Source organism: Coregonus clupeaformis, chromosome 13, assembly GCF_020615455.1.
Source record: "Coregonus clupeaformis isolate EN_2021a chromosome 13, ASM2061545v1, whole genome shotgun sequence".
Taxonomy (NCBI): domain Eukaryota; kingdom Metazoa; phylum Chordata; class Actinopteri; order Salmoniformes; family Salmonidae; genus Coregonus; species Coregonus clupeaformis.
In genome coordinates, this window is record NC_059204.1 from 53,894,439 (window position 1) to 54,174,576 (window position 280,138).

General features: G+C 43.9%; 6 protein-coding genes, 1 long non-coding RNA gene and 1 pseudogene across 16 annotated transcripts; 3 read left to right on the forward strand and 5 right to left on the reverse strand.

Moving 5' to 3' along the window:
* Positions 1–20,489: 20,489 nt before the first annotated feature.
* Positions 20,490–48,915, forward strand: LOC121579744 (septin-4). Of its 3 annotated transcripts, XM_041894596.2 has the most exons (13): positions 20,490–20,595; positions 21,716–21,742; positions 26,987–26,994; positions 27,321–27,560; positions 28,123–28,219; positions 28,406–28,492; positions 28,706–28,829; positions 29,014–29,148; positions 29,239–29,356; positions 29,768–29,869; positions 48,238–48,334; positions 48,478–48,623; positions 48,807–48,915. In XM_041894596.2, exons 1-13 carry the CDS (start codon positions 20,577–20,579, stop codon positions 48,834–48,836), a joined length of 1,230 nt encoding a protein of 409 aa, XP_041750530.1. In that variant the 5' UTR covers positions 20,490–20,576; the 3' UTR covers positions 48,837–48,915. The 3 variants fall into 3 exon arrangements, with proteins under 3 accessions (XP_041750530.1, XP_041750531.1, XP_041750532.1); XM_041894597.2 differs by lacking the exon at positions 21,716–21,742; XM_041894598.2 differs by lacking the exons at positions 20,490–20,595; positions 21,716–21,742 and adding an exon at positions 22,048–22,199.
* Positions 48,916–54,784: 5,869 nt separating this feature from the next.
* LOC121579747 (septin-5-like) lies at positions 54,785–81,042 on the forward strand. Of its 3 annotated transcripts, XM_041894601.1 has the most exons (14): positions 54,785–55,110; positions 55,468–55,475; positions 68,294–68,457; positions 70,547–70,948; positions 74,317–74,413; positions 74,572–74,658; positions 74,801–74,924; positions 77,148–77,282; positions 77,434–77,551; positions 78,833–78,934; positions 79,049–79,145; positions 79,414–79,576; positions 79,777–79,888; positions 80,104–81,042. In XM_041894601.1, the coding sequence occupies exons 4-14, from the start codon at positions 70,598–70,600 to the stop codon at positions 80,173–80,175; spliced, it is 1,458 nt and encodes a 485-aa protein (XP_041750535.1). In that variant the 5' UTR covers positions 54,785–55,110; positions 55,468–55,475; positions 68,294–68,457; positions 70,547–70,597; the 3' UTR covers positions 80,176–81,042. The 3 variants fall into 3 exon arrangements, with proteins under 3 accessions (XP_041750535.1, XP_041750534.1, XP_041750537.1); XM_041894600.1 differs by lacking the exon at positions 68,294–68,457; XM_041894603.1 differs by lacking the exons at positions 55,468–55,475; positions 68,294–68,457.
* Positions 81,043–82,450: 1,408 nt separating this feature from the next.
* On the reverse strand, positions 82,451–97,929 carry mntb (MAX network transcriptional repressor b). The gene is made up of 5 exons (XM_041894599.2): positions 97,511–97,929; positions 91,494–92,085; positions 91,032–91,185; positions 85,668–85,860; positions 82,451–83,328 (listed from the first exon to the last, which is right to left on the reverse strand). The coding sequence occupies exons 1-5, from the start codon at positions 97,581–97,583 to the stop codon at positions 82,535–82,537; spliced, it is 1,806 nt and encodes a 601-aa protein (XP_041750533.1). The 5' UTR covers positions 97,584–97,929; the 3' UTR covers positions 82,451–82,534.
* Positions 97,930–98,424: 495 nt separating this feature from the next.
* Positions 98,425–99,272, reverse strand: LOC121578944 (annotated as a pseudogene).
* Positions 99,273–101,609: 2,337 nt separating this feature from the next.
* Positions 101,610–146,251, reverse strand: LOC121579748 (lissencephaly-1 homolog B). Of its 5 annotated transcripts, none has more exons than XM_041894606.2 (12): positions 146,093–146,251; positions 130,904–131,039; positions 124,653–124,802; positions 118,876–118,960; positions 118,657–118,731; positions 117,155–117,361; positions 109,498–109,666; positions 104,507–104,609; positions 104,128–104,356; positions 103,372–103,473; positions 102,890–103,046; positions 101,610–102,716 (listed from the first exon to the last, which is right to left on the reverse strand). In XM_041894606.2, the coding sequence occupies exons 3-12, from the start codon at positions 124,682–124,684 to the stop codon at positions 102,643–102,645; spliced, it is 1,233 nt and encodes a 410-aa protein (XP_041750540.1). In that variant the 5' UTR covers positions 124,685–124,802; positions 130,904–131,039; positions 146,093–146,251; the 3' UTR covers positions 101,610–102,642. The 5 variants fall into 5 exon arrangements, with proteins under 5 accessions (XP_041750540.1, XP_041750539.1, XP_041750538.1 ...); XM_041894605.2 differs by lacking the exon at positions 130,904–131,039 and adding an exon at positions 139,207–139,297; XM_041894604.2 differs by lacking the exon at positions 130,904–131,039.
* A 59,457-nt stretch (positions 146,252–205,708) lies between these two features.
* LOC121580282 (F-box only protein 40-like) lies at positions 205,709–213,121 on the forward strand. The gene is made up of 9 exons (XM_041895341.2): positions 205,709–205,776; positions 205,900–205,941; positions 206,306–206,957; positions 207,099–207,649; positions 209,191–209,373; positions 210,970–211,211; positions 211,389–211,520; positions 211,704–212,052; positions 212,226–213,121. Exons 2-9 carry the CDS (start codon positions 205,939–205,941, stop codon positions 212,445–212,447), a joined length of 2,334 nt encoding a protein of 777 aa, XP_041751275.1. The 5' UTR covers positions 205,709–205,776; positions 205,900–205,938; the 3' UTR covers positions 212,448–213,121.
* Positions 213,122–240,539: 27,418 nt separating this feature from the next.
* LOC123492227 lies at positions 240,540–242,141 on the reverse strand. The gene is made up of 3 exons (XR_006661698.1): positions 242,006–242,141; positions 241,008–241,807; positions 240,540–240,890 (listed from the first exon to the last, which is right to left on the reverse strand). It is a non-coding gene; the product is annotated as an uncharacterized LOC123492227 (long non-coding RNA).
* Positions 242,142–254,910: 12,769 nt separating this feature from the next.
* LOC121580283 (protein LIAT1-like) lies at positions 254,911–258,747 on the reverse strand. 2 transcript variants are annotated; one of them, XM_041895342.2, is made up of 3 exons: positions 258,506–258,747; positions 257,887–258,144; positions 254,911–255,493 (listed from the first exon to the last, which is right to left on the reverse strand). In XM_041895342.2, the coding sequence occupies exons 2-3, from the start codon at positions 258,104–258,106 to the stop codon at positions 255,093–255,095; spliced, it is 621 nt and encodes a 206-aa protein (XP_041751276.1). In that variant the 5' UTR covers positions 258,107–258,144; positions 258,506–258,747; the 3' UTR covers positions 254,911–255,092. The 2 variants fall into 2 exon arrangements, with proteins under 2 accessions (XP_041751276.1, XP_045080527.1); XM_045224592.1 differs by lacking the exon at positions 258,506–258,747 and having other exon boundaries at positions 257,887–258,181.
* Positions 258,748–280,138: the final 21,391 nt, after the last annotated feature.

Consider the following 280,138-nt stretch of genomic DNA (forward strand, 5'->3'; position numbering starts at 1 on the left):
TTCTGATGACAGTGATGGGAAAGAAATGGCGATCAACAGTGTTGTTGTCACGAAAGAAGTTGACCGAGTTTTGAAATCAGTGGAATGTCTGGTAGAAGCAGAGTATGATAAGGAGATGAATAGAATTCTGCCGTTTGATTACAAATGCAGAGGGAGTCGAAAAGAGAACACAGAATGCTGTTGTATAAAACACCTGTCTCCGGATTACATCTTCAAACTAAGAGAAACCATGGCATCCGTGACAGAGAGGGATGAAGATCTGATGATTCTTATGGCATTGCACATGGTCAGTGTGAACCAGAATGACTTGACACAACAGCCAAGCAAGCTGTACAAACAAAACGGAAACGACACAGGACGTCTTATTTAATGAAAGGAGTTGCAGTCTGCCATGAAACGTTCATCCATGTATACGGGTGAGAGTCTAGCTACATTTTCAGATATTATACGTTTCTAATTTTGTCAGAAAGTTGTTTTCATTGCAAGTTAAAGCGTACTGTTCGCTAGCTAGCTAACGTTAGCTGGCTGGCCCACTAGCTAACTTTACGCGTATGATCTGTGTAGCAATATTATCTCCAGAAAGCCATTTGCATTACCAGTTATAGCCTAATGTTAGCTAGCTAACTAACATTAAACCTAGTTGGTTAGTTTTAGCTAGCTATGACAATCGGTTTGTATTGCTAGTACTCTAAGGGTTGGTTGCTCCTGTAAGTCGCTCTGGATAAGAGCGTCTGCTAAATGACTAAAATGTAAATGTAAATGTTGGGATTATGGTTCATTGTTTAGCTAGCTAGCGAGCTTCATGTCTAAACAAAAGACTCGACTTTGCCAGATGATTATGACCCATCAAGTTAGCCAGGTGTGTCTGACGGTGATTACGGCTATCTATTATATAATCATGCTAAAATATTTGTGTCTGGAATTTGTCTTTCAGCATCAGTAGAACACGCCTGACCAGTAATACAAGGAGAATAGTCTAATGCCTCCCATCAAAAAGAGAGCCGGCCCAAGCAAGCACAGGTTACACCTGAAGTATGAGGACTTGCAGCAAGTTGTGAACTTCATCAACAACTATGCAGAGGATAATGCAATAGTATTACCAGGACGCCACCCAGGACACAAACACTTTGGTGGAAAGCTGCTGCCATCTCATGTGACAAAAGCAGTGGTGTGGCGTCACTACAAGGAATTGATGACAACACTTGGTATGTAAAGCATAAACAACACATCTTTTGATTATTTCATTTACCCCGAACATGATTGGAACTACTTTTATTGATCTCACATTATTTGTGTATTTTTCAGAGTTACATGTAGTCGGGCTGTCTTCCTTCAGGAATCTGTGGAGAAAATTGCTGCCCTACATCTCAAGCACTAAGCCCAGGACAGACCTGTGCTGGCAGTGCCAGAGGAACAACTATCAGGTCTTCACATATGCCAATCTGCTAGAAGTCGTTAAATCAGCCAAGCAGCTTTTCAGAAAGACCAGAGTGAACACTTTGTCAGAGATTGCTGGTGTGGTGATGGACAGCACTGTGACAGGGGTCAACATCCCACAGCTTGTTGGATTGGAGGATGGTACGGTGCTGGTGGAAAGCTATGGCTGGCAATAACACCTGACTCCGTACTTCAGGCCGCTGCCACAGATCAAGCAGTACCAGCACTTCAGGTGAATATAATTTTAATTGCATTGTATGAGGTTATTCTTATTATCTCAACCTGGGAGGTCAATTGATGTTATGGAAGGTTGTATTGTCTTCTCTAATTTTTGTCTATTTTCCTGTTTTACAGCTTCGATGCTCTGGAGTCTGGTGTTGTTGTTGCCAAGGAGTGTTCGGACTCAGTCGGGACAAGATTTCAGCTGCTGCGCAATGCTGACGTCCTTCCTCCTATAGATGGTCTGCCTGTACACCACCTAGACTGGACACAACTAGACAAACTTATATTTTTGAGAAGATCAGGGAGTTTTGCGACGAAGAGGGCATGGACATCACATGGCCTACACCAAAGTCAAGGGCAGGACAGAAACAGGCTCTCTGAATATAGATTCCCTTGTTCAAGCGTGGTGCGGACGGACCAGTTCATCACTGGGGGAGGGGGGGATTCTGAAGTGTCTCTATTTACATTCATATTACTCTCTCCTAACACACACAAGCCATACGTTGCTGCTACTATTTTTTTTTTTATCCTGCTGCTCAGCCACTTATTGTATATATATAACTACCTTGTCTATCACCAGTATCACTAATATCATTACTTATATTGTTCTTGTACATACTGTATATTATTTTGTTCTTTCTCTACTGGCATTGACACTTTTTTTTATTTTTATTTTATTTTTTTAAATATATTGACAATTTCTATTTTTGATATGGCTAGTATGCAAATATGCAAATAATCATTTTACTGTACCGTTTACACCTTCTGTATCCTGTGCATGTGACAAATACACTTTGATTTTATTTAATATAGTGTGGGTTTACCAGAGATGGTAATGTGAAGAACAACATGACCTGCACCAAAGTCAGATTAGGATATACAGTAGGCCAAGGACTAGATAAAGTGTATTTTTCATTATTGTAGGCTACTACTTTTACCACTTTATGTCTTGAAATCTTTGGTTGTTTACTACACTACTCACTCTGTTTAGCACGTGGCCTCACATGTGAATCCTTAAGGCTAAGGATTAAAAGAGTGTGAACAATGCTGAATGGGTGGACAAAGAAGAGCTCTCCAGTAGTGTACCAAAACATTCAAGTGCCATTTTCTTAAAAGTTGGGTTACAAGTTTATCAAATTTCAAAGCAGAATTACTTTCCCATTGTTCCTCAACTGCAGTTTATGATATACAATTTTCTAGCTCTGAGTCCTACTTTTATGTAAAAAACACAATTTCAAATGTTGCTACATAAGACCGAATCGAGGCGGTGAGTAACATACATACACTACCAGTCTAAAGTTTGGACACACCTACTCATTCAAGGGTTTTTCTTTATTTGTACTATTTTTACATTGTAGAATGATAGTGAAGACATCAAAAGTATGAAATAAAACATATGGAATCATTTAGTAAACACCCTTTGCCTTGATGACAGCTTTGCACACTCTTGGCATTCTCTCAACTAGCTTCACATGGAATGCTTTTCCAACAGTTTTGAAGGAGTTCCCATATATGCTGAGCACTTGTTGGCTGCTTTTCCTTCACTCTGCGGTCCGACTCATCCCAAACCATCTCAATTGGGTTGAGGTCGGGGGATTGTGGAGGCCAGGTCATCTGATGCAGCACTCCATCACTCTCCTTCTTGGTAAAATAGCCCTTACACAGCTTGGAGGTGTGTTGGGTCATTGTCCTGTTGAAAAACTAATGCTAGTCCCACTAAGCCCAAACCAGATGGGATGGCATATCGCTGTAGAATGCTGTGGTAGCCATGCTGGTTAAGTGTGCCTTGAATTCTAAATAAATCACAGACAATGTCACCAGCAAAGCACCCCCATACCATAACACCTCCTCATTTTACATTTTCACATTTGAGTAATTTAGCAGACGCTCTTATCCAGAGCGACTTACAGTTAGTGAGTGCATACATTTTCATACTGGCCCCCCGTGGGAATCGAACCCACAACCCTGACGTTGCAAACGCCACGCTCTACCAACTGAGCTACACGGACTTCTCCTCCATGCTTTACGGTGGGAAATACACATGCAGAGATCATCCGTTCACCCACACCGCGTCTCACAAAGACACAGCGGTTGGAACCAAACATCTCAAATGTGGACTCCAGACCAAAGGACACATTTCCACCGGTCTAATGTCCATTGCTCGTGTTTCTTGGCCCAAGCAGGTATCTTCTTCTTATTGGTGTCCTTTAGTAGTGGTTTCTTTGCAGCAATTTGACCATGAAGGCCTGATTCACACAGTCCCCTCTGAAAAGTTGATGTTGAGATGTGTCTGTTACTTGAACTCCGTGAAGCATTTATTTGGGCTGCAATTTCGGAGGCTGGTAACTCTAATGAACTTATCCTCTGTAGCAGAGGTAACTCTGGGTCTTCCATTCCTGTGGCGGTCCTCATGAGAGCCAGTTTCATCATAGCACTTGATGGTTTTTGCGACTGCACTTGAAGAAACTTTCAAAGTTCTTGAAATGTTCCGTATTGACTGCCCTTCATGTCTTCAAGTAATGATGGACTGTCGTTTCTCTTTGCTTATTTGAGCTGTTCTTGCCATAATATGGACTTGGTCTTATACCAAATAGGGCTATCTTCTGTATACCCCCCCTACCTTGTCACAACACTGATTGGCTCAAACGCATTAAGAAGGAAAGAAATTCCACAAATTAACTTTTAAGAAGGCACACCTGTTAATTGAAATGCATTCCAGATGACTACCTCATGAATCTGGTTGAGAGAATGCCAAGAGTGTGCAAAGCTGTCATCAAGGCAAAGGGTGGCTACTTTGAAAAATCTTTAACAGTTTTTTGGTTACTACATGATTCCATATGTGTTATTTCATAGTTTTGACATCTTCACTATTATTCTACAATATAGAAAATAGTAAATTTAAAGAAAAAGCCTTGAATGAGTAGGTGTTGCCAACCTTTTGACTGGTACTGTATATTTACCAAATTAATATATGGGGGATTGGAAATGATGCAGACAATTACATTGATAGAAGCCACAATCTATCTGCAATATTTAAGCTGATCTACCCCAAAGGCCATATCCCTTCCCCCCAAAAAACAAAAAGATAGCTAGCTAACAAACGATAGTTGATTGAAACAGTGTCCAACAACAGTCAAATGTCAGACTTAGCTAGCTAATGTTAACTAGATTTATACAGGCACAGACATAGCTAGCTAGCTAGCTAACATTAGCTAGCCAGATGTTGACAAAAAATATACATTTCTATATATTCCGTGACAACATGTAGCTAAAGCATCAATGTTAACGGTAAGCTCCAGTAAGCTAGCGAGGCTAAAGTTATCTAGCTAACTAGAAAGCTAATGTAGCTACCAGAACACAAGAAAATAGCTTGTTAGCTAACACTCGAGCTAGCAGGCAAGATGTTGATTTGAGGTAGCTAGCTAACTTAGCTAGCTAGCTAGTTAACATTAGCTAGCTACCTGAAAAAAAGTAATTGCCTGAGATAAAATGTATTTATGATAGGACATACCTATTTAACCTGAATGACCATCAAATAATTAGTACGCTACCGAAGTTTTATCAACACATTGATTGTAGTACTCGTTTAGGAAAAACATAGATCACTGCTACTTGCCTTTTCGAGATGCCTACAAGGACCTCCTCCGCCCTACCTTCGGCAAATCACGACTCCATTTTGCTCCTCCCTTCCTATAGGCATAAACCCAAACAGGAAGTACCCGTGGTAAGGATTGTTCAACGCTGGTCTCACCAATGGAAATCCATCCTTTAAGAATGTTTTGATCATGCGGAAAGGGATATGTACCGGGTAGCTTCTGAGAATAACATTGACAGTTACATGGACATGGTGACTGAGTTCATCAAGAAGAGTATAGGGGATGTTGTTCCCACGGTGACTATTAAATCCTACCCAAATCAGAAACCGTGGATAGATGGCAGCATTCACGCAAAACTGAAAGTGCGAACCACCGCATTTAACCATGGCAAGGTGACTAGCAATATGGTCGAATACAAACAGTGTAGTTATTTCCTCCGTAAGGCAATCAAACAGGCAAAACGTCAATAGAGACAAAGTGGAGTCGCAATTCAACGGCTCAGAGACGAGACGTATGTGGCAGGGTTTACAGACAATCACGGATTATAAAGGGAAAACCAGCCACGTCGCGGGCACCGACGTCTTGCTCCCAGACAAGCTAAACACCTTCGCCCGCTTTGAGGATAACACAGTGCCACCGACGCGGCCCGCTCCCAAGGACTGTGAGCTCTCATTCTCCGTGGCCGACGTGAGTAAGACATTTAAGCGTATTAACCCACGCAAGGCTGCCGGCCCAGACAGCATCCCTAGCCGCGTCCTCAGAGCATGCGCAGACCAGTTGGCTGGAGGGTTTACGGACATATTCAATCTCTCCCACCCAGTCTGCTGTCCCCACTTGCTTCAAGTTGTCCATCATTGTTCCTGTACCCAAGAAAGCAAAGGTAACTGAACTAAATGACTATCGCCCCGTAGCACTCACTTCGGTCATCATGAAGTGCTTTGAGAGGCTAGTTAAGGATCATATCACCTCTACCTTACCTGCCACCCTAGACCCACTTCAATTTGCATACCGCCCCAATAGATTCACAGACGATGCAATCGTCATCGCATTGCACACTGCCCTATCCCATCTGGACAAGAAGAATACCTACGTCAGAATGCTGTTCATTGACTATAGCTCAGCCTTCAACACCATAGTACCCTCCAAGCTCATCATTAAGCTCGGGGCCCTGGGTCTGAACCCCGCCCTGTGCAACTGGGTCCTGGACTTCCTGACGGGCCGCTCCCAGGTGGTGAAGGGAGTAAACAACACCTCCACTTCGCTGATCCTCAACACAGGGACCCCACAAGGGTGCGTGCTCAGCCCCCTCCTGTACTCCCTGTTCACCCATAACTGCGTGGCCACGCACGCCTCCAACTCAATCATCAAGTTTGCAGATGACACAACAGTAGTAGGCCTGATTACCAACAATGACGAGACAGCCTACAGGGATGAGGTGAGGGCCCTAGGAGTGTGGTGCCAGGAAAATAACCTCTCACCCAACGTCAACAAAACAAAGGAGCTGATTGTGGACTTCAGGAAACAGCAGAGGGAGCAAACCCCTATCCACATCGCCGGACCGCAGTGGAGAAGGTGGAAAGCTTCAAGTTCCTCGGCGTACACATCACTAACAATCTGAAATGGTCCACCCACACAGACAGTGTGGTGAAAAAGGCGCTCTTCAACCTCAGGAGGCTGAAGAAATTTGGCTTGGAACCAAAAACCCTCACAAACTTTTACAGATGCACAATTGAGAGCTTCCTGTCAGGCTGTATCACTGCCTGGTACAGGAACCGCACCGCCCGCAACCGCAGGGCTCTCCAGAGGGTGGTACAGTCTGCCCAACACATCACCGGGGGCACACTGCCTGCCCTCCAGGACACCTACAGCACCCGATGTCACAGGAAGGCCAAAAAGATCATCAACCACCTGAGCCACTGCCTGTTCACCCCGCTATCATCCAGAAGGCGAGGTCAGTACAGGTGCATCATAGCTGGGACCGAGAGACTGAAAAACAGCTTCTATCGCAAGGCCATCAGACTGTTAAATAGCCATCACTAGCCGGCTACCACCCTGATACTCAACCCTGCACCTTAGAGGCTGCTGCCCTATATACACTGCTCAAAAAAATAAAGGGAACACTTAAACATCACAATGTAACTCCAAGTCAATCACACTTCTGTGAAATCAAACTGTCCACTTAGGAAGCAACACTGATTGACAATACATTTCACATGCTGTTGTGCAAATGGAATAGAAAACAGGTGGAAATTATAGGCAATTAGCAAGACACCCCCAATAAAGGACTGGTTTTGCAGGTGGGGACCACAGACCACTTCTCAGTTCCTATGCTTCCTGGCTGATGTTTTGGTCACTTTTGAATGCTGGCGGTGCTTTCACTCTAGTGGTAGCATGAGACGGAGTCTACAACCCACACAAGTGGCTCAGGTAGTGCAGCTCATCCAGGATGGCACATCAATGCGAGCTGTGGCAAGAAGGTTTGCTGTGTCTGTCAGCGTAGTGTCCAGAGCATGGAGGCGCTACCAGGAGACAGGCCAGTACATCAGGAGACGTGGAGGAGGCTGTAGGAGGGCAACAACCCAGCAGCAGGACTGCTACCTCCGCCTTTGTGCAAGGAGGAGCAGGAGGAGCACTGCCAGAGCCCTGCAAAATGACCTCCAGCAGGCCACAAATGTGCATGTGTCTGCTCAAACGGTCAGAAACAGACTCCATGAGGGTGGTATGAGGGCCCGACGTCCACAGGTGGGGGTTGTGCTTACAGCCCAATGCTCCTAATGCAAGACAATGCTAGACCTCATGTGGCTGGAGTGTGTCAGCAGTTCCTGCAAGAGGAAGGCATTGATGCTATGGACCGCCCGTTCCCCAGACCTGAATCCAATTGAGCACATCTGGGACATCATGTCTCGCTCCATCCACCAACGCCACGTTGCACCACAGACTGTCCAGGAGTTGGCGGATGCTTTAGTCCAGGTCTGGGAGGAGATCCCTCAGGAGACCATCCGCCATCTCATCAGGAGCATGCCCAGGCGTTGTAGGGAGGTCATACAGGCACGTGGAGGCCACACACACTACTGAGCCTCATTTTGACTTGTTTTAAGGACATTACATCAAAGTTGGATCAGCCTGTAGTGTGGTTTTCCACTTTAATTTTGAGGGTGACTCCAAATCCAGACCTCCATGGGTTGATAAATTAGATTTTCATTGATCATTTTTGTGTGATTTTGTTGTCAGCACATTCAACTATGTAAAGACAACAGTATTTAATAAGATTATTTCATTCATTCAGATTTAGGATGTGTTATTTTAGTGTTCCCTTTATTTTTTTGAGCAGTGTACATAGACATAGAATCACTGGCCACTTTAATAATGGAACACTAGTCACTTTAATAATGTCACTTTAATAATGTTTACATACTGCTTTACTCATCTCATTTGCATATACTGTATTCTATTCTACTGTATTTTAGTCAATGCCACTCCGACATTGCTCGTCCTAATATTTATATATTTCTTAATTCCATTCTTTTACTTTTAGATTTGTGGATTGTTAGATACCACTGCACTGTTGGAGCTAGGAACACAAGTATTTCGCTACACCCGCAATAACATCTGCTAAATATGTGTATGTGACCAATAAAATTTGATTGGATTTGATTTAGTAACGTTTGTTACTTACGTTTTACAGTCAGCCAAAACACATTTTCCAAATTGTAAGTCGAAATGGCAGTTTGTTAACTTGCGTAACACAGCATTCACACACTGGTGAACTTCACTTCATGCGTTTCTTTTTTTTGTCATTTAGCATACGCTCTTATCCAGAGTGACTTAAAGGAGCAATTAGGGTTAAGTGCCTTGCTCAAGGGCACAGACAGATTTTTCACCTAGTCGGCTCAGGGATTAGAACCAGCAACCTTTCGGTTACTGGCACAACGCTCTTAACCACTAAGCTACCTGCCGCCCCATATATTTTGTTGTAAAACAGCTAAGTAAAACAATTGTGCATTTTGTGATAAAGGTACCATATATGGCACAGAGGTATATTTATGTAGCCTGAAAAGATTTAGGTACGGAGCCACCACATCTTTGAAAAAGGCCAGCAGCAGTACCATTATTTTACAATTCAGAAGGACTATTTTAAGACAAAGGCTCCAAATTCAGCACAGAACTAGATTTATGGACCCTGAAAATACTTAGATATGGAGCCACCACAGATTTGGCCCATGGCGGCCATGGCATCTTACACAATGGCCACTGTTAGTAATATAATGTTACAGTTCTGAAGGCCTTTTTTTAGATAAATGCACCAAATGTGGCACAGTGGTAGAGTTATGTACCCTGAAAATATTTAGATATGGAGGCGCCACATATTTGGCCCCTGGGGGCTGTGGCAGCTGTCTTACAAAATGCCTTTGACCTAGGGATGTTAACAGTTAACTGTTAACTGAAAAAATATATTTGACGGTCATGCTTATCAGTCTATAGGTTAATTTGCATAATTTATTGGAATTAAATTGGTGTCAGAATTTAACAAATCTCGTCAGTCATAAAACAGGAACAGTTTCTTGGTCGACTATAATTATTATTTTGCCGAAAATAGTAATGTACAGTGAGCTTATAGAGTTAGAAAGCAGCTTGGCCTTTAATTTGTTCCAATTGCGGAACATATTCAGCTGGAATTAGAAAAACAAGTGCGTCATACCTTTGTTCATGAAACAGGTTGAAAGTAAAAGATTGTGTGCCAGGCACAGTTCTGACTGAAACACAGCTTGAGAGAATTGTCCACAGCAATTGTGAACTATTTCAACCTAATGGCTGTGATATTTACCCGGTTACACTGTATTTAGTCTGAATTTGCTCCTGATAGCTTTAGTAGCCATTTGTTTACATTCTCATGTTACTGGTAGGATGTGAACCCCAGTCTCCCGCTCCAGAACCAAACGTCTTAACCAGAGGGACCAAACAAATATTCAGTCTTTGGCCATGGGTGGTTTTAAGTCGCAGGCAGGGCTACTTCATCACCAGAGCGTTTTAACTCACCTCTGCTACACTTATCCTAGAAATGTTTTTCAAAGATTTGGCCTACATGACTGCTTTGTTTCCCTCTGTACTCACTGTAAATAACTGTGTGTTACTGTCAAACCTTTCGGTTTTCAGGAGATTCAGGGCAAGTAGTATAGGCAAGAAATATATTACTTTTAAAAGGCAATTACTTTTTGTAGATTAATGGCTTGTAAAATAGTGGTACAGTCTGCAACCTTCTAGTAAAACGGCTGCCACGGCCCAAATCTGTGTGGGCTCCATATCTACAACTTCCAGGGTCCATAAACGTATCTCTGTTCCAAATTTGGTGCCTTTACCAAAAAAGTGCATTCTGCACTTATTAACAATAACCATCACAATTCCAGTCAAAATAGAAGACTGTAAGAGATACTGTAGCCTACCATTACTATATCCAACCCAACTCCAAATGTTGCCTGTCATTACAGCCATAAAACGCAAGACAGGCTACAGAACTAAACTGCGTTTTACACCTGCATTTGGAGCTGAAAGTCATTCATGTTAGTAGGGATATATCATGTCACATCTCTGGAGTCCAGAGAAAGCTAAATCATATGGCCTCCTTGTAGCAGAGGTTGCAGGATCGGATGGAAAGTGTGCCATCACTTTGGAGGGTAGCCTGCCTGCAGAGTTCTAGTTGCCAGCCTGGTAGCACTTATCTTCCTCACAAATATCATAATAAATTTGCCAGAATATGTTACATTTTCATCCCATAATATTGAAGGCAGTGCAATGTTGCAGCTGCTTATCTTTAGACATTTCGTATTTGTATTTATTATGGATCCCATAATTTTGCTGGACCCCAGGAAGAGTAAGACAGTTATACATTTTTTAAAACATTACAATATCTTCACAACAGATTTCACAACATATTAAGTGTATGCCCTCAGGCCCCTACTCTACTACCACATATCTACAACACAAAATCCATTTGTACGTGTGTGTGTGTGTGTATTGTACATATGTTATCGTGTGTTTGTATGCATGTGTCTGTGGCTTTCTTTGTGTTGCTTCACAGTCCCTGCTGTTCCATAAGGTATATTTTTATCAGTTTTTTAAATCTAATTTTACTGCTTGCATGAGTTACTTGATGTGGAATAGAGTTCCATGTAGTCATGGCTTTATGTAGTACTGTGCGTCTCCCATAGACTGTTCTGGACTTGTGGACTGTGAAGAGACCTCTGGTGGCATATCTTGTGGGGTATGGATGGGTGTCCGAGTTGTGTGCCAGTAGTTCAAACAGACAGCTTGGTGCATTCAACATGTCAATACCTCTCACAAATAAAAGTAGTAATGAAGTCAAGCTCTCCTCCACTTTCAGCCAGGAGAGATAGACATGCATATTATTAATGTTAGCTCTCTGTGTACATCCAAGGGTCAGCCATGCTGCCCTGTTCTGAGCCAATTACAATTTTCCTAAGTCCCTCTTTGTGGCATCTGACCACACGACTGAACAGTAGTCCAGGTGCGACAAAACTAGGGCCTGTAGGACCTGCCTTGTTGATAGTGCTGTTAAGAATGCAGAGCAACGCTTTATTATGGACAGACTTCTCCCCATCCTAGCTACTGTTGTATCAATATGTTTTGACCATGACAGTTTACAATCCAGGGTTACTCCAAGCAGTTTAGTCTCCTCAACTTGCATCTATAATAATAATGGCGCTGTTTGTAACTTATTATTTTACTTATTGTGTACATAATGTTGCTGCTACCGTCTCTTATGACCGAAAATAATTACTCACCTCGCACTGGACAAAGATTTTTTCTTTAACGAGTCCGACGCGAAGTATATAATGCTTTCTCGGAAACGGGCCCAAATCCCTGTCATTTGCGTGAAGAAAAGACGGAGGAAAAGGGGGCGGAAGTCGGGCTGCCTTCTGAGAATTTGTAGGCCTTCTACCATCCGTTCTATTGGCCAACGTGCAATCATTGGAAAACAAAATGGATGATCTAATATCAAGAATATCCTACCAACGGGACATTAAAAACTGTAATATCTTATGTTTCACTGAGTCAGATGACACGGATGCTACACTATAGGACTGTTTTGCTAGCACAGAATGGAATATGTTCTGGGATTCATCCAATGACATTGAGGAGTATACCACCTCAATCATCAGCTTCATCAATAAGTGCATCGATGTCGTCATCCCCACAGTGACCGTACGTACATATCCCAACCAGAAGCCATGGATTAAAGGCAACATCCGCATCGAGCTAAAGGCTAGTGCTGCTGCTTTCAAGGAGCGGCACACTAATCCGGATGCTTATAAGAAATCCCACTACGCCCTCAGACTAACCATCAAACAGGCAAAGCGTCAATACAAGATTAAGATTGAATCCTACTACACCGGCTCTGACGCTCGTCGGATGTGGCAGGGCTTGAAAACTATTACGGACTACAAAGGGAAACCCAGCCGCGAGCTGCCCAGTGACGCGAGCCTACCAGATGAGCTAAATGCCTTTTACGCTTGCTTCGAGCCAAGCAACACTGAAGCATGCATGAGAGCACCAGCTGTTCTGGACGCTCTCTGTAGACAACGTGTGCAAGACCTTTAAACAGGTCAACATTTACAAAGCTGCGGGGCGAGACGGATTACCAGGACGTGTACTCAAAGCATGCACGGGCCAACTGGCAAGTGTCTTCACTGACATTTTCAACCTCTCCCTGAACGAGTCTGTAATACCTACATGTTTCAAGCAGACCACCATAGTCCCTGTGCCCAAGGAAGCGAAGGTAACCTGCCTAAATGATTACCGCCCCGTAGCACTCACGTCGGTAGCCATGAAGTGCTTTGAAAGGCTGGTCATGGCTCACATCAACAGCATCATCCCGGATACCCTAGACCCACACCAATTCGCATATCGCCCCAAAAGATCCACAAATGACGCAATCTCAAATCGCACTCCACACTGCCCTTTCCCACCTGGACAAAAGGAACACCTATGTGAGGATGCTGTTCATTGACTACAGCTCAGTGTTCAACACCATAGTGCCCACAAAGCTCATCACTCAGCTAAGGACCCTGGGACTAAACACCTCCCTCTGCAACTGGATCCTGGACTTCCTGACGGGCCGCTCCAAGGTGGTAAGGGTAGACATCAACATATCTGCCACACTGATCCTCAACATTGGGGCCCCTCAGGGGTGCGTGCTTAGTCCCCTCCTGTACTCCCTGTTCACCCACGACTGCGTGGCCAAACACGACTACAACACTATCATTAAGTTTGCTGACGACACAACAGTGGTAGGCCTGATCACTGACAACGATTAGACAGCCTATAGGGAGGTCAGAGACCTGGCAGTGTGGTGCCAGGACAACAAGCTCTCCCTCAATGTGAGCAAGACAAAGGAGCTGATTATGGACTACAGGAAAAGGCAAGCCGAACAGGCCCCCATTAACATCGACGGGGCTGTAGTGGAGCGGGTCGAGAGTTTCAAGTTCCTTGGTGTCCACATCACCAACAAACTATCATGGTCCAAACACTGTCGTGAAGAGGGCACGACTACACCTTTCCCCCTCAGGAGACTGAAAAGATTTGGCATGGGTCCCCAGATCCTCAAAAAGTTATACAGCTGCACCATCGAGAGCATCCTGACCGGTTGCATCACCGTCTGGTATGGCAACTGCTCGGCATCTGACCATAAGGCGCTACAGAGGGTAGTGCGTACGGCCCAGTACATCACTGGGGCCAAGCTTCCTGCCATCCAGGACCTATATACTAGGCGGTGTCAGAGGAAAGGCCAAAAAATTGTCAAAGACTCCAGTCACCCAAGTCATAGACTGTTCTCTCTGCTACCGAACGGAAAGTGGTACCGGAGCGCCAAATCTAGGACCAAAAGGCTCCTTAACAGCTTCTACCCCCAAGCCAGAAGACTGCTGAACAATTAATCAAATGGCCACGCAGACTATTTACATTGACCTCCCCCACTCCATTTGTTTTTACACTGCTGCCACCCACTGTCTATTATCTATGTATAGTCACTTTACCCCTACCTACATGTACAAATTACCTCGACTAACCTGTACCCCCGCACATTGACTTGGTACCGGTACCCCCTGTATATAGCCTCGTTTTTGTTATTTTATTGTGTTACTTTTTTTAGTTTTTTTTTACTTTAGTTTATTTCGTAAATACTCTTTCTTGAACTGCATTGTTGGTTAAGGGCTTGTAAGTAAGCATTTCAAGGTAAGGTCTACACCTGTTGTATGTGACAAATAAAGTTTTATTTTATTTTATTTGAATTTCCACATTATTTATTACAAGATTTAGTTGAGGTTTAGGATTTAGCGAATGATTTGTCCCAGATACAATGCTTTTAGTTTTTGAAATATTTAGGAGTAACTTATTCCTTGCCACTCATTTTTTAAACTAACTGCAGCTCTTTGTTAAGTGTTGCAGTCATTTCAGTCACTGTGGTATCTGACGTGTATAGTGTTGAGTCATCCACCTACATAGACACACTGGCTTTACTCATTAGTAAAGATTGAAAAAAGTAAGGGGCCTAGACAGCTACCCTGGAGAACACAATTTTTTCCAAAAGTTTACTTAGGGTTGGTAACAGGCTGATATGTCGGCTATTTGAGCCAGTAAAGGGGGCTTTACTATTCTTAGGTAGGGAAATAACTTTTGCTTCCCTCCAGGCCTGAGGGCACACACTTTCTAGAAGGCTTAAATTGAAGATATGGCAAATAGGATTGGCAACATCGTTCGCTATTATCCTCAGTAATTTTCCATCCAGATTGTTAGACCCAGGTGGCTTACAATACTTTTTTCACCTGTTCCACACTTACTTTACTGAATTCAAAATTACAATGCTTGTCTTTATAATTTGGTCAGATAGACTTGGGTGTGTAGTGTCAGCTTTTGTTGCTGGCATGTCATGCCTAAGTTTGCTAATCTTGCCAATGAAAAAATTATTAAAGTAGTTGGCAATATCAGTGGGTTTTCTAATGAATGAGCCATCTGATTCAATAAATGGTGGAGCAGAGTTTGCCTTTTTGCCCAGAATTTCATTTAAGGTGCTCGAAAGCATTTTATTATCATTCTTTATGTCATTTATCTTTGTTTCATATTGTAGTCTTCATAGTGTAGCCTTCTTCTTTTTATTCAGTTTAGTCACATTATTTCCCAATTTGCAGTTCGTTTGCCAATCAGTTGTACAGCCAGACCTATTTGCCATTTATTTTGCCTCATCCCTCTCAACCATAAAATTGTTCAATTCCTCATCATCCACAGGGATTTAACAGTTTTTACAGTCATTTTCTTAATGGGTGCATGCTTATTAGTAACTGGGATAATTTCATAAATGTGTCAAGTGCAGCGTCTAGTTGCTCGTCATTACACACCACGGACCAACAAATATTCTTTACATCAACAACATAGGTATCACTACAAAACGTATTGTATGACCTCTTATACACAACATTAGGCCCAGCCTTTGGAACTTTGGTTTTCCTAGATATAGCTACTATATTGCGTTCACTACATCTGATTGATTTGGATACTGCTTTCAAACAAATTTCTGCAGCATTAGTAAAGATGTGATCAATACATGTTGATGATTTCATTCCTGTGCTGTTTGTAACTACCCTGGTAGGTTGATTGATAACCTGAACAAGGTTGCAGGCACTAGTTACAGTTTGAAGCTTTTTCTTGAGTGGGCAGCCTGATGAAGACCAGTCGATATTTAAATCACCCAGAAAATATACCTCTCTATTGATATCACATACATTATCAAGCATTTCACACATTATCCAGATACTGACTGTTAGCACTTGGTGGTCTATAGCAGCTTCCCAACAGAATGAGCATTAGGTGAGGCAGATAAACCTGTAGCCATATTACTTCAACAGCTTTACAGGAATGTGGTTCTGAGCATAAACAGCCACACCTCCACCTTTGGCATTTGTCTTTTCTGTAGATCTTATAACCATGTATTGCTACCACTGTATCATGAAAGGTATTATCTAGGTGAGTTTCAGAGATTGTCAGAATATGAATGGCATCTGTTACTAGAACATTTTTGATTTCTTAAGCTACACCCCTTTTTCTCCCCAATTTCGTGATATCCAATTGGTAGTTACGGTCTTGTCCCATCGCTGCAACTCCCCTACGGACTCGGGAGAGGCAAAGGTCGAGAGCCATGTGTTCTCCGAAACACAACCCTGCCAAGCTGCACTGCTTCTTGACACACTGCTCGCTTAACCCGGAAGCCAGCAGGACCAATGTGTTGCAGGAAACAACGTCCAGCTGGCGACCGAAGTCAGCTTGCAGGAGCCTGGCCCGCCACAAGGAGTCGCTAGAGCGCAATGGGACAAGGAAATCCGGGCCGGCCAAACCCTCCCCTAACCCGGACGCTGGGACAATTGTGCACTGCCTCATGGGTCTCCCAGTCACTGCCGGCTGTGACACAGCCCAGGGTCTCTAGTGACGCCTCAAACACTGCGATGCAGTGCCTTAGACCGCTGCGCCACTCGGGAGGGCGTAACGTGGGCTATCTTCAACACTTTTCTGGGATGCTTGATTGCTTTTCTTGCTTTACTGGGAAGCTTAGCAGAGGTAGACATGCTCGGTTTATGTATGTTAGTGCAGGCTGAGCTGCACACAGTGGACTTCCAGCTAGGGCACACCACCTCAGTGCTAAAAGTATCACTCTGGTTCATAGGCATATGATTACTGCATACAATATATGTAGGCTCAGCAGAGGCATTCAGGGCAGTAAGAGGGACATAAATTAGGTTACTTTCATTGTGTCTTCCAACGCCCCTGGGATAATGTACATTTGCTGAAGTATTATGACAACTCAGCGACACTATGGTAGGGATTAAATGAGCTGGACTTTGATAAGTCATTTTCTCAACGCAGCCTTATAACGCTGTGAAAGGATCCAGGAACCCAAATGATTTGGGTGGATCCATCCTCCTTAAAATATAGCCAGTAGCCACCCAAACTATGCCTATTTGAAATATGAAAATGATCATGAGTCAGTAGTAGATTGCTAAACTGTATTTGATATGGATGATAAACGTAGTCCTACTCAATTTTTGCTAGGCAAAACTGGAGGGAACTAAACAAGTTTTTTCTGTTCACTAATCTGGATATGCGCGCCAGCCTTTGCGCGCCAATGCTGATGACTGGACATTGACATTGATCAACAATCAAGACGAGTAGCGCAGCTTTTCAGTTCTGAAGCATAGATATGAATTTAATGACGTCCTGCGAGCAATGGGTTCAGAACAACAACAAAAAATGTATAGGGCAAATGGGCAAGTGCTCTGCACCTGTAGAGCCCTATCTGTGCATGTGCCTGAGAAGATTCAATATTTTAAGATTTGTTTTAATAAACGACCGCCATGAGACCTGAAACGACGTCTGGTTTGAGTCAGTTGGGAAGACGTTAGGTAAAATATATCTTAAGCTGGTCATATTTTGGTCATATGACGTCACGACCAGAATATACCCCTAATAAGACGTCAAAATGACGTTGTGTGCCTGTTGGGTTGTTGTCTATGATGTCGATCATGACGTCATTGACGTGACAGTGGACAATGACGTTAATGGGGTTGAACCAAATGAGGATGTGGCTGATGAAAGTCTAGTTATACTAGACCATAGTTACGCAGCTGCGCTTTCTAAAGGTTATGTTGAGACTGATCACTCCAACATTGTGGCACCGGATCACTCCTACAATGCGTCATCTTCAAGAACAATGAAGCGGAAAATGGAAGCATGCCGTACAAAGTTGAAAATGCAGTGGCAGGAGACCAGCCGATTGAAGAGAAATGTTTCTTCTTTGTCATGTCACATAGGAGCTCAAAGAGAAACTACCGATCTCAACAGACTGCGCAGAACTGATGAAGACCTGCAATGGCGTACCAAGGGAAGTCATGTCCAGGTTACAACAACAGGGTTTCAGGGTGGTAAATAGAAGTTGTTGTGGTGACTGTGGCTCCTCCCACCCCTCCCAAACTCTCTGCAAGCCCATCCATTGTCTGGTGCTACTCTGATGCTAATGTAAGATTGTGTGTCTTATTAAGTTATATTTTTCCCTGACACACACACTCTGTCTACATAGCCTGCAGCATTGGCAGAATGCATTGGCCGAGGAAGAAGCCCTGCAGAGGGAAGATTTTTTCCATACTTTCTTCTTCATTGGCTTGAGTGTGATTTACCGTTTGTGTTCACATGCTACTTACCTGAGATCCTCCTGTGTGTTCCAGTCTCCTGACGCCCGAAGCAACCCTGCTAATTTTCAAATTCCTTAATTAGCTTGAGTGTGAAAGCTGACGTTGTTAATCGCATGCCATTTATCCAATTTCACTTACAGTGGGGAGAACAAGTATTTGATACACTGCCGATTTTGCAGGTTTTCCTACTTACAAAGCATGTAGAGGTCTGTAATTTTTAAAGTACGATCTTCGTCCCCATGTGCAGCTGCAAACTGTAGTCTGTTTTTTTTATGGCGGTTTTGGAGCAGTAGCTTCTTCCTTGCTGAGCGGCCTTTCAGGTTATGTCGATATAGGACTCGTTTTACTGTGGATATAGATACTTTTGTACCTGTTTCCTCCAGCATCTTCACAATGTCCTTTGCTGTTGTTCTGGGATTGATTTGCACTTTTCGCACCAAAGCACGTTCATCTCTAGGAGACAGAACGCGTCTCCTTCCTGAGCGGTATGATGGCTGCGTGGTCCCATGGTGTTTATACTTGCGTAGTATTGTTTGTACAGATTAACGTGGTACCTTGAGGCGTTTGGAAATTGCTCCCAAGGATGAACCAGACTTGTGGAGGTCTACAATGTTTTTTCTGAGGTCTTGGCTGATTTCTTTTGATTTTCCCATGATGTCAAGCAAAGAGGCACTGAGTTTGAAGGTAGGCCTTGAAATACATCCACAGGTACACCTCCAATTGACTCAAATGATGTCAATTAGCCTATCAGAAGCTTCTTAAGCCATGACATCTTTTTCTGGAATTTTCCAAGCTGTTTAAAGGCACAGTCAACTTAGTGTATGTAAACTTATGACCCACCGGAATTGTGATACAGTGAATTATAAGTGAAATAATCTGTCTGTAAACAATTATTGGAAAAATTACTTGTGTCATGCACAAAGTACATGTCCTAACCGACTTGCCAAAACTATAGTTTGTTAACAAGAAATTTGTGGAGTGGTTGAAAAACAAGTTTTAATGACTCCAACCTAAGTGTATGTAAACTTCCGACTTCAACTTGATATACTAAGCGGTGTCAGAGGAAGGCCCACAAATTGTCAAAAGCTCCAGTCACCCAAGTCATAGACTGTTCTCTCTGCTACTGTATGGCAAGCGGTACCGGAGTGCCAAGTCTAGGTCCAAAAGGCTCCTTAACAGCTTTTAACCCCCAAGCAATAAGACTGCTGAACAATTAATCAAATGGCCACCCAGACTATTTGCATTGACCCACCCCCCCTCCCCTCCCCTCCCCTCCCCTATGTTTTTACACTGCTGCTACTCGCTGTTTATTATCTATGCATAGTCACTTTACCCCTACCTACATGTACAAATTACCTCCTGTACCCCTGCACATTGACTCGGTACAGGTACCCCCTGTATATAGCCTTTTATTGTTATTTTATTGTGTTACTTATTTTTTGTTTGAACAAAATTACTTCAGTTCATTTAGTAAATATTTTCTTAACTCTATTTTCTTAAAACTGCATTGTTGGTTAAGGGCTTGTAAAGTAAGCATTTTACGGTAAGGTCTACACCTGTTGTATTCAGTGCATGTGACAAATACAATTGGATTTGGTTTGATTCACTAAACTGTAAATTGCTTTGGATGAAAATGTCTGCCAAGTGACATTGAAATTGTTGTAAAACTATATTTTGTCAAATACTTTAATAAAGGGGTAATTGAGGAATACTTCTGCCTCCTGTTGGTCTGTGAGTTCTTATTTATTGATTGTAGTTGAAATTGAAAGACACATGTAAGCCTTTATCATTGCAATGCTTGTAAAATCCACCCCTTACACTAGAATAACTCATTATATGATATAATAAGAGTATTCTACCCTGTAATGTTATGGTTCGTTACAATATATGTATATATGTATCTTGGAGCCACTGACACGTCATCGAGAGCGCGGATTTTAGTAGTTGTCTGTTTATCTATCTATGTTGATGCCAGAACGCCTTGGGTACATAGCCAACTTTCAAATTTACCGATTCTAACCGTTGAGAACCTAGCTATCTAACGTAGCTAGCTAACGACAACAGAAATACAATGTACAACGATGAACAAGGTAAACACAAATTGTAGATAAAAAACGAGGCTATAATAAGCCAGCCACATCAATATCTACTAAGATACCGCCTTTATTTTCACAGTATACATAAAATAAGCTACTTACGGTCTCCAGCTAGGTTGCGTTGATGTGTTTTTTTTATAACGGGCTAAAAACAGCTTCGATTCAATGCTACAGTCAGAATATTACCTAGGCAGCCACCCTGGTCTCATATAGACTAGACGTAACATAGTAAAAGTAAATCCGGGATGGCAAATGAGGATGATTTGTTAGGTTTGATATGGTTAGCTACATAAAACAGACGCGAACGTCTAGCTACCCAAAGGTTGCGTGTTCGAATCTCATCACAGACAACTTTAGCATTTTAGCTAGCTAATTAGCAACTTTTCAACTACTTATTACATTTTTACTACTTTGCAACTACTTAAAATGTTAGCTAACCTTGACCCTTTTAGCAAACCCTTCCCCAAACCTTAATAACCATTTAACATAGCTCATAACTTAACCCTAACGTAGCCACCTAGCTGTTAGCCATAACAAATTAGAATTTGTAACATATCATACTTTTAGCAAATTCAAATAACATTTTATTGGTCACATACACATATTTTGCAGATGTTATTGCGGGTGTAGCGAAATGCTTGTGTTCCTAGCTCCAACAGTACAGTAGTGTCTAACAATTCACAACAATACACACAAATCTAAAAGTAAAAGAATGGAATTAAGAAATATATAAATATTAGGACGAGCAATGTCTGAGTGGCATTGACTAGAATTCATAACATATTGTACGTTTTTTCAAGTTCTTAAAAATTGTAATTTCTAACATATTATACTAAATGGGTGATGGACATCCACAAATGAATACATACCATACGAAACGTAACATATCATACTATGTTTGAGTTTCTTGGATTTACTTGAAGAATAATACGAAATGTTCTGAGACCAGGTTGAGGTAGCTAGCAACTAGCAAATAAATCATGGTGTGACTTTGATGTTGTTCAGAGATAAGTTGGACATGGGTTATTTATTCATGCCATGGCATTATGCCATCTGAGTTGGTTACAAAGCTAGCTTTTATTAGCTAAAACCCTTCAACATTTTTCCACTCCAGGCACACAGACAGAAGAAGGCCTTCCAGGTAGGCTAGTCTAAGAAGTCTTATATTTGCAGGTGTCCATGTCTGTGTACATAGCTACATGACGTTAGTTACAGCGTGGTGAGGGTGAATTAAATTCTTCAACATCTTGCTAGCTAGTTATCAAGCCCGTGATCATGACTCTCAGTTTCATTACATTACACATAAGAGTAATTGGATGAAGGCATCTTCTGTAAGGGGGAGTTTAATTAAGAGCCCCAATTCTAGGTCTGAACATTAATACGCATCGCTTGCGGTATGGTTTTGGAAGCATAAGGACCGTATCTTTCATATCCGCAATATCTCCATGTTACAGCGCGTGTTTACGGAAGACCTAGTGCTAATTAGCTATCTAGAATGCCCTGAACACCTGTGTAAGGGAAGAAGGCTACCAAAACGTGTTCTCATTGAAAAATACTTTCGGCTGCAACTGTGATAAAGCTGGTTAAAACACTGTACAGTAAGTGTATATTTTGCATTTGTGAAGTTATTTTGATGAGGTATTAAAGTAAAGGGCTTTATGTTTCTAGAACCCTATATCGCGATTGAGAATCGATTCACATTTAGATGGAGTTTTTGGCTGCCAGAGCCAGTCTACCTCGGTAAATAACATGTAAGGTCCTTGGACCTTATGGAGTAACGGTAGGCTCTTTAAGAGTACATCTTGGGCTAGCTAGTTGAAGCAAAAGTACTTTCTACAAATTCTAGCTAGCTAGCAACATTAGCAAAACTAGCTGCACAGGCACATTGGCTACCTAGCAACATGACATAATTTCTGGACATATAATTAGGAATTATAAACTGTATGACAAAACATTATATTTTTAATGCTCTAATTACGCTGGCAACCAGTTTATAAAAGCAATAAGGCACCTCAGGGGTTTGTGATATATGGCCAATATACCATGGCTAAGGGCTGTGCTCAGGCACTCCACGTTGCGAACAGCCCTTAGCCGTGGTATATTGGCCATATACCACACCTCCTCTGGCCTTATTGCTTAATTAGAATAATAGAATGGACATGAACCTTCTTATGATAGGATAAAGGTCAGCCATTTTGGTCAGGGAGTTGGTCAACCATGGTTTGCCAGTGCTGTGATAAGATATTTTGTAAAATAATGATTTAGAATAATTTATCTGCACTGTATGTTTGTTAGCTAGCTAGCCAGCCAGTTTTAGAGGAGTGATTATATTCATTTTTCAAATTAACTGCCAATATGCCAACATTCTATTCAAACAATGCAGTCAATCTACAGCCATAAACTGGCTGAAATCAGTTGAGGATAGGACGAAGACAAGTTGTAATTGCAACAAGTACTGACATTGTATCATATAATAGCACTCACAGCTTTCCAAGAAAACTCAAATTTAAATGTTTACATACACTACCAGTCAAAAGTTTGGACACACCTACTCATTCAAGGGTTTTTCTTTATTTTTACTATTTTTTACATTGTAGAATAATAGTGGAGACATCAAAACTATGAAATAACACATACGAAATCATGTAGTAAACCAAAAAGCGTTAAACAAATCAAAGTGTATTTTATATTTGAGAATCTTCAAATAGCTACCCTTTGCCTTGACGACAGCTTTGCACACTCTTGGCATTCTCTCAACCAGCTTCACCTGGAATGCTTTTCCAACAGTCTTGAAGGAGTTTCCACATATGCTGAGGACTTGTTGGCTGCGTTTCCTTCACTCTGCGGTCCGACTCATCCCAAACCATCTCAATTGGGTTGAGGTCGGGGGATTGTGGAGGCCAGGTCATCTGATGCAGCACTCCATCACTCTCCTTCTTGGTAAAATAGCCCTTACACAGCCTGGAGGTGTGTTGGATCATTGTCCTGTTGAAAAACAAATGATAGTCCCACTAAGCACATACCAGATGGGATGGCGTATCGCTGTAGAATGCTGTGGTACCCATGCTGGTTAAGTGTGCCTTGAATTCTAAATAAATCACAGAAAGTGTCACCAGCAAAGGACCCCCACACCATAACACCTCCTCCTCCATGCTTTACAGTGGGAAATACACATGTGGAGATCATCCGTTCACCCACACCGCGTCTCACAAAGACACGGCAGTTGGAACCAAAAATCTCAAATTTGGACTCCAGACCAAAGGACACATTTCCACCGGTCTAATGTCCATTGCTCGTGTTTCTTGGCCCAAGCAGGTCTCTTCTTCTTATTGGTGTCCTTTAGTAGTGGTTTCTTTGCAGCAATTTGACCATGAAGGACTGATTCACACAGTCCCCTCTGAACAGTTGATGTTGAGATGTGTCTGTTACTTGAACTCTGTGAAGCATTTATTTGGGCTGCAATTTCTGAGGCTGGTAACTCTAATGAACTTATCCTCTGCAGCAGAGTTAACTCTGGGTCTTCCGTTCCTGTCGCGGTCCTCATGAGAGCCAGTTTCATCATAGCGCTTGATGGTTTTTGCGACTGCAGTTGAAGAAACTTTCAAAGTTCTTGAAATGTTCTGTATTGACTGACCTTCATGTCTTAAAGTAATGATGGACTTATTTGAGCTGTTCTTGCCATAATATGGATTTGGTATTTTACCCCACCACCTTGTCACAACACAACTGATTGGCTCAAACGCATTAAGAAGGAAAGAAATTCCACAAATTAACTTTTTTGGTTACTACATGATTCCATATGTGTTATTTAATAGTTTTGATGTCTTCACTATTATTCTACAATGTAGAAAATAGTAAAAATAAAGAAAAACCCTGGAATGAGTAGGTGTGTCCAAACTTTTGACTGGTACTGTATATTTTAGAGGGTATTTATACAGAAAATTGGTATACAACATATTACATTATATTAGGTTGACAATAATTCTATTACAACATTTCTGATACACTATATGACCAAAGGTATGTGGACACTTGCTCCTCGAATGTCTCATTCCAAAATCATGGGCATTAATATGGAGTTGGTCCCCCCTTTGCTTCTATAACAGCCGCCACTCTTCTGGGAAGGCTTTCCACTAGATGTTGGAACATTGCTGCGGGTACTTGCTTCCATTCAGCCACAAGCATTAGTGAAGTCGGGCACTGATGTTGGGCGATTAGGCCTGGCTCGCAGTCGGTGTTCCAATTCATCCCAAAGATGTTTGACGGGGTTGAGGTCAGGGCTCTGGACCTTGCTTTGTGCGTGGGGGCATTGTCATGCTGAAACAGGAAAGGGCCTTCCCCAAACTGTTGCTACAAAGTTGGAAACAGAGAATCGTCTAGAATGTCATTGTATGCTGTAGCATTAAGATTTCGCTTCACTGGAACTAAGGGGCCTAGGCCTGAACCATAAAAAACAGCCCCAGACCATTATTCCTCCTCCACCAAACTTTACAGTTGGCACTATGCATTGGAGCAGGTAGTGTTCTCCTGGCATCTGCCAAACCCAGATTTGTCCGTCGGACTGCCAGATGGTGAAGCGTGATTCATCACTCCAGAGAATGCGTTTCCACTGCTGCAGAGTCCGATGGCAGTGAGCTTTACACCACTCCAGCCGACGCTTGGCATTGCGCCTGGTGATCTTAGGTTTGTGTACGGCTGCTCGGCCATGGAAACCCATTTCATGAAGCTCCCGATGAGTAGTTATTGTGCTGACGTTGCTTCCAGAGGCAGTTTGGAACTCGGTAGTGAGTGTTGCAACCGAGGACAGACTATTTTTACGCGCTTCAGCACTCGGCAGTCCCGTTCTGTGAGCTTGAGTGGCCTACCACTTTGCGGCTGAGCCGTTGATGCTCCTAGACGTTTCCACTTCACAGCACTTACAGTTGACCGGGGCAGCTCTAGCAGGGCAGAAATTTGACCAACTGACTTGTTGGAAAGGTGGTATCCTATGACAGTGCCACGCTGAAAGTCACTGAGCTCTTCAGTACGGGGCATTCTACTGCCAATGTTTGTCTATGGCGATTGCATGGCTGTGTGCGCGATTGTGTACACCTGTCAGCAACAGGTGTGGCTGAAATGGACGAATCCACTAATTTGAAGGAGTGTCCAACTACTTTTGTATATATAGTGTATATCACATGCCTTTTATTTTATTTTCCTGCGTAAGTAAAATCAGAATTATGACTAATATGTCTGCCATTTTCACCCCATTCTGGAACTTTGAGGGTTCATGGCATAGCTCCTCTAGCAATTTAATAGGATCTCTGTTTCTGGAGGCAGTGGAAACACAATTCGAGCTAGCCCACCAAGGCCAGCCCAACCTGGGTTGACTTCAAAGTGCCAATGTTTGTGCCAACTAAGTTAGACAAAAGTTTGTCTAACTTAGTTGCTAGTAGTTGTTAGCCGGTGGTATCAAGAGTGCAGTTTGAATGCACTGATTAATCATAACAAGGCTCTACAGTGCTACCATTTTGGGGGCATATGCTCCTAAATATTTTACTGTGCTACCTGGAATTTGTATTTGGTGCCCCTAGAAAAAAAATCACCCATGTAATAATTGTTGGAATGATTTCTTCACTGTCCCGCAGCCACAGTATTATGCAAATATGTGGTGTCACAGAAATAAAGGAAAAGGGAGTGCTTCAAAAGTAGTAGGATTCATAGGCCCAATCTCAATCTTAAAAATCTATTTTTTCTGGTCCTCCTAAACCCTGTAATTTGTAATTGCTGGCAATTCATATCATTAAAGGGACTAGCTGCAGTTACTACATCACTTTTTGGACTTCAAATGAATTATATAAACCCATTGATTATTGAAGAATATCACTTTTAAATGCCCCATGAGCTTAGTTTAACTGTCGTACCCCTTCAGAAGCCAAAATATCAGCTTGTTTTTCCAAGGTTTGTAAACAGACACTGTATAGCCTCAAAACATGGTTCAAACTATAATTTTGATATCATGGATGCATCCATCTGTCTATGAATTTGAGTGTGGTTACATTTCTCTAGCCGCATCCCTCAACCTTTTACAGAAACAGTGGCCCCGAGAATACTTTTATTGTTTCAACTGCGGATTGCCGCTTTAATACCTCAAATAGTTGTCACGTAGAGCCCTGCATAATCAAAAGAAATATAGCTTATTGCTGTCTGTCAGATACTCACACATTGCTTGGCTGCAATTTAGGCCTTTTGATGTTATGTTCAACAGGTATAGACTAGCCTATAATATAACAGGAAGATTCTGCCCTCTGGTGTTGAAATTGTACTGACACCATCCTGGTCCCCCCTCTCTTTGTGATCCTGAATGTCTCTCTCCCCTCTGCCACCATTCCTGCACTGCCTTCAGATGGAGAGGTATGTAGGATGCACAGAAAGCAGTTAAAACCGTATCGAAAAGATATGAAAAGTAATTGGTGCTATCACTATGCCATGCCCATGATGATGAAGTGTCATCAGATTTGTATTTTCTCCATATGTAAGCTATTGTAAACCCTACACTGAGACATACAGTAGCACAAACCACACCTTTTTTAATCAGGAATCTATCCCCCTCCTTCGCTCCTTCTCCTCCTCTCCCCCTCTCTACTTCTCCTCCTTCCTCTTCTCCCCTCCCTCTCCTCTCACTCTCGTCCTCCTCTCCCTCCTCCCCCTCTCTCCTCTCTGTCCTCTGTTCTGTCTAGTTCTCCAGCCTGACTATAGATGAAACAGGGAACTTGAGTCTGGAGAGTTTCCTCAGGGAGTTTCCCCAGGACAGTTACAGCTGTCCCTCCCACCAGAGCACAGGGTCGATGTCCAGAAACTTCTGTTACTCCTCCCCTCTCCCGGAACACCGCTACCTGGCCACACCCTCCAGCTGGACCTCTGACCGCCCCCCACGACCCAAGAGCCCCTGGGGCTGCCTAGACCCCTACACCACTGAGGTAATGTAGCTACGGCCTAAAGCCTAATTGATTCCTTGTGCAAGTACACACAAAGACCCAATTTGCTTCGCAAAATGGCAGCCCTGTGTAGTTGCGTCGAGCTACAAGTTGCGGGGCTGCACATATCTGCATATATTTGCTATGCAAGTACGCAGAACAGCCATTTTGTGTAGTTAATTGTGTTCTTGCGTTGCGTACTTGCGTAAGTTCACAATTAGGCTTTATGCACAGGGAGAGAGCCCTAGTATTAAGAGCCCACATTGGCTACTGTGCTGAGTTGTTGATGGAGTTAGATTTTGCAGGTGAAAATCCAAAAACCTAGAGCATGTCAGATTTCAAGAGTCAAAGGTGAAACGTGATATACAGTCTGTGAAAACAGGCAGCTTTCAGGGCTTTCTCATGATGTCATCATAACTATTTACAATGTCTCTGTTGATTGAGCTGCAGATATGATATTTTATGGATGCAGGGAGTACAGTATATTCTCTTTTATATGAGTAGTGAGTTACAGTATAATCTGTGTTTTGTCTTGGCTTTATTGGCATGTGGTTAACCCCTGCAGGACCAGGACAGGGAGTATGTGGGCTTTGCTACTCTACCCAACCAGGTACACAGGAAGTCAGTGAAGAAGGGATTTGAGTTCACTCTGATGGTGGTTGGTGAGGACAAGGGAAGGGCTGTCAGGGAGTCGTAGTTTATTCAATCATGACAATGTTTCCACTGCTAAGTTAGAAGTATTTAGCAAGGATATGATCAGGGTTTGAGGCTAAGCAGGGTCTCTCGCTCTCTCTCTACCGCCCTCATTCTCTTCATCATTCTCTCCCTCCCTCCCTCTGTTTCTCTAGGAGAGTCTGGTCTGGGTAAATCTACACTAGTCAACAGTCTGTTCCTCACAGACCTCTACAAGGACAGGAAGGTGCTGAATGCAGAGGGTGAGAGAGTGTGATTTCTCAATGGGTCCATTACTTATACTATTGTTCTTCTGTAACATCAAGTTGTATCCTGTGGAATGGTTTGTCTCTACTGTACCTACCCAACCCTGATCTACAAGATTGCTTTTATACAACCTCTGATCTTCTGTTTATGCATGCGTGCGTGTGTGTGTGTGTGTGTGTGTGTGCGCGCGCATCTTGTGTGTTGTCCAGAGAGACTGGCTCAGACTGTGGGCATCACTAAGAACACAGTGTGCATCGAAGAAAAGGGAGTGAAACTCAAACTCAACATAGTGGACACACAAGGCTATGGAGATACCATCAACAGTACAGACAGGTATATAGGTATTCACATGTACATGTAGAGTCATAAAGACGCTAAATAGTAATAAGCTTAGCCTAGTCTCAAAATGACGTGGTGTGCTCATGAAAAAGTCCTCCCCGGAGCCATTGTGTGTGTCAAGGGAGCTGTACTTACTCACACTTCTGTCCCGTCTGTTTGTGTGTGTGTCCTGCTGTAGCTATAAGTGTGTGTCAGACTACATTGACTGTCAGTTTGAGCAGTACCGCAGGGATGAAATCGGTCTGGACAGAAAGAACATCCAGGATAACAGAGTCCACTGCTGCCTCTACTTCATCTCTCCCTTCGGACACGGGTACCAGACTACATACACACGCACACACTCATACTACACACACTCAACCTATACAAACGTTACACACTGTGTGTCTGTGTGTGTCGTCAGTCTGCGGCCGTTGGATGTAGAGTGTATGAGGGCTCTGCAGGACAAGGTCAACATCATCCCTGTTGTGGCCAAATCTGATGGTCTCACTTATGATGAGGTCAAGAAGAAGAAGATCAGGGTGAATAAGAGAGAGTGACATGATGTCTCTCACGCTAACTAGGGTCTGGAAAACTATCACCTTTCCCACCAGTTGTCTATTTCACTGTGCAGATATTTTACCTTTTATTACAAATTTCCACACCAAAATAGAGGCCAGAGGTTTACGTGTGTGCAGCTTAACCCCCTCCCTCTTCCTATTCCCCTCTGTCTCCCCCCTCTCACCCTCGCCCCCCCTCTCCCCCTCTCTCTCGCTTCCACTCTCCCTCCCCCTTTCTTGCCTTCTATCTCCCCTCTCTCCCCACCCTCTCTCTCCCTCTATCTCTCCCCCCCCTTCCCCCTATCCCGCTCCCCTCTCCCTTGCATTCTCCCTCCCTTTTTGTCTCTCTACCTCACTCTCCCCCTCCCTCCCCCCTCTCCCTCCCCAATACAGATCCTAAGTGAGATAGATAAGTACAGGTTAAAAATCTACCAGTTCCCAGACTGTGACTCTGATGAGGATGAGGAGTTCAGGAGGCAGGACATGGAGCTCAAGGTGAAAACAGACAGACAGACGGATGATGATGATGACAATAATACGTTTGTATCTATGGATGACGGGGCTGTCAGTCAGTCAGCTCCTCTAGAGCTACAGCAGCTATGTCAGCAAAATTATGTTGGGTCCATTTGAATTCAATCACTTTTTGACAGCACCCCCTTTGATTTGAACAAAACCTTCCATACATATTTGCCCATTGTAAAAGTGCTCAGAAAGTGACTTTTTGGACCTGAATGCCAAAACATTCAAGAGATAAAGGTGCTCAAAGTTGGCCCATTTTGCGTCCCCCACCATACAATCCATGTCTTCATCATTGGAAAAGATAAATGGTTGAGATTGATATAATTGAAAAGCTTCCAAACAAGGTTGTAAAACTATTTTATAATTTCTTTAAAAAATATAGAGGAAAGTGGAAGGAGGAGAAAGTAAGGAAGTTGTCTGTTGGCCCTGCATTAAATACCATAATTGGTTCAAGAAAATTGTGATGAATAAAAAAGTATTCCAGTTTAATTTTAGGACCAAAAAATTGACAGCCGTGCCATATAGATTGCAAAATATAGATTTTTGACTTATCGATTCCATGGCACAGGGTTTATGAACTGATACGCAAAACGACGCCGGATTCAAAACGTAGAATTGTTCAATTTAAATTATTATACAAAATTCTTGCAACCAATAGAATGTTATTAATATGGGGGATAGAACCTTCCCAGCTGCGAAGAGACAGAATCATTAGATCATTTGTTTTGGTACTGTCCATAGGTAGCTTGTTTTTGGTCACAGGTCCAGGAATGGCTGAAGAATTGCAATATTTACCTGGAGCTAACCCTGCAGATACAGTGGGGAAATAAAGTATTTAGTCAGCCACCAATTGTGCAAGTTCTCCCACTTAAAAAGATGAGAGAGGCCTGTAATTTTCATCATAGGTACACGTCAACTATGACAGACAAATTGAGGAAAAAAAATCCAGAAAATCACATTGTAGGATTTTTTATGAATTTATTTGCAAATTATGGTGGAAAATAAGTATTTGGTCACCTACAAACAAGCAAGATTTCTGGTTCTCACAGACCTGTAACTTCTTCTTTAAGAGGCTCCTCTGTCCTCCACTCGTTACCTGTATTAATGGCACCTGTTTGAACTTGTTATCAGTATAAAAGACACCTGTCCACAACCTCAAACAGTCACACTCCAAACTCCACTATGGCCAAGACCAAAGAGCTGTCAAAGGACACCAGAAACAAAATTGTAGACCTGCACCAGGCTGGGAAGACTGAATCTGCAATAGGTAAGCAGCTTGGTTTGAAGAAATTAACTGTGGGAGCAATTATTAGGAAATGGAAGACATACAAGACCACTGATAATCTCCCTCGATCTGGGGCTCCACGCAAGATCTCACCCTGTGGGGTCAAAATGATCACAAGAACGGTGAGCAAAAATCCCAGAACCACACGGGGGGACCTAGTGAATGACCTGCAGAGAGCTGGGACCAAAGTAACAAAGCCTACCATCAGTAACACACTACGCCGCCAGGGACTCAAATCCTGCAGTGGCAGACGTGTCCCCCTGCTTAAGCCAGTACATGTCCAGGCCCGTCTGAAGTTTGCTAGAGTGCATTTGGATGATCAAGAAGATGATTGGGAGAATGTCATATGGTCAGATGAAACCAAAATAGAACTTTTTGGTAAAAACTCAACTCGTCGTGTTTGGAGGACAAAAAATGCTGAGTTGCATCCAAAGAACACCATACCTACTGTGAAGCATGGGGGTGGAAACATCATGCTTTGGGGCTGTTTTTCTGCAAAGGGACCAGGACGACTGATCCGTGTAAAGGAAAGAATGAATGGGGCCATGTATCGTGAGATTTTGAGTGAAAACCTCCTTCCATCAGCAAGGGCATTGAAGATGAAACGTGGCTGGGTCTTTCAGCATGACAATGATCCCAAACACACCGCCCGGGCAACGAAGGAGTGGCTTCGTAAGAAGCATTTCAAGGTCCTGGAGTGGCCTAGCCAGTCTCCAGATCTCAACCCCATAGAAAATCTTTGGAGGGAGTTGAAAGTCTGTGTTGCCCAGCGACAGCCCCAAAACATCACTGCTCTAGAGGAGATCTGCATGGAGGAATGGGCCAAAATACCAGCAACAGTGTGTGAAAACCTTGTGAAGACTTACAGAAAACGTTTGACCTGTGTCATTGCCAACAAAGGGTATGTAACAAAGTATTGAGAAACATTTGTTATTGACCAAATACTTATTTTCCACCATAATTTGCAAATAAATTCATAAGAAATCCTACAATGTGATTTTCTGGATTTTTTTTCTCATTTTGTCTGTCATAGTTGACGTGTACCTATGATGAAAATTACAGGCCTCTTTCATCTTTTTAAGTGGGAGAACTTGCACAATTGGTGGCTGACTAAAAACTTTTTTCCCCCACTGTAGCACTACTGGGTGATCTGAAAAGTCATAGTCAATCGACCAATAATATAATAATACTTTTAGCAAAAATGTTTATTTTCAATTTACAATCTGTAGAAACAATGAGAATAGAAAGGTTCAGAACTTTTGTGAAGCATCACAGCACAGTTGAAAAATATATGGCAAATAGAAATCCAATATGGATGGTGTTAAGAGATAAATGGGAGGGGTTGAATGGAGCTGAAGGTTGGGACTAATAACAACAAGATAACTAATGTAAAACATACTTCGAAACGTTTGACCCAAGTTAAACAATTTAAAGGCAATGTTACCAAATACTAATTGAGTGTATGTAAACTTCTGACCCACTGTGAATGTGATGAAAGAAATAAAAGCTGAAATAAATCATTCTCTCTACTATTATTCTGACATTTCACATTCTTAAAATAAAGTGGTGATCCTAACTGACCCAAGACAGGGAATTGTTACTAGGATTAAATGTCAGGAATTGTGAAAAACGGAGTTTAAATGTATTTGGCTAAGGTGTATGTAAACTTACGACTTCAACTCTACATACATACAGTACCAGTCAAAGTTTGGACACACCTACTCATTCCAGGGTTTTTCTTTATTTTTACTATTTTCTACATTGTAGAATAACAGTGAAGACATCAAAACTATGAAATATAACATATGGAATCATGTAGTAAACAAAAAAGTGTTAAACAAATCAAAATATTTTTTATATTTGAGATTCTTCAAAGTAGCCACCCTTTGCCTTGATGACAGCTTTGCACACTCTTGGCATTATCTCAACCAGCTTAATGAGGTAGTCACCTGGAATGCATTTCAATTAACAGGTGTGCCTTGTTAAAAGTTAATTTGTGGAATTTCTTTCCTTCTTAATGTGTTTGAGCCAATCAGTTGTGTTGTGACAAGGTAGTGGTGGTATACAGAAGATAGCCCTATTTGGTAAAAGACCAAGTCCATATTATGGCAAGAACACTCAAATAAGCAAAGAGAAATGACATTCCATCATTACTTTAAGACATGAAGGTCAGTCAAACTGGAAAATTTCAAGAACTTTTAAAGTTTCTTCAAGTGCAGTCGCAAAAACCATAAAGAGCTATGATAAAACTGGCTCTCATGAGGACCGCCACAGGAAAGGAAGACCCAGAGTTACCTCTGCTGCAGAGGATAAGTTCATTAGAGTTACCAGCCTCAGAAATTGCAGCCCAAATAAATGCTTCACAGAGTTCAAGTAACAGACACATCTCAACATCACCTATTCAGAGTAGACTGCGTGAATCAGGCCTCATGGTTGAAATGCTGCAATGAAACCACTACTAAAGGACACCAATAAGAAGAGGAGATTTGCTTGGGCCAAGAAACACGAGTAATGGACATTAGACCGGTGGAAATCTGTTCTTTGGTTTGATTTTTGGTTCCAACCGCTGCGTCTTTGTGAGATGCAGAGTAGGTGAACGGATGATCTTCGCATGTGTGGTTCCCACCGTGAAGCATGGAGGAGGAGTTATGATGTGTGGGGGTGCTTTGCTGGTGACATTGTCTGTGATTTATTTAGAATTCAAGGCATGGCTACCACAGCATTCTGCAGCGATACAGCATCCCATCTGGTTTGCGCTTAGTGGGACTATCATTTGTTTTTCAACAGGACAATGACCCAACACACCTCCAGGCTGTGTAATGGCTATTTGACTAAGAAGGAGAGTGAAGGAGTCCTGCATCAGATGACCTGGCCTCCACAATCATCCGACCTCAACCCAATTGAGATGGTTTGGGATGAGTTGGACCACAGAGTGAAGGAAAAGCAGCCAACAAGTGCTCAGCATATGTGGGAACTCCTTCAAGACTATTGGAAAAGCATTCACAGGTGAAGCTGGTTGAGAGAATGCCAAAAGTGTGCAAAGCTGTTATCAAGACAAAGGGTGGCTACTTTGAAGAATCTCAAATATATTTGGATTTGTTTAACACTTTTTTGTGTTATTTCATAGTTTTGATGTCTTTACTTTTATTCTACAATGTAGAAAATAGTAAAAATAAAGTAAAACCCTTGAATGAGTGTCCAACCTTTTGACTGGTACTGTGTGTGTGTGTATATATATATATATATATATATACAGTGGGGAGAACAAGTATTTGATACACTGCCGATTTAGCTGGTTTTCCTAATAACAAAGCATGTAGAGGTCTGTAATGTTTTTCATTGGTACACTTCAACTGTGAGAGACGGAATCTAAAACAAAAATCCAGAAAATCACATTGTATGATTTTTAAGTAATAATTTGCATTTTATTGCATGACATAAGTATTTGATACATCAGAAAAGCAGAACTTAATATTTGGTACAGAAACCATTGTTTGCAATTACAGAGATCATACGTTTCCTGTAGGTCTTGACCAGGTTTCCACACACTGCAGCAGGGATTTTGGCCCACTCCTCCATACAGACCTTCTCCAGATCCTTCAGGTTTCGGGGCTGTCGCTGGGCAATACGGACTTTCAGCTCCCTCCAAAGATTTTCTATTGGGTTCAGGTCTGGAGACTGACTAGGCCACTCCAGGACCTTGAGATGCTTCTTACGGAGCCACTCCTTAGTTGCACTGGCTGTGTGTTTCGGGTCGTTGTCATGCTGGAAGACCCAATCACGACCCATCTTCAATGCTCTTACTGAGGGAAGGAGGTTGTTGGCCAAGATCTCGTGATACATGGCCCCATCCATCCTCCCCTCAATACGGTGCAGTCGTCCTGTCCCCTTTGCAGAAAAGCATCCCCAAATAATGATGTTTCCACCTCCATGCTTCACGGTTGGGATGGTGTTCTTGGGGTTGTACTCATCATTCTTCTTCCTCCAAACACGGCGAGTGGAGTTTAACCAAAAAGCTCTATTTTTGTCTCATCAGACCACATGGTCCTCTCCCATTCCTCCTCTGGATCATCCAGATGGTCATTGGCAAACTTCAGACGGGCCTGGACATGTGCTGGCTTGAGCAGGGGGACCTTGCGTGCGCTGCAGGATTTTAATCCATGACGGCGTAGTGTGTTACTAATGGTTTTCTTTGAGACTGTGGTCCCAGCTCTCTTCAGGTCATTGACCAGGTCCTGCCGTGTAGTTCTGGGCTGATCCCTCACCTTCCTCATGATCATTGATGCCCCACGAGGTGAGATCTTGCATGGAGCCCCAGACCGAGGGTGATTGACCGTCATCTTGAACTTCTTCCATTTTCTAATAATTGCGCCAACAGTTGTTGCCTTCTCACCAAGCTGCTTGCCTATTGTCCTGTAGCCCATCCCAGCCTTGTGCAGGTCTACAATTTTATCCCTGATGTCCTTACACAGCTCTCTGGTCTTGGCCATTGTGGAGAGGTTGGCGTCTGTTTGATTGAGTGTGTGGACAGGTGTCTTTTATACAGGTAACGAGTTCAAACAGGTGCAGTTAATACAGGTAATGAGTGGAGAACAGGAGGGCTTCTTAAAGAAAAACTAACAGGTCTGTGAGAGCCGGAATTCTTACTGGTTGGTAGGTGATCAAATACTTATGTCATGCAATAAAATGCAAATTAATTATTTAAAAATCATACAATGTGATTTTCTGGATTTTTGTTTTAGATTCTGTCTCTCACAGTTGAAGTGTACCTATGATAAAAATTACAGACCTCTACATGCTTTGTAAGTAGGAAAACCTGCAAAATCGGCAGTGTATCAAATACTTGTTCTCCCCACTGTGTGTATATATATATATATATATGATGGAAGCTACAATATGTCTGCAATATTAAAGCTGATCTTCCCCCTAAAAAAATATATTATAATAATAAACCTTCCATACATATTTGCCCATTATAGAAGTGCTCAGAAAGTGACTTTTTGGACCTGAATGCCAGAACATTCAAGAGATAAAGATGCTCAAATTGACCCATTTTGCATCTCCTACTATACAATGAGACATCCATGTCTTCATCACTGGAAAAGATAAATGGTTGAGATTTAAATAATTTAAAAGTTCCAAACAGGGTTGTCAAACTCTTTTATAATTTCTTAAAAACATATATATGTTTTACCTTTAACGTCAATTATCTAAAAACTTGTAATCTCTGATTTCTTTCATATTCAAATATCAAATCAAATTTTATTGGTCGCATACACATATTTAGCAGATGTTATTGCGGGTGTAGCGAAATGCTTGTGTTCCTAGTTCCAACACTGCAGTAATATCTAACAATACACAACAATACACACATGTAAAAAGTAAAGTAATGTAATTAAGAAATATTAGGACGAGCAATGTCAGAGTCCAGAGTGTGTGTGCGTGTATATATTGTTAGATTCTGAACAAACAGAGTAAAAACTCAAACGGACGACTAGAAAAAGCTCAAACCAAGTTTATTCAACCCACAGGGTGCTTTAGCTGCAAACACAATATACAAGTCACAAAAGCACATACAGTGGGGAAAAAAAGTATTTAGTCAGCCACCAATTGTGCAAGTTCTCCCACTTAAAAAGATGAGAGAGGCCTGTAATTTTCATCATAGGTACACGTCAACTATGACAGACAAATTGAGATTTTTTTTCTCCAGAAAATCACATTGTAGGATTTTTAATGAATTTATTTGCAAATTATGGTGGAAAATAAGTATTTGGTCACCTACAAACAAGCAAGATTTCTGGCTCTCACAGACCTGTAACTTCTTCTTTAAGAGGCTCCTCTGTCCTCCACTCGTTACCTGTATTAATGGCACCTGTTTGAACTTGTTATCAGTATAAAAGACACCTGTCCACAACCTCAAACAGTCACACTCCAAACTCCACTATGGCCAAAACCAAAGAGCTGTCAAAGGACACCAGAAACAAAATTGTAGACCTGCACCAGGCTGGGAAGACTGAATCTGCAATAGGTAAGCAGCTTGGTTTGAAGAAATCAACTGTGGGAGCAATTATTAGGAAATGGAAGACATACAAGACCACTGATAATCTCCCTCGATCTGGGGCTCCACGCAAGATCTCACCCCGTGGGGTCAAAATGATCACAAGAACGGTGAGCAAAAATCCCAGAACCACACGGGGGGACCTAGAAAATGACCTGCAGAGAGCTGGGACCAAAGTAACAAAGCCTACCATCAGTAACACACTACGCCGCCAGGGACTCAAATCCTGCAGTGCCAGACATGACCCATGCTTAAGCCAGTACATGTCCAGGCCCGTCTGAAGTTTGCTAGAGTGCATTTGGATGATCCAGAAGAGGATTGGGAGAATGTCATATGGTCAGATGAAACCAAAATAGAACTTTTTGGTAAAAACTCAACTCGTCGTGTTTGGAGGACAAAGAATGCTGAGTTGCATCCAAAGAACACCATACCTACTGTGAAGCATGGGGGTGGAAACATCATGCTTTGGGGCTGTTTTTCTGCAAAGGGACCAGGACGACTGATCCGTGTAAAGGAAAGAATGAATGGGATCAAGTATCGTGAGATTTTGAGTGAAAACCTCCTTCCATCAGCAAGGGCATTGAAGATGAAACGTGGCTGGGTCTTTCAGCATGACAATGATCCCAAACACACCGCCAGTGCAACTAAGGAGTGGCTCCGTAAGAAGCATCTCAAGGTCCTGGAGTGGCCTAGTCAGTCTCCAGACCTGAACCCAATAGAAAATCTTTGGAGGGAGCTGAAAGTCCGTATTGCCCAGCGACAGCCCCGAAACCTGAAGGATCTGGAGAAGGTCTGTATGGAGGAGTGGGCCAAAATCCCTGCTGCAGTGTGTGGAAACCTGGTCAAGACCTATGATACCTATGATGAAAATTACAGGCCTCTCTCATCTTTTTAAGTGGGAGAACTTGCACAATTGGTGGCTGACTAAATACTTTTTTCCCCCACTGTATTTATACCGACTAGGCAGTCACCACCTTGTATGTGTAAGATAAACAATCCTTCTCTGTTGTTAGGCAGAAACTCAGTCTGTTCCTCTAACTGGTATTGTCATGGCCCTGCCGAAGTCTAGGACCCTCATCGGCGTGGAAGTGTGTGTATGGGATAGTACTGTAGCCAGATGGTCTTCGGGAAATATCTTCCTTAGAAATATTAATATTCAGCAATAACATGTTTGAACAGAATATGAACTTTCTGCACTTCCCCTTGTCTCACTCAGTAACTTTCCATACACCAAATTCCTATCCACCCTTCATTGACCCCCAACATATACATGTCTTATACATGTAAAGTAATCAATAACTTCTAGTATGGTAAAATAAATAAGTATATTTCAAGCCAGAATATATGTACAGTGAGGGAAAAAAGTATTTGATCCCCTGCTGATTTTGTATGTTTGCCCACTGACAAAGATCAGTCTATAATTTTATGTTATAAATAGATTTGCATTTTAATGAGGGAAATAAGTATTTGACCCCTCTGCAAAACATGACTTAGTATTTGGTGGCAAAACCCTTGTTGGCAATCACAGAGGTCAGACGTTTCTTGTAGTTGCACACATCTCAGGAGAGATTTTGTCCCACTCCTCTTTGCAGATCTTCTCCAAGTCATTAATGTTTCGAGGCTGACGTTTGGCTACTCGAATCTTCAGCTCCCTCCACAGATTTTCTATGGGATTAGGGTCTGGAGACTGGCTAGGCCACTCCAGGACCTTAATGTGCTTCTTCTTGAGCCACTCCTTTGTTGCCTTGGCCGTGTGTTTTGGGTCATTGTCATGCTGGAATACCCATCCACGACCCATTTTCAATGCCCTGGCTGAGGGAAGGAGGTTCTCACCCAAGATTTGATGGTACATGGCCCCGTCCATCGTCCCTTTGATGCGGTGAAGTTGTCCTGTCCCCTTAGCAGAAAAACATCCCCAAAGCATAATGTTTCCACCTACATGTTTGACGGTGGGGATGGTGTTCTTGGGGTCATAGGCAGCATTCCTCCTCCTCCAAACACAGCGAGTTGAGTTGATGCCAAAGAGCTCGATTTTGGTCTCACTTTCAACACTTTCACCCAGTTCTCCTCTGAATCATTCAGATGTTAATTGGCAAACTTCAGACAGGCCTGTATATGTGCTTTCTTGAGCAGGGGGACCTTGCGGGCGCTGCAGGATTTCAGTCCTTCACGGCATAGTGTGTTACCAATTGTTTTCTTGGTGACTATGGTCCCAGCTGCCTTGAGATCATTGACAAGATCCTCCCGTGTAGTTCTGGGCTGATTCCTAACCATTCTCATGATCATTGCAACTCCTTGAGGTGAGATCTTGCATGGAGCCCCAGGTCGAGGGAGATTGACAGTTCTTTTGTGTTTCTTCCATTTGCGAATAATGAGAGCTCTTTGGTCTTGGCCATGGTGGAGAGTTTGGAATCTGATTGATTGATTGCTTCTGTGGACAGGTGTCTTTTATACAGGTAACAAGCTGAGATTAGGAGCACTCCCTTTAAGAGTGTGCTCCTAATCTCAGCTCATTACCTGTATAAAAGACACCTGGGAGCCAGAAATCTTTCTGATTGAGAGGGGGTCAAATACTTATTTCCCTCATTAAAATGCAAATCAATTTATAACATTTTTGACATGCGTTTTTCTGGATTTTTTTGTGGTTATTCTGTCTCTCACTGTTCAAATAAACCTACCATTAAAATTATAGACTGATAATTTCTTTGTCAGTGGGCAAACGTACAAAATCAGCAGGGGATCAAATACTTGTTTCCCTCACTGTATGTATATATGTATGTGATGGGATGTATAGATAATATGAGAAAGTATATTGATAGAATATGTAGTAGTATACATGTATCTGAAGAATAGTATATGTACAGTGATAGTTAAAAAGGATAGGCCTTGACTAGAATAGAGTATACATATGAAGTGGGTAAAACATTTTGTAAACATTATTAAAGTGATCAGTGTTCCATGACTATGTACATAGAGCAGCAGCCTCTAAGGTGCATGGTAGAGTAACCGGGTGATAGCTGGCTAGTGACAGTGACTAAAGTTCAGGGCAGGGTACTGGGCAGAGGCCGGCTGGTGGTGACTATTTAAGAGTCTGATGGCCTTGAGATAGAAGCTGTTTTTCAGTCTCTAGGTCCCAGCTTTGCACCTGTACTGTCCTCGCCTTCTGGATGGTAGCGGGTGAACAGGCCGTGGCTCGGGTGGCTGAGGCCCTTGATGATCTTCTTGGCCTTCCTGTAGCCTTCCTGTGACACCGGGTGCTGTAGATGTCGTCCTGGAGGGCAGGCAGTGTGCCCCCAGTTATGCGTTGGGCAGACCGCACCACCCTGCGGTTGCGGACGGTGCAGTTGCCGTACCAAGCAGTGATTCAGCCTGACAGGATGCTCTCAATGGTGCATCTGTAAAAGTTTCTGTGGGTGGACCATTTCAGATTGTCAATGATGTGTACGTCGAGGATCTTGAAGCTTTTCACCTTCTCCACTGCAGCCCTGTGGATGGGGGCATGCTCCCTCTGCTGTCTCATGAAGTCCACGATCAGTTCCTTCGTTTTGTAGACGTTGAGGGAGAGGTTATTTTCCTGGCACCACTCCACCAGGCCCTCACCTCCTCCCTGTAGGCTGTCTCGTCGTTGTTGGTAATCAGGCCTACCACTGTTGTGTCGTCTGTAAACTTGATGATTTAGTTGGAGACGTACATGGCCACGCAGTCATGGGAGTACAGGAGGGGCCTGAGCAGGCACCCTTGTGGGGCCCCTGTGTTGAGGATCAGCGTAGTGTTGCCTACCTTCACCACCTCGGTGCGGCCCGTCAGGAAGTCCAGGACCCAGTTGCATAGGGCGAGGTCCAGACCCAGGGCCCCGAGCTTAATGATGAGCTTGGAGGGTACTATGGTGTTGAAGGCTGTTCTATAGTCTGAACTGAATTCTTACATAGGTATTCCTCTTGTCCAGATGGGATAGGGCAGTGCGATAGCCATTGCGTCATCTGTGGATCTATTGGGGCAGTATGCAAATTGCAGTGGGTCTAGTGTGTTGAGTAAGGTGGAGGTGATATGAATCTCTCAAAGCACTTCATGATGACAGAAGTGAGTACTAAGGGGCGATAGTCATTTAGTTCAGTTACGTTCGCTTTCTTGGGTGCAGGAACAATGGTGGACATCTTGAAGCAAATGGGGACAACAGACTGGGATAGGGAGAGATTAATACAGTATGTCCGTAAACACTCCAGCCAGCTGGTCTGCGCATGTTCTGAATAGGCTAGGGATGCTGTCTGTACCGGCAGCCTTGCAAGGGTTAACACGCTTAAATGTCTTACTCACGTCGGCCACGGAGAACGAGAACTCACAGTCCACGGGAGCGGTGGTGGCGGGGGAAAGCCTTGTATATGTGCGTTTTACATCTACCAAGGTTTTTGTTGTGTCCGGCATCGGTTGAGACAGAAAATGCTCTTGAATACAGGGTGGCTGTCATGTTTTGGCTGATAAATTTAAAATGTAAACGTTCAAGTGGTACCACAAAGATGGTTGGAAGTCCACACATCAGTGAACGTTGACTTGAATGGGAATGTCTGTTGTTTTAAACTAGACTGTCATTCCGCCATAGGAAAATGATTGAAATCATAGAAATGTAAGTAATATAATAGACCATTTAAGTTGACATTCGAGAGTGAGTGGATAAAAATGTCAATGGTGTACCAGCTGGTAATTAATAGGCAGAATCTACTGCACACCCAAAGCTGACTTGTGAAGGTGCTGAAGGCAAAACTGGAGAAACAGGAAAAAAAAGTCTCTGCACACTTCCAGTCAGATGCAAATGTATTTTCATTATATCTGAGCTTTCGGTCAATCGACCTTCATCAGAGCATATCTCCACAAACAATAGTGGGACAGATAAGGCCACACAGTGAGCCAGAGGTAATTGCGGACACCTGTAGTAATCTAAAGTACCCAAAAGTGCCACAAGGTGTCATAATATCAGATAGAAATACAGGATAGAACAGAACATTATATAGATTTATTTCTACTAGAACAAAAATACACGTACACAGGGAATGTGGTGTTAGTATAAGGAACCCATACTCTCAATAAAGCCGAAAAATGGCAAAAGAAAAGAAAGACAAGGAAAACATATACATACAGTACAGTGAGGGGAAAAAGTATTTGATCCCCTGCTGATTTTGTACGTTTGCCCACTGACAAAGACATGATCAGTCTATAATTTTAATGGTAGGATTATTTGAACAGTGAGAGACAGAATAACAACAAAAAAATCCAGAAAAACACGTTATAAATTGATTTGCATTTTAATATAATTAGTCATTTAGCAGACGCTCTTATCCAGAGCGACTTACAGGAGCAATTAGGGTTAAGTGCCTTGCTCAAGGGCACAGACAGATTTTTCACCTAATCGGCTCGGGGATTAGAACCAGCAACCTTTCGGTTACTGGCACAACGCTCTTACCCACTAAGCTACCTTCCCTTAATGAGGGAAATAAGTATTTGACCCCTCTGCAAAACATTACTTAGTACTTGGTGGCAAAACCCTTGTTGGCAATCACAGAGGTCAGACGTTTCTTGTAGTTGGCCACCAGGTTTGCACACATCTCAGGAGAGATTTTGTCCCACTCCTCTTTGTAGATCTTCTCTAAGTCATTAAGGTTTCGAGGCTGACGTTTGGCAACTCGAACCTTCAGCTCCCTCCACAGATTTTCTATGGGATTAAGGTCTGGAGACTGGCTAGGCCACTCCAGGACCTTAATGTGCTTCTTCTTGAGCCACTCCTTTGTTGCTTTGGCCGTGTGTTTTGGGTCATTGTCATGCTGGAATACCCATCCACGACCCATTTTCAATGCCCTGGCTGAGGGAAGGAGGTTCTCACCCAAGATTTGACGGTACATGGCCCCGTCCATCGTCCCTTTGATGCGGTGAAGTTGTCCTGTCCCCTTAGCAGAAAAACACCCCCAAAGCATAATGTTTCCACCTCCATGTTTGACGGTGTGGATGGTGTTCTTGGGGTCATAGGCAGCATTCCTCCTCCTCCAAACACGGCAAATTGAATTGATGCCAAAGAGCTCGATTTTGGTCTCATCTGACCACAACACTTTCACCCAGCTTCCTCTGAATCATTCAGATGTTCATTGGCAAACTTCAGACGGGCCTGTATATGTGCTTTCTTGAGCAGGGGGACCTGGCGGGCGCTGCAGGATTTCAGTCCTTCACGGCGTAGTGTGTTACCAATTGTTTTCTTGGTGACTATGGTCCCAGCTGCCTTGAGATCATTGACAAGATCCTCCCGTATAGTTCTTGGCTGATTCCTCACCGTTCTCATGATCATTGCAACTCCATGAGGTGAGATCTTGCATGGAGCCCCAGGCCGAGGGAGATTGACAGTTATTTTGTGTTTCTTCCATTTGCGAATAATCACACCAACTGTTGTCACCTTCTCACCAAGCTGCTTGGCGATGGTCTTGTAGCCCATTCCAACCTTGTGTAGGTCTACAATCTTGTTCCTGACATCCTTGGAGAGCTCTTTGGTCTTGGCCATGGTGGAGAGTTTGGAATCTGATTGATTGATTGCTTCTGTGGACAGGTGTCTTTTATACAGGTAACAAGCTGAGATTAGGAGCACTCCCTTTAAGAGTGTGGTCCTAATCTCAGCTCGTTACCTGTATAAAAGACACCTGGGAGCCAGAAATCTTTCTGATTGAGAGGGGGTCAAATACTTATTTCCCTAAAATGCAAATCAATTTATAACATTTTTGACATGCGTTTTTCAGGATTTTTTTGTTGTTATTCTGTCTCTCACTGTTCAAATAAACCTACCATTACAATTATAGACTGATAATTTCTTTGTCAGTGGGCAAACGTACAAAATCAGCAGGGGATCAAATACTTTTTTCCCTCACTGTATATATACATCAGTATGTGGACACTCCTTCAAATGAGTGGATTCTGCTATTTCAGCCACACCTGTTGCTGCTGACAGGTGTATAAAATCGAGCACACAACCATGCAATCTCTATAGACAAACATTGGCAGTAGAATGGATTTACTGAAGTGCTCAGTGACTTTCAACGTGGCACTGTCATTGGATGCCACCATTCCAACAAGTCAGTTGGTCAAATTTCTGCCCTGCTAGAGCTGCCCCGGTCAACTATAAGTGCTGTTATTGCGAAGTGGAAACGTCTAGGAGCAACAACGGCTCACCCGTGAAGTGGTAGGCCACACAAACTCACAGAACGGGACTGTCGAGTGCTGAAGCGCGTAGCGTGTAAAAATGGTCTGTCCTCGGTTGCCACACTCGATACCGAGTTCCAAACTGCCTCTGGAAGCAACGTCAGCAAAATAACTGTTAGTCGGGAGCTTCATGAAATGGGTTTCCATGGCCGAGCAGCCGCACACAAGCCTAAGATCACCATGCGCAATGCCAAGCATCAGCTGGAGTGGTGTAGCAGTGGAAACACGTTCTCTGGAGTGATTAATCACGCTTCACCATCTGGCAGTCCAACGGACAAATCTGGGTTTGGCGGATGCCAGGAGAACGCTACCTGCCCCAATGCATAGTGCCAACTGTAAAGTTTGGTGGAGGAGCAATAATGGTCTGGGGCTGTTTCTCATGGTTCAGGGTAGGCCCCTTAGTTCCAGTGAAGGGAAATCTTAACACTACAGCATACAATGACATTCTTGACAATTCTGTGCTGCCAACTTTGTGGCAACAGTTTGGGGAAGGCCCTTTCCTGTTTCAGCATGACAATGCCCCCGTGCACAAAGCGAGGTCCTTACAGAAATGGTTTGTCGAGATCGGTGTGGAAGAACTTGACCGGCCTGCACAGAGCCCTGACCTCAACCCCACCTTTGGGATGAATTGGAACGCCGACGGCGAGCCAGGCCTATTCGCCAAACATCAGTGCCCGACCTCACTAATGCTCTTGTGGCTGAATGGAAGCAAGTCCCCACAGCAATGTTCCAACATCTAGTGGAAAGCCTTCCCAGAAGAGTGGAGGCTGTTATAGCTGCAAAGGGGGGACCAACTCCATATTAATGCCCATGAATTTGGAATGAGATGCAGGTGTCCACATACTTTTGGTCATGTAGTGTATGTAGAACCTGGAGAAATCTAGAAAATAACTAGATAAAGGTTAAAATAACCTTTCGAAGAAGTATCGGGCCACTAGGGCCGTCATGAGTACAGGACATCCTAATACCAGGGAGGGTGAGGGTGTGTGTGTGTGTGTGTGTGTGTGTGTGTGAAGCTAAGATGTTTACAATAGGAATTAAAACATGACCCTCATATAAAAATCTTAATTAAGTCCTAATTTTTTTACATTACATTTTAGTGATTTAGCAGACACTCTTATCCAGAGCAACTTACAGTTAGTGAGTGCATACATTATTTTATTTTTAATACTGGCCACCCGTGGGAATTGAACCCACAACCCTGGCGTTGCAAACGCCATGCTCTACCAACTGAGCTACATCCCTGCATGCCATTCCCTCCCCTCCCCTCGACGACGCAGGGCCAATTATGCGCCGCCCCATGGGTCTCCCGGTCGCGGCCAGCTACGACAGAGCCTGGATTCGAACCAGGATCTCTAGTGGCACAGCTAGCACTGCGATGCAGTGCCTTAGACCACTGCGCCACTCGGGAGACAATGGCACAGTGGTCTCCCGAGTGGCTGTAGGGTGCCTAAAGTATGAATCCAGAAGAGTTCTCTCTGGCAGAGTTTACAGCCGTCTCCTCCTCTTGGTGACACTTCCACCTTCTCAATGCCCTGGAATTGTAGAGAAGACACTGTGTGAGAGCACTGGACAAAGTGACAAGCAACAGACACACTGAGAGAGCACTGGACAAAGTGACAAGCAACAGACACACTGAGAGAGCACTGGACAAAGTGACAAGCAACAGACGCACTGAGAGAGCACTGGACAAAGTGACAAGCAACAGACACACTGTGAGAGCACTGGACAAAGTGACAAGCAACAGACACACTGAGAGAGCACTGGACAAAGTGACAAGCAACAGACACACTGAGAGAGCACTGGACAAAGTGACAAGCAACAGACACACAGAGAGCACTGGACAAAGTGACAAGCAACAGACACTGTGAGAGCACTGGACAAAGTGACAAGCAACAGAGTAATTTTCATCCTGGTGTCTTATAGAACTCTTATGTTCACTTATTCTCTATTTCAAGCTTCTGGATGTCTTGCCCACGTACATGTTGTCACAAACACAGCGTAGGATGTAAATCACATGTTTTGTATTGAATGTGATCACGCCTTTAACACTATCTTTTTTCAGACCTAGTGTGTCGGAACTCAGAGTTTTTTTGTTGTGTTGCACTGAGCTCAATTGCCACAGGGGTAGTTTCCATCTCTCAGGGGAGTAAGGAGGGTTTGTTTAGATTTTTTTTTGTATCCTGGTGAGGTTTAGGGAGCGCAATTTGGTATGCCTCTTCCAAACACGGGGTGGAGTAACCCCTGTCCAGAAAACGTTGAATGACACACACGTCTGAGCCTATAGAATGGGCTCTTGGGCACTAGGTTGAGCGCTACTTGCAAGGAGAAAAGTGTTTCAGTCAGTCTCTTTCTGATATAGTGGTGATAAGTTCCCCATTAGAAATGGACCCACCTATGGTCATATTCAATAGAGAACTTATAATAATAATAATATGCCATTTAGCAGACGCTTTTATCCAAAGCGACTTACAGTCATGCGTGCATACATTTTTTTTGTGTATGGGTGATCCCGGGGATCGAACCCATTACCCTGGCGTTACAAGCGCCATGCTCTACCAATTGAGCTACAGAGGACCACAGGTCAGTCTTCATACTGTTAAAAAAAGGAAGTGAATTCATGGAGTTCTTGTTCAGTGCCAATCCACACACATAGAATATCAGCAATATACCTAAACCATTGGAGAGTCTTGGAGAAGTAAGGGTTCCTGGTCTCATCACAGATAAACTTTTGCTCAAAATAGCCCACATAAACATTAACATAATTAGGGGCAACGGTGGAGCCCATAGCAACTCCACTAACTTGAAGGAAAAAGTGTTTTTCAAAGGCAAAGTAGAAAAATGGTGACATTTCTCTGTCACGGTCCTGTAGGTAATATCCCAGTGCATCTAGGCCTTTTTCATAAGAGATATTCATGTAGAGGCTCTCTAGATCAACTGTAGCCAATATGTTGTCAGGGAGATTAGATAGTTCAGATGTGAAATAGGGTCTAAGCTACAACATATGCGAATGACAAAAATCTGAGTTTACAAATTTTTTGATAATTGACATTAAAGGTTTAACAATTTTTTATTTTTTATAAAGATATAATAAAATAGTTTGACAACACTGTTTATAAGCTTTTAAATTATATCAAACTCAACCGTTTATCTTTTCCAGTAATGAAGATGTAGTGTCGAGTCAATGTTGCTAATTATTGCTGTTAAACAAAGGAGTCCGCTTATACTGAACTTTGATCATACGTTTTATTCATATCACAAGATTTCAGCATAAGTTTACAGATGTCATGATCACCCGGAGAGCAGTGGTTCCAAAATTGCAATGTCTGCTCTGCTCTTCTTCATTTTTACTCAGTATATATAATCTTCCCAAGATATGGGTGGCTCCCTCTACTGTCCAATCCCCTGTCTACAACACACACTTCCTCTGTTCTATCTGGGGTGTCACACTAAAACAATTCCCTCTGACACTAAATAAACATCCTCTCAGGTTCCACTTAAAACCATTAACAAAGTCATAATCTTAATACACTACAAAGACATTAATGTCTCGTGGTGTGGTATGCAAAATGGGTCAACTTTGAGGACCTTTATCTCCTAAATGTTATGGCATTCAGGTCCAAAAAGTCCCTTTCTGACCACTTCTTCCATGTTTTATTTTTTTAATCAAAAGGGATGCTGTCAAAAAGAGACTGAATTCAAATGGATTTACCCTGTTGCTAAATGAGGATGTGTGTTCTAGAAGTTTCTGTCTCTCATTCTCTTTGTCAGAGGAGTGTTCCGTTTGCAGTGATCGGCAGTAACATGATGGTGGATGTTAATGGTCGGAGGATCCGCGCCCGTCTCTACCCCTGGGGCGTGGTGGAAGGTGCAGAACAAACACACACATACAGACACACACACACGAACATGCACAGACTCACACACCTTATAAGTGAACTTCAGATAAGTGTACTGTACACTCCATTTAAATGTATTGCAGTTCACTGTTGTGTCTTGTTGTGCTGTCAGTGGAGAACCCGTATCACAGTGACTTTGTCCACCTGAGGAACATGTTGGTGAGGACTCATATGCAGGACCTGAAGGACATGACCCATGACACACACTACGAGAGTTACAGAGCACAGTTGCTGTGCAAGAGCCAACACACTGACGTGGTAGGGACACACATACACGAAAGAGAGAATTGTCCTTGTGCGTATGATTTTGGTAAATGTTTTGTTGGTTGATGAAATAATATTCATCATATTAAATATGTGAATGTAAGTTATTCATTGAATATAATAATACTTTATTGCCAATGAATAAGTCAAATCTCCATTAACTTCATTCTCTTTTAGGATTATGACTTCTGCCACACCACAATCTAATCCAGGAGGCCTTTGGTGTAAAACAAAAGATGATACAGTGCTTTCACCACTACTGGAATAAAGTCACAAGCTAAATGTAGTATCTGTTTCCCTTTTTGATACTGTATGGACAGTATACTGTGTTAGTTTTCAGTCTTTCTCATTCTATTGTGATGACAAGACAAAATGCTTTACTTAAGAGAACAAGGAGCATTTCATACACACAGTGGGTGCTGACAAGTATTTTTCTCTGCTCATACATGAATAATAAAGGCCAGTTCACTATTTTTTTTACAAACATTATATATATATTATTTTGATTTATCAGGGGGTGCTCCAGCACCCTCGGCACCCCTACTTCCTGCGGCTATGCCTGAGAATGTGCTCACCTCCCAGCAAACTTTAGACCATGGGAGATTATTTTCCCTTTATTCAGATTACAACCTCACACTTTCAGTTATTTGAAAAGGAAATAATCTCCCAAATATCACTATTTGTAAAACAAGCCATAGAAAGTTGGTTGCAATTTAAATTTAATCCTCCAGAAATGACAGAACAAATAATGCAACAAATATTGTGGTTAAACTCAAATATACTAATTGATTTTTTTTTTTAACTTATTTTTTTTGACAAAATGTTTTAAAAAGGTATTATCTTCGTAAATGATATCATCGGTAGGACTGGTGGAGTTATGTCGCACATGCAGCTAACAAAAACATGGAAATGTCTGCTCTACCCAAAATTACAACCAAATAATTGCAGCATTACCGCAAAAATGGAAGAGGAAAGTGGAAGGGGGAAAATGTAAGGAACTTGTCTGTCGGCCTTGCATTAAAGAACATAATTGGTTAAAGAAAACTGTGATAAATAACAAAGTATACCAGTTTCATTTAAGGACCAAAGGATTGACAGCCGTCCCATATAGATTGCAAAATAGTTGGGAAGAGATTTTTGACGTACCGATCCCATGGCATAGTGTTTATGAACTGATACGCAAAACGACGCCGGATTCAAAACGTATTATTATTATATATATATATATATATATATATATATATATATATATATATATATATATATATATATATATATATATTATTATATAAAATTCTTGCTACCAATAGAATGTTATTTATATGGGGGATACAATCTTCCCAGCTCTGCAGATTTTGCTGCGAAGAGACAGAATCAATAGATCATTTGTTTTGGTACTGTCCATTTGTAGCTTGTTTTTGGACACAGGTCCAGGAATGGCTAAAGGATTGCAATATTTACGTGGAGCTAACCCTGCAGATAGCATTACTGGGTGATCTGAAAAGTCATAGTCAATCGATCAATAATATAATAATACTTTTAGCAAAAATGTTTATTTTCAATTTACAATCTGTAGAAACAATGAGAATAGAAAGGTTCAGAACTTTTGTAAAACATCACAGTACAGTTGAAAATATATGGCAAATAGAAATCCAATATGGATGGTGTTAAGAGATAGATGGGTGGTGTTGAATGGAGTTGAAGGATGAGACTAATAACAACAAGATAACAAATAATGTAAGCATACTGTGTCCATAAGTATATAGGTTATAGGTTGAGAGCTTTTGTGAAAGAGCACAGTTAGAAAGATATGGCATATAGAAGCAAACTGGATGGACATCATGAAAATGATCGAAGAGGTTGAGGGTAGAGGATGTTCAGGAGTAAAAACAAACAAAATATAATTATTGTAAAATTGACTGTGTCCATAAAATGTATATAGTATGTATAAGATGGAAGTAGAGGCCTAAGCATTGTTGTTCAGTAGTTTACTCCAATTAGGGAAGGGGTGGTGGGGTTGGAAAGTAATAAAGGGAAATATATTTTAAAAAATGAAATGTATGTGTATACAGTTGAAGTCGGATACACCTTAGCCAAATACATTTACACTCAGTTGTTCACAATTCCTGACATTTTAATCCTAGTAAAACTTCCCTGTCTTAGGTCAGTTAGGATCACCACTTTATTTTAAGAATGTGAAATGTCAGAATAATAGTAGAGAGAATGATATATTTCAGCTTTTATTTCTTTCATCACATTCCCAGTGGGTCAGAAGTTTACATACACTCGATTAGTATTTGGTAGTATTGCCTTTAAATTGTTTAACTTGGGTCAAACGTTTTGGGTAGCCTTCCACAAGCTTCCCACAATAAGTTGGGTGAATTTTGTCCCATTCCTCCTGACAGAGCTGGTGTAACTGAGTCAGGTTTGTAGGCCTCCTTGCTCACACACGCTTTTTCAGTTCTGCCCACAAATGTTCTATAGGATTGAGGTCAGGGCTTTGTGATGGCCACTCCAATACCTTGACATTTTGCCACAACTTTGGAAGTATGCTTGGGGTCATTGTCCATTCGGAAGACCCATTTGCGACCAAGCTTTAACTTCCTGACTGATGTCTTGAGATGTTACTTCAATATATCCACATAATTTTCCTTCCTCATGATGCCATCTATTTTGTGAAGTGCACCAGTCCCTCCTGCAGCAAAGCACCCCCACAGCATGATGCTGCCACCCCCGTGCTTCACGGCTGGGATGGTGTTCTTTGGCTTGCAAGCGTCCCCCTTTTTCCTCCAAACATAACGATGGTCATTATGGCCAAACAGTTCTATTTTTGTTTCATCAGACCAGCGGACATTTCTCAAAAAAGTACGATCTTTGTCCCCATGTGCAGTTGCAAACCGTAGTCTGTTTTTTTTATGGCGGTTTTGGAGCAGTGGCTTCTTCCTTGCTGAGCGGCCTTTCAGGTTATGTCGATATAGGACTCGTTTTACTGTGGATGTAGATAGTTTTGTACCCGTTTCCTCCATTCATCTTCACAAGGTCCTTTGCTGTTGTTCTGGGATTGATTTGCACTTTTCGCACCAAAGTACGTTCATCTCTAGGAGACAGAACGCGTCTCCTTCCTGAGCGGTATGACGGCTGCGTGGTCCCATGGTGTTTATACTTGCGTACTATTGTTTGTACAGATGAACGTGGTACCTTCAGGCGTTTGGAAATTGCTCCCAAGGATGAACCAGACTTGTGGAGGTCTACCATTTTTTTTCTGAGGTCTTGGCTGATTTCTTTTGATTTTCTCATAATGTCAAGCAAAGAGGCACTGAGTTTGAAGGTAGGCCTTGAAATACATCCACAGGTACACCTCCAATTGACTCAAATGATGTCAATTAGCCTATCAGAAGCTTCTAAAGCCATGACATCATTTTCTGGAATTTTCCAAGCTGTTTAAAGGCACAGTCAACTTAGTGTATGTAAACATCTGACCCACTGGAATTGTGATACAGTGAAATAATCAGTCTGTCAACAATTGTTGGAAAAATTACTTGTGTCATGCACAAAGTAGATGTCCTAACCGACTTGCCAAAACCTATAGTTTGTTAACAAGACATTTGTGGAGTTGTTGAAAAACTAGTTTTAATGACTCCAACCTAAGGGTATGTTAACTTCCTGACTTCAACTGTATACGTATGTGTGTGTGTGTGTGTGTGTGTATATATATATATATATATATATAATATGCGAGAGAAAAAAAACATATGGGGGATTGGAAGTGATGCATACAATTACATTGATGGAAGTTACAATCTATCTGCAATATTAAAGCTGATCTACCCCCTAAAAAAAAGAAGAACAACTTTAGAACATGTATATGCACATCTGTTAGTGGTTGAAATATTGTATTGCAAGCTGGCAAGTAAGTATTTGTGCAAATGGGTGATATGATGAAAAGCTTATTCATAAAAAACTAAAAACAGATTAACAAGAATGCAACCATTATTGTTTTAGATTTTATTTTGAGAATCTAAAATAATTAGACATAGGAATATTTTTCCAATAATTTTAATATTTTTCCTGCCTTTACAACTAAGAGGACACAGAGGAACAGTTTTGGTAAGTGTCCTTTTTGTCTTGTAATTTCACAGTTGGAAGCTGCGTTGAAACAATTAGCTAACATGATTATATATTTTCCAGCACAGCCAACTAGTTAGCTATATCAGAATGATGCACTGTAATTTGGTACTCTAGCGGGGAACACTATGGTAGCTAGCAATAGCTGTTCTCAAGAACAAGTAAACCCCTATCTGAGAAGCATGTCCGACTGACTGCTCGAGCATATTCGATGAGCGCTGATTTAATCAGAAGTGCATTACAGTGGCTTGGAAATACGACATTGCAAAAGGACTCAAATAATTAGTAGGGAAACCTTTAGTCATCATTTTGATGTCACCAGATTTACTTTAGATGCAGTATAATGTTAGCTCAGATTGGGGGGAGACCAACTCGGATTTTATCTAGCTACCGTTAGGATTGCTAGCTATTTTTGACGAACTTTTGTTAGCTAATGACAACATTGCCATCCTTTCGACATGATAATGATGGCAACGTTGTTTCCTACTAAACATCTGCCTACTTTAGCAATGTCACCATATTTCCAGACCATTTAACCGAAACAGTCGTTAGCCTCTATCTATCACGACATTCGGGTTTGAGAACGTTCATAACAATGGTGGAGTTCGTTTTGCATGGCCCGGCGCCCCGGGTGAGAAGAGTTTTATTTTTTTTTAACCATTCCATGAGTCCTGAAGTGAAATCTCCTCCTAACCGGGACACCGGTCCATGCAAAACGAACTCCACCAATGGAGTTGCCCAGCTCTCAGACTGTGTGTGTGTGTGTCTTTGCCTGTCTTACTGGCTGGAGGAGTGCTGGCCACTGGAGGGCAACTTTACTGGAGCACATTTAGCAGCTCATCATCATGAAGTTCATCTCAATAACAGCTGATACAAGTATCCTATATTAGGTTCTACTAATCATATTTCATTTAATGTACATGGTCCACTTTGACCAAAGAGAACAATCCAGACTAATAATTTGCTAAAGATAAGATCATAACGAATACGAGTATTATATGGCCAGAGTGGACCTGATCCTAGATCAGCACTCTTACTCTGATGGCGAATTCTGTCTCTCCCACAAATGCAATAAAGTTTTGTATTTTTTGTTAGATTACAAAACAATAACTTTTTCATAGCATATTTGTCACATTGGTCTTCACACTAACTTTTGTGGTAACTTAAACACAAAGACAACACTTGGAGCTTATGATTCAAAAGGTCTAAAGTAAATGCAAGTCTCATGTCCAGGGTGAATAAATGTTTATTCATGTATATCAGACATCACACAGGTGTGTCAACTAAAATATATATCCCAGACAAGATTGAAGAATGGGACAAGTAGACAAAGTGAATATAAGTCAGTGATTGCGTCTGTAGCAGTTTGTATGAATTTGAGTGGTTACATACAATACATGTTGACAGAATGGCTGCTAGACGGAGTGTTTTTGTACTCCCAGGTAAGGCACTTGCTTCCAGCACCACTGAAGGCCAGAGTCTTCAGTCAGGCAGCTTGAAGATGTCACCATCCAGGCTCATGTCACAGCATGCAGTGGCCTGATAGGGATATGACAATAAAAGCATTATGTACCTTTCATCACAAAAGCCATGTTAGTATTTACTGCACGTGTTGCTGAACAATTCAACCCTTTTGTTAGTGTCATATGGAAATTCACATACAATATTCAGTTCATAAGCATTGACTAATGGTGTTTAAGACAACTGGGAACTCGGAAAGAAACAAGATCAAATCATGACGTTAGGTCGGAAAGTCAGAGCTCTATAAAGATGGCTGAGTTTCCGACTTAGAATTCCGAGTTGGATGACGATTTTTTCCCCAGTCTGATCTCGTTTTTTTCCGAGTTGTTTTGAAACCACTGAAGTCAGAGATTTCCGAGGTCCTTAGGCAGGGGTAGGCAACCCTGGTCTTGGAGTGCCGCAGGCACTTCATATTTTGATTTAACCTACCAGGAAGACCAGGTGTGTTGAACTGAACTGATCAACCAGTACATACAAATTATATAGAACATTCAATTGAACAGGAGCGGTGCTGTACGACCAGTTGAAAAACGTGGTTATGGTTGGGTTGGGGTTCAAAATGCACCGCTTCCCTTTAAATACGTCACTCGTTGCTGCAAGCCACACCCCCGCATACGTACTGAACGGAGCAAACATATCTCAAAGTCTGTTCAAGAACGTTTTGGGAAAACGTGTCGTTCAGTACAAACCGTTCTACAACGTAGCAAACTGAACGCTCATTGACGGACCGGAGGGGATGGGATCCTAGTCGTCCGATGACCAGCTGACAGCGCACTGCACCGCAACATGGACCACATGTCATCGCCTGTCAGGTTCCGCAGCAGCTTCAAACCTGGTAAATTCGGGGGTGCAGTCATGGCATCTAGCCCTTTGAAATAGTAACTGCAATATTATTGAAAAAGATAGAACAGAGCGTATGATTAAAATGTTCTGTTTTTACTTGCAGTTATGGTGTAATGTTGGATAATGTTTTTTTTGTGCAATAGATGTTGCCTATAATTTAGTTTATTCTGCTATCATCTAACATACATATTTTCATTAATTGTTTTACTGATATCCGATTGGCCAGGTCAGACAGATCCATGTTTTAGATAGTTTCACATTGCTCAATTAATCTCTTTATTGATTTAACGGCATGCTATCTTCCCATAACTTATTGTGTCCTCTCTACCCTCTCCTCTGGCCTCTTCAGACAACCAGGTAGGACCTTTAGGACACCATTCATAGACTAACTACTTTAGCTCCTATTGACAATAGTATCTTTGTTAAGAGCCCCCAACACTTCCTCTAAACAGTAACTCGCATTGCTTGTGGTACTGTTTTGGAATGTATCTTTCATATCAGCAAGAAATAATTTTCAAAAAACAAAAGGTAAATTACTACACACCTTTTATAGGGTTAAGGTTAGTGTTCCCACACAACCAGATCTCCATGTTACAGTGCTTGTTTTCGGAAGACAGAGGGAAGACAGGCCCCCACCTATGCTAACTGCTTCGAACACCTGTGTGTGAGCTAACTGGGGAGGAATTGTAGTTTGTCAACTGGAGACACACACAGTGTATGGATCTTTGCAAAACTGCTACAGCAAGTGTATCTTTTTTAATTTTAAAGATTATTTCTTGCTTACATGAAAGAAAAGGGGCATATCAGTATATGATTAGAAAAACCTTATTGAAAGCGATTTTTGAAGTTTCTAAACGTTAAAACACAGTGTCGGAATTGTACTTTACACAGAGCCAAATGTGGGCAAATGTAATTGCTGAAAACACTACATACGGAGAAGAAGAGTTTTCGAGAGCTAGCCCTTTAGTTACACCTATATTTGTAGAATAGTCTGATTTGTATGTAGGTTACAATGTGTGTGTTTGTGCTAGACTAAGTCGCCAACCCCCCATCCTCTTACCGGAGATCAGCGTATTAGCGAGAGCCTAGCGTTAAGCTCGTTGTTGTGGGTAATAAGATGTGACGGGTAGGACGTTGGGCCCATATAATTAGAGTGAACAGTGGTCACCAACCAGTCACAATCGACTGGTCGATCTTCAAGGCATTCCTAGTCGATCGACAAAAATTTCTGTAAAAAACCCAACGAAAACCTTGCATTACTATTATTCTTTTTTTTTTTAAATTGCGCTGTTGGCGGTAGGTGCATTTTGATTTAGCAGCCCTAGCGCCGGGAAGACAGTGTTCCCATTTCATGTGTCTGAAGATGGGCCTAGAGAGCAAATCAAGTGCACATATAGGCCTATCACTGGCCAATCAGATAGCTCAGATCACTGTGTCTGTAGAGCAGAAATCAGAAATATATATATATATATATATATACACACTGCTCAAAAAAATAAAGGGAACACTTAAACAACACAATGTAACTCCAAGTCAATCACACTTCTGTGAAATCAAACTGTCCACTTAGGAAGCAACACTGATTGACAATAAATGTCACATGCTGTTGTGCAAATGGAATAGACAACAGGTGGAAATTATAGGCAATTAGCAAGACACCCCCAATAAAGGACTGGTTTTGCAGGTGGTGACCACAGACCACTTCTCAGTTCCTATGCTTCCTGGCTGATGTTTTGGTCACTTTTGAATGCTGGCGGTGCTTTCACTCTAGTGGTAGCATGAGACGGAGTCTACAACCCACACAAGTGGCTCAGGTAGTGCAGCTCATCCAGGATGGCACATCAATGCGAGCTGTGGCAAGAAGGTTTGCTGTGTCTGTGAGCGTAGTGTCCAGAGCATGGAGGCGCTACCAGGAGACAGGCCAGTACATCAGGAGACGTGGAGGAGGCCGTAGGAGGGCAACAACCCAGCAGCAGGACTGCTACCTCCGGCTTTGTGCAAGGAGGAGCAGGAGGAGCACTGCCAGAGCCCTGCAAAATGACCTCCAGCAGGCCACAAATGTGCATGTGTCTGCTCAAACGGTCAGAAACAGACTCCATGAGGGTGGTATGAGGGCCCGACGTCCACAGGTGGGGGTTGTGCTTACAGCCCAACACCGTGCAGGACGTTTGGCATTTGCCAGAGAACACCAAGATTGGCAAATTCGCCACTGGAGCCCTGTGCTCTTCACAGATGAAAGCAGGTTCACACTGAGCACATGTGACAGACGTGACAGAGTCTGGAGACGCCGTGGAGAACGTTCTGCTGTCTGCAACATCCTCCAGCATGACCGGTTTGGCGGTGGGTCAGTCATGGTGCGGGGTGGCATTTCTTTGGGGGGCCGCACAGCCCTCCATGTGCTCGCCAGAGGTAGCCTGACTGCCATTATGTGCCGAGATGAGATCCTCAGACCCCTTGTGAGACCATATGCTGGTGCGGTTGGCCCTGGGTTCCTCCTAATGCAAGACAATGCTAGACCTCATGTGGCTGGAGTGTGTCAGCAGTTCCTGCAAGAGGAAGGCATTGATGCTATGGACTGGCCCGCCCGTTCTCCAGACCTGAATCCAATTGAGCACATCTGGGACATCATGTCTTGCTCCATCCACCAACGCCACGTTGCACCACAGACTGTCCAGGAGTTGGCGGATGCTTTAGTCCAGGTCTGGGAGGAGATCCCTCAGGAGACCATCCGCCACCTCATCAGGAGCATGCCCAGGCGTTGTAGGGAGGTCATACAGGCACGTGGAGGCCACACACACTACTGAGCCTCATTTTGACTTGTTTTAAGGACATTACATCAAAGTTGGATCAGCCTGTAGTGTGGTTTTCCACTTTAATTTTGAGGGTGACTCCAAATCCAGACCTCCATGGGTTGATAAATTAGATTTCCATTGATAATTGTTGTGTGATTTTGTTGTCAGCACATTCAACTATGTAAAGAAAAAAGTATTTAATAAGATTATTTCATTCATTCAGATCTAGGATGTGTTATTTTTTGTGTTCCCTTTATTTTTTTGAGCAGTGTGTGTGTATATATATATATATTAGGGCTGTCAAAAATAGCGCGTTAACGACGTTAATTAGTTGTTTGCTGTTAATTACGTCAATTTTTTTAACGCATTTCACGCATGCGCAGTGTGACAAATTATTCAGGTCAGGAAAGTGGTTGGGAGCTAGAGGCGAGATGGAGCAAGGTGAGCAAAGTGGGCCTATTGACGGATTCAAATATAAAAAGAATGATGATGGTACAGTTAACAAGTACAAGGTTATTTGCAAGATTTGTAAGAAGGAGTTTCAATTTCACCGGAGCTGTTCAAGCTTGAAGTACCATGTCAACGCCAAACATGCGTTTGCTGGGCCGTCAGATTCAGCAAGTGGTTTGCGCCAGACCACGCTGAATGTTTGCAGGCAATTAACAAAATCAACCTCAGATAATTTGACCAACACAATAGCAAAATGGATTGCAAAGGATTGTAGACCCATTAGCATTGTAGAAGACTCAGGTTTCCTTGATGTTTTGCAAGTGGCGTCTCAAGACTCATTCTATAAGCCACCGTCAAGAGCCACAGTTATGAAGAAAATCCACGAGCTCTATGAAAACGAAAAAGAAAAAAGGAAAGAGGTCTTGGCTCAAGTAAATCATATCGCCCTGACAAATAGTGATTAATCATGATTAATCCACTGAAAATTCTGATTAATTTGATTAAAAATTTTAATCATTTGACAGCCCTAATATATATATATATATATATATATATATATATATATATATATATACACAGGACCAGTCAAAAGTTTGGACACACCTACTCATTCATGTTTTAGTGAAGACATCAAAACTATGAAATAACTGATATGGAATCATGTAGTAACCAATGAAGTGTTAAACAAAATATATTTTATATTTGAGATTCTTCAAATAGCCACCCTTTGCCTTCATGACAGCTTTGCACACTCTTGGCATTCTCTCAATCAGCTTCACCTGGAATGCTTTTCCAACAGTCTTGAAAGAGTTCCCACATATGCTGAGCACTTGTTTGCTGCTTTTCCTTCACTCTGTGGTCCGACTCATCCCAAACCATCTCAATTGGGTTGAGGTCGGGGGATTGTGGAGGCCAGGTCATCTGATGCAGCACTCCATCACTCTCCTTCTTGGTAAAATAGCCCTTACACAGCCTGGAGGTGTGTTGAGTCCCACTAAGCCCAAACCAGATGCTGTGGTAGCCATGCTAGTTAAGTGTGCCTTGAATTCTAAATAAATCACGACAGTGTCACCAGCAAAGCTCCTCCACAACATAACACCTCCTCCTCCATGCTTTACAGTGGGAACTACACATGTGGAGATCATCTGTTCACCCACACCGCGTCTCACAAAGACACAGCGGTTGGAACCAAAAATCTCAAATTTGGACTCCAGACCAAAGGACAAATTTCCACCGGTCTAATGTCCATTGCTCGTGTTTCTTGGCCCAAGCAGGTCTCTTCTTCTTATTGGTGTCCTTTAGTAGTGGTTTCTTTGCAGCAATTCGACAATGAAGGCCTGATTCACACAGTCTCCTCTGAATAGTTGATGTTGAGATGTCTGTGACTTGAACTCTGTGAAGCATTTATTTGGGCTGCAATTTCTGAGGCTGGTAACTCTAATGAACTTATCCTCTGCAGCAGAGGTTACTCTGGGTCTTCCATTCCTGTGGTGGTCCTCATGAGAGCCAATTTCATCATAGCGCTTGATGGTTTTTGCGACTGCACTTGAAGAAACTTTGAAAGCTCTTGAAATGTTCCGTATTGACTGACCTTCATGCCTTAAAGTAATGAGGGGCTGTTGTTTCTCTTTGCATATTTGAGCTGTTCTTTCCATAATATGGACTTGGTCTTTTACCAAATAGGGCTATCTTCTGTATACCCCCCCTACCTGTCACAACACAACTGATTGGCTCAAACCCATTAAGAAGGAAAGAAATTCCACAAATTAAGTTTTAAGAAGGCACACCTGTTAATTGAAATGCATTCCAGGTGACTACCTCATGAAGCTGGTTGAGAGAATGCCAAGAGTCTCAAATATAAAATATATTTTTATTTGTTTAACACTTTTTTGGTTACTACATGATTCCATATGTGTTATTTCATAGTTTTGATGTCTTCACTATTATTCTACAATGTAAAAATAAAGAAAAACCCTGGAATGAGTAAGTGTCCAAACTTTTGACTGATACTATATATAAACTCCCCTTTTCAGGACCCTGTCTTTCAAAGATAATTCGTAAAATTCAAAATAACTTCACAGATCTTCATTGTAAAGGGTTTAAACACTGTTACCATGCTTGTTCAATGAACCATAAGCAATTAATGAACATTCACCTGTGGAACAGTCGTTAAGACACTAACAGCTTACAGACGGTAGGCAATTAAGGTCACAGTTATGAAAACTTAGGACACTAAAGAGGCCTTTCTACTGACTGAAAAACACCAAAAGAAAGATGCCCAGGGTCCCTGCTCATCTGCGTGAATGTGCCTTAGGCATGCTGCAAGGAGGCATGAGGACTGCAGATGTGGCCAGGGCAATAAATTGCAATGTACGTACTGTAAGACACCTAAGAAAGCGCTACAGGGAGACAGGACGGACAGCTGATCGTCCTCGCAGTGGCAGACCACGTGTAACAACACCTGCACAGGATCGGTACATCCGAACATCACACCTGCGGGACAGGTACAGGATGGCAACAACAACTGCCCGAGTTACACCAGGAACACACAATCCCTCCATCAGTGCTCAGACTGTCCACAATAGGCTGAGAGAGGCTGGACTGAGGGCTTGTAGACCTGTTGTAAGGCAGGTCCTCACCAGACATCACCGGCAACAACGTCACCTATGGGCACAAACCCACCGGCGCTGGACCAGACAGGACTTGCAAAAAGTGCTCTTCACTGACGAGTCGCGGTTTTGTCTCACCAGGGGTGATGGTCGGATTCGCGTTTATCGTCGAAGGAATGAGCGTTACACCGAGGCCTGTACTCTGGAGTGGGATCAATTTGGAGGTGGAGGGTCCATCATGGTCTGGGGCGGTGTGTCACAGCATCATCACAACTCTTTTAAAACTGAGTTGAAATGTATTTGGCTAAGGTGTATGTAAACCTCCGACTTCAACTGTACATATGAGATGAGTAATGCAAGATATGTAAACATTATTGACTGACTAGTGTTCCATTTATTAAAGTGGCCAGTGATTTCTAATCTATGTATATAGGCAGCAGCCTCTAATGTGCTAGTGAAGGCTATTTAACAATCTGATGGCCTTGAGATAGAAACTGTTTTTCTGTCTCTTGGTCCCAGCTATGATGCACCTGTACTGACCTCGCCTTCTGGATGATAGCGGGGTGAACAGGCAGTGGCTCGGATGGTTGATGTCCTTGATGATCTTTTTGGCCTTCCTGTGACATCGGGTGCTGTAGGTGTCCTGGAGGGCTGGTAGTTTGCCCCCGGTGATGCGTTGGGCAGACCGCACCACCCTCTGGAGAGCCCTGCGGTTGCGGGAGGTGCACTTGCCGTACCAGGCGGTGATACAGTCCGACAGGATGTTTTCCAGAGGGTGCCAAGACACATTTCTTCAGCCTCCTGACGTTGAAGAGGCGCTGTTGCGCCGCCTTCACCACACTGTCAGTGTGGTGGACCATTTCAGTTTGTCAGTGATGTGTAGGCCGAGGAACTTGAAGTTTTCCACCTTCTCCACTGCGGTCCCATCGATGTGGATAGGGGGGTGCTCCCTTTGCTGTTTCCTGAAGTCCACGATCATCTCCTTTGTTTTGTTGACGTTGAGTGAGAGGTTATTTTCCTGGCACCACACTCCCAGAGCCCTCACCTCCTCCCTGTAGCCTGTCTCGTCATTGTTGGTAATCAAGCCTACTACTGTTGTGTCGTCTGCAAACTTGATGATTGAGTTGGAGGCGTGCTTGGCCACGCTGTCATGGGTGAACAGGGAGTACAGGAGGGGGCTGAGCGTGCACCCTTGTGGGGCCCCAGTGTTGAGGATCAGCCAAGTGGAGGTGTTGTTTCCTACCTTCACCACCCATCAGGAAGTCCATCAGGAAGTCCAGGACCCAGTTGCACAGGGTGGGGTTCAGACCCAGGGCCTCAAGCTTAATGATGAGCTTGGAGGTTACTATGGTGTTGAATGCTGAGCTATAGTCAATGAACAGCATTCTTACATAGGTATTCCTCTTGTCCAGATGGGATAGGGCAGTGTGATGGTGATTGCATCGTCTGTGGATCTATTGGGGCGGTAAGCAAATTGAAGTGGGTCTAGGATAGCAGGTAAGGTAGAGGTGATATGATCCTTGACTAGTCTCTCAAAGCACTTCATGATGACAGAATTGAGTGCTACGGGGCGATAGTCATTTAGTTCAGTTACCTTTGCTTTCTTGGGTACAGGGACAATGGTGGCCATCTTGAAGGATGTGGGGACAGCAGACTGGGATAGGGAGAGATTGAATATGTCCGTAAACACACCAGCCAGCTGGTCGGCGCATGCTCTGAGTACGCGGCTAGGTATGCCATCTGGGCCGGCAGCCTTACAAGGGTTAACACGCTTAAAATGTCTATTCACATCGGCCACGGAGAAGGAGAGCCCACAGTCCTTGTTAGCGATCCTGGTCGGTGGCTCTGTATTATCCTCAAAGCGGGCGAAGAAGGTGTTTAGCTTGTGCGGAAGCAAGATGTCGGTGTCCACGACGTGGCTGGTTTTCTTTTTGTAGTCCGTGATTGTCTGTAGACCCTGCCACATACATCTCATGTCTGAGCCGTTGAATTGCGACTCCACTTTGTCCCTATATTGACGTTTTTGCCTGTTTGATTACCTTGTGGAGGGAATAACAACACTGTTTGTATTCTACCATATTCCCAGTCACCTTGCCATAGTTCAATGCAGTGGTTCGCTCTTTCAGTTTTGCGCAAATGCTGCCATCTATCCACGGTTTCTTGTTAGGGTAAGTTTTAATATTCACAGTGGGTACAACATCTCCTATACTCTTCCTGATAAACTCAGTCACCGTATCAGTATATACATCGATATTATTCTCTGAAGCTACCCGGAACATATCCCAGTCCGCTTGATCAAAACAATCTTGAAGCGTGGATTCCAATTGGTCAGACCAGTGTTGACTAGTCCTTAGCACGGGTACTTCCTGTTTGAGTTTCTGCCTATAGGAAGGTAGGAGCAAAATGGATTCGTGGTCAGATTTGCCGAAAGCAATGCAGTCCTCTCTGTGGGAGCCGTTTTAAGCTAGGTTATCTAGTTGATTATACTGGTAGCCTAGCTAGCTAGTTAACGTTATCTAACTGATTTCATCGTTGCTAGCTTGCTAGCTATCTTTACCAATGAACGGTTGTCTTCTTACTCTACCTACAAGTTGTCCAACACAATTTTGCTAATTGAGCATTATGTAAATCTGTAATATGTTGAGCATCCCAGACAAATTCTCCTACAGCACAATAGTGGAGTTCCTCACAAAGAGAATGATAAAGAATCAAGGAGGAGGAAGTTCAGTCTGGGGAGGAAGGGGTACAATGTATTTACAGTGCATTCGGAAAGTATTCAGACCCATTGACTTTTTCCACATTTTGTTACATTACAGCCTTATTCTAAAATTGATTAAATTGTTTTTTTCCCTCATCAATCTACACACAATACCCCATAATAACAAAGCAAAAAACAGGTTTTTCAAAATGTTTGCAAAAAATAAATAAGAAAGATATGTAAATAAGAAGTATTCAGACGCTTTGCTATGAGACTCGAAATTGAGCTCAGGTGCATCCTGTTTCCATTGATCATCCTTGAGATGTTTCTACAACTTGATTGGAGTCCACCTGTGGTAAATTCAATTGATTGGACATGATTTGGAAAGGCACACACCTCTCTATATAAGGTCCCACAGTTGACAGTGCATGTCAGAGAAAAAAACGAGCCATAAGGTCGAGGAATTGTCCGTAGAGCTCTGAGATTGTGTCGTAGCACAGATCTGGGGAAAGGTACTAAAATATGTCTGCAGCATTGAAGGTCCCCAAGAACACAGTGGCCTCCATCATTTTTAAATGGAAGAAGTTTGGAACCAAGACTCTTCCTAAAGCTGGCCGCCCGGCCAAACTGAGCAATCGGGGGAGAAGGGCCTTGGTCAGGGAGGTTACCAAGAACCCGATGGTCACTCTGAAAGAGCTCCAGAGTACATCTGTGGAGGTGGGAGAACCTTCCAGAAGGACAACCATCTCATGACAGCCCGCTTGGAGTTTGTCAAAAGGCACCTAAAGACTCTCAAACCATGAGAAACAAGATTCTCTGGTCTGATGAAACCAAGATTGAACTCTTTGGCCTGAATGCCAAGTGTCACATCTGGAGGAAACATGGCACCATCCCTACGGTGAAGCATGGTGGTGGCAGCATCATGCTGTGGGGATGATTTTCAGCGGCAGGGACTGGGAGACTAGTCAGGATCGAGGGAAAGATGAACAGAACAAAGTACAGAGAGATCCTTGATGAAAACCTGCTCAGAGCGCTCAGGACTTCAGACTGGGGCGAAGGTTCACCTTCCAACAGGACAACAACCCTAAGCACACAGCCAAGACAACGCAGAAGTGGCTTCGGGACAAGTCTCTGAATGTCCTTGAGTGGCCCAGCCAGAGCCCGGACTTGAACCAGATCGAAAATCTCTGGAGAGACCTGAAAATAGCTGTGCAGCGACGCTCCCCATCCAACCTTACCGAGCTTGAGAGTATCTGCAGAGAAGAATGGGAGAAACTCCCCAAATACAGGTGCGCCAAGCTTGTAGCGTCATACCCAAGAAGACTCGAGGCTGTAATCGCTGCCAAAGGTGCTTCAACAAAGTACTGAGAAAAGGGTCTGAATACTTATGGAAATGTGATTTTAAAAAATTTAAGAATATTTGCTAACATTTCTAAAAACCTGTTTTTGCTTTGTCATTATGAGGTATTGTGAATAAGGCTGTAGCGTAACAAAATATGGAAAAAGTCAAAGGGTCTGAATACTTTTCAAATGCACTGTAGGTGTGAGCGAGGTGGAATTCAACAAGGTGCAGGATGCTACTAATGTCAGGGACCAAAGTCCTTGCCTCATTTAAAAATACAAATAAACGACCAAACTGGTCTGGTCCTCCATAACACAAGACCAGTGGCAAGTGCCCGCTGTACCTGTGTGGCTGGGACAGGTGAGAAGTGCAATCATATGGCTGGACTCCTGTTTGGCCTTTTTGGATACAATCAGCACCGGCATCAACACTGCACCCCCAAGCTGTACATTCCAGGAGCAGAGATGGCACCAGCCCTCCAGAAAGGCCAAGAAAAATACTAGACCAGTAAGAATAGGTAAATCTCCTGACCTGCGTCAATGATTTTCAGTTTTGTAATGTCATCTATACACTCGGTGGCTCCTCTCAAAAACAATAACACCATTTTTTCTCTCTCTCTCTCACATACACACGCCAGTTCTTTTTTTCTTTTTTTTTGACCTTTATTTAACCAGATAAGCCAGTTGAGAACAAGTTCTCATTTACAACTGCGACCTGGCCAAGATAAAGCAAAGCAGTGCGATAAAAAAACACAGAGTTACATATGGGGTGAACAAAACATAAAGTAAAAAATACAACAGAAAATATATATATACAGTGAGGGAAAAAAGTATTTGATCCCCTGCTGATTTTGTATGTTTGCCCACTGACAAAGAAATGATCAGTCTATAATTTTAATGGTAGGTTTATTTGAACAGTGAGAGACAGAATAACAACAAAAAAATCCAGAAAAACGCTTGTCAAAAATGTTATAAATTGATTTGCATTTTAATGAGGGAAATAAGTATTTGACCCCCTCTCAATCAGAAAGATTTCTGGCTCCCAGGTGTCTTTTATACAGGTAACGAGCTGAGATTAGGAGCACACTCTTAAAGGGAGTGCTCCTAATCTCAGTTTGTTACCTGTATAAAAGACACCTGTCCACAGAAGCAATCAATCAATCAGATTCCAAACTCTCCACCATGGCCTAGGCCAAAGAGCTCTCCAAGGATGTCAGGGACAAGATTGTAAACCTACACAAGGCTGGAATGGGCTACAAGACCATCGCCAAGCAGCTTGGTGAGAAGGTGACAACAGTTGGTGCGATTATTCGCAAATGGAAGAAACACAAAAGACCTGTCAATCTCCCTCGGCCTGGGGCTCCATGCAAGATCTCACCTCGTGGAGTTGCAATGATCATGAGAACGGTGAGGAATCAGCCCAGAACTACACGGGAGGATCTTGTCAATGATCTCAAGGCAGCTGGGACCATAGTCACCAAGAAAACAATTGGTAACACACTACGCCGTGAAGGACTGAAATCCTGCAGCGCCCGCAAGGTCCCCCTGCTCAAGAAAGCACATATACAGGGGCGTCTGAAGTTTGCCAATTAACATCTGAATGATTCAGAGGAGAACTGGGTGAAAGTGTTGTGGTCAGATGAGAACGAAATAGAGCTCTTTGGCATCAACTCAACTCGCCGTATTTGGAGGAAGAAGAATGCTGCCTATGACCCCAAGAACACCATCCCCACCGTCAAACATGGAGATGGAAACATTATGCTTTGGGGGTGTTTTTCTGCTAAGGGGACAGCACAACTTCACCGCATCAAAGGGACGATGGACGGGGCCATGTACCGTCAAATCTTGGGTGAGAACCTCCTTCCCTCAGCCAGGGCATTGAAAATGGGTCGTAGATGGGTATTCCAGCATGACAATGACCCAAAACACATGGCCAAGGCAACAAAGGAGTGGCTCAAGAAGAAGCACATTAAGGTCCTGGAGTGGCCTAGCCAGTCTCCAGACCTTAATCCCATAGAAAATCTGTGGAGGGAGCTGAAGGTTTGAGTTGCCAAACGTCAGCCTCGAAACCTTAATGACTTGGAGAAGATCTGCAAAGAGGAGTGGAACAAAATCCCTCTTGAGATGTGTGCAAACCTGGTGGCCAACTACAAGAAACGTCTGACCTCTGTGATTGCCAACAAGGGTTTTGCCACCAAGTAATAAGTCATGTTTTGCAGAGGGGTCAAATACTTATTTCCCTCATTTAAAATGCAAATCAATTTATAACATTTTTGACATGCGTTCTTCTGGATTTTTTTGTTGTTATTCTGTCTCTCACTGTTCAAATAAACCTACCATTAAAATTATAGACTGCTCATTTCTTTGTCAGTTGGCAAACGTACAAAATCAGCAGGGGATCAAATACTTTTTTCCCTCACTGTACAGTGTGTGCAAATGTAGCAAGTTATGGAGGTAAGGCAATAAATAGGCCATAGTGCAAAATAATTACAATTTAGCATTAAAACTGGAATGATAGATGTGCAAGAGATGATGTGCAAATAGAGATACTGGGGTGCAAATGAGCAAAATAAATAACAATATGGGGATCAGGTAGTTGGGTGGGCTAATTTCAGATGGGCTGTGTACAGGTGCAGTGATCGGTAAGGTGCTCTGACAACTGATGCTTAAAGTTAGTGAGGGAGATAAGAGTCTCCAGCTTCAGAGATTTTTGCAGTTCGTTCCAGTCATTGGCAGCAGAGAACTGGAAGGAATGGCGGCCAAAGGAGGTGTTGGCTTTGGGGATGACCAGTGAGATATACCTGCTGGAGCGCATACTACGTGTGGGTGTTGCTATGGTGACCAATGAGCTAAGATAAGGTGGGGATTTGCCTAGCAGTGATTTATAGATGACCTGGAGCCAGTGGGTTTGGCGACTAATATGTAGTGAGGACCAGCCAACAAGAGTGTACAGGTCACAGTGGTGGGTAGTATATGGGGCTTTGGTGACAAAACGGATGGCACTGTGATGGACTACATCCAATTTGCTGAGTAGAGTGTTGGAGGCTATTTTGTAAATGACATCGCCTAAGTCAAGGATCGGTAGGATAGTCAGTTTAACGAGGGCATGTTTGGCAGCATGAGTGACGGAGGCTTTGTTGCGAAATAGGAAGCCGATTCTTCTAGATTTTGAGTGAGAACAGAAGGTATTTCATTTACTTATAGAAAATACTTTACCGCAAATAGGAAAATACCACCTGCAACATGCAATAATGTTTAACTGATCATCATTCACTGTCTCCACAGCGCTTGAGGTGCCTTCTCCCACTGTGTGCACAGACCCAGGAGGAGCCTGAAAGGGGACAGAGGAGATATATTATTCTTGCCTCTCAGAATCAATAACACTAGTATAATATACACAGATACATGTACACACAAATGGCCTACACAGCAAGGTGTTTATTATAGAGGTAAGTTATTAGGCATATAGAGGCCTACGAGGCTTGGGCCTGTTCCTATTTCCCTTTTAACAACTGTAGTAAGAATGAATGCACGTGAAACAGACAAGGATCTCGTCCTTGCCCCAAACTGGGATCATGAAAGTCCATTATCCAGCATGCGTTTTGAGGTGCAATAGGTAGCATGACTTCATGAATGCGTAGCAAAACATTTTAGTGGCCGCCCTCTTGACAGCGGAGATACATTTCTTCAGTTTTAGAGTTAATTTAGTGCAATTCGACTTATTTTTCCTTGGGGTGGAGAAGAAAATTAGCTGTTTTACAACACATTTCCTGCAATTCTACACATTTGCAGTTTTTAATATGATATCTGAGTGAGACTGACCAACAAAGTCAATGGGGGCCCTCCGGCCGGTAATTTAACCATGATAACAAGTTTAGATAGCTGGCCGCTAAACTAACTTAGCAATCTAAAACAAATGATCTGACATGGGCTAATTGACTGACTATCAGTGACTGACATAACAAGAGAACAACTGCTAATGCACTATCCTAACTCGCAACAGTAAGTTGAGACCTAGACTGAGTTCCTAAAGAAATGGGGGGGGGATTGATCCGAGGGCCTTCAAAATGGGGGTTGCACATCCCTGCCCTAGACAGCCTCTCTTCGCTCACAAACTACTCTAAAGGTAAGTCACCATATTGGAACGTGTGGACTAGAATAGCCTAGTTATTTATAAGCCTGTTATTTTTGGAATACCTAGCTAGTTACATAATCATTCTCTTGCAGTTCTTGGTCATTACTCAACACTTGATAAAACAATAAAAAAAATGTGGTTTTGAACAGTGTCTCTACTCTTCATTTTTTTGGTTTGTAGGATAGCCCAATACCAGAATGTGGATTGGGCCTTTAGCTAGCTATGAAGCTGTGCGTTGTAAGACAGCTACATAGATAAGCCAGGCACAATCCACGTTCAGGGATGGGCTGAATAAAGCAGAAACACCCGCTTCATGATGCGTGTTTTAATAATATTATTGGCCGCCAAAGGAGCATCGTAAGCAACCTGGTTAGGTACAAAAGGTCTGTTAGTTAGCTAGCTCACAACAGCATGCATCAAGCTAACTTAGCTAGCAAGCAGTTAAACTACCTTAGATCGTCTTCTTCGTTTGGGTGCAGCTGGTTTCTTCCGTAGGCCTTTTACAGTCGATGGGGCAAGTTGGGGTTCAGTCAGGGTAATTTGTGCATTAGGGTAGGTCAGGTTGTGTGTTTTGATTATGTCAGGCCATTCTTTGGACCAGGGAAATATTGTTGACGTATTCTGGTCATATGTCCTGGCACCCCCTCAAAATGCAGGCTACATACAGATGTCCTGAGTGGCGCAGTGGTCTAAGGCACTGCATCGCAGTGCTAACTGTGTCACTAGAGATCCTGGTTCGAATCCAGGCTCTGTCGCAGCCGGCCGCGACCGGGAGACTCATGGGCGGCGCACAATTGGCCCAGCGTCGTCCAGGGTAGGGGAGGGAATGGCCGGCAGGGATGTAGCTCAGTTGATAGAGCATGGCGTTTGCAACGCCAGGGTTGTGGGTTTGATTCCCACGGGGGGCCAGTATAAAAAATTATATATATATGTATTCACTAACTGTAAGTCGCTCTGGATAAGAGCGTCTGCTAAATGACTAAAATGTAAATGTAATGTCCACTTACTACTTTTAAGTCTGTCGTTCCGAATTAAAGTGTTCCAAATTGCTTGTTGTTTTGGGTCAGTCGGTAGTCTGTGAAATGTAACATTGTGTCGTGTGGAGTCCGACCGGCAGTACTGTAAAGAGTACTAAAAGTACTAAAGAGGCTTCCTTTACTCATGTCCTTTTCATGACCTCTAACATGAAATAACGAGACAGATGTTAGTGATATGGCGCACACTCTGTTCTTCAGGTATATATCCTAGTTTCCCTCCTCCACTAAGCTTTTGCTTCTGCTTTGCTTGCTCTTCAGTGTCTAGGCCGGTATTTGTAAAGCACTTTCAGACAACAGCTGATGTAAAAAGGGCTTTATAATATAAATATGGTCTGGCTTTATAACCCCCTCCCCCTCCTCCCCCAGTTGTCCAGTCTGTCTATCGAGGAGCCAGAGGATGCAGAGCTGGCCTACACCATGAGAGACTTGCCCCCCGTCCCCCATCCCCGGGGTGCATCTGTGGACCAACACACAACCCCGGGACGCCACACACCTGTCATTGACCAAGAACCAGAGGGAACCGGGCCCGGGATGGGGCAACCCCCTCACACCCTGGGAGGGACACCCCTGCTTCCCCGGCCCTCCCCTGGTGGCCCCCCTCCCTTCGCTCCCCCCAGGCCCAGCCGTGCCCCCCAAGAGGGAGAGTTTGAGCCGCTGCAGCTGAGGAGGTACCAGCTGACCTCTATGGGGTCGCGGTCCATGGACTCCTCCCCTCAGTCCCGACCACGCAGCCCCTGGGGATGCTTCGACCCGTACGACTCTGCAGAGGTGGGTGAGGGTAGTGAGCGGTGGGTACGTGTGTGTGTTTGAGTGAGACCTATGTATGCACAGTTGTAGTGCTAGAATCATTATGAAAACTTCAGAAAGTGTGTGCAGAAGTCTGATAGTATTTGTATCTAATGATGTAGTGACCAATAAGCATCTTTTACAATGTACACAGTACAGTGAATTCGGAAAGTATTCAGACCCCTTGACTTTTTCCACATTTTGTTATGTTACAGCCTTATTCTAAATTGTTTTCCTCATCAATCTACACACAATACCCCATAATGACAAAGTGAAAACAGGTTTTTAGAAATGTTTGCAAATGTATTAAAAATAAAAAACAGATACCTTATTTACCTAAGTATTCAGAACCTTTGCTATGAGACTCGAAATTGAGCTCAGGTGCATCCTGTTTCCATTGATCATCCTTGATGTTTCTACAACTTGATTGGAGTCCACCTGCGGTAAATTCAATTGATTGGACATTTTACATTTTTTTGTCATTTAGCAGATGCTCTTACATGATTTGGAAAGGCACACACCTGTCTATATAAGGTCCCACAGTTGACAGTGCATGTCAGAGCAAAAACCAAGCCATGAGGTCGAAGGAATTGTCCGTAGAGCTCCGAGAAAGGATTGTGTCGAGGCACAGATCTGGGGAAGGGTACCAAAAAATGTCTGCAGCATTGAAGGTCCCCAAGAACACAGTGGCCACCATCATTCTTAAATGGAAGAAGTAAAAGGTACATGACAGCCCGCTTGGAGTTTGCCAAAAGACATCTAAAGGACTCTCAGACCATGAGAAACAAGAATCTCTGGTCTGATGAAACCAAGATTTAACTCTTTGGCCTGAATGCCAAGCGTCACGTCTGGAGGAAACCTGGCACCATCCCTACGGTGAAGCATGGTGGTGGCAGCATCATACTGTTGGGATGATTTTCAGCGGCAGGGACTGGGAGACTAGTCAGGATCGAGGGAAAGACTAACAGAGCAAAGCACACAGAGATCCTTGATGAAAACCTGCTCCTGAGCGCCCAGGACCTTAGACTGGGGCGAAGGTTCACCTTCCAACAGGACAACGACCCTAAGCACACAGCCAAGACAATGTAGAAGTGGCTTCAGGACAAGTCTCTGAATGTCCTTGAGTGGCCCAGCCACAGCCTGGACTTGAACCCGATCCGACATCTCTGGAGAGACGCTCCCCATCCAACCTGACAGAGCTTGAGAGGATCTGCAGAGAAGAATTGGAGAAACTCCCCAAAAATAGGTGTGCCAAGTGTGTAGCGTCATACCCAAGAATACTCGAGGCTGTAATCGCTGCCAAAGGTTCTTCAACAAAGTACTGAGTAAAAGGTCTGAATACTTATGTAAATGTTATATTTATGTTTATTTATTTATTATATATTAGCAAAAATGTCTAAAAACCTTATTTTGCTTTGTCATTATGGGGTATTGTGTGTAGATTGATGAGGGGAAAAAATATTTGTAATCCGTTTTAGAATAAGGCTGTAACGTAACAAAATGTGGAAAAAGGGTCTGAATACTTTCCGAAAGCACTGTAAATGGCCCAACATACAGTGCCTTCAGAAAGTATTCATACCCCTTGACTATCCCGAGGGTTATCCCGAGTGGCACAGTGGTCTAAGGCACTTAATCGCAGTGCTAGCTGTGCCACTAGAGATCCTGGTTTGAATCCAGGCTCTGTCATAGCCGGCCGCGACCTGGAGACCCATGGGGCGGCGCACAATTGGCCCAGCGTCGTCCAGGGTAGGGGAGGGAATGGCCGGCAGGGATGTAGATCAGTTGGTAGAGCATGGCGTTTGCAACGCCAGGGTTGTGGGTTCGATTCCCACGGGGGGCCAGTATGAAAAATAAAAATGTATGCATTCACTAACTGTAAGTCGCTCTGGATAAGAGCGTCTGCTAAATGACAAAAATGTAATGTAAAAATGTTAACCATTTTGTTGTTTTACAGCTTGAATTCAAAATTGATTACATTTATATTTTTGCACATTTGTTGAAAATGAATTACTGAAATATGAATTACTGAAATATTTAATTTACGTAAGAATTCACACCCCTGAGTCAATACTTTGTAGAAGGTCCTTTGGCGGTGATTACAGCTTTGAGTATGTCTTGGGTATGTCTGTACATTTGCACATCTGGATTTTGGGATTTTCTCCCATTCTTCCTTGCAGGTTTTCTCAAGCTCTGTTAAGTTAGGTGGGGAGCGGCAGTGAACAGATTTTCAATGGGATTCAAGTCTGGGCTTTGACTGGGCCACTCAAGGACTTACACATTCTTGTTCTGAAGCCATTCCAGCATTGCTTTGGCTGTATGCTTGAGGTCATTGTCCTGTTGGAATGTAAATATTCTGCCCAGTCTAAGGTAATTTGCACTCTGAAGCAGGTTCTCATCAAGGATTTGCCTTTATTTGGCTCCACTCATTGTTCCCTCTATCCTTACCAGTCTCAGTCCCTGCTGCTGAAAAGCATCCCCATAACATGATGCTGCCACCACGATGCTTCACGGTAGGGATGGTGTTAGACGGGTGATGAGCTGTATCTCGTTTTCTCCAGACGCTTTGCATTCAGGCCAAAGAGTTCAAATTTTGTCTCATCAGACCACAGAATCTTTTGTCTTATGCTCTGTCTTTAATGTGCATTTTTTGCACATTCCAGGCATGTCGTCATGTGCCTTTTTCTCAGGAGTGGCTTCCGTCTGGCCACTCTCCCATAAAGCCCAGATTGGTGAAGTGCTGCATAGATTGCTGTCCTTCTGGCAGGTTCTCCCATCTCAGCCAAGGAGCTCTGTAGCTCTGTAGGTCCTTCTCTAGGCAGAGTCTGGGTAGTTCCATATTTTATACCCTTCCCCAGATATATGCCTCATCACAATTCTATCTCGGAGATCTACGGAGAACAGTTCCTTGGACTTCATGGTATAGTCTCTGCTCTGACATGCACTGTCAACTGTGGGACCTTATATACACAGGTGTTTTTCTTTCTAAATCATGTCCAAACAATTGAATTGGCCACAGGTGGACTCCAATCAAGTTGTAGTGACATCACAAGGATGATCAAAGGAAATTGGATGCACCTGAGCTCAATTTTGTCATAGCAAAGGGGTGTGAGTACTTATTTCTGTATTTCATTTTCAATAAATGTGCAAACATTTCTAAAGCATGTTTTCACTTTGCCATTATGGGGTATTGTGTGTAGATGGGTGAAAAAATAAATAAATTTAATCCATTTTGAATTCAGGCTGTAACAACAAAATGTGGAATAAGTCAAGGGGTATGAATACTTTCTGAAGGCAGTGTATGTTGATTGATAGATGCTGTGTTTGTATCCTGTCTTCTGTCTTCCCTACAGGACATGAACAGGGAGTATGTGGGCTTTGCCACTCTGCCCAACCAGGTACACAGGAAGTCAGTCAAAAAGGGCTTTGCCTTCACCCTCATGGTAGCAGGTGAGACATCTAAATAACTCAGTTTACTACTGAAATGAATTAAATACAGAGAATAATCTATTCCAATGAACTTTGTTTTATTTAGATGAACATTTCCCAACGTATTTACGCAGAAAGAATGTGGATGATAGAGTGACTGACTTGCCTTCTTTCTCTAGGAGAGTCTGGTCTGGGTAAATCCACTCTGGTCAACAGTCTGTACCTTACAGACCTCTACAACGACAGGAAGGTGCTGAACGCAGAGGGTGAGACAGAAATATTGTCAGTAAAACTAATTTCTCAATGTGTCCATTACTATTAACTACTATTATTACTGAATTGCTATAACAGCAAATCATTCCATAGGATTCAACTTGTGTGTGTGTGTGTGTGTGTGTGTGTGTGTAGAGCGGATCACACAAACAGTGTACATCACCAAACACACCGTGGGTATCGAGGAGAAGGGGGTCAGACTCAGACTCTCCATCGTAGATACACCAGGGTTTGGTGACGCTGTCAACAACACGGAGAGGTACATGGGTTATATAGGCCGTAATCATGATGATCTCATGATGATTTGCTGCCATCATAGTCCCTCACGGAATGACGATTCAGTGGATGTAAAACAAATCCCTCAATCTGCCGTTGGCACCAAGTCAAATTAAACCCAAGGTTGCCTTGTTAAATCTTCTTCATACTCTTAAATTAAATACTCATTAGCTAGGAATGTTGTTTGAAATGTCTAAAACAACATACTTTGGTGATATTGTTATCAACCTGCTGCATACCCCTTAAACATATACATTTACGTGTGCAGGTTGTGCTAACATTCATTAAGACAGACTGGTAGAATAACTAGCATAGCTAGCCATCGCTAGCATTCACTGGTTGAAGTTGAAGTAACTTTGGAGTGTAATGGAGTTGACTGGTGACTATGACATGAATATACAGTACCAGTCAAAAGTTTGGACACACCTACTCATTTAATGGTTTTTATTTATTTGTTATATTTTCTACATTGTAGAATAATAGTGAAGACATCAAAACTATGAAATAACACATATGGAATTATGTAGTAACCAAAAAAGTGTTAAACAAATCAAAATATATTTAATATTTGAGAATCTTCAAAGTAGCCACCCTTTGCCTTGATGACAGCTTTGCACACTCTTGGCATTCTCTCAACCAGCTTAATTGAAATGCATTTCTTTTAACAGGTGTGCCTTGTTAAAAGTTAATTTGTGGAATTTCTTTCCTTCTTAATGTGTTTGAGCCAATCAGTTGTGTTGTGACAAGGTATGGGTGGTATACAGAAGATAGCCCTATTTGGTAAAAGACCAAGTCCATATTATGGCAAGAACAGCTCAAATAAGCACATGAAGGTCAGTCAATCCAGAAAATTTCACGAATTTTGAAAGTTTCTGTAAGTGCAGTCTCAAAAACCATCAAGCGCTATGATGAAACTGGCTCTCATGAGGACCGCCACAGGAATGGAAGACAGAGTTACATCTGCTGCAGAGGATAAGTTCATTAGAATAACTGCACCTCAGATTGCAGCCCAAATAAATGCTTCACAGAATTCAAGTAACAGACACATCTGTCTTCAACTGTTCAGAGGAGACTGTGTGAATCAGGCCGTCATGGTCGAATTGCTGCAAAGAAACCACTACTAAAGGACACCAATAATAAGAAGAGACTTGCTTGGGCCAAGAAACACGAGCAATGGACATTAGACCGGTGGAAATCTGTCCTTTGGTCTGATGAGTCCAAATTTAAGATTTTTGGTTCCAACCGCCGTGTCTTTGTGAAACACAGAGTAGGTGAACGGATGATCTCTGCATGTGTGGTCCCACCGTGAAGCATGGAGGAGGAGGTGTGATGGTGCTTTGCTGGTGACACTGTCTATGATTTATTTAGAATTCAAGGCACACTTAACCAGCATGGCTACCACAGCATTCTGCAGCGAAACGCCATCCCATCTGGTTTGCGATTAGTGGGACTATCATTTGTTTTTCAACAGGACAATGACCCAAAACACACCTCCAGGCTGCGTAAGGGCTATTTGACCAAGAAGGAGAGTGATGGAGTGCTGCATCAAATGACCTGGCCTCCACAATCACCCGACCTCAACCCAATTGAGATGGTTTGGGATGGGTTGGGCCGTAGAGTTAAGGAAAAGCAGCCAACAAGTGCTCAGCATATGTGGGAACTCCTTCAAGACTGTTGGAAAAGCATTCCAGGTGAAGCTGGTTGAGAGAATGCCAAGCGTGTGCAAAGCTGTCATCAAGGCAAAGGGTGGCTACTTTGAAGAATCTCAAATATAAAATATATTTTGATTTGTTTAAAACTTTTTTGGATACTACATGATTCCATATGTGTTATTTCATAGTTTTGATGTCTTCACTATTATTCTACAATGTAGAAAACAGTAAAAATATAGAAAAACCATTGAATGAGTAGGTGTGTCCAAACTTTTGACTGGTACTGTATACACACTGTATATCATTCACGACATTTGGACGGGAGCTTTAATTAAAAAAAAAAAATTAAACTATGCGTGTCGTTATTGCTTGAATTCGGGCTTGGCTTGACTACTTTCAATGGAGAAAGATTGTTTCTATACCCCACTTCCGTGATTTTTGTAGAAAACGTCACTTCGCCATGTGGAGCTATAGTGGAGAGTGTACATCTATCATCATGTTGATCCACCATGTTTGTAGTTACCTCTGAGTGGTGTTGTTTGTGCTCTTTATAGCTGGAAAGAGATAGAGGACTATATTGACCAGCAGTTTGAGCAGTACTTCAGAGACGAGAGCGGCTTAAACAGAAAGAACATCCAGGATAACAGAGTCCACTGCTGCCTCTACTTCATCTCTCCCTTCGGACACGGGTACCAGACTACACACACTCATACTACACACACAATACATCTCTCTCTCTCTCTCGACACGTGTACGAGGTAGATGCACACAGTTCTTTCACAGTAAACCTGCTTTTCCACGATTATTTTAATCATTTTGTCTGTGTGTGTGACTCTCCAGTCTGCGGCCGTTGGATGTGGATTGTATGAGGGCTCTGCATGAGAAGGTGAACATAGTCCCTGTTCTGGCCAAAGCTGACAGCCTCACACCCACTGAGGTCCGCAGAAAGAAAATGAAGGTAAGAGACTGTACCTGTGTTATGGTCATCTTTAATGATCTTGACCAGTGCTAATTTGACCTGTGGTGTTCCTATCTGTGCTACCGAATTTCCGTGCTATATGCAATGTAATGTTGTTTTATACCTGTGCTATATGCTCTAATGTTGGTGTATATACTTGACCTGTTCTATAATGTTGATGTACAGTACCTTCAGAAAGTATTCACACCCCTTGACTGTTTCCACATTCGTTGTGTTACAAAATGGGATTACAATTTGATTTGTGTTTTCCCCCCTCCCAATCTACACAAATTACACTGTCAAAGTGTAAGACATTTTTAAACATTTGTAAAAACAAAAAGAGAAGAAAAAGAAAACATTAATATATATTGATTACAGAAGTATTCAACCCCCTGAGTCAGTACATGTTAGAATCACCTTTGTCAGCGATTACAGCTGTGAGTCTTTCTGGGTAAGTCTCTTAAGAGCTTTCCACACCTGGATTGTGCAACATTTACCCATTTATTATATTCAAAATTCTTCAAGCTCTGTCAAATTGGTTGTATATCATTGCTAGACAACCATTTTCAGGTCTTGCCATAGATTTTCAAGCAGATTTACGTCAAAACTGTAACTCTGCCACTCAGGAACATTCACTGTCTTCTTGGTAAGCAACTCCAGTGTAGATTGGGCCTTGTGTTTTAGGTTATTGTCCTGCTGAAAGGAGAATTCATCTCCCAGAGTCTGGTGGAAAGCAGACTGAACCAGGTTTTTCTCTAGGATTTTGCCTGTGCTTAGCTCCATTCTGTTTCTTTTTTATCCTGAAAAACTACCCAGTCCTTAACGATTACAAGCATACCCATAACATGATGCAGCCACCACTATGCTTTAAAATATGGAGATTGATACCCGGTAATGTGTTGTATTGGATTTACCCTAAACATAACACTTCGTATTCAAGACAAAAAGTGAATTGCTTTCCCACATTTTTTGCAGTATTACTTTAGTGCCTTGTTGCAAACAGGATTAAATTATTATGTGACTTGCTAAGCACATTTTTACTCCTGAACTTATTTAGGCTTTCCTAACAAAGGGGTTGAATACTTATTGACTGAAAACATTTCAACTTTTCATTCTTTATTCATTTGTAAAAAAATTCACTTTGACATTATGGGGTATCGTGTGTAGGCCAGTAAAAAAACAACAACGCTATTTAATCAATTTTCAATTCAGGCTGTAACACAACAAAATGTGGAAAAGTCAAGGGGTGTGAATACCGTATGTATGTGTGTGCATGTGTAGATCCGAGAGGAGATCGAGAAGTTTGGTATCAACATCTACCAGTTCCCAGACTGTGATGGTGATGAAGATGAGGAGTTTAAGATGCAGGAGCAACTGCTCAAGGTGACTTCAGACCTGGGGAGGATAGAGGACTATTAGGGGATCTGTATGTTTTGTATATAGCATATAGCGCTGACCACATGGCTTAACCATGAGTCTCTGTCTCTCGCTCTCTAGGACAGTATTCCTTTTGCTGTAATTGGCAGTAACGTCCAGGTTGAGAGTAAAGGACGCAAGTTCAGGGGTCGGCTCTACCCCTGGGGTGTAGTGGAAGGTACGCTGCACACGCACACCTTCACATTTACACTACAGATCTCACACACACAACTGGACTTTGCACGGCGAACAGCAGAGTCGGGCCTCACTGAGCATGCCTGTAAAAAATACACTTGATTTATATTTGAGCCAGCATCCGCACCGTTTACCGTGAATGCAATCTCCGCGAACGTCAGGGAAATTACCTGTCGACAGTGTACCTTTGATTGAATCCTATGAATTCTATGAAAACAAACACAGACCTAATATCAGTGTTGTGTTGTCAGTGGAGGACCCGGCCCACAGTGATTTCCTGCTGCTGAGGAACATGTTGGTGAGGACTCACATGCAGGACCTGAAGGATGTCACCAGAGAGACACACTACGAGAACTACAGAGCACAGTGTATACAGAACATGACACGCATGGTGGTGCAGGAGAGGAAACGCAGGTTGGTTCTACACACACGCATGCACACAGAAACACACACACACAGAATAGACATACACAGAATTACCCCATACACACTAAAGTTGTACTGATGTACAACACATTTGCACAACGGTTGTGCTACGAATGAGTTTTTCTGCACAAAAATAATTACACGATTACACAATTGAATTTACCTTTGTGTTTTGTTCTGTGTGTTAGCCTGCATGATAAGATTCGGAGTGATAGCAGTGTTGACTTCCCCATGACCCCACTCCCACTGGCCCCTGTAGACAGTGAGACAGAGAGGCTCATCTGGCAGAAGGACGAGGAGGTAAGAACACACACGCGCACTCCTAGACCGACACCACACACACCCGTATGTATTGCACTGCACTGCGTTGAAGTTGGAGGTCTTCTTCCAGTCTACATTTGGAATGTTCTTCTTCAGCGTCTCAAAAACCTAGACCGACACGCGCACAAACAAATACCAACATAAACACACTCTCACTCTCCCTTTCCTCACCTCTCTCTCACCTTTGTGTCTAGTTGAGGAGGATGCAGGAGGTGTTGGAGAGGATCCAGGAGCAGATGCAACACAGACAGAAACCAGACTACTGATTTACCCACAATCCTCCTGGGCCTCTCTGAGGTCCATTCCAGAGACACCTGGAAAAGGGGAGGAGGAAGAAGGGAGGAGAAGAAAATGTGCATCAGAGGAAGAAATGTGACACCCTCAATCAAACCAGCACCATTCACCTCATTGGTGTATCAGCCTGCGGGGTCTCCATGGAGATGAGCTCGGACAGGAATCCTCTGCATCTGACTGTTCTGAACCCATGTCATTTTTGATCAACCAAGCTGTTTTATGAGAAATAAGGAGGTCCTGTAAACTTTGTTACTGATGCTGCTGCCTAGTCTTGATTCCCTACAGACCTGAGGTGTCAATTCAGGAAGTAAACTTAGACCATTGAAGTGTCAGAAAGAAAGAAGCAGCACCAACAGTGTAGTAAATGTAATATGATTTATTAAGAATCTTCATTATTATTTGTTTTCATTCATTTCATAATAATTTTCTCATAATTAATAGTTTGTAGTACTGTTATCTTAAACATAGTGGACCGTTAGATCTAAAAGGCAGCCCAAAATGTACAGGCGATATATAACTTAAACTTTCTCCATAGGGAAAACATCTGTGTTTTATATTTATATATAATAACATTGTAGCATGAGGTCCAAGATCCCGCCCACATCATACAATATTGTACATGGTCCCAGAAAGAAAGAAACATACAAAAAAACTACATTGGAACGGAACCTAAATCGCAATCTACATGCAAAACCAGGCAAGGATAAAAAAACATGCATACAAAAATACATCCATACGTACCTACACACACATTAGAAAAGTCAAACTGAACATCAGAGTGTTCTAAAGAGAAAATATTTAGTAACTTGTTCTCCCACGCCTCAGTCTCTCTACTACCACACACACACTTGAACACAAAAGGGACATCACACACACTGCTTTTCTGCTTGCTCTCAGATCATCTCCATGTGCATGTGTGTGTGTACATCAAGGTTGTCACAGTGCTATGGCTGAAAGTGAATGTTATGACTGATTACAGGAGCGCGCTGCATGCACACAAGCATAGGTCAAAATGCTACAACAAAAATAGAACCATGCACCAGGAACAGTATGTTTAACCACCATAGTGTAGAATAGAAAACATACTGAATATAGTCATACGCGCACACACACACACACACAAAACAACCAGTAGGACCATATGAGATTGCTTACATACATATCTGATGGTGACTCGAACATAGTCAGACATGCACTCTATTTCTCTTGCTCAAACACACACACAGCAGGTATGCTATGCGTCCAGCCCCCAGAGTTGATCTCTTGTTCTAACACCAGGATAAGGTTTTCAGTGGCTATGATGGGAGAGGGGCAGCAGGGGGGGCTATTGAGCAGGAGACCAGAGAACCCCTTTCCCTTTCTCTCTCTGTCCTTCTCCATGACTCTGCGATGTTGTGGTACTGTTTTATGAATGAATGAATGAGTAGGACCCCTGATGCCTGAGTTAATATTCATCTTATGTTAGTGCGTCTGAGGAGATGAGAAGAGAGAGGGAAAGAGAGAGACTGGCAGCGGGTAGGCTGAGCCTAGACCTGTGTCTACAGATATCTGCTACCCAGAGCAGGCTCTGGCTGTAGCAGGAGTCACTGTCCTCTAGAACAATTAATGTTTAAGTTCATCTGAGTCCAGAATGAGGAAGTCCATGGTTCCATCCCAAATGGCATCCTATTTAGTGCATAACTTTTCACCAGGGCCCATAGTAGTGCACTATATATGGAATAGGGTGCAATTTGGGTGCTACCCATAAGTCTGTGAGTTAATGTGTGGGAGGAATGTTCTAGGGAGGTCACAAATCCTGTAGAGTCAGAATCCACCTGGTGATGTAGTCCTTGACACCTGGGATCAATGCTCCAATGAGCACCAATGCTGGGCACCAATGCCTTAGCTCTCTCTTTCTGTCACTGCCCATGTCTCTGTCAGGTTGTGATTGAGTCCAGGGTTGCGTTCAGTACGACAGAACGGTGTGCAATGTTGAATTCAACTGAAACTGTACTGCACAACCAGTTGATAAACTTTGTTTACGATTACCATACGATTACCATATGGAGTGCTGCATGAGTTTTGCAATTTCAAATGGTCACACCCATATTGATCAGGCCACACTCACCAAACAGCAGCAGTGTGTTGCAGAACGGTACAAACCGTCACACTACGTAGCAAACGGTGAAGCGAACTGAACGCACCCCTGATGCTGTACTGACTCTCTCGCTCTTTCTCGCTACCTCACTCTCTCTCGCACCCTCCCTCTCTTGCACCGACTCGCTCTCTCGCACCGACTCGCTCTCTCGCACCCTCCCCACCCTGTTTCTTCCATCCCTCCCTCTCCCTCTCTCAGGCCAGTTTGAGTGTGCTAACAGGGAAGGGTGGTACGGTCACCATGGTGACTGGGTTGAGGACGGTGGTTTGTCCCACCAGCTGTGGGTGGTGGTGATGGTGGTGGGCCAGCATGGTTGTGGGCTTCCCCAGGGACGAGCCACCCTGGCCAGGCACTGCCGCCCCATTGACCTGGGGCACGTTAGCGGTAGCATGGCTAGCCTGGACGTGGTGGAGGTTGCCCTGGGAGTGGGGAAGGGTGTGGTGGGTGAAGGTGTGGGTGATGTGCCCCAACACTGTGGGCTGGGAGACTGTCAACCCCTGGGGGTACATGTGGGGGGGCAGGGGACCTCCCAGGTGGGCCACAGGGTGGACGGTGATGTGTCCAATGGGCTGGGCCGTGATTGTCTGGTGGGCAGCGGCGGCGGCTGCTGTGATTGGCTGCGGGATAGAGGAGACAGGACCGGGGGAGGGAGCGATGTGCGTGAGGTGTTTGTGATTGGCCGGGAGGATGTGATTGACAGCCTGGATGACGGAGGGGTGGGAGACGGCGGCGTGGGCGATGACTTTGGGGGAGACTTGGATGGTTGGATGGGGGTGAGGAGGGGGGGCAGGGGCGATGGCCTGGGGGGGAGGGGGGCCCGAGGGGCTGGTCAGAATCCCAGAGGACAGGGTCTTGTGTGTGATGGACAGGTGAGGAGTGAGGAGTGATTGGGCCTGTAGGATGGGGGGAGGGGGTTTGGGGAGGGAGAAGGGTGGAGGAGGAGGGGAGAGGTCTTCATCAATGTCCTGGTCAAAGTTGTCTTCCCCTTCTGAAAGAGAGAGAGAGAGGGAGAGCGATTACTCATACAGTACATGTCACTATAAGAACACATCACACATATTGACAGGTATGTATACGGCAGGGTTTCCGGCAGGAAAATTTGCCGCCGGACAACGTGACCGGGAAGATTTTAATTTACCGTCCATTTGAGGAATTTACCGGACCCATATGTATTGGGTGCATAACCCATTAGGGCATCCACCCACGGTGCTCAGAATGACAGAAATCACATTTAGATGATGGTCATTCATTTTAGAAGAACATGCAACTCCTGTAATGAAGCTGCCAATAAAACACAATTTTCAAACATTTGCCAAAATGCAATTTGCGGGAAAACTCCATTCTAAACAGCGCAACTGATAAGAGTGGTTCCATAAGTGACAGAGATGAAAATCTCCATTAGAAACTTAGATGGGTTGCTAATATGTCTAGGATAATGCCTTTGGCTTCTGGACAATGGAAGAAAGTTGATATGAAAACCAATAGAACAGGAGAGAAATGGCATATGAGGAGGTTTTTTTTATAGGCGGCGTGTCAAATAGGCTAAGGAAGTAGACAAAATGTAAAATACATTTGGCAAAATTATAGAATTACGCCTGTCTATACATAAATAAAATCATTCAAAATACTTCACCAGAAAGCATGACTTAGCCACAGAGGAATCGAGGATCATTAGCTTTTTATTTATTGATATAGAGCCGTGGATTGTTTCAAATCACAAGCTTGTAGACATATGCCTATTTAGGAAGCCCGTAATTTGGGCAGAGCGCGTGGCAGTAGGCCTGGCTGATTATTGAGTTGCGGCGGTCAGTGAAAAGCTTCTAAAATATGTATGAAGATAATGTGCCTTGAGTATAATTAAAAATGTTGAGACAAAAAGAAGGGGAGAGGTGTGGTGAAGACATAGGTGAGTCTTTCCAGAATGGCTCAGCTGTCTCCCGCCAATTCTTGCACATTCATTGTTTCATTGTATAAATCGTTTGCCCTTTGATTGTTTCTTTGTTTGATCAATTCCCCATTACATATGTCACCAGTAGTAAACATACGTAATGGGGAATTGATCAAAAAGAGAAGCTCTAGTCAAGACAGATAAAGGGAGGCAGACGGGCTGAGTAGAGAGATGAATGCAATTGAAAGAACCTGAATTTATCATATTTTTGTATTTTACTTAGTTGACAATGGAAGTTATAGGCCTACTGCTGCATTGGCCTATAGGCTATGAGTTCCACACGCTCATTTCTTTAACCACCAATGGATCACAGTGTATCAATATGTCCATTTGGCAGAGGCTGGTGCTCTCGCATTAGTTTAATTAGTACTTTTAGATTTTTATCATTTTAATTCCGATTTTTATGATTAACCAAGTGACAATGATTTTGAGTAACAAAAACATTATTATTAAAATGAAACTGTTCCACGAAAATGTGCATATGAAAATCATGACTGGCACACAGATCGGTAGGAATGGTAGGATAAATTGTAAGCTTCCCCAAACTTAGAACTCACGAAGTCTATAAAAGAACTGCCTCCACGTTTCCATGGTCAGATTTGCCTATAGGCTACTATGAAGCAAGGTAAGACATGCCTCATAATATGAAGTAAAACATTCAGGTTTCAAACAATTAAGTAGGCCTATGTTTTCAAAATGCATACTGCCTCCAGCTCACATTGTAAAGTGGAGGTGACGTGCTGATAGCCTGTTGCCTGAATGGAGAATGGGAGGCATTCTTCAATTAAACTACCAGTTGAGAAATAAAAATAGTAGGCCTAGCTCTTTTTAATCGTGCACCAAAACTTTTTAACACAAGATTGCATTTAGAATTGTTGCGCAATGAATGGGCTTCTAAAAGCACAAGTTTTACTTCAGCGTCAACCTGCTGAGGAGCTGCAGGAGAAACATCCCACAAATAGGCTCTGTATGCTGTGCACGTGACAGTTGTGTCGGATAAATAAGATGACGGCTACATGATGACTAATGAAAATACACACACAGCAATTTAATTCCACTATATTATGCTAATTAACCTATTGACCAGCGTTTCCCAAACTCGGTCCCGGGGACCCCAAGTAGTGCCCGTTTTTGGTTTTTGCCCTAGCACTACACAGCTGATTAAAAATAATCAAAACTTGTTGATTATTTGAATCAGCTGTGTAGTGCCAGGACACCCTTTGGGGTCCCCAGGACTAGGTTTGGGAAACGCTGCTATAGACCGATAAGCATGACGGCCAAATGTATTTCTAACAGAAACCCCGGTAAACACACAGCATGCGTTCTTCTGCAAATGTTTGTGTGCTCATCTGCCTGTAACTGTGTGTGTGTGTGTGTACCTGAGGCAGTAGAAGTCGAAGCCTGGTCGTCCTCTGGTTGTACAGTCTGTCTGAGGACCTTGTCAATCTCCATAACGTCCATACACTGACTCAGCTCGTTCTTCAGCTCAGCCAGTCTCTGCTGCGTGGAGATCTTCTCTCTCGCTAGACGCTCCATCTCGTGTTCGTACTCCTTCTCCTTACGCTTCAGAGTCTGGGAGACGACACACACACACCAGCAGATGTAGTACCAACACGCTAGTTACACATTAACATACATTCAACTCATTCGCAGTGTCTGAGAAAGGGACATGAACACACTCCTTGCTCATAACACACATATCACTTAAACCAATAACAGCTGCCCAAAACTGACCCAACCACGTGTAGGTGTACTCCAGACCACATGGAGAGTAGAAGAGTCAAACTCATGAGAGAGAGGGAGCGAGGGAAAGAAGTGATGGGAGGAAAAGAAAGCGAGGGAGAGAGCGGTGTGCAGTAGTCATGCGGACAAATGGTCCTCTGACCCAGTTACTGAGTGGTCTGGTCAGCTGACTGAGAGAGGGGCTCCTAAACACAGAGGCACACTAAAAACATTACAAGGGAGAAAGGGGGCGTGAGAGAGGGAGGGAGGGGGAGTGAGAGAGGGAGGGAGGGGGAGTGAGAGAGGGAGGGAGAGGAAGAGAGAGCACAGGGTGGAAAGAAAGAGTTAGAAAAGTTTAAAAAGAGAACAGAAGATCACAAGGCTGGTGGCGATAATAGAGATGGAATAGAGGTTAAGACAGAAGACAGAAAACAAAAGAAAAAGAGGGAGAAATGGAGAGAGCGAGAGGAGGGACATCACATGATCCTACTACAGGGCACTGAGTTCAGCGAGCAAAGCTGTTTACTCTCAGCAGGCACGTGATGCGAGGCCACAAGCGAGGCCAGTTTCTCTCCCCACCCCTCCAAACACACTACACTCACTGCTACTGCTAGCCAGGAACACTCCATTCCGGCTCAACACACAAAGGACTCCCATTCCACTCTGCAGAAGTGTTACTGGAGCTTTGTAAGAGAGATGTGTGTGTGTAGTCCAGTGATCAGGATTAGCCTATAAGTTTGTACCGTCTGTGTGAAGGTTTGTTGTAAACCCCTTAAACCCCCTTGTTGTAAACCCCTTACAGACCACTTACAAACACACACCTTCCTGATGATGACACATGGTGCAGGAGAGGAAAACGCAGGTTGGTGTGTGTGTGTTCATTAGGTCTCCTTGCATCTCTAACACCATTGCAACAGCTGCTACACATAGCCGTTTCCTTGGTAACAACATCCACAAGGGTTTCTGCGGTTGAGCAGGGGAGTGACAGTATATAAGGAGGGATCTAATTGGAAGATAAAGGTGTCATTTCATCTAAGGAGTCATGTAATTGGCTGTTTTCCAGCTTACTGCTCTAGCTGACATCTCCCCTCTCTTCATTCATCTCCCCTTCAATCCCCCTCTCCTTTCCTCCATCTCTCCTTCCATCCCCCACTTCCATATACACTATAAGGCCAAACGTATATGGACTGCTCGTCAAACATCTTATTCCAAAATCATGGGCATTAATATGGAGTTCAAATAAAATGTTATTTGTCACATGCGCAGGTGTAGACCTTACAGTGAAATGCGTACTTACAAGCCCTTAACCAACAATGCAGTTTTAAGAAAGAAAAAATATTAAAGAGCAGCAATAAAATAACAGTAGTGAGGCTATATACAGGGGGTACCGGTACAGAGTCAATTTGCGGGGGCACAGGTTAACTGAGGTACAGTGGGGAAAAAAAGTATTTAGTCAGCCACCAATTGTGCAAGTTCTCCCACTTAAAAAGATGAGAGAGGCCTGTAATTTTCATCATAGGTACACGTCAACTATGACAGACAAAATGAGGAGAAAAAAATCCAGAAAATCACATTGTAGGATTTTTAATGAATTTATTTGCAAATTATGGTGGAAAATAAGTATTTGGTCAATAACAAAAGTTTCTCAATACTTTGTTATATACCCTTTGTTGGCAATGACACAGGTCAAACGTTTTCTGTAAGTCTTCACAAGGTTTTCACACACTGTTGCTGGTATTTTGGCTCATTCCTCCATGCAGATCTCCCTCTAGAGCAGTGATGTTTTGGGGCTGTCGCTGGGCAACACGGACTTTCAACTCCCTCCAAAGATTTTCTATGGGGTTGAGATCTGGAGACTGGCTAGGCCACTCCAGGACCTTGAAATGCTTCTTACGAAGCCACTCCTTCGTTGCCCGGGCGGTGTGTTTGGGATCATTGTCATGCTGAAAGACCCAGCCACGTTTCATCTTCAATGCCCTTGCTGATGGAAGGAGGTTTTCACTCAAAATCTCACGATACATGGCCCCATTCATTCTTTCCTTTACACGGATCAGTCGTCCTGGTCCCTTTGCAGAAAAAACAGCCCCAAAGCATGATGTTTCCACCCCCATGCTTCACAGTAGGTATGGTGTTCTTTGGATGCAACTCAGCATTCTTTGTCCTCCAAACACGACAAGTTGAGTTTTTACCAAAAAGTTATATTTTGGTTTCATCTGACCATATGACATTCTCCCAATCCTCTTCTGGATCATCCAAATGCACTCTAGCAAACTTCAGATGGGCCTGGACATGTACTGGCTTAAGCAGGGGGACACGTCTGGCACTGCAGGATTTGAGTCCCTGGCGGCGTAGTGTGTTACTGATGGTAGGCTTTGTTACTTTGGTCCCAGCTCTCTGCAGGTCATTCACTAGGTCCCCCCGTGTGGTTCTGGGATTTTTGCTCACCGTTCTTGTGATCATTTTGACCCCACGGGGTGAGATCTTGCGTGGAGCCCCAGATCGATGGAGATTATCAGTGGTCTTGTATGTCTTCCATTTCCTAATAATTGCTCCCACAGTTGATTTCTTCAAACCAAGCTGCTTACCTATTGCAGATTCAGTCTTCCCAGCCTGGTGCAGGTCTACAATTTTGTTTCTGGTGTCCTTTGACAGCTCTTTGGTCTTGGCCATAGAGTGTGACTGTTTGAGGTTGTGGACAGGTGTCTTTTTATACTGATAACAAGTTCAAACAGGTGCCATTCATACAGGTAACGAGTGGAGGACAGAGGAGCCTCTTAAAGAAGAAGTTACAGGTCTGTGAGAGCCAGAAATCTTGCTTGTTTGTAGATGACCAAATACTTATTTTCCACCATAATTTGCAAATAAATTCATAAAAAAGATTTTTTTTATCAATTTGTCTGTCATAGTTGACGTGTACCTATGATGAAAATTACAGGCCTCTCTCATCTTTTTAAGTGGGAGAACTTGCACAATTGGTGGCTGACTAAATACTTTTTTTCCCCACTGTACATGTAGGTAGAGGTAAAGTGACTATGCATAGATAATAAACAGAGAGTAACAGCAGCGTAAAAGAGGTGGGGCAATGCAAATAGTCTGGGTAGCCATTTGATTAGATGTTCAGGAGTCTTATGGCTTGAGGTAGAAGCTGTTAAGAAGCCTCTTGGACCTAGACTTGGCGCTCCGGTACCGCTTGCCGTGTGGTAGCAGAGAGAACAGTCTATGACTAGGATGGCTGGAGTATTTGACAATTTTTAGGGCCTTCCTCTGACACTGCCTGGTAAAGAGGTCCTGGATGGCAGGAAGCTTGGCCCCAGTGATGTACTGGGCCATACGCACTACCCTCTGTAGTGCCTTGCGGTCGGAGGCCGAGCAGTTGCCATACCAGGAAGTGATGCAACCAGTCAGAATGTTCTCGATGGTGCAGCTGTAGAACATTTTGAGGATCTGAGGACCCATGCCAAATCTTTTCAGTCTCCTGAGGGGGAATAGATTTTGTCGTGCCCTCTTCACGACTGTCTTGGTGTGCTTGGACCATGATAGTTTGTTGGTGATGTTGACACCAAGGAACTTGAAGCTCTCAACCCGCTCCACTACAGCCCCGTCGATGAGAATGGGGGCGTGCTCGGTCCTCTTCTTTTTCCTGTAGTCCACAATCATCTCCTTTGCCTTGATCACGTTGAGGGAGAGGTTGTTGTCCTGGCACCACACTGCCAGATCTCTGACCTCCTCCCTATAGGCTGTCTCATCATTGTCTGTGATCAGGCCTACCACTGTTGTGTCATCAAACTTAATGATGGTGTTGGAGTCGTGCCTGACCATGAAGTCATGAGTGAATAGGGAGTACAGGAGGGGACTGGTGGGGGACCAACTCAATGGAGTTACGATTTTTATGCGCTACGCGCTTCAGCACTCGTCGGTTCTGTTCTGTGAGCTTGTTTGGCCTACCACTTTGCGGCTGAGCCGTTGTTGCTCCTAGACGTTTCCACATCACAATAACAACACTTACAGTTGACCGGGGCAGCTCTAGCAGGGCAGAAATTTGACGAACTGACTTGTTGAAAAGGTGGCATCATATCACGGTGCCACGTTGAAAGTCACAGCTCTTCAGCATGGCCATTCTACTGCCAATGTTTGTCTATGGAGATCGCATGGCCGTGTGCTCAATTTCAAATCCTGCAGACTTAACACACAATCCCCACAAACACATCCTTGAACAAACACACCCGTGAACACACACACACACAGACACACACAAACACACACACTGAGTAAAGAACAGGACCTCCCGCAGTGTTCTGACCACCTGCCGCCTGTCTCTATGGTTACCAAGTGTTCTAAAGGGCAGAAACCGAGAGGGGGGAGGAGAGAAAGAGAGGAAAAGGGGGAGAGAGAGAGAGGAATGTATAAAGGGAAAGATAGACGCAGAAAGAGAAAGCATGAGAGAAAGAAAGAGAGAGATGACAGTGAGAGAAAGAAAGAGAGAGATGACAGTGCGAGAAAGAACGAGAGAGATGTAGACAGAAAGAGAGAGCGGGAGGTGGTGACAGCGTCACTCCTCTGCATCCCCCCTTTCATCTCCGTGGAGACGGCGCTCCTCTCAGACAATCCACTGAGCATGTGCAAGAGCAGAGCAGCAGCAGAACAGAGCGTGCTCAGTGTGTCTCTCTCACTCTGCCGGGAGGGGGAGGGGAGGAAGGGTTGACGTCACTGAGCTCGCGTTAGCCATGTGCTCTCAACTCACGTGGCCAAGGATCCAGGGAGGGAGGGAATGAGAGAAAAAGGAAATGGTAGCGTAATTAGTGTACTACTCTGTCGCTATGTTCTCTGTGAATTTTGCCGGTTCCATTTTGGCAGCGTTTCATATTTTTCAGTCATACTAATAAAGAAAAAAACATTTATTTGAATTGGGAGCTAGAATGAGAACAAGCAAAGCAAGATAAAAGGCAGAGGGAAAGAGAAAAGGAGAATGCACCAACCTGACATCACACACACAAGCCATCACACACACCCGTGTAGCCTACCTGTATGTATCGCAGGGCGCTGCGTAGAACACTGAGGTTGGAGGTCTTCTTCTCATCTACGTTTGGAACGTTCTTCTTCAGCGTATCGAAACAATCCTTCAGGTGAGCTCTTCTGTTCTTCTCCAGTTTGTTGTGCACCTCTCTGGTTCCAGCTCTGCAAAACACAGATAACAACATCTGTATAAAAACGGACTTCCACACCAACTGTCTAGGAGTGCATTATGCGTTACACACACTGTGCGTGTTTGACTACATGTCCTCATGTTTGACTACCCTGTTTGTGTTCGACTACATGTCCTCATGTTTGACTACACTCTGCCCTGTTGACAGGCTGATCTACAAATCACCTTGCATCCTAAATAACTACTCATTATTACTTGTGGATCATTCAGTTTCCTTAGTCGGTGATCAGTGAAAATGTATGCAAAATGTATGACCTCAAAAACGAGGACTTTCTCTCACCCTCCAGGTCGTCTCTTCCCGTCCAACCCTCTCAGGTCGTCCATGATGGTTCCGTTTGGGCGTGGCTGCGTGGGCATGGCTTGCTGCGGAAGGAGTGCATGTTGGGAAGCGGCGGCGGTGGTGATGATGGAGGTCGGGTACGGAATCTGAATTGGAGGTTGGGATTGGCTAGGGCTTCCGCCCATCTGTGGCGTCATCAAGTTAGGCTCCGCCTTCACCTGGGCTGCCATCTGGTGCTGGATTGGCTGCTGCTGAGTAGGGGAGGAGCCTCCCTTCATCACCTGGGAGCCTCCGAGGTGGAGCGAGGTTGCCGCGGCAGTGATCGTCGTGATGACGGGAAGGGGCGGTACAGAGGGCGTAGCTGTGACAACGGGTACCATGGGGATGACAGCGATGGAGATGGGGGGAGGAGGGAGGGAGAGGGAAGGAGGGTGAGAGGAGGGAGAGAGGTGCTGGTGCTGACAATGCTGTGATGACTCAGGCCAATGCTGTGATGACCCCCAGGTGACATGGTTGAATCTGACTGGCTGGTCCGAACAGGTCACAACCTCTGCTCGTCTGGACTCCGCCTCCTCTCTGCGACGCTCCTCCTCTGTGGGAGAGGGGAGGAAGATAATGGGGATGATGTTTAGAAATGTAGGGACTTGAAGGCTTCATCTCGTATAGTAGTAGAATTCATGTTTCACAGACAGAACTGTCTTAGGTGAAGTGGTGAACACACACCCACTCCCCCCCTCCACACACACACACACACACAATGATGTCATCCTAGAGGCAGACAGACCGATGGGACGTGAGGACAGGGTCTGTCGCTGAAAGCCTGCATCTGCTCTCTGATGGGCTAGAGCGTGTGCGCTGTAATTGGACCGTTTGGTCGTCAAGGAGGGGCGGGAGTTCACAGCGATTGCCAATAGTGTCCAGAGAGCCCTTGGTCCAGGCCTGTGATAGGCTGGTGGGTGGAAGGGGGCGGGGCCTAGTCTACTCAGCTGGGTCTACTCAGCTGTGTCATTGGAGCCGGCAACATATGGCAATGCAGACCAAACTCTGTATAGCTGACACACATGCACGCGTACACACACAGGTCGACACATATGCACAAAAACAAACAAACACACACACACACACTAGACAAAAGGGGTTTGTCTCTAAATGAAACACCAGTTACCATAGATCCATAGCAACATTAGACGCACACAACACGAGGGATCCCACAGGCAAGAAGATGAACTAAAGTTGACACACGGAGTTCCCTCATGCTTAAATGTACTACATATCAAATATACACTGTGCACACAGTACACTCACATTACTAAACCAACATTTCTAGAAGTTTGACAGACACGCACACACATTGAAAAAAGGCGCAGGTTTAAGTTTGTTCCACCTGAGCGAGTCTGACCACAAGTCAGACACCACTATGATGACACACCAAATGTGTTTGATGAATCACACGGGAAAGGATCAGGAATAGGCTTTTGTAGGCTACAGTCCAAGTTATGTCTTCCAATGGTGCGACTGCTGCCGGCATCCAAAGATTATACAGCACATCCAATTTGAATATTAACTTGGAGGTAAGGACGACAGCAGGGGTGTGGCCTACGGGCGATACGGATATCACTTATTATTGATATATCTACATGGCGCAATGATGTGAATCACACTGCTGCTCTCTCATTTAGCTATTTGCGCCTTACGGATTGTAGTTGTTGTGGAAGGCTGTTCACAAATGTAGGCTTATATGTGTATTTTAACCAAATAATGGTTGAATTGAAGACGTTTAAGCTGCCTTTCAATCATTGTTTTTGCAACCAGTGGCCAGCCAGTGAAAAATTCGCTCTTGCAACAGCTGCATAGTGAGTATCCAGCATGTGGAATAAAAGTTTGAGGGTGTTCCTCCCTTCTAAACTCCTCTGTGGTATTGTGTTTTACATGCTGGCAAAAATGAGTTTATTTTAAGAAGACCATGAGTGGGGCTTTTATTGCTCGATCTAATTTGTGCTGAGAAATAAATTTTTTCATGGGCCTAACGGACACATGATCAAGATATCAAAGTGTCACCAACAAAAACCGTAAACAATAGGCCTATAGCAAATGCAGCATATGGCATTCATTTTCACATGCAAATAGCACTTTTCGTTAGTGAACAAAGCATGCTATTCCATGAGAGCAGCGTTTATCTTTCAACTCGAAGCAATGAGCCCAATCAGTTCTCCATGACAACAAAATCATAAACAACAGAGTAGGCTAATAAGTCCTTCGTTTTTGAGTTATGCTCAGGTAAAACAATTTGGCTAATCTATATTTCCAAGTCCTATTCTTGAAGATCAAGTGGTATAAAATTAATTGGAATGACTGGAAATCTGACAGACTTTGGTTTTTAATGTAAAATATAGCCTAATCAAATTATTAAGTAGGAAGCAATGGGTTAGAAGACGCCTACATAACCCATACATTTAAATGCAACATAAATGTATGGCCAGCTATGTAAACTCTAACATTGATTTATCCTAATATATATGTCGTTTTTATGGGGGATATATGGAAATTGTATGTCGTTCAATTGGTAATATTCATTTTGGTCTTCTTCTAATGGCCCTTAAGGGGAAAGTAATCTAAAAGTAACTGAAAGTAATTTGATTACGCTACTAAATTTGGGTAATCCAAAATTGTTACTCATTACAATTTTGAACAGGTAACAACTAGTAACTAACGGATTACATTTAGAAAGTAACGGATAACTAAACCAGAAAACAGGGAAGGAGGGAGAGAGAGGGACGGGGGCTACCACTGGATTGCAATGGGGGTAAGCACACTCTTCCGCTCTGAAAAGGTTCTCACACATACATACATTATATATACAAAAGTTTGTGGACACCTTTTCAGATTACTGGATTCGGCTATTTCAGCCACACCCGTTGCTGACAGGTGTATAAAATCGAGCACACCGCCATGCAATCTCCATAGACAAACATTGGGAGTAGAATGGCCTTACTGAAGAGCTCAGTGACTTTCAACGTGGCACCGTCACTACCGAGTTCCAAACTGCCTCTGGAAGCAACGTCAGCACAATAACTGTTTGTCGGGAGCTTCATGAAATGGGTTTCCATGGCCGAGCAGCTCCACATAAACCTAATATCACAATGCGCAATGTCAAATGTCGGCTAGAGTGGTGTAAAGCTCGCCGCCATTGGACTCTGGAGCAGTGGAAACACATTCTCTGGAGTGATGAATCACGCTTCACCATTGGTAGTTACGATCTTGTCTCATCGCTGCAATTCCCCAACGGGCTCGGAATAGGCGAAGGTCGAGTCATGCGTCCTCCGAAACATGATCCGCCAAGCCGCGCTGCTTCTTTAAACACTGCTCGGCTAACCCGGAAGCCAGCCGCACAAATGTATCGGAGGAAACACCGTTCAACTGATGACCGAAGTCAGCTTGCAGGCGCCCGGCCTGCCACATGAAGTTGCTAGAGCACGATGAGTCAAGGAGATCCCCCCCGGCCAAACCCTCCCCTAACCTGGATGACGCTGGGCCAATTGTGCGCCGCCCTTTGTTTTTCATGGTTCCGGCTAGGCCCCTTAATTCCAGTGAAGGGAAATCTTAACGCTACCGCATACAATGACATTCTAGACAATTCTGTGCTTCCAACTTTGTGGCAACAGTTTGGGGAAGGCCCTTTCCTGTTTCAGCATGACAATACCCCTGTGCACAAAACGAGGTCCATACAGATATTATTTGTGGAGATCGGTGTGGAAGAACTTGACTGGCCTGCACAGAGTCCTGACCTCAACCCCATCGAACACCTTTGGGATGAATTGGAACCCCGACTGCGAGCCAGGCTTAATCTGTAGCTCAGCTGGTAGAGCACGGCGCTTGTAACGCCAAGGTAGTGGGTTCGATCCCCGGGACCACCCATACACAAAAATGTATGCACGCATGACTGTAAGTCGCTTTGGATAAAAGCGTCTGCTAAATGGCATATTATTATTATTATTATTATTATTATATTAATCGGCCAACATCAGTGCCCGACCTCACTAATGCTCTTGTGGCTTAATGGAAGCAAGTCCCTGCAGCAATGTTCCAACATCTAGTGGAAAGCCTTCTCAGAAGAGTGGAGGCTGTTATAGCAGCAAAGGGGGACCAACTCCCATTAATGTCCATGATTTTGGAATGAGAAGTTGGATTGGCAGGTGTCCACATACTTTTGATCATGTTTCTGATCAGCCCTGCTCCAGATTTAAAAACATGCAAATTGAATTACATAACTCTTGCATTGTGAGGGGGAGAAAGGGAGGAGATAGAGGAGGAGGTGGGAGAAAATAGAGAAGGGGGGGTTGCCCTACTTTCCCCACACTGTGACCCGTGCACCAGTCATTCTGGCGTGCACGTGGTCGTCGGGGGCAGGTCCTCTTAGGCACACGGTATGTATGTGCCACTAGGGGGTGTGGATGAACTGACACGTCACCAGATGAGTGAAACAAAAAGCCCTCTTCCTAATATGTGGCGATAATCACCAACCGTCTATGAAATATCCTGTGAATAACTGTGATTCAGTTCACAACCCAGTCAAACGGACACCCATGCTGTGTTTAACGTTTCACACACGCAGCTCTGTCGTAGGGAGGGAGTTACTTTCGTGGACAGGCAGTAGGGTTGTGTGTGTGTCCCGCCCCGGAGTGTCATAAGATAGCGGAGCAATGTCAGAGCATTATGTAAAAGAGGGAGCCTGCCTGCAGGAGCCTCTCTGGTTGTTCTGCTGCCTGCCACCGCCCTATGCAACCTGGTATCAGATAATTTTGTATTATTCTGTACGTAAGTCCGAGACACTCCATTAAGTATGATGTGTTTTGTTTCGTATGGTATTAACTTGTGGATGTCCAGCACCCATTTCGTACGATATGTTACAAATTACAAATCGTATTATATGTTACGAATTTGAAAAACGTATGATATGTTACGATTTCTAGTTAGGTGGCTTGCTAACGTTAGCTAGGCAAGGGGTTAAGTTTATGAGTTAACTAACACGCTAAGTAGTTGCAAAGTAGCTAAAAAGTAGCAAGTAGTTGAAAGTTGCTAATTAGCTAAAATGATTAAGTTGTCCGTAATGAAATTTGAACTCGCAACTTTTGGGTTGCTAGACGTTAGCATTATACACCCAACCGTCCACCTCGACCAACCACCCTCCTTTCGTTTTTTGCCTTAAGTAACCATATGTCTTATGTAACCATACCAAATGTAACATATCATACTAAATAGAGTGTCTCGGATTTATATACAGATTAATACGAAATGCTCTGAGACCAGATTGCAACATCGACCAGCAGTAGCCTTGCCAAAATTCTGCAATCATTAGGCTACTACTGCAAAACAAGCTTAAAATACCTCACTACTAGGCCTATCTTTTACGCACAAAATATGTTTCTAATTTCAATGAGTGTGAAAGACTGAAGGCTGTACCGACGACATAGTACATGTAATGTATTGTTGTAACATAGTAACAAGCGTGTGTGTGATCCACAGTTGCAACATTGTAACAAGCGACGACACATACTTTGTAGCCAACCCGAAACAAATACAGAAGCGTTCTGGAGTGCAGAACGAGCGGCAATATGTCAGTAGATACGGTGTAACTAGCCACACACAGACAGAGCGCGCATAGTAGTAGCAGCAAGGCTATATATAGCAGGGATTTAACCCGGAAACCGAGGTAGAAAAATACCTCCTGCTCCCGTATTGATAAATGCAAATAAATGCATTAGTCAAACTGTAGAGGGTCGGCCAGGCTATGTTCATGAATCACCGGTAAAGGGACCATGAATAGGTTATTGAGTGAAAACGATGTTTCCCTGCAGGACCTAGGCTGATCGGTGGGAATGCATGACCGTTCGGGGTTTAAGTAGGTGTGGACCCCCCAATAAACCGACCAAGCCAAATCCTGCTATTCTAAAGGCTTCCCTAGACTGTGATCTCCCGCAAGCCCCCCGCCGGTTCCCACCTGAGTACCCCCGCCTTACCATGTGCGATCTGTTGTTGCTGGGCTTGCCATTCCAGATATCTGGCCGCTTCCAGAAGAGTATCGATGCTCATCGCGCGCCCCTCACCGTAGGCTACCCGATCGCCCCGGACAGAAGAAAAAAAGCGCAGCGGACAGAAGAAAAAAGCGCAGCCGAGGTCCCCCGGGGAGCACTGTCTGGAGCGCAGCTGACCCGAACGCGCACTTTGTTTTTTCCTCTCTTCCTCTCGTCGGAAAGAAAAATAGTAAAAATATATTCCTTGGATAAATGCTCTCTCACACGTAAAGGAGGGATTGCAACAAGATGGCGATGCGATCACGGGAATACATAACAAGGCGAATGCAGTCAGGGCCCGCCCTCCACGTTTCTACCCTTCTCTGTTACTACAGCCCGGGGTAAAGGACGGCAGAGTGAGCGCTACTGTGTGTAGAGGACATCAGACCCAAACAGAGGGGTTATTCCGCCTGTGGCCTGCACACACTACAGGCCAGACACCTTCGATACAAAAGTCCAAGGTTTATTGCGTCTATGAATATGAAAGCGTTTGGGTCGCTTTTTGATGTTAAACTGCGTGGCATCAACGCCTGGCGGCACTCTGAAGTCCCTGAGAGAGATCCCGTCCGTGTGATCCACTCGGATCCACACTCCAGGGTTTAGCCCCTCCCCTGGCCCGCAGCTCATTAAACATGTCGATGCGAATTGGCCAATGAGTGCACAGAACAACAAGGCATGGTGCCTGTCCACATGGGCACCCGCTCCGCCCGAGCGCGGCTCATTTACATGTGCTCTCTCGGGACCAGACCTGTCAGTCACACATAGAAGGGGGCGGGGCATCCACTCGACAACATATGTTTTTTTTAAAGATGTCATGTTATATTTATAAGAGTGCTAATCTGTTTTTAATGTCTATGGTGCTAATATGGGATAGGCAAAGATAGACGTGTTTTTGTTCGGGAACAAAACATTTCATGTGACAATGTCCCAAAGTGTAATTTGTTTTTCTCATCTTTTGTGTTCCCTTTCTGTGTTCGTTTCTTTTCGTTGTCCTTCGTGTCCTGCTTGGCTAGTTTATCCTTTTCATGCTGCATCTTTTCTGTTTCTTACTTCATATGGGAGTCTTAGCCTGATCCCTTTGCTGCTTCTTCCTGTTCAGAACCTCCTCCACGTTGGAGTTCTTAAACAGGGATTTATCACCACTGGGCTCCTGCATGCTCCTCCTCATCATCTGTGATATTGGCATATTGAGCCAGAACTGCTTCTTTCCTCTTCCTGGACTCCTCAGATACTGCCTTCTGGTTCACCACAATCTGCGCCTGCTTCTCTATCAGACTGGCAATGGCCAGTACCTCAACATACTCCTTGTCCTTGGTTGCAGACCGAGCACAGCTCTCTACCCACTGCCTGATGATCTCTTTGCAGACTTCAAGTTTCTCATCCTCCAAAAACGCAGATAGTATTCCAAGCAGTGCGTCGTCCTTCTCTCCGTCACTCTCCTCCTACCCTAACATAGCAGGCGTAAAAGAAAACGCCTGAGTGGAGTTCCCACATCCGGTTTCAGCAGAAAAGGAAGCTAGGTTGAATTAGCTATATCCCTGAAAACCAGATACATCCGGTTGTTGGCAACTCCGCTAAGACCACTCTCCTCCTCTTGAAGTACTCCTAAAATATAAGCTCCATACACCTCCTGGTCCACTTCTAAGGAGTCTAGCCATTCATTCAGCCACATCTCAAACTCCCCGGCATCTGCTCTAGACGCCACCATCTTGGCCGTTCCACATCCACACCCTACCCGACCACTATAACCAACAGCGCTAATGGATCTCTCTCCCCGTTCATTGACTTTGTAAAAAATCAGATGGTCGTTATCTTGGTGTTAAGGCATTTTTGTAGTTGTTGTCACTTGCAATACTACCTCAATGGCCAGCCATTATCTCTCTCTCTACCATTTACTTTCTATTTCTCTCTCTTTTACTTTGTCACTCCCAGCTACTCCTTCTCTCACCTCGCACACGCTCACCCCTCATGTTGTCATTTTTGAGACTCAGGGGATGGCTCAGAGATTGAACACAAGCGAGAGAACCCGTGTGTGTATTGCTGGACACGCATTTGCGTGTCATTATGAGTGGACGACTCTGCATGTACAGCGTGTGTGTGTGTGGATGTGCGTGTACAGTGTGTGTGCCTGCATGGTAACAGTCTGTGATTGGACAGAGCCCAGTGGAATACCCTCTGCTCTCATCACAGAGTCTGACTGTCTCGACCAATCATAACAGCTGCTCAGAAGTGTGGAAGGGCTGCTCCCACTACACTGCACGCTCGTTCTCTCTCTCACACGAATGGATAAGCCATTTACCCTCCTCATTAACACTGAACACCGACACTACTAGAGGGAGGGAAGAGAGCAATAGAGATGAGCAAGAAAGAGAATATAAAGAGAGAGGGAAAGAGCAACAGATTCATGAAAGAGAGAGGGGAAGAGCACAAGCGATTGAAGAGAAGGAGAGAAACAGAGATTGGATATCAGACACCTGTCTTTCTAGGCACATTTCAAGACCACCTGTGGATAGACAGACAGACACATACATGCTAAATCTGTTCTCCGGTCTGACAAGATAACAATCAAATCAACTGATAAATACTGTACCAAATTAGCATGTGTATGACAACAAACCAGGACTATCTCTGGGATTAGTCTCACTGTGTAGGCCTACCACACATGATAAAGTGTGCGCGCACATGTTGCGGGTTTGGAGAAAGAAGTAGGCCAATGTTTCTGCTCTAGTGGTTCTCTGGAGAAACAGAGTTCGACTCAGGATAGCCTGGTTCTGGGTAGGTGTCTCTACTACTCTAACCCCTTCACACTCCACCCATCCTCTCATCCCCCTCTTTCCATCATGTCTCTATCCTTCATTTTAACTCCACCTCCTTTACTATGTTCTCTCCTCCCATTTTCCCTTTATCATTTTCATCCTACTATTTTGTATTTATTAAGGATACTCTTTCCTGGGGTCCAGCAACATTAAGACAGTTATATACAGTTTAAAATATTCCATTACATTTCATAATACTTTACCTAATACATTTTGTGTTCCCCCTCAGGCCACTACTCCACTATCACATATTTACAATACAACATCCATGTGTACATGTGTGTAGAGTGTGTGTCTGTATGTGCCTGTGTGTGTGTCTCTTCACAGTCCCTGCTGTTCCATAAGGCGTATTCTTCTGTTTAAAAAAAAATCTGATTCTACTGCTTGCATCAGTTACCTGATGTGGAATAGAGTTCCATGTATCCATGGCTCTATGTAGTACTGTGCGCCTCCCATAGTCTGTTGACTTGGGAATTGACAATCTTCCTTTCATTATCCATGTTCTAAATCACTTCACCTCTCTCGCTTTACTGAGGCTGCAAAAGGTGCTCATGCATTCGCCGTCGTGGCAACTGTTGCCAGGATACGGTTCTCCAGGATCCAGTAATAGCTCTGTGGGTGAGGGAGGGAGTGAGCAGGTGTGTGTGTGAGCAGTGAATGGTGCATTATTAATGTGACCTGAACGTGCTCACCCTCAACCAGGTGTGTGCGTGTGTTATCCTCTACGCATACCAGGACTTCCTTATCACTATTTGACACAGTGAACCAGAGCTTAACAAGTGCACACATTGGCAGAGCTTGTTTAGCATGGCCCGGTCTCCCGGTTGGGCAATGTTAGCACTTGATTTCAAAATTCAGAACCCAGCGGCGGATGGAGTCAAAAACAAAACAACAACGAAAAGCATGTGGTGGAGATCAACTAGCTTCTTGATTAACAAACATTTGCATACACTTTTTTGTTGTTTTATTTTACTTGTTGGTTAAGGGCTGTAAGTAAGCGTTTCACTGTAATGTCTACACCTGTTGTATTCGGCACGTGGCCAATACAATTTGATTTGAAGTGTCATGGTGCCGTCAGAAATGTTTCTTTTTTATTAATCTCGGACAATATTTCCTTATCTGTGGTGTTTTAGGTAATGATGACAGCTTCTCCGATAACGTAGTTTGGCGTCCTGAAGCTGTGCAAAACGTGCACATCCCATAAATAAAAACACATGACAAGGCCAACGTTATATTTACAGATTTTATTTGTAATTATGTTGCAACAATGACATCCAGATATTGATACACAATTTTACTGTGCGTGTGTGTATGTGCATCTGTTGTTGTTTGTGTGAGTATGAGTGTGTGTAAGAGAGAGCGAGCGAGAGAAGTGAGCACACTCCTTTGAGTAGGTACTAGAAGCCAGTCAGTCAGAAAGAGGGAGTATAAACAGAGGGAAAGGTTTGCCTCCACATACTTCTCTACATCTGTACAAACAGATGACCACAGAGTAAGAGAGCGAGAGAGAGTGAGATTCTCCTGTCATTATGTACACACGTACAGTACGCATTGCACGCAGATGCGCACACACTCATCTCAACTAAAGGACTAAATGTTCATTTCAATCCCCCCCCTCCCCCCGTATCTCTTATTCTCCTCCTTCTCCTCCCCATGTCATCCTCTCATCCTTCTTTCGCACTCCTCTCCTTCCCTCTCTCCCAGGTAGCGTCAGACTATAATAGCAGAGGCAAGAAACTAAATTAAACCAAACCCTTAAAGGACATACGTGATTGGGTTGCGTGCACTGTGCCACAATTACCCAGCATCCACTGGGGCAGAACACACAAACCATTTACCCCTTGACCCCCATCAGGACGTCATGACAACGGAATGAAAATTTACAGTATACAAGTTTTGGAGGAATTCACCATGCAAGGAATACTTTTCGCTTTTAGTGTGTGTGAGAGAATGTGTGTGTTAGAGTGTGTAACATTTATTAAGCGTACTCTATATCCAGAATAATTTACATAAAAGGACAATATTTATTTTAACAGGGGAGGGGGTGAGGGATAGGGGGCAGAGGGGGAGCCTGGGTAACCATGGTATGGAGTGCGAGAGGTGGGGCTTAGGTGAGTGTCAAAGAGACAGGGTAGGAAAGGATAGGGGGGAGGAGGGGGTTATAGGGCTGCTGTTGGGGGGGATAGAGGAAGTTGGGGGGGGGGATAGGGCTGTGGTTGTGGGTTAGAGAGGAGGATGAGGACAGGGAGGTTGCAGGCAGACTCAGCGACACTCCCACACTTTGACTGTCTGATCAACGCTGCCTGTTACCACGTATGGAGCAGTCCGGTGCATATCTGTAACAGAAGAGATACAGATGTAAGTCACAATGGATGATGGACTGGGTGGAGGCAGAACTGTGGAACTGGCAGAAGTGTGTTGGCGATCACACACACACACAGGTGGTTTTGACTAGATGGACTACATTTTAAGGGAATGTACACAGACAGACACATGGACACACTCTCACCCAGAGAGGTAACAAAGTGTTCGTGGGCACACAGGGTCTTCATGCAGCGCTTGTTCTTGTAGTCCCAGATCCTCAGAGTCTTATCATCAGCACAGCTCACTATGAACCTGCCTCCAGGGTGCACCAACACTCCACGCACCCAGTTATCATGACCCACCTAGAGGAGAGAACACACGTTACACACACTAGACCAGTGTTTCCCAACTTCAGTCCTCGAGTTCCCCCAACAGTACACATGTATATTGTAGCCCAAGACAAGCACACCCGATTCAACTTAATCATCAAGCCCTTGAGTTGAATGAGGTGTGTTTGTCCGGGGCTACAACGAAAATGTGTACGGTTGGGGGTACTTGAGGACCAGCGTTGGAAAACACTAAACTAGACCAACCTGTGAAAAAAAACACATTGGAAATCAATGGAAACCAATCGTGTTACCTGAGGAGGTGGTAACAAACACACAAATGTTACACACAAACACTCACCAGAGTCATAAGGCACATGCCAGTGCTAATATCCCACATCTTGATGGTCTTATCTCTAGAGCCAGAGAGAAGGAACGGACCGGACTTCCCATTCTTCTTACTCTACAGAGAGAGAAAGAGAGAGGGAGGGGGGGAGAAAGAGAGAGGGAGAGAAAGAAAGAAAGAAAAAGAGAGCGAGAGAAAAAGAGCGAGAGAGAAAGAGCGAGAGAGAAAAAGGGGGAGAGAGAATATGCTTATCATCATTAAAAAAGCAAAAATACTAAAAATAGCATTTAGCCCATTTAAAAACAAGAGCATGTATAGACCGTTGCATTGTTAACCTGCATAAAGTACCCAAGGGTTTGAAATTAATATCTAGAAAATTACTGAGGATTACAGAATGGTTTGACACTAGCTACACTTCTCCTTTCTACGGATTTCCTGCTTATTCCTTCCTGAATCTTCCAACAAGGATTTCTGGTTAACCTGGGAATTTTCATAGAGTTCTCAAAACTTTGCAACCCTAACCAAATAGGTTTACTGAAGCATTTCCCAAACTCGGTCCTAGGGACCACAAGGGGTGCATGTTTTGTTTATTGCCCTAGCACTATACAGCTGATTCAAATAATCAAAGGTTGATGATTAGTTGAATCAACCCTGTAGTGCTAGGTCAAAAACAAACGTGCACCCCTTGGGGTCCACAGGACCGAGTTTGGTAAACACTGGGTTACTGAGTGAGGTTTAGGGTTAGTGTGTATGTATAGAGGTTTTCCTCACTTCCGAGCCGGTAGCCTCCAGGATGGTAGGGTGAGCGGTGTCGGGGGCCCAGGCGATACACTCCACCACGTGTTCGTGCTCTCGCAGCTCAGCCTTACACTCCTTGGAGGTGGCCACCCACACACGCACCGTCTGGTCGTTGGAACAGCTGGCGATAAGAGAACCATCCTGGTTGGGCCGGACCATCCTCACCCACTCCCTGTGGCCTGTAAACGTCTTCACACAGTACCTAGAGAAAGAAACTTAAGAGTTATACACAAAGACACACACACCTGCAGCAAAACTCAAATCCTGGACATTTTGCAACACCAGAATGTGTCTGCCACTGGATTAAGTATTTCAGCACCTGATAAGTGAGATAAGTGTTTCTGTGTCTCACCCAGTGGCCACCTCCCACATCTTGATGGTCTTGTCTCTGGAGGCGGAGACTATGTGGTCTCCGTTGGGCATGATGGCTACAGACGACACGTTATGGTCATGACCTGAAACAGACAGACGGAGGAGAGAGAGAGAGGGAAAGAGAGTAAGCCTAATACAAAGAACCAGTCCCACTTTACAGTACCTACCTTGTATAGCACAGTGATTACATAAGAGTAACCAAATATATAGAATCATACATACATATATACACACAGTACCAGTCAAACGTTTGGACACACCTACATTTTAGTCATTTAGCAGACGCTCTTTAATTGTGCGCTGCCCCATGGGTCTCCCGGTCGCGGCCGGCTACGACAGAGCCTGGATTCGAACCAGGATCTCTAGTGGCACAGCTAGCACTGCGATGCAGTACCTTAGACCACTGCGCCACTCGGGAGACCGGTGCCACTATTAAACAGGTGTCTGAAATTTACAAAAAATAATCCCTGATTTTAATAAAGCCTGTCTGATCGGCGTTGATTATAGAAGGTAAGGCAGCCTTAAGGCAAATTGCTTGGGTTTTAGCTAATATCTAATCCAAAAGTGAGAGAGGGTCCTCATCTTTCTTTAGGATGAGTGACAGTGGCTTGATAAAAAGTCTGGGGTATAGAGATTTTGTATCAAAGCAGTGGGATTAGGCTGAGGCTAAAAGTGGACGGAGCGGTTTAGCAAATGTCTTAAATTCACCTGAGAACCCGTCTGGTCCTGGTGCTTTGCCATTTTTTAAGGACTTAATGGCTTGTAAAATTTCTGAAGTGGTAAATGGTTTATCAAAATCTATTCTCACTGCATCTGTTAGCTTGGGTATTGGTAAACTTGAGAGGAAAGCATCTGCCAAGAGATCTACAGAGGCTTCAGTGCAATATAAATCAAAGTAAAAGTTTCTGCGAGTGGCGCAGTGGTCTAAGGCACTGCATCGCAGTGCTAGCTGTGCCACTAGAGATCCTGGTTCGAATCCAGGCTCTGTCGTAGCCGGCCGCGACCGTGAGACCCATGCGACGGCGCACAATTGGCCCAGCGTCGTCCAGGGTAGGGGAGGGAATGGCCGGCAGGGATGTAGCTCAGTTGGTAGAGCATGGCGTTTGCAACGCCAGGGTTGTGGGTTCGATTCCCACGGGGGGCCAGTATGAAAAAAATATATTTAAAAAATAATGAATGCACTCACTAACTGTAAGTCGCTCTGGATAAGAGCGTCTGCTAAATGACTAAAATGTAATTATTGATCACAACTGTCATTTGAGATCAACCCTGTTTCGGTACGAAGCTGGGATATTAGGTGGGAGGCTGTGGATTGTCTTAATTGGTGGGCTAGAATTCTGCTTGAATTCTATTTCTATGGTAGTAACCATGTAAGTACACTAACAACAGTGTAGGTAGGTCAGGGTTTCCGTTAGCCGGTAAATGCCAGCTTTCGGATGATAACATTTAAAGCCGATAAAATTGTTGTCTGCCTAATTGTCCGGAAAAAATAAAATCCATTGCAAAATAATGCTTTTATTCATTGATGAAAATACCAGTCGATGTGCTCCTACTTCTAAGGCAAATCTAGCTGCTTGGAAATTAGTGTGTTTCTATTTTTACTCACACAAAAGATGCGAGGTCCTCATAAGGTGTACCCGACTAGGCAAAATTGCCGAAGATTGTGTTATAATCCCAGTTTCCAGTGTGCCTGCCGAGGGGATTTTTTCTCCATTAAAAGACTGCCTCAAGATCACGTGTTCTTGAGGACAAAGTAACAAGGCTGATCCGCATCGCAAGCTGCTCCAAGGAGTTGGACAGTTTTGACTTCCCAACAGCACCAGCTCACTTAGAGCAGGCCAAGGTACGCCACAAACGCAATAAAATAGAGGCAAATTGTGTTCATCTGGCCCGGTCCTAGCAGTTCTTGCTGTCGCCCTAGACAAGATCAACATATGCCGCCCGTGTCATGTATAGTATAAAGATTTGGAATGGATTGATAGAGTAATGATATGCATCACGTGCAATTGGTGCATTTCAGTTGAGCTTTTTCAGTAGCACTTGGAAACGAAACATCATTGCCAACTATTCTCATCTGAGAATTAGTGTTACAATCACTAGGCAGCCAACTGCCTATAGTAGGAAACAGTTATCAATAAGCCACGTATACCACATAAGACACGAGTCACGACCCCACGATATGTTTATTGTAATTTGAACAAACATTTATTCAGTGGCCTGTATTCATGGCTTCCCCAAAAAATTTACCAAGAAAATAAACAATTATCTTTAGTCTCTGTGTTTTCATAAATGTTCCTTCAATTCGCAAGAGGCTAAATATATCTCACCGGAGAAAGCATCCGAGCGAGCAAAACAGTAACCCTCTGTTTCAGTAGGCCATCTATCTGATGCGGTCTGGTCATAAAGAGAACATTTGGCCTCCCTTGATAAAAAAACATTAAATAATAGCCAATCACAGTGATGAACTAAACTGAGTGAGCTCAACTGTGAATGGTCCTGGCTTCAATCCTATCACATAGAAATACGTCATCGATAGAAACATCTCGTTGTTGTCCTCCGGTGGCTAGCTAGCTAAAATTGTCCCTTGATTAAATTAGCCATGGATGGAGATATGGATTTTGACTTTTTTATAACAGTGATTATAACAGTGATTCTGATCATACCAACCATAAAATTGATGGTGACCCTGTACTGAGAAGATGGAAGTTCAATATGTAGCTAGATGTAAAAGGCTAATGTTAACTAGCTTATGTTTCCCATGAACAGAAGTTAGGCTAATGAGCAAGCATTTTAACCAGGTAGCCTAGGACAACAAAAAATAAAAGCGGGTACTGTATGACAGAGTTATAGACCGTTTGTCAACATGAAAGAGAGGAAGACGGCATTGGCGTAGGGTGAGTCAACATGTTTTTTCTACTTACACACACACACACACACACACAAACACACCAGAACCATGGACAGCCACAACAAAAATATAAACCTAACATACAACAATTTCAAAGATTTGACTGAGTTACAGTTCATATAAGGAAATCAGTCAATTTAAATAAATTCATTAGGCCCTAATCTATGGATTTCACATGATTGGGCAGGGGTGCAGCCATGGGTGACCTCCCGAGTGGCGCAGTGGTCTAAGGCTAGCTGTGCCACTAGAGATCCTGGTTCGAATCCAGGCTCTGTCGTAGCCGGCCCGACCGCACAATTGGCCCAGCGTCGTCCAGGGTAGGGGAGGGAATGGCTGACAGGGATGTAGCTTAGTTGGTAGAGCATGGCGTTTGCAACGCCAGGGTTGTGGGTTCGATTCCCACGGGGGGCCAGCATGAAAAATAAAATAATGTATGCACTCACTAACTGTAAGTCGCTCTGGATAAGAGCGTCTGCTAAATGACTAAGATGTAAAATGTAATGGGTGGGCCTGGGAGGGCATAGGCCCAACCACTTGGCAGCCAGGCCCACCCACTGGGGAGCCAGGCCCAGCCAATCAGAATGAGTTTATTCTCCCCCCCACAAAAAGGCTTTATTACAGACAGAAATACTACTCAGCAACCCCCACCCCCACCTCAGACGATCCCACAGGTGAAGAAGCCAGATGTGGAGGACTGGCGTGGTTACACCGTGGTCTGCGGTTGTGAGGCCAGTTGGACGTACTGCCAAATTCTCTAAAATGACGGAGGCAGCTTGTGGTAGAGAAATTAACATTCTATTATTTCTGAACAGCTCGGGTGGACATTCCTGCAGTCAGCATGCCAATTGCACGCTCCCTCAAAACTTGAGACATCTGTGGCATTGTGCATTGTGCTGGCCTTTTGTCCCCAGTACAAGGTGCATCTGTGTAATGATCATGCTGTTTAATCAGCTTCTTGATATGCCACACCTGTCAGGTGTAGGGATTATCTTGGCAAAGGAGAAATGCTCACTAACAGGGATGTAAACAAATTTGTGCACAACATTTAAGAGAAAAAAGCTTTTTGTGTGTATGAAACATTTCTTGGATTTTTTATTTCAGCTCAACATGGGACCAACACGTTACATGTTGCATTTATATTTTTGTTCAGTGTAGTTTACGTTAATTGGATTAAATAGTTTTTGGCATCTTTTAGTTGTCACTGTATTAGACTAAGCATAGGTGATTTGATGACGTTGAAATGTTGATGTTGAAATGGTGCTGGAATAGTGGAGCCAGCTCCTGTTTCCTTTGCAACTTGCAGTAACTCTCCGTGGTTCTAAATCAATAGGTGTTTAGGTCTGAAAATGTTGGAAACATGAAAATGTTCTTGACCATGCAGTAGGTCATGCAACTGTTTGTTACATGCAATATGCTTTGTGGACTTCACCGGTTGCTCTCCGGTTTTGTGATTAAACAAAAAAGGTGTGGTTGAATTTATTCTGCCATTGTATCTTCTTAATGTCTCGGCCTTAGGCATATATCACGGCTCGATCATGGCTAGAAGGGATCCAGCTTTTGTCAAATTAACGTCAAAAGTTGATTTTCTTTGCATTTTAGCTAACCCTAACCTTTTCCTAACCTTAACCTAATTCTCCTAACTGGCTATGTTAATTCTCCTAACCTGCCATGAAAAGCCAAATCTGACGTTATTTGACAAAAGCTGGATCCCTGCTGTTCGTAGACAGACATGTTTTGTTATTTATTAGGCCTAATTAAAATGTTCACGCCTAGGCTAAATTAAATTAAAGAGGCCTAACATTTTCATGCAAATAGCCAATAGGACAGGTCGTTCGCATTTTATATTAAACAAATATATTTTGAAGTTGTGCTTTATTACTGTATATGCATATGGATGTCCGGTAAATTTCTGAAATGTCTGGTAAATTCAAATCTTGCCGGTCACATTGTCCGGCGCCAAATTTTCCTAAGGGAAATCCTGAGGTAGGTATACATTGGTAAATAGTGCTTGTTATGCTGTTATACCACTTGAAGGAACACACAACCACACCTCAGCCCCTCACCGTGCATGGTGCGGATGCACTCGAAGCCCTGGAAGTCCCACAGCTTGATGGTCATGTCTGCAGAACAGGAAGCCAGCAGCTTGCCCGTCTGGTCAAAGGAGATGTCCTGGACAGAGTCTGTATGGCCCTTCAGTGTCCGCTCAAAGTCCCCTGCCTCATAGTCCCACACCTAGAGAGAGAGACACACACATTACAAAGCACACACACAGTCAGTTAACATCACTTTGAAACATGACAGGGCAATAAACTCCCTCTGGATCAATGCAAATGACATAAAGTTTTGGAAATTGGAATCATATCCAATGCAAATGAGTGAGAGAGAGAAAGGAGAGACGACAAGAAGAAAAGAGGAGGGAGAGAAAGACAGCGAAAGAGCAGGAGGAGATTTGCATGTATCCCAGGGAGCAGTGCGCCGTGCTCTGCCAGCGTTGCCCCTGGTTACCAGAGCATCACCCCATCTCGACGTAGATAGGCAGTGACACAGCAGAAAAGACGAGGGAGAGCGATTGAGAGAAACAGAGAGAACAGGCTGAATGAACAACAAAAAGACTGAATACAATATTAAATTGTATTAAATATTTCGGGGAACGGCCTCGTCTCCGAGGGAAGATCCTCGGAGCCAGATGATGTGATGGCAGGTAGCCCTATGTGGGGCTGCTGGCATCGAACCCCCCCCCCCCCACTGGGGGAGAGGAGCTCCAATGACAGGCCTCAAGGTTATTATAGCTGGTGGTGGTGAGGAGGTGTTGCTGAAAAACAGCAAGTGAGAGAACGAGGGTAAGTTGACATATAAATACATCCCAAGATTTACACCCATTGGTTGAGAGAGGAAGGTGATAATTGCAACATGAGCCCATAGGTTAAACAGCAAGCGTGAGGACTGTGCATTATTGTGCCGTGCTTATAGGCAAAGGGTAAATAGGTGAATGACATTCCGCACATGGCTAATAGGAAAGAGGAGAAGAAACAAGACGCCAGTAGAATAGGAGACAAAGTGAATTGCGTGATGATTACTGGATGATGTTAATCAAGCATTCAGACCAGCCTTCCTGGTAGAACTTTCATAAACTACAGTGCATTCGGAAAGTATTCAGACCCCTTGACTTCTTCCACATTGTTATGTCACAGCCTTATTCTAAAATTGATTAAATTGTTTATTTTTTTCACATCAATCTACACACAATACCCTATAATGACAAAGCGAAAACAGGTTTAGACATCTTTGCAAATGTATTAAATGTAAAAAAACAGAAATACCACATTTACATAAGAATTCAGACTCTTTACCCAGTACTTTATTGAAGCACCTTCGGCAGCGATTACAGCCTCGAGCCTTCTTGGGTATGACGCTACAAGCTTTGCACACCTGTATTTGGGGAGTTTCTCCCATTCTTCTCTGCAGATCCTCTCAAGCTCTGTCAGGTTGGATGGGGAGCATTGCTGCACAGCTATTTTCAGGTATCTACAGAGATGTTAGATCGGGTTCAAGTCCAAGCTCTGGCTGGGCCACTCAAGGACATTCAGAGACCTGTCCCGAAGCCACTCCTGTGTTGTCTTGGCTGTGTGCTTAGTGTCGTTGTCCTGTTGGAAGGTGAACCTTCGACACAGTCTGTTTTTATTTTGTTATTTTGGGGTTTTGTGTGTAGATTGACGAGGACATTTTAGAATAAGGCTGTAATGTAACAAAATGTGGAAAAAGTCAAGGGATCTGTATACCTTCCGAATGCACTGTACATAAGGAAAATGTGAGACACACACACACAGAGCGAGAGCGAGAGCGAGAGCGAGAGCGAGAGCGAGAGCGAGAGCGAGAGAGAGAGAGAGAGAGAGAGAGAGAGAGAGAGAGAGAGAGAGAGAGAGAGAGAGAGAGAGAGAGAGAGAGAGAGAGAGAGAGAGAGAGAGAGAGAGGATATAGAGAAGATTAAGAGGACGAAAGCTAATGGACAGGGTGAGGCTGCTTAGAGATAATATCTAAATGGGAGACAGTCATTGACCTACAGGATGTCAAAAAAAAAAGTGTATGTGGACCAGGGAGCCATAGGCCTACATAGAGATATATAGGCCTATAGTAACAATCAGCTTGGATCGCAAACTATGCAACCATATAAAGGTTCAAATAAATACTTTGTTTCTATGAGATTGACCGAAGCAAGACAGACAAAATGAATAAATTGAGCAAAAGAAGCATATATTGTCATGTGTTTAAATTCACAATCTCAATTCAGTTAGACCCCAAACAATCAAAAATCAAAATGAGCAATCCCCTTCAAAATGCAAAAATATAAGTAATCCAATACAGGCACAAACTAATACAGTCAACAGGATCAATCGCACCGGATTGTTGAGGAAGAGGAAAATCCATCCTGGTGGAGATTCCCTTATAACAGCTCAACGTTCATGGCATCCTCCAAAACGATCTACATATGAATTATGTTGCTGGGGTTAACAATCCACAAGATTGCCAGACATCATTCCAAGTTCTGCAGGGGTGCGGCCAGTGGACTCGTTAGAGGAGTTGTTGATAGGAAACCGGAATTCAGGCAACTCCTTATCCCACTTCCGGTGATGCTCTCCCACGAAAGACGCCATCATGGTCTTTAGAGTCCTGTTGACCCTTTCAGTGAGGTTTGTCTGAGGGTGGTAGTTGGTGGTCAGCTTTTGGATCACTCCCCAATTCTTGCAGAGGTCTGAGAGGACTTTCCTCGTGAACTGGGAACCACGATCAGAGATTAATTTTAGGGACCCCCCCCCCATCTTGTGAAGATTTCATTTTTCTGAATTTGGCAGAGTGAGTTTTGCGGTCTCACGAGGGGGAAAAGCGCCACCCACTTCGTGAAATAGTCTACAATCACAAGTAGAAAGGCATTTCCCTTCTTGCTCTTGGGAAACGATCCCATAACGTCCATGCCCATCATGTGGCCTGCCTCCTCTATCTCTGTAGATTGCAGGACACCAGCAGGTTTGCTGTTAGCAAGTTTGTATTACTGACAGGTACTGCACTCTGACATGTTGCCAGACATCTCTCCTGACAGTCGGCAACCAAGCCACTTCCAGGATCTTCAACAGGGTCTTCAGCCTTCCCAGGTGTGCTCCCAAGGGGTTGTTGGATGAAGGAAAGTGCTGACAAGTTGCACAACATGTTGGTACTTCGTTCCTTCTCCTTTGATAGGAACAGTCCTGTACAAAATGTCGTTGTACTTCCCATCCAATCCTGTCAGGCCGGTCATCATCTGTGTCTCCTCTTGCTTTCAATTCCCTCACACAGTTTTTATGAGCACATGCAATCTCTGCAAGGGATGTCGGCAGATCAGAGGCACAAGATGCTTGTTTGCGAGCCACATAAGGAGCCATCACTGGGTTGTCTGAAGGTTCTGCAGCCCTTAAGAGAGCATCTGGGACAACATTCATGCAGGCTTTACAGTAGTGCACTTGGAACTTATTGTCTTATTGTCCATCTGGTCAACCTTGAAGTGGTCTTGGGGGAATTGAAGGCCCACGATAGTGCAGCATGGTCAGTAAACACCATAAACGGAACTCCTTTCAAATAATGGCGCCACTTCTCAACTGCCCAAACTACCGCAACACACTCCTTTTCCGAAGTAGAGTAGTTGTACTCTGCCCCTTTCAGACCTCTGGAGGAATATGCTAGGACCCTCTCAACCCCATTGATTTTCTGTGTCAGGATTGCTCCAAGACCCAAGCCACTGGCATCAGTTTGTACCTGGAAAGGCAAGGACAGGTCAGGTTGTGAGAGAACCAGGCTTTTATAGGGTGATCTTTAGCTGGTCCACACCACTGCTGGCATTTCTCTGTCCAGTCCCACTTCACTCCTTTCCGCATGAGGTTGTTCAAAGGAGAGGAAAGGTCAGCAAAGCGGGGTATAGACTGCATTCGGAAAGTATTCAGACATTGTTACGTTACAGCCTTATTCTTAAAGGATTAAATAAATACAAATTCTCAATTTACACACAATACCCCATAATGACAAAACAAAACCAGGTTTAGATTTTTTAGGAAATGTATTAAGAATAAAATACAGAAATACCTTATCTACATAAGTATTCAGACCCTTTGCTATGAGACTCGAAATTGAGCTCAGGTGCATCCTGTTTCCATTGATCATCCTTGAGATGTTTCTACAACTTGATTGGAGTCCACCTGTGGTAAATTCAATTGATTGGACATGATTTGGAAAGGCACAGTGCATGTCAGAGCAAAAAACCAAGCCATGAGGTCGAAGGAATTGTCCGTAGAGCTCCGAGACAGGATTGTGTCGAGGCACAGATATGGGGAAGGGTACCAAAAAATTTCTGCAGCATTGAAGGTCCCCAAGAACACAGTGGCCTCCATCATTCATAAATGGAAGAAGTTTGGAACTACTAATACTCTTCCTAGAGCAGGCCGCCCGGCCAAACTAAGCAATCGAGGGAGAAGGCCCTTGGTCAGGGAGGTGACCAAGAACCCGATGGTCACTCTGACAGTGCTCCAGAGTTCCTCTGTGGAGATGGGAGAAACTTCCAGAAGGACAAACATCTCTGCACCACTCCACCAAGCAGGCCTTTATGGTAGAGTGGCCAGACGGAAGCCACTCCTCAGTAAAAGACACATGACAGCCCGCTTGGAGTTCGCCAAAAGGCACCTAAAGGACTCTCTGACCATGAGAAACAAGAATCTCTGGTCTGATGAAACCAAGATTGAACTCTTTGGCCTGAATGCCAAGCGTCACGTCTGGATGAAACCTGGCACCATCCCTACGGTGAAGCATGGTGGTGGCAGCATCATGCTGTGGGGATGTTTGTCAGCGACAGGGACTGGGAGACTAGTCAGGATCGAGGAAAATATTTTACGGAGTAAAGTACAGAGCGATCCTTGATGAAAACCTGCTCCAGAGTGCTCAGACTGGGGTGAAGGTTCACCTACCAACAGGACAACGACCCTAAGCACACAGCCAAGACAACGCAGGAGTGGATTCGGGACAAGCCTCTGAATGTTCTTGAGTGGCCCAGCCAGAGCCCGGACTTGAACACGATCGAACATGTCTGGAGAAACCTGAAAATAGCTGTGCAGTGACACTCCCCATTCAACCTGACAGAGCATGAGAGGATCTACAGAGAAGAATGGGAGAAACTCCCCAAATACAGGTGTGCCAAGCCTGTAGCGTCATCCCCAAGAAAAATCAAGTGCTGTAATCGCTGCCAAAGGTGCTTCAACAAAGTACTGAGTAAAGGGTCTGAATACTTATGTAAATGTAATTTCAGTTTATTTTTTATACATTTGCAGATCTCTAAAAACCTGTTTTCGCTTTGTCATTATGGGGTAGTGTGTGTAGATTGAGGAAAAACATTTATTAATCAATTTTAGAATAAGGCTGTAACGTAACAACATGTGGAGAAAGTGAAGGGGTCTGAATACTTTCCAAATGCACTGTAGGTTTCCAGGGTCCACACAGTCCCATGCCACATAAGTGAATATGGCTTTCCTTCAGCTGTGTGTGACTTTCCATCCGTGAGCACAAAGGCTCTGGAATCCCAGGTGATGAGCTGCTCACCTGGTTTGGCCAAGTGCTACCATAGCTGCTTCTGCATCAAGCTAAAGGTGCATCCTGCTTCTAACACAGCCTCACCTTGGGCGCTCCGAGTTTCTATGGGGACTACCAGTAAGGCAGGAAACTCAGCTTGTGCTATGGCCATGTGGTCAGTAGGTCTACCATCTGTGGAGTCTTTTGATCTTGGTGTTTGTTTCTTCCCATTTCTCTCGTGACTGTTGATTATTCACCTTGGCCAAGTAGTCCTTCTTTGAAGCCATGACGTTTTCCACCATAGAGCCGACTTTGACAAATTGCTCAACAGTCATGACAGATCCTCTTAAACTGCTAGCAAGAGTTGGATTGCAGTTATTCAAGAGCCTTCTCACCATCTCAGTCTCTGACATGTCCGGCTTCCATTTCAGGCACAATGTCCTGTAATCACAGGCAAAGTCCCGAATCCATTGGTCTGGATCTTGAAAAATGTTTCTCACCTGTTCTTCAACTTCAGTCAGGTAATCGGTCGGTAAGAAAGCAACCAGTAAAACTCTTTAATTTTTCCCAATTGTTAAAACTTTTTTTTTAATGTACTATCCACCAGGTCCTGGAAGGGCCTGTGATGACTGTGGAAAAGGTTGCAACAAGCTCTGCATCAGAAAAAGGTCTCAGTGATAGGAAGCTCACACACTGTTCAGTGAAATGTGAAACCGCTGTAGTATCCCTGGTTTCACCAAAGGTAGGAAAATCCATATGGGAACTTTATGACGTTCCTTTTGGGATATTACTGACATCAGGGGTATGACAGCAGAAGGTTCTAGAGGTTGGGGTGCTTGTGGATTTCACTTTAGAGATCTCCTTTTAACATTTCTCATCTCTTCTGAGCATACATTTCACCACTGCTTGCTCCAGTTGGGCTAGTGAGTTTTTCATTGTCACTACCATGGCCTCAAATTGTTGCTCCACATACTCTGAAGCTGGTCTTTCTGTTCACAGCACTTTCCAGAGAAGCCTTGAAATCTCTCCAGTGTTTAATTGATCTTGGAATCATTTGACAGTGTTGTTGACTTCCTCCAAATCAACTGTAGTAAGTGTGGCATTTTTACCACCACCACCATCTTCCGAACTGTCAAGATAAAACTCACAAAACAGTGATGATATTTCAGCCCCAGGATTTCTAAAAGTAACACCAGGCCCAGGGATGAGGGGGTGTACCTTGGCCTGCTTCATCTTGCCCTGGCTCAATGTCTGCTTGTACCTCTAAATGGCTAAGGTCAGACTCGACAAACGCCATCTTAGCAACAACGTAACACTCATAAAAATAAAAAGGAACAAGTCTCCCCGTACTGGCCTACACTCTAACAATATAAAAGTTCAAAGAAATACTGTGTTCATATGAGTGACCGAAGCAAGACAGACAAAATGAATAAATTGAGCAAAAGAAGCATATAGTCATATAAAGTGTATAAATTCACAATCTCAATTCAATTAGACCCCAAATAATGTTCAGAATGTCCAAGTCCAATAAAAATGTTCTCAGAGTCAATCAAAAAGCAAAAAATGAGCAATGCCACTTCAAAATGCAAAAGATCTAAGTAATCCAATACAAGCACAATATAATACTGTCAACAGGATCAATCTCACCGGATGGTTGAGGAAGAGGAAAATCCGGCCTGGTGGAGATTTCCTTATAACAGCTCAATGTTCATGGCATCCTCTAAAACGATCAACATATGAATTCTTTGTCGTTGGGGTTAACAATCCACAAGAATGATCAACAATTATTAAATGGAATGACTAATATAGGTTCTTAAAAAGGTTTTTCCAAACAAATAGAACCTCAGCCAGGTACACACCAAACATTTCAAAACTCTCCTCCATTTCTAAAAGAGAAATGCCGTCTTAAAAGGATAGCCCGCCAAACTGACAATGGCGGCCATCTTAGATTTGACAGTGAAAATAATGCAGTCAGAACTGGCTACATAACATAACATGAAAATACACAAAGGTTTAACCTTGCAAGTTATGTGCCTATCACCTCGTGGCAGCATCACACTATGGCTCCCTGGTCCACATACACTTTTGCTGTACTTTTAAACCAAGAGCTTAGCAAATGATTGAAGCACACGCACACACCTTGATGGTGGCGTCCTCGGAGGAGGTGACCATGACGGAGAAGACAGGATGGAAGATGACCCGTGTGACGGGGGAGCGGTGGCCGCTCAGGGCGTATCTCTCTGGGGGACGGGGGATCCACTCCTTAGGGTCCCTCTTCTGGGCCACCGGACCCCCTAGAGTAATCTCCTCTTTGGCCTCGTTCAGCTTCGACTCCAGCTCCATCACCTGGGGGAGAGAAGGGGGGGTTGGGAGAGAGGGTTGAGAGAGGTAGGAAAGAAGGAATAGTTGGAAGATAAGGGGTGGAAAAGAGGACAACAGGAGAAGGGGAATAATGAGGTATTAGTTCAGTTGGTTGTTTATTGTTCTCCAACACAGCGTTGTTTCACTCATACTCCAGATATACAGCGCATTCAGACCCCTAGACTTTTCCACATTTTGTTACATTACAGCCTTATTCTACAATTGATTAAATACATTTTTAAAAAACTCAATCTACAGACAATACCCCATAATGACAAAGCGAAAACAGGTTTGTAGACATTTTTGCAAATGTATTGAAAATAAAATACAGAAATACCTAAGTATTCAGACCCTTTGCTATGAGACTCAAAATTGAACTCAGGAGCATCCCGTTTCCATTGATCATCCTTGAGATGTTTCTACAACTTGATTGGAGTCCACCTGTGGTAAATTCAATTGATTGGACATGATTTGGAAAGGCACACACCTGTCTATATAAAAGGTCCCACAGTTGACAGTGAATGTCAGAGCAAAAACCAAGCCATGAGGTCGAAGGAATTGTCCGTTGAGCTCAGAGACAGGATTGTGTGGAGGTACAGATCTGGGGAAGGGTACCAAAAATGTTTTGCAGCATTGAAGGTCCCCAAGAACACAGTGGCCTCCATCATTCTTAAATGGGAGAAGTTTGGAATCACCAAGACTCTTCCTAGAGCTGGCCGCCCGAGGGAGAAGGGCCTTTGTCAGGGAGATGACCAAGAACCCGATGGTCACTCTGACATGAGCTCCAGAGTTCCTCTGTAGAGATGGGTGAACCTTCCAGAAGGACAACCATCTCTGCAGCACTCAACCAAATCAGGCCTTTATGGTAGATGGAAGCCACTCCTCAGTAAAAGGCACATGACAGCCCACTTGGGGTTTGCCAAAAGGCACCTAAAGGACTCTCAGACCAGTCTGATGAAACCAAGATTGAACTCTTTGGCCTGTATGCAAAGTGTCTGAATACTTATTGTAAATGTGATTTAAGTCTTAAATGTTATATAAAATTTGCAAAAATGTCTAAAAACCTGTTTTTGCTTTGTCATTATGGGGTATGTGTGTGTAGATTGATGAGGGGATTTTTAAAAAACTAAACAATTTTAGAATATGGCTGTAACATAACAAAATGTGGAAAAAGTGTAGGAGTCTGAATACTTTCCGAATGCACTGTACACACATACAACACAGTCAACTGACATACACATCAAATACCATAACACCACAAACGTGACGTCAACAATCACCTTCTTCTGTAATCTGATGACAGAGGTCCATTTCTTTTCCAAAAGACCAGCGTACTTCTTATCTAACTCCTCATTCTGTGGAAGTGAGGGAAGGGAGACATAGATGGAAATATGAGAGAGTGATTTCTAGGTTTTCAATTGTTGTAAGGAAATAAAGAATAGGTTAGTGTGGCTGTTGTAATCATGGACGTTGTGGGGTTAGTTAGTGTGTGGTCTTACCATATCTAACTCAGCCTCTTTCTTGAAGGTGGAGTAGGCTTCCTCATAGCCGTTGGAGCGTAGGTAGTCTGCTATCGCTCGGTTTCTAACACAGAGAGAGGAAGAGAAAACAACAGATTTGGTAGTCCTTTCCAGTCACAGCCCGTCATCCCGTAAATGTGTTGAAAATGGCAGATTTGGCCATTTATAAGCACCTAAATTGGAACGCAGTGGCTGTACAGAGACATGCTATACATGACGTCAGAGCTCAGGTTCTCCGCTTCACAGCGGCTGTATGGGTTTTGACTGACAGCCATTATAAAGTTGAGCGACAAGATGCCTCCATCCCTCCAGCTAATTGGGCTACTGTTGCACATTTGTTGTCTGAGTGAGGGAAACATTGAGTATTATAATACTGCTTTGATGTCATAGAAGCAAACCACACACCCTTGAGTCCAAATCTGCACTTCACATTTCCATTATCAATGTTTATGATCGCCATGTTTGATCCACAGTTACAAGGATGACATGCGTTATACCCTGGGTTGTCCTGAACAGAACGAGCCCGTTTGTCATATTGTGAAGAAAATTAGCCGTGGAACACGCACTTGAATGCATTCTATGCGCATCAAAATTACAATCCGTTTTTCTGAAGTGCCTTCTGAAAGCCTAACACTGTAAGATCGTATTTTATAACTATCCATGTTGGCAATAGAATAAGCTTTCAAGTTATGCCCACCTGACCCAGATTTTGGGATTGCGTACCTAACAGTAATTGTGCTATGGTGGGGACACAGGGTTGTGTTCCAAACAAAAAACTGCAAGTGGGCTTGCTTCAGTTCCTCAACAGCAAAGCTGGGAGAGCTCAATAAAGCACCTTATAGTTGAAGGCTCTTTCCTTGAGTCATAAAAGTGCATTGAAATGACTTAGGAACTGTGCAGTTTGGAGAGGTGTGGGGCCACTTGGAGACACCAGTTAGACCTCCCGCTCAAACCCTTGTAATCGTTTTTTCTTATCTTGCACCTACTCCAAAATGTCAATGAGCATTCTTATTATGTTACTGAATGTATCCAGAGTATTTTCAGATTTCTTTACTGACAAAGGCTGTGATAATTACAGTAAATGTAAAATGCAAAAAATCAAATGTGTAATGTTTGGATTCAATCTTGTGTCTGGTGAACTGATCTCCAAAGTGTTCCCTTTCAATTGCATATGATTTTATATTTCTTCTGTTAGAAACATTTCAATATGGCCCTATCCATATATGCCAATTTCCAAGAGAGTAAGGGGTTAACGCACATTATATTGTAAGGTTTTCAGAGTCTTCATAAATGGTATGTAACCAACAAAATCAACAATATGTAACGTACATTGCGTTAGTGCACCATTACAGTTTCAACCTAGCATGTTTCATTGAGTCAGTGTTTTCTGTGATGACTCATTGCTAAACGTATCCTCGGCTGACAACAGCAATATCAGCAGTTCCACCTTAAGAGAACTCTCACTTCCACGTTAAGACAGAAAGAGACCACACCCTGTCTGTCTGGCAGAAGCTGTGCTGCAGTGAAAGTGTGTGTGTGTGCTCGAGTGTGATCTCCAGTGATATGTTTCCTCTAGGAAAACGACGCTGAGGATTGAAACACAGACAGCGTGTGTTTATGGTTGTCATGGAAACATGCCAACCGCTGGAGGGATAGAACACTCAGGAGAAGCAGATCAACTGACCGACCCGGCCCAAACCACACAAACAAACACAGTTGTATTTCTGAGTGGCAGCACGGCTCCATCCTCAGATGAGGGCTACATTTTCTATGAGCGGCAACACTTTTTTGGCTCTGACATCAGCACTCAACTGGCTGCTGGATAGTTGTAACGTGTGAGTGAGTGAGAGAGTATGAGAGTGTGAGAGTGAGTGAGAATGGGCGTGTCCGTCGGAGAGAGAACGTGAGTGTGTGCACAATTCTTTCAGAGAATGTGGTGTGTGTGTGTGTGTGTGTCTCTATGAGGTCATCCCTTGGCCATAGTGGTGGGAAGTAGGTGTGATGAGGGTGCTGCAGCACCACCTAAAACATATATTACATAATTTTTATTATATACACTACCAGTCAAAAGTTTGGACAAACCTACTCATTCAAGGGTTTTTCTTTATTTTTACTATTTTTTACATTGTAGAATAATAGCGAAGACATCAAAACGATGAAATAACACATATGGAATCATGTAGTAACCAAAAAAAGTGTTAAATCAAAATATATCTTATATTTGAGATTCTTCAAATAGCAACCCTTTGCCTTGATGACAGCGTTGCACACTCTTGGCATTCTCTCAACCAACTTCATGAGGTAGTCACCTGGCATGCGTTTCAATTAACAGGTGAGCCTTCTTATTTGTCCTTTGGTCTGGAGTCCAAATTTGAGATTTTTGGTTCCAACCGCCATGTCTTTCTGAGATGCTGTGTGGGTGAACGGATGATCTCCGCATGTGTAGTTCCCACCGTAAAGCATGGAGGAGGTGGTGTTATAGTGTGGGGGTGCTTTGCTGGTGACTGGCTGTGATTTATTTAGAATTCAAGGCACACTTAACCAGCATGGGTACCACAGCATTACGCAGCGATACGCCATCCCATCTGGTTTGTGCTTAGTGGGACTATCATTTGTTTTTCAACAGGACAATGACCCAACACACCTCCAGGCTGTGTAAGGGCTATTTTATAAAGAAGGAGAGTGACGGAGTGCTGCATCAGATGACCTGGCCTCCACAATCCCCCGACTTCAACCCAATTGAGATGGTTTGGGATGAGTCGGACGGCAGAGTGAAAGAAAAGGAGCCAACAAGTGCTCAGCATGTGGGAACTCCTTCAAGACTGTTGGAAAAGCATTCCAGGTGAAGCTGGTTGAGAGAATGCCAATAGTGTGCAAAGCTGTCATAAAGGCAAAGGGTGGCTATTTGAAGAATCTCAAATATATTTTGATTTGTTTAACACTTTTTTGATTACTACATGATTCCATGTGTTATTTCATAGTTTTGATGTCTTCACTATTATTCTACAATGTAGCAAATAGTACATATAAAGAAAGATCCTTGAATGAGTAGGTGTCCAAACTTTTGACTGGTACTGTATATATACACAGTGCATTCGGAAAGTATTCAGAACCCTTGACTTTTTCCACACTTTGTTACGTTCCAGCCCTATTCTAAAATTGATTAAATTGTTATTTTTCCGCATCAATCTACAAACAATACCCCATAATTACAAGGCAAAAACAGGTTTTTATAAATTTATAAACAAATCTACTGAAAAACATTAACATAAGTATTCAGACCCTTCACTTAGTATTTTGTTGAAGCACCTTTGGCAGCGATTACAGCCTCGAGTCTTATTGGGTATGACGCTACAAGCTTGGGGGAGTTTCTCCCATTCTTCTCTACAGATCCTCTCAAGCTCTTCAGGTTGGATGGGGAGTGTCACTGCACAGCTATTTTCAGGTCTCTCCAGAGATATTCGATCAGGTTCAAGTCCGGGCTCTGGCTGGGCCACTCAAGGACATTCAGAGACTTGTCCCGAAGCCACTCTTGCGTTGTCTTGGCTGTGTGCTTAGGGTGGTTGTCCTGTTGGAAGGTGAACCTTCGCCCCAGTCTGAGGTCCTGATTAGTTTTCATCAAGGATCTCTCTGTACTTTGCTCCGTTCATCTTTCCCTCGATCCTGACTAGTCTCCCAGTCCCTGCCGCTGAAAAACATCCCCACAGCATGATGCTGCCACCACCATGCTTCACCATTGGGATGGTGACATGTTTCCTCCAGACGTGACCCTTGGCATTCAGGCCAAAGAGTTCAATCTTGATTTCATCAGACCAGAGAATCTTGTTTCTCATGGTCTGAGAGTCCTTTAGGTGCCTTTTGGCAAACTCCAAGCAGGCTGTCATGTGCCTTTCACTGAGGAGTGGCTTCCGTCTGGCCACTCTCCATAAAGGCCTACTTGGTGGAGTGGTGCAGAGATGGTTGTCCTTCTGGAAGGTTCTCCCATCTCCACAGAGGAACTCTGGAGCTATGTCAGAATGACCATCGGGTTCTTGTTCACCTCCCTGACCAAGGCCCTTCTCCACCGATTGCTCAGTTTGACCGGGCGGCCAGGTCTAGGAAGAGTCTTGGTGGTTCCAAACTTCTTCCATTTAAGAATGATGGAGGCCACTGTGTTCTTGGGGACCTTTAATGCTGCAGACATTTTTTGTTACCCTTCCTCAGATCTGTGCCTCGACAAAATCCTGTCTCGGAGCTCTACGAACATTTACTTCAACCTCATGGCTTGGTTTTTGCTCTGACATGCACTGTCAAGTGTGGGACCTTATATAGACAGGTGTGTGCCTGTCCAAATCATGTCCAATCAATTGAATTTACCACAGGTGGACTCCAATCAAGTTGTAGAAACATCTCAAGGATGATCAATGGAAACAGGATGCACTTGAGCTCAATTTCAAGTCTCATAGCAAAGGTTCTGAATACTTATGTAAATAAGATATATTTTTAAATTTGCAAAAATGTCTAAAAATCTGTTTTCTCTTTGTCATTATGGGGTATTGTTTGTAGATTAAATTAGGAAAATTTTATTTAATCCATTTTAGAATAAGGCTGTAACGTAACAAAATGTGGAAAAAGTCAAGGGGTCCGAATACTTTTCGAATGCACTGTACATCTGGTGTAATAGAAGCAATTATTGGTACCATGATTGTCTTTTTTGTTTTACACTAATATTGCCCACGAAGATTGCAATTTTCAAATTCACTATAATTAAGCGTCATTCTGATTGGTCTAGAGACTACAGCAATTTTCTTTTGAATTTCAATTATCCGGATATCCGCAAAAAAAATGAATGATATTATTTAAATAGTGAAATAATTTCAAATGGCCATCTATGGGTGTTTTCACACTTGTTCCCTTACAGCCACATTTTTGTGGACACTCAGAAGGAACTCAGACCCCTCAAAAGAGCCACTGAAGCGAACGGAGACCATCTTGAGAGGTGGTCTGAATTCCGTGGTCCGGTTCCCTTTTTTAGGGCAATGTTAACGCAAAGCTCACCAGATTCGCTTGTCATTATTCCCGCACCACCCACCTTTTACCCTGCCATAAACCCTCACATTGGTGCCACAAAAGAGAGAACTCAGACCACCTCTCAGTTCGGTTCGGGGGTTCTTTTAAGGGGTCTGAGTTCCTTTGGACTGTTCACACTTCACAAAAAATTAAGCAAAAACGTACTAAGTTAAAAAAAAATTGGCTGAAAGGGACCAAGTGTGAAAACACCCTAACACACACACACACACGTCCCTCCACATTTACACCACACACACCTTCACAATTATACTACAGAACAAACATTTACACAGAATACACATCCCCCCAAAAGATGTTGGGCTGGGAATTGCCAGGGACCTCACAATACGATATGTATTGCGATTTGATACTGAGATTTTATTGCGATTTGATGTTCCAAACATATTGCTCACTATATTTCTGCTGCAGAGACACAAGAGCATGAGAAAATTAGTTTTGATCAGTCATGGAAATAAGTGTTGAAAACATGTTGGCTCACTATTTAAAAATAAGATTTAGAACAATCTATAGGATGAAAAATATCTGCGTTTTGTCACATGAACAGCCGACTAGCGCTAGCTAACGCTACCAAGCATTACAAATCGATACTTGAGTCAAAGTATCAATATAATATTGTCCAAAATAATATTGCAAAATGTAACTACCGATCCCCGCCCCCACCACATCACTAGTGTGTGTGTACTCACAGTTCGTCTCGTTGTCTTTGTGACAGCACCATGTTGGCTGTAGTGGCTGCTCTCTCCCTCTAGGGGAGGCGGGTGAGACAGGGTGAGATGGTGTAGGGGGTGGTTCTCAGGTCCCTCGGTCATTCAGACTTCAACCCTCAGAAACTACAACTGGTGTTCCACACAGAGCGGGCAAAATACAGACACAGAGAGAGACGCACACAGAGAGGCACACAGAGAGAGGCACACAGAAAACACAGGGGAGAAAAGCAAAACAGAGAGGTGGAGGGAGAGAGAAAGATTCAATTTACTGTTGACGGAAAAACAATTACAGATGAGAAATGAACACTGTACACAATGACTGATATCTGCCATTCTGCCTAATGGCAAGGCTCACTGCTCCTCTCAGTCTGGCCTCTGACTGACAGGTGTGGAACAGGTTTAGGCTAATAGTACTATATCGGATTTTCGTTCATTTTTCTTCTTCTAAGGGGTAGATAAGCTTTAATATTGCAGCTAGATTGTACCTTCCATCAATGTATTTGTCTGCATCATTTCCAATCCCCCATATATATATATATATATATAGAGTGAAGGAAAAGCAGCCAAAAAGTGCTCTGCATATGTGGGAACTCCTTCAAGACTGTTGGAAAAGCATTCCAGGTGAAGCTGGTTGAGAGAATGCCAAGAATGTGCAAAGCTGTCATCAAGGCAAAGGGTGGCTATTTGAAGAATCTCAAATATAAAATATATTTTGATTTGTTTAACACTTTCTTGGTTACTACATGATTCCATGTGTTATTTCATAGTTTTGATGTCTCTACAATGTAAAAAAAAAAAAGAGTAAAAAAAAAGAAAAACCCTTGAATGAGTAAGTGTGTCCAAACTTTTGACTGGCAGTGTATTTTCCGCTAACCCTAAAACCCCTCCCCTAATTGGAGTAAACTAATGAACACTTAGGCTTCTACTTCCAACTTATACACAGTAAGTTAGTACAATATTATATTAAGGTAGCCTAATCTAGTAATAAACAGACACAGAAATCAGTCCATTTGTAGCTCTGCAGCAAAGCATTTCCTTCATGAGCCATAAGACTGCTGGCACCTGGGGTGACAATGGCTATAAGCTGCTTAGTGGCTAGACCACCAAGAGTCTGTCTGTGTACACATGCTTGCAATTGTTTATGAGGGGCCATGCTTTTTGTATAACTGTGTGTATGAGGGGGATCCATGTGTGTACAATAGACCGCTAATAACAACAGCCTGACCGCTCACCTATGACTAGTGCTGTCACGATACCGGAATTTTGACTTCGATACCAGGTTTAGTATCACGATACTCTATACCAAAACGATACCGCAGCAAAAAAAGGCATATTAGCCAGTCACAGAATGGCACTTGATCCAGACATCTTTTGAGTTCAATGTCATTTAATTTAAATTTTTGTTGAATGTATGCATTAATGAATCAATTACACAACAGGTGTCGCATTAGCTTTAATAAAATCTGCATTTTAAACCATTTCACCTGCACTTTATATTGAAAGTTAACAGTGGTGTTTTGCTTCAATAGAGTGATCAGGGGCGTGCAACTATAGTTTTTCTTCACATAAAATACATTAGAGCAACGCATTCAGCAGAAAATTATTTTCATCAAATGACAGACGTGCAACACTATTTGGCTACCAGCCACAGAAGTAAATTAGCTTACAATGAAAAAGCAAGGTATTTTTTGCAAAAACAATGCATGGCCATCATATTTCTAATGTTTATCATAGAAAGAATGTAGCCAGCTACATTTCCTAATGTTTTGCTTGAAGTTAATCTTGCATTTTAACTTGCTACTGGAGGAAAAACTGCAGTTCGCGAACGAGTCATTCATTTTGAACAATATTTCATCCAAGTGAAGAAGTGCAACTGAAGCACGAAATTAGTTATTTTACATGTATGATTAGGAGCGAACCCTGACTGAAGCCGAGCAGAATGTACAATAAGAAGCATTTTAGATCTGCGTTTACAAAACACTGCAAGATTTTTTTCTGCGTTTTCTTTCCTTTTCTGCGTGAAAAACCCAGAATTCTGGGTTAACAACCCCTGAACAATTATTCAACCAATTTGACTAGGTTTTCTACCAATCTAAGTGCATAACATAATGGTAATAATCTATTTGAATGATAATTCTCTATTGATAAACTGGGTAAATCAAGATGTATGTGCATTTTTCCCATATAAATCAACTGTAGCCCCATGAAAACAGCCAAAGAAAGGTCAATAATTCTATGCATGAACACTCCTATTGAATATGCATTCACCTGTATTGTGAATTGCATTTTTCCCCCCAAGAACAATTCACAATACAGGTGAATGCATATTCAATAGGAGTGTTCATGCATTGAATTATTGAGCTTTTTTCTGGGACTTATTTTATTGTACCGATCAACAACATTTGCATAGAAGAAGCAATTACTTTTATAAAAGTGCACACTGTCTCTTTAAGACCCATGATATAATTCACATACAGTCAATTCGAGGCTCGAGCAAAGAAGATCTTGAGAGATGTGAGGCATTTATCAAAAGGGTTTTGCATATTATCCCTAGGGTAGTGAATTGATGTTAGCTACAGCTGTAAGCTAGCAAGGACAGTGAGCCTACAAAGCTGGAAGCTACCGGTATCTTCTTGCATTTGAAAGTGTTCTAGCCTATAATGCCACAGGGGTTAAAGCCACAAAAAATCCCAAGACAAACTAAATTAAACTCTGATTGATTGTCTGGGGCAAAGTTAACCTCCCTATGCACTATATAACGGATATATTGAAACTAGTGGATATATGGAGGCTTAAATATCCTGACCTAGTGAGATATACATGGCGGAGGCTCAAATCAAGCTAGTTGTCTTGACTACTTTCTTATGTAATTCTCGCTGGCACCAAACGTTTTTAAAAAGTGTTGATAGGGGACAGAATGCGATCGGACCGTCAAATAATTGGTATATACATTACTCTTACAGAAGTTCCATGTGGGCGGGGATATTGGAAATATAATCAAAACCTATTGGATGACAAGCTGTTTTTAACCAGGACAGTAGAATGTATAACTTACTTTTTACCAACATTTTGTTTAAGGTACAGCACTTTTAAATGTGCCTTTTGAGGCCATGCAATTCAATACTCATCTTTAAAACAAAAGCAATTTAGGTCAAAATAATTAATATTAACAAAGGAAATAGAGGGACTAACAGTACAGATAGATAGCAACAAAAACTGTCCCATAGAGGCACAGAATACGTTATAGGAAAAACAAAGAAATGGAGGAGCTTACTCAAGAAAGATCAAGTGTAATATATAATAAAAATAAAGCGAACTGGATGGAATATGGGGAAAAATGCACCAAATTATTTTTTAAATCTTCAACATAGAAATGCTACCAAAAATAACTTACTGAAGCTTGTTACAAATGATGGAGTCACCCATGATTCACCAAACAATATTTTGGAAGAGGAAGCAAAGTACTCTTAGCATATGTTTTCATTTCAGTCTCCTCCATCTTTACTAACCAAAGTTAATTATAAGGATTTTTTTCCTATTAATAATGTAAAATTAACAGCTGTACAGGATTACTCATGTGAAGGCCAAAATACAGAGGAGGAACTTCTTGATGCAATTAAAGCCTTTAAGTCCAGGAAAACTCCAGGGCTGGATGGAACAACAGTTTAGGTACAGTGCATTCTTAAATGGAAGAAGTTTGGAACCACCAAGACTCTTCCTAGAGCTGGCTGCCTGGCCAAACTGAGCAATCGGGGGAGAAGGGCCTTGGTCAGGAAGGTGACCAAGAACCCTATGGTCACTGAAAGAGCTCCACTGTTTCTCTGTCCAGAAGGACAACCATCTCTGTAGCACTCCACCAAATCAGGCCTTTGTGGTAGAGTGGGCAGACGGAAGCTCGCTTGGAGTTTGCCAAAAGGCACCTAAAGGAATCTCAGACCATGAGAAACAAGATTCTCTGATCTGATGAAACCAAGATTAAACTCTTTGGCCTGAATGCCAAGCATCACGTCTGGAGGAAAACTAGCACCATCCCTACGGTGAAGCATGGTGGTGGCAGCATCATACTGTTGGGATGATTTTCAGCGGCAGGGACTGGGAGACTAGTCAGGATCGAGGGAAAGATGAACGAAGCAAATTACAGAGAGATCCTTGACGAAAACCTGCTCCAGAGCGCTCAGGAGCTCAGACTGGGGCAGAGGTTCACCTTTCAACAGGACAACAACCCTAAACACACAGCCAAGACAACGTAGGAGTGGCTTTGGGACAGGTCTCTGATTGTCCTTGAGTGGCCCAGCTAGAGCCCGGACTTGAACCCGTTCGAACAGCGCTGGAGAGACCCGAAAATAGCTGTGCAGCGACGCTCTCCAGCCAACCTGACAGAGCTTGAGAGGATCTGCAGAGAAGAATAGAAGAAACTTCCCAAATACAGGTGTGCCAAGCTTGTAGTGTTATACCCAAGACTCAAGGCTGTAATCACTGCCAAAGGTGCTTCAACAAAGTACTGGAAAAAGTGTCTGAATACTTATGTAAATGTGATTTCAATTTATTTGTAATACATTTGCAAACATTTCTAAAAACCTGTTTTTGCTTTGTCATTATGGGGTATTGTATGTAGATTGATGAGGGGAAAAAACAATGTAATCCATTTTAGAATAAGGTTGTAACGTAAACAAAATGTGGAAAAAGTCAAGGGGTCTGAATACTTTCCGAATGCACTGTATACCAAATCTTTTCTGATGTACTCAGAGGACCATTATTTAACCACTCCTATAAAAAATTTTGATTATCAGATACTCAACAAGGTCTGATTTCATTATTACTGAAACAGGACCCAAGTGGTAAATATAAAGATCCAGTCCATTAAAAAAAATTGGAGGCCCCTTACATTTCAGTGTTGATGCAAAATGCAAAGCGCATAGAATAAAAAAAAAGGTATTGTCAGATATTATTCATCCTAAATCAGACAGGTTTTTTACATGGACAATACATTGGAGATAATAAGACAAGTACTGGAAACAATAGAACACTATGAACAATCTGGGAAACCAGGCCTGGTATTCATAGCTGACTTTGAAAAGGCTTTTGATAAAGTATGACTGGAATCTATATATTAATACCTGGAATATTTTAATTTTTGGAGAATCTCTTATATAATGGGTTAAAGTTATGTATAGTAACCCTAGGTGTAAAATAGTAAACAATGGCTACCTCTCAGAAAGTATTAAACTGCCAAGAGGAGTAAAACAAAGTTGTCCACTATCGGCATACCTATTTATTATGGCCATCGAAATGTTAACTATTCAAATCAGATCCAACAATAATATCAAGGGGCTAAAAATCCACGGCTTAAAAACAACAGTGTCATTGTACGCTGATGATTCATGTTCTCTTTTCAAAGTTATTAATTATTATTTTATTCTAAATATGAATATATAATTATTCACTCAAAGTATATATATATATATATATATTATTGTTTCTATTACAAATGTATGTCATTGACATTTTAAGATGACATTGCCCCTTTAAGAACTCTGTTGCACAGTTGCACCTAAACCATGCTTGACCAGTTGTAAAACTGCATTTGTAAAAACAATGCCACATGCGCAATTGCAGGAGTAGAGAAATAAAAGTGGTAGCAACGTAAAACTGGGATCCCCCTCTTTTTTTACGGCCCAAAAAACTGCTTTCAAAATAGATTTCGAAATATACAGTGTACAAAATATTAGGAACACATGCGCTTTACATGACAAACTGATCAGGTGATCCCTTATTGATGCCACTTGTTAAATACACTTCAAATCAGTGTAGATAAAGGGGAGGAGACAGGTTAAAGAAGGATTTTTAAGCCTTGAGACAATTGATACATGTATTGTGTATGTGTGCCATTCAGAGGGTGAATGGGCAAGACAAAATATTTAAGTGCCTTTGAACAAGGTATGGTAGTAGGTGCCAGGCGCACCGGTTTGCGTCAAGAACTGCAACACTTCTGGGTTTTTCACAATCAACAGTTCCACGTGTGTGTCAAGAATGGTCCACCACCCAAAGGACATCCAGTCAACTTGACAAAACTGTGGGACGGATTGGAGTCAACATGGGCCAGCATCCCTGTGGAACGCTTTCGACAACTTGTCCATGCCCCGATGAATTGAGTCTGTTCTGAAGGCAAAAGGGAGGGCAACTCAATACTTTGAGGGCACTGTATCAGTGTACACATGTGAATAACTTACAATGCAGTCCAGTCACTGTCCCGTCAAACTTTCAGTTTTGCACCAAAAGTTAACGTAGCATGCGCCACGGATCTCAAGGAAGGTCTTGGCCAGTTGGCCAGTTACTTGTCTCCGTTCCATCTCTCATGCTCTCAGTCTGTGAACGACATCATACACAACATGTGCACACAGAGTGCTGAGTACAGCAGTATTTCAGACAACCATCTGGTCCTACACAGAAACAGCCTTGAAGTCATAAGTCCAACCATATACCCAGCCTGACCGTACAGTAAGTAATACTACAGTAGACTTAGCAAGGAGACCAACACTCCAAACCATTCAGACAATCATAGACACACAATGCCCCTATAGATAACAGGGTTCTTAGAAAGGGGCTAGGGCTAGTATTACTGGACACCATTTAGGCCACACACACAAAGGGATGTGCATTTTACATTTGACTGTTCGAGTACTGGCATATTTTTTTTCCAAGTGGAACACAAGGCCCACACTGGAAAATATATATACAGTACCAGTTTGGACACAGCTACTCATTCAAGGGTTTTTATTATTTATATTTTCTACATTGTAGAATAATAGTGAATACATCAAAATGATAAAATAACACATATGGAATCATGTAGTAACCAAAAATGTGTTAAACAAATCAAAATATATTTTATATTTGAGAATCTTCAAAGTAGCCACCCTTTGCCTTGATGACAGCTTTGCACACTCTAGGCATTCTCTCAACCAGCTTCATGAGGAATGCTTTTCCAACAGTCTTGAAGGAGTTCCAACATATGCTGAGCACTTGTTGGCTGCTTTTCATTCACTCTGCGGTCCAACTCATCCCTAATCATCTCAACTGGGTTGAGGTCTGGTGATTGTGGAGACCAGATCATCTGATGCAGCACTCCATCAATCTCCTTCTTGGTCATATAGCCCTTACATAGCCTGGAGGTGTGTTGGGTCATTGTCCTGTTGAAAAACAAATGATAGTCCCACTAAGCACAAACCAGATGGGATGGCGTATCGCTGCAGAATGCTGTGGTAGCCATGCTGGTTAAGTGTGCCTTGAATTCTAAATCACAGACAGTGTCACCAGCAAAGCACCCCCACACCATAACACCACCTCCTCCATGCTTCACGGTGGGAAACGCACATGCGGAGATCATCCGTTCACCTACTCTGCGTCTCACAAAGACATGGTGGTTGGAACCAAAAATCTCTAATTTGGACTCATCAGACCAAAGGACAAATTTCCACCGGTCTAATGTCCATTGCTCGTGTTTCTTGGCCCAAGCAAGTCTCTTTTCTTATTGGTGTCCTTTAGTAGTGGTTTCTTTGCAGCAATTCAACCATGAAGGCCTAATTCACACAATCCCCTCTGAACAGTTGATGTTGAGATGTGTCTGTTACTTGAACTCTGTGAAGCATTTATTTGGGCTGCAATCTGAGGCTGGTAACTCTAATGAACTGATCCTCTGCAGCAGAGGTAACTCTGGGTCTTCCTTTCCTGTGGTGGTCCTCATGAGAGCCAGTTTCATCAGAGAGCTTGATGGTTTTTGCGACTGCACTTGAAGAAACTTTCAAAGTTCTTGAAATGTTCCGTATTGACGGACCTTCATGTCTTAAAGTAATGATGGACTGTCGTTTCTCTTTGCTTATTTGAGCTGTTCCTGCCATAATATGGACTTGGTCTTTTACCAAATAGGGCTATCTTCTGTATTCCCCCCTTCCTTGTCACAACACAACTGATTGGCTGAAACGCATTAAGAAGGAAAAAAATTAAACAAATTAACTTTTAAGAAGGCACACCTGTTAACTGAAATGCATTCCAGGTGACTACCTCATGAAGCTGGTTGAGAGAATGCCAAGAGTGTGCAAAGCTGTCATCAAGGCAAAGGGTGGCCATTTGAAGAATCTCAAATATATTCTGATGTCTTCACTATTATTCTACAATGTAAACATTTTTAAAAAATAAAGAAAAACCCTTGAATGAGTAGGTGTGTCCAAACATTTGACTAGTACTGTACCTAAGTTTAAAAATAAAATAAAATCACTGGCCCAAGCAGATGACCAGCTGGCCCGGAGGGTTTCCAAAACCTCCCCTGTATGTCGAGCACTGACACACACATACCGGGGCATACCCGTGCCGTTGTTGCCGCTTCAGAAAGTTGGTTTATTTTCGGTCCATTGCACACTACTGTTTGAATAAATCACGATACAAAAAGAAGCACATTGTAAACCAAAAACGAACATAACCAGTTTTTTTCTTCTTTTTTTTTATCACTGACACCCTTGCAACCAATTAAAAATGTATGTCGCAATGCCAAATCAAACGGTCGCAAATGCGTCGTTTGGGTCACAGTATCGAACCATGCTAAGCTGTAAATGAAAAACCTACGTTCCGTTTTTGCATGCAAAGTATTGTCTTTTGGTCACGTAACTTTACTTTTGAGGAAAATGTTTAACGGTTTGTTGACCGGTTAATGAGGGTCGGTTAGTCGGCAGCAATATTGACAAATGAAACAAATATTTTCCAACGTTATTATAGATTACATGTGTGACCGACCGGCTCAAACTTATGTAGCAAAATTTGAAATTGTGATTTTTACAAGTGGATAAAAGTAGAGACTCCGAGCTAGAAAATGGTATATCATACACTACAGTTGAGGAACAAAGGGTAAGTAATTCTGCTTTGAAAGTTGATAACCTTGTAACCTCTCTTTTGAGAAAATGGCCCTTGAAAGTTTTGGTACACCTACTGGAGAGCTCTTCTTTGTCTACACCTATTCAGCATTGTTCACACCCTCTAAAGCTTTAGCCCCATCCAGCTCTTTAAGGATTCACTTGAGGCCATGTTTAGACATGTAGCTAGCTAGCTAAACAATGAACCATAATCCAACTCATTATTACCCTGCATGAATCTGCAGGTCGCTAACCAACTAGGTTCAATGTTAGCTAGCTAGCTAACATTAGGCTTTAACTAGCAATGCAATTGGCTCTGAGATACAAATATACTACACAGATCATACACGTAACGTTAGCTAGCGAGCCAGCCAGATAACGTTAGCTAGCTAGCTAACAGTATGCTTTAACTTGAAATGAAAAAAACTTTGACAAAATTAGAAACGTGTAATATCTGTAGCTAGCTAGACTATCTTACCCGCATACATGGATGGACGCTTCTCCCCCTCTGTCACGGATGCCATGGTTGCCTTAGTTTGAAGATGTAATCCGGAGACAGGTGTTTTATACAACAGTGTGTTCTCTTTTCGACTCCGTCTGCATATTTGCAATCAAACGCCAGAATTTTCTCCATCTCCTTAGCTATCATACTCTAATTCCACTGTGCATTCCACTGATTTCAGAACTCGGTCCTCCAGAAAGTGGAGAGCAACACCTTTGGAGTTCTACTACATATCATCTTTCAAAAAAAGCTGCGTTAGAAAGGATTACCTACAAATACTGACCAGCTTATGGTATAGACAGAAGCGTGCTACATGGCAGACCAATCTTAACTCATCTCTTGGCATGTCCAGCCCATCCATTATCTCAGCCAATCATGGCTAGAGGGAAGGTTTTTTACCAACGCATTGATTTAAAAAAAAGTTCAAATGGTTCTCTTGTGAAGTAGTGATGCGCGACATACACCTAGTTTCTTGAAATGAGTCACATATGATAGATAGCATTATTACACCTACATAGTAATATATAGTGTGGTATAAGCACAGCACTTATTCATTAATGAATAATATTATGAGTTACTATTCACTATCTTACCACAAGTTCTTAAATAACCTAAGTTAATTATTTATTCAGGCAGCCATAGCCTTATAATTGTGTAATTATGTATAAGTAGGCTCAATCATTATAATTTAAATTACATGTCAAAATGCCTTAAAAACATGTAACACGTAGCCTACCGATTACAAGGTGCAGCCTGTGTCCAAAACATCGGAGTCTGGTCCAGTCATTCAACGCAACATGTTTAAACTTCTCCCTTAAATTTGTTATACCGTGTTGGGATAGAGACTTGGGAAAAATATGTGCAAGATGGAATCTTGAATCTCCTGTTCAGCTTGTTAATCATCTTCTTGAAGCTGTCTTTGCAACTTTAAATAGGAATCATGTATTTTTGCTATGTGATAGCCTCTGATTTCTATGTGTCTACGGGATGTTTTTCGTAGTGGCAAAATACTTGAACACATCGGCAATCAATGCCTGTTTAACATAGATGGCTGGTTGTGGCTATGGGACTTCGCTGCTGTCGGGCGCTTTTTTCACCATGCAATCATCGTAAAGTAGGGGATGGTTATTCTACAAATGATTGAATACATTTGTTGTGTTGCCTCTTGTAGTCGCCACAAACCTGAGGTACTTTTTACACAAATTGCATTTGGTTGTCATTGGTTTGCCTGTAGCCAAAATACTGCCATACCACTGAAGATGTGCCCTTCTTTGTCACCACATACGACATTGTCATTAGCACTAACAGCACTCATGTTTCCGACACACACTCGGATGTAAAGCCACAGAGTTCCTAAACCTTATACTGTACAGTCTTTAGTAAAGCGCTTTCTCTCCTCACCAGCATCTAACTGCGTGCTCTAAGCGGGGATGTTTGTGATTGGCCAGCATGTGCATGCCAAGCAGACAGAGAGGCCGCTTGTGATTGGTCAGTGCTGCCGACTCACCGACCCTCATTCAACGATCACAAATGGTTAAATTGTTTCCAAACAGTACAATTACGTGACCAACAGAAAATACTATGCACGCATGTACAAGGAACTGACATTTTTCATTAAGAGTTTATGGATATTGCACATATCAATATCGCAATTTCGATCTGAATTTGATTAATCATGCAGCCCTAGTTTCGATGTTCCAACATATTGCTCATCATATGTCTTCTGCAGAGGGACATGAGAGAGCCATGAGAAAATGAGTTTTGATCAGTCATGGAAATAAAAGTGCTGAAAACGAATTGGCTCCCTATTTAAAAAGAAAAAAGCTATTACATTTACATCATTTAGCAGACGCTCTTATCCAGAGCGACTTACAAATTGGTGCATTCACCTTATAGCCAGTGGGATAACCACTTTACAACGTTTTGGGGGTGGGGTAAGGGGGGGGTAGAAGGATTACTTTATCCTATCCCAGGTATTCCTTAAAGAGGTGGGGTTTCAAATGTCTCCGGAAGGTGGTGAGTGACTCCGCTGTCCTGGCGTCGTGAGGGAGCTTGTTCCACCATTGGGGTGCCAGAGCAGCGAACAGTTTTAACAATACTGGAGCTTTGGTGCAGGAACAGCCAACTAGCGCAACATTTTGATTGCGATATTGTCGATACGATATATCGTAAAAAATAACAATGATATTAGGGATGCACATTTAGGCCAATTTTTCTGCCGACTCACCGACCCTCATTGAACGATCACAAATGATTACATTTTTTCCAAACAGTAAAATTACGTGACCAACAGAAAATACTATGCACGCATGTAAAGTGGTGGATGACACGCTGATAGCCTGCCTAACGTTGACTATTGGCTATGGACTGAAATGGTGAATGGGAGGCGCGCTTTAATTACGAGTTGAGATTGAGAAATAAATAGCTATTTTGTAAAATCGTGGGCATCAAAACAGTTAACAATTTCATTTAGAATTATTTGTTGCACAATGACTGGGCTTATAAAAGCACGTTTCACTCCAGCACAAGCTTTTTGAGGAGCTGCTCTCGCGCTGTCTGACAGGTGATAGGCCATTCCGCTCCTCAAACTAGGCTTTGTATGCTGTGCCAATTTAATTCCACTCAATTATGCAGATTAACCTATAGACTGATAAGCATGACAGGTTAAACGTATTTCAGGCAGCTAAACGATTAACATCGCTACCTGATATGTAACTATTGATTTTTGCCCACATCACTAATACCTACTGTAAAACATGGTGGTGGAACTTTGATGTTATGGGGCTATTATGCCTCCACTGGTCCTGGGGCCCTTGTTAAGGTCAATGGCATAATTAACTTTACCCAGTACCAAGACATTTTTTTATAAAACCTAGTTGCCTCTGCCAGGTGGCTGAAACTTGGCCGCAAGTGCATATTCCTGCAAGACAACAACCCCAAGCACACATCAAAATCCACAAAGAAATTGATAATTGGCCACAAAAATAAATATTTTGCAGATGGTCATCTCAGTCTCCGGACATGAAGAGGCCAGTCCATAAGTGCAGACGAAAGATGTCAAAAAAGGCGCTGACAATATTTCGCTTTTTTATGTATTATTTCTTAGGCTATTGGCTCAGAAAATTGTTTGTGTTATTACATACAGCCGGGAAGAACTATTGGATATCAGAGCGGCGGTAAGTCACCAGCACTACCACCATTATGACCAGGAATATGACTTTCCTGAAGCAGATCCTTTGTTCGCACCCCCCAGGGCAATTGAACTAATTCCAGAGGCCGACCCAAAACAACACCGGAACAGAGGTACTCGGAGCGGCCTTCTAGTCCGACTTAGGAGGTGTGCACACCACCCACCGCTTCAGAGTATATTACTAGCTAATGTTCAGTCTCTGGATAATAAAGTTGACGAGCTCAGGGTGAGGGTTACCTTCCAGAGAGACATCAGGGATTGTAACATACTAGGTTTCACGGAAACATGTCTCTCTCGGGATATACTGTCCCGAGTCAGTCCAGCAAGTTGGATTCTCAGTTCATCGCGCAGACTGGAATCAATCTCTCTCTGGGAAGCAAAAGGGCGGAGGTGTATGTTTTATGATTAACGACTCATGGTGTAATTGTGATAACATACAGGAACTCCTTTTGCTCACCCGACCTAGAATACCTCACAATCAAATGCAGACCGTATTATCTCCCAAGATAATCTTCTTCAGTTATAGTCACGGCCGTGTATATCCCCCCCTCAAGCTGATACCACGACGGCTCTTAAAGTACTTCACTGGACTCTATGCAAACTGGAAACCACATATCCTGAGGCTGCATTTATTGTAGCTGGGGATTTTAACAAAGCAAATTTGAGGAAACGATTGCCGAAGTTCTATCAACACATCGACTGTAGTACTCGCGCTACTAAAACACTTGACCACTGCTACTCCAACTTCCGGGATGCATACAAGGCCCTCCACCGCCCTCCTTTCGGGAAATCTGCCCACGACTCCATTTTGCCCCTCCCTTCCTATAGGCAGAAACTCAAAGCAGGAAGTAACCATGCTAAGGACTATTCAATGCTGGTCTGACCAATCGGAATCCACGCTTCAAGATTGTTTAGATCACGCGGACTGGGATATGTTCCAGGTAGATTCAGAGAATAATATTGACATATACTGATACGGTGAGTTTATCAGAAAGTGTATAGGGGATGTTGTACCCACTGTGACTATTAAAACCTACCCTAACCAGAAACCATGGATAGATGGCAGCATTCGCGCAAAACTGAAAGCGCAAACCACCGCATTTAACCATGGCAAAGTGACTGGGAATATGGCAGAACACAAACAGTGTAGTTAGTAGAAAGAGGAGGAAGGGAAGTGCTACTAAGGTACACAATAGTAAATGTTGGTAGACAGAAGGTTCTCTTTGGTCAAAGGGGTGAATTGGTCATCAAAAAGAAAGGAGGACCAAGGCACTCTTCATATAATTAATTAAAATGCCTTTATTAGTATGGCATGTTCAATAGAAAGACGTTTATTTTTTTAATCCGACGCGTTTCGGCTGCATGGCCTTCGTCAGGGAGTACAAAGAAATAATACAACGTCCTCTTTTGAACAGCTTTTCCAATTAGCCCTAATTTGAAGAGGGAGTGGATACAAAGTTGATTGGACACACCTAGTAAGCAATACTATACACATTAAGAAGTGAAATGCTGTAACTATGTTATCATACAAATACAAGTTAGAAGTATCAGAACACTTAGAATGGTAGTTCTAAACTTAAATATGACTGGGAAAAAGTGTCATAAATAACAAAGCAATATATTCCATTGTACAATAGAAACCAGCAAAACATGAACAACAGTCTAAACATAGCTGAGGGCAAATGAGCACAATGTCCACTAGATGACAGCAAATGGACCTATCACAACCCTACAGGAAGGGTGAGAAATCCATCTTCATTTAAACCAGGGTATTTAGTGGCTTGTAGTTTGTAAATCCAAAAACTTTCCCTTTGGTTTAACTGTTTAAGACTTTTCTAATAGAGGCCGGAATATGATCAATATAGCTTGTTGGGAGGCAGGGTTACCATGGTGTAAGGACTTGTAGTGCCTTGCCATGGGGTAGTGTTCATTGCCTACCCGTATGGCGTACTTGTGTTCCGCTTAGCGGTCTTGAAGGCGTCTCTTTGTCCGTCCAATGTAGAACACCTTGCACTGTGGACATTCCAATCTATAGATGACATGAGTGGTTTTGCAGTTAATTAAATGCTTGACGTAATACTCCATTTTGGAAGCTGTGTCAACAAAACACATTTTCTGTGCAATATTTCTGCAATGGTTGCACTGGTTACATTTAAAAGAGCCCTTGGGTTTGTGGTCAAGCCAAGTTTTTTGAGAGTCACCCAGAAGATAGCTGTGAACTAATTTGTCATTTAGGGTAGGACATCTCTTAAAGCTTATGACTGGTGGCTCAGGAAAGACTTGGCGCAGTAGCGTCTCACTTTGGATGATTCCCCAATTCTTTTAAATGTTTTCTGCTTCAGTGCTGTATTTTGTAACAAAATACACTCTCTGATGTATCACGAGGCACTCCCCTTCGCAATAAATTATCTGTCAAGTAATCCAGCCCTTATACCTGCATCTTTCAGGACCTGAACGCTGTAAACCCGACTCAAGAAGCAAATCTCCAATTCAGCAGATTTGACACTGTAGTCTGTTTCCTGATTTTTTAAAATTATTGTTTCTATTGAACATGCCATACTAATAAAGGCATTTTAATTAATTATATGAAGAGTGCCTTGGTCCTCCTTTCTTTTTGATGACAAACAGTGTAGTTATTCCCTCCGCAAGGCAATCAAACAGGCAAAACGTCAGTATAGGGACAAAGTGGAGTCGCAATTCAACGGCCCAGACATGAGATGTATGTGGCAGGGTCTACAGACAATCACGGATTACAAAAGGAAAACCAGCCACGTCGCGGACACCGACGTCTTGCTCCCGGACAAGCTAAACACCTTCTTCGCCAGCTTTGAGGATAATACAGCGCCACCGACGCGGCCCGCTACCAAGGACTGTGGGCTCTCCTTCGTGGCCGACGTGAGTAAGACGTTTAAGCATGTTAACCCTTACAAGGCTGCCGGCCCAGATGGCATCCCTAGCCGTGTACTCAGAGCATGCGCAGACCAGCTGGCTGGTGTGTTTATGGACATATTCAATCTCTCCCTCTCCCAGTCTGCTGTCCCCACATACGTCAAGAAGGCCACCATTGTTCCTGTACCCAAGAAAGCAAAGGTAACTGAACTAAATGACTATCACCCCGTAGGACTCACTTCTGTCATCATGAAGTGCTTTGAGAGACTAGTCAAGGATCATATCACCTCTACCTTACCTGCCACCCTAGACCCACTTCAATTTGCTTACCGCCCCAATAGATCCACAGACGATGCAATCGCCAACACACTGCCCTATCCCATCTGGACAAGAGGAATACCTATGTAATAATGCTGTGCATTGACTATAGCTCAACATTCAACACCATAGTACCCTCCAAGCTCATCATTAAGCTCGAGGCCCTGAGTCTGAACCCCGCCCTGTGCAACTGGGTCCTGGACTTCCTGACGGACCGCCCCCCAGGTGGTGAAGGTAGGAAACAACACCTCCACTTCGCTGATCCTCAACACTGGGGCCCCACAAGGGTGCATGCTCAGCCCCCTCCTGTACTCCCTGTTCACCCATGACAGCGTGGCCAAGCACGCCTCCAACTCAATCATCAAGTTTGCAGACGACACAACAGTGGTAGGCATGATTACCAACAATGACGAGAAAGCCTACAGGGAGATGGTGAGGGCTCTGGGAGTGTGGTGCCAGGAAAATAACCTCACACAACGTCAACAAAACAAAGGAGATGATCGTGGACTTCAGGAAACCCCCCTATCCACATCGACGGGACCGCAGTGGAGAAGGTGGAAAGCTTCAAGTTCCTCGGCCTACACATCACTAACAAACTGAAAATGGTCCACCCACACAGACAGTGTGGTGAAGGCGGTGCAACAGAGCCTCTTCAACCTCAGGAGGCTGAAGAAATGTGGCACCTAAAACCCTCACAAACTTTTACAGATGCACAATTGAGAGCATCCTGTCGGGCTGTATCACCGCCTGGTACGGCAACTGCATCGCCCGCAACCGCAGGGCTCTCCAGAGGGTGGTTAGGTCTGCCCAACACATCACCGGGGGCAAACTACCAGCCCTCCAGGACACCTACAGCACCCGATGTCACAGGAAGGTCAAAAAGATAATCAAGGACAACAACCACCCAGCCACTGCTGGTTCACCACGCTATCATCCAGAAGTTGAGGTCAGTACAGGTGCATCAAAGCTGGGACCGAGAGACTGAAAAACAGTTTCTATCTCAAGGCCATCTGACTGTTAAATAGCCTTCACTAGCACATTAGAGGCTGCTGCCTATGTACAGATTAGAAATCACTGGCCACTTTAATAAATGGAACACTAGTCACTTCAATAATGTTTACATGTCTTGCATTACTCATCTCATGTGTATATACTGTATTCTATACTATTCTACAGTATCTTAGTCTATGCCGCTCTGACATTGCTCGTCCATATATTTATTTACATATTCTTAATTCCACTGCTTTACTTAGATTTGTGTGTATTGGGTATATGTTGTGAAATTGTTAGATATTACTGCACTGTCGGAGCTAGGAACACAAGCATTTCACTACACCTGCAATAACATCTGCTAAACACGTGTATGTGACAAATCAAATTTGATTTGATCTGGAAGGATTCTGTATGGAGGAATGGTCTTAGATTAGTGTTCTCCAACTCATAATACATTTTTAGAAAAAGGCTGTGTCATTATCCTCGCAAGGTGAGGTATTGAAAGGTGTTAAAACATGTGAGTCAATCAATTTGACCCCTACCTTTCAGAGAAAAAAGTATTATTAGATCAGATGTACCTTGATGGTTGGTAAAAAATAAAAATAAAAATAACTGTTAGTTGGTTCAAAAGGAAATTATTTGCTAGGTGATGTCAGCCCACGTCACGAACAGCTGTGTCACGACAGCATTGGGAGTTAGTTTTGCATGGACCCAGGGTTTGCGGCTTATAGTCCTAAAAAATTGAAATGATTTACCTCTGCTTCATTCGGCCATTCCTACAGTGAGGGAAAAAAGTATTTGATCCCCTGCTGATTTTGTACGTTTGCCCACTGACAAAGAAATGATCAGTCTATAATTTTAATGGTAGGTTTATTTGAACAGTGAGAGACAGAACAACAACAAAAATCCAGAAAAACGCATGTCAAAAATGTTATAAATTGATTTTCATTTTAAATGAGGGAAATACGTATTTGACCCCTCTGCAAAACATGACTTAGTACTTGATGGCAAAACCATTGTTGGCAATCACAGAGGTCAGACGTTTCTTGTAGTTGGCCACCAGTTTTGCACACATCTCAGGAGGGATTTTGTCCCGCTCCTCTTTGCAGATCTTCTCCAAGTCATTAAGGTTTCGAGGCTGACGTTTGGCAACTTGAACCTTCAGCTCCCTCCACAGATTTTCTATGGGATTAAGGTCTGGAGACTGGCTAGGCCACTCCAGGACCTTAATGTGCTTCTTCTTGAGCCACTCCTTTGTTGCCTTGGCCGTGTGTTTTGGGTCATTGTCATGCTGGAATACCCATCCACGACCCATTTTCATTCCCATGGCTGATGGAAGGAGGTTCTCACCCAAAATTTGACGGTACATGGCCCCGTCCATCGTCCCTTTGATGCGGTGAAGTTGTCCTGTCCCCTTAGCAGAAAAACACCCCCAAAGCATAATTTTTCCACCTCCATGTTTGACAGTGGGGATGGTATTCTTGGGGTCGTAGACAGCATTCCTCAGCTCGTTACATATATAAAAGACACCTGGGAGCCAGAAATCTTTCTGATTGAGAGGGGGTCAAATTCTTATTTCCCTCATTAAAATGCAAATCAATTTATAACATTTTTGCCATGCGTTTTTCTGGATTTTTTTGTTGTTATTCTGTCTCTCACTGTTCAAATAAACCTACCATTAAAATTATAGACTGATCATTACTTTGTCAGTGGGCAAACGTACATAATCAGCAGGGGATCAAATACTTTTTTCCCTCACTGTATGGAGGAAATGGGGTTTTGGGATAAACACCAAAAATAGGGTCTTTGGTTAACACAGGCTTAGGAGATCTTATACGTTTTGTTCTATGAGATAATCAGTCAGTTAACATGAACTTTATGAATTATGAAGCCTTTATATGTGGCAGGTAGCCTAGAGGCTAAGAACATTGGGCCAGTAACCGTTAGGTCACTGGTTCAAATCCCCGAGCCGACTATGTGAACAATCGGTCGATATGCCCTTGAGCAAGGCACTTAACCCTATTCCTATAAGGCTGTCTGGATAAGAGCGTCTGCTAAATGAATAAAACGTAATGTGCTTGTTACATTCTTCAAAATTCACAAAAAGTGACAGCTGCCATAGAACAAAACGTATAAGATCTCCTAAGCCTGTGTTTACCACAGACCTTATTTTCGGTGTTTATCCAAAAACCCTACAAATACGCCATTCATTTTCCCCATAGGCTTTGTACAATGAACCATGGCGGAGTTAGTGCTTACAAAAATATGCCATTACCATTTATCCTCTATGAGTCCCCTCCAGTGACAGCTAACGTTAGCTAGCTCCTCAAACTACTTTGTCTTTGCCATAAAGTTTCAGGAAAATACCCTACGGTAGGCTGGACAATAGAACGAGTCAAAATTCACCCAAGGCTGAAAAACGGCAATAGAACGTTGGCTAAGTTGTAACACTAGCGTGAGCCCATAGCAAATTAATTGAATCGAACATTTGCAGAGCCTATCTTGACTGGGATTATGCTTAGAATTCCATTTCACCTAAATGGCACCAAAAAAAATGTATATTTTCATTTTACCACTACAATCTGTTCTTAGGAGGAAACTGAAAAATAACAACTCCTGTAGAAAGTAAACATCCACACCTTGATGGTGTCAACTGTGCTTATGTCTGCATAAAAAGGAAGAAGGAAAAAAAGGGCAACTTCTGACTATTTCTGGTCTAGCCATCGATGACAACTGCCCAGCCTTACATAATTAGGAAGAGGAGATTGTTGTGATTAAAATTGTGTCCTACTTGAAAAAAATCTAAATATACACATTGCGAGATATTTGGCGAAATATACCAGCATGCCTCTCCATAGGAAAACAATGGGGGGAGCTCAGCGTTCGAAGGGCAAAAAGTATTTAGGGGCTAGCGTTTGACGACAAAGGAGTATGCTGCCCAGCATTACATAATTAGAAAGAGGAGATTCTCATGATTAAAATGGTGCCTGAATTGAAAAAAACTAAAAATACACAAGAGGCCAAATATCTCGCAGAGTTCCATTAGTATTTTTTTGTTGTTAACGTTTTAAACTTCAGCAATTGGTTGAACCTGGGCAGGCCTCATTGCCAACAATAGTGATGCAGGCATTGTGACGTTGAGAATAAAACATTCGGAAGGAGAGTTGGTGACACTGTGCTCAATAGAACTAATAGGAGCTGGCAGAGTGAAAAATGCCCTAAAATAAGGCCTGTTTTTCGTGATTACTTCAAATCTATGGCCAGCAGCTGGGACATATGGTAATATTATGAAACTGGGCTCCACGGCTGATGCAATGAACTAGTTTTCAGAAAAAAAGCGTTGTTAAAAATGTCATGTCCAGCCTACCTACTGGCTTGCTAACTGTTGACAACACAAATCTAGAATCTAACGTTAACCAGTTAGCTAGCTTAACGTTATACTATCCGAAACAACATTTAGATATAAACCCAGCTAACGTTCGATGTATAGTAGCCACTAGCCAACCAGAGGACCACGTTATCTGTGTATAGTTACTTATGATAAACACCAGCCAAAGCAAAGACCATAATGCGAAAACTCCACCCTGTTTAGCTTACGTTTTGGTGGCAAGCACGCTGTGTTTCATCATATGAACGATGTGATTTATTTTGGACATTCAGCCCATTTAAGCCTTGATCGACATGGAGATATGCTCGAGGAATCAACACCAGAAATGTGATGTTACTAATTTAGCTAACTCAAACGGCAAGCAAGATAGCTAACGAACGTTACCTAGTTACCGCCCTAGTTAGCTAACGTCTAACATTAGCGGTTTGCTGGCTAGCCAGCTAACGTTACTATAGTTAACACTTTTGGAAAATAGCTTACACAAGTAGACAACTACTTACCTTAGCTATATTAAATATCGGGGCTGGTAGTAAATCAAAGGTGATACTTAAATAGGTGGTTTACTAGCCAATATACCGGTAGGTAGCTACATGATCTAGCATGGAAGAAATTGGCTATCCAAGGTTGCAGCAATACCAACATACGCCCTTCCAGCCAGTTAACGTTAGCTAGTTAACGAATGCAGCTGGTTACATTAGTAAGACTGAAATTGCAGCGGTTCGTTAGCATTTTATCTTGCCAAAGTCCTCTCACCAAACATGACATTGTCACCTAGCAGAAGTATACTAGCGAACTATACTCTATAGTTATGTGATTTCAATCAATCATTCCGCATTCTGACCATTTAAAGTCGAACCAACTGAGCCGTGGCTAATTGCTATGCTGACTTGCTACTCTAGCTCCTAAAGTTTAATAATCTTAGTAAGCTAACGTTCCATGTAAACAAACTCGGTGTGAATGCTAGCTAGCTAACCAAGTTACCAAATGTAAAAATGTCATGGATTAAAACTACACGTCGAGACAACATTGGATACATGTATCAGAGTAAAATAGAACGTCATGATTTAGCTACAATAATCAATTTCCCAACCGTATGTTATGTTGCCGTAACTGCCCCTCCGCCATTTTGAGACAGAGACGGGAAGCGCAAGAAAACTGCAGCCACATCGTCATCATTACCGCTTCGTTTTATGGCAAATCAAGATAATATAAACATGTAAAACCAAATCCACTCACCCTTCTATGTATGATCTGTCTCAAAGTCCGTGTTCTGTGATCTAAATAGGCGATAAAATATTATGTTTTTGCTGGAATATGTCCTATCACCCTGCAGGATCAATCTTGTTTTCTCCTTGATTTCAGTACGCGCACGGCTGGCGTTGCTTCGCAGGCAGTGACAGCGCGGCGCGCACGCCCTGTTTAAATTAATTCTTCTTATTTTTCTTCGATGAGGTTTAACTGCGGTTGGCATCCAATAAATGTTGCATTACCGCCACATATTAGACTGGACTATAACTCCCTTATACTTTGCCTAAAAAAACATATACATATATAATAATAATGCTATAATAATACTAATACCCTACCATCTAACACTACACTCACAAAACATACAAAATTATAATAAATACCATACTCCACTATTTAAATCTATTTAGTCCTACTTCAGGGCAACAGCCTGAAAGAATGACCCACCGCCACTTAACACACCCTGTAGTCTTGCATACCCAAATACCTCTCTGCAGCTGCCACCACATCCCATCCCTGGAGTACAGTTGATAACCATTGCTATAAATGCCCATAATCCAATCTTACTGAAACATATATCACTTGTTGGTTTATCCCTCTGTACTGGTACAGATCTACTACTCACACACTCCTCTCAGGATCCCTCCCCCTTGACCCATCTTCCTCTACTTTCTTCACTGCCTCAGCATATGACAACTTCTGCACTGCCTCAGCATATGACAACTTCTGCACTACTTTAACCCTGGAAACCTCAACCTGCCTCTCTCATATGGGACATTTCTGATCCCCAGCCCCATGGGCACCCCTACAATTAACACATACCACTACCTTCCCCAATGCTACACATTCCTTTGTATCATGCCCTTCTGCACACCTAGGAACCTCCCTCCTACACACTGCTGCCACATGCCCATAAGCTTGACACCTGTAACAACGTAATGTATTTGGCACAAAAGCTCGTACAGGATAACTTATATATCCTAACATCATTTTGTCAGGCAAAGACTCAACATCAAAACTCAAAAGAACAGACAATGACTCTTCTGTTTCTCCACTCACGCCACCCTGTCTGCAAATACCAGGAATCTTCCCCTTCAGTTGGTCAGCTTTCACATTTACCGCTACCCCAGTAATCACTCCTTTCAATGGCACCCTTTTCTTGAGAGCAAAACAATTCACATCTCTTGCCCCCATTCATTTAACACGGAGCACCTGCTCCATCTGACCAGCAGAAACACAAACAATTATCACAACACCACTTCTGGTTACCCTCACTGATTCCACAGCACCCAACTCTGTTTTCACCCACCCTGAAACCACAAATGGATCAGCCAAAAGGCAAGGGTCCACTTTTTCCAAAAACTTCACTCCTACTGTCACAGACTCTTTATCCTGACCCTCAGTGCAAGCCTCGGGCTCCGAGAACTTCACCACACCTACCACCTCCGATACTTCGCCCTCATTCACTTCCATTTCTCCTCCTGTCTTCAACTCACTCTGCTTACGCCTTCTACCATTCTTCTTTAACAAACCATCTCCCTTTTTCCCGCCATTTTTAACCGACTCAAGCTCACCCTCTTCCTCCCGCTCTCTCTTAGACCTCCTCTGCCTCTCTTTTTCCCTCCATTCCTCCTCCGTATTCCAAGTATAACTCTCCTTATGATAATACTGCACTTCTCCTGACATACATCTTGTTCTTGCCTTGTCAAGGAACGCCATTTAACTGGCTGTCACAATCTCCGTACAATCAGCACGAAGCCCTCGGGATGTAGCGCTCAACAGTGCATCCCACCTGTTAAAATTAATTATTATTCTTCTTCTATGATATCATGGTGGTCCGCAAACAATTGTTTAAGTGCATGCCACCACCTACTGTGCTGGAATGTACGATCAAACACGATCTGCCCAATTCTGTACTACCATGAAAATAAAATTCTAAACCAAATGAATACCTAACTTCTACCACACCCTCCCCCCTGCCCCAAAACACCCTCCCCAACCCCATTTAACTTGGATCTATATCATGCTGAAACACTCCACCCTTAGGATTGTTCAGCATGTCAACAACCATTTCAACAGTAACATATGTTACCCCCAATATCTCTTTTGACGTCTCCACAATAACCTTTAACCTGGCATTTCTGCTTTCCACAACCCGAGTCGTATTGTTAACCTTACCAATAAAAGCTATGAAGTCAACTTTATTCATTATCAAAGTGTCCTTTGACACCGCACATGCATGAGCACAAGATTTTTGAACTGGCCTCGTAACCATGCCAGGACCATCAGAAGCACCAGCCCCGACAGTAGGTCCACTTACTACAGGTACATCCATGTAAGCTCCATCAGTCCGCACTGTATTTCTACCAAGCTGTTTTATGGCCTCTGCATACGATCCTATACAGTGGGGAAAAAAGTATTTAGTCAGCCACCAATTGTGCAAGTTCTCCCACTTAAAAAGATGAGAGAGGCCTGTAATTTTCATCATAGGTACACGTCAACTATGACAGACAAAATGAGATTTTTTTTTCTCCAGAAAATCACATTGTAGGATTTTTAATGAATTTATTTGCAAGTTATGGTGGAAAATAATTATTTGGTCAATAACAAAAGTTTCTCAATACTTTGTTATATACCCTTTGTTGGCAAGGACACAGGTCAAACGTTTTCTGTAAGTCTTCACAAGGTTTTCACACACTGTTGCTGGTATTTTGGCCCATTCCTCCATGCAGATCTCCTCTAGAGCAGTGATGTTTTGGGGCTGTCGCTGGGCAACACAGACTTTCAACTCCCTCCAAAGATTTTCTATGGGGTTGAGATCTGGAGACTGGCTAGGCCACTCCAGGACCTTGAAATGCTTCTTACGAAGCCACTCCTTCGTTGCCCGGGCGGTGTGTTTGGGATCATTGTCATGCTGAAAGACCCAGCCACGTTTCATCTTCAATGCCCTTGCTGATGGAAGGAGGTTTTCACTCAAAATCTCACGATACATGGCCCCATTCATTCTTTCCTTTACACGGATCAGTTGTCCTGGTCCCTTTGCAGAAAAACAGCCCCAAAGCATGATGTTTCCACCCCCATGCTTCACAGTAGGTATGGTGTTCTTTGGATGCAACTCAGCATTCTTTGTCCTCCAAACACGACGAGTTGAGTTTTTACCAAAAAGTTCTATTTTGGTTTCATCTGACCATATGACATTCTCCCAATCCTCTTCTGGATCATCCAAATGCACTCTAGCAAACTTCAGACAGGCCTGGACATGTACTGGCTTAAGCAGGGGGACACGTCTGGCACTGCAGGATTTGAGTCCCTGGCGGCGTAGTGTGTTACTGATGGCTACTGTTTGTTACTTTGGTCCCAGCTCTTTGCAGGTCATTCACTAGGTCCCCCCGTGTGGTTCTGGGATTTTTGCTCACCGTTCTTGTGATCATTTTGACCCCACGGGGTAAGATCTTGCGTGGAGCCCCATATCGAGGGAGATTATCAGTGGTGTTGTATGTCTTCCATTTCCTAATAATTGCTCCCACAGTTGATTTCTTCAAACCAAGCTGCTTACCTATTGCAGATTCAGTCTTCCCAGGCTGGTGCAGGTCTACAATTTTGTTTCTGGTGTCCTTTGACAGCTCTTTGGTCTTGGCCATAGTGGAGTTTGGAGTGTGACTGTTTGAGGTTGTGGACAGGTGTCTTTTATACTGATAACAAGTTCAAACAGGTGCCATTAATACAGGTAACGAGTGGAGGACAGAGGAGCCTCTTAAAGAAGAAGTTACAGGTCTGTGAGAGCCAGAAATCTTGCTTGTTTGTAGGTGACCAAATACTTATTTTCCACCATAATTTGCAAATAAATTCATTAAAAATCCTACAATGTGATTTTCTGGATTTTCTTTTCTCAATTTGTCTGTCATAGTTGACGTGTACCTATTATGAAAATTACAGGCCTCTCTCATCTTTTTAAGTGGGAGAACTTGCACAATTGGTGGCTGACTAAATACTTTTTCCCCCCACTGTATGTCCACCAATGTATGCGTTTTGCCATATGTTGTTTTTGTCAGATGTCTAGCCCGCATTTTCCGTACTTGATGCACATGTGCAATGGTTTGCAGCATGGAGAATATAATTTCCGCCCTGTTCGACCAAAGCTAACGGCCCGTGTACACTAGGGGCGGTACAGCGCAGTGTTTGCTTCCCATTCGTTTTCAATGGAAGGAAAGCGGTGAGAAGCAGAGTGGGTGGCGTCATTGCGCAAAATGGTATGCAGCATCTGGATATGTGTGCAACAAAAGTTCAACATTCACCTTCTGCTAGTATTCCTGTCAAGCTGTCTACGCATACAATTTGATGCATACGTTCGACAAATCCAATGTACTGTGTTGTTGGCCCCCATCCTTGCAACATCCTGCAGAGCAGCAGATCTCTCCTCTGGCACACGACGGCGAGCTGCAGATCCCCTCCAGGTCCTCGTGTCCATCATGAAGTTATGCAGGACACAGGTAGCTTTCACACATGCCTGAATTCCCACACGAGGCAGTGCCCTACACGGCAATTGTCTGTAATTGATTTGAAGGAATCTCAAGTTGGAAGATATCTGTACGAATATGGAAGATAATGTCATTATTAGACTTTTACATCACCAGGTCATTGTGGATTACTAAAGTATAATATCTCTTATAACAAATCATGATAACATTGGATAGATAGATGCATGTGCACACAAATGTGCATGTGTAGCATGTGACAACGGCAGGATCATACCAAGGATAGCATCATAAATGCATACATAAATACCACTTGAAGCTTGATGAGTTGATCATTTGAATCAGCTGTGTAGTGCAAAGGCAAAAACTAAAATGAGTCCCCAGGACCAGCACTGAGAACCACTGCTTTTCATTGGGACCTCATCTGTATGCAGGCTTTCACAGCTCTCTGTATCTGAGGACAGAAAACATCAAAAGAAACAGACTTCATTATGCTGAAATTAGACAGCACAAGTGGTGACCCGTCAGCCCCACCTGTTTTGCATGTTATTTTGGCATTAATATGTGTCACATCAGTTATCAAACAATAAATAAATAAAATAATAAGTTAATAAAGCCGCACACAAACTTGGTCTCTTTTTTGCTTTCTTGAGTAAGGTAGCTCCAAAATGCAGGTGTTTCAGCCTAGCTCAGTGCTTTCTGTGGTGGTTGGGCAGCCAGCGAAAAATACGGAGCGTAGGGGTTGGTAATGTTTTGTGATTGGCACAGTGTTCTGTCACTCATGATGACACTAGTCACCACAAAATCTATGGGTAGAGCTTGAAAATTCAAGCCCCATGGGTGCTGCCATAGAGTTACATTAGAAGTGCCCATCCAAGAAGGCTCAAGGTCATTGGCCACAGATAAAATGACATCAAATCACATTATATCTACAGTAGCTTTGATTGGACTGATCGTGTCAACATTACACTAGCAGTCATCATCATGAATCAAGTCAACAATCTACTGGAAAATCCAGAGCGGTTTAGAGCATTTACTATTTATCTGTGGATAAATTCATGAAATGGAGAATGGGTTAAACTATTTACCCATTTAATAAACAGACCTTCATATAAACTTGCTATGCTGAATTCTTGATGCACAACCAAACTGCTGCTATATACTGCCATAAGCTGCCAGCATGCTCAGAAGCGAGCCACTCTGGGCGACTGAAGCGACAATTTACCACGTGCTAGTGTACACAGGCCGTAACATAGGGTTTCCACCACTTCTGAATTCGCCAGACGAAGTTCTGCCCCCATTCATTTTAAACTCGAGCACACGGAGCAATGCGCAGGGGATTGTAGGAAGGTGAGCGGTGCGAACCCTGCTAGGGGAGCGATAGAAAAAGTTCAGCTCTACTCTACTTTATGCAAATTGCACGCAGCCACCGCTGACGTTAACCAAACAGGTGAGGAGCAGATGTTTGCTTAAAAATCTTCCCTTCATGAAACATAATTCTGCTTGCCATTAATTCCGGGCAAGCACAACAACAAAAAAGATGGAGGAAAGCCATATGATTTTGCTTTGCTAGAATACAGAGACAAAATCAGAAGGTCAATGGTATGGAGGAGAATTACAGAGATTGTTGGTGTTGATGGTAGGTGAAGAGAGATTTGCACAACGTTTGTTTGTGCTGCCTGCTAGCTATGAACATCAATCAACCTGAACCTCAAAACTGATCAAAGCCACAATTTGTGATTGTGTGGAGTAAATTCAATTGTGAAATTTGCCCACCAAAGGAAATAGAATCACCAGTAACACACATTATAACATTGTAAATGATACACTAAGCATGAATTTCCCATTTAATAAATTACCAATTGGATTATGGTATCTTAACATTATGATTCTCGTATATTATAGCTTATGGCGCTTTCATTATACTTGTCATGACATTGATGATTATAGCTCACTTCCTGTAAAATACATAGGCCTACAGTGCATTTGGAAAGTATTCTGACCCCTTGACGTTTTCCAAATTTTTCTTACATTGCAGCCTTATACTAAAATTGATTAAATAGTTTATTTCCCTCATCAATCTACACACAACACCCCATAATGACAAAGCAAAAACAGGTTGTTAGAATTTTTGCCAATTTATATAAAAAAGAAAAGAAAAGGAAATATCACATTTACATAAGTATTCAGACCCTTTACTCAGTACTTTGTTGAAGCACCTTTAGCACCAGCGATTACAGCCTTGAGTCTTCTTGGGGATGATGCTACAAGTTTGGCACACCTGTATTTGGGGAGTTTCTCCCATTCCTCTCTGCAGAGCCTCTCAAGCTCTATCAGGTTGGATGGGGAGCGTTGCTGCACAGTTATTTTTCGGTCTCTCCAGATATGTTAGATCGGGTTCAAGTCCGGGCTCTGGCTGGGCCACTCAAGGACATTCAGAGACTTGTCCCGAAGCTACTCCTGCGTTGTCTTGGCTGTGTGCTTAGGGTCGTTTTCCTGTTGGAAGGTGAACCTTCGCCCCAGTCTGAGGTCCTGAGCAGGTTTTCATCAAGGATCTCTCTGTACTTTGCTCTGTTCATCTTTGCCTAGTCTCCCAGTCCCTGCTGCTGAAAAACATCCCCACAGCATGATGCTGCCACCACCATGCTTCACCGTAGGGATGGTGGCAGGTTTTCTCCAGACGTGACGCTTGGCATTCAGGCTAAAGAGTTCAATCTTGGTTTCATCAGACCAGATCATCTTTTTTTCATGGTCTGAGAGTCTTTAGGTGCCTTTTGGCAAACTCCAAGTGATCTGTCATGTGCCTTTTACTGAGGAGTGGCTTCCGTCTGGCCACTCTACCATAAAGGCCTGATTGGTGGAGTGCTGCAGAGATGGTTGTCCTTCTGGAAGGTTCTCCCATCTCCACAAAGTAACTAGAGCTCAGTCAGTGACTATCGGGTTCTTGATCACCTCCCTGACCAACATTTCCATAAAAATCTAAAAACGTGTTTTCGCTTTGTCATTATGTTGTATTGTGTGTAGATTGCTGAGAAAAACAAAAATGTAATCCATTTTAGAATAAGGCTGTAACGCAACAAAATGTGGAAAAAGTAAATGGGGCTGAATAGTTTCCGAAGGCACTGTACATGCACCTGAATGGGTACTTTGGGTAAAGGAAATTGTGGCTTTGACTTGCGAACATTGTTGTGCCAACTCTCTTTACCCACCATCAACATCTCTGCAATCCTCCTCCATGCCACTGACCTTCTGATTTTGTCTCTGTATTCTAAAATCATTCTCAGCAAATAAACGAGGTAGAATTACAACGCTCTCCATGCCACATTATTTTCCTTTTTCAAATGTTTTATTAGTCTTCAAATTGTCATCTCCTTATTTTCATGTAGAGTACTGTACCTAGAATACAAGGGTTGGATTTGCACTAAACAATTTAATGTCAAAAAATCATGTAGAAAATCTGGCTTATGGTTAGCCTCATATACATTATCTACTGGTATCATTTTAAATTGAGAACATATAGCTAGATCAACAATATGCAAATTATGTTTGAGAGTATCTATTCTCTGCTTCAGATGTACAATGACAAAGGGCACATTGATTGCAGATGCCCATTAGGCCAGTAATGTCATCATTCTGTAGACCTATGGCTGCATTGGTGATGCATGCATTATGATAAGCTGCAAAATGGGTTCACATGGCTGATATCCTGAGACAGGGTGACAATCAAATAAAACCGATTGGAGAGCTCACAACTGGACAAATAGGTAATGTTCATTTGAGAAAGCAACGCAGAAACAGACAAATTAGAGACAGATCCCCTTCATACCTTTTTATTGCCGAATTGTGATGAATGAACATGGGACGCGTACTGAGGATACGAAGAGGCAGGACACAGGAATTAACAAGGTCAAGGTTTACTTAACAATGAGCAAGAGAAATAACAAAGATAGAGTACACGACACAAAGCTAAACAATCACACACAACATCATCCAGAACAGTCCAGGGCTAAATAGGGGTGGTGATGAGATGATGAGGTGCAGGTGCGCTGGAGGTGATTAGGGTGCATTGGGTTTCCATTCTGGTGTTGCCGAGGTGGTGCGCTCAGACCGGTGGCTCAGTAGACCGGCGAATCAGAGCGCTGGAGGGGAGCAACGGGAGGAGACGTGACAGTACATTGACACCAGCTCATCTTGAATAATGTTTTAAAGTTAACAATTAAAATAAGTTTAAACACTTCAATGAATAAACATTGAATTAATCAAAATATAATTAAAACATGTACAAATAATCTAACTTGTTTGTAAATGTTAGACATTTTAGTAAGTATGTCACGACTCTCTAAAGCAGAACCCAGAAGCAGACCAGGACAAGGTGAGTAGAATGCAGGTGAGTATTTATTAACAGACTCGAATGTGGAAGCAGGAGAATCCAGGAGACGGGACGGGCAGCGGAGGTGAGTTGGTGGAAGTGAATAGGCAGATCCAATGATGACAGAAGCCACCGACGACCAGGCAGCGGCGGAGTGAATGTTCCGGAAGAGTACATTTTTACATTTTACATTTTAGTCATTTAGCAGACGCTCTTATCCAGAGCGACTTACAGGAGCAATTAGGGTTAAGTGCCTTGCTCAAGGGCACATTTACGTCATTTAGCAGACGCTCTTATCCAGAGCGACTAACAAATTGGTGCATTCACCCTATAGCCAGTGGGAAAACCACTTTACACTTTTTATTATTATTTTTTTTTTTTTGGGGGGGGGGTAGAAGGATTACTTTATCCTATCCCAGGTATTCCTTAAAGAGGTGGGGTTTCAAATGTCTCCGGAAGGTGGTGAGTGACTCCGCTGTCCTGGCGTCGTGAGGGAGCTTGTTCCACCATTGGGGTGCCAGAGCAGCGAACAGTTTTGACTGGGCTGAGCGGGAACTATGCTTCCGCAGAGGAAGGGAGCCAGCAGGCCAGAGGTGGATGAACGCAATGCCCTCGTTTGGGTGTAGGGACTGATCAGAGCCCGAAGGTACGGAGGTGCCGTTCCCCTCACTGCTCCATAGGCAAGCACCATGGTCTTGTAACGGCTGCGAGCTTCAACTGGAAGCCAGTGGAGTGTGCGGAGGAGGGGGGTGACGTGAGAGAACTTGGGAAGGTTGAACACCAGACGGGCTGCGGCATTCTGGATGAGTTGTAGGGGTTTAATGGCACAGGCAGGGAGGCCAGCCAACAGCGAGTTGCAGTAATCCAGACGGGAGATGACAAGTGCCTGGATTAGGACCTGTGCCGCTTCCTGTGTAAGGCAGGGTCGTACTCTCCGATAGTAACTGTAGACAGAGTAAACGGAGGTGAGTACACGGCAAGCAAAAAGTACAGAACAGCAAAACTAACTCTAGCAAACTTGAGGCTGATACGCTGGCACAACATACTGTTTATGGCTAACGATCCGGCAGGGAATGGATGTCAGGTCAGAGCTTATGAAGTGGAGAGGTGATGATCAGGACCAGGTGTGCAGATAGCTGATGAGATGCAGGTGCGGGTAATAGAGAGATCTCCCGCCTAGCTTCGTCGCCCGGCAACCAGACAGGGTGCATTCAGGAACCTCAGGAAAACAGACTCCAGGACAGAAAACAGGCAGAAACAGACTCAGGAAGCGGGATTCATGACAAAGTATGCTATCATTACTAAAGCCTAATTTCATACCAGAGGTGGCCAACCTTGCTCCACTCCCTAATCTACTGGGTGAGCAGACTTCTATTCCAGCCCAGCAATAATATACAATATTATCAACTCATTAGGTTTGATCAATTGAATCAGGTGTGTTAGTACTGGGCTGGAACAGAAGTCTGCACACCCAGCATACCTCCAGCAGAAGGATTGGCCTACTACAGTTGTAATACGTTTATAGCCTACATTGTGTTACTTTTAACTGTATTGTTGTATACAGCATTTGCTAGCATAAGTATACATCCAACCCATGGCATAGAAGGATGTGCCAGCAGTCTCTTGGGACATTCACTGGGACCTCTTAATCTGCTGACAGGCTTTCACAGCTTTCCATATGAGGACAGACATCAAAGAAACAGGCTTCACGTTATTACAATTAGACAGCCCTGACCATAATCTCTCTGTCTGTCTTCATAGTTTTCCTCTCTAGGATCTAAAACTGGAGAATATTTTCATAATGTCATCCCACAACCCTTTCTAACTAGTACCCCTACTCCCTTTTTGGACAGCTGGAGGAGAACATCCTTTCACCCTCTTCCATTGCTGTTATCTACAAATCCATTTGGAGCATTAGTTTTTAATTGACAATGATAAATAGGCCTACATCAAGATAACAAGCTAATGTGAGGTTAACTAGCTGATGATATTTTGCTTAGCTATAGTATGTAAAGTTGGCTAGATGGCTAGCTAACAAGCAGCTCATTAGCCTACACACAGTGGCCTGCTGTAGCTAGCTAGCTAATAACACATCGTTTTGTAAAATTTTCAAAATGTATTTACTTACTTACTTGACTAGGTTCACGCATACGCCCACAAAGTGGGCAATCTTCTGGTCGAAACATAATAGTTAGAACAGATTATAGTTATTCTCCTATCAACCTACTGGTTTCAAGGGCGCATTACAACAATTCATCTAGTTTGTTTCTACTGCTCCATTGACAATGAATTACTTCTGCAAGAACACAAAGAGTTTGACACAACTGGTGGACATTAAGCTTTATTGGCGGCGTCCTAGGTATTTATTCCAGCTCAAAACAATTACAACCCTAAAAGCCAATTTATGCTTGATACGAAAATGTGGGCGGAGGCTCCGTATGGAGGGTGTGAGGCACGCAGAGGCCAAACTGAGCTCTGTACTGCATCGCTGTGCGCCTCCCAAATGTTGTAACAATGCAGAGGGCTCCATATACAGTGGGGAAAAAAGTATTTAGTCAGCCACCAATTGTGCAAGTTCTCCCACTTAAAAAGATGAGAGAGGCCTGTAATTTTCACCATAGGTACACGTCAACTATGTTTTTAATGAATTTATTTGCAAATTATGGTGGAAAATAAGTATTTGGTCAAAACAAAAGTTTCTCAATACTTTGTTATATACCCTTTGTTGGCAATGACACAGGTCAAACGTTTTCTGTAAGTCTTCACAAGGTTTTCACACACTGTTGCTGGTATTTTGGCCCATTCCTCCATGCAGATCTCCTCTAGAGCAGTGATGTTTTGGGGCTGTCGCTGGGCAACACGGACTTTCAACTCCCTCCAAAGATTTTCTATGGGGTTGAGATCTGGAGACTGGCTAGGCCACTCCAGGACCTTGAAATGCTTCTTACGAAGCCACTCCTTCGTTGTCCGGGCGGTGTGTTTGGGATCATTGTCATGCTGAAAGACCCAGCCACGTTTCATCTTCAATGCCCTTGCTGATGGAAGGAGGTTTTCACTCAAAATCTCACGATACATGGCCCCATTCATTCTTTCCTTTACACGGATCAGTCGTCCTGGTCCCTTTGTAGAAAAACAGCCCCAAAGCATGATGTTTCCACCCCCATGCTTCACAGTAGGTATGGTGTTCTTTGGATGCAACTCAGCATTCTTTGTCCTCCAAACACGACGAGTTGAGTTTTTACCAAAAAGTTCTATTTTGGTTTCATCTGACCATATGACATTCTCCCAATCCTCAACTGGATCATCCAAATGCACTCTAGCAAACTTCAGACGGGCCTGGACATGTACTGGCTTAAGCAGGGGGACACGTCTTGCACTGCAGGATTTGAGTCCCTGGCGGCGTAGTGTGTTACTGATGGTAGGCTTTGTTACTTTGGTCCCAGCTCTCTGCAGGTCATTCACTAGGTCCCCCCGTGTGGTTCTGGGATTTTTGCTCACCGTTCTTGTGATCAATTTGACCCCACGGGGTGAGATCTTGCGTGGAGCCCCAGATCGAGGGAGATTATCAGTGGTGTTGTATGTCTTCCATTTCCTAATAATTGCTCCCACAGTTGATTTCTTCAAACCAAGCTGCTTACCTATTGCAGATTCAGTTTTCCCAGCCTGGTGCAGGTCTACAATTTTGTTTCTGGTGTCCTTTGACAGCTCTTTGGTCTTGGCCATAGTGGAGTTTGGAGTGTGACTGTTTGAGGTTGTGGACAGGTATCTTTTATACTGATAACAAGTTCAAACAGCTGCCATTAATACAGGTAACGAGTGGAGGACAGAGGAGCCTCTTAAAGAAGAGGTTACAGGTCTGTGAGAGCCAGAAATCTTGCTTGTTTGTTATTGACCAAATACTTATTTTCCATCATAATTTGCAAATAAATTCATTAAAAATCCTACAATGTGATTTTCTGGATTTTTTTCTCCTCATTTTGTCTGTCATAGTTGACGTGTACCTATGATGAAAATTACAGGCCTCTCTCATCTTTTTAAGTGGGAGAACTTGCACAATTGGTGGCTGACTAAATACTTTTTTCCCCCACTGTAGCTCCGCATTGACATGATTGGTTGACGGTTGGTGGGGGTGGGAGGCCCTGTATAAAGACAACCTCACTTCCTTGACACCAGCTCTGTGCTGCTCTGCGAAGCGCAAGAAGTATGAATGCCCTGACTTCTGCAGAGGCCATGTCACCGTAAATGCTGCACGGCCAATGCAGAGGTCGGATTGACCATGCAGTGCTTTTTAGATGGATCTTTATCTTATCCTAGCTTCAACCAAATAAACCACGAATCAAATTGGTTAAAACTATAAAATAAAGATGGAAAGCCTATGTATCATCTGAAACAACAGTCAGCTTTTCAAATAAAATAAAATGTGGTGTAGACTAACAGTGAAATGCTTACTTATGGGCCCTTCCCAACAATGCAGAGAGACAAAAAATAGAGAAATAATAGAAAAGTAAAACACGTAATAATAAAAGTAATAATAAATACGCATTGAGTAACGATAACTTGGCTATATACACAGGGTACCAGTACCCAGTTGATGTGCAGGGGTTTGAGGTACAGTGGCTTGTGAAAATATTCACCCCCTTGGCATTTTTTATATTTTGTTGCCTTACAACCTGGAATTAAAATGGATTTTTGGGGGGTTTGTATCATTTGATTTACACAACATGCCTACCACTTTGAATATGCTAAATATTTTTTATTGTGAAACAAACAAGAAATAAGACAAAAAAACAGAAAACTTGGGCGTGCATAGCTATTCACCCCCCCAAAGTCAATACTTTGTAGAGCCATCTTTTGCAGCAATTACAGTTGCAAGTCTCTTGGGGTATGTCTCTATAAACTTGGCACATCTAGCCACTGGGATTTTTGCCCATTCTTCAAGGCAAAACTGCTCCAGCTCCTTCAAGTTGGATGGTTCCGCTGGTGTACAGCAATCTATGTCATACCACAGATCTCTGGAAGACTGAAACAGGTTTCCTTCAAGAATTTCCCTGTATTTAGCGCCATCCATCATTCCTTCAATTCTGACCAGTTTCCCAGTCCCTGCTGACGAAAAAAATCCCCACAGCATGATGCTGCCACCACTATGCTTCACTTTGGGGATGGTGTTCTCGGGGTGATGAGAGGTGTTGGGTTTGCCCCAGACATAGCGTTTTCCTTGATGGCCAAAAAGCTAGATTTTTGTCTCATCTGACCAGAGTACCTTCTTCCATATGTTTGAGGAGTCTCCCACATGCCTTTTGGCGAACAGCAAACGTGTTTGCTTATTTTTTTCTTTAAGCAATGGCTTTAAAGTGGTCCTATGGACAGATACTCCAATCTCCGCTGTGGAGCTTTGCAGCTCCTTCAGGGTTATCTTTGGTCTCTTTGTTGCCTCTCTGATTAATACCCTCCTTGCCTGGTCCGTGAGTTTTGGTGGGCGGCCCTCTCTTGGCAGGTTTGTTGTGGTGCCATATTCTTTAAATTTTTTAATAATGGATTTAATGGTGCTCCGTGGGATGTTCAAAGTTTCTGATATTTTTTTTATAACCCAAACCTGATCTGTACTTCTCCACAACTCTGTCCCTGACCTGTTTGGAGAGCTCCTTGGGCTTCATGGTGCCGCTTGCTTGGTGGTGCCCCTTGCTTAGTGGTGTTGCAGACTCTGGGGCCTTTCAGAACAGGTGTATATACAGTGGGGAAAAAAAGTATTTAGTCAGCCACCAATTGTGCAAGTTCTCCCACTTAAAAAGATGAGAGAGGCCTGTAATTTTCATCATAGGTACACGTCAACTATGACAGACAAAATGAGGAAAAAAAATCCAGAAAATCACATTGTAGGATTTTTAACGAATTTATTTGCAAATTATGGTGGAAAATAAGTATTTGGTCAATAACAAAAGTTTCTCAATACTTTGTTATATACCCTTTGTTGGCAATGACACAGGTCAAACGTTATCTGTAAGTCTTCACAAGGTTTTCACACACTGTGGCTGGTATTTTGGCCCATTCCTCCATGCAGATCTCCTCTAGAGCAGTGATGTTTTGGGGCTGTCGCTGGGCAACACGGACTTTCAACTCTCTCCAAAGATTTTCAATGTGGTTGAGATCTGGAGACTGGCTAGGCCACTCCAGGACCTTGAAATGCTTCTTACGAAGCTCACTCCTTCGTTGCCCGAGCGGTGTGTTTGGGATCATTGTCATGCTGAAAGACCCAGCCACGTTTCATCTTCAATGCCCTTGCTGATGGAAGGAGGTTTTCACTCAAAATCTCACGATACATGGCCCCATTCATTCTTTCCTTTACACGGATCAGTCGTCCTGGTCCCTTTGCAGAAAAACAGCCCCAAAGCATGATGTTTCCACCCCCATGCTTCACAGTAGGTATGGTGTTCTTTGGATGCAACTCAGCATTCTTTGTCCTCCAAACATGGCGAGTTGAGATTTTACCAAAAAGTTCTATTTTGGTTTCATCTGACCATATGACATTCTCCCAATCCTCTTCTGGATCATCCAAATGCACTCTAGCAAACTTCAGATGGGCCTGGACATGTACTGGCTTAAGCAGGGGGACACGTCTGTCACTGCAGGATTTGAGTCCCTGGCGGCGTAGTGTGTTACTGATGGTAGGCTTTGTTACTTTGGTCCCAGCTCTCTGCAGGTCATTCACTAGGTCCCCCCGTGTGGTTCTGGGATTTTTGCTCACCGTTCTTGTGATCATTTTGACCCCATGGGGTGAGATCTTGCGTGGAGCCCCAGATCGAGGGAGATTATCAGTGGTCTTGTATGTCTTCCATTTCCTAATAATTGCTCCCACAGTTGATTTCTTCAAACCAAGCTGCTTACCTATTGCAGATTCAGTCTTCCCAGCCTGGGAAGGTCTACAATTTTGTTTCTGGTGTCCTTTGACAGCTCTTTGGTCTTGGCCATAGTGGAGTTTGGAGTGTGACTGTTTGAGGTTGTGGACAGGTGTCTTTTATACTGATAACACGTTCAAACAGGTGCCATTAATACAGGTAATGAGTGGAGGACAGAGGAGCCTCTTAAAGAAGAAGTTACAGGTCTGTGAGAGCCAGAAATCTTGCTTGTTTGTAGGTGACCAAATACTTATTTTCCACCATAATTTGCAAATAAATTCATAAAAAATCCTACAATGTGATTATCTGGATTTTTTTTTCTCAATTTGTCTGTCATAGTTGACGTGTTTTCCCCACTGTATACACTGATATCATATGACAGATCATATGACACTTAGATTGCACACAGGTGGACTTTATTTAACAAATTATGTGACTTCTGAAGGTAATTTGTTGCACCAGATCTTATTTAGGGGCTTCATAGCAAAGGGGGTGAATACATATGCACGCACCACTTTTCCGTTATTTATTTAGTATAATTTTTTGAAACAAGTTATTTTTTTCATTTCACTTCACCAATTTTGACTATTTTGTGTATGTCCATTACATGAAATCCAAATAAAAATCAATTTAAATTACAGGTTGTAATGTAACAAAATAGGAAAAACGCCAAGGGGGATGAATACTTTTGCAAGGCACTGTAGATATGTACATATAACTAGGAATAAAGTGACAGATAATAGCAGCAGTGTATGTGAGGAGTCAAAAAAGTTGCATCGTCCGGGTAGCTACAGCCGATGATGTCATTTTGATGTCTTATTCTGGGTATATTCTGGTATATGACCAGTTTAAGGGGTCATTTTTTAAACATGTTTAAGATGACCAAAATATGACCAGAAAATACATATTTTGCCTAACGTCTTCCCAACTGACTCAAACCAGACGTCGTTACAGGTCTCATGGCGGTCGGTCGTTATTTAAAACAAATCGTACAATTTTGAATCTTCTCATCAAACTTCCGGGCATTGCATGGTGGTGACCCGCGGCTTGTGTTTGCGCTTGGCATCTTTTTAGTGTTTGTTTTCTTGTGATGCTTTATTAAGCGTTTGTGTGTTTAATCATGGTAACTAAGCTGTGGACCTATAAACTGATCCTGATACTTTTAACCGTATTTGCAAGGACAAATGGACTCAGCTATGGAAACACTGTGTGTGGGCAGCGGTATCCAGTACTAAAGCAGAAAGTTCCTGCTACAATTTAACTGCCTAGCGCTGGAAAGCTCAGTGGTGGATTTAATTCGAGACTTCCTGAAAGCGAATCACAAGACAACTTTCAAAGGCAAGCGAGGGAAACGAGGGGGGATCCGGAGGAGATTGAAAGCGATGCGGAATAAACTTCCCTTACCGACTACTCTGCTAATCCACGCCAAATCCTTGAGGGGGAAAGCGGACATGCTGATGGCTAATCTGCGGTACTTGCTCGAGCACAGGTGTGACGTATGTCCACCAAATTCGCATTAGTTTTGCTGTATGTTGTTTTTGCTGGATGTCTCTAGTCCGCATTTTCTGTACTTGATGCACATGTGCTTTGCAATGCTGCAGAAAGATTTGCAGCATGGAGAAGGTCATTTTTGCTGTCTCTGGGTTCCCTGTCGTGTTCGATCAAAGCGGCAATTGTTACTGGGACCTCCGTGCTAAAAATGCTGCATGGAGACACATTGCCAATACGATTGGATTACCTGGTCAGTTGAATGTGAAATAATTAGCTGGAAAGTGGAAGCTGGTTCTGGCAATTTCTTAGCTAAGCTATCTAGCAAAGTGGTTTGCCTTGTGGTTAGATAGCTAGCTAACTGGCTTGACTGTTAATGAACTTCCGTTGGTACCACCCACGATAAAGCAATGCACAAGTTGAAAATATTGAAGCATGTGGTACACAGAACGCACTGCAGCCTAGTGCGGCATCCCCAACGCAGAGTTTTGGACTGCTTCATTGACAATGCATGACTTCCACCGGAACGCAAAGAGTTTGACACATCTTGTGGATATGAGGCTTAACTCGATCCGTTGGTATATGACGATACGAGCGCTTATTTCAAAGAGCGCTACGTAAGCCACGCCCCAGTGGGCAGAGCTAGGCATGTTGCACTGGGACACGTTTTTATACAGAGAAAATCCTCAAATTTTACCATAGGGCCGCCATGGTTTTGTGTAGCCTAGTTATGCTCATATATTTGAGACCAGTGTATTGCAGTTAATTTAGTCTTTGACTTAATAAGTGAAATATCTTTGAGTAGTAAACAGGAAAACAACAATGAGTTTACTACCAAAATCATATCCTGCTCTCCACCTCTCCGAGTTGGGCATCTCCGGTGCTGCTCACTCTTGGATTGCGTCCTACCTGACAGGTTGCTTCTACCAGGTGGCGTGGCACCACGTGCTCTCACCACCGGTGTCCCCCAGGGCTCATTTCTAGGCCATCTCCTATTCTCTCTATACACCAAGTCACTTGGCTCTGTCATATCCTCACATGGTCTCTCCTATCATTGCTACGCAGACGACACACAATTAATTTTCTCCTTTCCCCCTACTGATAACCAGGTGGCGAATCGCATCTCTGCATGTCTGGCAGGCATATCAGTGTGGATGGCGGATCACCACCTTAAGCTGGGCCTTGGCAAGACAGAGCTGCTCTTCCTCCTGGGGAAGGACTACCCGCTCCATGATCTCGCCATCACGGTTGACAACTCAATTGTGTCCTCCTCCCAGAGTGCAAAGAACCTTGGCGTGACCCTGGACAACACCCTGTCGTTCTCCACTAACATCAAAGCGATGACCCAATCCTGCAGGTTCATGCTCTACAACATTCGCAGAGTACGACCCTACCTTGCACAGAAAGCGGTACAGGTCCTAATCCAGGCACTTGTCATCTCCCGTCTGGATTACTGCAACTCGCTGTTGGCTGGGCTCCCTGCCTGTGCCATTAAACCCCTACAACTTATCCAGAACGCTACAGCCCGTCTGGTGTTCAACCTTCCCAAGTTCTCTCATGTCACCCCGCTCCTCCGCACACTCCACTGGCTTCCAGTTGAGGCTTGCATCTACTACAAGAGCATGGTGCTTGCCTACGGAGCTGTGAGGGGAATGGCACCTCCTTACCTTCAGGCTCTGATCAGACCCTACACCCAAACGAGGGCAATACGTTCATCCACCTCTGGCCTGCTAGCTCCCCTACCTCTACGGAAGCACAGTTCCCGCTCAGCCCAGTCAAAGCTATTCGCTGCTCTGGCACCCCAATGGTGGAACAAGCTCCCCCACAACGCCAGGACAGTGGAGTCACTGACCACCTTCCGGAGACACTTGAAACCCTACCTCTTTAAGGAATACCTGGAATAGTATAAAAGTAATACTTCTTCCCCCACCCCCCATAAAAATAAATTAAATTGTCCCACTGGCTATCATAAGTTGAATGCACCGATTTGTAAGTCGCTCTGGATAAGAGCATCTGCTAAATGATGTAAATGTAAATGTAAATGTAAAATTATTAGGATCATCTGGTTGCCACCAGTGTTTGGAAAAGATTGAACTTGTTGACAAAACAGACCATGGGATGCCTTTTCACACAGATTTATTTGTCAAAGTTCCGCGGTGGGTCTGTGTAAGCTATGCGATTTAATATGGAGACAGGTTTATAGCAGTGAATGTCATCTATTAATTTACAGTTATAGTATTTCTAAGTAGCAGCCATATCAGCCAGGGAAACTAATTGTTCTCACTTTATGGTAGAACATTCAGATTGTTCTGCCTGACGCTCTTTACCTGATTTATTAGGATTTTCTTGTGATCCAAAAAAAAGACTTATTTTGGTCAAATAGAGATAGAATTAAATTGTGTTTTCTTTGACAAGATGGGCCTGGCCAAGAATAGAACATTCAGTTTTCTGCCTGAGTGTGGCGCTGTTTACCGCTATTTTCTGGAATATCTTGGGACCAGAACAAAGCTACTTTTTTTACTCAACTAGAGATTGAAATAAATAGTGTTTCTTTGAAAAGATGGGCCTGGCTGACATGAAAAATACATTAAGGGGAAAGGACCCACAGACACAGAGGCTGATTATCTTTCTGCACATCTCTTTATTTACAATGCTGGCTGCCATGGTTAGCACAAACACAGGACATTGAATGCTACCTGAATTGACTCAGAAAATAAACATAAGTAGGCCTACAATATCAGAGCGAGGTCGAACAGGTGTGTGTGTGTGTTAGTCAGATTATCCAGTGTCCACAGCAATACTATTGATTATTCTCTACCCCTAGTGCATGTGGTGTGTACTATGGTCTTAGCCATGCTCTCACTAACCCTCATATTTTCTCTTTCTCTGTCTCCCGTTCTGTAGGGCCTGAGGCTCTTGGACCGCGACTGAGGACACCCTGGCCTGACACCTGGACGTGCCTGGCCCAATCCCACCTGGCCCCCTCTACCTCCTACCTGCCTGTTGCTGCCTCCACTGGTTCTTTCTCCCCCTCAAGTCACTCACTCCCCACACGACCAGAAACTTGAATACCATGACCAGTGTTTGTACTTTCTCTATAGTAATTATGGATATTGTCTTTGCCTGCAGGCCATTAACACTGGTATTGCTCTTTTCTTACTGAAATGGTGAATAAAGGAAGACTATGCTTTCATTTTCAATTAAGACATTGTTAGATATTTAATGAATGCTTTTATATGGTCTGTATCTCTGTATTACAGCAAGTCAAATAAAGATTCATGCAAACTGGAAGTGTGAATTATTTCCCAAATGAAGTATTTGGTCAGTTATCAGTTATTCCATACCTAGGCTAGATGGGACTGAATGGAAACAATGCCACACACAACTGCAATGCAACTAATTCATCTCATTGGTACAGTGAGGGAAAAAAGTATTTGATCCCCTGCTGATTTTGTACGTTTGCCCACTGACAAAGACATGATCAGTCTATAATTTTAATGGTAGGTTTATTTGAACAGTGAGAGACAGAATAACAACTAAAAAATCCAGAAAAACGCATGTCAAAAATGTTATAAATTTATTAGCATTTTAATGAGGGAAATAAGTATTTGACCCCTCTGCAAAACATGACTTAGTACTTGGTGGCAAAACCCTTGTTGGCAATCACAGAGGTCAGACGTTTCTTGTAATAATAATAATAAGCCATTTAGCAGACGCTTTTATCCAAAGCAACTTACAGTCATGTGTGCATACATTTTTGTGTATGGGTGGTCCTGGGGATCGAACCCACTACCTTGGCGTTACAAGCGCCGTGCTCTACCAGCTGAGCTACAGAGGACCACATAGTTGGCCACCAGGTTTGCACACATCTCAGGAGGGATTTTTTCCCACTCCTCTTTGCAGATCTTCTCCAAGTCATTAAGGTTTCGAGGCTGATGTTTGGCAACTCGAACCTTCAGCTCCCTCCACAGATTTTCTATGGGATTAAGGTCTGGAGCCTGGCTAGGCCACTCCAGGACATTAATGTGCTTCTTCTTGAGCCACTCCTTTGTTGCCTTGGCCGTGTGTTTTGGGTCATTGTCATGCTGGAATACCCACCCACGACCCATTTTCAATGCCCTGGCTGAGGGAAGGAGGTTCTCACCCAAGATTTGACGGTACATGGCCCCGTCCATCGTCCTTTTGATGCGGTGAAGTTGTCCTGTCCACTTAGCAGAAAAACACACCCAAAGCATAATGTTTCCACCTCCATGTTTGACGATGGGGATGGTGTTCTTTGGGTCATAGGCAGCATTCCTCCTCCTCCAAACACGGCGAGTTGAGTTGATGCCAAAGAGCTCAATTTTGGTCTCATCTGACCACAACACTTTCACCAAGTTCTCCTCTGAATCATTCAGATGTTCATTGGCAAACTTCAGACGGCCCTGTATATGTGCTTTCTTGAGGAGGGGGACCTTGCGGGCGCTGCAGGATTTCAGTCCTTCACGGCGTAGTGTGTTACCAACTGTTTTCTTGGTGACTATGGTCCCAGCTGCCTTGAGATCATTGACAAGATCCTCCCGTGTAGTTCTGGGCTGATTCCTCACCGTTCTCATGATCAATGCAACTCCACGAGGTGAGATCTTGCATGGAGCCCCAGCCCGAGGGAGATTGACAGGTCTTTTGTGTTTCTTCCATTTGCGAATAATCGCACCAACTGTTGTCACCTTCACACCAAGCTGCTTGGCGATGGTCTTGTAGCCCATTCCAGCCTTGTGTAGGTCTACAATCTTTTCCCTGACATCCATGGAGAGCTCTTTGGTCTTGGTCATGGTGGAGAGTTTGGAATCTGATTGATTGATTGCGTCTGTCGACAGGAGTCTTTTTATACAGGTAACAAGCTGAGATTAGGAGCACTCCTTTAGGAGTGTGCTCCTAATCTCAGCTCGTTACCTTTGTAATAGACACCTGGGAGCCAGAAATCTTTCTGATTGAGAGGGGGTCAAATACTTATTTCCCTCATTAAAATGCAAATCAATATATAACATTTTTGACATGCGTTTTTCTGGATTTTTTAGTTGTTATTATGTCTCTCACTGTTCAAATAAACCTACCATTAAAATTATAGACTGATAATTTCTTTGTCAGTGGGCAAACGTACAAAATCAGCAGGGGATCAAATACTTTTTTCCCTCACTGTACATGACTGTTCAGTCTGTTGAATATACCATTAATGAAAATATGGATTTCTTGGCTGAATTAAGGTTTTATTAAACCTTCAAAAGGGAAACACACCTACACAATAAAGGAAGTTTATCAATTAAAGTAATTGACAGGAAAAGTAATTCACTACATCAATAATAGTCGCAGCCTCGTTTGCTTAACTGGGGGAATGGGGTGGAGAAATGGTTTACTATAGGCAGGGTGGGGCTCAACAGGTGGAGTGTCCCAAAGGGTACCCTATTCCCTATAACTTTTCCCTGTATAATGCACTACTTTTGACCAGAGCCCTATGGGCCTTGGTCAAAATTAGTGCACTATGTATAGGGGAATAGGGTGCCATTTGGGACACACCCCATCTGTTGATGAAGCCACCTGAGATCAATGGCTGTATACCAATTGTCCATCTCTCTCCTCATGTATATCCAAGCTTTGGATAGGTGTAAGCATTGGCTTGAGCTACTTTACACCATTGTTAAATGTGCAAGTCCACACTTTGGGAGAAGGACATTGGATTTGCAGCCACTGTGAATGGTCACACAACTTTGAGTTAATAGAAGAAAAGAAAAGGGTATTCTATAAAAGGGCAAATAATAAGTTGTTGCAGTAGTAGGTATGACAATTGATGCAGAGTATATATTAATTATGGACTTTTTGAGAAAATTGCAGTAAACAGTGTCACACTCAGGCAGAAAACGGAATGTTCCATTCTCAGTCAGGCCCATCTTTTCAAAGAAAACACAATTTAATTATATCTGTATTTGTATTTCTAACCTAATGAAGTCCCGTGTAGCTCAGTTGGTAGAGCATGGCGCTTGCAACGCCAGGGTTGTGGGTTCGACTCCCACGGGGGACCAGTATGAAAATGTATGCACTAACTGTAAGTCGCTCTGGATAAGAGCGTCTGTTAAATGACTAAAATGTTGGTGATCAGATGATCCCAATAATTTAGGTAGTAAACGATGCCCCCCTCTGGTATGTTCTTTTGAGAACTGTCTGGGACTCGTTGTTTCACTGTTTAGGCCTACCACTCAAAGATATTTTACTTATTAAGTCAAAGACTAAATTAACTGCAACATACTGGTCTCAAATATATGAGCATAACTAGGCTACACAGAACCACAGCGGACCTATAGTAAAACGAGAGGCTTTTCATCATATTAAAATGTGTCCCAGTGCAACATACTTAGGTCTGCCCACTGGGGCGTGGCTTAAACAGCACTCATTGAAATAAACGCCTCGATCACACCAACAGCGTCTTTGCGCAAAATGGTATGCAGCATCATCTGGATATGTGTGCAACAAAAGTTCAACATTCTCCTTCTGCTACCATTTCTGTCAAGCCGTCTACACATACAGTTTAACGCATACATTTGATAAATCCAACGTATGCACCATGCAGAACGAAACCTGTTGTTAAAACTGTGCAGGTTTGCAATGAGGACAGCATCACCCGTTTTACAGGGTTGTTTTGATTGTACAATGTGGGACGTTTTTGAGGAGACCTCTGCTGATATAAATGAACTGGTAGATGTTGTTTCAAGCTTTTGTGTGATCAGTGGTGTAGTGGTGCCTGGTGACGTATACTCTAATTTTGCAAACATTTTTCCAAACGGCCTGCCCGGTGAAGGACAGGCGCCCTGTGTGAAAAATTCTATGTAAAACTGTGAATGATCTAAAATGATAAATCCCATATTGGTCTTTCACAGTCAGGCTAACCCAAGCTGTACTGTGCTGTAGGCTAATAGTCAGAAAATTCACCGGTTTCAGATTTTCCAATTTTTTTTCAGGTTTTCATTCTCAAAGTCACACTTTTTTAAACAGAAAAATAACACAATTGTATGTTTTAAGTCCATAATAATGCTTAAACCACATCAGGAGACCACTTTTGAGGTCTGGGAAAAATCTAAGAAATGTAATTCTTTTTGAGTAGTTACGCTTTAATTAAGGTGTGCAGGCACCTAGCACTATTGTTTGATTAGTGGTGTTTCTGTAGCACGAGATGGAGTTTGCAAAATAAATGGCCACTGGATTGAAGCATATAATCATGATATCCTTCTGACAGGTAGGCATAGGCAACTTTGTAGCTAGTTAACATTTAATAGAGAAGGTTTTTGGGAAAGCTTTTCCATCTGCCAGAAGACGGTTAGGCCTACAATAGCATTGCTATATTTTTCCTGTTCCTTAATTGTTTGAAACCTGGACGATTACTTCATATTATGAGGGATGTCTTACCTTGCTTCAAAGTAGCCTATAGCCAAAATCCCACCATAGAAATGTGGGGGCAATTACTTTTATAAAGACCTACTCATACAGTATGCGTTCTCCTGTTCTATTGGTTTTCTTTCAACTTTCTTTCATTGTCTAGCAGCCAAAGGCATTATACTAATGATATTAGCAACCCATGATAGTTGTTCCATCTTTAAATCCCCTCTCTTTCTAACTGATATTTCCATCTCTGTCCATGAAACCTCTTGCATGTGTATTTTGGAATGGTGTTTTCCTGCAAATTGCATTTTGGAACATTCAAACATAGGCCTACTGCCGTGTATACATTGCTGCACCTAAAATGTGAAGAAGTAATAGTTAATCAACATTTTAAGCTAAACATTCTGATCTGTACCATCAGCCTTATTAATTGATATGGCGTATACCTGCAATACACTACTTTGATACGTATCAGTGGGGGTTAAGAAGTGAGTATACGCAATGCCCACTGAAAAATAAGTGGGTATATGGTGTATACCTGCGTATACCCTCCACTACACCACTGGTGTGGATTTAGTAGTGACCAGCAAAATATTCCCTAATAATAAACCATCTAAGAAACTGAAAGTGGTGCTAAATAAGAAAAGGTTAGTACACGCAGAGGGAAATCCACAGGCAATGAAGGACATACCATATATATTCCAGATAGATAAAGATGCGTACAAACTCAGGGTTAAACAGACTCATCAGGCAACTCTAGAGCTGCCTGGCAGGGAATTCATACCATGCAAGTGCCCCCCAGAAGGGCAAAAGGAAAGCCAGTGCTGCCTTTGGAGGTGGAGAGAGCTTAACATGGCAAATGACTTTAATGTGTTATTTTCAAGGTTTGAGTCGGATTAAAGCTCCAGGTTAAAGTTTCACTGGAGATGACAGGTTTGCTGTCAGTCAGTCAGATGTCATCAAAATGTTAAAATGATGCAATGCCTACAAAAGCCCAGGTCCAGACAACATCTGTGGTCATGTTTTAAAACATTGTGCAGAGCAACTGGCTGGTATTTTCCCTTTCATTTTTCAATTCTCTTTGGATCAGCAACAAGTACCTATGCTATGGAAAAGCTCTGCTATAGTACCCATCCCCAAATCAACAAACCCGTCTGTGCTAAATTACCACAGGCCGGTAGCTTTAACGTCCCTTGTTATGAAGTGCTTTGAGAAGATTGTCAAAAACCACAGCCTGCACTCTACCCAGCAGCATCTTGATCCCCTTCAGTTTGCCTATACGGCTGGTAGTGGGGTTGATGATGACATCCTCATACTACTGAACCTTATCTACAAACACTTAAAGGGAGTCAAATGCCACGATAAGGTCTTATTTGTTGATTTATCCTCCGTTTTTAATACAATCCAGCCCTCCACCTTGGTCAAGAGACTGATAGACAATTTTTCATTGGCTAGAGGCCTGGTGCTGGGGATCCTTGATTTCCTTAGCAATAGAAAACAGCAAGTCAAGGTGGGACAGTGGATGTCGGACAAGCGCACCACTAGCATGGGATCTCCTCAAGGCTGTGTGCTTTCTCCGTTGTATATCTTGTACACCAATGACTGTAAAAGCTCCCACCCTGGTAGACACCTGGTTAAGTTTGCAGACGACACAGCACTGGTCAGTGTACTCCAGGGTGACGAGGAGGAGCACGACCAGTCTTGGAGGACTTTTTGATGGGGTACGACGACTCTCACTTAGTGATCAATACAAAAAAGACCAGAGATGCACATCGACACCTTCCCCACTGACTGTTGTTAAGGGAAAATATATAGAGGTAGTGGAGGAGTATACATTGGGGAGAACAAGTATTTGATACACTGTAATTAATTTGCATTTTATTGCATGACATAAGTATTTGATACATCAGAAAAGCAGAACTTAATATTTGGTACAGAAACCTTTGTTTGCAATTACAGAGATCATACGTTTCCTGTAGGTCTTGACCAGGTTTGCACACACTGCAGCAGGGATTTTGGCCCACTCCTCCATACAGACCTTCTCCAGATCCTTCAGGTTTCGGGGCTGTTGCTGGGCAATTCAGCTCCCTCAAAATATTTTCTATTGGGTTCAGGTCTGGAGACTGGCTAGGCCACTCCAGGACCTTGAGATGCTTCTTACGGAGCCACTCCTTAGTTTCCCTGGCTGTGTGTTTCGGGTCGTTGTCATGCTGGAAGACCCAGCCATGACCCATCTTCAATGCTCTTACTGAGGGAATGAGGTTGTTGGCCAAGATCTCGCGATACATGGCCCCATCCATCCTCCCCTCAATACGGTGCAGTCGTCCTGTCCCCTTTGCAGAAAAGCATCCCCAAAGAATTATGCTTCCACCTCCATGCTTCACGGTTGGGATGGTGTTCTTGTGGTTATACTCATCCTTCTTCTTCCTCCAAACACGGCGAGTGGAGTTTAGACCAAAAAGCTATATTTTTGTCTCATCAGACCACATGACCTTCTCCCATTCCTCCTCTGGATCATCCAGATGGTCATTGGCAAACTTCAGACGGGCCTGGACATGCACTGGCTTGAGCAGGGGGACCTTGCGTGCGCTGCAGGATTTTAATCCATAACGGCGTAGTGTGTTACTAATGGTTTTCTTTGAGACTGTGGTCCCAGCTCTCTTCAGGTCATTGACCAGGTCCTGCCGTGTAGTTCTGGGCTGATCCCTCACCTTCCTCATGATCATTGATGCCCCACGAGGTGAGATCTTGCATGGAGCCCCAGACCGAGGGTGATTGACCGTCATCTTGAACTTCTTCCATTTTTCTAATAATTGCGCCAACAGTTGTTGCCTTCTCACCAAGCTGCTTGCCTATTGTCCTGTAGCCCATCCCAGCCTTGTGCAGGTCTACAATTTTATCCCTGATGTCCTTACACAGCTCTCTGGTCTTGGCCATTGTGGAGAGGTTGGAGTCTGTTTGATTGAGTGTGTGGACAGGTGTCTTTTATACAGGTAACAAGTTCAAACAGGTGCAGTTAATACAGGTAATGAGTGGAGAACAGAAGGGCTTCTTAAAGAAAAACTAACAGGTCTGTGAGAGCCGGAATTCTTACTGGTTGGTAGGTGATCAAATACTTATGTCATGCAATAAAATGCAAATTAATTACTTAAAAATCATACAATGTGATTTTCTGGATTTTTGTTTTAGATTCGGTCTCTCACAGTTGAAGTGTACCTATGATAAAAATTACAGACCTCTACATGCTTGTAAGTAGGAACACCTGCAAAATCGGCAGTGTATCAAATACTTGTTCTCCCCACTGTAGATACCTGGGTGTTGTACTTGACCACAAGCTACAATTGGGAAAGTGTACTGAGCAGATTCATAAGAAAGGACAGCAAAGCACAGGAGGTTGGTGGCACCTTAATTGGGGAGGGTGGGCTCGTGTTAATGACTGGAGCGGAATTAGTGGAATGGTATCAAATACATCAAACACAGTTTGTTGCCATTCCATTCGCTCCGTTCCAGACATTATTATGAGCAATCCTCCCCTCAGCAGCCTCCACTGCAGCAAAGGCTGTACTTTTTAAGGAAACTAATGTTGATTGTGATATATTGTCACTGTTTTCCAAGTCATTCATTGAAAGTATCTTAACATATTGTATCATTTGCTGGTACGGAAATGCTAATGTTTCTCAGATAAATATTGTTAGCTCTGATAGTAAGGTGCTAGGGGTCAAGCAGAAAGGTCTGGAGGTCATTTATGATATAAGAGCCTTCCCAAAAGGCCACAATGTACTGATGGACCCCAGACATCTTCTTTATCAGGAGTTTGAGCTGCTCCTCTCAGGGTGATGTTACAGGGTACCAGGACACAAAAGAAATAGGGCCAAACGATCCTTTGTCCCAACAGAAGTAAGGCTCCGGAATGTTTAAAACCACAAGTAGGCCCAACGAGCTGGCCTACAGCTAAGATTTTAGTTGACAGAGTGTTCTGTTGTGTATTATGTCTATAGTGTACAGATGAATCATTGATCGCTCATGAACTCAGGATAATGGCGCCGGAGGGAATGGCTGCCGTTTACGGGCAGTCACTAGAGAATAAACTGGACGATCTCCGTTCGAGACTATCCTACCAACGGGACATTAAAAACATTTCACCGAGTCGTGGCTGAATGATGACACGGATAATATACAGTTGGCTGGATTTTCCGTGCATCAGCAGGACAGAACAGCTACGTCTGGTAAGACGAGGGGTGGGGGTGTGTGTCTATTTGTCAATAACAGCTGGTGCGCGATGTCTAATATTAAGGAAGTCTCGATGTATTGCTCGCCTGAGGTACTGTACCTCATGATAAGCTGTAGACCACACTATCTACCAAGAGAGTTTTTATCTATATTTTTCGTAGCCATCTATTTACCACCACAAACCGATGATGGCACTAAGACCGCACTCAACTAGCTGTATAAGGCCATAAGGAAACAATAAAATGCTTATCCAGAAGCAGCGCTCCTAGTGGCCGGGGACTTTAATGCAGGCAAACTTAAATCAGTTTGACCTAATTTCTACCAGCATGTCACATGTGCAACCAGAGGAATAAAAACTCCAGACCACCTGTACTGCACACACAGAGACGCATAAAAAGCTCTCCCTCGCCATCCATTTGGCAAAATTGACCATAATTCTATCCTCCTGATTCCTGCTTACAAGCAAAAACTAAAGCAGGAAGTACCAGTGACTCGCTCAATACGGAAGTGGTCTGGATCCGGGACTTCCTGACGGGCCGCCCCCAGGTGGTAAGGGTAGGCAACAACACATCTGCCACACTGATCCTCAACACGGGGGCCCCTCAGGGGTGCGTGCTTAGTCCCTTCCTGTACTCCCTGTTCACCCACAAATGCGTGGCCAAGCACGACTCCAACACCATCATTTAGTTTGCTGACGACAAAACAGTGGTAGGCCTGATCACCGACAACGATGAGACAGCCTATAGGGAGGAGGTAAGAGACCTGGCGGCAGAGTGGTGCCAGGACAACAACCTCTCCCTCAATGTGAGCAAGGCAGAGGAACTGATCATGGACTACAGGAAAAGGAGGTCCAACACCCCCCCATTCACATTGACAGGGCTGTAGTGGAGAGGGGCGAGAGTTTCAAGTCCTTGGTGTCCACATCACCAACAAACTATCATGGTCCAAACACACCAAGACAGCTGTGAAGAGGGCACGACAACACCTTTTCCCCCTCAGGAGACTGAAAAGATTTGGCATGGGTTCCCAGATCCTCAAAAAGCAAAATGTTCTACAGCTGCACCATCGAGAGCATCCTGACTGGTTGTATCACCGCCTGGTATGGCAATTGCTTGGCATCCGACCATAAGGCGCTACAGAGGGTAGTGCGTACGGCCCAGTACATCACTGGGGCCAAGCTTCCTGCCATCCAGGACCTATATACTAAGCGATGTCAGAGGAAGGCCCAAAAAATTGTCAAAGACTCCAGTCACCCAAGTCATAGACTGTTCTCTCTGCTACCGCATGGCAAGCGGTACCGGAGCGCCAAGTCTAGGTCCAAAAGGATCCTTAACAGTTTCTAACCCCAAGCCATAAGACTGCTGAACAATTAATTAAATGGCCATCCGGACTATTTACATTGACACCCCCCACCTCCATTTGTTTTTACACTGCTGCTACTCACTGTTTATTATCTATGCAGAGTCACTTTACCCCTACCTACATGTACAAATTACCTCGACTAACCTGTACCCCCGCACATTGACTCGGTACCGGTACCCCATGTACAGTGGCTTGCGAAAGTATTCACCCCCCTTGGCATTTTTCCTATTTTGTTGCATTACAACCTGGAATTAAATAATGAATTTTGGGGGGGTTTGAATCATTTGATTTACACAACATGCCTACCACTTTGAAGATGCAAAATATTTTTTATTGTGAAAATCTGGCCCGGCCTGTTCCTGCTCCTCGCACCAAGCCAGTGGTGCGCGTCGCCAGTCCGGTCCGGCCTGTTCCTGCTCCTCGCACCAAGCCAGTGGTGCGCGTCGCCAGTCCGGCCCGGCCTGTTCCTGCTCCTCGCACCAAGCCAGTGGTGCGCGTCACCAGTCCGGCCCGGCCTGTTTCTGCTCCTCGCACCAAGCCAGTGGTGCGTGGTCCCAGTCCGGCCCGGCCTGTTCCTGCTCCTCGCACCAAGCCAGTGGTGCGCGTCCCCAGTCCGGCCTGTTCCTGCTCCTCGCACCAAGCCAGTGGTGCGTGTCGCCAGTCCGGCCCTACCTGTTCCTGCTCCTCGCACCAAGCCAGTGGTGCGTGTCGCCAGTCCGGCCCTACCTGTTCCTGCTCCTCGCAGCAAGCCAGTGGTGCGCGTCGCCAGTCCGGCCCGGCCTGTTCCTGCTCCTCGCACCAAGACAGTGGTGCATGTCGCAAGTCCGGCCCGGCCTGTTCCTGCTCCTCGCAACAAGCCAGTGGTGCGTGTTCCCAGTCCGGCCCGGCCTGTTCCTGCTCCTTGCACCAAACCAGTGGTGCGCATCGCCAGTCCGGCCCGGCCTGTTCCTGCTCCTCGCACCAAGCCAGTGGTGCGTGGTCCCAGTCCGGCCCGGCCTGTTCCTGCTCCTCGCACCAAACCAGTGGTGCGCGTCGCCAGTCCGGCCCGGCCTGTTTCTGCTCCTCGCACCAAGCCAGTGGTGCGTGGTCCCAGTCCGGCCCGGCCTGTTCCTGCTCCTCGCACCAAGCCAGTGGTGCGCATCGCCAGTCCGGCCCGGCCTGTTCCTGCTCCTCGCACCAAACCAGTTGTGCGCGTCCCCAGTCCGGCCTGTTCCTGCTCCTCGCAGCAAGCCAGTGGTGCGTGTCGCCAGTCCGGCCCTACCTGTTCCTGCTCCTCGCACCAAGCCAGTGGTGCGCGTCGCCAGTCCGGCCCGGCCTGTTCCTGCTCCTCGCACCAAGACAGTGGTGCGCGTCACAAGTCCGGCCCGGCCTGTTCCTGCTCCTCGCACCAAGCCAGTGGTGCGTGGTCCCAGTCCGGCCCGGCCTGTTCCTGCTCCTTGCACCAAACCAGTGGTGCGCATCGCCAGTCCGGCCCGGCCTGTTCCTGCTCCTCGCACCAAGCCAGTGGTGCGTGGTCCCAGTCCGGCCCGGCCTGTTCCTGCTCCTCGCACCAAACCAGTGGTGCGCGTCGTCAGTCCGGCCCGGCCTGTTCCTGCTCCTCGCACCAAGCCAGTGGTGCGCGTCCCCAGTCCGGCCTGTTCCTGCTCCTCGCACCAAGCCAGTGGTGCGTGTCGCCAGTCCGGCCCTACCTGTTCCTGCTCCTCGCACCAAGCCAGTGGTGCGCGTCGCCAGTCCGGCCCGGCCTGTTCCTGCTCCTCGCACCAAGACAGTGGTGCGCGTCGCAAGTCCGGTCCGGCCTGTTCCTGCTCCTCGCACCAAGCCAGTGGTGCGTGGTCCCAGTCCGGCCCGGCCTGTTCCTGCTCCTTGCACCAAACCAGTGGTGCGCATCGCCAGTCCGGCCCGGCTTGTTCCTGCTCCTCGCAAGAAGCCTGTGGTGCACGTCGCCAGTCCGGCCCAGCCTGTTCCTGCTCCTCGCACCAAGCCAGTGGTGCGTGGTCCCAGTCCGGCCCGGCCTGTTCCTGCTCCTCGCACCAAACCAGTGGTGCGCGTCGCCAGTCCGGCCCGGCCTGTTCCTGCTCCTCGCACCAAGCCTGTGGTGCGCGTCGCCAGTCCGGCCCGGCCTGTTCCTGCTCCTCGCACCAAGCCAGTGGTGCGCGTCGCCAGTCCGGCCCGGCCTGTGCCTGCTCCTCGCACCAAGCCAGTGGTGCGCGTCGCCAGTCCGGCCTGTTCCTGCTCCTCGCACCAAGCCAGTGGTGCGTGTCGCCAGTCCGGCCCGGCCCGTTCCTGCTCCGCGCACCAAGCTAGTGGTGCGTATTCCCAGTCCGGTATGGTCCATGCCTGCTCCCCGCACCAAGCCAGTGGTGCGCATCGCCAGTCCGGCCCGGCCCGTTCCTGCTCCTCGCACCAAGCCAGTGGTGCGTGTTCCCAGTCCGGCCCGGCCTGTTCCTGCTCCTTGCACCAAACCAGTGGTGCGCGTCGCCAGTCCGGCCCGGCTTGTTCCTGCTCCTCGCAACAAGCCTGTGGTGCGCGTCGCCAGTCCGGCCCAGCCTGTTCCTGCTCCTCGCACCAAGCCAGTGGTGCGTGGTCCCCAGTCCGGCCCGGCCTGTTCCTGCTCCTCGCACCAAACCAGTGGTGCGCGTCGCCAGTCCGGCCCGGCCTGTTCCTGCTCCTCGCACCAAGCCTGTGGTGCGCGTCGCCAGTCCGGCCCGGCCTGTTCCTGCTCCTCGCACCAAGCCAGTGGTGCGCGTCGCCAGTCCGGCCCGGCCTGTGCCTGCTCCTCGCACCAAGCCAGTGGTGCGCGTCGCCAGTCCGGCCTGTTCCTGCTCCTCGCACTCAAGCCAGTGGTGCGTGTCGCCAGTCCGGCCCGGCCCGTTCCTGCTCGCGCGCAAGCTAGTGGTGCGTATTCCCAGTCCGGTATGGTCCATGCCTGCTCCCCGCACCAAGCCAGTGGTGCGCATCGCCAGTCCGGCCCGGCCCGTTCCTGCTCCTCGCACCAAGCCAGTGGTGCGTGTTCCCAGTCCGGCCCGGCCTGTTCCTGCTCCTTGCACCAAACCAGTGGTGCGCGTCGCCAGTCCGGCCCGGCTTGTTCCTGCTCCTCGCACCAAGCCTGTGGTGCGCGTCGCCAGTCCGGCCCGGCCTGTTCCTGCTCCTCGCACCAAGCCAGTGGTGCGTGGTCCCAGTCCGGCCCGGCCTGTTCCTGCTCCTCGCACCAAGCCAGTGGTGCGCGTCGCCAGTCCGGCCCGGCCTGTTCCTGCTCCTCGCACCAAGCCTGTGGTGCGCGTCGCCAGTCTGGCCCGGCCTGTTCCTGCTCCTCGCACCAAGCCAGTGGTGCGCGTTGCCAGTCTGGCCCGGCCTGTGGCTGCTCCTCGCACCAAGCCAGTGGTGCGCGTCGTCAGTCTGGCCTGTTCCTGCTCCTCGCAACAAGCCAGTGGTGCGTGTCGCCAGTCCGGCCCGGCCCGTTCCTGCTCCGTGCACCAAGCTAGTGGTGCGTGTTCCCAGTCCGGTATGGTCCATGCCTGCTCCCCGCACCAAGCCAGTGGTGCGCGTCGCCAGTCCGGCCCGGCCCGTTCCTGCTCCTCGCACCAAGACAGTGGTGCGTGTTCCTAGTCCGGTCCGGCCCGTGCCTGCTCCTCGCACCAGACCAGTGGTGCGTGTGTCCAGTCCGGCACGGCCCGTTTCCGTTCCACTCCGGAGCCAGAGCAGTCCACTCCACCGGTGCCTGATCCAGCTCCGGTCAGCGGCTCCAGTCCGGAGCCTGAGCAGTCCGCTCCACCGGTGCCTGGTCCAACTCCGGTCAGCAGCTCCAGTCCAGACCTCTCCAGGTTCGGGGTCTCCCACACCAGGGTCCAGACAGGGCCTGGAGTATCGTGGGAGGAAGGAGAGGGGAAGCAACGCGCCGAGGTCCAGACCAGACCAGGGGCGCAACAAAGAGGCGGAGAGTAAGAGGTCGTCACGCCCGGAGTGCCCACCCGGCCCCTACCCTGTTATATGAAAGTTGTGCGGTCGGAGTCCGCACCTTTGGAGGGGGGGGTACTGTCACGCCCTGACTATATTCTTTGTTTGTGTATATTCTATGTGGTGTATCTAGTATGTATAGTTCTATGTTGGCCGGTGTGGTTCCCAATCAGAGGCAGCTGTCGCTCGCTGTCTCTGATTGGGGTTCATACTTAGGCAGCCTATTGGCACTAGGTAGTTGTGGAATCTTGTTCCGTGTACGGTTTGTTGTGTGTTTCAACCTTTGGACTTCACGTTTCGTTTCGTTTGTTGTTTTGTCATGTGTTTATAAGTCTAATAAACATATCATGCTGCGCCTTGGTCTGACCCGTCCTTGAACGAACGTGACAGCATTTCCCTGTACTTAGCGCCATCCATCATTTCTTCAATTCTGACCAGTTTCCCAGTCCCTGCCAATGAAAAACATCCCCACAGCATGATGCTGCCACCACCATGCTTCACTGTGGGGATGGTGTTCTCAGGTGTTGGGTTTGCGCCAGACATAGCGTTTTCCTTGATGGCCAAATGTTTGACGAGTCTCCCACATGCCTTTTGGCGAACACCAAACGTGTTTGCTTATTTTTTTCTTTAAGCAATGGCTTTTTTCTGGCCACTCTTCCGTAAAGCCCAGCTCTGTGGAGTGTACGGCTTAAAGTGGTCCTATGGACAGATACTCCAATCTCCGCTGTGGAGCTTTGCAGCTCCTTCAGGGTTATCTTTGGTCTCTTTGTTGCCTCTCTGATTAATGCCCTCCTTGCCTGGTCCATGAGTTTTGGTGGGCGGCCCTCTCTTGGCAGGTTTGTTGTCGTGCTATATTCTTTCCATTTTTTAATAATGGATTTAATGGTGCTCCGTGGGATGTTCAAAGTTTCTGATCTTTTTTTATAACCCAACCCTGATCTGTACTTCTCCACAACTTTGTCCCTGAGCTGTTTGGAGAGCTCATTGGTCTTCATGGTGCCGCTTGCTTGGTGTTGCCCCTTGCTTAGTGGTGTTGCAGACTCTGGGGCCTTTCAGAACACGTGTGTATATACTGAGATCATGTGACAGATCATGTGACACTTAGATTGCACACAGGTGGACTTTATTTAACAAATTATGTGACTTCGGAAGGTAATTGGTTGTACCAGATCTTATTTAGGGGCTTCATAGCAAAGGGGGTGAATACATATGCACGCACCACTTTTCCGTTATTTATTTTTTAGAATTTTTTGAAACAAGTTATTTTTTTCATTTCACTTCACCAATTTGGACTATTTTGTCATGTCCATTACATCCATTTAAATTACAGGTTGTAATGCAACAAAATAGAAAAAACGCAAAGTGGGATGAATACTTTTGCCTTGTTGTTGATATTTTGTTGTGTTACATTTTATTAAATTTTTCTAGTTAATTTAGTAAATATTTTCTTAACTCTATTTCTTGAACTGCATTGTTGGTTAAGGGCTTGTAAGTAAGCATTTCACGGTAAGGTCTACACCTGTTGTATTTGGCGCATGTGACAAATATAATTTTATTTTATTTGAACTGCACTTTTTCTACCTGTATTTATTTACTATATACACAACATGACCAAAAGTATGTGGACACCTGCTCGTCAAACATCTCATTCCAAAATCATGGGCATTAATATGGAGTTGGTACCCCCTTTAATGCTATAACAGCCTTGAGTCTGCTGGGAAGGTTTTCCACTAAATGTGGAACATTGCTGCAGGGACTTGCTTCCATTCAGCCACAAGAGGATTAGTGTGGTCGGGCAGTGATGTTGGGCGATTAGGCCTGGCTCGCAGTCGGCGTTCCAATTAATCTCAAAGATGTTCGATAGGATTGAGGTCAGGACACTGTGCAGACCAGTCAGGTGCTTCCACACCGATCTCGACAAACCATTTCTGTATGGACCTCGCTTTGTGCACGGGGGCATTGTCATGCTGAAACATTGCTAAATTATGGTTACTATATCAATATTTGCGCATAAAGGTGTTTCCACCGCAATTTCTCTCATAATTAATTTTATCGACACAAAAAGATCCCATCATGTCGAACGAACAAATTGTCTGTCGGTATTTATAAATATGTACCAGCATATCCTGTTTCCATCAGCCCAGTCATGACTTTTTTTATGCATCAGGTAATTCATCCGCATGAAATGGTTGGATGGAAACCTGGTTCATGTGATATAAACAATGGCTGTATTCCAAAATGCACACGTGCGTACTGCGTTCTCTCAAGGGTGATATTGCAAGAACAAATTAGAGAGCATACTGTAGTATGGGAGAATGCAGAGCGCTTAAACTCCGCTAATCCGGCGTCAACAAAGCTAGTTTTTATGCTAACTAGCTACGTCTGTTTACATTGTAGCCAATGTAGCAGCGTGAGCAACTAGTGCTAGCAATTCTGTGAACAACTATCTCAGAATGGAAATATTTAAAATGAATAACAAGTAACAGAATGAAGGTTACGTATGTAACCACGGTTACAGTGAGGAAAAAAACTATTTGATCCCCTGCTGATTTTGTACGTTTGCCCACTGACAAAGAAATGATCAGTCTATAATTGTAATGGTAGGTTTATTTGAACAGTGAGAGACAGAATAACAACAAAAAAATCCAGAAAAACGCATGTCAAAAATGTTAGAAATTGTTTTGCATTATAATGAGGGAAATAAGTATTTGACCCCCTATCAATCAGAAAGATTTCTGGCTCCCTGGTGTCTTTTATACAGGTAATGAGATGAGATTAGGACCACACTCTTAAAGGGAGTACTCCTAATCTCAGTTTGTTACCTGTATAAAAGACACCTGTACACAGAAGCAATTAATATAATCAGATTCCAAACTCTCCACCATGGCCAAGACCAAAGAGCTCTCCAAGGATGTCAGGAACAAGATTGTAGACCTACACAAGGTTTGAATGGGCTACAAGACCATCGCCAAGCAGTTTGGTGAGAAGGTGACAACAGTTGGTGCGATTATTCGCAAATGGAAGAAACACAAAATAACTGTCAATCTCCCTCGGCCTGGGGCTCCCTGCAAGATCTCACCTCGTGGAGTTGCAATGATCATGAGAACGGTGAGGAATCAGCCCAGAACTACACGGGAAGATCTTGTCAATGATCTCAAGGCAGCTGGGACCATAGTCACCAAGAAAACAATTGGTAACACACTACGCCGTGAAGGACTGAAATCCTGCAGCGCCTGCAAGGTCCCCCTGCTCAAGAAAGCACATAAACAGGCCCGTCTGAAGTTTGCCAATGAACCCCAAGAACACACATGGAGGTGGAAACATTATGCTTTGGGGGTGTTTTTCTGCTAAGGGGACAGCACAACTTCACCGCATCAAAGGGACGATGGACGGGGCCATGTTCCGTCAAATCTTGTGTGAGAACCTCCTACCCTCAGCCAGGGCATTGTAAATGGGTCGTGGATGGGTATTCCAGCATGACAATGACCGAAAACACATGGCCAAGGCAACAAAGGAGTGGCTCAAGAAGAAGCACATTAAGGTCCTGGAGTGGCCTAGCCAGTCTCCAGACCTTAATCCCATAGGAAATCTGTGGAGGGAGCTGAAGGTTAGAGTTGCCAAACGTCAGGCTCGAAACCTTAATGACTTGGAGAAGATCTGCAGAGGAGTGTGACAAAATCCCTCCTGAGATGTGTGCAAACCTGGTGGCCAACTACAAGAAACGTCTGACCTCTGTGATTGCCAACAAGGGTTTTTCCACCAAGTACTAAGTCATTTTTTGCAGAGGGGTCAAATAATTATTTCTCTCATTAAAATGCAAATAAATTTATAACATTTTTGACATGCATTTTTTCTGGATTTATTTTGTTGTTATTCTGTCTCTCACTGTTCAAATAAACCTCCCATTAAAATTATAGACTGATCATGTCTTTGTCAGTGGGCAAACGTACAAAATCAGCAGGGGATCAAATACTTTTTTCCCTCACTGTATGTGACCTATTGGATCACTCCAATATTGTATCTTTCTCCGCGGCAGGATACATTCCGAGTAAGGATTTCAGATTAGTCCCGTGTACCGGGTAGTGCTCAGGCTGCGTCTGACACCCTTAAACAGCTGCCGCCGCACTACTTCCTCCTCTTATCCTTTTTCGAGGCGCCTTAGAGGATTGGAGCGAGCCAATAGCTCACGTAACCTTAGTTATGTAGCACTATATTGGATCACTCCATTATGGTATCAAAACACCAGATTAATCGGTGAACTAGGTCTGGGCCAGACAGAGAACAAAGTCCTGTAGGACTGAGCTCAAGGCAGTCATAGTTGCTGTTTCCTTCCGTCCCCACTCAGGGAAGCGGAGGCAACACTCAGCACAGCCATCCCGACCTCATTGGTGGGGTCAACATTGACTCAATAGTACCTAAAAAAGATGCTAGACAATGCCCAACTGGCCGAGTCGCAAATGTCATTGAAGGGAACGCTTCGGAGTAGGGCCAACGATGTAGCTACTCCAATATGCTGTAGTAATAGTGTCCACAATCCAATGTGAGAGTCTTTGTGTCGATAGGCTCTGGCCCAGAACTCTCTCACCGTAGCAAACTAATAGCCGATCAGACTGTTGTATTGCCTGTGTCTGTGTAATGTAAATGTCCAAGGCCCTGAACCGGGCAGAGCACACTTGGGGAAAAACACCCAGGTCACCCGTAGTTGCAGGAGGGGAATATGTGGACAAATGTAAGTGTCTGTTCACATGTCTGTCAGACAGGAACTTCGGCAAGAATGAGGAGTTAAGATGGAGGCCCATTCGGAAAACATTCCGTGCTTCAAAGACATCGACTCTAGGGTCTCGAGGGCGGCTTAGCAAGCACTGACAGCACCACGTCAAGGTTCCAGCTTGGAACGGAGCGGGCCATTGCTGGACACAGATGTTGAACTCCCTTCATACATTTGGAGAACAATGGGTAGGCACCCATGGGTCCCTCTTGGCCATCCTCATGGCATGCCGAGATAGCGGCAAGACACACTCTCAATGTGGATGCCGCTTGGTGACCGTAAAACCTTTTGCACATATGATTCACACACCAGGTACAGAATATGCCCCACCACATTTGATATGACGCATTGGTGGAGGAAGCCATGGCGCTCTGCAATGTGTTCACCACATTGTCTTGAAGGCCTAGACCGGTCCACTAACACCTCTCAGTGGCCAAGTCCAAAGCTGTAGTCGGTGCGGGGTCTGGATGCCACAGTGTCCCCCCAGCCTGAAAGAGCAGATCGGGCCTCAGTGGCAGCTGCCATGGGTCCCCAAGAGGAGAGATAAAAGCAAGCTGAACCATGGTGGTCTTGGCCAATATGGAATTATCAAGATTAAGATGATCCTGTCTAGCATAGCTGTGATCAGGGGAAATGGTGTGAACGTGTAACTCGTTGTTGCCAGCCAATCGTGAGTGAGGGCGTCCAGACCCAGAGGGCCTGTAAGGTCCGACATCGAGAACCAGCTGGGGCAATGAGTGTTCTCCTAAGATGCAAACAGGCCCACCTGTGCTCTCTCGAACCTGTCCCAATGCTGTGGACCACCTGAGGGTGTAGTCTCCAGTCCCCCTCCGATGGGCTGTCTCTCGAGAGCATGTCCGCTGCATTGTTCAGGACCTCTGGGATATGTGCTGCTCGCAGCAATGTCAAGTGGTTCTGAGCCCACAGAAAGAAGTTCCGAGCCATCGGACCAGGAAGGGCTGGAACTGTTGGTGCTAGGCGAACCACCCTGAGCTCCAGCACATTAATGTATTGACCACTCCATGGGGGGCTTCAGCGGCCGCATGCCTCTGAACACTGCACCCCAACCTGTCAGAGAGGCACCAGCGCACACCAGCTCTCTGCGGTGGACTCTGAAGGAGTAGGATAGCCACTTCGATAGGGTCCTCAAACAGGCAGTCATCACCAACAGTTGACGGTGTCTGTGTTTTTTGGGGTGCTGGCCGTGGGAGTTGAACCATTGCTGGAGTGGCCTGATGGAGAATGCCCAGCGGAACCAACAGTGAAGCCACGTCAGTAGGCCGAGTAGCCGTTGACACACTAACACCGACATGGCTCGTCCGAGCTGAGGTAGGATAGGATTTTGTTACTCTCACCTGAGGGAGACGTGACTTCATGAGAGTTGAGTCTATAGACATCCCGAGGTAGATCACCTTCTGTGAGGGGGTCAGGCGACTTTTCTCCTCGTTTACAGTGAGGCCCAGAACTCTAATGTGGTTCAAGAGGGTCCTCGTGTTCGTTGTGGCCTGTTCCCTGGATGGGGAAGACTAGCCAATCATCCAGCTAAGGCAGTTACTACTCCAGTAGAATGTGCCACTACAGCAAAAGGCAAAGGCCGGCGGGCCAGCCGAAATGCTCCAGTAACAGTGTCCACCATGCAATTTGAGACTCCGGTCGGATAGGCCCTCGCCCAGAACTCTTTCACCATAGTAAAGTACGTGTCCATTGGCCTAGCCGGGCACAACCCACTGGGGGAAGCCCCTAGTCCACCCGCAACAGCGAGAGGGCCATATGTGAAGAATTGTAATGGCCGGTTAACGTGTCTGTCAGACAGAACCCTTGACCAGAATGAGGGGTTAGGATGGAGGTTGACATTCCTTTCATCTGAACTCATTCTGAAACATTCAGTCAACCAGGACGTCCACACTAGAAGACCCTGAGACTTCAGAGGTGCCAGAACTATAGCAGTGGCCGGCATTGCAGTTGGAGTTTGTAGCCTTCCATCACTGTATTCAGTACCCATGGGGACTCCACTTGCCTATCTCAGTTTTGCCTTTGGGCCTGTGAGAAGCTGCCAATGCTGGTGGCAAGCACGTCAGGATGACTGCTGAGTGCCACCCTTCTTAGACACAGTACACTGCCTGTGGGCAGGGACACCTTGCATTTCTCAAGGCAAAACGCCATACTGGATATGCTAGTTTCTCTCTGTGGAAAGAAGAAAAGGGTAGAAACAGAAAAATATGGCAATCCCAGCTACACACTACGTATGACCAGCAGTGTAATCTAGATGTTATGTGAGTTTCTAAGGGAAACTGGGATAGTTATTGTCTGTACTGTAAAGTAGTGTAACAGAACTATAGTAAACACAGGTACAGTGTCTTGCAAAAGTATTCATCCCCCTTTGCGTTTTTCCTATTTTGTTGCATTACAACCTGTCATTTAAATTGATTTTTATTTGGATTTCATGTAATGGACATACACAAAATAGTCCAAATTGGTGAAGTGAAATGAAAAAAATTACTTGTTTCAAAAATTTCAGCAAAATAAATAATGGAAAAGTGGTGCGTACAGTGAAGACATAAAAAAATAACTCTCACTCAACGTCAACAATCGTGGACTTCAGGAAACAGCAGAGGGTGCACCCCCCTATCCACATCGACGGGACCGCAGTGGAGAAGGTGGAAAGCCTTGGCGTACACATCACCAACAAACTGAAATGGTCCACACACGCAGACAGCGTGGTGAAGAAGGCGCAACAGAGCCTCTTCAACCTCAGGAGGCTGAAGAAATTCGGCTTGGCACCTAAAACCCTCACAAATTTTTACAGATGCACAATTGAGAGCATCCTGTCGGGCTGCATCACCACCTGGTACGGCAACTGCACCGCCCGCAACCGCAGGGCTCTCCAGAGGGTGGTGCGGTCTGCCGAACACATTATCGGGGGCAAACTACCAGCCCTCCAAGACACATACAGCACCCGATGTCACAGGAAGGCCAAAAAGATCATCAAGGACATCAACCACCCGAGCCACTGCCTGTTCACACCGCTATCATCCAGAAGGCGAGGTCAGTACAGGTGCATCAAAGCTGGGACCGAGAGAATGAAAAACAGCTTCTATCTCATGGCCATCAGACTGTTAAATAGCCATCACTAGCACATTAGAGGCTGCTGCTGCATATTGAAATCAATGGCTACTTTAAGAAATGGAACACTAGTCACTTTAATAATGTTTACATATCTTGCCCTACTCATCTCATATGTATATACTGCATTCTATTCTATAACATTCTACTGTATCTTAGTCCATGCCGCTCTGTTATTGCTTGTCCATATATGTATATTTTCTTAAATTCCATTCCTTACTAGTTTTGTGTGTATATGTTGTGAAATTGTTAGATATTACTGCACTGTCGGAGCTAGAAGCACAAGCATTTCACTACACCCGCTATAACATCTGCTAAACACGTGTATGTGACAAATACAATTTGATTTGATTTGAATATGTAGTCACCCCCTTTGCTATGAAGCCCCTAAATAAGATCTGGTACAACCAATTACCTTCAGAAGTCACATAATTAGTTAAATAAAGTCCACCTGTGTGCAATCTGTGTCACATGATTTGTCACATGATCTCAGTATATATACACCTGTTCTGAAAGGCCCCAGAGTCTGCAACACCACTAAGCAAGGGGCACCACCAAGCAAACGGCACCACCAAGCAAACGGCACCATGAAGACCAAGGAGCTCTCCAAACAGCTCAGGGACAAAGTTGTGGAGAAGTACAGATCAGGGTTGGGTTATAAAAAAAGATCAGAAACTAGGCTAGGCAAGATAACTTGGATATTGAGCGGTAATTGTCTAAGTCAGAAGGAACTCTGCCTTTATGTAGGGGGAGGATGTGCCGCTTTCCAAATATTAGGGATAACACCAGCAGCAATTGTCAGGTTAATGGTTCAACAATGAGTGGGGCAGAGAGCTGTAGTAAGAAGGGGTCAACTGAATCGGTCCCTTTGGGCTCTAGCAAGTCACTTAATACATCATAGACATCAAATGGTTGATATTAAAATAAAGTATGTGAGTCTGTTAGAGCATCATTCTCTACAATCTGTTTTGAGGTGACTAAAGTACTCCCTCTAGTGGAATGAGATACATTTTCAGAGACTATCCTTTCAAACAGGATGCCATTGAAGAAAAATAGCTATTAAAAGCACTACAAATGTCAATTTTGTCTAGTATGGAACCAGAGGCTGGCTGTTGAAACCTGCTGGGGCAATGAGGGGGTGGAGTTTTGTTTCAAAGATTTAACCACTTTCCAGAAATTGGCTCGATTATCACCACTCTCCGATACACAATTCAAGAAATATATTGATTTTGCTTTTCTAACCAGAGATAGACATCTGTTTCTCAAATGTTTGAAGGACTGCCAATCAGACATATAATCAGTCAGTTTAGCCTTAGCCCAAGCTACACATATTTCCTGTAATTTCTCAAACAATTAATACGTGAACCAAGGATTAGATTTGCATTTCAGGGAACACAATCCGTCACCCTGCCATTAAGCAGTGTGTCCCTGGGATGTACGGTAGGGGTGGAGTCCATTTGACGGATGAGGGCAACGATGTATTCCTGTCGAGTTGGTCTCTCCAGTCTCCATCATTCTCTCCTCCGTAGTAGCAAGACAGAGAAGGGTGCAATTGTGGCCCACAATTTGGGGCATTCCTGCATGTGGGCATGCCAACCCCTCTTTATACTTCTATTGGTCCATTTTTAAGCTAGGATTCCAGTACAGCAGGTGGCAGTAATGCAACATAACGTTGGATGCCAAGCACCGATAAACCACACAGAAGAAGAGGTGGGGGCGACACTGCCGGTAACTAGCTACAGTGGGGAAAAAAAGTATTTAGTCAGCCACCAATTGTGCAAGTTCTCCCACTTAAAAAGATGAGAGAGGCCTGTAATTTTCATCATAGGTACACGTCAACTATGACAGACAAATTGAGAAAAAAAATCCAGAAAATCACATTGTAGGATTTTTAATGAATTTATTTGCAAATTATGGTGGAAAATAAAGTATTTGGTCACCTACAAACAAGCAAGATTTCTGGCTCTCACAGACCTGTAACTTCTTCTTTAAGAGGCTCCTCTGTCCTCCACTCGTTACCTGTATTAATGGCACCTGTTTGAAATTGTTATCAGTATAAAAGACACCTGTCCACAACCTCAAACAGTCACACTCCAAACTCCACTATGGCCAAGACCAAAGAGCTGTCAAAGGACACCAGAAACAAAATTGTAGGTCTGCACCAGGCTGGGAAGACTGAATCTGCAATAGGTAAGCAGCTTGGTTTGAAGAAATCAACTGTGGGAGCAATTATTAGGAAATAGAAGACATACAAGACCACTGATAATCTCCCTCGATCTGGGGCTCCACGCAAGATCTCACCCCGTGGGGTCAAAATGATCACAAGAACGGTGAGCAAAAATCCCAGAACCACACGGGGGGACCTAGTGAATGACCTGCAGAGAGCTGGGACCAAAGTAACAAAGCCTACCATCAGTAACACACTACGCCGCCAGGGACTCAAATCCTGCAGTGCCAGACGTGTCCCCCTGCTTAAGCCAGTACATGTCCAGGCCCGTCTGAAGTTTGCTAGAGTGCATTTGGATGATCCAGAAGAGGATTGGGAGAATGTCATATGGTCAGATGAAACCAAAATATAACTTTTTGGTGAAAACTCAACTCGTCGTGTTTGGAGGACAAAGAATGATGAGTTGCATCCAAAGAACACCATACCTACTGTGAAGCATGGGGGTGGAAACATCATGCTTTGGGGCTGTTTTTCTGCAAAGGGACCAGGACGACTGATCCGTGTAAAGGAAAGATTGAATGGGGCCATGTATCGTGAGATTTTGAGTGAAAACCTCCTTCCATCAGCAAGGGCATTGAAGATGAAACGTGGCTGGGTCTTTCAGCATGACAATGATCCCAAACACACCGCCCGGGCAACGAAGGAGTGGCTTCGTAAGAAGCATTTCAAGGTCCTGGAGTGGCCTAGCCAGTCTCCAGATCTCAACCCCATAGAAAATCTTTGGAGGGAGTTGAAAGTCCGTGTTGCCCAGCGACAGCCCCAAAACATCACTGCTCTAGAGGAGATCTGCATGGAGGAATGGGCCAAAATACCAGCAACAGTGTGTGAAAACCTTGTGAAGACTTACAGAAAACGTTTGACCTGTGTCATTGCCAACAAAGGGTATATAACAAAGTATTGAGAAACTTTTGTTATTGACCAAATACTTATTTTCCACCATAATTTGCAAATAAATTCATTAAAAATCCTACAATGTGATTTTCTGGATTTTTTCTTCTCATTTTGTCTGTCATAGTTGACGTGTACCTATGGTGAAAATTACAGGCCTCTCTCATCTTTTTAAGTGGGAGAACTTGCACAATTGGTGGCTGACTAAATACTTTTTTTCCCCACTGTAGCTAAGGACAACAGTACACCGTGGGTTTCGCCCCGACCTGTCGGGCACTGTTTTCCCGCAGTGCTTTTAACGACGGCGAGGGCAGGTGTTCGGCAGGCATTAGCGAAGGACACTGGGTGCTAGCTAGCTAATTAGCTAGCTAGGACTCCAGTACATAGCAGGTGGGATAGGTAGCTAGCTAGCTAACGATAGCTAGGACACTGGAAATGCCCACACGCAGGAACGCCCCGAAATGCAGGCCACAATCACACACTATTGGCAAGACGCGTGCAGTAGTTCACACACCACAATCCCCGTCCATTGCAACTCAACAATGCTCTTTTAAGAGCCAGCTAATAATTGAAAATAAGCACACACCATTCTTGCATGTTCGGGATGGTTTGTGTGTGCATTGAGACTGGGAGGGGGGTGTCAAAACTATATATGAAAGAGAAAGGTCTAACTGTCTCCTCAGAGGCGAACCCAGGACCTTCAGATCCCATGGCGGTGACTTTAACGCTTATGCTACGAACCCTGTCATCAATGCATTATCTTGACACTATTTACGTAAATGGACAGTCTGGTGATGACAGAAAGCTTTTGATGGTGTTCATTCACTCAGTACTGATTGAACGTTTATTTATCTTGCTTGGTAAAATAAATAGTCTAAAACAGTTGATGTGTTGAAAACAGTCACATGGTATTTTCTTTTGACTGTGCAAAGGTTGCACAAGCAAGCAATGATGTTGGTGTTGGTTAATCTGGGTGTACCTGCACCCCCCCTACCTACTTTTTACTTGGATGGCGACTTTAGGTTTTCGGGAATACATTGAAAAGCAACATGACACTGTGTTAATCAGTCAGTGCACATTTGGATTATAATGACTAGAAGTCATTTGCATTGACAGAGGGAGAATACTGAATCAATGTATAAGGTAAAGGACTGTAACGTGAGCTTGCTACATTGCTAAACAAGCCAGGTGACTAATGTACAGTTGAAGTCGGAAGTTTACATACACCTTAGCCAAATACATGTAAACTCCGTTTTTCAAAATTCCTGTCATTTAATCCTAGAAAAATTCCCTGTCTTAGGTCAGTTAGGATCACCACTTTATTTTAAGAATGTGAAATGTCATAATAATAGTAGAGAGAATGATTTATTTAAGCTTTTATTTCTTTCATCACATTCCCAGTGGGTCAGAAGTTTACATACACTCAATTAGTATTTGGTAGCATTGCCTTGAAATTGTTTAACTTGGGTCAAACGTTTTGGCTAGCCTTCCACAAGCTTCACACAATAAGTTGGGTGAATTTTGGCCCATTCCCCCTGACAGAGGTGGTGTAACTGAGTCAGATTTGTAGGCCTCCTTGCTCACACACACTTTTTCAGTTCCGCCCACACATTTTATATAGGATTGAGGTCAGGGCTTTCTGATGGCCACTCCAAAACCTTGACTTTGTTGCCTTAAGCCATTTTGCCACAATTTTGGAAGTATGCTTGGGGTCATTGTCCATTTGGAAGACCCATTTGCAACCAAGCTTTAACTTCCTGACTGATGTCTTGAACTGTTGCTTCAATATATCCACATAATTGTCCTTCCTCATGATGCCATCTATTTTGTGAAGTGCACCAGTCCCTCCTGCAGCAAAGCACCCCCACAGCATGATGCTGCCACACCCGTGCTTCACGGTTGGGATGGTGTTCTTTGGCTTGCAAGCCTACCACCTTTTGCCTCCAAACATAACAATGGTCATTATGGCCAAACAGTTCTATTTTTGTTTCATCAGACCAGAGGACATTTCTCCTAAAAGTATGATCTTTGTCCCCATGTGCAGTTGCAAACCGTAGTCTGGGTTTTTTATGGCGGTTTTGGAGCAGTGGCTTCTTCGTTGCTGAGCGGCCTTTCAGGTTATGTCGATATATGACTTGTTTTACTGTGGATATAGATACTTTTGTACCTGTTTCCTCCAGCATCTTCACAAGGTCCTTTGCTGTTGTTCTGGGATTGATTTGCACTTTTCGCACCAAAGTACATTCATCTCTTGCCTCTCCTTCCTAAGTGGTATGACGGCTGTGTGGTCCCATGGTGTTTACACTTGCGTACTATTGTTTGTACAGATGAACGTGATACCTTCAGGCGTTTGGAAATTGCTCCCAAGGATGAACCAGACTTGTTGAGGTCTACAATTTTTTTCTGAGGTTTTGGCTGATTTCTTTTGATTTTCCCATGATGTCAAGCAAAGAGGCACTGAGTTTGAAGGTAGGCCTTGATATACATCCACAGGTACACCTCCAATTGACTCAAATGATGTCAATTAGCCTATCAGAAGCTTCTAAAGGCATGACATCATTTTCACGTTCTTATGTTTCGAATCCCACTTGGAAAATGACAGTTGACATCCATACTCGCTATACGCTCTAGATAGAACAGAAGTATACATTTGATTAATCTTTTAAAAAAAAAAACTTTTTCATGATATCCAGTTGGTAGTTACAGTCTTGTCCCATCGCTCCAACTCCCGTGTGGACTCGGGAGAGGCTAAGGTCGAGAGCCATGCGTCCTCCGAAACACGACCCTGCCAAGCCGCACTGCTTCTTGACACATTGCCCGCTTAATCCGGAAGCAAGCCGGACCAATGTGTCAGAGGAAACACTGTACAACTGCTGACCCCGTGCATGCGCCCGGCCCGCCACAAGGAGTCGCTAGAGCACGATGGGACAAGGACATCCCGGCAGGCCAAACCCTCCCCTAACCCAGACGATGCTGGGACAGTTGTGCGTCGCCTCATGGGTCTCCCGGTCGCAGTCGGCTGCGACACAGCCTGGGATCTACCCCCGGGTCTGTGGTGACGCCTCTAGCAATGCGATGCAGTGCCTTAGACTGCTGCGCCACTCGGGAGGCCCAAATCTACATTTCTTAACACAGCCTGAGTGTGCAAAACATTAAGGACACCTGCTCTTTCCATGACAGACTGACCAGGTGAATCCAGGTGAAAGCTATGATCCCTTATTGATGTCACTTTTTAAATCCACTTCAATCAGTGTAGATGAAGGGGAGGAGACATGTAAAATATATTTTTTAAAGCCTTGAGATACAATTGAGACATGGATTGTGTATGTTTGCCATTCAGTGGGTGAATGGGCAAAACAAAATATTTAAGTGTCTTGCAACGGGGTATGGTATTTATATTTGTATTTGTATTTATTATGGATCCCCATTGGCTGCTGCCAAGGCAGCAGCTACTCTTCCTGGGGTCTAGCAAAATTAAGGCAGTTATACATTTGAAAAACATTACAATACATTCACAACAGATTTCACAACATATTAAGTGTGTGCCCTAGGGCCTCTACTCTACTACCACATATCAATAAAACAAAATCTATGTGTACATGTGTGTATAGTGCGTATGTTATCGTGTGTTTGTATGCGTGTGTCTATATTTGTGTTGCTTCACAGTCCCCGCTGTTCCATAAGGTGTATGTTTATCTGTTTTTTAAATCTAATTTTACTGCTGGCATGAATAGAGTTCCATGTAGTCATGGCGCTATGTAGTGCCTTCCATATAGTCTGTTCTGGACTTGGGGACTGTGAAGAGACCTCTGGTGGCATGTCTTGCTTTTAGTTTTTGAAATATTTAGGACTAACTTATTCCTTCCCACCCTTTCTGAAACTAACTGCAGCTCTTTGTTAAGTGTTGCTGTCATTTCAGTCGCTGTGGTAGCTAACGTGTATAGTGTTGAGTCATCCGCATACATAGACACACTGGCTTCACTCAAAGCCAGTGGCATGTTGTTAGAAAATATTGAAAAAGGTAAGGGGCCTAGACAGCTGTGCTGGGGAATTCCTGATTCTAACTGGATTTTGTTGGAGAGGCTTCCATTAAAGAACACCCTCTGTGTTCTGTTAGACAGGTAACTCTTTATCCACAATATAGCAGGGGGTGTAAAGCCATAACACATACGCTTTTTCAGCAACAAACTATGATCGATAATGTCAAAAGCTGCGCTGAAGTCTAACAAAACAGCCTCCTCAATCTTTTTGTCATCAATTTCTCTCAACCAATCATCAGTCATTTGTGTAAGTGCTGTGCTTGTTGAATGTCCTTCCCTATAAGCGTGCTGAAAGTCTGTTAATTTGTTTACTGTAAAAGAGCATTTTATCTGGTCAAAAGTTTACTAAGGGTTGGTAACAGGCTGATTGTTGGCTATTTGAGCCAGTTAAGGGGGCTTTACTATTATTAGGTAGGGGAATAACTTTTGCTTCCCTCCAGGCCTGAGGGCACACAATTTCTAGTAGGCTTAAATTGAAGACATGGCAAATAGGAGTGGCAATACCGTCCACTATTATCCTCAGTTTCCCCCGTGTATCAAGAATGGTCCACCACCAAAGCATTGGAGTCAACATGGGCCAGCATTCCTGTGGAACGCTTTCGGCACCTTGTAGAATCCATGCCCCGACGAATTGAGGCTGTGCTGAGGGCAAAAGAGGGGGGTGCCACTCAATATTAGGAAGGTGTCCTTAATGTTTTTTACACTCATGCCTTTATCGATTTTATATTTTGTTTACTAGGCCTACTACTTGGTACCGCTGTTTTGTTCTGTTCGCATTAATTCGATCGTATTCGCAGTTGTGTCGGTATTCTAAGCCAAACTGCTTTTCAGTATTTTTCTTTGCATGCATGAATAACTAGGCTACTACTTTCAGCATTTAGTTAGCATTATTTTGGTAAGACAGCTGTGTGTTCGGCTGCATTCAAATAGGCTGTTTATAACAGGTGAATTATCCTATCTATCATGTAGCCCATATTTATTACCAAAACAGCCTTGCTTTAGTGTGTAGGTGTCACGGTTTCGGCCGAGGCGGCTCCTCCTCCTTGTTCGGGCAGGTTTCGCCGGTCGTCGTCTCCGGAGTACTAGCTGCCACCGCTCTATGTTTCTTGGTTGATTGGTTTTGTCTGTTAGTCACACCTGTTTTGTGTTATGTCTCATTTAGCACCCTATTTAGTTTCCTTGTTGTTAGTTTAGTGTTGTGTGTAATTGTTCGTGTCGTGTTGTTGCGCTACCCGTGTCGGTACGCTATTTTCATAGCTTCCTCCTTGTGTTTAGGAGAGTATTTTCGCACCTGTGTGTGCGCTCGCTTATTTACGCCTGTGTGCGTCCTTTTGCCTCCGGGGCTGTTTGGATTATTTTTGTGTGCTCTAGTAAAGTCTTGTTGGACTTATCCTCTGCTTCCTGCGCCTGATTCTACACCACACCAATCCACAGCAACGTGACAGAATTACACACCACACATGGAATCAGCAGGAGCACCCGTCGACATCATGGAGGAGCGTCTCCTTGGTCAAGAGCACCGAATCAACCGGATCGGGCACGCCTTGGAGGGCGTCATGGACACCCTTCGTCGATGGGAAACCAGCGGGGTTCCCACAGCCCCACCTATCGCACCATCACCACCGGACAGCCAGCCCGTCCATCGACCGGAACCCAGTGGGATTCGGCTCTCGCTCCCGAGGGCGTACGACGGCACCGCTGCCGGGTGTCAGGGGTTCCTCTTACAAGTGGAGCTCTACCTTGCCACCATACACCCGGCGCCCTCGGGATACGAGGCGTTTCCGCCCTCATCTCCTGTCTCACCGGCAAGGCGTTGGAGTGGGCCAACGCCGAATGGAGGGGAATAGACGCCGCCACAGTCACCTATGCGGAGTTCTCCCGCCGCTTCCGTGCAGTCTTCGACCATCCACCAGAGGGGAAGGCGGCGGGGGAGCGTCTATTCCACCTCCGACAGGGGATGAGGAGCGCTCAAGAGTTTGCGCTGGAGTTCCGGACTCTAGCGGCTGATGCTGGGTGGAATGAGAGGGCCCTCATAGACCACTTTAGATGTAGCCTTCGGGAGGACGTCCGCAGGGAGTTAGCATGCAGGGACACTACACTAACATTTGACCAGCTGGTGGACATGGCCATTCGACTGGACACCCTGCTTGCGACCCGCGGACGTCCCAGGTGGGTAGGCGCCCTACTTACCCAGAGCTTTCTGTCGTACACATTACATTACCTGTTTGTTTCCCACAGGTTGCACCTCGTTCCCAGCATAAGGCGCTAGTCGATTCAGGCGCAGCTGGGAATTTTGTAGATCGGAAATTCTGTGTTAAGTTAGGGATTCCCCTCCTTCCAGTTGAAAAGCCCTTTCCTGTACATGCCTTAGATAGTCGTCCGTTAGGATCTGGGTTGATTGGGGAGGTCACAGCGCCACTTAGGATGATGACGCATGGGGTCATGAGGAGACGATTCAACTCTATCTGATCGACTCTCCTGCGTATCCGGTGGTACTGGGGCTTCCCTGGTTGATTACCCATGATCCTACTATTTCGTGGCCGAGAGAAGGCTCTTAAAGGGTGGTCTGCTCAGTGTGAGGGGTTATGTCTGGGTGTTTCCGTAGGGGCGACCTCGGTGGAGAGTCCGAACCAGATGCCAGCTCTGCACATTCCTCCTGAGTATGAGGATTTGGCGCTCGTGTTTAGTAAGACCAGAGCGGCACGGTTGCCACCTCATAGACGGGGGGATTGTGCGATAGACCTCCAGACAGGAGCCGCGCTTCCGCAGAGCCATGTGTATCCTTTGTCACAGGAGGAGAAAAGGGCAATGGAAACTTACATTGCCGAGTCTCTGAGACAGGGATACATACGGCCCTCCACTTCTCCCGCGTCCTCGAGCTTCTTTTTTGTGAAGAAAAAGGATGGAGGTTTGCGTCCGTGTATTGATTACCGCGGTCTCAATCAGGTAACTGTGAAATATAGTTATCCACTCCCGCTGATTGGGACCATGACGGAGTCATTACACGGGGCACGGTTCTTCACAAAATTGGACCTCAGGAGCGCATATAACTTGGTGCGCATTAGGGAGGGCGATGAGTGGAAGACAGCATTTAGTACTACCTCCGGCCATTACGAGTATCTCGTCATGCCATATGGGTTAATGAATGCTCCATCAGTCTTCCAATCGTTTGTAGATGAAATTTTCCGGGACATGCAGGCGCAGGGAGTAGTGGTGTACATAGATGATATTCTTGTGTACAGTTCTACTTGGGGCCGAGCATGTAGCCCTGGTGCGCAGGGTATTGAGGAGACTGTTGGAGCATGACCTGTATGTCAAAGCCGAGAAATGTCTGTTCTTTCAGGAGTCAGTTTCCTTTTTGGGTTACCAGTTGTCTGCGTCAGGGGTGAGAATGGAGGTGGACCGAGTGTCAGCCGTGCGTAATTGGCAAACCCCAACTACGGTTAAAGAGGTGCAGCGGTTCTTGGGTTTTGCGAATTACTACCGGAGGTTTATCCGGGGTTTTGGACAGGTGGCAGCTCCCATAACGTCTCTTCTGAAGGGGGGTCCGGTGCGCTTGCAGTGGTCGGCTGAGGCGGACAGGGCCTTTGGGAGACTGAAGGACCTGTTTACCTCGGCTCCGGTGTTGGCGCACCCGGATCCCACTTTACCCTTCCAAGTGGAGGTGGACGCGTCTGAGGCCGGTATCGGGGCAGTTCTTTCTCAACGATCCGGTACACCACCTAAGCTCCGCCCCTGTGCTTTTTATTCTAAGAAGCTCAGTCCGGCGGAGCGGAATTATGACGTAGGGGACAGGGAGCTGTTAGCCGTAGTACAGGCCCTAAAGGTGTGGAGGCATTGGCTTGAGGGGGCTCAGCACCCTTTCCTCATTCTGACCGACCATCGTAACCTGGAATACATTCGGGCAGCTAGGAGACTGAATCCTCGCCAGGCTCGATGGACTATGTTTCGCCCGGTTTGTGTTCAAGATCACTTACATCCCTGGGTCCCAGAACGGGAAGGCAGATGCTCTGTCCCGTCGGTATGACACGGAGGAGAGGTGCGTGGAGTCCATTCCCATACTACCGGAGTCTTGTCTGGTGGCACCGGTGGTGTGGGAGGTCGATGCGGAGATCGAGCGGGCGTTACGCACCGACCCTAGTCCTCCACAGTGGGTCGGGCGTACGTCCCGCTCGAGGTCCGGGATCGGCTGATTTATTGGGCTCACACGTCCCCCTCCTCTGGACATCCAGGTATTGGCCGGACAGTGCACTGCCTTAGTACGAAGTACTGGTGGCCAACGTTAGCCAGGGATGTGAGGGTTTATGTCTCCTCCTGCTCAGTGTGTGCCCAGTGTAAGGCGCCCAGACACTTGCCCAGGGGTAAATTACAGCCCCTGCCCGTTCCACAACGACCCTGGTCTCACCTCTCGGTGGATTTTGTTACCGATCTTCCCTCCTCACAGGGGAATACCACCATCCTGGTCGTTGTGGATCGGTTCTCGAAGGCCTGTCGTCTCCTTCCCATGCCGGGTCTTCCTACTGCCCTACAGACCGCTGAGGCTCTATTTACTCACGTCTTCCGGCATTACGGGGTGCCCGAGGATATAGTGTCCGATCGAGGCCCCCAGTTTACCTCCAGAGTCTGGAGAGCATTTATGGAACGTTTGGGGGTCTCGGTGAGCCTTACCTCGGGTTACCACCCGGAGAGTAATGGGCAGGTCGAACGAGTCAACCAGGATGTGGGTAGGTTTCTGAGGTCATATTGTCAGGGCCGGCCGGAGGAGTGGGCGAGATATGTGCCCTGGGCCGAGATGGCACAGAACTCTCTCCGCCACTCCTCCACGAGACTAACCCCTTTCCAGTGTGTGTTAGGGTACCAGCCGGTTCTGGCACCGTGGCATGAGAGCCAGATCGAGGCCCCCGCTGTGGATGAGTGGGTGCGGCGCTCGGAGGAGACGTGGAACGCTGCACACGTCCATCTGCAGCGTGCCATACGTCGACAGAAGACGAGCGCCGACCTACACCGCAGTGAGGGGCCAGTGTACGCACCTGGAGATCGAGTCTGGCTCTCAACCAGAGACCTGCCCCTCCGCCTGCCCTGCCGGAAGCTGGGTCGGCGGTTTGTGGGGCCTTTTAAAGTCCTGAGGAGATTGAACGAGGTGTGTTACAGGTTAGAACTACCTATTGATTACAAGAATATTAACCCCTCGTTCCATGTGTCTCTCCTCAGGCCGGTGGTAGCTGGTCCACTCCAGGACTTTGAGATTGAGGAGACTCCTCCGCCCCGTTGGACATCGAGGGGCTCCGGCGTACACTGTTCGGACCATCCTGGATTCGAGACGCCGGATGGGGGTCTCCAATATCTCGATGGAGTGGGAGAGTGCGGTCCGGAGGAGCGGTGCTGGGTGCCGAGGAGGGACATTCTGGATCCGTCCCTGATGACCGAATTCCATCGTGGTCATCCTACGCGCCCTGCTCCGCGTCCTCCTGGTCGTCCCCGAGGCCGGAGGCGGCGCGCGGCTGGAGCCGCGCGTCAAGGGGGGGGGTACTGTCACAGTTTCGGCCGAGGCGGCTCCTCCTCCTTGTTCGGGCAGGTTTCGCCGGTCGTCGTCTCCGGAGTACTAGCTGCCACCGCTCTATGTTTCTTGGTTGATTGGTTTTGTCTGTTAGTCACACCTGTTTTGTGTTATGTCTCATTTAGCACCCTATTTAGTTTCCTTGTTGTTAGTTTAGTGTTGTGTGTAATTGTTCGTGTCGTGTTGTTGCGCTACCCGTGTCGGTACGCTATTTTCATAGCTTCCTCCTTGTGTTTAGGAGAGTATTTTCGCACCTGTGTGTGCGCTCGCTTATTTACGCCTGTGTGCGTCCTTTTGCCTCCGGGCTGTTTGGATTGTTTGTGTGTGCTCTAGTAAAGTCTTGTTGGACTTATCCTCTGCTTCCTGCGCCTGATTCTACACCACACCAATCCACAGCAACGTGACAGTAGGGTGCTGTCCATTGTGCTGTTACAGCGCAGCGGAGATAGGCTACAGATTCCGCGCCAACCTGACTGTCACTTAAAAAGCACTCAATTATCTCTGAGTCTCAGCATTTGATCTTCATGTTTATTGAGGTATAGCGTGATATAAGCAGAATTCAATATCATTCCAATGCAAGAACCCCCCAAAATGTTGACCCCTCGCCAATTTCACTGCCCCCTTAGTCATTTTATCTTGGCGCCGAGTGCGAGTTCCACTCCATGGAGCAGCACACCCACGCTGGCGGGACAGACCTGCAGGTGGACCGCCAGCCAGGAACGGGGCATTCTGATTGAACAGCCGAAGCTGCCGTTGAGGCATGGCACCTTTTCATTGGGGCAGAGCAGCGCATGCTCCTCCTCTTTGCACAGGTGGAAGAGGGCGCCACACAGCAGGTGGCAGGGGATGAGCACACAGGACACAGAGATATCCACAGGGGCCTTTCAGCGCCAGCTGAAACAGCTGTCACAGTCGTGTGACCGGGTGGGCGGGAAGGACAACCTTGGGGGAGGGTGAGACACAGGGAGAGAGGGAGGGAGAGGGAATGAGAGATACAGAGAGAGAGGGAGGGAGAGGGAATGAGAGATACAGAGAGAGAGGGAGGGAGAGGGAATGAGAGATACAGAGAGAGAGGGAGGGAGAGGGAATGAGAGATACAGAGAGAGAGGGAGGGAGAGGGAATGAGAGATACAGAGAGAGAGGGAGGGAGAGGGAATGTGAGATACCGAGAGAGAGGGAGGGAGAGGGAATGAGAGATACAGAGAGAGAGGGAGGGAGAGGGAATGAGAGATACAGAGAGAGAGGGAGGGAGAGGGAATGAGAGATACCGAGAGAGAGGGAGGGAGAGGGAATGAGAGATACAGAGAGAGAGGGAGGGAGAGGGAATGAGAGATACAGAGAGAGAGGGAGGGAGAGGGAATGAGAGATACAGAGAGAGAGGGAGGGAGAGGGAATGAGAGATACCGAGAGAGAGGGAGGGAGAGGGAATGAGAGATACAGAGAGAGAGGGAGGGAGAGGGAATGAGAGATACAGAGAGAGAGGGAGGGAGAGGGAATGAGAGATACAGAGAGAGAGGGAGGGAGAGGGAATGAGAGATACAGAGAGAGAGGGAGGGAGAGGGAATGAGAGATACAGAGAGAGAGGGAGGGAGGGGAATGAGAGATACAGAGAGAGAGGGAGGGAGGGAATGAGAGATACAGAGAGAGAGGGAGGGAGGGAATGAGAGATACAGAGAGAGAGGGAGGGAGAGGGAATGAGAGATACAGAGAGAGAGGGAGGGAGAGGGAATGAGAGATACAGAGAGAGAGGGAGGGAGAGGGAATGAGAGATACAGAGAGAGAGGGAGGGAGAGGGAATGAGAGATACAGAGAGAGAGGGAGGGAGAGGGAATGAGAGATACAGAGAGAGAGGGAGGAGAGGGAATGAGAGATACAGAGAGAGAGGGAGGGAGAGGGAATGAGAGATACCGAGAGAGAGGGAGGGAGAGGGAATGAGAGATACCGAGAGAGAGGGAGGGAGAGGGAATGAGAGATACAGAGAGAGAGGGAGGAGAGGGAATGAGAGATACAGAGAGAGAGGGAGGGAGAGGGAATGAGAGATACAGAGAGAGAGGGAGGGAGAGGGAATGAGAGATACAGAGAGAGAGGGAGGGAGAGGGAATGAGAGATACCGAGAGAGAGGGAGGGAGAGGGAATGAGAGATACAGAGAGAGAGGGAGGGAGAGGGAATGAGAGATACAGAGAGAGAGGGAGGGAGAGGGAATGAGAGATACAGAGAGAGAGGGAGGGAGAGGGAATGAGAGATACAGAGAGAGAGGGAGGGAGAGGGAATGAGAGATACAGAGAGAGAGGGAGGGAGAGGGAATGTGAGATACAGAGAGAGAGGGAGGGAGGGATGAAGGGGTAAATGGAAAAAAGTAAGAGAGAGTAACTTCCTCTTTTATGATTGTCTTTATTTGGTTTCAATAGCTATTGATTTTATTTCATTTTTAGTTCAAATTAATTTCATGTGAATATCCTGGAAAACGAATTATTGTTGGTGACTGTGAACTTGTAGCCTACAGGTAGAGGTTATAACAACAAACAATAATAACAGGACAGATATAACACTGTCTGTGTCTGTGATGCTAGGAGCCCTGACAGTCCTTGTCTTGCGTCAGATAGTGTGTCGAACCGAGCGACAAACGGTCGCATAGGAGTGATGCCTACTGAACGGAAGACAATGGGGTTGGGGTCAATTCCATTTCGATTCAGTCATTTCAGGAAGCAAACTGAAATTCCAACTCCAATTCCAATGTTTTTCAGTGCTTTTGTCAGAGAAAAAATTGAATTGGAACTTTAGTTTACTTCATGAATTGACTGAATTGAAATGCAATCGACTGCAACCCTCCAGAACCAGGAGTTCAGAACAGTGTACTTACTAATCTGACAGAGTGTTGTCTTACCAGGGTATCAATGCTAAAGAGTCTTTCCTCTTGTCTCTCTGTCCCCACTGAGGCTGTTGCAGTTAGTCACCTCGTCAGTCACACAGTCAGTCAAACAGACAGTCGGTTAGTCAGTCTGTCAGCCTTGCATGGGTTACAGTCCTGAAATTTGTTGCGCCATTTACCAGGGCAGTGTTAAATATAGCTAGGTTGCATTCTGGTCTGCAGTGTGAATGGGGTCTCTCTCTGGAGCAGTTGAGTCAGGTTACACAGTGAGACCGACAGAAGGAAACCACAAAACACTGCAGAGATTTAATTAGTGTTTAAAGGCATTATAGATCCAACATGGATGTCATGTTGTCAACCAGTTCATTGTGTCTGTAATGATCAGTGTCAGTGTGAAGGTGAAAACTGTCATGGTGGAAGGCAGGCAGGCCTTTGTGGTTGGCAGAGTTGTCTGACATATTTCTTACACCCATCCAGTTGCTTTCAGCTCTACAAGGGGCCATCGTCTGATGGGTAGGGCTGGACTATACTCAGAGGCAGTGGAGGCTGGTGGGAGGAGCTATAGGAGGATGGGCTCATTGTAATGACAATAAATGGAACGGAGTAAAACATGTGGCTTCCATATGTTTGATGTGATTGATACCCTTCCATTTATTCCATTCCAGCCATTACAATGAGCCCATCCTCCTACAGCTCCTCCCACCAGCCTCCACTGCTCAGAGGATATGTCTGAGAGTGGGAGATAAGAGTTGGTATCCAACTGCGGCAATCATAGCTCTACTTTTGCGCACGTTTTTTTGGAAACAGCCACTAGAGGACACTGTATTGTATATGGAGGAGTGTTCCTCACATAGACTACGTTAGATGACACATCTTTGTATCTGTCCCATTATGGCATATGTGAGGGCATGGACAGTGCCATTGAGGCCATCTCCGTTTTGAAGTAGTCCATTTTCTTCTTCTAGCCTTCTTGTTTTTATAAGAAACATGAATGTGTTGGAAATTCCAAATTGTTTGCCTAGTCAACTTACACACAGCACTGACACACACACTTACCACACCAGACATGCCACCAGGGGTCTTTTCACAGTCCCCAGGTCCAGAACAAATTCAAGGAAATGTACAGTATTATACAGAGCCATGAGTACATAGAACTCCCTTCCATCTTATATAGCTCAAGTGAACAGCAAACCTGGTTTAAAACAACGAATAAAGCAACACCTCATGGCACAACGCCTCTCCCCCATGTGACCTACTTGTTGTGTGTATATATCAATGTGTAACTGATAGGTGCATACACACACACACGCACACACACACACGCACACACACATACTACATGTTAATGTTTTGAATGTACTGTATGTAAATTGTAAAGTATTTTGTTTGTAACGTCTTTTTCGTTATGTGCCGATCGCAGTAAGACTAGCTGTCGCCATCGGCGTCGGCTAATGGGGATCCTAATAAATCAAAATCAAAATCAAATTCTACTACTTCTATGAGTTGGTAAACAAATTGAAAGGGTGCATACTGTCACCTGGAGTGTGGTGTTTGAACAGGTATAAAGCCAAGATTGACGATTTACTGACACCTGCAGTTATGGAATGTCTGCTCACAAGTAGAATTCATTGGCTGATCCCTCCTGATGACCTGGATGGAATTGTGTGATCCTTCCTTAACCCTTAGGAAGTCCCACCCAGTTGACTACTTTAAAATGGTGGAAGCCCTCAATGGCGCTGTCCATGCAAAAACAGGTTATTTCCAAGTAGGGATCTCTATCGCTATGGTTCCTCACTAGTTTCCCCCTGTCACTCAGTCGCACTGGTTGGTTGAATAACTGAGTTCTCAACTGACCCAGGGTCAGCCCTTGTCTGGTAACCAGAGCATGTTTTTGAACAGGCTGTGTAACATTTCTCAGTCAGCACGTTGGCCTATTTATAACACTAACACACATGATCTTCAGAGGGGACAGACACCATGCAGTAGTCCTGTAGCGGCACAAGGGAAATGGTTTACTTCAGGTAATGTTGAGACTATGGACTATAAGACAGTTGTATAATGATTGTTTCTATGGTTTGAAAGCTTTAAACTTTAGTTTTACATTATAATAAAAGGTTGCATTCAAAATGTATTTCTGTTTACAGGGATTTGAGTTGAACAATGTTAAACTGACGAATAAGAACATGGTATGTTTAATTTCATTTAAATTGAAGCTTATTTTATGGCATGCTAAAGTAAAAACCACAATAAAACCAAATTGAACAACATTTCTGAATGTTTTCATTGAATTGATTTAGTCATGATGTTGTTGTGGGGAATGTGTACTATAGAGCTTCTGTGAAACAGCTGATACTGCTTCCCTGTAGAAATAGTTAACCATGTCTAGCCCACAAGACTTTAGATGCGTGTTTACAATTCTTGTTTAGTGTACAAGTGGAGACTATGCCACCCCATGACTTTAATATGTGAGAGGTGAAATAGTTTTGACTGTGTTCTCTTCCTCTCACACTTTCTATCATTCTCTCTCTCTTTCCATCCCTCTTCCATCAGAGACGTCATTCCCTTTCCTCTCGCCCCCCCCGTCCTGCCGGTCACCGCCACTGTGACAGCTGCTTCAGCCGGCGGTGCAAGGCCCCTGTGGAGATCTCTGTGTCTTGTGTGCTCATCCCCTGTCGCCTTTTGTGTGGAGCCCTGTTCCACCTGTGCAAAGAGGAGGAGCATGCGCTGCTCTGCCCCAATGAGAAGGTGCCATGCCTTAACGCCGCCTTCGGCTGTCCAATCATCATGCCCCGTTCCTGGCAGGCGGGCCACCTGCAGGTCTGTCCCGCCAGTGTGGTGTGCTGCTCAATGGAATGGATCCGCTGGCCAGCCGATGAAGCCTACGCAAACACACACCCCGACGTCCACGCACACACACACACCCTGCATGAGAACCTGCTGAAGGAGCAGAAGGCAGGAGAACAGCTGGACCTGGCCATGGCCCTGGATGATCAGAGACACCTGTACGCTCGTATGAAGATGAAGACTCTCTACCCAGAGATGATAGTGAAGGAGGAGGGAGAGGAAGAGGAGAAGAAAGAAGAGAAGAAAAAGAAGAAGACAGAAGACTGGGCTGCAGTGCGTCTAACTAATGGGGCCTCCACCCTCCGTACGGCTGCTGATGATGGGTGTAGTGAAGAGAGGCCATATGATATCCTATCTGGTAACCGGCTTTCCTAGACAAATCCAAAATGTTATTAGAACTTTATAAATTACAATAACTTGTTTTTCCTCATTATTATCCTCTCTCTCCTCTGTCCTCACTCACGCTCTCTCTCTCTGTTCTTCCCCTCTCTCTCCCCAGGCATTCCAGAAACAGCAGTGACAGACCTTTCAGACTTTTCTTTGGAGGAGGAGGAGGGAGATGTGGCTGCGGAGGAACCAGGGGGAAACATCAGCTCTGACAGATACAACAGGTATGAAAGGATGTTCAATATGGATAAAGGAGGCTGTAACCTGGACATCAAAAAGAGCCGGGGTAGAGAAGGGAAGGAGTGGAACCAGTGGATGGAGTTGGAGGAGCAGTCGTGCAGAGAGAAGAAGGAGAGAAGAGATGCAGAGGCAGAAGGAGAAGGGTTGATGGGAGCTCCGCAAGCTCCAGGAGCTTCAGGGAGACCAAGGGGGACCGAGGCCAATGCTAACGCAACAGGGACTACAGGTATGGCCCCATGGCAGGACGGGGTCCTGCAGCGCATGGCCAAGGAGGTCACCCCACAGGAATTCAACATGTACCTGGTGCACCACGGACGCATGCTGCTCACCTTTGGCCAGATGGATGCCTGCACACCACGGGAGAAAGACTTTGTCTACGGAAACATAGAGCCCATCCCTGTTCAGACACTGTACTCCTTCAAGGTAAGGGTGGAAGGTAGAAGTGGGACCTGCATGGACTTCACACACAATGTAAAAAATAAGGGCAAGCAGAAACTTGATGCAGTTGTGTTCATTTATTTAATATTCTCTGTAAGGCATATTTATATTCACATACACACAGATACACACACTTACACACACAAATCTTTGTAAAGTAATGTCATGTAGTCATGTTACTGTACAGTGCCTTGCAACAGTATTCATCCCCCTTGGAATTATTCCTATTGTGTTGCATTACAACCTGTAATTTTAAATGGATTTTTATTTGGATTTCATGTAATGGACATACACAAAATAGTCCAAATTGGTGAAGTGAAATGAAAAAAATAACTTGTTTAAGAAAATTCTAAAAAATAAATAATGGAAAAGTGGTGTGTGCATACAGTGAGGGAAAAAAGTATTTGATCCCCTGCTGATTTTGTACGTTTGCCCACTGACAAAGAAATGATCAGTCTATAATTTTAATGGTAGGTTTATTTGAACAGTGAGAGACAGAATAACAACAAAAAAATCCAGAAAAACGCATGTCAAAAATGTTATAAATTGATTTGCATTTTAACGAGGGAAATAAGTATTTGACCCCTCTGCAAAACATGAATTAGTACTTGGTGGCAAAACCCTTGTTGGCAAATAAACCTACCATTAAAATTATAGACTGATCATTTCTTTGTCAGTGGGCAAACGTACAAAATCAGCAGGGGATCAAATACTTTTTTCCCTCACTGTATGTATTCATCCACTTTGCTATGAAGCCCCTAAATAAGATCTGGTGCAACCAATTACCTTCCGAAGTCACATAATTAGTTAAATAAAGTCCACCTGTGTGCAATCTAAGTGTCACATGATATGTCACATGATCTCAGTATATATACATCTGTTCTGAAAGGCCCCAGAGTCTGCAACACCACTAAGCGAGGGGCATCACCAAGCAAATGGCACCATGTAGACCAAGGAGCTCTCTAAACAGGTCAGGGACAAAGTTGTGGAGAAGTACAGATCAGGGTTGGGTTATAAAAAAAGATCAAAAACTTTGAATATCCCACGGAGCACCATTAAATCCATTATTAAAAAATTGAAAGAATATGGCTCCACAACAAACCTGCCAAGAGAGGGCCGCCCACCAAAACTCACGGACCAGGCAAGGAGGGCATTAATCAGAGAGGCAACAAAGAGACCAAAGATAACCCTGAAGGAGCTGCAAAGCTCCACAGCGGAGATTGGAGTATCTGTCCATAGGACCACTTTAAGCCATACACTCCACAGAGCTGGGCTTTACGGAAGAGTGGCCAGAAAATAGCCACGCTCAAGTCTTCTGTTTTTTTGTCTTACGTCTTGTTTGTTTCACCCCAAAAATTATTTTGGATCTTCAAAGTGTTAGGCATGTTGTGTAAATCAAATGATACAAACCCCCAAAAAATCTGTTTTAATTCCAGGTTGTAAGGCAACAAAATAGGAAAAATGCCAAGGGGGGTGAATACTTTCGCAAGCCACTGTATGTGTTATCAATCATTGTTCCCCTGCAGGTTCCTGTCAGCTACCGAGAGAAGCAGCGTAGTATCCACTACTATGACGCATCCGCCCGTGCTGAGAGTACCTGGGTCTGTGTGGATACGTCTGACCTGGGGGCATTAAAGGAGTCCTGGTGGACGGACGAGGCTGAGAGCACACTACTGGGATACGCAGAGAGAGAGGTCATGGGGCATCAGGTAAGTGAAAGCTATCAGAAGAGTTCTGCAGGTTAAAATAAGTGCCAGTGCTAGGTGCAATAAAATGCTGAACAAAAAAAGAGCATACGTTTCCCAGCTATCAGAACAGAAATATAATACGTACGTCAACAACACATAAAGATATAATAGCGATGTTAACACAACACCTGGCTACTTTATCAAGCGGTTCGGATCTGTTGGTGTAACAGCTAAGGTGTTGGGTTGAAAGTCACAAGCCAAGGTCCCGGGTTCCATCCCTGGTTGGGATTACCCACTGATAAACAATGGGTGGAGATTTCTCTCTATCTCTGCCCGGATAAGGTTATTGGAGCTGTTCTTGAGCTGTTCTTAAGCGAGCTGAGATGTCTTTCTCACATCAACACCATTATCCCAGAAACCCTAGACCCACTCTAATTTGCATACCGCCACAACAGATCCACAGATGATGCAATCTCTATTGCGCTCCACACTTCCCTTTCGCACCTGGACAAAAGGAACACATATGTGAGAATGCTATTCATTGACTACAGCTCAGCGTTCAACACCATAGTGCCCTCAAAGCTCATCACTAAACTAAGGACCATGGGACTAAACACCTCCCTCTGCAACTGAATCCTGGACTTCCTGACGGACCGCCCCCAGGTGCTAAGGGTAGGTAACAACACATCCGCCACGCTGATCTTCAACAAGGGGGCCCCTCAGGGGTGCGTACTCAGTCCCCTCCTGTACTCCCTGTTCACTCATGACTGCATGGCCAGGCACGACTCCAACACCATCATTAAGTTTGCCAATGACACAACAGCAGTAGGCCTGATCACCGACAATGACGAGACAGCCTATAGGGAGGAAGTCAGAGACCTGGCCGTGTGGTGCCAGGACAACAACCTCTCCCTCAACGTGATCAAGACAAAGGAGATGATTGTGGACTACAGGAAAAAGAAGAGGACTGAGCACACCCCCATTCTCATCGACGGGGCTGTAGTGGAGCAGGTTGAGAGCTTCAAGTTCCTTGGTGTCCACATCACCAACAAACTATCATTGTCCAAGCACAACAAGACAGTCGTGAAGAGCACAACAAACCCTATTCCCGCTAAGGAAACTGAAAAGATTTGGCATGGGTCCTCAGATCCTCAAAAGGTTCTACAGCTACACCATCATGAGCATCCTGACTGGTTGCATCACCGCCTGGTATGGCAACTGCTCAGCCTCTGACCGCAAGGCACCCCCCTCCAACCCCCCCTCTTTTATGCTGCTGCTACTCTCTGTTTATTATCTATGCATAGTCACTTTAATAACTCTACCTACATGTACCTATTACATCAATTACCTCGACTAACCGGTGCCCCCGCACATTGACTCGATACCAGTACCCCCTGTATACAGCCTCGCTATTGTTATTTTACTGCTGCTCTTTAATTATTTGTTACTTTTATTTATTTTTTTGTTTTTGGTATTCTTTCTTAAAACTGCATTGTTGTTTAAGGGCTTGTAAGTAAGCATTTCACTGTAAGGTCTACACCTGTTGTATTCGGCGCATGTGACAAATAACATTTGATTTGATTTTGATTTGATTCTCTCCGTCTTCCTGGTTCTAAGATCAGTGAGCTGCGTGGACAGGATGGGCTTTATGTGGACATGGGGATGCAGACCCACTCCTTCAGGACGGCGCCGTTCAGACGAGACACGACGTTAGCAGACCTGACAAGGGACAAGCCTCTGAAGCTCCGCCTCCAGCTGCAGGCAGACAGCACCTCCAGCCGACACAACAAGGCTAGCTCCGCCTTCACCTTCCTCTGTGGACACTCCTTCCAACGGAGGGAATTCCCCAAACACTTCAGGTATCCCAAACACTTCAGGCACTCCAAACACTTCCAACGCAAAGATTTCCCAACACTTCAGGTACCTGGGCCCCTGTGATGTCATGTAGCCTTGAGTAGTAGCCTTGATATGGCTGTATAGCCTCCATTGTAATGGCTTCTACACAACTAAAATGAAACATCGTTATCATTATTCAGGAACGTGCACACAGACATTCAGACGTGTGCTAGTGGCTGGTTTGAGCAGAGGTGTCCCCTGGCCTACCTGGGCTGCACCTACAGCCAGAGAAGGTTAGAGCCTTTCAGACAACCTGCCACCGTCACCTACAAGTAAGAACCATTCAACTAACTACTCACAGCTCATGCTCTGATTATGGAAGAACTGGTGTTTGTATATAGTTCAGTATTTGTATTTACAGTCATTCAGTATATTCCCTCCAATTGCAATTGCTTTTTGGGGGGGTTGGTTGCATTACCATACCCTAATCCTGGCCTCTGACCCTTTACCTACAGCCAGGAACTGAGCATCTTCAACCTCCGACCCACCGTCCCAGCCTCTCTAGGGGAGGGACCAGAGCCCCCCAAACCCTCCAAGTCCCAGTCTGCTCCAGAACCTGTCTCAACCCCCAGGAGGTGGCGGTCGAAGGGAGAAGGGGACTGCGATTCTCTGAGTGCTTTGCCATCCGAGGTGCTGTGCCACATTGCCAGCTTCCTGGACAGTCTGTCCCTGTCCCAACTGGCCCTGGTGTCCCGCCTCATGAGAGAGGTGTGTTCCTCTCTGCTGCAGGACAGGGGGATGGTGTCCTTCCTCTGGGAAAAGAAGACCTACAAGTCCGGTGTGGCCAAATGGAAGGCCAAAACTGTAAGAGCACTGGAGGTTACAATGACAACAGTCTGTCTAGTAAGTTAAATGCAGTGAAATGGAAACGTAACCCCCTTCTGTGATTTGTCACATGTCCCATGTTCTCCTCTCTCTCCCTGCCTACCCTCTCCTATCCTCTCTTTCCTTTCCTCTCATCTTGTATCTATCCCCAGGTGTGGGAGTTCAGTCATCTGTTCTCTACAGTGGATTTGTGGCGTTTTATAGACAACGTGCCGTCCATGTCGGAGCACCTGAAGGTTTGTTCGTACTACCAGACCTGGGTACCACCCCAGCCGGTGGCCCTGCCCAGCATGAGTCACCTACGGGGGGGAACACAGGAGCAGGACAACCAGCAGAGACAGAGCCTGGTTACTCAGTTCATGGGCAACAGATAGCAGGGGAAAAATATAATTCTGATCCTTCCTGACAGTCAGTGCTGGCTGGTGGCACTTCAAATCTGAGGATGGGCTGACAGTAATGGCTGGGATGGAATAAATGGAATGGTTTCCATGTGTTTCATACAATTCCATCAACTCCATTCCAGCCATTATTATGATCCAGCCTCCCCTCACCCGCCTCCTCTGCTGACAGTCCAACCTTGAAGCATGAATAGAAGAAATAGAACAAATATGTGCCAGACATTTTCAGCTACAGAGAATTCAGTTAAAAAGTGTGTGTTTATTACTAAAACCTTAAGGTTACTTATTAAATTAACAGTTGGATTTACCAGAATCTCTACGCAGCTCAAATAACCAATCACACACAGGAGACGGACAGGTTGAGTGACGAATGAGGGATTGTCTCCCCTCATACCAAAGAGCCATTTGCCTGCCCTCTGATCATTCTCGAACATGCCGGATTTCCTCACACTCTTGCAAGTAGGGGAATGTGGTGAGATATCTCACTCATAACATCAGAGAACCGGGGTAATGCAAGTAACCTTAAGGTATTTTTCAATTATTAGTTTCAATATCTCACAGTGGGATATGGCCAACTCCCGTATCACATACAGTGGGGAAAAAAAGTATTTAGTCAGCCACAAATTGTGCAAGTTCTCCCACTTAAAAAGATGAGAGAGGCCTGTCATTTTCATCATAGGTACACGTCAACTATGACAGATAAAATGAGAAACAAATATCCAGAAAATCACATTGTAGGATTTTTAATTAATTTATTTGCAAATTATGGTGGAAAATAAGTATTTGGTCAATAACAACAGTTTCTCAATACTTTGTTATATACCCTTTGTTGGCAATGACACAGGTCAAACGTTTTCTGTAAGTCTTCACAAGGTTTTCACACACTGTTGCTGGTATTTTGGCCCATTCCTCCATGCAGATCTCCTCTAGAGCAGTGATGTTTTGGGGCTGTCGCTGGGCAACACGGACTTTCAACTCCCTCCAAAGATTTTCTATGGGGTTGAGATCTGGAGACTGGCTAGGCCACTCCAGGACCTTGAAATGCTTCTTACAAAGCCACTCCTTCGTTGCCCGGGCGGTGTGTTTGGGATCATTGTCATGCTGAAAGACCCAGCCACGTTTCATCTTCAATGCCCTTGCTGATGGAAGGAGGTTTTCACTCAAAATCTCACGATACATGGCCCCATTCATTCTTTCCTTTACACGGATCAGTCGTCCTGGTCCCTTTGCAGAAAAACAGCCCCAAAGCATGATGTTTCCACCCCCATGCTTCACAGTAGGTATGGTGTTCTTTGGATGCAACTCAGCATTCTTTGTCCTCCAAACACGACAAGTTGAGTTTTTACCAAAAAGTTCTATTTTGGTTTCATCTGACCATATGACATTCTCCCAATCCTCTTCTGGATCATCCAAATGCACTCTAGCAAACTTCAGACAGGCCTGGACATGTACTGGCTTAAGCAGGGGGACACGTCTGGCACTGCAGGATTTGAGTCCCTGGCGGCGTAGTGTGTTACTGATGGTAGGCTTTGTTACTTTGGTCCCAGCTCTCTGCAGGTCATTCACTAGGTCCCCCCGCGTGGTTCTGGGATTTTTGCTCACCGTTCTTGTGATCATTTTGACCCCACCGGCTGAGATATTGCGTGGAGCCCCAGATCGAGGGAGATTATCAGTGGTCTTGTATGTCTTCCATTTTCTAATAATTGCTCCCACAGTTGATTTCTTCAAACCAAGCTGCTTACCTATTGCAGATTCAGTCTTCCCAGCCTGGTGCAGGTCTACAATTTTGTTTCTGGTGTCCTTTGACAGCTCTTTGGTCTTGGCCATAGTGGAGTTTGAGTTGACTGTTTGAGGTTGTGGACAGGTGTCTTTTATACTGATAACAAGTTCAAACAGGTGACATTAATACAGGTAATGAGTGGAGGACAGAGGAGCCTCTTAAAGAAGAAGTTACAGGTCTGTGAGAGCCAGAAATCTTGCTTGTTTGTAGGTGACCAAATACTTATTTTCCACCATAATTTGCAAATAAATTCATTAAAAATCCTACACTGTACTACTGTGTTACAGTGGGGAGAAATCATATTATTGTTCTGTTTGCTAACTTAGCTAGCTATGTAGCTAGCTAGCTAAACAACTACCGGTGCCATATCTATGACAAAAAATAGAAGAGGTTTTACAATTGAAAATATTTGATATCTCGATTGTAAAACCTCTTCTCTTTTTAGTCGTAGATATGGCTAGCTACTAAACAGCAAGCTACAACGTTACAACCAGCCACCTAAATCTAGGTTTACCAGAAAATGTTAGCACATGGCTGGAGTTGGCTAGCTAGTTAACCTGGCGCCTGCTAACTTGTTAAGCACCATGCCTCGCATTTGTAACTTGTTAGCAAACATGTGTAACATCAACAACTGTAAATAATTTGACTAGCTCGCTATCCAACATAATTGACAAGGGTTGACATTGGTTTTGACTATGACCTTGGATGCATTTCAATCTCACAAAAGTATAGGCATGACGCAAGATAGGAATCCAAACAGGTAAATAACAAGTATTGCATATCCAGCAAGCTAGCTAAGTTAACTAGCAAACAAGAATACAACAATTTACTGTTGTAAATCTCTTAAACTAAAGCTGGTTTTACTATAAAAAAATATTTGCCTAAAGATGCCTGATAGACATGGCTGTAGGTAGATACTGTCTGCCTACCTACCTAGGCTCATTTATACAGTCACTTTGCAAAGGAGGGTTATGCCATATTTCATTCTATTAGTCTAGATATTGATGTAAATGTAATCTCTGTGCCTGTGCACATGTATGCATGTTTAAATAGTCTACCCTAATTTTGATGTTATGCTGGCACAATTCAGCTGTTGTTCAAACTAAACAATAGAGTTAAATTGTTTAGTTTTTTGTCTAACAGACCAGACAGTGTGGTGCCTGGGCTTCTTCCTGGAGTGGATTCTAGATACAGAAACATAATTCATTTGCCTGCTGTGTGTCATTGTAGCAGAACTGTATCCCGTGAACTGTATCCCTCTCAAGGGATTATACATTATGCTGGATTTCAAGCAGATGACTCATGAGGAGCTGAATGGCAGTTTGATCATGACAACACTCCTCCCACAGCTTTACAAGTATTTGGAATTGCAATTTCATCATGACCACCTCTCCCATCATCTGCTGATCACCAGTTCTCTTAGCTATAGATTGCTACACCAAATAATGTGATTTAACCAAACATTTTTGTTATCCATTACTGGGAGTTACAGGATAGGTATGGTTTGGCTCACAGAGTAAATGTGAGGCATGGCGCACAACAAGTTAGCGGGCGCCAGGCTAACTAGCTAGCCAACTCCAGCCATGTGCTAACATTTGCTGGTAAACCTAGCTTTAGGTGGCTGGTTGTAACATTGTGGCTTGTTGTTTAGTAGCTATCCATATCTACGACTAAAAAGAGAAGAGGTTTTACAATCGAGATACGAAAGACCTCCAATTGTTTTTTTTGCAACTTTTTCTAAACATCGTCACCCACCTCATGTAGCCTAGCCCATAGGCCTATATGTAATGATAAGGATAACTAAACCAGCCAAAGAACTTCTTAAAATTAAGCACATTAATCTGCTTTACAACGAGTGTAGAGCATAACTGGCAGACATACGCAGCGAGTGACCTTCAAGTTTGGGAAAGATAATTTTCTCCATAAAAATGCATCTTTATAATAAAAGCATTACATGCATAATTGCATTTGCGGTCGCTTTTGATAATGGTGTTTTCCTGCTAATGGAACATTCACGCTTATAGCCTACTGCCGTGTGAGCATTGCTGCGCTTAAAGTGTGAAGAAATAGCCTAATAGTTTCTCAACATTTTAAGCTAAACGTACTGATCTGTTCCGTCAGCCTCATTGCGTAAAACTGGTTTTTTGATGCTATTGTTTTTATTAATTTGGGATCTATCGCATTCCACAAATGTCCCAGACTATGTTTGGAATATTTATTTCTTGCACAGAATAGAATAGGTACACATTTGTACTATGGGGGATAGTATATTGACATAGGCTAGTGCTTTTGCTGTTCGTTAGGCCTACTCATCTTATTGGCTGACGAAAAGTAAATGTGGACAGTTCTTCCAATATCTTCAATATGCACCTTGGAGTTGGATAAGGACATGCGAAGTTGCGTCCCCGATGTGTCTGTCTTCACTTGTAGCCTGTGAGAAAGGCTCGATCACATGATGGCGAGCCATGTGAGTGAGAGGTGCTTCGGAGCAAGCAGCACTCAGGGAGAAGGGAATTATGATTATTATATTCAGCCCAAGGGCACAACAGCCACTAGCCGCAAAAAGCATTGATTTTTTTAGGGGGCATGACGGCCACACTAAGGGGATGCCGCCGGGAAATTCTAGGCATTATCAAGTGCTTGTCAAATTGTGAAATGGAGACTGATGAAGCATGTACATCCTGCCCAAAAAACTTTTTTCAAATCATCATTAGAGTCGCATCATGCAGCCTTACAATGTATTAAAAATCTAAACTTAAAGGCCAACGTTTGTAGAACAGCTGAAGTTACATTAATAACTCTAAATTGAGCATATAGGAGTACCTATTTATTTGTTAACCGCTCAACACAGAATAGCTGTGTGTGCTCACTCCCTCAAATCGTTTTGAGAAAATATCCTTTCTATTTTATTTAGCTTTGTTCAATTGCATTCTTTATACTATAAAATAATGCCACGGAATTCTAAGCAAATCTTGTCTGCTAACTGAACTAGTGTAGCCCACAGCCATTTGGCATAGCCAGATGAGGACCTAACATAAGGACAACTCAGAGTATGCTATTCTGTTCTTCTGAAATAGACTAGATTTTCTTCATATCATGTTTCTTTAGACCTAAAATAAATAATGGATTTATTGTGAAGGTGTAGGCTATATTACATGGATTTATTAGACTTGGAAATGTAGATGTTCCAAATGTCTGCATCAGTGGCTTTTAGTCTATGTGTGGAAGCCAGGAGCTGCTAAATGTGTTCATGTTAATTAACGGTCAATTACCGTGAGACCGGCAGTTATTTGCTTGACAATCACCGTCTGATGAAATTTTGTGACTGCCTCAGCCCTACCTGGGACATGAGTCGCGCATAGTGGCAGTAGGTGTGCGCTGCTCCACAGAATAATCCTGACAAATAACCTGTGTAACCACAGGGAGCGAGTGCCACCCTGGCCGTTGATGTACAGTCGTATTGTCAGTTTTGTCCGTTTTGATCAAGACGTGACAATTCCGAAGGGAGGGTCGAAAGTGTCTCAGAGCAAGAAACACTCTCAGCAATTCGAAGTAGTTTAGAAATTATGACCAAAGCAGAGTTGTGCGTTCCACATAGGGGTCTCCACAGGTCAAAAAAGTTGGACCCGTTCCGAAATGGACACGTGGCTTTCCCGCCCGACATGCATAAATTACTTTTAAAAAACGGAGCATTAGCATTATATAAGCATTATATTGTTTGATTAAAGGAGTCAGTCTTGTAGGCCTTAAACATTCTTCCTCACCTCAAGTTCAACTGTTGGAGTCCGTTTGAGCGCCGTTGCGTACTGCGCATATTGCAGCATTAAATGAAGTTTATTTTTGCATTTCGGCCTCCTTGGTTTTTCCTTTTCATGGTTTGAGTGTGAGTAACGTAGTAATTCTATTATATTGCGGCAAACACAACATTACAGTTGGAACTTAATTTGGCCAAAGAAAATGGCTCAACAGAATTAAACAAAATACTTTGCATATTAAAATAATTGGTTTAAACCTTTACAAACGTTTTAACAGGTTATATTGCAGCAATTATCAACAAAGGCAAATGCCTACTGTACCCAACAAATGACAGCGATACTTCAATAGGCTAATGATATTTATTTTACAACAGGCATACTTACAACCTTTCTTAAACTAAAAACGGAGCACAAAATGTTCAACAGAATTAAACAAAACACATTTGGCATATTTAAAGAACAGGTTTACATTAATAAATAGGCCTACAATAATAATAATAATAATAATAAAGATATACAATAATAATAATGATAAAACAAATGATAATAAATACAAAATAAATTATAGAAAAAAAATTGCATCGTTGCACACAGTCCATTTGGCCACACCAACGTTCTTCTCACTTTGCCCATTACAATATTAAAACTTGTCGGCTTCTTTTCACTATGCTCTTTCCCCTCTAACTTTTGTTTTACTTCAATGAAAAATACCTCCGTCTTCGCAATCAACAATAGCCTAGGCTAGGCCAAGGTTCTCTCTCTCTCCTCAGCAGCAGGTGCACGTGAAGTAAGTGGCTGGTACCCGTTTGAGCTGGACCTAAGCTATATGTTTTATTGAGTGTCAATTGGCTCACAGATACAGTGCCTTCAGAAAGTATTCACACCCCTTGACTTTTTCCATATTTTGTTGTGTTACAAGGTGGGATTCAAATTGATTTAATTGTAATTTTTTGGTCAACGATCTACACAAAATACTCTGTAATGTCAAAGTGGAAGAACATTTTTAACATTTGTAAAAACAAAAAGAGAAGAAAAAGAAAACATTAATATATATTGATTACAGAAGTATTCAACCCCCTGAGCCAGTACATGTTAGAATCACCTTTGTCAGCGATTACAGCTGTGTCTTTTTGGGTAAGTCTCTTAAGAGCTTTCCACACCTGGATTGTACAATATTTGCACATTATTATTTTTCAAATTCTTCAAGCTCAAGTTGCTTGTTGATCATTGCTAAACAGCCATTTTCAAGTCTTGCTATATATTTTCAAGCCGATTTAAGTCAAAACTCTGTAACTAGGCCATTCAGGAACATTCAATGTCGTCTTGGTAAGCAACTCCAGTGTATATTTGGTCTTGTGTTTTAGGTTATTGTCCTGCTGAAAGGTGAATTTGTCTCCCAGTGTCTGTTGGAAAGCAGACTGAACCAGGTTTTCCACTAGGATTTTGCCTGTGCTTAGCTCTATTCCATGTATTTTTATCCCCCCAACATACTCCCTTGCCGATGACATCATACCCATAACATGATGCAGCCACCACCATGCTTGAAAATATGAAGAATAGTACTCAGTGATGTGGTTTTTTAGATTTGCCTCAAATGTAATGCTTTGTATTCAGGACATAAAGTTAATTTCTTTGCTAAGTTGTTTGCAGTTTTACTTTACAAACAGGATGCATGTTTTTGAATATTTGTATTATGTACAGGCTTCCTTCTTTTCACTCTGTCATTTAGGTTAGTATTGTGGAGTAACTACAATGTTATTGATCCATCCTCAGTTTTCTCCTATCACAGCCATTAAACTCTGTAACTGTTTCAAAGTCAACATTGGCCTCATGGTGAAATTCCTGAACGGTTTCCTTCCTCTCCAGCAACTGAGTTAGGAGGGACACCTGTGTCTTTGTAGTGACTGAGTGTATTGATACACCATCCAAATTGTAATTACTAACTTCATCATGCTCAAAGGGATATTCAATGTCTGCTTTTTTGTTGTTGTTGCCATCTACCAATAGGTGCCCTTCTTTGCAAGGCATTGGAAAACCTCCCTGGCCTTTGTGGTTGAATCTGTGTTTCAACTTCACTGCTCGACTGAGGGACCTTACAGATAATTGTATGTGTGGGGTACAGAGATTAGTTAGTTATTCAAAAATCATGTCAAACACTATTATTGCACACTGAGTGAGTCCATGCAACTTATTATTTGACTTGTTAAGCACATTTCTACTCCTGAACTTATTTTGCTTGCCATAACAAAGGGGTTGAATACTTATTAACTCAAGACATTTCAGCTTTTCACTTTTAATTAATTGGTAAACATTTCTAAAAACATAATTCCACTTTGACATTATGGGGTATTGTGTGTAGGCCAGTGACACAAAATCAGAATTTAATAAATTTTAAATTCAGGCTGTAACACAACAGAATGTGTAAAAAGTCAAGGGGTGTGAATACTTTCGGAAGGCACTGTAACAAGCTTGTGCAGTTCTCATGACCTCACACATTAAATAAACAGAGGACGTGTCCAATCGGTCTGTAAATGCATTTTAATTGCACATACACGAGACCCGTGGCAATTATATTAGACCCGACCCAAATCAGAATTTTGGACCCGTACCCGTGATGGGGAGCAAAGCAGGTAATCGTCTATGTAGGTGGAGACTCTCAGCCACTTGTTTCGTTCGGGGAGCTCGTGCTAGCCCGAATGGAACAGCGAGGTATTCATAGGCTGTGCCTTGAAAAGCAAACCTTAGAAGCCTCTTGTGTGCTGGCAGGATGCTTATGAACCAGTCGCCTCGACGAATAGAGCGAGACAGCACGTTGAACGTAAGCATACGGAACGTGAACTTCTTCAGACAGTAGCCCACGGGTCGGTAGTCTCTCGCTCACCAGTGGTGCCGGAGTGCCCTCTGGTGGCGATGGAGCGAGGCTCCTTTCATTGTATTTTTGCTATGTGTTGGTAGCAAGACGCCTGGATACAGCAGACACTTTTTTTATTGAAAAGGGCAGTGTTCACACACTGGAACATGAAGACAGTGCATGGTGGCGACTAACAATTAGTCTTCCTACCACTGCTGTTTGAACTAGAGCCAGGGGGAGAGCCGTGGCACGTTAGGCAATCAGGGGTAGAGTCGATTCCCTCCGTCTTCCTTGAGAGCGAACACCCGAGAGGTGGTACTCCTAGATCGGGCACCCCTTCTTCTCTCCAAGGGAATCAAATGGGCGGGACCTTGATGCAGCTGCAGCGAAGGACTGTTTTCCCCACTGTCGTCCCCTGTTTGGTGATTCCAAACTGTAGGGTCGATGTCCGCTGCGTCGCTGTGGGGTTAATGCCCTGGTGAATTGCCCTTTACTTGCCCTTTTAGCAGGAAAATCCTTACAATGGACACATGACTGGGAGTCGTTGAACGTTGCTTCCACGTGTTCAAGACCCAGGCAGACAACTCACAAGGGGTGCGTGTCCTTGCCTGATATGGTTGCCCCGCAAGGACACGTATGTGCCGGTGCTGGGGCAGGTGCCGGGGCCTTGCTCGGTACCCCTTGGGCTGAGCTAGCAGGATCAATGGCTTCAAAAAACAGCTAATCCGAGAACAAAGCAAAACGTAGCTAGCGTTCGCCGTGTGGGCTTGTACCAGTGCTAGCCAGAGATGCTAATCCTTTAACAATGTGAACGTAGCTAGTAGCCTAGCTAGTTAGCACAATATTAGCCAAAGGAAGCTAGCACTATGTTGGTCTTGCAACGAACAAAGCGTGGCTCTTGACCATTAAGCACGGTCGGTTTAGTCAATGCAATACAGGTAGAAAAAGTAGCTAACAGGAGGACTAGCCTTGCTTCGAGCTAGCCAGGTTAGCTAAGGCTTGCAGCTAAGCTAGCCAAGTCTCAGTAGCTAGCCATGTGATGCTAGCCATCACAGGAGACAAAAGGAAGAAAAAGCAAAAACGTTCCTTTTCTGTAAAGTCACCCAACACAGAAGAAGAGAGCTGAAAAACCTGCGCTCGGCGTCGTAACCTCGCGAGACACCTGTGAACAGTTGAACAGGAAAACAGATAAAGTCGTGCTGAGGAGAGCTAGAGTAGATTATTCTATGAGGAAGAGAGGTGAGAATGATCAGAGGGTGGACAAATGGCTCTTTAGTATGAGGGAGGGGCTCCCTCATTCGCCACTCGACCTGTCTGTCTCTGACAGACGTGTGTGATTGGTTCTTCGAGCTGCTTAGAGATTCTGATGAATCCCACTGTGAGATATTGAAACTAATAACTGAAAGAGAACCAACACATTTCAAACAGATAGCCTGCTGTGCACCTTATACTCTGTTGCTCAACATTGTGGACTGGTGCCAGTTTAGATTTCTTTAAGATTTATTCCTCCATCCTGTGATATAGCAAATGTATATTTTGCATTTATAATATACGTTATTAATAGATCATTGCATTGAGTTATGACTGGTGGATGACAGTCAGTTATTGTGCACTGTTAAAATTAAGAGATTGTTAACACCAAACTAGTGGCAACTGAGTTGCCACCAACGTGAAGGAGACAAACCTTGCTGGAGTATTAAAACACATCCTGCTGAGATGTTTTGAAACATTAAATGGTGTGTTGAAACATCACTTAATCAAGTGTTGTGCAACACGTTGCCAGGGACTGAGAGCACTACCGGAAATGTTTGAAAACACTCTTCTGGTGTTGAAGAGTTCTGTTAGATCACTTCTTCTGGAGCATTTGAATGTTTAACATTGATTTATGCATCTGATCATTTGCCAGTTTAACCCATTTTGGCAGGCATTGTTGAGCACAGTGTTCAATCCACCAGCAGTAACTAGAGGTTTTACAGCAAACATTGCAGGATACTGTATTTGCCTCTAACATTAAAAGTTGGAAATGTGGGAATGGGTCGTCTCATCATTGAATGTCATTTTGCCTGAAGGTTTTGATATCCGTTCATCATGATCCATTGCACCCCATGGCACAACAACAAGCAGATTAATACTTATATAGAAGTATACTTTTCTTTCTTCAAACGAGCATACAACATTGTGTGTAAGAATCATAAAGTCAAAAAACTGGCAAGATAGGAAGTGCAAGGAGATTAAAACCAGACTTCCAATTTTCTCTGTCTTTGGTCATCCTCATAAATGAGACTTACACTTTGAGCAACACATTAAGTTTGATTTATAAGATGGTCTGACGGTGAAGTGGACATATCCTGAAAGAAAGAAACGATCTCACTACAATACTCTCCTCTTTCCACTGGGATTCTCTGAGCGTATTATGGGGGCTGAGACCCTCTAATTGTCCCATCTCGCTCTCTCTTGCTCTCTTACTATTTAAAATTCATCACATCACGGGTGAGCTCACCAGTGTTTTAAATAATTGAGTAAAACACTTTCTAAAAGTCGAAAGGGTAGAGTTTGTGCGCGCTGCCATGTTTTTCTGCGTCAACAAAAGATCAGAGGGGCATTCCAGAAGCCGGAATAGTGACTTAGCAAGATCTGTGAAACCAGACCTTGTGCAAACTCAGAATTTCTGACTCCAGAAAGAGAGCTTCAAAGAGAGCCTGATCAGAAACCATAGCAACGAATGCTCTGAAGCAAACCTGCCACCTACTAGGTTAACTTGATCTTAGCCTGTCCTGCTGAATACAGTGAGGGAAAAAAGTATTTGATCGCCTGCTGATTTTGAACGTTTGCCCACTGACAAAGACATGATCAGTCTATAATTTTTAATGATAGGTTTATTTGAACAGTGAGAGACAGAATAACAACAAAAAAATCCAGAAAAACGCATGTCAAAAATGTTATAAATTGATTTGCATTTTAACGAGGGAAATAATTATTTGACCCCTCTGCAAAACATGACTTAGTACTTGGTGGCAAAACCCTTGTTGGCAATCACAGAGGTCAGACGTTTCTTGTAGTTGGTCACCAGGTTTGCACACATCTCAGGAGGGACTTTGTCCCACTCCTCTTTGCAGATCTTCTACAAGTCATTAAGGTTTCGACATTTCAGCTCCCTCCACAGATTTCCTATGGGATTAAGGTCTGGAGACTGGCTAGGCCACTTCAGGACCTTAATGTGCTTCTTCTTGAGCCACTCCTTTACATTTACATTTACATTTTAGTCATTTAGCAGACACTCTTATCCAGAGCGACTTACAGTTAGTGAATACATATTTGTTTATACTGGCCCCCCGTGGGAATCGAACCCACAACCCTGGCGTTGCAAACGCCATGCTCTATCAACTGAGCTACATCCCTGCCGGCCATTCCCTCCCCTACCCTGGACGACGCTGGGCCAATTGTGCGCCGCCCATGAGTCTCCCGGTCGCGGCCGGCTGCGACAGAGCCTGGATTCGAACCAGAATCTCTAGTGGCACAGTTAGCACTGCGATGCAGTGCCTTAGACCACTGCGCCTTGGCCGTGTGTTTTGGGTCATTGTCATGCTGGAATACCCATCTACGACCCATTTTCAATGCCCTGGCTGAGGGAAGGAGGTTCTCACCCAAGATTTGACGGTACATGGCCCCGTCCATCGTCCCTTTGATGCGGTGAAGTTGTCCTGTCCCCTTAGCAGAAAAACACCCCCAAAGCATATTGTTTCCACCTCCATGTTTGACGGTGGGGATGGTGTTCTTGGGGTCATAGGCAGCATTCCTCCTCCTCCAAACACGGCGAGTTGAGTTGATGCCAAAGAGCTCGATTTTGGTCTCATCTGACCACAACACTTTCACCCAGTTCTCCTCTGAATCATTCAGATGTTCATTGGCAAACTTCAGACGGGCCTGTATATGTGCTTTATTGAGTAGGGGGACCTTGCGGGCGCTGCAGGATTTCAGTCCTTCACGGCGTAGTGTGTTACCAATTGTTTTCTTGGAGACTATGGTCCCAGCTGCCTTGAGATCATTGACAAGATCCTCCCGTGTAGTTCTGGGCTGATTCCTCACCGTTCTCATGATCATTGCAACTCCACGAGGTGAGATCTTGCATGGAGCCCCAGGCCAAGGGAGATTGACAGTTATTTTGTGTTTCTTCCATTTGCGAATAATCACACCAACTGTTGTCACCTTCTCACCAAGCTGCTTGGCGATGGTCTTGTAGCCCATTCCAACCTTGTGTAGGTCTACAATATTGTCCCTGACATCCTTGGAGAGCCCTTTGGTCTTGGCCATGGTGGAGAGTTTGGAATCTGATTGATTTATTGATTTTGTGGACAGGTGTCTTTTATACAGGTAACAAGCTGAGATTAGGATCACTCCCTTTAAGAGTGTGCTCCTAATCTCAGCTCGTTACCTGTATAAAAAGACACTTGGGAGCCAGAAATCTTTCTGATTGAGAGGGGGTCAAATACTTATTTCCCTCATTAAAATGCAAATCAATTTATAACATTTTTGACATGCGTTTTTCAGATTTTTGTTGTTGTTATTCTGTCTCTCACTGTTCAAATAAACCTACCATTAAAATTATAGACTGATCATTTCTTTGTCAGTGGGCAAACGTACAAAATCAGCAGGAGATCAAATACTTTTTTCCCTCACTGTAAATAGGGGACTTCTCCGCCAATCAGATTCTTGTTTGTCACAATGGCCCTTCTTGGTAATTGCACTTGACATCGGAGCCTGCATTGTTCGCCGTGCTTTACAAAGGAAACAAATTATTAGACCTCCTGTACTCCTTTAGATCATTCAGAAGTATTTATTTTTGAACGTCATCGATTCATATTCCTGGTCAATTTACTCAACTCACATATAGCAAATGTAACCCAAAGCGGTTTTGCTTTGACTGCTATACAAACTCTGTGTATTGCTTTGATTTTTTGCAACTGGAAGTTTCCTGTACATCGTGTGCGATGCTGAACGATTTGGCAAGGCAACTATGTGTAGAGCCGTACGAAGAGTCACCCTCGCACTGAAGAGATTTTTGAATGTCTTTGTTGCATTCCCTGGCCATCAAGCTGTCCATATAATCAAGGAGGACTTTTACAGAATTGCAGGTAACCTACAGTAGTCTGCGGTTAGTTGACTGCTAGCAATGCTTTGCTAATATCAAATGTAAATTAATAAACCTAGTCAACATGATAAAATGACTGCCTAATTCATCCCACATATTTTCCAAACATCATTGCTACTAAAGCTGGGACACATATCCCCATTCAAAGACCATCTGGACCAAATGAAGGAGACTATGTGAATAGAAAATATTTTTACAGCATAAACGTGCAGGTATCTATTGAATACTGTAACCTACACTTTCACCAAGCCAAGTCATTTTCAGAAACAGACATTAAACTCAATGATCTTCCTTACTTCTTTTGTCAGATGATCTGTGACTCCCAGAATCTCATCACCAATGTGGAACCCAAGTGGCCTGGCTCTGTGCATGATTTCAGAGAATCTACACTGTACCAGGGATTTCTGCAAGGTACAATATGTGTAATGTATAGTTCTAGCCTACACCTAATTGAAAAATCTCACATTGGCCCACTTCTTTTGCTCTATATTTAAAGAATACTATTATTCTATGCAGAACTCATGTCCATTACAGCTATGTGTCTAAAATGACAGCAGTGTAAGCAACATAATAAGGCATATTAACCCAATTGGCTGCACTGAATGTTCTTCCATCCTGACTCAGGTCACTGTGATGGATTCCTCCTTGGAGACAGGGGTTATGCCTGCCTGCCCTTTCTGATGACACCATTCACAAATCCTGCTCCAGGGTCTCAGAGCCGCTTTAACGCGACTCTTTGTCAAACGAGAGCAAGAATCGAGATGACTTTTGGAATACTCAAATCTCGGTTCCAGTATCTACATGGGCTCAGGGTCACACCCAAAAGAGCATGTGACATAACTGTTGCATGTGTGGTACTGCATAACATCGCCACCATGAGATGAGAGAGAGTACCCCTTGTTCCCCCACTGGGCTCTGGTGATGACCTCTTCTGCCCACACACTAACCACAGAGATGGTCGAGGTGTTAGGGATGCAACTGCTAACAATTATTTCTAGGCTAGCCAGACACATTTAATTAAGCTATTTATTTTATTTTTTATATAACATTATTTCCAATTAATCATCTTTATTTTGTTCTTGTTGTTCAAGTTGCTCCTGTCAAAGATAAACAGTTGTCAACAGCATTTCATTCTCAGTCATTCTTCGCCACACAAAGGTTAAACAATGTCACTATAGTCTAACTTTCTCTTCTCCAGCAGATATATTTCCAGCCGTGCATTTTTAATCTTCAAGTCAATGTATTTCATTGACAGCAGTTTGTGCTGAAAGTCTGTCTCCATTTGTCTTTTATAGACCTCTTTAATATCAACCTGGAAAAAAGCTAAATAGAAAATGTGTATTTATGGTGTGATCTTAAAAAGGGCAAGATCCTGTCGTAGATTTTATCTTAAGAGTGCAGAACCTTTTCGGTAGAATATGAGCATGAGCGTTCAGCATGTGTTACACTGAACAAAAGTATAAATGCAACATGCAACAATTTAAATGACTTTTCCTGAGTTACAGTTCATATGAGGACATCAGTCAATTGAAATAAATTCATTAGGCCCTAATCTATAGATTTCCCATGACTGGAAATACAGATATGCATCATGAAACAGGGGGCCAACATTGACAAGTAGCATTTATATTTCTGTTCCACAAATGTCTCTAATATCATGTTATTTTGCTTGTCAGCAATTCCTCCTTTTATTTAATCAAAATTGAGTTCCATCTCTGAGGCTACTCTCGTACCAGTCCAGCAGGGTATTCCTCATATAACTATTACCTTTGCTTATCATCTTTCAGGCCAGGCACCACAGGCTAATAGGGATTTCTATTTTCTTTACTCTCATCAGACTGAAACTTTACCAGTTGAAAGTATACATAAATACGATATATTATTGTATTACAAGTTGTATTTATTTAAAAATTAAAATATGCAAATGAGGCAAAACCTCCTTTAATATGCACTAATTTGCATATTACGAGAATCCGTTTTTCAACACATTTCTTCAAGGCAGAATGTTTTGTTTTGTTTTATTGTGATAAGACACTCAATGGTCAGACATTTACTGATCAGTTTATCAAAATAGTGTCATTTCATGGAATTATTTAAAAAACACTATTCACGTTCCATGTATGACAAATGCATATTTTGCATATATTTACAGATAAAATGATACTTAAAATCAAAACGACACAAGATATCAAAAAAAGCCTCTGTATTAGTCTGACTATAAGACCTAAGAACCTGTGTGTGAGAAAATAGCCGATAAAGACAGGCTAATGCAATTAAAATGTACTTTCCATAAATATGACCATTTATGTCACATTAATTAAACTCTTATTCATATATCACTTCTAAACTGACAAATAAACATCAAATATACATTTTACAAATACATTAGCACGTTTCATACATTTCTTTCAAGTAATAGAACATATGCTTTGAATACTGGTCTGTGGGGAAAATATGCAGTTTTGGGCAAATTCTCTTATCACTTTGCTCAATTTCTCACATACAAGGATTTTGTATGGCTGTTGAAATGTGCAGAACATTAATCAGTTATGCCTGCCCCATATGTAAGGCCCTCTTTGAGTTGTTGCTGGTGCCGCTTTACTTCTTGACTGTGTCATGGGACCTGCGCCTACACTTGGCACACGCCATTGAAACAGCATCAGCTCTCACAACTCCTCTCTGATTGCTTCCAGTGTCACCAAAGTGCTGTGAAGACACAATTTGTACATCACAGTTGATATAGCAGTGGCTCCCTCATTGAACGTGGCTACTGCCATACTACTGCCATGCGGCTTTTGCCCACAAAGACAGTTTTGGGGCATCGCAACCATATTACAGAGTTCAGACATTAATTTGCATTCTGGGTTCCTCTGTGCTACATTCTTTTAAGAAGGTTATCATTTGACAGTATGAAAAAATGTATGCACTCACTAACTGTAAGTCGCTCTGGATAAGAGCGTCTGCTAAATGACTAAAATGTAAATGTAAACATCCTATGATATACAGGTACCATTTCCTGTGCAACCACTCTATTAAAAAATGTATGGCCTCCATGGTTATGGTGACTGGGTGGATCTTCACCATTTTCTAGGGCACGCTGGAACCAGCACCAATGCACACACCTATCCCGTAGTTGGAAGTAAATCCTCTCGTGCCAAGTGCCATCAAAGGATACATGAATGTCTATGATGGCATCCTCATCCTCCTTCAGCAACTCTGCTATGTCTGGGTCTATATCTGCATATGCTCTTCTAATTAGCTTTGCAGCACTCTCCATTGACTGTAGCCCTCTCTGAATCTCTGCAACTAAAGTGGGGGGGAAGTACTTATTATGTCTGTTGACATTACAGTCATAACTGCAGGACTAAATATCAGCATGTTACCCTATGTAAATATTAGCATATCAGCATGTATTTACTTTATGTAAAGCTAATATTTCACTAATCACATTAGGCTACAGCCCTATGACACTGTAGGCCTATGTTACAGTCTCATTGTATAGTTATGTTTTCCTATCACTCTGTTTTATTCACTTTGAATACATTTGCTGGTGTAAGGAAATAAATATTATTTGGTCACCTACAAACAAGCAAGATTTCTGGCTCTCACAGACCTGTAACTTCTTCTTTAAGAGGCTCCTCTGTCCTCCACTCGTTACCTGTATTAATGGCACCTGTTTGAACTTGTTATCAGTATAAAAGACACCTGTCCACAATCTCAAACAGTCACACTCCAAACTCCACTATGGCCAAGACCAAAGAGCTGTCAAAGGACACCAGAAACAAAATTGTAGACCTGCACCAGGCTGGGAAGACTGAATCTGCAATAGGTAAGCAGCTTGGTTTGAAGAAATCAACTGTGGGAGCAATTATTAGGAAATGGAAGACATACAAGACCACTGATAATCTCCCTCGATCTGGGGCTCCACGCAAGATCTCACCCCGTGGGGTCAAAATGATCACAAGAACGGTGAGCAAAAATCCCATAACCACACAGGGGGACCTAGTGAATGACCTGCAGAGAGCTGGGACCAAAATAACAAAGCCTACCATCAGTAACACACTACGCCGCCAGGGACTCAAATCCTGCAGTGCCAGACGTGTCCCCTGCTTAAGCCAGTACATGTCCAGGCCCGTCTGAAGTTTGCTAGAGTGCATTTGGATGATCCAGAAGAGGATTGGGAGAATGTCATATGGTCAGATGAAACCAAAATATAACTTTTTGGTAAAAACTCAACTCGTCGTGTTTGGAGGACAAAGAATGCTGAGTTGCATCCAAAGAACACCATACCTACTGTGAAGCATGGGGGTGGAAACATCATGCTTTGGGGCTGTTTTTCTGCAAAGGGACTAGGACGACTGATCCGTGTAAAGGAAAGAATGAATGGGGCCATGTATCGTGAGATTTTGAGTGAAAACCTCCTTCCATCAGCAAGGGCATTGAAGATGAAACGTGGCTGGGTCTTTCAGCATGACAATGATCCCAAACACACCGCCCGGGCAACGAAGGAGTGGCTTCGTAAGAAGCATTTCAAGGTCCTGGAGTGGCCTAGCCAGTCTCCAGATCTCAACCCCATAGAAAATCTTTGGAGGGGAGTTGAAAGTCTGTGTTGCCCAGCTGACAGCCCCAAAACATCACTGCTCTAGAGGAGATCTCCATGGAGGAATGGGCCAAAATACCAGCAACAGTGTGTGAAAACCTTGTGAAGACTTACAGAAAACGTTTGACCTGTGTCATTGCCAACTAAGGGTATATAACAAAGTATTGAGAAACTTTTGTTATTGACCAAATACTTATTTTCCACCATAATTTGCAAATAAATTCGTTAAAAATCCTACAATGTGACTTTCTGGAGAAAAAAAATCTCAATTTGTCTGTCATAGTTGACGTGTACCTATGATGAAAATTACAGGCCTCTCTCATCTTTTTAAGTGGGAGAACTTGCACAATTGGTGGCTGACTAAATACTTTTTTCCCCCACTGCATTATGTTCAGCATAGGAGGGCCAAGCACAGGAAGTAGCTCTTTCAGTAGTTTAGTTGGAATAGGGTCCAGTATGCAGCTTGATGGTTTAGAGGCCATGACTATTTTCATGAATGTGTCAAGAGATACAGGATTTAAAAACTTCAGTGTTTCCATTGATCTTAGATCCTGGCAGTTCTGTGCAGACTCAGGAAAACTGAGCTTTGGAGAAATACGCAGATTCAAAGAGGAGTCCGTAATTTGCTTTCTAATCATCATGATCTTTTCATCGAAGAAGTTAATGAATTCATCACTGCCGAAATAGGATGATCGAGCAAATCAAATCAAATTTTAATTGCCACATGCGCCGAATACAACAGGTATAGACCTTACAGTGAAATGTTTACTTCCAAGCCCTTAACCAACAATGCAGTTTTAAGAAAAAAAAAAAAACTGTTAAGTAAAAATACATAAGTAAAAAATAAAAATAGCAAATAATTAAAATAAAATAACAGTAGGGAGACTATATACAGGGGGTACCGGTACAGAGTCAGTGTGCGGGGGCACCGGTTAGTGGGGGCTCTTCGATATTGCAGTGGGGGCTCTTCGATGTGGGGGCTCTTCGATATTGCACGGTACTGTCTTTCCAAGCTAGTCGGAAGACTTCCAGTTTGGTGGTGCGCCATTTCCATTCCAATTTTCTGGAAGCTTGCTTCAGGGGTCGGGTATTTTCTGTATACCAGAGAGAAAATGTATTGTGACAAATGTTTTTTGTTTTTAGAGGTGCGACTGCAACTAGGGTATTACGCAAGGTTACATTTAGATCCTCAGTTAGTTGGTTAACCGATTTTTGTACTCCAACGTCCTTGGGTAGGTGGAGGGAGTCTGGACGGACATTTAGGAATCTATGGGTTGTCCGAGAATTTATAGCATGGCTTTTGATGATCCTTGGTTGGGGTCTGAGCAGGTTGGTTGGTTGGTCCTCTGTAGCTCAGCTGGTAGAGCACGGCGCTTGTAACGCCAAGGTAGTGGGTTCGATCCCCGGGACCACCCATACACAAAAATGTATGCACGCATGACTGTAAGTCGCTTTGGATAAAAGCGTCTGCTAAATGGCATATTATTATTTGTTGCGATTGCAAACGTAATAAGATGGTGGTCCGATAGTCCAGGATTATGAAGAAAAACATTTAGATCCACAATATTTATTCCACGGGACAAAACTAGATCCAGGGCATGACCGTGGCGATGAGTCATTTTAGAATAAGGCTCTAACGTAACAAAATGTGGAAAAAGTCAAGGGGTCTGAATACTTTCCGAATGCACTGTATATCTCCTAGATATACTGTAAGACAGACACTTCAAAACCTTTTTGACTGTCTTTTTTGCCATTTATGAATGTGTTAATCCATGTGTTTCTATGGGCTATAGTAGTAAAAGCCAAATTCAATATTTTATCTAATATTTTTACTGAGAACCAACGAACCAACCATAGACAATTTATACACATGCTATATCGACAATTTTATTTTTGGTAACAGAGTGTTTTCCAGATAAGGGTGGAATAGATGGATACCAAATTAAGATACTCTTATTTGCTAACGTTAGCTAGTTTACGATAGAACGAACAAACATGTTTACTCTGCTGAAGGTACCAGTCTAGCATTGACTGCCATGGCATAGGCGAAATTGATTGACAGTGTGTATTCAAAAGATTGCTAGCTAGCTATATGATTTAGCTGATGGCTTTCAGAGTTCAATACAGGACTGTAACATTAGGAGGAAGGAGTAGAAGCTGCCAGTTGAGGACCTGTGAGGCGCCTGTTTCTCAAACTCGACACTCTAATGCATTTGTCCTCTTTCTCAGTTGTGCACCGGGGCCTCTCACTCCTCTTTCTATTCTGGTTAGAGACAGATTGCGCTGTTCTGTGAAGGGAGTAGTACACAGCGTTGTACGAGATCTTCAGTTTCTTGGCAAGTTCTCGCATGGAATTGCCTTCATTTCTCAGAACAAGAATAGACTGATGAGTTTCAGAAGAAAGTTATTTGTTTCTGGCCATTTTGATCCTGCAATCGAACCCACAATTGCTGATGCTCCAGATACTCAACTAGTCTCAAGAAAGCCAGTTTTATTGCTTCTTAAATCAGCACAACCGTTTTCAGCTGTGCTAACATAATTGCAAAAGGGTTTTCTAATGATCAATTAGCCTTTTAAAATGATAAACTTGGATTAGCAAACACAACGTGCCATTGGAACACAGGACTGATGGTTGCTGATAATGGGCCTCTGTACGCCTATGTAGATATTCCATTAAAAATCAGCCGTTTCCTGCTACAATAGCCATTTTCAACATTAACAATGTATACACTGTATTTCTGATCAATTTGATGTTATATTAATGGACAATTTTTTTTGCTTTTCTTTCAAAAACAAGGACATTTCTAAGTGACCCCAAACTTTTGAACGGTAGTGTAGCTGGTAAATTCGCTCTGGCTATCTACTCTGATTTCAGAGCACTCTCGTCTGAGTGTGCCAGAGTGCAGAATCACTGACAAATTTACACCCCTTGAATATGGCCGGGGTCAGTAAACGTTGGCAAAGAAAGCGTAATTAAATTGTTGCCAGCAGCACAGTTGCAGTCACCAACGCTCTGGATAACATAAAAACAGCCTAACCAGCTCTGCTAAGGCAAGTAAAATGATCAGAGTGAGCTGTTCTCTCATTTGTGTCTGGAAGTAGCAAGCAAGCTAGCCAACGTAAGCCAGTTCGCTTGGGTGCTTGACCGCTGTTGTTAGGTCAGAACGCTAGGATCAACCCTACTTTTCGGCCAGAGCGTCCAGTGTGCGCTCCCAGAGCGAAATGCTCTGAATTTAAGAACGGACAATCTTTCAACGCTCTGAGTTTACGAACGCCCAGAGCACACTCTGGCACTCCAGATTAAATTTACGAACATACCCGTAGTATAAACCAGCCTTTAGTCTTGAAATCTTTGGTTGTTTAGTACATAGCCTCACATGTGAATCCTTAAAGAGATGGGTGGGGCTAAAGCTTAAAAGGGTGTGAACGATGCTGAATGGGTGTAGACAAAGAAGAGCTCTCCAGTAGGTGTCCCAAAACATTGAAGGGCCATTTTCTCAAAGGTGAGGTTACAAGTTTATCAACTTTCAAAGCAGAATTACTTTCCCATTGTTCCTCAACTGTAGTGTATGATGTACAATTTTCTAGCTCTGAGTCTCTACTTTTATCCAATGTAAAAAAAAAACACACAGTTTCACATTTTGCTACATAAGACCAAATCGAGCCGGTCGGTCGCAAATGTGAAGAAAGTCAAGGGGTCTGAAAACTTTCCGAATGCACTGTATGCAGAGGCATCAACATCAAGCTCAGCAACAGGAACTAGTGTAAGTCACCTTCTAAAATTTAAAAAAAATTCTACTAAATCTTTCCATGACTCTATAATGACTAAATAAATATACTGGAGCTAGGCATAAACATGGTCCATGTCTTGTTGTCGTAGTTGTTGTGTTTACAAGTAGGCTACAACTTCTACTGTAGTTTTCTCTGTATTATGGCGGATTAGTTGATTGATCATGCAAGGCTTGAAGTCTAAATTGGAAACAATTAGGTATTAGTAAGGAGGGGATGGTGTGGGTGACTGACTGGTGTCTGTTGGGGGTGGGTATTGTGTGTGAAGGTTAGTTGGCTTGATCTATTGACATGAGGGGGGTGGGTGGTTATAGTACATTGCTTGAGTGTGTATTGATGGGGACAAAGTAGTAAAATGTTGGCTAATCACTGACCACTGTGTATCCTACAGACTAATCATGCTGCTGCTGACGATGACCTTGACACCAGCTTTAGTAGAACAGAGCCTGTAGATCCATTGGATGAAAGCTTTCAGCCTAGAATAAACTCAAACTCAACATCATCTGACTTTGAAACAAGCCAGGACAGGGGGTGAGGGGGTGCTGGGAAAAAAATCTACATTGGTTTGCTATTAGAGGAATAGTAAAGGCCCAGTGCACTACTTTGTTGAATTAGTTTTTTATTAAATGTTTTATTCTAATTTTTCAGGGGGTGCTGCAGCACCCTCAGCACCCCTACTTCCCGGGGCTATGCCTGTAACATTCAACCAACACAACATGATGTAGTATAATATAGAATGCCTAGTTTGCTCACACGTTGTGGTATAAATATTGCTTGCTGTTATACATCTGTATTTAATGGTGTTTTATATCATATTTTTCACAAGTGACTAAATGATTCCAGCTGTATCAAATACCAATAAAGTGTTCACTTCAACTTCTTGATCTTGTGATATTCATGACATGTATTTGGATAAACTAGCTTCAGTCTTACTGCTAAAACAAATTATGCAGGGCATTGGTCAGTGGAGGCTGGTGACTTGAAAAATTGAGGAGGATGGGAGACCCACGGTACAGGTGCAGAACGCACGGAGACGACAAAGTGTCTTTAAAAAATCATCTAAGAATAATTATTTTAACCTAAAGCATTTAATAAAGACATTTATCGTACAATATTATGGGGAATGGGAATGAGAGGGCTACTTACAGTTTTGGAAAGGGATCACAGCAGTGATTGAATGAGGGTATGAGGCATGAGTTGAGGTGTTCAGAGGCTTGACCAGTGCAGGACAGGATTTGACTGGGAAGACAAAAAACAATAACACAACACACTACACAGTTAGACAAAAGAGCTAAGAATGAGTTAGTACAAGCAAGGAGTAAAATCATTAATGTGTAATAATGTGATTGTGTATGTGATTGACTCTACATACAGTAATGAGAGAAAATTGATAGGGGAACTCACAGTGCTTGGAGGGGAAACATTCAATGTGCCAGTGGATGAGCGGGCACATGAGACGTGGCTTCAGTTTATTAAGTCAGGAGAGAGTTGACAGTGGTAGTGGAGTGGAGTAGTCATCACCTCTTAATCAGGGAACAGGAGGAGACTTAGCTGTAAATACAAATAGCTGATACACACCATTACAGCTGCACCATCGTAGGTTTGGACAACGAGTTTCTCTATGATGTTAAACTCAGACATCTCAAAATTCATGAAGTCAAACACAGACTTCGCATCAAAGTAGCCCAAGAAACGTTCCTGAATAAAGCCCTGATCATCCGCATACCTGACGATAACTGACAACTGCAAGCAGACTGGTGGTACCATTGTTCCCAGAGTGGTGGGGTAATTTTTACCCCCTGGGGCCTGGAGTTTTTCCTTATATGTTAACCTAACCAGGAAAACTCTGGACCCTATAAGGTATGACAGTGATTAATCAGTTGTAAAAAGGTTTTATATGGGCTATGATGGGACCAGTTTTTCCTAATCAGGTCACATGTTTTTAAAAAACTCCTGAAAAAAACTCCTGGCCCTGGGGGGGATGAAAACCTGTCAAACTGCAGCCACCTTATATTTGTTCATATAAATTATATTTCGACTAGATTAGGAGGGGGATTTCCTCTACCTAGACACATAGACAACAACTGATAGACAATAGAACTCACAGGGCTGAGCTTGCTTTATGCATGTTTGCATCATGCAGGCCTATGCAACTGTAGGCCTTATAAAACATTTACTCACATCTGTCATCACTATTATGTTGATTGATTAATTCCAGTTAATAATTTTGGATTAAAAACGTATAGGCAGCCTAGCCAGCCCAATTTTGAATATAAACTCATTTCACATTTTCTCCTGACACACAAATGGACTATAGATATATAACGTTACCAATTAGTTTACCCTGACCAGATGAACAGGGTGCATAGGCTGTATGCAGCTGCTCTTATTAGTAGCCTACAGTTGATCAGACTGAAAAATAGTCTCGTTTTCATCACATACAGAATGTCAGATTTCTAATGTTTAGGTGTAGCCTAGGCTGCTGCAACATTTATTTCATGAGGTTTTGCTTTTGTCTGTCTGGAGTGATTATGTGTTATCATCTTTGCTAAATAAATACCGGAAGAAAGTGGAAAGCCTACTTGAGCGAACGCAAAAAAATGAGCTGTGTCAACCTATCTCTTTAATCTAACTTTCAATGGATGATGCGATGGAAGCTATCAAATCATTCGGAATTGTGTTCGACATCCCAGAAAAGACAGTTGAAAGTTTGATATGTTCAGTAAGTAAAGCATCGTAACGTACAATTACCTCTGCAAGCTCCTTGTAGTTGCCCTTGTTGGCGGAACTTTACCTCTCGTCATGTCCTCTAAAATCACATTAATTTTTTTATTTTATTTAACCTTTATTTAACCAGGTAAGCCAGTTGAGAACAAGTTCTCATTTACAACTGCGACCTGGCCAAGATAAAGCAAAGCAGTGCGATAAAAACAACAACACAGAGTTACATATGGGGTAAAACAAAACATAAAGTCATAAATACAACAGAAAATAGAAAATATATATACAGTGTGTGCAAATGTAGCAAGTTATGGAGGTAAGGCAATAAATAGGCCATAGTACAAAATAATTACAATTTAGTATTAACACTGGAGTGATAGATGTGCAAGAGATGATGTGCAAATAGAGATATTGGGGTGCAAATGAGCAAAATAAATAACAATATGGGGATGAGGTAGTTGGGTGGGCTAATTTCAGATGGGCTGTGTACAGGTGCAGTGATCGGTAAGGTGCTCTGACAACTGATGCTTAAAGTTAGTGAGGGAGATAAGTGTCTCCAGCTTCAGAGATTTTTGCAGTTCGTTCCAGTCATTGGCAGCAGAGAACTGGAAGGAATGGCGGCCAAAGGAGGTGTTGGCTTTGGGGATGACCAGTGAGAGATACCTGCTGGACCGCATAATACGGGTGGGTGTTGCTATGGTGACCAATGAGCTAAGATTTTGTAAATGACATCGCCGAAGTCAAGGATCGGTAGGATAGTACTCTAGTTCAGACCCGTCGAGAGTAGTGATTCTAGTCGGGTGGGCGGGTGCCAGCGGCATTCGATTGAAGAGCATGCATTTAGTTTTACTTGTGTTTAAGAGCAGTTGGAGGCTACGGAAGGAGTGTTGTATGGCATTGAAGCTCGTTTGGAGGTTTGTTAACACAGTGTCCAATGAAAGGCCAGATGTATACAAAATGGTGTCGTCTGCGTAGAGGTGGATCTGAGAATCACCAGCAGCAAGAGCGACATCATTGATATACACAGAGAAAAGAGTCGGCCCAAGAATTGAACCCTGTGGCACCCCCATAGAGACTGCCATAGGTCCAGACAACAGGCCCTCCGATTTGACACATTGTACTCTATCTGAGAAGTAGTTGGTGAAACAGGCAAGGCAGTCATTTGAGAAACCAAGGCTATTTAGTCTGCCAATAAGAATGCGGTGGTTGACAGAGTCGAAAGCCTTGGCCAGGTCGATTAAGACGGCTGCACAGTACTGTCTATTATCGATCGTGGTTATAATATTGTTTAGGACCTTGAGCGTGGCTGAGGTGCACCCATGACCAGCTCGGAAACCGGATTGCATAGCGGAGAAGGTACGGTGTGATTCGAAATGGTCGGTGATCTGTTTGTTAACTTGGCTTTTAAAAACTTTCGAAAGGCAGGGCAGGATGGATATAGGTCTGTAACAGTTTGGATCTAGAGTGTCACCCCCTTTGAAGAGGGGGATGACCGCGGTAGCTTTCCAATCTCTGGGGATCTCAGAGTTACGAAAGAGAGGTTGAACAGGCTAGTAATAGGGGTTGCGACAATATCGGCGGCTAATTTTAGAAAGAAAGGGTCCAGATTGTCTAGCCCAGATGATTTGTAGGGGTCCAGATTTTTCAGAACATCCCTGTTTCTTCTGCCCCATGTACACTAGCACACGTTGCCGCGCGGTGAAACACCGCATCCCATTAATTTTCAATGGAAGGATAGCAGAGAGGCCGGGGACCGTTGGGCGGTGTGAACGTGGTATAGGAGGCGGGGAAAAAGTTCAGCATTTCCCAACTTTATGGAAATCACCAGCGGCGACCGCTGGGTGATGACCAATCATATCGAGTGGTTCCCATTACGAATTTGATGCTATGCGACTCATCGCTGGTGACTTTCTTCAGCAAAAATACTAGGATGGAAGCAAATCTAAGTAATTATAACGTCATAACGAGTCATGTTGAGAGGAATATGTTAGTTAATGTAGAGACAAATGATTATGCATATTTCTTTTGTCATAAAGTTAATTTATGAAAATCGCTATTTATCAAGCTAGCTGACTAGCTAACATTAGCCAGCTAGCTAGCTAGCTTCATGGGCGTTGTGACAAGAAATTGTAATTCGTGTTGTTTAATGTTTTAGGGACTCCTGAGAAAACCAGCAAACCAGGCTATCCTCTTGTGAAACAGTGGATGTAAAGAATCTAGCTAGATAAAGCATTTACTGCAAATGTAATGTACAATTTTGTAAGCTTGCCTTGATGATATTTCCCATGCAATGCAGCTTAAGTAATGTAGCTAGCTAACAATTTTCTTATTTTGTAGTGGAGTATAAAAATACCTGTATGCCTATGGATGTGTAGCTAGCTATGTGGTCGATCTGTGTATGGAACCTAAAACGTTTGGTATAAATATTAGTTCAGAACCTATCTATGAACCTCAGCTATCATAGCCTGTTGTATCGACATCAAAACAGTCTGAATGGCATTAATGAAGCCTATGGATTGAGTCGAATATAATATAACTTTATTGTACCAAGGATGCAAGTCCTATATACATGTAATTTAGTTATTACCAAGTATGAGATCCCCACATTGTAGCCTGTACATTGAATATATTCACTGATCATGTACTCTACCTTGGCAAATAAAGGTGCGGTTCAGGTATGAATGTCTATGAGACATTCTTTTTCAGTCATATCCAATACCAGGAGTATTAAACTCCAGTCTTTTAATTCACACTTTGTCTGAATGTATGTATTACAATTATACACTTCAACACTGTTTACCAATCCTGGTCCTGGGACATTAATGGTTACACATTGTAACTATGCAATAGACTAGAAACATGATTTAAGTAGTTAAAGGCTGATTTGTAATTCATATATACAGAAACAGAATTTTAAAAACAGTACACTACACTTCCTATGCATCATGTAAATACTCTAAAACCAGTTCATCTCAATATCAAACTTCCTTCATCTGCATTGATCTGAGGACACAGGATAGGTGTAGTATTTCAGTCAAATGAGAGACTTAATTTCAACCAGTAGATAATGTGAAATGCTTTATTGAAAGAAGTTCATTATCCAAGTGTTATAAATACATAATACATTCATTATAAATATTATAATTGTAATATTATATTCTTAATACAAGTTCAATCTGTACTTCAATGCACATCTGGTGTACATGATAAAAACAGAGGAAGAAAGGAGGCGGGTAGAGAGGTGTAAGAATGAGTGTAAAAGACAAAGGGAAAGAGGGAAGAACAGATGAGCAGGGAAGACAGCATATGATTAATGAATTACAGTGCTACCCTAATATTCTCTCAGTTCATCACAATTACATAATAGTGTCTCTAGCGATGTTTCGTAACAGCCTTGGGCCCCTAGTTGGCCAAGGTTATCTTAAGAGCGGGTGAGATGGTGATGACGGGACTGGGGGTTGGCATCCTCTCTCACATCAAAACATACCTGATGGAGAGAGACAGATGGAGAGAGAGATGGCATGATTAAGCCTTGTGGTTTTTTATTCTAACACTGTCATTCATCATAATCATCAGGAGGTGAAATGCAAATCTGACCTTGGATCATTAACTCTGGGACTACTACATCTCTACCTGTATTTCAATGTAAAGCATCTCTTTAATAATACTTCCTGTTGACCTGACCAAGTGACCTCTCAACTCTGATCATGCTGTGCCCTCTATGTGTCAGCCAGTTCAGATGTGGGAGAGGTTCACCGACAGAGCTGATATAACCTAGAGGATTTAGGGAGAAGGGGGGAGAGGGTTGAAGTGAAGGAGAGAGACTGTTATTGAGAAAATAAGGTAGTTAAAGAGACAATGTTCAACAGGAATCTGTGTGTGTGGTCTCACCTGGTGTCCACACTAAGTGGCTGCAGAGTACTTTATACTGAAAAACATGCACAGACACATGAGGACAAACAATATAGCGTAGTTATATAAATAGAAATAATGAAGTGTCTTACATGGTTGGTCCTCTTGCCTATTCTTTGAAGGTGGAAGGAGACACAGTTATACACCTGAGCCTGCTTACTGCACAACACAATCCATCAATCAGATTGATACACGAGTGTGTAGGTGTGGGTTATAGGGTGTCTAACTATTCTAAATGTTTTCAATATGGGTGACTCTTAAGAGCCTGTTTTGTTTTTGTACAGACATCACCCTTACCTGAACAGCACCCTCACCTGAGAAGTAGAAATCAAAAGGAGAGAAACTGGGAATTTAATAACTGCAGTTGACATAGCTAAGTAAATGGAAGAATACTCTTATTGCAATGTTGATTGCTCTTAAAAGAGCATTTGGTTGTGCATAGTGTAGTCTATGGTGTTGTCAGGGAACAGCACCCTCTTCGAAGAAGTAGGAGGTGAAGATCTCCCGCACATGGATCGCCTCCCGTGCTGCGTTGTTGGCCCCCATTCTTGAAACATCCTGCAGAGCAGCAGACCTCTCCTCTGGCACACGGCGGCGAGCTGCAGATCCCCTTCTGGTCCTCGTGTCCATCCTCATGAAGTTATGCAGGACACAGATAGCCTTCATACACCTGAATTCCCCCAGGAGGTAGTCCAGATGGCCCTGGTCACCCAACCTTGCAGTGCCCTACACAATAAATGTAGGCAATCGTTTTGAAGGAATCTCCAGTTACAAGGTATCTGTAGGAATATGGAAGAATGTCATTATTAGACTTTTACATCACCAGGTCATTGTGGATTACTAAATTATAATATCCCTTATAACAAATAATGATAACATTGGATAGAAAGATGCATGTGCACACAAATGTGCATGTGTAGCATGTGACAACAGCAGGATCATACCAACGATAGCATCAGAAATGAATACATAAATACCACTTGAAGCTTGATGATGACTTGATCCTTTGAATTAGCTGTGTGGTGCTTAGGCAAAAACAAATGTGCACCCCTTTGAGTCCCCAGGACCAGGACTGAGAACCACTGCTCTTCAATGAGACCTCTTCATCTGCAGACAGGCTTTCACAGCTCTCTGTATCTGAGGACAGAAAACATCAGAAGAAACAGACTTCATTATACTCAAATTAGACCGCACAGAATATTATGTTACTTTTATCCCCGTCCTCACTTCTAGGGACTGGAACTACACAAAAGTACTTGCCCTATCCAGAATCGCCTACTCTCTCACTTTGACAGATGGGGCTGCTATCCTTTCACCCTCCTCCATGGCTGTTAGCTAGCTACCTACAAATGCATTTGGAGTTTGTTTTTTACAGTGATAAATACATCAAGAAGCTAGCTAATATGAAGTTAGGTAGCTGGTCAAATGTAATTCACTTAGCTAGCTATCTATACAATATGTAAAGTTGGCTAGATAGCTAGCTACGTTAGCAGCTGGTTTGAGTTAGTATGCACTGTAGCTAGTTATCTAATAATATATATATATATTTTTACATTTTCGAAATGTATTTACTTACTTGAATAGGTTCTCCCAGCCATGTGGACGATTGGAAACAGGGCAGCAAAGTTTGGTTATTACCAGAGTGGTTTAGAGCATATTACTATTTACCTGTGAATAACCAGACCTTCATTCAAACTTGCTATGCTGAAGTCTTGACGCACAATCAAACCTGCTGCCAGCACGCCCACAAGCGAGCCACTCTGGGCGGCTGAAGCGGCACGCGGCAATTTACCGCGTGCTAGTGTACACGGGTACTTTCTCGTTGTGTTGCGCAGTTTAAATACGCAGACCTTCGTCATAATTGATGCAGCTTTTTCCCAGAAGCTTGAATCTGATGTGGGCATTTAAATGCTCCCTGCTTTTGTTTAGCTGAACGATCGATGTTCTTCAGGTCTCTGTACCCACCATTCGACCAAGGCTCAGACTTTCCAAAAAGCAGGCAAGCAATACAGGCTCCCTGTTAACCAGCTATACTTTTGATACCAGTTGGTATTGAACGCCCCCACCTTTTCATCCTTCTTCATGAAACTGATCTCAGGCAGAGGTCGACCCTCGCTTTTAATTCTCACATTTTCCGTGTACCACAGAGAATGAAATGTGTTCTTCAACAAAAGGTCCACAACATTTTCGCCAGCGTTGGCCATTCTACCCTTATGGGCGGAGAAAACTGCACACTCGAGCTGGTAGCTAGCTAGCTACTGAAGTTAGCAAGGCACATTTAAATAAATTTAACTAACTGGACACAAACATAAAGTTATAAAACCAAGAAAACTATTTAAAATTGACCTCCTCCGTCACCTGTAATTTGAAAAAACTAATTTGAATGGAATAATATCCAAAAAATGCTCAACTATCACTCTTAATCTCTATCCAACAATGTCACCAAGCTACTCAACACATAAATCTCCATAATGCTCTGCGGCACAATCCCAATACAACACACTAGGGTAATTATATGATCAAAATTCTAAGATTGGATGGACAACATGTCAGTTCATACTGCAAAAGCTTTGATTGGTTGGAGGACGTCCTCTGGAAGTGGTCATAATTACCATGTCTGTCTATTGAAGGGAGTGAGGCCTACAAGCCTCTTAGGTTTTGTATTGAAGTCAATGTAGCCAGAGGAGGACGGAAGCTAGCTGTCCTCCATCGTGCTACCCCAGACAGTGCTGTTGAAGTTACTGTAGGCCTTCATTGTAAAACAGTGTATTTTAATCAATTATTTGGTGACATTAATATATTTAGTATAGTTTTATCTAAAAAGGATAACTTTTTTAATGTTTCACTATTTTTTATTCGTATGAAATTTCACTGAGGAGGATGGTCCTCCCCTTTCACCTCTGAGGAGCCTCCACTGCCGGAGGCTCCTCAGAGGTGAACAGCCTTCTGTGTGTTCTCTTTTCGACTCCCTCCGCATATTTGCATTCAAATGCCAGAATTTTCTCCATCTCCATCTCCTTAGCTTGGTGAGTTGGTGACATTATTGTATAGAGATTGAGAGTAAAAAGTGGGGGGTACAGTGACCTGAAGAACATTGATCATTCAGCTAAACTGCATAACAAAAGCAGGGAGCATATAAATGCCCACATCAGATTCAAGCTTCTGGGAAAAAGCTGCATCTATCATGTAATGGACGAAGGTCTGCGTATTCAAACTGAGCAACACAACGAGAAAGTAAGAAGAAACAGGGATGTTCTCAAGCGGCTTTTCGACACCACTGTGTTTTTGGGCACGGAAGAATTTGCTTTTAGAGGACATGACGAGAGGTAAAGTTCCGCCAACAAGGGCAACTACAAGGAGCTTGCAGAGGTAATTGCACGTTACGATGCTTTACTTTCTTAACATATGGAACTTTCGACTGTCTTCTGGGATGTCAAAATCAATTCCGAATGATTTGATAGCTTCCATCGCATCATCCAATAAAAGAGAGAGTAAAGAAAGAGGTTGACACAGCAAATTTTTTCATGTGCACTCAAGTAGGCTTTCCACTTTCCTCCGGTATTTATTTAGAAAAGGTGATAACACATAATCACTCCAGACAGACAAGCAAAAACCATGACATAAATGTTGCAGCAGCCTAGGCTACACCTAGAGTTGCATAGCCCTGCATGATGCAAACATGCATAAAGCAAGCTCAGCCATGTGTCTGGGTAGAGGAAACTCCCTCTTAATCTAGTCTAAATATAATTAATATGAACAAGTATAAGGTTGCTGCAGTTTGACAGGTTTTCATCCCGCCCAGGGCCAGGAGTTTTTTCCAGGAGTTTTTTAAAACCATGTGACCTGATTAGGAAAAACTGGTCCCATCATAGCCCATATAAAACCTTTTTACAACTGATTAATCACTGTCATACCTTATAGGGTCCAGAGTTTTCCTGGTTAGGTTAACAGATAAGGAAAAACTCTGGGCCCCAGGGGGAAAAAATTGCCCCACCACTCTGGGACCTATGGTGCCACCAGTCTGCTTGCAGTTGTCAGTTATCGTCAGGTATGTGGATGATCAGGGCTTTATTCAGGAACGTTTATTGGGCAACTTTGATGTGTCAAGTGGGCGAGATGCTCAGTTTGTGTTTGACTTTGTGAATTCTGAGATGTCGGAGTTTAACTTCATGGAGAAACTCGTTGCCCAAACCTACAATGGCGCAGCTGTAATGGAATGTATCTGCTATTTGTATTTACAACTAAGACCCCTCCTGTTCCCTGATTAAGAGGTGATGACTACTCCACTCCACTACCACTGTCAACTCTCTCCTGACTTAATAAACTGAAGCCACGTCTCATGTGCCCGCTCATCCACTGGAACATTGAATGTTTCCTCTCCAAGCACTGTGAGTGCCCCTATCAATTTTCTCTCATTACTGTAATGTATGTAGAGTCAATCACACACACAAACACAATCACATTATTACACATAAAGGATTTTACTCCTTGCTTGGACTAACTAATTCTTAGCTCTTTTGTCAAACTGTGTAGTGTCTTGTGATATAGTTTTTTTGTCTTCCCAGTCAAATCATGTCCTGCCCTCAGTGGAAGAGTTGAGCTCTTCTCCAATTCCATCCATCCATGATGAACCTGTCTTGCACGGAAGCCTATGAACACCTCAACCCCTGTCCTGCACTGAAGTCAAGCCTCTGAACACCTCAACTCATGCCTCATACCCTCATTCAATCACTGCTGTGATCTCTCAATACTGTGTAAGTAGCCCTCTCATTCTCATTACCCATAATATTGTACTGTAAATGTCTTTATGAAATGCTTAGGTTAAAATAATTAGTCTTTGACAATTTTTGAAAGACGCTTTGTCGTCTCCGTGCGTTCCGCGCCTATACTGTGGGTCTCCCATCCTCCTCAATTTTTCAAGTCACCAGCCTCCACTGGTCTCCGGATTAGCTACATCTTCAAACTAAGGGTAACCATGGCATCCGTGAAAGAGAGGGGGAAGCGTTCATCCATGTATACGGGTAAGAGAGTCTAGCTAGCTACATTTTCAGATATTATACATTTCTAATTTTGTCAGAAAGTCGTTTTCATTGCAAGTTAAAGCGTACTTTTAGCTAGCTAGCTAACGTTAGCTGGCTGGCTGGCTGGCTGGCTGGCTGGATCGCTAGCTAATGTTATGTGTATGATCTGTGTAGTAATATTATGTTATGATTTACCAGTATTAGAACCCAAATGCAGACAAGTACACCAAGCCAGAGAAGGTTTAACAGGTTTATTTAAAATGTTCAATAGTCCAGGTTTCCAATAATAGGGGAAGAGCAAGTCCAGGTTACAGGGAGGGTAACAGATCCAGGTCAGGGCAGGTGTGGTACCGTAATGTCCTAGTGTCCGTGGTGAGTCCAAAAGAGAGGTCCGGTAGTGGAGAGCAGGATGGTGGTGGCAGGAGTGAAGCGGAGGCAGGAGTCAGGTTCCAAATATATGGTCCGTCTTGACTATGATCTGACGATGAGTGGTAAGTTTGACCGGGTCTTAAAGGCTGAGGTGATTATGGTGAATGAGCTGCAGCTGGAACCCTGACTCCCGCACACCAGACTTCACTCCTGCAATCAAGGACAGACAGAGGGGAGGGAGAGAGCAGAGAGAGAGCTACCTAGCAGCAGTAGGCCTAACAGTACCCCCCTCTACGGACGCCACCTGGCGGCCGGCGGGGTTTATCGGGATGTAACCTATGAAACTCTCGGACCAGAGCAGGATCCACAATGAAGCTCCTGGGCACCCAGGAACGTTCCTCAGGACCATAACCCTCCCAATCCACCAGGTACTGGAAACCACGACCCCGGCGGCGAACATCCAGAAGTCGCCGGACAGTGTAGACCGGACCCCCACCCACGATCCTGGGCGGAGGAGGGGACGAGAGGGCGGGCACAGAGGGCTAACCGACACAGGCTTAATCTGGGAAACATGAAAGGTGGAATGAACCCGTAGGGAGGCAGGAAGCTGTAGCTTAACTGCCGCAGGGTTAACAATAGACAGTATCTTGAACGGTCCTATAAAAACGAGGCGCCATCTTCTTAGACTCCACCTTCAATGGAAGGTCCCGTGACTTCAGCCATACCTCTTGACCAGGAGAGTAACCGGGAGCCTGGGACCGGTGACCTGTTGGCTTGCCTCTGCATGTACGCCGAAGCTCGGGACAGAGCTACCCTGGCCTTCCTCCAGACCTTGAAGCAGCGGCGCATGTGGGACTGCACCGAGGATACCGCCAGTTCCCTCTCTTGAGAAGGGAACAGGGGAGGTTGATAACCCAGAGCACACAGAAAAGGAGACAAACCAGAGGAAGCGTTAGTCAAGGTGTTATGAGCATATTCCACCCAGGGGAGCATGGAGCTCCATGACCCAGGGTTAGACCCTGTGACACAGCGAAGAGCGGTCTCCATCTCCTGGTTCGCTTCTCTCGGCTTGCCCGTTGGTCTGGGGGTGATATCCAGAGGACAGGCTGGATGTAATGCCCAAAGCTTTACAGAAAGCTTTCCACACCTGGGAGACAAACTGGGGACCCCTGTCAGAGACAATATCCGTGGGTAGACCATGAGAGAGCGGAACACATGTTCAACCAAAATATCAGCCGTCTCTCTGGCAGTGGGCAGTTTAGGTAGGGCCAAAAAATGAGCGAACTTAGAAAAACGATCAATCACCGTAAGAATTACAGTCTTTCCAGACGAGGGGGAAGTCCAGTGACAAAATCCATAGCGATATGCGACCAGGGCCGGCTGGGTATGGTAGAGGTCGTAGATGACCAGCGCTGGCCTGGGTGGAGTTCTTACTTCGTGCACATACCGTACAAGCAGCAATGAAGGCTCGAGTGTCCGCCTCCATCGTGGCCCACCAGAACTTCCGTCGCACAAAGTCAAGGGTCCGCGAAACTCCAGGGTGACAGGTAGGGGAGACGAGTGAGCCCACTGAAGTACCTGGGAGCGAGCAGACTCAGGGACAAACATCCGGTTAGGAGGACCCCTCCCAGGGTCAGCTTGATGATGTTGAGCCTGTCTAACAATCCCCTCGATGTCACATGTGACGACCGCAATACTGCAGGTAGGAGGCAAAATGGGTTCAGGGTTACTACCAGTATCAACAGCCGAATGAACACGAGACAGGGCGTCAGGCTTGACGTTGCGTGACCCAGGACGGTAAGACAGAGAAAAATTGAATCTCCCAAAAAATAGTGCCCACCTGGCTTGACGGGGGTTGAGCTGCTTCGCTGACTGGAGGTAAGCCAGATTCTTATGATCCGTCCAAACGATGAAGGGTTGTTCCGCCCCCTCCAACCAATGTCGCCACTCCTCGAGAGGCCAGCTTAACGGCGAGCAGTTCACGATTGCCAACATCATAATTCCTCTCTGCCTGAGAAAGTTTCCTTGAGAGAAAAGCACAGGGATGCAGTTTGTTATCTTCAGGAGAACGCTGTGACAACACCGCACCTACCCCAAGTGTCGGATGCATCCACCTCCACGACAAACTGGCGGTCGGGGTCCGCTGCATCAGAATGGGAGCCGAGGCGAAGCGATGTTTCAGTTCTTCGAACGCTGATTCGGCCCCTTCATTCCAAGCGAACGGTCGTGAGATGGAGGTGAGAGCGGTGAGTGGCGCCGCAATGCGGCTGTAGTCCTTGATGAACCTCCTATAGAAGTTCGCAAACCCCAGAAATCGTTGAAGTTGTTTGCGGGTAGAGGGGGGCTGGCCAGTCCGTGACAGCAGAGATCTTAGCTGGGTCCATCCGCAACTCCCCCTGGCGATGATGTAGCCCAAAAAAGAGGTCTCAGACACATGAAATTCACATTTCTCCATCTTCACAAACAGTTTGTTCTCCAACAACCTTTGCAACACCTGGCGCACATGCAGTTCATGTTCCTGGGAGGACTCTGAGAAAATCAAGATATCATCCAGATAGACAAAAACAAACCGATTCAACATGTCCCGAAGGACATCATTGACTAGTGCCTGAAAAACAGCAGGGGCATTAGACAACCCAAAGGCATAACCAGATACTCAAAATGTCCCAAGGGTGTGTTGAAGGCAGTCTTCCATTCATCACCTTTACGAATGCGCACCAGGTGATACGCATTTCGTAGATCCAGTTTCGTAAAGATGGTAGCACCATGAAGGAGGGGAAAGCAGAATTAATCAAAGGCAGAGAATACTTGTTCTTAATGGTGATGTTGTTAAGTCCACGGTAATCAATACAGGGTCTGAGGGTCTTATCCTTCTTAGCAACAAAAAAGAATCCCGCTCCTACAGGTGACGAGGAAGGACGCATAATACCTGCCGCCAAGGAGTCCCGAATGTAGTTCTCCATAGCCTCCGTCTCCGGCCGGGAGAGATTGTACAGGCGACTGCTGGGAGGCGGGGCTCCTGGCTGGAGGTCAATGGCACAGTCGTAAGGCCGGTGAGGAGGAAGAGAAGTGGCTCTGTGTTTGCAGAAAACGGATGCCAGGTCATGATACACGTCAGGAACATTAGAAAGATCCATGGACTCCAGTGGAGGTCGAGGCACAGTACTGGCAGGAGTCAGAGCAGAACATAAACAATTCACATGACAAAATGTGCTCCATGAAACAATTCTACCTGTCACCCAATCAATGTGTGGATTGTGTCTTATGAGCCAGGGGATACCAAGGACCAGAGGGGTCTGTGGGCAGTCGATAATATGGAATTGAATGTTCTCCTGATGATTTCCCCGACACTCTAAGACAAACAGGAACAGTCTGATGGGTAATATGGGTCAACAATTGTCCATTCAGACCCTTAGCCTGCAGCGGACAGTCCATAGGAACAGTCTCCAAATCCATTTGTTGAGCCCACTCTCTATCCAAAAGCTTTCGTCTGCACCAGAGTCAATCAGCGCACTAACAGAGAGAATTCTGGAACTGCCACTGGAGGGATGCCTGGAGCAGAATGCGGGGAGAAGAGGAAGAATCACGCTGCTCGGCTCACCAAAACTTCTCCCATTAATGATGAGCCGGCCCTTTTCCCGGACGAACTGGGCAGGAAGGAACGAAATGACCAGCTTCTCCACAATACAGGCAGACCGAGCCTGAATGCGACGTGCACGCTCCTCTGAGGACAACCGTGCGACCCACCTCCATGGCTTCGGGTTCAGTGCTCCTCGTATCGACTCGGGAAGACACGGCTTTCTCCGTAGGGAAGATGCGGGGAGGAGTTTGTTGATGACAGACAGGTTGCTTGGAACTAACACTCCTCTCCCGGCGGCGCTCCCGAATCCGATTATCCAACCTGATGGTGAGTGAAATAAGATTATCCAGCGTAGGCGATTCATCATATGACACCAATTCATCTTTTAAAGTCTCAGACAAAGCATTGATGAACACTCCCTTGTAATGCCTCGTCATTCCAACCACTCACTGCTGCTAAAGTCCGAAACTCCACTGCCATCTCCGCCACACTGCGAGCCCCCTGCCGAAGAGAAACAACCGTTTCGCAGCCTCCTTGCCTCGTACGGGGTGGTCAAAAACCTTCCTCATCTCAGTGGTGAAGGCAACGTAAAGCGTTGCAAATGTCTGACTGACTCTCCCAGACCGCGGATCCCCAGGCACTAGCGGAACCGCTAGTAGAGTTGATAAGGTAGGCAATACGGGCTCTTTCTGAGGCGTAGGTGAGGGGCTGTTGTTCAAACACTAACGAGCATTGAGTCAAAAAAATCGCCACAGGTTCCCATGTTCCCGTCATAGCGCTCTGGAGCAGGAACAAAAGGCTCTCTGATCTGGGCTGAAGGGGTAGTAAGGGCAGACACTTGATTGGTGAGTAATTGAACCTGATTAAGCAGCACCTGACTGTCCTCAGCAATCGTCTTAAACAGGGGTATCATGTTGGCCAAGTAAAATGCCCTGATTGGCTATGGCAGTCCAAATTTGGAGTGCACTCGGGGTGGTATCAAGCTACTGTCTGCTGGGTTCATGATGGTCAGATCATACTGTTATGATTTACCAGTATTAGAACCCAAATGCAGACAAGTACACCAAGCCAGAGAAGGTTTAACAGGTTTATTTAAAATGTTCAATAGTCCAGGTTTCCAATAATAGGGGAAGAGCAAGTCCAGGTTACAGGGAGGGTAACAGATCCAGGTCAGGGCAGGTGTGGTACCGTAATGTCCTAGTGTCCGTGGTGAGTCCAAAGAGAGGTCCGGTAGTGGAGAGCAGGATGGTGGTGGCAGGAGTGAAGCGGAGGCAGGAGTCAGGTTCCAAATATATGGTCGTCTTGACTATGATCTGACGATGAGTGGTAAGTTTGACCGGGTCTTAAAGGCTGAGGTGATTATGGTGAATGAGCTGCAGCTGGAACCCTGACTCCCGCACACCAGACTTCACTCCTGCAATCAAGGACAGACAGAGGGGAGGGAGAGAGCAGAGAGAGAGCTACCTAGCAGCAGTAGGCCTAACATATTATTTGTATCTCAGAATCATTTGCATTGCTAGTAATAGCCTAATGTTAGCTAGCTAGCTAACATTGAACCTAGTTGGTTAGTTTTAGCTACCTGTAGATTCAAGCAGGGTAGTAACGTTATGAGTTGGGATTATGGTTCATTGTTTAGCTAGCTAGCTAGCTACATGTCTAAACAAAAGACTCCACTATGCAAGTAACCATTTCACTGTACCGTTTACACCTTATGTATCCTGTGCATGTGACAAATAAACATGGATTTTATTTGATAGTGTGTGTTCACCAGAGACGGTAATGTGAAGAACAACATGACCTGCACCAAAGTCAAATTAGGATATAACGAGACAGTGTCCAAGTTCGAGAATGCCCTGCTTTTATTTTGTCACATTCACAACCGTAAGCTATTTTCTGTAATTAGCTCACCATTAACTTGTAAATAATGATCTTGTTGTGAGTTTATTTTCCTTTAATAATGAATACAAATTATATTTTGAATTTTAAGACCCCTTGAAGTATAAAAAAAAGGAAAGAAAAAAGACTGTAATAGCCCATACAAATGCAATGAATAACAGATTCACTACATCAAACAACAGATAGTCCGACCAAAAAAATCTAAAGGAAGTTTGTTCTGAAGAGTCTATCCTATATCTGAGGGATATAAGAAAGATCAGGAAACACTATTATAATATATATATATATATATTTTACATGTATTTAACCCCTTGTTTTTTTTCACTAAACAGTCTCCATATATACTTCCATAAATTTTTTCGACTGGTACCAGGAGACCTTCAGACGAGTCTTGTGAGGCTTGTGGGCATCCTTGATCAAAATAACAGACATGTACACTACCGTTCAAAAGATTGGGGTCACTTAGAAATGTCCTTGTTTTCCATGAAAACATACATTAAATGAGTTTGAATAGGAAATATAGCAAAATGCATAGGCAATGTAGTCATTGACAAGGTTAGAAATAATGATTTTTAATAGAAATAATAATTGTGTCCTTCAAACTTTGCTTTCGTCAAAGAATCCTCCATTTGCAGCAATTACAGCCCTGCAGACCTTTGGTATTCTAGTTGTCAATTTGTTGAGGTAATCTGAAGAGATTTCACCCCATGCTTCCTGAAGCACCTCCCACAAGTTGGATTGGCTTGATGGGCACTTCTTACGTACCATACGGTCAAGCTACTCCAACAACAGCTCAATAGGGTTGAGCTGTGCTGGCCACTCCATTATAGACAGAATACCAGCTGACTGCTTCTTCCCTAAATAGTTATTGCATAGTTTGGAGCTGTGCTTTGGGTCATTGTCCTGTTGTAGGAGGAAATTGGCTCCAATCAAGCGCCGTCCACAGGGTATGGCATGGCGTTGCAAAATGGAGTGATAACCTTCCTTCTTCAAGATCCCTTTTACCCTGTACAAATCTCCCACTTTACCACCACCAAAGCACCCCCAGACCATCACATTGCCTCCACCAGCATCTTTTCATTTGGTCTGCGTCTCACAAATGTTCTTCTTTGTGATCCGAACACCTCAAACTTCGATTCGTCTGTCCTTAATACTTTTTTCCAATCTTCCTCTGTACAGTGTCTGTGTTCTTTTGCCCATCTTAATCTTTTATTTTTATTGGCCAGTCTGAGATATGGCTTTTTCTTTGCAACTCTGCCTAGAAGGTCAGCATCCCGGAGTTGCCTCTTCACTGTTGATGTTGAGACTGGTGTTTTGCGGGTACTATTTAATGAAGCTGCCAGTTGAGGACCTGTGAGGCGTCTGTTTCTCAAACTAGACACGCTAATGTATTTGTCCTCTTGCTCAGTTGTGCACCGGGGCCTCCCACTCCTCTTTCTATTCTGGTTAGAGCCTGTTTGCGCTGTTCTGTGAAAGGAATAGTACACAGCGTTGTACGAGATCTTCAGTTTCATGGCAATTTCTCGCATGGAATAGCCTTCATTTCTCAGAACAAGAATAGACTGACGAGTTTCAGAAGAAAGTTATAAGTTTCCGGCCATTTTGATCCTGTAATCGAACCCACAATTGCTGATGCTCCAGATACTCAACTAGTCTCAAGAAGGCCAGTTTTATTGCTTATTTAATCAGCACAACAGTTTTCAGCTGTGCTAACATAATTGCAAAAGGGTTTTCTAATGATCAATTAGCCTTTTTAAAATGATAAACTTGGATTAGCAAACACAACGTGCCATTGGAACACAGGACTGATGGTTGCTGATAATGGGCCTCTGTACACCTATGTAGATATTCCATTAAATATCAGCCGTTTCCAGCTACAATAGCCATTTACAACATTAACCATGTCTACACTGTATTTCTGATCAATTTGATGTTATTTTAATGGACAAAAAAATTGCTTTTCTTTCGAAAACAAGGACATTTCTAAGTGACCCCAAACTTTTGAACGGTAGTGTATGTGTCCATGGGAGCCTCACCTTTACACAGTCATATTAGTGTGTAGTCCAAACTGTTCGGATGCTACAGACAGAAGTTAGCAGATCGTCTGTACCGACTTCAGACGAGTCCCAAGACGCTTGTGGAGTCGTAGAGCAAAACGGAGAACACCATCGTGTTCGTGAGAGTCTCATCTTTCCATAGAGGGGTCATAGTTTGTCGGCCAAACCATTCAGACGCTACAGACAATTTTGTGAAAAGATGTCTCATGATCATCCTTGAGATGTTTCTACAACTTGATTGGAGTCCACCTGTGGTATATTAAATTGATTGGACATGATTTGGAAGGGCGCACATCGGTCTATATAAGGTCCCACAGTTGACAGTGCATGTCAGTAAATAAACCAAGCCATGAGGTAGAAGGAATTGTTCGTAGAGCTCCGAGACAGGATTGTGTCGAGGCACAGATCTGGGGAAGGGTACCAAAACATTTCTGCAGCATTGAAGGCCCCCAAGAACACAGTGGCCTCCATCATTCTTAAATGGAAGACGTTTGGAACCACCAAGGCTCTTCCTTGAAATGTCCTTGGTCAGAGCTCCAGAGTTCCTCTGTGGAGATGGGAGAACCTTCCAGAAGGACAACCATCTCTGCAGCACTCCACCAATCAGGCCTTTATGGTAGAGTGTCCAGACGGAAGCCACTCCTCAGTAAAAGGCACATGACAGCCCGCTTGGAGTTTGCCAAAAGGCACCTAAAGGACTCTCAGACCATGAGAAAGAAGATTCTCTGGTCTGATGAAATCAAGAATGCCAAGCGTCACGTCTGGAGGAAACTTGGCACCACTACGGTGAAGCATGGTGGTGGCAGCATCATGCTGTGGGGATGTTTTTCAGCGGCAGGGACTGGGAGAATAGTCAGGATCGAGGGGAAGATGAACCGAGCAAAGTACAGAGAGATCCTTGATGCAAACTAATCAGGACCTCCATTTTAGAATAAGGTTGTAACGTAACAAAATGTGGAACAAGTCAAGGGGTCTGAATACTTTCCGAATGCATTGTATCTCTAGCTTACACCGGCAGAATTTTATGTGGAATTGTTTTATGCTAATTTGATTCACCAAATTAAAGCATGCATATGATGCTATGCTATTGGTCCTGCTGGGATGAAGTGGCTAAAGCCCCGCCCACAGCCTCTCCATCCTCTCAGTGTTTCCACTCCATCTCTGCTCTCAGGATGGTGGCCTGAGCCCCCGCTGCTATCACCTCTTGTCTGTGGAGCAGGTAGCGCTGCCGTCTGTTAGCCCGGTACACCGCCAGCCTCCTCTCCTCTGCCAGGGGCTCCTCTAGTACACCTTCCCACCTCAGGCTCTCCGTGGCCTGGGCACTGAGCTCTAACGAGACCCCCTCAGAGGATGGAGCTGGAGCTCCTCCGGGGCAGATGGCGGTGCGCTTCTCCTTCTCAGACCCAGAAGAGGACATCATCGTCACGTCTTTCAGCTCCTGCTCCTCCTGCCGCCCCTTTGACCTTTGACCTTGACCTCCTGACCCCTGAGGGGGTGACGGTGGGATGGAGGTGTCATGAGGTGGTGCGGTCTGGTGTTTCTCTGTGGGACAATGTTAAAGCAGATAAGACAATTACTGGCCCAAGCTGTACAGGCTACTGCAGTATGACAAAGCGCACTGGATCCAGCTATTGAATGCATCCCAAATGGCACCCTTTTCTTACATAGTGCACTACTTTTGACCAGAGCTCATGGGAATAGGGAATAGGGTGCCATTTGGGATGCAGTCTTGTATGTGGTCAGAGGTAGGAGGTGAAAGACATGTTAATGTAGATAGGTTTGAGCTAATGGCTTAGTTGACACTTATGGTGCCTAATGACACTGGGACCTATTCATCCCTACAGGGACACCTGATCAGTGGAGGCTGGTGGGAGGAGCTATAGGAGGACGGGCTCATTGTAGTGGCTGAAATGGAATACATGGAACGGTATCAAACACATCAAACATATGGAAACCACATGTTATTCAATTTCAGCCATTACAATGAGCCCGTCCTCCTATAGCTCCTCCCACCAGCCTCCACTGCACCTGATCCCACAACATTTGTTGTTGTTGTTCAGCTCATCAGCAGAGTTAAGGTCAGGACTAGGGTAGGGAGACCTGTACTAAATGATAGATGGGTGGATAAATGGTCCTGTGTGGATCATTTGGTAAGAGCTTGGGGGTAGCAATGTCAAGGTTGTGGGTTCACGTTCTGCAGGGATCACATACAAAAAATTGATGCACTCACTAAAGTGGCATGTATAGTATTATGAATGAATACAGTGGGGGAAAAAAGTATTTAGTCAGCCACCAATTGTGCAAGTTCTCCCACTTAAAAAGATGAGAGAAGCCTGTAATCTTCATCATAGGTACACGTCAACTATGACAGACAAAATGAGAATTTTTTTTCTCCAGACAATCACATTGTAGGATTTTTAATGAATTTATTTGCAAATTATGGTGGAAAATAAGTATTTGGTCAATAACAAAAGTTTCTCAATACTTTGTTATATACCCTTTGTTGGCAATGACACAGGTCAAACGTCAAAGGTTTTCACACACTGTTGCTGGTATTTTGGCCCATTCCTCCATGCAGATCTCCTCTAGAGCAGTGATGTTTTGGGGCTGTCGCTGGGCAACACAGACTTTCAACTCCCTCCAAAGATTTTCTATGGGGTTGAGATCTGGAGACTGGCTAGGCCACTCCAGGACCTTGAAATGCTTCTTACGAAGCCACTCCTTCGTTGCCCGGGCGGTGTGTTTGGGATCATTTTCATGCTGAAAGACCCAGCCACGTTTCATCTCCAATGCCCTTGCTGATGAAAGGAGGTTTTCACTCAAAACCTCACGATACATGGCCCCATTCATTCTTTCCTTTACACGGATCAGTCGTCCTGGTCCCTTTGCAGAAAAACAGCCCCAAAGCATGATGTTTCCACCCCCATGCTTCACAGTAGGTATGGTGTTCTTTGGATGCAACTCAGCATTCTTTGTCCTCCAAACACGACGAGTTGAGTTTTTACCAAAAAGTTCTATTTTGGTTTCATCTGACCATATGACATTCTCCCAATCCTCTTCTGGATCATCCAAATGCACTCTAGCAAACTTCCGACGGGCCTGGACATGTACTGGCTTAAGCAGGGGGACACGTCTGGCACTGCAGGATTTGAGTCCCCTGGCGGCGTAGTGTGTTACTGATGGTAGGCTTTGTTACTTTGGTCCCAGCTCTCTGCAGGTCATTCACTAGGTCCCCCCGTGTGGTTCTGGGATTTTTGCTCACCGTTCTTGTGATAATTTTGACCCCACGGGGTGAGATCTTGCGTGGAGCCCCAGATCGAGGGAGATTATCAGTGGTCTTGTATGTCTTCCATTTCCTAATAATTGCTCCCACAGTTGATTTCTTCAAACCAAGCTGCTTACCTATTGCAGATTCAGTCTTCCCAGCCTGGTGTAGGTCTACAATTTTGTTTATGGTGTCCTTTGACAGCTCTTTGGTCTTGGCCATAGTGAAGTTTGGAGTGTGACTGTTTGAGGTTGTGGACAGGTGTCTTTTATACTGATAACAAGTTCAAACAGGTGCCATTAATACAGGTATCGAGTGGAGGACAGAGGAGCCCCTTAAAGAAGAAGTTACAGGTCTGTGAGAGCCAGAAATCTTGCTTGTTTGTAGGTGACCAAATACTTATTTTCCACCATAATTTGCAAATAAATTCATAAAAAATCTTACAATGTGATTTTCTGGATTTTTTTTTCTCATTTCGTCTGTCATAGTTGACGTGTACCTATGATGAAAATTACAGGCCTCTCTCATCTTTTTAAGTGGGAGAACTTGCACAATTGGTGGCTGACTAAATACTTTTTTCCCCCACTGTATAATGGATTATATCTTCTATGTGCAACAACATCATTATAATTAAATGAAAAACTGTAGTGTATTTTTTTAAATCACAAACCTGTGTCTTCTGAATTCGGAGGAGTGCTTGAATATCCTCTCTTCTTTGACACATTCGTCCGTTTCCTTTTCTCTTTGCTGCTGGCATCTTTCTTCTTCTTTTTCTTCTCCTTGGTCTCCATGTTGGCAGGCAGCAGTAGGAGTTTACAGTCTTTATTTACAGAAGACACATCCCCTCCCATGTTGCTGCTGTTTACAATGACCTCCAGTCCCTTCCCCATCTCCAACGCAACTTGGTCTCAGAGCATTTTGTATCATTCTGTATGTAAACCATATGTTAATATTAATTTGTGATTACAATTCGTATGATATATTAGGAATTGCAATTTGTACAATATGTTACACATTTTGATTCATAACATTTGTTGGGTTGCTAGATGTTCGCATTATATGCCCACCCATCCACCCCTTCCAACCAAGCTCCTTTAGTTTGCCTTAAGTAACCTTCTGTCTTATGTAACCATACCAAACGTAACATATCATACTAATTTAAGTGTTACGGATTTACGTTTACTATGTTACGTCTAGTCTATGAGACCAGGCTGCCCGACTGGGCAGGAGGCGCTCATGGTTTAGAAACTCTTTGACCATAACTAGCTAGTCTGTTTAAAGTGCATTACCTTCTATTTTTTGTGAAAACATTCATTTGCAGAGATATTTATGCAAAACACAAATCCTAGCACTCCTTGGCCAGAAAAACGACAAGTGCGCCCTTCTGCGCATCAAAAAAGAAAAGAAAAACAGTTAAGAAAAAATGTGTAATCTTTTGGTGAATATTATTCAACTGCTATTGGCAAAACACGATTTCTAGCTACATTATGTTCCTTGTGAAGTTGCCATGTTCTCCGTGCTTGGAGTGTTGTTTGTCTGCAATCTGCATTTGTGTGAGAGCCCGAAAGCAGGCACATTCCTGCCAAGAGACGCGTCTCCGTGGAAACAGCAGAACTCCTCCCACGCTGGGAACATTCTGCATTCTGTAGTGGTCACCGGGTCACAGAGCAAAGTCTGCTCACCTAGTAAAGTTCTCTATTTTACTAGTCTGGAATAATAGTTCAAGACAATTATGCTTGTCTTTACACTCTAGAATGTCATCATATACACTACATAAGATAATTAATGGATTAAATTATATATGTAAATATTTTACATGTTTTTGTTATTTGTAAGTGTTTTTCCCGATAATTTTTTAACTCATATTTTTGTTTTTGATAACAATGGGTTTTTATTGCATATATCTGGAGTTTTTTAGGAGTAGTTTGAGAAGTTGCCTGAATCGTGAGAGGAATGGGGGATAGAGGAATACATCAGTGCTGAGGCAGAGAGCTTATACTGAGGACGACTGGCTACTATTCTGAACTTTGTGTGGTGAGGTTTTTGGCGCCCAGAGCTGCTGAATCATAACATAATGATTGAGGTTGTCTGTGAAGGCCGTCACTTTGGTGACAGCTAGAATAACCAATAAGAATACTAGAGACTGGTTGTGGGTGGAGTTTGTTGCCAAGTGGGTGCTATATGATGGTGGTGGGGTTATGGTTCCCAGACTTGCCCTCTACAAGATCATCAGCAGACTCCATCACCATCATATACCATCTGACCATCTCCCTTTGCTCAAGCCATGAACTGACCCTCTCCATCTTCAGAGGATGCAGCATTCAAAGACGTGGCCTCTATTGGTTGACCTAAGCTTCATTCTATAGCTAGAGGACTCCTGATATCTCCAGGAGTGATAAGTATAATTTTTGTGTCTTTATCTGTTGTGGTCTAGTACAGTTTTTTTGCTAGCTAGGGCAATCTACTTTAAGTGCTGCCTGTCTTCCCAGTGGCCTACTTGGTGTGTGAACTGCTGACTGCTCATAATTTGCAGACAGTTGTTGACACATCAACCAGGATCAAGGGCAGGGCAATTTGTGACTGTGTCTGCACCACGTACTCTCACTACTGGTGTCCCCCAGGGCTCGGTTCTAGGCCTCTCCTCTTCTCTCTATACACCAAGTAACTCGGCTCCGTCATATCCTCACATGGTCTGTCCTATCATTGCTGTGCGAATGACACTCAAACACTTTTCTCCTTCCCCCCTTCTGACACCCATGTGGTGACACGCATCTCTGCGTGCCTGGCAGATATCTCAACTTGGATGTCGGCCCACCACCTCGACAAGACGGAACTGCTCTTCCTCCCGGGGAAGGCCTGCCCACTCAAAGACCTCTCCATCACGGTTGACAACTCCAGTGTCGCCCTCCCAGAGTGCAAATAACCTTGGAGTGACCCTGGACAACACCCTGTCATTCTCTGCAAACATCAAAGCAGTGATCCGCTCCTGCAGGTTCATGCTCTACAACATCCGTAGAGTATGACCCTACCTCACACAGGAAGCGGCGCATCAAACCCCCGCAAATTGTGCCATCAAACCCCTGCAATTTATCCAGAATGCTGCAGCCCGCCTTGTTTTCAACCTTTCCAAGTTCTCTCATGTCACCCTGCTCCTCCGCACACTCCACTGGCTTTCAGTCGAAGCTTGCATCCACTAAAAGACCATGGTGCTTACCTACGGAAGAGCAAGCCACCTCAGGTGGCTTAGCCCAGTCCAAGCTCTTCTCTGACTGTCTGGTTTAGTCACGACCCAGTAATGACCTTACTCACCTTTACATAACCCCTGCATGACCTCTCTTGAACCGTCCAGGAGTCTGCGTCCCAATACTCTTAGATAACCATCTGATTTTCTCCATAGGAAACTCTGGGACTTCTTTCTCTCAGGGTACGACTCAAAGGTCTCACCACCTCCAACGTATGTCTGCAGGGCAATAGACATGCTATTATACTAACTATCTTACAGTAACATAGATAACAATGGCCTATCTAACTATCTTACAGTAACATAGATACAGTATAAATGGCCTCTCCACAGCCAGTCAGTCAGGGTAGAATGAAAACATGTGAGAGGGCAGGTGAAACCAGAGTGGCGTGGGCTCTGGGTATTTTACGATCTTTTCTCATCAAAGTCTACCTACACTACTGTATGGCCAGGGAAGCATCCCAAATGGCACCCTATACCCTATATAGTGCACTACTTTTGACCAGAGACCTGATCAAAAGTAGTTCACTTTACCGGGGATAGAGTGCCGTTTTGGATGCAGGCCAGGGATGGGTTAATATAAAAGGACAGGTCAACCGGTCTTAATATCTCTGATAATAAAAACAGTGATGAGGCCAGCAACACAAGGATTTACAGTTTTCCCATGAGGACATAGGACAAGATGGCTTGTTTTATTATTAACCAACCGTCAACTCTCTCATCTCACATGAGGTCTTTGAGAAGGAATGACACATTGTGATACAGTATACACTGAGTGTACAAAACATTAGGAACACCTGCTCTTTCCATGACATAGACTGACCAGGTGAATCCCGATGAAAGCTATGATCCCTTACTGATGTCACCTGTTAAATTCACTCCAATCAGTGTAGATGAAGGGGAGGAGACCGGTTAAATAATTATTTTTAAGCTTGAGACAATTGAGACATGGCTTGTGTATGTGTGCCATTCAGAGGGTGAATGGGTAAGACAAAATATTTAAGTGCCTTTGAACGGGGTATGGTAGTAAATGCCAGGCGCACCAGTTTGAGTGTGTCAAGAACTGCAACGCTGCTGGGTTTTTCATGATCAACAGTTTCTCGTGTGTATCAAGAATGGTCCACCACCCAAAGGACATCCAGCCAACTTGACACAACTGTGGGAAGCATTGGAGTTGGCTGGACATTTTTATGTTGGTGCTTTCTATTCTATACATTTCTATGTTCTATTCATGTGCTGTTCTAATAACCAATTTCTGTTTTCATGCAAGTGACTGATCGGACAAATCCTCACTTATCAGTATCTGAAATTTGGCAGTACGCCCAGACCTTGTTTTGAGAACGTGAGGAGAAAGATATTTCAGTTTCAAGGTCTCAGCTTAGAGAGAAGAAGCCTCTTGAGGTATTGGTCTGTCACATGTTATGAACCAGTATTGGTCGTTCACATGAATGAAACAAAATGCTGATGATTAATTAATAATGCTAAATCATGCAAATATAACTTGTCTGTGTATAGCCGTATATAAGACAACTGCTGGGACTGCTCCTATGGTGCATTGAGTTGGTTGGAACCTCTCCACCGCGCTGATAAATAAACTATGATTCATTTAAGATTGACTTCGAGTGTCCCTGTGTAAAATAATTTCCACGACATTTGGAATTTCCACAACAGAGTCAACATGGGCCAGCATTCCTGTGGAATGCTTTTGACACCTTGTAGTCCATGCCCCGACTAATTATGACTGTTCTGAGGGTGCAAGTCAATATTAAGAAAGGTGTTCCTAATGTTTTGTACACTCAGTGTATAGCTAGTTTATAAAATATTAATTTACATAGTAGAAGGAGTTGTCAACACAAATGATTTGAGAAACTAATGCCACAGTCAAATATAAGAGTTTGTTTTCTCATTCCTTTTATTTATCACCATCCTGTTGAGAAAAGTGTCTTTGACATGATCTACACTGAACAAAAATATAAACGCAACATGTAAAGTGTTGGTCTCATGAGCTGAAATAAATTATCCCAGAAATGATCCATACGCACATTTCTCTATCATAACATCCTTTTAAAGAATTTGGCAGTACGTCCAACTGGCCTCACAACCGCAGACCACATTTAAGGTGTCGTGTGGACGAGCGGTTTGCTGATGTCAACGTTGTGAATCGAGTGCTCCATGATGGTGGTGGGGTTATGGTATGGGCAGGCATAAGCTATGGACAACAAACAAAATTAATTTTCTCGATGGCAATTTGAATGCACAGAGATAACATCACGAGATCCTGAGGCCCATTGTTGTGCCATTCATCCGCCGCCATCACCTCATGTTTCAGCAAGATAATGCACGCCCCCATGTCACAAAGATCTGTACACAAATCATGAAAGCTGAAAATGTCCCAGTTCTTCCATGGCCTGCATACTCACCTGACATGTCACCCATTGAGCATGTTTGGGATGCTCTGGATCGACGTGTTCGACAGCGTGTTTCAGTTCCTGCCAATATCCCGCAACTTCGTACAGACATTGAAGAGGAGTGGGACAACATTCCACAAGCCACTATCAACAGCCTGATCAACTCTATGCGAAGGAGAAGTGTCGCGCTGCATGAGGCAAATGGTGGTCACACCAGATATTGACTGGTTTTCTTATCCCCTACTTTAAAAAAAAGGTATCTGTGACCAACAGATGCATATCTGTATTCCCAGTCATGTGAAATCCATAGATTAGGGTCTAATTTATTTATTTAAACTCACTTTCCTTATGAACTGTAACTCAGTAAAATCTTTGAAATTGTTGCATGTTGCGTTTACATATTTGCTCATATATTTATTTCTCCATTTTGCATTCAGTTGATGCCATTGTCACAGATCTATTGTATCTTTAGAATAACTTTACAGTCATATGGGGAAAAATTCACCAAATTCTTTTTTAATCTTCAACATAGAAATGAAACCAAAAATAATTTAATGAAACTTGTTACAAATGACGGAGTCACCCATGATTCACCAAACAATATTTTGAAAGAGGAAGTAAAGTACTTTGAGCATATGTTTTCGTTTCAGTTTCCTCCATATCCACTAACTGAAGCTAATTGTATCGATATTTTTTATATTCATAATTTAAAATGAACAGCTGGACAGAAACTAATGTAAAGGCCAAATTAAAGCATTTAAGTCCGGGAAAACTCCAGGGCTGGATGACATACCAGTGGAGGTATACCACATTTTTTTTGATATACTCAGAGGATCGTTATTAGTATGTTTTAACCACTCCTATATACACTGCTCAAAAAAAAAAGGAACACTAAAATAACACATCCTAGATCTGAATGAATGAAATAATCTTATTAAATACCTTTTTCTTTACATAGTTGAATGTGCTGACAACAAAATCACACAGAAATGATCAATGGAAATCAAATTTATCAACCCATGGAGGTCTGGATTTGGAGTCACCCTCAAAATTAAAGTGGAAAACCACACTACAGGCTGATCCAACTTTGATGTAATGTCCTTAAAACAAGTCAGGCTCAGTAGTGTGTGTGGCCTCCACGTGCCTGTATGACCTCCCTACAACTCCTGGACATGCTCCTGATGAGGTGGCGGATGGTCTCCTGAGGGATCTCCTCCCAGACCTGGACTAAAGCATCCGCCAACTCCTGGACAGTCTGTGGTGCAATGTGGCGTTGGTGGATGGAGCGAGACATGATGTCCCAGATGTGCTCAATTGGATTCAGGTCTGGGGAACGGGCGGGCCAGTCCATAGCATCAATGCCTTCCTCTTGCAGGAACTGCTGACACACTCAAGCCACATGAGGTCTAGCATTGTCTTGCATTAGGAGGAACCCAGGGCCAACCGCACCAGCATATGGTCTCACAAGGGGTCTGAGGATCTCATCTCGGTACCTAATGGCAGTCAGGCTACCTCTGGCGAGCACATGGAGGGCTGTGCGGCCCCCCCAAAGACATGCCACCCCACACCATGACTGACCCACCGCCAAACCGGTCATGCTGGAGGATGTTGCAGGCAGCAGAACGTTCTCCACGGCGTCTCCAGACTCTGTCACGTCTGTCACGTGCTCAGTGTGAACCTGCTTTCATCTGTGAAGAGCACAGGGCGCCAGTGGCGAATTTGCCAATCTTGGTGTTCTCTGGCAAATGCCAAACGTCCTGCACGGTGTTGGGCTGTAAGCACAACCCCCACCTGTGGACGTCGGGCCCTCATACCACCCTCATAGAGTCTGTTTCTGACCGTTTGAGCAGACACATGCACATTTGTGGCCTGCTGGAGGTCATTTTGCAGGGCTCTGGCAGTGCTCCTCCTGCTCCTCCTTGCACAAAGGCGGAGGTAGCAGTCCTGCTGCTGGGTTGTTGCCCTCCTACAGCCTCCTCCACGTCTCCTGATGTACTGGCCTGTCTCCTGGTAGCGCCTCCATGCTCTGGACACTACGCTGACAGACACAGCAAACCTTCTTGCCACAGCTCGCATTGATGTGCCATCCTGGATGAGCTGCACTACCTGAGCCACTTGTGTGGGTTGTAGACTCCGTCTCATGCTACCACTAGAGTGAAAGCACCGCCAGCCTTCAAAAGTGACCAAAACATCAGCTAGGAAGCATAGGAACTGAGAAGTGGTCTGTGGTCACCACCGGGCAAAACCAGTCCTTTATTGGAGGTGTCTTGCTAATTGCCTATAATTTCCACCTGTTGTCTTTTCCATTTCCACAACAGCATGTGAAATTTATTGTCAATCAGTGTTGCTTCCTAAGTGGACAGTTTGATTTCACAGAAGTGTGATTGAAGTGTGATTGACTTGTGATGCAAAAGATCTAGCAAAATGCGTAGCGCATAGAATTAAGTACTGTCGGATATTATTCATCCTAATCAGACAGGTTTTTTACATGGACAATACGTTGGAGATAATATAAGAGAAGTACTGGAAACAATAGAACACTATGAAAAATCTGGGAAACCAGGCCTGGTATTCATAGCTGATTTGAAAAGGCTTTTGATAAAGTACGACTGGAGTTTATATATACAGTACCAGTCAAAAGTTTGGACACACGTACTCATTCAAGGGTTTTTCTTTATTTTTACTATTTTCTACATTGTAGAACAATAGTGAAAACATCAAAACTATAAATAACAAATATGGAATCATGTAGTAACCAAATAAGTGTTAAACAAATAAAACTATATTTTATATTAGAGATTCTTTAAATAGCCACCTGTTGCCTTGATGACAGCTTTGCACACTCTTGGCATTCTCTCAACCAGCTTCACCTTGAATGCTTTTCCAACAGTCTTGAAGGAGTTACAACATATGCTGAGCACTTGTTGGCTGCTTTTCCTTCACTCTGCGGACCGACTTATCCCAAACCATCTCAATTGGGTTGAGGTTGGGGGATTGTGGAGGCCAGGTCATCTGATGCAGCACTCCATCACTCTCCTTCTTGGTCAAATAGCCCTTTCACAGCCTGGAGATGTGTTGGGTCATTGGCCTGTTGAAAAACAAATTATAGTCCCACAAAGCCCAAACTAGGTGGGTTGGTGTATCACTGCAGAATGCTGTGGTAGCCATGCTGGTTAAGTGTGCCTTGAATTCTAAATAAATCACAGACAGTGTCACCAGCAAAGCACCCCCACACAATAACACCTCCTCCATGCTTTACAGTGGGAAATACACATGCAGAGATCATCTGTTCACCCACACCGCGTCTCACAAAGACACGGCGGTTGGAACTAAAAAATCTCAAATTTGGACTCCAGGCCAAAGGACAAATTTCCACGTCTACTGTCCATTGCTCGTGTTTCTTGGCCCAAGCAAGTCTCTTCTTATTATTGGTGTCCTTTAGTAGTGGTTTCTTTGCAGCAATTCGACCATGAAGTCCTGATTCACACAGTCTCCTCTGAACAGTTGATGTTGAGATGTGTCTGTTACTTGAACTCTGTGAAGCATTTATTTGGGCTGCAATATCTGAGGCTGGTAACTCTAATGAACTTATCCTCTACAGCAGAGGTTACTCTGGGTCTTCCATTCCTGTGGCGGTCCTCATGAGAGTCTGTTTCATCATAGCGCTTGATGGTTTTTGCGACTGCACTTGAAGAAACGTTCAAAGTTCTTGACATTTTCCGGATAGACTGACCTTCATGTCTTAAAGTAATGAGGGACTGTCATTTCTCTTTGCTTATTTGAGCTGTTCTTGCCATAATATGGACTTGGTGTTTTACCAAATATGGCTATCTTCTGTATACCCCCCTACCTTGTCACAACACAACTGATTGGCTTAAACACATTAAGAAGGAAATAAATTCCACAAATTAACTTTTAAGAAGGCACACCTGTTAATTGAAATGCAAGCAGTTGACTACCTCATGAAGCTGGTTGAGAGAATGCCAAGAGTGTGCAAAGCTGTCATCAAGGCAAAGGGTGGCTATTTGAAGAATCTCAAAACACCAGTCTCAACGTCAACAGTGAAGATGCGACTCCGGGATGCTGACCTTCTAGGCAGAGTTGCAAAGAAAAAGCCATATCTCAAACTGCCCATCTTTTATTGGCCAGTCTGAGATATGGCTTTTTCTTTGCAACTCTGCCTACAAGGTCAGCATCTCGGAGTCTCCTCTTCACTGTTGACGTTGAGACTGGTGTTTTGCGGGCACTATTTAATGAAGCTGCCAGTTGAGGACCTGTGAGGTGTCTGTTTCTCAAAATAGACACTCTAATGTATTTGTCCTCTTGCTCAGTTGTGCACCGGGGCCTCCCACTCCTCTTTCTATTCTGGTAAGAGCCAGTTTGCGCTGTTCTGTGAAGGGAGTAGTACACAGCGTTGTACGGGATCTTCAGTTTCTTGGCAATTTCTCCCATGGGATAGCCTTCATTTCTCAGAACAAGAATAGACTGACGAGTTTCAGAAGAAAGTTATTTGTTTCTGGCCATTTTGAGCCTGTAATCGAACCCACAATTGCTGATGCTCCAGATACTCAACTAGTCTCAAGAAGGCCAGTGTTATTGATTCTTTAATCAGCACAACAGTTTTCAGCTGTGCTAACATAATTGCAAAAGGGTTTTCTAATGATCAGTTAGCCTTTTAAAATGATAAACTTGGATTAACAAACACAACGTGCCATTGGAACACAGGACTGATGGTTGCTGATAATGGGCCTCTGTACGTCTATGTAGATATTCCATAAAAAAATCAGCCTTTTCCAGCTACAATAGCCATTTACAACATTAACAATGTCTACACTGTATTTCTGATCAATTTCATGTTATTTTAATGGACAAAAAAACTGTTTTTCTCTCGAAAACAAGGACATTTCTAAGTGACCCCAAACTTCTGAATGGTAGTGTATTTTGATTTGTTTAACACTTTTTTGGTTCCTACATGATTCCATATGTGTCATTTCATAGTTTTGATGTCAGTTGAATGACCAGTCTTGAAACCTGACTGGTTTGGATCAAGAAGGTCATTCTGAGAGAGATAGCAGGAGAGTTGGCTATAGACGGCACGCTCAATAATTTTGGAGAGAAAATAAAGAAGGGATACTGGTCTGTAGTTGTTGACATCGGAGGGATCGAGTGTAGGTTTTTTGAGGAGGGGTGCAACCCTCGCTTTCTTGAAGATGGAAGGGACATAGCCAGCGGACAAGGATGAGTTGATGAGCGAGGTGAGGTAAGGGAGAAGGTCTCCGGAAATGGTCTGGAGAAGAGAGGAGGGGATAGGGTCAAGCGGGCAGGTTGTTGGGCGGCCGGCCGTCACAAGTCGCAAGATTTCATCTAGAGAGAGAGAGGAGAAAGAAGTCAAAGCATAGGGTAGGGCAGTGAGAGCAGGACCAGCGGTGTCATTTGACTTAATAAATGAGGATCGGATGTCGTCAACCTTCTTTTCAAAATGGTTGACGAAGTCATCCACAGAGAGGGAGGAGAGGGGGGAAGAGGAGGAGGATTCAGCAGGGAGGAGAAGGTGGCAAAGAGCTTCCTAGGGTTAGAGGCAGAGGCTTGAAATTTAGAGCGGTAGAAAGTGGCTTTAGCAGCAGAAACAGAGGAAGAGAATGTAGAGAGGAGGGATTGGAAAGATGAAAGGTCTGCAGGGAGTTTAGTTTTCCTCCATTTCCGCTCGGCTGCCTGGAGCCCTGTTCTGTGAGCTTGCAATGAATCGTCAAGCCACGGAGCAGCAGGGGAGGACCGAGCCGGCCGGGAGGATAGGGGACATAGAGAGTCAAAAGATTCAGAGAGGGAGGAGAGGAGGGTTGAGGAGGCAGAATCAGGAGATTGGAGGGAGAAGGATTTAGCAGAGGGAAGAGATGATAGGATGGAAGAGGAGAGAGTAGCGGGAGAGAGAGAGCGAAGGTTGCGATGGCACATTACCATCTGAGTAGGGGCAAAGTGAGTAGTGTTGGAGGAGAGCGAGAGAGAAAATGATACGAAGTAGTGGTCGGAGACTTGGAGGGGAGTTGCAGTGAGATTAGTAGAACACATCTAGTAAAGATGAGGTCAAGCGTATTGCCTGCCTTGTGAGTAGTGGGGGACGGTGTGAGGGTGAGGTCAAAAGAGGAAAGGAGTGGAAAGAAGGAGGCAGAAAGAAATGAGTCAAAGGCAGACGTAGGGAGGTTAAAGTCACCCAGAACTGTTAGGGGTGAGCCATCCTCAGGAAAGGAACTTATCAAGGCGTCAAGCTCATTGATGAACTCTCCAAGGGAACCTGGAGGGTGATAAATGACGAGGATATTAAGCTTGAATGGGCTAGTGACTATGACAGCATGGAATTCAAATGAGGAGATAGACAGATGGGTCAGGGGGAAAAGAGAGAATGCTCTGTGTCACGGAGGCTCTCCGCACTGCTAAAGCTAACTCTCTCTCCTTTGCTCTCATCCTTCTAGACCTGTCTGCTGCCTTTGATACTGTGAACCATCAGATCCTCCTCTCCACCCTCTCCGAGTTGGGCATCTCCGGCGCGGCTCACTCTTGGATTGCGTCCTACCCGACAGGTCGCTCCTACCAGGTGGCGTGGCGAGAATCTGTCTCCCCACCACGTGCTCTCACCACTGGTGTCCCACAGGGCTCAGTCCTAGGCCCTCTTCTATTCTCTCTATACACCAAGTCACTTGGCTCTGTCATATCCTCACATGGTCTCTTCTATCATTGCTACGCAGACGACACACAATTAATCTTCTCCTTTCCCCCTTCTGATAACCAGGTGGCGAATCGCATCTCTGCATGTCTGGCAGACATATCAGTGTGGATGTCGGATCACCACCTCAAGCTGAACCTCGGCAAGACGGAGCTGCTCTTCCTCCCGGGGAAGGACTGCCCCCTCCATGATCTCGCCATCACGGTTGACCACTCCGTTGTGTCCTCCTCCCAGAGTGCAAAGAACCTTGGCGTGAACCTGGACAACACCCTGTTGTTCTCCGCTAACATCAAAGCGGTGACCCGATCCTGTAGGTTCATGCTCTACAACATTTGCAGAGTACGACCCTACCTTACACAGGAAGCGGCACAGGTCCTAATCCAGGCACTTGTCATCTCCCATCTGGATTACTGCAACTCACTGTTGGCTGGGCTCCCTGCCTATGCCATTAAACCCCTACAACTCATCCAGAACAATGCAGCCCGTCTGGTGTTCAACCTTCCCAAGTTCTCTCACGTCACCCCGCTCCTCCACACGCTCCACTGCCTTCCAGTTGAAGCTTGCATCTGCTACAAGACCATGGTGCTTGCCTACGGAGCTGTGAGGGGAACGGCACCTCCTTACCTTCAGGCTCTGATCAGTTCCTACACCCAAAACGAGGGCATTGCATTCTTCCACCTCTGGCCTGCTGGTCCCCCTACCTCTGCGGAAGCACAGTTCCCGCTCAGCCCAGTCAAAACTGTTCGCTGCTCTGGCACCCCAAGTTCCCTCATGACGCCAGGACAGCGGAGTCACTGACCACCTTCCGGAGACACTTGAAACCCTACCTCTTTAAGGAATACCTGGGATAGTATAAAAGTAATCCTTCTACCCCCCACTACCCCACCCCCATAAAATAAATAAACAAACAAACAAACAAACAAACAAACTAAAAAATATATATATATACATATAAAACAAATGAAAATTAAAAATATACTCAAAAAATTAACAAATCAGAAAAGAAAAAAAATTATAATTGTAAAGTGGTTGTCCCACTGGCTATCATAAAGGTGAATGCACCAATTTGTAAGTCGCTCTGGATAAGAGACTTCTGCTAAATGACGTAAATGTAAATGTAAATGTAAAACTGAAACAAAATAATATAAAACGAAATAGATTTTTTTAAATAAAACTTAAAATAAAATAAAAAATTATTAAGATCTTAAAACTAACTGAAACTTAACTAAATTTCAAATAAAATCTTTAAACTAATAGAAATAAAAACACAAATATAAGAACCGTGTGTTTGTGTGTGTGTGCATATTTGTTAGTCCAGGTGTATTAGTGTACAAACTGTATTATGACTCACAGCTTTATAATAGGTTTGTTTACTCCATCTCTCTGCTGATGTGCCAACGTATTGCAATTCAGGCATTCTTGAAAGTCAGGACAGTCCTTGTCCTGCAAATAATGTTTTATTGTTGAAGAAATTGATTTGCAAGCAGTAGATATTTAGAATTAAATGTGGAATGAAGCTTTATAGTTACGTGATGACATCACGTGCCCTGCGTACCTTCAAAATGATTCGGCAATCATCATTTATTCGCAAAACACAGTTTCTATCATCATTTGTCGCAATAAAGAAAGTTTGACAAAAGAAAATATCCACCCGTCGAACACATAAAAATGCTGTCGATCTTTAGAAAGTTTATCCTATCTGCCATTTCCATTACGTGTCGCAATTATTTTTTGGGGTGACATTGCTTTTGTCGAATAAATCTGTGTCAATGGAAACCTGCGTGGTGAGAGAGAGATGAGTGACAGAAAAAATAAATGGACAGACAAAGGGAGAAAGTGTGAGGAAGAGAGAGGGACACTACTGAGTTACTGTAGAGTTACTGTAGAGTTACTGTAGAGTTACTGTAGAGTTACTGTAGAGCTACTCTTGGTGGAGGGAGAATCACAGAAGGCCTACTGAGTGAAAAGGTCTGGTTTCGGCCTGCTCTCAGTTTCATGTGAGATACATGTTAAACACACAGCCCACATACTGTACGTTTGTATTGAGGGAGAGGGGCATAGACAGTTGAAAGCTTCTGGATTGGTTTAGAGGTCAAAGTGCGTGTGTCCCTGTGTCCTTGTGTGTGTGAGAAGGTGCTGACGCATCGCTGCCTGACTCTTACTGCAGATCACAGACAATCATCGCTCCATTGTCACCATGGAGACACACCACAGGTCATCATAGGCACAAATAACTGTCTCTCATTGGCTCGGACTTTACTCACGTCATTGAAAGAACTTGTGATGGCTGTTTTACCTGAGTGGAGTAGAGTTTATTGTATACTGTTTAATACTAACTGAACTGTTTCTAATCCTTTGAAATGGCATTTAGCCAAAACTGAGCTCCACTGAGGGTGTTGAGTGATCAGGCAATAGGATAAAGTTGAATGAGTTTTAATATCTACCTAATTCAGTGTTTTATCTAGGCCAATAGTTTTTCCTCACAAGGGTAGGAAAAACTCCTGGTCCTAGCTACAGGGCTATTGCCTAGTTAGTCCAGTAAGTAGCACATGAGCAGAAGGTCAACAATGTCATAGGACCTTTATAAGGGAAGGGGAAACACCATGCATAGTCAGTTGAAATATTTTATTCTGGTTTGGAGGTTAAATCTAGGATGAGGACAAATGACTGTTTCATTTTGACTCACATTACAGGAGTAGGAAGTGGTATTTTTTCCTCTATAACATATTAACTTGGTCAGTCTGACTGTGGTTTAGAGGACAAATATTTCCACAAACAAATAGTAAGGATTTTTAACGCTTTGTGTGTGTTTTTCTGAAGAGGAAGTTTACCTCAGTGACCTATTTTCTCACTTATAGTAGCCATGGTTAGTAGGAGAAGGAGTGTGGTTTTGGATGGTGGTTTGTGATTTTGAATAGAACCAAGAGAAAAGCTACAGATCATTTTCTGTTCCTACATGCTGGGATAGATTGTGTCAGACAGTGTAGAATTATTGGCTAGTGTCATTATTTCCTCCAGTGTTCTTCAGAATACTGCATGATTCTGTGCGTTTCATAGCCACTCTCTTTAGCACGTATCACCCAGTCACTTACACTATATCACACACATGCCCATGAATGACTGCGCGCACACAGGCATGCACACACACACACCCCACAGTAGGACTGTAGACAAACGAACGACAATCCCATCTTTCTATCTCTTTCCTCCCTTTCTGTCTGCTATCCATCTACCCACATGAAGCAATACTACAGTTTACTATAGAATACTACAGTACTTACTATAGAATTCAATGTTAAACTGTAGTATACTGTTGAATACTATACTACACACTGTAGTATCCCTCGATCATTTGCAGTACTACAATAGAATGTTGTAATATACTGTAGAACAGGGTTTCCCAAACTCGGTCCTGGGCCACCCATAAGAGAGAAACCTACATGCCAAGTGTAGACCATATACAGTGAGGGAAAAAAGTATTTGATCCCCTGCTGATTTTGTACGTTTGCCCACTGACAAAGACATGATCAGTCTATAATTTTAATGGTAGGTTTATTTGAACAGTGAGAGACAGAATAACAACAAAAAAATCCAGAAAAATCCAGAAAAACACGTCAAAAATGTTAAATTAATTGATTTGCATTTTAATGAGGGAAATAAGTATTTGACCCCCTCTCATTCAGAAAGATTTCTGGATCCCAGGTGTCTTTTATACAGGTAACGAGCTGAGATTAGGAGCACACTCTTAAAGGGAGTGCTCCTAATCTAAGTTTGTTACCTTTATAAAAGACACCTGTCCACAGAAGCAATCAATCAGATTCCAAAATCTCCACCATGGCCAAGACCAAAGAGCTCTCCAAGGATGTCAGGGACAAGATTGTAGACCTACACAAGGCTGGAATGGGCTACAAGACCATCGCTACACAAGGCTGGAATGGGCTACAAGACCATCGCCAAGCAGCTTGGTGAGAAGGTGACAACAGTTGGTGCGATTATTCGCAAATGGAAGAAACACAAAATAACTGTCAATCTCCCTCGGCCTGGGGCTCCATGCAAGATCTCACCTCGTGGAGTTGCAATGATCATGAGAACGGTGAGGAATCAGCCCAGAACTACACGGGAGGATCTTGTCAATGATCTCAAGGCAGCTGGGACCATAGTCACCAAGAAAACATTTGGTAACATACTACGCCGTGAAGGACTGAAATCCTGCAGCGCCCGCAAGGTCCCCCCCTGCTCAAGAAAGCACATATACAGGGCCGTCTGAAGTTTGCCAATGAACATCTGAATGATTCAGAGGAGAACTGGGTGAAAGTGTTGTGGTCAGATGAGACCAAAATCGAGCTCTTTGGCATCAACTCAACTCGCCGTGTTTGGAGGAGGAGGAATGCTGCCTATGACCCCAAGAACACCATCCCCACCGTCAAACATGGAGGTGGAAACATTATGCTTTGGGGGTGTTTTTCTGCTAAGGGGACAGGACAACTTCACCGCATCAAAGGGACGATGGACAGGGCCATGTACCGTCAAACCTTGGGTGAGAACCTCCTTCCCTCAGCCAGGGCATTGAAAATGGGTCGTGGATGGGTATTCCAGCATGACAATGACCCAAAACACACGGCCAAGGCAACAAAGGAGTGGCTCAAGAAGAAGCACATTAAGGTCCTGGAGTGGCCTAGCCAGTCTCCAGACCTTAATCCCATAGAAAATCTGTGGAGGGAGCTGAAGGTTCGAGTTGACAAACGTCAGCCTCGAAACCGTCTGACCTCTGTGATTGCCAACAAGGGTTTTGCCACCAAGTACTAAGTCATGTTTTGCAGAGGGGTCAAATACTTATTTCCCTCATTAAAATGCAAATCAATTTATGACATTTTTGATATGTGTTTTTCTGGATTTTTTTGTTGTTATTCTGTCTCTCACTGTTCAAATAAACCTACCATTAAAATTATAGACTGATCATGTCTTTGTCAGTGGGCAAACGTACAAAATCAGCAGGGGATCAAATACTTTTTTCCCTCACTGTACGCCCTTGTGTGTGTGCCTCTCGTGTGCAAATTATGGTATATCATTAAACACTAACGTACATGTGGTGGAGGCTCACACACTTTTCAGGGACACATTTATACAAAAACGTTGTTTTGGTTGAATTAAACTACCTTGGTGCTGCAATGTCTCTCTCGCTCTCTCTCACTCACTCACTCTCTCCTCGGGCAACGGCCCGACTTGCATTGGCAGCCTTTAACCATTAGGCCAAAAACGTTGATAGACATTAAAAAAAGATTGATTTTAACATTATGCCTCTGATGCGTTTCTTCATCACCAACCAGCAAGACAAGTTTAAGCATAGTGATTGTTTGTTTCACTCTTGATTTATTTCCCCAGGTGCTCCAGTGTCAAAAGGTCATTTAATTCATCTAGCAACAGTTGGACATTTGAATGTGTTGAGTGATTATTACACATTAACTTAATTAAACAGTCTTTCACTTTATTTAGATAGTCCCAATGCATATCTACAGAGGGTTACTAGAGTGTTAGTGAATGCAATGAACAAACTATCTACAGAAGCTTTCTTGTTTGATTGTTACTGATAGTTTGTAGAGGAGATGGACTATCAAATATGTTACCAGTATTCTGTTATAATCCATGGGAGAGGGGCAGGATGGATGGGAGGAAAGGAGGATAAAGAAAGAAGCTAAAGAATCAGACCTGTATGCATAAATACCTACACTACCGGTCAAAAGTTTTAGAATAACTACTCACTCAAAGGTTTTTCTTTATTTTTACTATTTTCTACCTTGTAGAATAGTAGTGAAGACATCAAAACTATGAAATAACACATATGGAATAATTTAGTAATCCAAAAAGTGTTAAACAAATCAAAATATATTTTAGATTTGAGATTCTTCAAATAGCCACACTTTGCCTTGATGACAGCTTTGCACACTCTTTGCATTCTCTCAACCAGCTTCATGAGGTAGTCACCTGGAGTGCATTTCAAATAACAGGTGTGCCTTCTTAAAAGTTAATTTGTGGAATTTCTTTCCTTCTTAATGCGTTTGAGCCAATCAGTTGTGTTGTGACAAGGTAGGGGTGGTATACAGAAGATAGCCTTATTTGGTAAAATACCAAGTCCATATTATGGCAAGAACAGCTCAAATAAGCAAAGAGAAACGACAGTCCATCATTACTTTAAGACACAAAGGTCAGTCAATACGGAAAACTTTGAAAGTTTCTTCAAGTGCCGTCACAAAAACCATCAAGCGCTATGATGAAACTGCCTCTCATGAGGACCGCCACAGGAATGGAAGACCCAGAGTTACCTGCAGAGGATAAGTTCATTAGAGTTACCAGCCTCAGAAATTGCAGCCCAAATAAATGCTTCACAGAGTTCAAGTAACAGACACATCTCAACATCAACTGTTCAGAGGAGACTGTATGAATAATAATAATATGCCATTTAGCAGACGCTTTTATCCAAAGCGACTTACAGTCATGCGTGCATACATTTTATTTTTTGTGTATGGGTGGTCCTGGGGATCGAACCCACTACCTTGGCGTTACAAGCGCCATGCTCTACCAGCTGAGCTACAGAGGACCACAATCAGTCCTTCATGGTCGAATTGCTGCATAGAAACCACTACTAAAGGAAACCAATAAGAAGAAGAGACTTGCTTGGCCAAGAAACACAAGTAATGGACAGTAGACCGGTGGAAATATGTCCTTTGGTCTGGAGTCCAAATTTGAGATTTTTGGTTCCAACCGCCATGTCTTTGTGAGACGCGGTGTGGGTGAACAGATGATCTCCGCATGTGTATTTTCCACCGTTAAGCATGGACGAGGAGGTGTTATAATATAATATAATATGCCATTTAGCAGACGCTTTTATCCAAAGCGACTTACAGTCGTGCGTGCATACATTTTTGTGTATGGGTGTTCCCGGGGATCGAACCCACTACCTTGGTGTTACAAGCGCCGTGCTCTACCAGCTGAGCTACAGAGGACCACATAGTGGGTGGGTGCTTTGCTGGTGACACTGTCTGTGATTTATTTAGAATTCAAGGCACACTTAACCAGCATGGCTACCACAGCATTCTGCAGCGATACGCCATCCCATCTGGTTTGGGCTTAGTGGTCTATCATTTGTTTTTACAACAGGACAATGATCCAACACACCTCCAGGCTGTGTAACAGCTTTTTTACCAAGAAGGAGAGTGATGTTTTGTTTTGGTACTGTCCATTTGTAGCTTGTTTTTGGACACAGGTCCAGGAATGGCTAAAGAATTACAATATTTACCTGGAGCTAACCTTGCAGATAGCATTACTGGGTGATCTGAAAAGTCATAGTCAATCGATCAATAATATAATAATACTATTAGCAACAAAAAAATATTTTCAATTTACAATCTGTAGAAACAATGAGAATATAAAGGTTCAGAACTTTTGTAAAACATCACAGTACAGTTGAAATATATATGGCAAATAGAAATCCTATATGGATGGTGTTAAGAGATAGATGGGTGGTTTTGAATGGAGTTGTAGGATGGGACTAATAACAACTAACAACAACTAATAACAAGATAACTAATAATAATGTAAGCATACTGTGTCCATAATAAGTATATAGGTTGTAGGTTGGGAGCTTTTGTGAAAGAGCACAGTTAGAAAGACATGGCATGTAGAAGCAAACCGGATGGACATCATGAAAATGATCGGAGAGGTTGAGAGTAGAAGAAATTCAGGAGAAAAAACAAACAAAATATATGTATGTATGTATGTATGTATGTATGTATGTATGTATGTATGTATGTATGTATGTATGTATGTATGTATGTATGTATATGTATGTATGTATGTATATGTGTGTGTGTGTGTATGTGTGTATGTATGTATGTGTGTATATGTGTGTATGTATATATGTAAGTCGCTCTGGATAAGAGCGTCTGTTAAATGACTAAAATGTAAATGTAAAATATGTATATATATATATATATATATATATATATATATATATATAAACATGGGGGATTGGAAGTGATGCAGACAATTACAAAAAAAGAAGAAGAAGAAGGAGAGTGATGGAGTGCTGCATCAGATGACCTGCCCTCCACAATCCCCCGACCTCAACCAAATTGAGATGGTTTGGGATGAGTCGGACCGCAGAGTGCAGGAAATGCAGCTGTAACAGGGTTGGTTATGTTTCCACTTGCCTTTAAAGAAATGTGTATTTAATATTCAAGCACTCTTATGGGTTGGTTCAATTCCGATGACAATAAGGCATGTTGTTATTGGCCCCGCTTGTAGATAGGGGGAGATCGTGAACGTCAGGTCTCCCCAGTACGAAAATGTGATGCAAGGGGTAGGTCACGTTCTGAATACTGTATTCTATTTCTATATTTTACAATGTGTACAAGTTTGCTGTACATTCCTGATTTATACATGTGTGGGTATATGGTACCTGTTAGGGATTGAGGGGCTTTCTGGGATGTGCTTTGGTATATGATTGCTGTATATAAGTGTGTTAGCTATCATGCACCAAGGTAATGGTCACATAAGCTCACTGCTTATGTGACCATAGTTTTCATGCTACAGATTTTACCATTGACAGCCATCAACATCATCAAGCCCTGCACAACTAACGTGCTGTTTCCAATTTAATCACAGGTATTTACACGTTATATTTTGTATAGTTTTATTGTATTTTGTTTATGCCCCAGTATGAAAATGTGATGCAAGGGATTTCACCATCGACAGCCAACAACATCATTAAGCCCTGCACAATTAACGTCCTGTTTCCTAGTTAATCACAAATAATAAATAACGATCAACTGGGACAATGTGCCAAGTGTAAAACTAACTCTATTGGAGGGATGTGACACAATTCTTCAATTTGGTGTTTTGTTGATAGTGGTGGAAAACGCTGTGTCAGGTGCCGCTCCAGAATCTCCCATAAGTGTTCAATTGGGTTGAGATCTGGTGACTGAGACACACACACACACACACACACCCACTATGCTCTTATGCTCCTTTGAGACCCCTCTTTCAAAGTCACTGAGATCTCTTATTAATGGGCAACTGGGCATTGTTATATACACTGTATGACCCTAAGGATGTTTTAATTGCTTAATAACTCAGGAACCACACCTGTGTGGAAGCACCTTTCTTTCAATAGACTTTGTATCCCTCATTTACTCAAATGTTTCCTTTATTTTGGCAGTTACCTGTACGTACATGCACACACAAGCCCACACACACACATAGTCATGTATGATTGCCTCTACCTGATCACAGATGCAGTATCAACAGACCACATGGCAGGAGTCTCCCACATGAGCTATAGAGAGAGACTGTCTAACATAGAAATAGATTTAGAACATATATCTCTATGCTGTATAAGGGCTTTGTATAACACCATGACAAATCCTTTTAATGTCAGATATTCTTACACGACCTCTTCCCTCTGGAACCAATGTTTTGATATCAGTGCAGATGAATGAATGTTTCCCACTTTATACTATTGAAATAGTATGTATGAAAAATGTATGCACTCACTAACTGTAAGTCGCTCTGGATAAGAGCGTCTGCTAAATGACTAAAAATGTAAAATGTAAAAATGAAATGTACCCCAGGTCAGTGACAAGATGCAGTGGAAAAGTTAGCGCCCCCGAAATTACCACTAGATGACAGTACAGGCCATGATGAGTTGGCAGGCTGAGCAGCTAGAGTCGAGGACTTCTCACAAGGAAATGGCCTAGCACTGGCATTGCACACACCCATGCAGCTAGCGTGACCACATTTAAAATACCCAAATGCGGGACAACAGGATGATTATGTGGGACATTCGCGGGATGTAGTGTAGTCTACATGAATACAAAATGTTGGCTGCGTTCTTCACGTTTTACCAGTGAAACTCAATCCGTTTCATGGGAATATGTATTTAGATCTTTTTCAATTACTTTTTCGTTAGAAGATTAGAGCAGGTGGTGTTAACAAACTATATAGCCGTCCTGTATTTTGTTTCAATCAAAGTAAATTCTGCCTAGAGCTGTTGAGTTTTGGCCCATGATCATTTTTTGGGGACTATTCAGCTAACCATCCTACAATCTCATAAGAAATGACTAAGCACTGGTGTACCGGACACCCCCGCAAAGCGGGGGCCAACGAGCTCTGGGGGCCCATGGGCCTGTCATCGATGTATATCTTTTTTAAATGTAATAAATCATTTTGACAGTAACCCTCCAAAATGTCATCCATAAAACTTCTGAATTTCCACATGTACTAGGAAGCTAAGTGTTTGTTTCTTGGGCTTCAGGAATGTGACTGAAAAAGTGAAAAAATAAAAATAAATAGATTGAAAGTATAAGTGAACAAATGCCGTGGCCAAGGCTACGAAGACGCAAGTGCAATGAGTGTAGCTTACTCATGTGTTCAAAAGCACATATCAGACCAAGAACCAAATGTTTATTTGGTAGTACTTTATGAGTTTTAGTTTAGAAAACGCTCTCTCAGCAGAAGCAACAGTTACAGGTATGGTAAAAAACAGCTTTATTGCCATAGC

Excerpts from the sequence above, each read along its gene's own strand:
- LOC121579748 (XM_041894604.2), bottom strand. The coding sequence starts at position 124,684 with ATGGTGCTGTCACAAAGACAACGAGACGAACT. Across the intron at positions 103,474-104,127 it reads TGGAGGCTACCGGCTCGGAA|AGTAAGAAGAATGGGAAGTC; the intron begins GTGAGGAAAACC and ends CTCTCTCTGTAG. Across the intron at positions 103,047-103,371 it reads GCATGTGCCTTATGACTCTG|GTGGGTCATGATAACTGGGT; the intron begins GTGAGTGTTTGT and ends TCTCTCCTCTAG.
- LOC121579744 (XM_041894596.2), top strand. Across the intron at positions 28,220-28,405 it reads GTTCACTCTGATGGTGGTTG|GAGAGTCTGGTCTGGGTAAA; the intron begins GTGAGGACAAGG and ends CTGTTTCTCTAG. Across the intron at positions 28,830-29,013 it reads ACCATCAACAGTACAGACAG|CTATAAGTGTGTGTCAGACT; the intron begins GTATATAGGTAT and ends GTCCTGCTGTAG.
- LOC121579747 (XM_041894600.1), top strand. The coding sequence starts at position 55,062 with ATGGACCACATGTCATCGCCTGTCAGGTTCCGCAGCAGCTTCAAACCT. Across the intron at positions 74,414-74,571 it reads CTTCACCCTCATGGTAGCAG|GAGAGTCTGGTCTGGGTAAA; the intron begins GTGAGACATCTA and ends TTCTTTCTCTAG. Across the intron at positions 78,935-79,048 it reads TGCAGGAGCAACTGCTCAAG|GACAGTATTCCTTTTGCTGT; the intron begins GTGACTTCAGAC and ends CTCGCTCTCTAG.
- LOC121580283 (XM_041895342.2), bottom strand. The coding sequence starts at position 258,106 with ATGGGGAAGGGACTGGAGGTCATTGTAAACAGCAGCAACATGGGAGGG. Across the intron at positions 255,494-257,886 it reads TCCGAATTCAGAAGACACAG|AGAAACACCAGACCGCACCA; the intron begins GTTTGTGATTTA and ends ATTGTCCCACAG.
- LOC121580282 (XM_041895341.2), top strand. Across the intron at positions 206,958-207,098 it reads GCCATATGATATCCTATCTG|GCATTCCAGAAACAGCAGTG; the intron begins GTAACCGGCTTT and ends CTCTCTCCCCAG. Across the intron at positions 209,374-210,969 it reads GAGAGGTCATGGGGCATCAG|ATCAGTGAGCTGCGTGGACA; the intron begins GTAAGTGAAAGC and ends CCTGGTTCTAAG.
- mntb (XM_041894599.2), bottom strand. The coding sequence starts at position 97,583 with ATGAGCATCGATACTCTTCTGGAAGCGGCCAGATATCTGGAATGGCAA. Across the intron at positions 85,861-91,031 it reads GCGCCCTGCGATACATACAG|ACTCTGAAGCGTAAGGAGAA; the intron begins GTAGGCTACACG and ends GTCGTCTCCCAG. Across the intron at positions 83,329-85,667 it reads TTCGACTTCTACTGCCTCAG|AAGGGGAAGACAACTTTGAC; the intron begins GTACACACACAC and ends TCTCTCTTTCAG.